The sequence below is a fragment of the Rhinolophus sinicus genome, chromosome 2 (assembly GCF_057876585.1).
Source record: "Rhinolophus sinicus isolate RSI-liver-muscle chromosome 2, RSI-T2T, whole genome shotgun sequence".
In the NCBI taxonomy this organism is placed as follows: Eukaryota; Metazoa; Chordata; class Mammalia; order Chiroptera; family Rhinolophidae; genus Rhinolophus; species Rhinolophus sinicus.
The window spans coordinates 113,823,127-114,050,783 of NC_142502.1; the positions used below are offsets into that span (position 1 = coordinate 113,823,127).

Consider the following 227,657-nt stretch of genomic DNA (forward strand, 5'->3'; position numbering starts at 1 on the left):
ATGGTTTAAATTTAGGCGTGGGCTCCTGAAGGCCCCTGTGCTCGCTCTTACGCTTGTTTATGGCGATGCTGGTTCTGGCGGCGTGGGAGCCACCGCGAACTTGCTGCGTTGGCCCAGCAAGAACTCGAGCAGGACCGGCCCGCCGCGCTGGCTGGCGTCGGGCTCCTGTCACAGGGGTGTTGAGGTGATGAGGACCACGAGGGTAGGGCCAGATTTAGGACCCCGTCCAGGACCAAGGCCCTTGGTGATGGGTGAGGGAATAGCTATACCGGGAGGTCATTAACCAAAGAAGACGTTACGGGAGGGGCGACGGGAAGGGGAGTTGACAATGGGAAATGGAGTCACAGAACATTCTGTGTTCGGAGTTCTTTGTTTAAAACGGGAAACATCTTCCATAGCTTTCACGACTCACAAGCTAAGGTGTGCAAGCTTCTTAGCAGGGTGAGCATTCAAAAGGCTTTGCAAACACTGCCCTCCATCAGCTCCCAAGACTTTGTTCACATTGTTGTGTAGCCTTGTCACAGCCTGGCTTCATGCGATGTCTCTGTTTTTTCTACCAGATGGAAAATCCTTTCAGAGAAGGAGTTCTGTTCTACTCTTTGTAATCCTCAGAGCCCTACAGAGACCTCGAATATAATAGGATCAAGTGAATTTTAGTACATTTACTGCTTGGACAGAATAAACGATATGTTTTGTAGGGCTTTTGGACTGGTCAGTTTGAGGCAAACGGGAGGGTGGAAGTGCCAGGTGTTCCCACCTGTCTCCTGCAGGCCATGTTTTCAGAAGGACCTGGTGGAGCACCCTTCTCAGGAGTACATCTGGTATTCGTTCGTGCCCCCTCCATCAAGAAAAAAATGGACTTTATTCTGAGGCCAAAAATGTCTTCAAAGGTGGGTTTTGCTTTGAATGGCTGTCATTGTTACTCCATTACTGCCACTGTAACCCCTCAATGTGAGATTGAAAATAGTTTTTTCCTTAAATCCTAGGGATCTGAAAATATTGTTTTCCTTGAATCCTAGGAAAGATCCCCAAGAATCTATTATAATTAGTTTGCACCTGCGGTTAGATGTCTAGTGGGGACGGGGGGGGGGGGGGGGGGGGGGGGGGGGGGGGGGGAAGGCCTGGGTCTGGAAGACAAGTGTTCTGAGATGGAACCCCAATAGCCAGTCACTTTTTCTTTTGGCCACCATCTTCCTCATCAGTAAAACTAAGATTAGACTAGATCAGTATTTCCCAAAGTGTATTCCATGAATTCTAGTCTCAAGAGATGCTCTCGGTAAAAAGGACTTGGTCAGGACACCCTCTGCATTTGATGACCATGCTCTTGGAGATGCACATTGTAGCATATTAAAGGCTCTGATGAGGCCTGCAACAAAGAATCCTGTTTAATTTCCCAAGAAACACTAACCCACCTCTCAGCAAACCAGTGAGAAATTCAGATTGTTTAATTGATTTGTAGAGACTCTTTGAATGTTAGGGAGATTATATCGACTCCTTTCCATGGGCCAATGCTGGTCAGTGTTCCAAGAGTGAGCAAAATGTGGTCTCTACCTTAAATCTATCACAAGAAAGTGGAAGAAGGGAGGTGGTTCTTGGTTTGGGCAGAATTCACACAAGCTTGAAGTAATGGGGTCAAAAAAGGGAATCTGCATCATTTCTGTTGCTGGACAAGCAGCTATGAGCTCTGACTAGACCACAGAGGCCCTGCCCACTTACAAAGTCACTGGGATGGTTTTTAATGACAGCAAGGGTGGGGGAGACAGTTGCTGTTTGCAGGCATCAGCCAGGGCAGCCCAGATGTTAGGGCCCCTCAGGGAGGCCTGAGGGAGATGTGACAAAGTGCTGAACCTCGGCAGGCTGCTGGGCTCTCAGACCCTTCCTGCTGAAAAGCCAGGTCAGAACAAATCAGACGGTTTTGTATAGATGCCACAGATCCAAATAGGTCTTCTGGAACTGCTGTCAGCATGAGGTCTGCTGCAGCTGGGGCTCAGAGGGCTCAGGGGGATTGTTATTGAGAGTGTGTGTGTGTGTGTGTGTGTGTGAGAGAGAGAGAGAGAGAGAGAGAGAGAGAGAGAGAGAGAGAGAGAGAGAGAGAAAATCAGCCTGACAAACAAGTGGGGCAGCACAGGCCATCTCACACAGGAGAAAACGTGACTTGCCACCCTTCCCCTCCAAGGACCCTTCTCTCACCCACTGACCTCCCTTCCCAACCCCACAGAGCCCCATTAATTACTCCAGATAGGAACCTGAGCTCCACTTGGGAAATCCTAGCTTACTCTCTTTCCCCACATCCACCTCTTCCTCCCCACCTCCTCCCTCTAGCTCCTTCCACCTGCCCCTGCCCGGAAACCAGTGGGACCTGTGCTTCCTAAGTCAGTCCGGGTCCCACTGAACCACACGGAAAGTGTTAGTAAAGGACTGTTTGCAGAGGGGTGACAGGGTTGAGGGAGCCCCAAGGAACGGTGAGGATCAGGGACAGCCACCCTCCACGTTCCTGCCAGTGAATGAACCCAACGGGGAACCAGAAGGCGAGGGAGCCCCTTGATGTGGGCCATGGAGGACAGCCCCCTGGCAGGGTGGAGGGTGGACCTGGGGGCAGACAGAGTGACAGCATGGTTCTCTGCCTGAGAGTCCTCTGCCCAAATGGTTCCACCACGCTGTCTCTGGCATTCTCAGTTGTTTACTCTCTTGTCTCATTGGTACCCAGCACTAAATTTGCCCAACCCTTTGTTTTCTGGGTCCTTGCTTCGAGGTGGCGAGCACTGCTGGAGGAAGTCATACACCATGACAGGCTGGTGACCGTCACCCTGGGCTGAGCCATTGATGTTGGGAGCTGGGTGGTTCTTTCACTTGCTGTCCTTAAGCCCTGGCCCTGCCTGTCATGTATTTCATTCACCCTCCCCTCTTCTTCTTTTGCCCCTCTCTTCCCCTTCCTTCCCTCTGGTCTTGGAGGAACTGGATCTCCTCCCCAAGGCTGCCCTTCACCTGCTGGGCTCTTTGCCCCCTTCCTGCATCAGGCACCTGCCCTCACCTCCAAGGATGCTGAAACAGGAGTCTTCCGTCAGTACTGCGCCTCTGTCATCAATCTGTCTTCCACTCATTTCCAGACTTCTCAGAAGAGCTGCTCCCGCCCAGCATCTACCTCTGCAGTGACCACTTACAGCTGGTGTCACCCATCCTGCCTTCTGATCTCCTTGTGCCCTCAAATTGTGTTGCTCAGGTCACCCCTGGCCTCCTATTCGCCAGTCCCCAGGCTCTGTCTACAACCTCATTCTCTTAAACACCTTCCCATCAAAGTGCTGAACCTTGGCAGGCTTTTGGGAGCTAGGACACCTCCTCCTTACTTTCCTCAAAACTAAGCATCCTCACCCTTGCCCTCTGACCTCTCATCTTGGCCCTTCTCCCTCTACTTGGTCCCTAGCCGCTGTTTCTCATTCAGGGCCACCAGAACTCTGTTCGCTCGGAGCCCACTTTCCCCAGTTAAGCTGCTTATCCCCATCTCAACCTTGTGGTGACTCAAACGCATCTTCTTTCCGCTCCAAGTTTCCTCCACCTCCTCCTTCTTATCCATCCCTTTCTGGCTGACAAATGTTACAAATCCCACTCTCCCAGAGAGAGAAGGCCCAATGTCCTGGCAAGTCTTTAAATGCTGCCTCCTGTGGCCCTTCCCCTTGGCCTTCCACCCACACAATTCTTGCAGTTTTCCCAAAGACCTCGCAGCTTTTTCCTTTGGAGACTTCAGGACTGGTCCAGGCACCTGCCTCCTGGGGTGGGGAATTACTCTTTCCACCATCTTGTTCTCTCACAGCAATTTACACAAATCTGTGAAGCTGAGTGTGGATCCAGTGTCCTTTATTAGCTCTGTGACCTTGGCCAGATAGCCTTACTTCTCTGAACCTCTGTAAAATGGTGATGGAAATGCCCACCTTAGTCCTACACATTTATGGCCAATTGATTTTCAACAAGGTCATCAAGACAGTCAATGGGGAAAGAATAGTCCTTTCAACAAATGGTGTCAGGAAAACCGCACATCCTCATGTAAAAGAATATGGACCTTTCTGTATCATGTACAAAAATGAACTCACAATGGGTCAAAGACCTAAACCAAAGCTAAAACAATAAGATTATTTTTTAAAAGCCTTGGTATGAATCTTAGGTACCTTGGGTTAAGCAATGTTTTCTTAGATATACCTAAAGCACAAGCAAAAAAAAAAAAAAAGTTGGATTTCATCAAAATTTAAAACTTGTGTTTCAAGGACAGTATCAAGAAAGTGAAAAGACATGTAGAAAAGGAGAAATTATTTGCAAATCATGCATTTGATAAAGGTCTGGTAAAAAAGAAAACTCAACTCAATAGAAAGACAACACAACTAACAAGTGGGCGAAGGATATGAATGGACATTTCTCCAAAGAAGATATGCAAATGACCGATAAGCACATGAAAATATGGTTAACATCATTAGTCACCAAAGAAATGCAAATCAAAACCACACTGAGATACCACTTTATATCCACATCAAGTGCAAGCTATTGTATAAATGAATAAAATAATTGAAAGTGTCTCTCCAGGCTGGCCTTTGGGAGAATAAGTGGCCACTCACGGGAAGACAGGAAGGAGCGAGGCCAGCTCGCCTAAAGTTCCTCTCCGGAGTCAGTCCCATCACTAGGGTCACTATTCAAAGGACGCTTGGAAACAGCTTTTTCTCCCTGGTTTTACTGAGAAGTCAATTGGCATACATCAGTGCAAGTTTAAGGTGTACAGCATGATGATTCGTTTTACATAGTTGGGAAATGATGACTACAATAGGTTCAGCTAACATGCATTTTCTCATACAGATGCAATGAAAAGAAAAAGAAAGGAAAAAACTTTTCTGTGAGAACTCTCAGTAAATCCTGAGAAAGGATTTACTTTCTTAACAACTCTCCTATGTATCGTACAACATTAGCTATAGGCATCCTGTGGTACATCAATCACATCCCTAGAACTTACTTATCTTAGAACTGGAAGTTCGTACCTTTGGATCACCTTCCTCTCAATTCCTCCTGCCTCACCTCCCACCTCTGGTAACCACAACTCTGTTCTCTTTTTCTGAGTTTGGTTTTTTGTTTTTACATCACATATAAATAAGATCATACAGTATTTGTCTTTGACTTACTCCACTCAGCATAATGCCTTCAAGGTCTATCCATGTTGATGCAAATGGTAGGATTTCCTCATTTTTCATGGCTGAATAATATTCACACACACACACACACACACACACACACACACACACACACACATATATATTCCATAATATATGTATTCCATAATATATATATTCCATAATATATATATACATCTATACCAGTATTACATATAAAGATGTGATATATCTATCTACATCTATAATATATATGTATTATTGTATATGTATATACAATAATTGTATATGTATATACAATACATGTATATATATTATCTATATGTATATATTATATATATATCTTCTTTATCCATTTGTCTATCGATGGACACTTAGGTTGTTTCCATGTCCTGGCTCCATGTCCTTGTCGATAACGCTGCTGTAAACGTGGGAGTGCAGATATCTTACCGAGTTAGTGTTTTCATTATCTTTGGATATGCTCCCGGAAGTAAGACTGCTCAACCAGATGGCAGTTCTATTTTTAACTTTTTGAGGACCTTCCATACTGTTTTTCATAGCGGCTGCACCAATTTACAATCCCACCAACAGTGCATAGGGTTCCCTTTTTTCCACATTGACACCATTATTTGTTATCGTTTCTATTGTTGTTGTTGTTTTCTAAGCGGAGCGCAGCTCACAGTGGCCCATGCAGGGAATGAACCGGCAACCACGGTGTTATTAGCACCACACTCTAACCAACTGAGCTAACCGGCTGCCCCTCATCTCTTCTATTTTTGATGATGAGCATTTATAACAAGTGTGAGGTGATATATCACTGTGGTTTTATTTTGCATTTCCATGATGACTAGTGATGTAGAGCATGTTTTCATGTACTTGTTGGCCTTCCATATATCTTCTTTGGAGAAAGGTCTGTTCAGGTCCTTTTCCCATTTTTTAATTGGGTTATTTATTTTTATTTTTATTTTTTGCTATTGAAATGTATGAGTTCTTTTTATGTTTTGTATATTAACCCCTTATCAGATACATGGTTTGCAAATATTTTCTCTCATTTCATAGGTTGTCTTTTCACTTTGTTGATGGTTTCTTTTGCTGTGCAGAAGCTTTTCAGTTTGATGTGTCTCACTTATTTTTTATTTTGTTGCTTGTGCTTTAGGTGTCATATTTTTAAAATCATTAGCAAGAGCCATGTCAAGGAACTTTGTTTCTATGTTTTCTCCTAGGAATTTCATGGTTTCAGGGCTCACTTGTAAGTTTTTAATCCATTTTGAGTTAATTTTTGTGAGTGGTGTAAGATATTGGTCCCGTTTCATTCTTTTACATATGAATATCCAATTATCACAGCACCTTTTATTAAAGAGACTGTCTTTTTTCCACTGAGTATTCTTGGCTCCCTTGTCAAATATTAATTGGCCATATATGCTTGGGTTTATTTCTGGGCTCTCAATTCTATTCCACTGGTCTATTTGTCTGGTTTTTGTTTTTGTTTTTGTTTTTTTAAATGCCAGTACCATACAGTTTTGATGACTATAGCTTTACAGTATAGCTTGAAATAAGGAAGTGTGATACCACCTGCTTTGTTCTTTCTCAATAGTTCTTTGGCTATTCAGAGTCTTTTGTGGTTCCACATAAATTTTAGGAGTATTTTTTTCAATTTTGTAAAAAAATGCCATTGGAATCTTGATAGGGATTACATTGAATCTATAGATGGCTTTCAGTGGTATTGACATTTTAACAATATTAATTCTTCCAATCCATGAACACAGGATACGTTTCCATTTATTTCTGTCTTCTTCAATTTCTTTTATCAATATCTTGTAGTTTTCAGCCTAGAGATCTTGTACCTCCGTAGTTAAATTTATTCCTAAGTATTTTATTGTTTTTGATGCTATTGTAAATGGGATTAATTTCTTTATTTCTTTTTCAGAAATTACATTGTTAGTATATAGTAACACTACTAACTTTGTATGTTAATTTCGTATCCTGCAACTTTACTCAATTTGCTGATTAGATCTAACAATTTTTTGGTTGAGCATTTAGGATTTTCTCTATATAAAATCATGTTGTCTGTAAATAGAGACAATTTTACTTATTCCTTTCCAATTCTGATGCCTTTTATTTCTTTCCCTTCCCTGATTGTTCTAGCTAGGGCATCCAGTACTATGAGGTATGACAATTAAGTTCGCAAACTCATCCTAGAAAAAGTGCTACATACCTCATTTCTGAATATCACTATGGTCACCTTCGAAGTACTCCCTTTGGGAAGCTATGCACTGAAGCCAGTGCCTAGTCCACCCTTCAAAGAAATTTTGGACCTCTTTTTCTGGAATGGCCATTAGAGTTGTCGGTGTATTACCCTTGATATACTGAATGTCATCAAAATGTCTTCCTTTCAGTATTTCCTTTGTCTTTGGATAAAGAAAGAAGTCATTGGGGGCCAGATCAGGTGAGTAGAGAGGGTGTTCCAGTGCAGTTGTTTGTTTACTGGCTAAAAACTCCCTCACAGACAGTGGCGTGTGACCTGGTGCATTGTCGTGATGCAAGAACCATAAATTGTTTGCGAAAAGTTCAGGTTGTTTTCATCTAACTTATTCACGCAGCCTTTTCAGCACTTCCAAATAGTGAACTTGGTTAACTGTTTGTCCAGTTGGTACAAACTCATAATGAATAATCCCTCTGATATCAAAAAAGGTTAGCGACATTTTGATTCTTGATTTGGACTGACGGAATTTTTTTGGTTGTGGAGAATTGGCTGACTTCCATTGTGCACTTTGACGCTTTGTTTCAGGATCCTATTGGTACACCTACATTTCATCACCAGTGATAATATGGCCCAAAACATTGTCTTGTCTCTCTAAAAGATCTTGGCCAACTTTGACTCTCCTTTGTTTTTGTTCATCAGTGAGCTCCTTCAGCACCATTTTTGCACACAACTTTCTCATGCCTAGATTTTCAGTTAAGATTTTCCTAACTGTTTCTCTATCAATGTTCCTTGATCTGCTATGCTTCTCACAGTCAGCAGACAATTTTGACGTACAATTTGATGAATTTTTGAAATGTTTTAATCAGTTCTGCTCGTTATTGGCTGCCTTGACCTCTCTTCATCAGTGACATGTTCTCTCCCCTCAGAAAAACGTTTAATCCATTTGTACACTGCTGTTTTCTTCATGACATTATCTCCATAAACTTGGACTAACATGTCCCTGATTTCTCTTCCACTCTTGCCAAGTTTAACAAGAAATGTAATGTTTGTTCTTTGCACTAATTCAAGCTCAGATATTCTCGCGACAGCACACAAAAACATGCAACAACAATAGTGAATGCCACTCAGCAAGACACCACCAAACGTCGACACAAACACAGCTGTGAGACACTGAAAAACCGAGGTTATGAAACCTTACTGAGCTGTTTGTACAGTGCTACCAATGTAAGCGCGTGGTGACAAGTTCGCGGACTTAATTGTCAGACCTCATATGTTGAAAATGGGGACAGTGGGAGGGGACAGTGGGCACCCTTGTCTTGTTCCTGAACCTAGAGGAAAAGCTTTCCACGATTTACCATTGAGTATGATGTTAGCTGTGGGCCTGTTTATATGGCCTTTAGTATGCTGAAATATATTGTTTCTATGCCTAATTTGTTGAGTTTTGATCATCAATAGAAGTTTAATTTTGTCAAATGCTTTTCCTGCATCTATTGAGATGATCATATGATTCTTTTCTTTTACTCTATTAATGTGATGTATCACATTGATTGATTTTGGCATATGTTGACCCATCCTTGCATCCCAGGGATAAATTTCACTTGATCATGGTGAATTATCCTTGTAATGTGTGGCAGAATTCTATTTGCTAGTATTTTATCAAGAATTTTAGCATCTATTTTCATCAGGGATATCGGCCTATAGTTTTCTTTTCTCTTAGTATCCTTGTCTAGTTTTGGTATCATAAAATGAGTTTGGGAATGGCCTCTTCTCTTTGTTTTTTTTTGGAGGGGCCAAAGGGGGACAGGAAAATTTTGAGAAGGATCTTTGTTAATTATTCTTTAAATGTTTAGTAAGCTTTACCAGTAAAGCTGTCTGGTCCTGGGCTGTTCTTCATTGGCAGATTTTTTTTATTATTATTACTGATTCAATCTGCTTACTAGTGATTGGTTTGTTCAGATTTTTTTATTTATTCCTGATTCAGTCTTAGTAAATTGTATGTTTCAAAGAATTTTTTCAATTTCTTCTAAGTTGTTCAGTTTGTTGGCATATAGTTGTTCATAGTAACTTCTTATGTTCCTTTGAATTTCTCTGGTATCAGTTGTAATGTCTCCTTTTTCATTCATAATTTTATTGATTTGTGTCCTTTCTCTTTTTTCCTTGGTTAGTCTAGCTAAGAGTTTGTCAATTTTGTTTATATTTTCAAACAAACTTACTTAGTTTAACTTTTCTATTATTTTTCTGTTCTCTATTTCTGCTCTCACCTTTATTGTTTCCTTCTGCAAATGTTGGGCTCATATTGTTCTTCTTTTTCTAGTTCTTTAAGGTGAAGAGTTAGGTTGTTTATTTGGGATCTTTCTTGCTTCTTAATGTAGGCATTTATTGCTATGAACTTCCCTCTTAGAGCTGCTTTTGCTGCATCCCATAAGATATAGTATTTTCCATTTTTGTTTGTCCCAAGAAGCATTTTTATTTCCCCTTTAATTTCTTCTGTGAACTATTTGGTTTTTCAGGAGAGGATTGTTTAATTTCCACGTGTTCATGAATTTTCCAGTTTTTCTCTTGTTATTGATTTCTAATTTCATGCCATTATTGTTAGAGAAGACACTTGGTACGATTTCAATCCTCTTGAATTTGCTAAGACTTGACTGTGGCCTATCACATGGTCTATCCTAGAAAATGTTCCATGTGCACTTGAGAAAAACGTGTATTCTGCTGTTGTTGGATAGAATGTTCTATATATGAAATCTATTAGGTCCATTTGACCTATATTGTTGTTCAAAACCACAGTTTTTGTTATTGATTCTCTGTCTGGTTGATCTATCCATTGTTGAGAGTGGGGTTTTAAAGTCCCCAACTATTATTGTTTTTCTGTTTATTTCCCCTATTAGCTGTGTTAGTTTTTGCTCTATATATTTAGCTGCTCTGATGTTGGATGCATAAATGTTTACAATTGTTATATCTTCTTGATGTATTGACCCCTTTATCATTATATAATAACCTTCTTTGTCTCTTTTTACCATTTTTAATTTAAAGTCTGTTTTGTCTAAGCATAGCTACACCTGCTTCTTTTGGTTATCACTTGCTTGAAATATCTTTTTCCATCCCTTCACTCTCACTGTATGTGTGTCTTTAAAGCTAAAGTGAGTCTTTTGTAGGTGGCATATTGTTGGATGTTGTTTTTTAATCCACTGAGTCATTCTATGTTTTTGATGAGATAATTTAATCCGTTTATGTTCAAAGTAGTTTTTTTTTGACAGATCCTGCCTCAGCTTTATTTGTCCAAATAGCACAGGAGGACACCAGCCGCACGCAGACAGCAGTCAGGGGTCACTCCAGTCCTTCCATCCTCACATCGGCGGACAGAGGCCTCTACTCTGGAGCCTTCATGAGGGCCTGGGAGCTGGCGACTGAGCTGGAGGCGGAGCTGCGGCTGCGGCTGCAGGCATGCTTGGGGCCTTGGTTTGATCCTTGGCCTTGGACTTTGGCTGGAAGAGCCTGAGACCCTTGGCGATGTGGGCTCGAGCATGTTTCCCAAGTTTGGGGTGGGCAATGTAAGCAAGTCGACTGAGCTTGTGGCTGCCGCCCTTTGGGATCTTGGGCTTGACCTCCTTGGGGTTTACAAGGGGCTTGATGGCCTCAGCCCATGCACTCATGGCCTTGGCATTGTTGGCTTGCATCTTCTTCAGGCCCTTCTTGTTGTGCTTGGCAAAGCATATGTTCCTCGGGAACTTGGGGTCCACCCCCTTAAGGGATTTGTACCTTTGTGAGTGGGGTTTCTTGATGCTGTTTCTGTGCCATTTTCATGACTGGTTGTGTGTGGTGTGGTTCTTGGACTTGGCCATGTCTGCACCCAAGCCCACAGCTCCCAAACCCCTCTCAAAGTAATTTTTGATAGGTAAGAACTTACTTTTGCCATTTTGTAATTATTTTCTGATTGTTTTGTAGGTCTCTTTTTAAAAAATGTTTTTATGTCTTTTAGTACCAGTATGCTTTGACTTTATCATATTCTTTTGTGTAATTGCCACAAGATTTTCCACAGTGGTTACCATGAGACTTACATAAAATATCTTCAATTTTAACACCCTGTTTTAAATTAACAATTTAACTTCAATAGAATTTGTATACTTTACACTTTTATTTTATTCCCCCTCACAGTTAGGTTATTGTTGTTACAATTTACATGTAACAGTATGTGAATTATTTAACTAATATTATATTGTTTAACTAATAACAAATTATTGTATTTATGGTTATTTTTCCTATGTTAATTTTTTTAAAACTAGAGTGTGAGTTATGCACCACTATTATCATATTACAGAATCTATGACTATGAATTTACCATTACCAGTGAGATATATGCTACCTTTTCTGTGTTTTTATGGTATTAATTAGCATTCTTTTACTTCTACTCAAAGAACTCCCTTTAGGACTTCTCATAAGACAGGTTTGGTGGTAATGCACTCCCTCAGCTTTTGTTTGTTTGGGAAAGTCTTTACCCCTCCTTTATTTCTGGACAGCTTTGTCAAGTATAGACTTCTTGGTTGGCAGTTGTTTTCTTTTAATATTTTGAATATGTCATCCCATTCCCTCCTGACTTGAAAAGTTACTGTTCAGAAATCTGCCAAGAGTCTTATGGGAGTTACCTTGTATGTAACTTCTCTCTTTTCACTTGCTGCTCTTAAAATTCTGTCTTTGTCTTTGATTTTTGACAATTTAATTATAGTGTGTCGTGGTGTGGCCCTATTCATATTGAACCTATTTGGAGTTCTTTGGGCTTCATGGATCTGGATGTCCATTTCTCTGCTGACGTTCAGGATGTTTTCAACCATTATTGCTTTAAATATACTTTCTGTCTCTGTCTCTTTCTCTTTTCCTGGAATTCTCGTAATGTAAATATTCTTTTCACTGTGTCCCATAATTCCTGTAGGCTTTTTTCACTCTTTCATTCTTAGTTTTCTTTTTGCTCTTCTGACTGGGTAATTTCCAATGTCCTATCATCCAGGTCACTGATTCTTTCTTCTGCATGATCTAGTCTACTTGAAACTCTTTTGAATTCTTCAGTTCAATTATTGTTATTTTCAACACTAGGATTTCTGTTTTTGCTTTTGATGGTTGCTATTTCCTTGTTAAACTTCTCATTTTGTTCATGCATTTTTTTTTTTAATTTAATTTAGTTGTCTGTCTGTGTTTTCTTGTAGTTCACTAAACTTCCTCAAGAGGATTATTCTGATTTCTTTGTCTGATAGTTCATAGATCTCTATTTCTTTAGGGTCAGTTATTGGAGCTTTATTAGTTTCCCTTGGTCGTGTTATATTTACCTGTTTTGTTTTTGTTTTTATGATCCTTGCTTCATTCCTTACATCGGCATCTGCACATTGAATAATTGGGTTTCTCTTTCAGACTTTATAGGTTTCTTTGTTAGAGACAGTTCTTCACCAGTCAGTTCAGTTTAGGTTTCTGGTATGTCTGCTGGTAATGTATTTGGGCAGGTGGGACCTGCTATTATGGTCTATTTGGGGGCAAGATAACTATTCAAGCTCTGAGGTTAGGGATGGGTGTGTGTGTTACAGGCTGAGAACAGTTGGATAGGACTGCTGGCTTGGTTCCCAACCCAAGTGAGGCTATAGGATGGGCTCCACAGTTGCCTGGTCAGGCTTACTAGATGGTCGGGCTGGGTACTATATTCAGTAGTAGATGGGACTATGAATTAGCTTCCTTGTCCTGGAATGGCAGCATGCCAGGGCCCAGGGCCTGTACAGCTCATTTGGAGGGGAGCCCTGAATCAGGCCTGAGTGTGCACTGAATTCCCTGGTTACATGAGGCTTTCAGTTTTGCTCTGCAGATGGGAGAAGCCATGGGCTGTGATCTCTGTTCAAGTGCAAGTATATGTAGGGTTGTTAAATGTTCTATGCAGCTTCCCATGTGCTCGGGTTAGGTTCCCTGGTCAGATAAGGTGAAGGCTGTATTCAGTGATGAGCAGGGCTACGAATTAGAGTCCCTGCCCACAGAGAAGCAGCTCTAAAACAGGTGAAGTTCTTTGTTTTTTATCTTAACTCAAGCCAACCCACACCCCAAGTTCCCTGGCCAAAGAGGGCCACTCCCTTTGCTCTCCAGACTATCAGCTCTGTTTGCCCTTCTCTTGGCTTGAGCACCACTGGACCACAGAGTTTCCAGGAGTTGTCACCAGCTCTTCTGGTCAGATGGGTGGGAAGGCTCTCTCTATAGCGGGTGGGGCTGTGACTCAGCTCCTTGCCTGGGCCTGGGCAACCCAGGCTCTAGGGCTGGGAAAACTCCTCATTTGAGGATTGAATCAGGCAGGTCTGCACCTGCTGAGTTCCCTGGTCAGAGTATGCCCCTGACTTGGTTCTGCAGATGAGCAAAGTCTCTGGTGGGGATTCCTACTTGAGCACTAAAGGTATTAACTCAGCCTGCCAAGACCCATGTGCCGTTGTAGCAAGTTCCTCCCCTCCTTCCCCATCACAATCAGATTCCCCTACAATCCCCCTGGGGCGAGGTCAGAGTAGGGGCTCCCACAAAGCAATCCACAATGCTGGGGGAGCTGGTTGACCCTCTGGGCCCTGTTTTCCCACTTGAGGAATCAGAGACTCAGGGGAGACCTCATGAGGTGTTGTGTTGGCCTCAGGGAGGGGCAACGCTACTTCTCTTCCCTTGTAATACAGTCTGTCTTGGTCTGAGGTGCAAGGGAGGGCTTCAGCCTCACTCCCGTATTCTAGGACTCTTTCAGTGGTATCTTGTTCTTGAATAAATGTTAATTGTTCTTCTTGCTTGGGGAGCAAAGTCAGGAATGACCTGTGTTGCCATCTTGGTGACGTCACCCTCAGAAACGTAGCTTTATAAGTGGCTAAGAGATCAAGTCACTACTAGGAGTGGACACATGCTGCATGTGGTCCCATGGAGCAAGGCTGAGGGAACAGAGATCTTAGGAATAAGAGGAGAAGGAAGAAGAAGAGGAGTAGGCAGAGGAGGGAGACAGGCAGGGCCTCAGCTGGGCATGGCCAGGCCATGCAAGGGCCCTCTGTTGGGGTCCCACCTGAAGCAGCCCTATTGGCCAAACCTCCTTTTCTCCTTCCAGGATCCTCTAGAAGGAATGTGGAGGCCTCAAAGACATAGAGCCTGAACACAGACAGTGTTTGGAAGAATTAAGGACAATAGGTCCCTAAAGTGAGGGCAAAATGCTGATAGATCTAGGATTAGAAAGATAGGTCAGTAGCAATGGGAGCCCTGGGCTTAAATGCTGGCTCTTATAACCCAGTGTATGCCCCTGGGCCAAGTAGGTAGCTTCTATGCCTCAGTTTTTTGTCTGAAAAATGAAAGTAGTAAGAATGCTTCAAGCCTGCTGTGAAGATCAAATGAGGTAATGTTGGTGGAAGCAATTTTTATACTGAAAATTGGTTATTCTTGTGTATGTTATTATTTTCAGTTTTGCCTGGGGCCAGCTTTGTCTCTTCATATTAAAATGGATCTACCTATGAATGTTTAAAACATTTAAAATGGGGGGCTGGCCCGGTGGCTCAGGTGGTTGGAGCGCTATGCTCCTAATGCCGAGGTCCCCGGTTCGATTTTCACATGGGCCAGTGAGTTGCGCCCTCTATAGCTAAGGTTGTGGACAACGGCTCTCCCTGGAGCTGGGCTGCTGTGAGCTGCGGTGAGCTGCTGCCGCGGGCTGCTATGTGCTGCGGACAAAAGCTGCCATGAGCTGCCGTGAGCGGCCCACCGACCACTAGCAACCGACTGCCTCAGCCGGAGGGGAACGTAAGTCTCATAATAGCAGCATGGGCCAGGGAGCTGTGTCCTACACCTAGACTGAGAAACAACAGCTTGAACCGGAGTGGGGGGGAGGTGGAAGAGGGGAATAAAATAAATATATACATACATAAGTAATTTAAAATGGTAGTTCTCCAAAGAACAGTAAGGAGTTTGGATAATATCATTTCAACCTCTGCAATATCCCCTTTGACAACTGGAATTCAGATGAACTGATGGGCCCAAACTCCTAGAGGAGTTGATCAAAGGAATTGAAGATCAAGTAGCAATGTCGCTACAGCCTCCTAGCACACCAGAGCTGCTGCCTTCTCACCCATCACATCCTGACCCAGAAGAGGGGCTCACTTGGCCAGAGTCCCAGCAGTAGCATTGACCAGCTCAGCTCACCTCTACCACACTCGTGCCTGGTGAACCACGTAGAGGATCATTAATTATTTATTCATAATGCCTAATTAAAAATCAGTTCCCCAGAAGAGTAGTATGTGAGTTTTAACTGATGACAAGGCTGGCGGAGGCTAAGAAGAAATAATGTGTGTAAACGGCCATGCAGAGGGCCGGGGCTCAACCAATATGAGTGTGAATCCAAGGGCCGACATCCTCCAAATCACGCACGCAGGCTCGTGCACTCAGATACACGCCCAGGACAGATCTGTTCTCAAAGCAAAGGGTAGCAAAGAATCACCGTGGGTGGTGGTTATGACCAGTGTGCTCTCAGCATACATGCCTGTAGGGCTTCAACTTTGCAAAGATCTTAAATTGTCAGATGGCTGAGTGGCCACAGTCTGTTCTGGGTTCAAATGTTGATGCCACCCCCTTCAGTCCATGTGCCCTTGGCAAGTGGCTCTTTCCTTCTGGGCCTCAGTGCCCTCCTCTGTAAAATGGACATTCTCATCCCCAGGTGAGGATTCAATGACTTAATACACGTGAAGCCGCGGGCACAAACCTATGGTTTGGGAAAGGGGAGCTGTGGCCGAGCAGCCGGAGCGGGTGGCCTGGCGAGCATAGCCACTGCGGTGGGGCTGCGCATGTCGGGACACACGGGACCGGGCTGCGCACGTCGGGGCGCGTCTGCGGCCCACGTGGGGCGGGCTGGCGACCATGTCCTCGTTAGCACTTTCACTCCCACCCCTTGAGCCGGAGACGAGATGCTGGTTCCCTCTCAGGACAACGTTGGGGCGCAGGGAGGCCCTGGCTACCCTGGAGATAGGGACCCGTGCCTCTCCCCTGCCCGCCTGGGCCCCGTCCTGCCAACCCCCTACCCTTCACTCCCCCACCCCGCACCCCCTAATCCAGGAAGGCTGCACCTGCTTCCTGTCCCCACCAACTGGCGCCGTCCTCCAAGGCCTGTGGCTGCGCATGCGGCGCCCTTCCTGGCCCTTGGACCCCAGCTCTTCTGCCCTTCATGCTGAAGGCGACCTACACAGTGCGGGCCAGCCGCGGCAACTCAGGTGATAGGAGGCTGGCTCCATTTCACAGGTGAGGAAATGGGGTGATGAGCCTCAGGCCCGTGGTGGTCACACAGTTAACTACTCAGCGGGGGTTCCCGCCTGGGCCACTCCCAGCACCGGCTGGCTCTGGCACAGGTACCGCCGCCTTTTTGACGCTTTCACATATCCCTTCACTCAGCTTGTGTGTTTGCCATTGACTGGGACCCACCCTAACCCAGACCCAGACGGGCCAGGCCCTCCTCTCCTGGGCGGCACACCTCCAAGGCGTCGTTTACTTGGCTGGGGTGGAACTTTCTTCAAACTAATTTGAGAATTGCTTCATGTTTTGGTTGATTTGGTGGGGGGGTTTTTGTTTGTTTTGTTTTGTTTATAATGTTCCTCAGGCACAAAAGGTAGCTGCTGTTTGTCTTTCCAGAAAGGCTTTCTGTTTCTAGCCCCTGCACAGTTTGATAGATATGCAGTTTATGATACTGCAGACTGTTTGACTTTCCTTTGTGGAAAAAAACTCATCCTGTTTCATCTTTCAAATTGCGAGCTGAGTCCTTGCTATAACCAGAGTGGCTGCCCTTGGTAACATTCCTAAACTATTAAATATTTGTTTAAAAGAACAGACATAAAGTATGGCGATAGGAATAAGGCATCTTGAAAAAGTATTCATAAAAACAGGATAGTTGTAATATTCTGAGTTAGTCTTGGATCTTTTTTCAAGGGTTGAAGCACTTTGATTCCATAATTACTCGGCCTCATGACCACACTTTAGGACAGATTATTTTTCTTGTAGACAGGAAAGTAAAAGAACAAAAATGTGAGGTGCCATGTTGAAACCACACCATGAGACAGTACTGAAGGGTGGGAGAGTTGGGAGGGAGGCCGAGGTTAAAGCTTTGGCCTTGGGCTTGCAGGATGTGGGGAGGCACTGGCCCTGCAGTGGGGTGCGCCAGGCAGATGGAGCTGCAGTTGGGCTGGGCTGGAGAGGAGCAAGCATGACCTAGCCAGGGGGCCAAGCTCCAAGGCAGTTTCAGTCCTTACTCTGGAAAGAGTATGAGTGAGATTGTTGGGTGTTGGGGACTTGGGAGGGAAAGGGCAGAAGTGAAATTTAGATGTTGTTTCTCCCCATTTGACTGTAGGGGGCGCTTGATATCATCACTTTTGTCCTCACCATGTTCCGGTCTCGACACCTGAAACAATGCTTGGAGCATGTCAGACTAACTAGAATTATCATTTTATATAGATTCTTGGCTGCGTCTCTGTTCACATTTAAACAGCAGTGAGTTGAACTGGGTCCCACAGTGGTTGATGTCTTCCTTTGTGTCTTCGTGTACCTGGCAGCTTTTTATTTTTCTTAGTGGCACAGAACATAACAGTGGCATCTTAGCTGATGAAGTACTGTCTATAGTCAACTGTGGCGTTGGTCGGAGAATGGCAGGTTTTGGAATTGGAGACTCAGCCAGAAAAGATTACCTTTTATCAGACTGTACCCTTCTACTGTCATTCATTTCTTTTTCTTTGAAAATGCAAATGTTTTCAAGGAATGTACGAGGAGGTGTTGGTAAAAGCCCAGAACAGCAGGTACAAGTATGAAGAATGTGTTACTTTGTGGACTGGAGAGGGAAGAAACAGCTGGTGGGTGTGTCTCCTTTCCGGGTAACACTGGACTGCCCTAGTCATAGCTTTTTGACTTGGGTGATGGTTACCTAGACAAGATGAAGAAATAAAAGACATTCAAATTGGAAAGGAAGAACCAAAACTGTCACTTTGCAGTTGACATGATACAATATAGAGAGAACACTAAAGATTCCACCAAAAACGATTAGAACTGATAAATGAACTCAGTAAAGTAGCAGGATACAACATTAATATTCATAAATTGGTTGCATTTTTATACACCAATAACAATCAGAAAGAGAAATTTTAAGCAATCACATTTACAAATGCATCAAAAAATACTAGAGAGGTTGCCAGTTAGCTCAGTTGGTTACAGCATGGTGCTGATAACACCAAGATTGCTGGTTCGATCCCCACATGGGCCACTGTGAGCTGCGCCCTCCTTAAAAAAAAAGAAAAAGAAAAAAAAAAGATTTGAAGAAAATGAAAAACCTAGAAATGAATTTAGGGGTGGACGGCTGTCTCAGTTGGTTAGAGCACGAGCTCTGGACAATGGGGCTGCCAGTTCGATTCCCACATGGGCCAGCGAGCTGCACCCTCCACAACTAGAATGTAGTCAATGAGCTGCCGCTCAGCTCCCAGATGGCTCAGCTGGTTGGAGGGCAGACTCTCAACCACAAGGTTGCCGGTTTGACTCCCGCAAGGGAGAGTGGGCTTTGCCGCCTACAACTAACATCATCGGCAACTGGACCTGGAGCTGAGCTGCACCCTCCACAACTAAGATTGAAAGGACAACAACTTGACTTGGAAAAGTACCGGAAGTACACACTGTTCCCCAATAAAAAAAGAAAGAAAGAAATTTAACCAGGGAGGTAAAAAATCTGTACTCAGAAAATTATATAAGAGACTGAAAAAGATACAAATAAATGGAAGCATATACTGGGCTCATGGATAGGAAAAATTAGCATCATTAAAATGTCCATAGTGCCCAAATTAATTTATAGATTCAACACAATCCCTATCAAAATACCAGTGGCATTTTTCACAGAACTAGAACAAACAATCCTAACATTTATATGGAACCACAAAATACCCCATGTGGGGACAGAGCCCCAGAAAGCAGTTTCCAGGCTCTCGGCCTCACATAGAAAGGTGTTGGCTCAGGTAGTAAATGGCCATCAACTGTGATTGGATGGCCATCAGCTGTGGCTAGTTGGCCATCAGCTGTAACCAGTGAGCCATTGGCCACTAATATAACTGCCATGGCTACTCTAGCAGCAAAATGGGGGCTAGCAAGAAGATAGTGACTGAGCCTGCAAGCGGCGCAATGAGGGTTGAGAATTGTGTGGCTCCTGTTTTGTTTCTCCAACCCAGCCGCCAGTGAGAATATAGTGGTATGACGCCCCCATCTATGGCTCCGTGGGTGTTCCTTTTTGGCCTCACCATGTCCTGCATTCTTATGTGGGGAGCGGGAGCAGAGACCCCGCAGGCCGCCCTGCACGACAAATGGCGCAGCGAGCAGGGTCTCCCGCACGACACATGGCGTAGTCGGCAGGATATGGTGCCGGCCAAAGCTCCCCGAAGGGCGGTGGAGCAGTCTGTGCGTATGAACACTCAGTCTCAGGAAGACCAGGAGGAGCAGCTGCCGGAGAGCTGGACCCCCATGGAGGGGTGGAAAGACGTGGACAGTTCCCCAACCAGCACAGGCCGGAGAAAGCGAAGGTCGTTGCGGCCCTGTGGGCTGGGAAGTGCTTGCTGAGGCAGCCCGGATTCAGGACTTGTAGTCCCAGGAGGAAAGGCTTGCTGAGTCCTCCTTAGGAGATGAGGGTGAGGTCAAGGTCGTCCCTCACCCCCAGGACAGCCCTGGCGAATGACTATGGACTATGGGGAATTGCCTTCCATCCCTAATTTAATGGACAGCTTGACTGTTTGCTTGGAACTTACCACCATGTAGTGGAACTATTGGATGTTTGCTTTTGTGTCTTGACTGGCTGCCATCGAGAATATGTAAGCACCTTGACTGTGAGCCGCTGTTGTTCCAGCAGGGTACCCTGAGAGGCCCAGAGAGAGTGGCAGTGCCCTGAGAGCCCTGGCTGTGTCCAGGAGGTCTGGCTGTGCCCAGAGAGAGTGGCAGTGCCCTGAGAGCCCTGGCTGTGTCCAGAGAGCCTGGTTGTGTCTAGGATATTGCATTCACCTCCAGGCTCCTCACATAGGGCCCCTCTCGGAAGATGCTTGTCGCGTAGATTGTGAGGCGAGAGTCTGTAGGGGTGGAGTGTGGGGACAGAGTCCCAGAAAGCAGTTTCTAGGCTCTTGGCCTCACATAGAAAGCTGCTGGCTCAGGTAGTAAATGGCCATCAACTGTGATTGGATGGCCATCAGCTGTGGCTAGTTGGCTGTCAGCTGTAACCAGTGAGCCATTGGCCACTAATATAACTGCCATGGCTATGCTAGCAGAAAATTGGGGCTAGCAAGAAGATGGTGGCTGGCTGGCAAGCGTGGATTGCAGTTAGGATGGCAGGTTGCGGACAGTGTGGATCCTGCTTCCTGTGTCTCTGGCCCAGCCACCAGTGAGAATATAGTAATATGACTCCCCTATCTGTGGCTCCGTGAGTGTTCCTTTTTGGCCTCACCATATCCTGCGTTCTCTTGTGGGGAGCGGGAGCAGAGACCCCATCGGATGCCCCACACGACACCCCAAATAACCAAAACAATATTGAGAAAGAAGAACAAAAGGGGAGGTGTCACACTACCTGATATCAAACTACACTACAAGGCTATAGTCATCAAAACAGCATGGTACTGGCATAGAAACATACATAGATCAATGAAACAGAATAGAGATCCCAGAAATAAACCCATGCCACTTAATTTGTGACAGAGGCAAGAATATACAATGGGGTAAAAACTGTCTCTTCAATAAATGATGTTGGGAAAACTGGACAAATGCATGCAAAAAAATGAAACTGGGCCACTTTTTTACACCATAAGCAAGAATGAACTCAAAATGTATTAAAGACTTAAATGTAAGACCCAAAACCATAAACCCCCTAGAAGAAAACATAAGCAATAGATTATCTGACATCGTTCTTAGTAATGTTTTATATATATATGTCTCCCTGGGCAAGGGAAATAAAAGGAAAAAGAAACAAACAGGACTATATCAAACTAAAAAGGTTTTGCACAGCAAAGGAAACCATCAACAAAACGAAAAGGCAGCCTACTGAATGGGGGAAGATATTTGCCAACAATACATCTGATAAGGGGTTAATATCCAAAATATACAAAGAACTCATACAACTCAGCACCAGAAAGACAAATTGGTGCAGCCACTATGGAAAGTAGTGTGGAGGTTCCTCAGAAAATTAAAATTAGAACTACTATATGACCCAGTGTCGTGTGGGGGACCCTGCTTGCTGCGCCATTTGTCATGCAGGGAGGCCTGCAGGGTCTCTGCTCCCGCTCCCCATACAAGAACGCAGGATATGGTGAGGCCGAAAAGGAACACCCACGGAGCCATAGGTAGGGGAGTCATACCACTATATTCTCTCTGGCGGCACTATACTCTCACTGGAGGCGGGATCCACACTGTCCGCAAACCGCCATCCACGCTTGCCAGCCCAGCCGCCATCTTCTTGCTAGCCCCATTCTTTCTCTCTTCCCCTAGCGTAGCCACAGCAGTTATATTAGTGGCCAATGGCTCACTGGTTACAGCTGACGGCCAACTAGCCACAGCTGATGGCCATCCAATCACAGTTGATGGCCATTTACTACCTGAGCCAGCACCTGTCTATGTGAGGCCGAGAGCCTGGAAACTGCTTTCTGGGGCTCCGCCCCCACACTCCACCCCTACAGGCTCTCGCCTCACAATCTACGCGACAAGCGTCTTCCGCGAGGGGACCTGTGCGAGGAGCCTGGGGGTGAATGCAATATCCTGGACACAGCCAGGCTCTCTGGGCACAGCCAGGGTTTCTCAGGGCACCACCAGTACTTCTGGGCACGGCCAGACTTCCTGGACTTCTTAGGGTACCACCTGTCTTCCCGGACACAGCCAGGGTTTCTCAGGGCACCACCAGTGCTTCTGGGCACGGCCAGACTTCCTGGACTTCTTAGGGTACCACTAGTTTCCCCGGGCACAGCTAGGATTTCTCAGGGCACCACCAGTACTCCTGGGCATGGCCAGACTTCCTGGACTTCTTAGGGTACCACCTGTCTTCCCGGACACAGCCAGGGTTTCTCAGGGCACCACCAGTACTCCTGGGCACAGCCAGACTTCCTGGACTTCTTAGGGTACCACTAGTTTCCCCGGGCACAGGTAGGATTTCTCAGGGCACTGCCACTTTCTCTGGGAACAGCCACACTTCCTGGACACAGCCAGGGCTCTCAGGGCACTGCCACTCTCTCTGGGAACAGCCCGACTTCCTGGGCACAGCCAGGGTACCTTCAGGGCTCAGCCAGACTTCCTGGACTCAGCCAGGGCTCTACTCTCTCTGGGAACAGCCCGACTTCCTGGGCACAGCCAGGGCCTCACAGGGCACTGCCACTCTCTCTGTGCCTCTCAGGGTACCCTGCTGGAACAACAGCGACTCACAATCAAGGTGCTTACATATTCTCAATGGCGGCCAGTCAAGAGACAAAAGCAAATATCCCCCAGTTCCACTAACAACAGTTCCCAAACAAACAGTCAAGCGGTCCATTAAATTAGGGATGGAAGGCAATTCCCCATAGTCCATAGTCATTCACCAGGGCTGTCCTGGGGGTGAAGGACGACCGTGACCTCACCCTCATCTCCCACGGAGGACTCAGCAAGCGTTACCTCCTGGGACCACAAGTCCTGCATCCGGGCTGCCTGAGCAGGAACCTCCCGGCCCACAGGGCCGCAACGACCTTCGCTTTCTCCGGCCTGTGCTGGTTGGGGAACCGTCCACATCTTTCCACCTCTCCACAGGGCTCCATCTCTGCAGCAGCTGCATGGCTTTTCCTGTGCTGGTGGGAGAACCGTCCACGTCCTCCCACCCCTCCACGGGGGTCCAGCTCTCCGGCAGCTGCTCCTCCTGGTCTTCCTGAGACTGAGTGTTCATACACACAAACTGCTCCACCGTCCTTTGGAGAGCTTTGGCTGGCACCATATCCTGCCGACTACGCCATGTGTCGTGCGGGGGACCCTGCTCGCTGCGCCATTTGTCGTGCAGGGAGGCCTGCGGGGTCTCTGCTCCCGCTCCCCATACAAGAACGCAGGATATGGTGAGGCCGAAAAGGAACACCCACGGAGCCATAGGTAGGGGAGTCATACCACTATATTCTCTCTGGCAGCACTATACTCTCATTGGAGGCGGGATCCACACTGTCCGCAAACCGCCATCCACACTTGCCAGCCCAGCCACCATCTTCTTGCTAGCCCCCATTTTCTGCTAGCGTAGCTACAGCAGTTATATTGTGGCCAATGGCTCACTGGTTACAGCTGACGGCCAACTAGCCACAGCTGATGGCCATGCAATCACAGTTGGCCATTTACTACCTGAGCCAGGCACCTGTCTATGTGAGGCCGAGAGCCTGGAAACTACTCTCTGGGGCTCCGCCCCCACACCCAGGAATTCCATTTCTCAGTATTTATTTGAAGAATCCAAAATACTAATTCGAAAAGACGTATGCATTCCTATGTTCATTGCAGCATTGTTTACAATAGCCAAGACATGGAAGCAACCTAAATGTCCATCTATAGATGGTTGGATAAAGAAGATGTAATAGTACATATATACAAAGTGTGATCAAACAATATGGTGAATGTTTAAATAAATAAAAAATGTATTACAGTAAAAGACACATGTCATTAATCCCCATCAAAATACTCCCCCTCGCTTTGAACACACTGTTTTGCCACTTTCTGAAGCAGTTCTGGAAGCTGTTTTTCATGAGTGTCTTTACTTGCGCTGTCATGGCTGCCTCGATGTCCTGAATCATTTTGACTTTGGAGAAGAGCCAGAAGTCACATGGTGCCAGATCCAGTGAATAAGGTGGATAAGGACACACGATGTGTTTTTATTTGACAGAAATTGCTGTACCAGAAGTGATGTGGGACACGGAGCGTTGTCATGATGGAAGATGAAACCATTTGCCCATTTCTCAGGCCATTTTCTACACATATCGTTTCTTAAACACTCTAATAAGCCCTTATAATCAGAGTTCACCGTAGTGTTCCTGGGTTCAAACTCAGCTCACACAGTTCCATCAAGGTCAAAATCACCTTGCAGCAGCATTCACCATATGTTTTGATCACACCTCATATACGAGATTTAACAATTAAGTTCGTGAACTTGTTGCAGCAATGTTGCTAACCTTTTTTGTCAGAGGGATTATTCATTATGAATTTGTACCAACTGGACAAACAGTTAACCAAGTTTACTATTTGGAAGTGCTGAAAAGGCTGCGTGTAAAGTTAGGCAACCTGAACATTTCACCAACAGTTCATGGCTCTCCCATCAGGAAAATGCACCAGCTAACACAGCACTGTCTGTGAGGGAGTTTTTAGCCAGTAAACAAATAACTGTATTGTAACACCCTCCCTACTCACCTGATCTGGTCCCCAGTGACTTCTTTCTTTACCCAGATATAAAGGAAATATTGAAAGGAAGACATTTTGATGACATTCAGGACACCAAGGGTAATAGGACGACAGCTCTGATAGCCATTCCAAGAAAAGAGTTCCAAAATTGCTTTGAAGGGTGGACTAGGCACTGGCGTCGGTGCATAGCTTCCCAAGGGGAGTACTTCGAAAATGACCATAGTGATAGTCAGCAATGAGGTATGTAGCACTTTTTCTAGGATGAGTTCACAAACTTAATTGTCCAACCTCGTATGTATGCATAACACACATACCGTGTTTCCCCAAAAATAAGACCTAGCCAGACCATCAGCTCTAATGCGTCTTTTGGAGCAAAAATTAATATAAGACTTGGTATTATGTTATATTATATTATATTATACTATACTATATGATACTATATGATATGATATGATATGATACAATATGATATGATATGATATGATATTATATTATACCCGGTCTTATAGTAAAATAAAACTGGGTCTGTGGGGACAGAGCCAGGAGTGCAGTTTCCAGGCTCTCGGCCTCACATAGAAAGGTGCTGGCTCAGGTAGTAAATGGCCATCAACTGATTAGATGGCCATCAGCTGTGACTCGTTGGCCATCAGCTGTAGCCAGTGAACCACTGGTCACTAATATAACTGCCGTGGCTATGCTAGCAGAAAACGGGGGCTAGCAAGAAGATGGTGGCTGAGCTAGCAAGAGCGGATTGCAGTTAGCACGGCGGATTGCAGGTAGCAAGTGAGGTTGGTTGGCAGAGAGAAGGGGACAGCAGGTTGCGGATTGTGTGGCTCCTGCTTCCTGTCTCCAACCCAGCCGCTAGCGAGAATATAGTGGTATGTGTGGGGACAGAGCCCCAGAAAGTAGTTTACAGGCTCTCGGCCTCACGTGGAGGAGTGCTGGCTCGGGTAGTAGATGGCCGTCAGCTGTGGCTGATTGGCTGTCAGCTGTAGCCAGTTAGCCAATTAGCCGCTAATATAACTGCTGCGGCTACGGAGGAGAGTGGAGGAGAGTGAAAGAGAGTCGCCGGTGGGTTGCAGACAAAAGGGACAGCAGGTCGCACGTCCAGTGAACCCAGCCTCCAGTGAGACCGTAGTGGTATGACTCCCCTACCTATGGCTCCGTGGGTGTTCCTTTTTGGCCTCACCATGTCCTGCGTTCTTGTATGGGGAGCGGGAGCAGAGACCCTGCAGGGTCTCCCGCACGACAGTATGACTCCCCTATCTATGGCTCCGTGGGTGTTCCTTTTTGGCCTCACCATGTCCTGCGTTCTTATGTGGGGAGCAGGAGCTGAGACCCCGCGTGACACCCTGCATGACAGGGTCTTATGTTAATTTTTGCTCCAAAAGACGCATTAGAGCTGATGGTCCAGCTAGGTCTTATTTTCGGGGAAACATGGTATGTAAAAATTCTTAAGATTTGTGCACCTTGTCTAATGTGCACATCAATAGAAATAAAGTAAAAATGTATATTGTGTAGATTATAGACCTAAATGTGAATGATGAAATAATACAAGTTCTAAAAGATGACGTAGACTAGGTTCATGTCTCTGGTATAGGGAAGAGTTCTTAAACAGGACACAGAAAGCACTAGTCATAGAAGCAAATTTTGATAGATTGGGTTACATTAAACTAACAAGCTTCTGTTTATCAAAACATGCCAGTAGAAGAGTGAAAAGACAGGCCACACAGGGGGAAGGGGTACTTGTAGCACGTATAACTGACAAAGGGCTCATTTTGAGAATTTATAAAGAATGACATGGGCCGGCCCGGTGGCTCAGGCGGTTGGAGCTCCGTGCTCCTAACTCCGAAGGCTGCCGGTTCAATTCCCACATGGGCCAGTGGGCTCTCAACCACAAGGTTGCCAGTTCAATTCGTCAAGTCCCGCAAGGGATGGTGGGCAGCGCCCCCTGCAACTAAGATTGAACACGGCACCTTGAGCTGAATTGCAGCTGAGCTCCCGGATGGCTCAGTTGGTTGGAGCACGTCCTCTCAACCACAAGGTTGCCGGTTTGACTCCTGCAAGGGATGGTGGGCTGTGCCCCCTGCAACTAGCAACGGCAACTGGACCTGGAGCTGAGCTGCACCCTCCACAACTAAGATTGAAAGGACAACAACTTGACTTGGAAAAAAGTCCTGGAAGTACACACTGTTCCCCAATAAAGTCCTGTTCCCCTTCCCCAATAAAATCTTTTTTAAAAAAACAGGGGCGGCCGGATGGCTCAGCTGGTTAGAGCACGAGCTCTCAACAACAAGCTGGCCGGTTCAAATCCCACATGGGATGGTGGGCTGCACCCCCTGCAACTAAGATTGAAAATGGCGACTGGACTTGGAGCTGATGGGCCCTGGAGAAACACACTGTTCCCCTATATTCCCCAATGTAAAAAAAAAAAAAAAAACAGGCAAAACAAATCTCTGGTGTTGAGTCTTACCTGTGGGGCAGAAGGGGAGCGTCCTGACTGGGTGGGAGCACAGGGAGAACTCTAGGATGCTGTAATATGCTGGTTTTTTTACTTGGTTAATTGTTACCTAGGTGCATTCACTTTATGAAAATCCAGCAAGCTGTATTCTTACCGTGGTAGGATGCTGTACTTCTTTAATTTAAAGTTGATTTATTTGATCTGATCTGTACCTAGTGTAGTGATATTTGGTATATTGCGTGTCACTGTGGACTGAATTGTGTCCCTACCCGGCCCCCCAAAAAAAAGAAAATTCACGTGTTGAAGCCCTAATCCCCAGTGTGGCAGTGTTTGGAGCTGGGGCCTTTGGGTGTTAATTACTGTTAGATGAGGTCATGAGAGTGGGACCCCTATGGTGGGGTTAGTGTCCTTGTAAGAAAAGGAAGAGACCAGCGCTCATTCACAGTCTCCCGTTGCACAAAGAAGAGGCCATGTGAGCACAGCGCTGGCGGCCTCCCCCAGCCATGAGACAAAGTCTCAGAAGGAGCCCTGCCTCGCCAGCGCCTCGAGCTTGCACTACAGCATCCAGAACTGTGAGAAACAAATGTGTTGTTGGAGCCCCCAGTCTGGGGGGTTCCATTATGGCAGCCAGAGCAGACTAAGGCACGTAGAAATGGACAGCCTTGACCACCTCGTGTTATGGGGATCCATCCTGAGCTGGGCCCGGGCTGCACGCTGCAGCACAAGACAGGCTTTGTCTGGGCACTGGCATGACTCCCGAGGAGAACTGACGCATCGGTGTGGTCAAGCTGCATGAGTGTTATGAGGGTGACTAGCGGGGCTGAGACAGCCAGTGTCATCAGTCAGTGATGCATCTCTCACAGACTTGAAAGTGCCCCCCTTGAGCTGCATCGGGAGCCGTGAATGCTGAACTTTCTGAAACCAGGGCGTGCTGCTTTTCATCATTTGTGGATTGGCCAAAACGGGAACAGCAAAGCCCGTGGGCGCTGCAGTGGAACAAAGGCTGGTGTGTTTCCCAGCCCAGCAGGCTCTGCATTGTTCGGAAGACACAGAAGCACTTGTGCTCGGAAGAGTAGCCGAGTTCAGGAGGACAGCATCACCCACCCTCCCCGTACACTCACAGAACTGGTTTTAGACGGGGGTCACCAGTTTCTGATCTTTCTGTTTTATTTTATCATCTCTATGGATTTCGGTTTGGTGTAGGGCAGTTTTCTTTGGCAAATGTTCCAGATTCAACTTTAAGAACCCCAAATAAAAATTTAAGGGCAGTTTTCATTCCCCCAAAATTCTCAAAGGCACTATCATTCACATAGACCATTTCTGGACGATTCTAGTGACACGTTTTGGTCTGTCTCTCTCTCCCTTCTTCTTGATCAGCACCTGCGCGGTGAAGAGCCCGCTCCGCGCTTGACAGCCCCCTGCTGTGCTGTCCCTCATCCTCTCAGAAGGTTCGGCTTCATGTCAGCCCCGACCTTCAGTGTTAACGCTCCTTGTACTTGCTTTGTTGACTGTTTACTTTTTAAAGTATGGTTGGCATGCATTGTATTAGTTTCAGTTGTGCCACACAGGGATTCTACATTTGTGTACCTTCCCATGTGATCACTGTGATAAGTCTAGTAACCATCTGTCACCACGCAAAGTGAGTAGGTTCTCGACTGTATTCCCTGTGTTGTACATTACATTTCTGTGACTTACTTATTTTATCCCTGGATGTCTATACCTCTTACTCCCCTTCACCTCTTGCGCTTCTTTCGTTGTGTAAAAACAGTTGTATTGAGATGTAACGCACGTGCCACGCAGCTCTCCCATTTAAAGTGCACGGTTCATAATGCGACCATCACAAAGATGCCTGCATCCCTTAGCTGTCACCCCAGCTTCCCTCCTCTTTCTCTCCCAGCCGTAAGCAGCCACCAATCTGCTTTCTGTCCCTATGCATTTGACTCTTCTGGACATTTCCTATAGATAGAACCACACATTATGTGGTTTTTGTGAGTCTAGCTTCTTAGCATGTTTTTGAGATCCATCCATGTTGTGATGTGTGTCTGTAATTGATTTCTTTTAATGGTTGAGTAATATTTTATTATCTGGATTTACCACCTTTTGTTTATTCAACAGCTGAGGGACATTTGGGTTGTTTCACTCTTGGCTTTTCTGAATAATGCTCTGTGGACATTCATGTACAAGATTTTGTGTGGACATGTTTTCCCTTTTCTCTGGTATTCACCCGGGAATGAAATTGCTGGGTCGTATGGTACCTCTCTGTTTAACTTGAGGAACTGCCAGACTGTTCTCCAAAGCCCTTAATCTTACCTTATCAGTAAGCAAAGGAAACATTTTATTGCTCTTTAACTTTTGTAAATTTTACTACTGGCGAGTTTTGCAGTTTGTCCGTTAAAATGCCTCTGTAGAAGGCGGAGGTATAATGAGTGTGTGGCACCCCCTTTTCTCCACGAACTTCTCACCCTATGTGGGGTCCTGATCTTCAGTGCTCTGAGAACGGAGACACTGACCACACATGCACTGCTACTTATGGGCCAAACACCCTTTCAGGTCATTCTGGTTACAAGATCAGCTTCTTTGGCTGCTCTTTACCTGTGATCTCACTTTCAGATTAAACCATTGAGCATTTAGGTAGAAGGCTGCTCACAATATTTGGTTGCTTGAGCTGATGTCTGGGTCATCTTTTATGATCATGCTGATGTCATGGTGGTATCGACAGCAAAACAATGTCCAAGTCAGGCCCACAGGGAAGACCTTGACTTTGAGTATCACCCTTTCTGATACACATAGAGGATTTTAAATGTTTTCAGAGGCCTCACTGCCAGCCTCCACCTTCTGTGGCGCTCAGGGCTACAGCCGCCAAATGAACCATACATCCTGATTGGGAACCCCTAAAATTCATATGTTGAAGTCCTAACGCCCAGCACCGCAGAATGTGAATGTATCAGGAGACAGCGTCTTTAAAAGGGTAATTAAGGTTAAATAAGGTCACTAGGGTGGGGCCCTAATCCAGTATGACTGGTGCCCTTGTAAGAAGAGGAAATTAGGACACAGACACACATGGAGGAGAAACCATGTGATGACACAGGAAGAAAATGGCCATGTGCAAGCCAAGGAGAAAGCTTCAGAAGAAACCAACCCTGCTGACATCTTGATCGTGGACTTGTAGCCTCCACAACTGTGAGAACATAAACTCCTATAGTATAAACTACCCGATCTATCGTATTTGTTACATCAGCCCAAGCTGACCAATACATGCACTCAATACCCCTTTGCCCTGACACCTGCCTGCTCTCCTGCCCTGTGGGCCTGATGGACAGAACGCAACCCTAAGTCCCAGACCATATCTTCCGCTTGGGTCATCCTGAAGCCCCCATTTTGGCCCACTTTACCCTGGACCCCACCCTGGTCCTTCTTGTTTCCCCAGGTCCAAAGGTGGCTCCCACGTAGAAGGCATACCCTAGTCCAAGTATCACTCCCCCTAGTGGGAGAGAAAATGCTATCAGGGACCCTGGTCAAGCCATGGACCTCTCGCCACTCCCACTTCTTTACAAGGGGAAGTTCAGTGATTCCTTAGCACTTGCCAGGGTCCCCTGTGGAGGGTGGGACCGGAAAGGCCAACAGTGGATGCTTTATCCACAAAGATAGCTTGATTTTCCCAGGAGCATTCACCCCATTTAATACAATTTGCACCTGTGCTTTCCTCCAGATGATTTCTAATGTGGAAATAATTATGTGTAGAAAAGCTGGTCTCAACATTTGCTAAGTAGAAGCTGGTGCTATTTTTGAAGTTAGGTTTATCAAGCTGTAACTCACCTACAGTAAAATTCACCCTTTCTAGATGTGCAGTTCAATGAGCTTTGACAAGTGTGTGTAGTGTGAGTAACCAATACGGCCACGATCGGGAATGTTCCTGTCATGCTCGGAGGAGCCCGCGTGTACCTTTGTCTGGGGACAGCTTCTGAGCACAGGAAGTTACAAAGTGGAGCTGATGCTATAGGAAGGTTGAGTGAGAAGAAATTTTCAGGAAGGATGGGAAGGAAAATAGACTGGTTATATTTTAGGGCAGAAAAAAATGGGAAAATTCCACTGACAAGTGGGTGGATGGCAACCTGGGCAGTAGCTCCCTGAAGGTCCAAAGGAGGAGAGGGTGTCAAGACCAGGAAATAGGGTGACTTTTAAGGTCACCCTACCTCCCTCATCCCCTAAGAGCATCTGATCCTGCCCTCCAGTGTGTAGATAGGTGCAAATTTAAAACATTTCATCATTTAACAATTGTACAAAAATTACAACCATACATTATTCATTTAGTATGGTGATTTCATACTTCTCTAAGTATTTTTCTCTTTTTAATTCATGATTTCTACTAAGTTGTGTTGACTTCTACTTACTTGACATTATTTTACATGCACTTTTTCCAATGTATAAATTATATATTTATTTATATTTTGTGGTAAAATACACATTTTTAACTATTGTAAAATATATAATTCAGTGGCATTTGGTACATTCACAGTGTTGTGCAACCATCACCACAGTCTAGTTCCAGAATATTTTCATCATCTACAAAGGAAACCTTGTACCCATGAAGTAGTCACTGCCCCACGCCTTCTCTCTGCCCTCCACCCCCAGCACTAATCTGCCTTCTGTCTTTGTGGGTTTTCCTATTCTGGGCATTTCACATATAGAGAATTGTACAATATGTGGCCTTTTGTGTCTTCTTTCACTTAACATAATGTTTTTTAGTTTTATCCATTGTTATAGCTTATATCGGTGCTTCATTCCTTTTTGTGGCTCAGGAATATTCATTCCATTGTGCTGATGTATCACACTTTGTGTATCCATTTAGTCACTGATGTACATTTACATTGTTTCCACCTTTTGACAATGTGAATAGTGCTGCTATAAACATACATGGACAAGGATTTGTCTGCATATCTATTTTCCTTTCTCTTGGGTATATATGTAGTAGGAGTGGAATTGCTGGGTCATAGGTAATTCTATGTTTACCTTACCAGGGAGCTGCCAAGCTGTTTTCCACAGTGGCCGTATGATATTACATTCACACCAGCCGTGCATGAGCGTTCCAATTTCTCCAGTCCTTACTAATACTCGTAGTTTTGTCTTGTTTTGATGAAAGCCATCCTGGTGGGTATGCAGTGGTATCTCATTGTGGTTTTGATTTGCACTTCCCTGGTAAAGTGACTAGTAACACAGTGTCTTTTCATGTGCTTGTTGGCCATTTGTCCATCTTCTTTTGAAAAATACCTATTTTGTTGTTGAGTTGTAAGAGTTCTTTATATATCCTGGATACTAGACTCTTATCAGATATATGATTTGCAAATATTTTGTTCCATTCTGTAGGCTGTCTTTTTATTTTCTTGACAGTGTCCTTTGAAGCACAAAACCTTTAAATTTTGATGAAATCCAGCTGATCTACTTTTTCTTTTGTCGCCTGTGTTGTTGGTGTTACATGTAAGAAACTAGTGCCAAATCTGTAGCCATGAAGATTTACTTCATGGTCTGTATCTGAGTCATACAGTTTTAACACAAATTTAGGTTTCTACCTGTTTTGAGTTAATTTGGTATGTTGTATTTCTGTTTTCACTTATTTCTAAGTGTTTTCTAATTTCTCCTATGATTTCTTTTTTGACCCATTGGTTAAGAGGTGGTATTTTGTTTCTATATATTTATGAAATTCCTAATTTTTCTTCTATTGTTTATTTCTAGTTTCTATAATGATTGAGAAAGATACCTTATATGATTTCAGTCTTAAAATGTTTTGAAACTTGCTTTGTGGCCTAACATATGATCTATCCTGAAAAAAATCCTGTGTATACTTGCAAAGAATGTGTATTCTGCTGTTGCAGGGTGAGGTGTTCTATACATCTGCCATATCCTCTATTTTCTTTTGATCTTCTGCCTAGTTCCATTATTGAAAGTAGGACATTGAAGTCTTCAACTACCAAATTAATATTTCTCCCTTCAACTCTGTCAATTTGCTTCACATTTTGGAGCTCTGTTTTTAGGCACATATATGAGGTCTGACAATTAAGTTCGCTAACTCATCCTAGAAAAAGTGCTACAGACCTCATTGCTGAATATCACTACGGTCACCTTCGAAGGACTCCCCTTGGGAAGCTATGCACCGATGCCAGTGCCTAGTCCACCCTTCAAAGCTATTTTGGAACTCGTTTTCTGGAATGGCCATCAGAGCTGTCGTCGTATTACCCTTGATGTCCTGAATGTCATCAAAATGCCTTCTTTTCAATGTTTCCTTTATCTTTGGGTAAAGAAAGAAGTCATTGGGGGCCAGAACAGGTGAGTAGGGAGGGTGTTCCAATGCAGTTATTTGTTCACTGGCGAAAAACTCCCTCACAGACAGGACCATGTGAGCTGGTGCATAGTCGTGATACAAGAGCCATGAACTGTTGGCGAAAAGTTCGGGCCGTCTTTTTCGAGCAGCCTTTTCAGCACTTCCAAATAAACTTGGTTAAATGTTTGTCCATTTAGTACAAATTCATAATGAATAATCCCTGTGATATCAAAAAAGGTTAGCAACATCATTGTGACAAATTCGTGAACTTAATTGTCAGGCCCTGTATATTTATAATTGTATCTTCTTGATAATTGACCTTTATATCAACCTATAATGACTCTCTTTGTCTCATAGTAATTTTTGACTTAAAGTGTATTTTGTCTGGTATTAGGGTAGCTACTCCAGCTCTCTTCAGGTTTTTATTTGCATGGAGTATCTTTTCCATCCTTCCACTTTCAACCTATTTCAACCTATTTGTATCTTTGGATATAAAGTGAGTCTCTTGTAGACAGCATATATAGTTAGATCATGTTTTCTAATTCCATTTGCCAATATCTGCCTTTTGAGTTGAGAGTTTAATCCATTTACATTTAAACTAATTACTGATAAGGATTTCTGTTTCACTATTTGTTTCCAATACATCTTATATCTTTTTCATTCCTCAGTTCCTCTGTTACAGCCTTCTTTTGTGTAATCAATATTTTTGTAGTGTACATTTTGATTCCCTCCTCATTTCCTTTTCTCAGTATTTTTTAGTTATTTTATTAGTGGCCACCTTGGAGATTATAATTTGTATGTTAAATTTATAACAAACTACTTTGAATTAATACCAATTTAGTTTCAATAGTACACAAACTGCTCCTATACAACTCCACCCCTCCCCTTTGTTTTTATTGTCACAAATTATATCTTTAAACACTGTTCATTAACATAGATATATAATTACTGTTTTACACATTTCTCTTTTAAATTATATGGGGGGGAAAAGAAGTTACAAACCCCAAATACAGTAATACTTGCATTTTATTTACCTATAAATATCACATAGTTCACAATCTACTTCAGATTAATACCAACTTAATTTCAGTAGGATGCAAAAACTCTGCACCTATATAGCTCTCTTCCCTCTCCCTCTTTTGTGCTGTTGTTGTCATATCAATTATATCTTTATACATTGTATGCCCATAAGACAAGATTTATAATTATTGCTTTATGCAGTTTGTTTTAAATCAGGTAGGAGAAAAAGAGTTACAATGAAAAAATACATTTATACTGTCTTTTACATGTGCCCATGTAGTTATCATTATCAGTGTTCTTTTTTCTTCATGTGGATTCAAGTTACTCTAATATTCTTTCACTCCATCTTGAAGGACTTACTTCAGTATTTCTGGCAGGACAGGTTTTTTAGCAACAAATTTTCTCAGTTTTGTTTATCTGAGAATATCTTAATTTCTCTTTTTTTGAAGTATAGTTTTGTTGGATTAGTCCATAGTCTTCAGCCCTTTGAATATTTCATCCAGTACTTACTAATTTCCATGATGTCTAATGAGAAATCAGCTGTTACTCTTACTGAGAATCCCTTGTAGATTATCAATTACTTCTCTCTTCCTGCTTTTCAGATTCTCTTACTTGATTTTTAACAGTTTGACTATGGTGTGTCTCAGTGTGGATCTCTTTGTGTTTATCCTACTTGGAGTTTTTTTAACTTCTTGGAAGTGTGATGTTCTCTCTCTCTCCCTCCCTCCCATTTCTTTATCTCTTTATTCCCATCTCTCTCTTAACTCCTGCTGAGACTCCTGTAATGCATATATTGCTATGTTTGATGATGTCCCACTGGTCTCTGAGGTTCTGTTTTTCTTCATTATTTTATCATTTTGTTCCTCAGACTCAATAATCTCAATTGACCTACCTAAAAGCTCACTGATTCTTTCTTCTGCCTGCTCACATGTGATATTGAAACCTTCTAGTTAGAGTCTCATTCCAGTTTTTGTACTTCTCAACTCCAGAATTCCTGTTTGGTTCCTTTTTATAATTTCTGAATTTTTATTGATATTCCCTACCTGGTGAAACATCATTCTACTGGTTTCTTTTAGTTTTATGTCCATCATTTCTTTTGGCTCTTAGAGCATATTTAAGAAAGTTGATTTAAAGTTTTTGTCTAGTAAATCCAATGTCTGGGCTTCCTCAGGGGTGGTTTCTCTTCGTTTATTTTTTCCCCATGAAAACAGCCATACTTTCTTGTTTCTTTGCATGCCTTGTAATTTTTGTTGAAAAATGGACATTTTGAATATTATAATACAGTAACTCTGGAAATATTCTCCCCAGGTTTTGTTGTTGCTGCTTGTTATGAATAGTAGTTATTTAATTACTTTTCTAAACTATTTTTCTAGAGACTATATTATTTTGTTGTGTGTGGTCACTGGAGTCACTGTTCCCTTTATTTGGAGGTCAGCTGGTGATTTGATAGAGATTTCCTTACATGCCAAGAGCCAAAACAGCAACAAAAAAAACAACCCACCCAGCTCTCCTGGTCTTTGCAGACTGGCTTTGTGCTGGAGTTCTCCGTCAACTCTTAGTCAGGCCTCTCACAACTCTGTCTTAGCCTTCATGTCCTGACTAAGGTCAAAGCTGATGGTCCTCTTGGGTCTTTCCTCTGCATGCGTTAGTCGTGGGCATGCACTTGGCCTGCCTGGCTCTGGTTGTGTGGGAGCCTTCAGAACCTACTCCTCCATGCATGTCCTCCCTCAGCCTCTTCCTTTCTAGGCTGTACGTTCTGCTTGCCCTATCTGTTACCCTTTGCCCCAGGTAGCTGTGGCTAGTAGATTGGCCTTTGAACACTTTTGACAAATGCTGCCCAGGAGGCCACTCTAGCCCTGAGAAAATTGAGGGGGTTAAAAAAGGCAGGACTCTGAGCTCATCCCTCAGGGGGTCAGCAGACATGTCAACACACACCAACCATCTTTGACAACAAAGTTTGTACTGCCGCACACACACCAGCAAGCCATATCAGGAATGCAGTTCCTGGGGTGCCTCTGAAGGGGGGGGTGATAGGGGAAATTCAAAAGCCAGGCTGTAGTCCCAGTGAAATTTGGCAGCTTTCTTCTTTGTTAAGCATCCCCAGGGTTGGTGTTAGTTTTGGGTTCAATTCCAGAGTTCTGTGCCTGTGGTTGATTCTGACAATTTTTGCCAGCTTAATTGTTTTTTTCTGTGAAGGGACAGATGTTTGGGGTTCCCTAATCCCAGGCATGGACATTTTTGCAGTTAGTGTCATATTGAGAGGTCACCCTCTAAAAAGAATAAGCTACCTTACAGTGCAGACAGCAACGCATGTCCTCACACCCACAGCGACATCACTGTGCTCAGTGTTTGAGTTCTTGATTATTTCATTCTTAGTGAGCAATACTTCACGGTCATGCTGATTTGCATTTCTGTCCCTGTTGCTGAGTTTGACCCCTTGCTGAGGTCGGGTCTGTTTTCTGTGAACTGCTCTTTCCTGAGATCATTAGACTCCAGTATTAGCCTTTCCCTTGCAATTCCCTTTACCTGAGCCTGGGCTTCATGTGACAGGCGGTGTCTGTGTAAGTGGCATGGTACACCTTAGCTGGGGACAGGTAGCTCCTAACACTGAAGGAGGCTTGTTGGACCAGCCCTGGGGTCTCTTTAAATCATTCATTCACTCAGCAGAGATGCACTGAGCCCTACCGTGTGCCAGGCCTGTGACAGCCCTCTCCCCACCCCTTGTGAGCAAGTAGCTGTACAGGGGTGACACCAAGCAAGGAACACGCACACGATGTCATCTCAGAACACACTTTCCTGCTGACCATCTGGTTTTGACTGTATACAGGTTTTTTTTAACATTGACGTCCTTACATTTGCCCATCGCATCCTTAAAATGAGAGGTCAGACCGAGCCCCCATCACCTTAGCAACTTGATCTTTGTGGTGCATGTGCTCTGTCCTTGGGTTTAGCTGAAGGGGTGCCCTCCTGGGCACCGGTGGCTGGGGTACTGCTCTCTGGGAACCTAGGGTAACCTTCACCTCACCTGACAGGCGGTTCCTTCCAGGACAGAACATCCAGCAGTTTGCAGATGTCCAGGCCCCAGAAGACGGTGCTAGCCCTTCCTCAGAGAGAAGGCAGGACTCTCACCTGCACAGGTAGAGCCACAAGGGAGTAGAAAAGTTGTGGCTGAGGGGTTCCCCTGGAGTGCTGCCTGCAGCATTTGCGAGTTGAACCCTCTCCTCACCCTGTGTGACGCAGTGGTGGGATGGTGGCTGGTAGGTGGGGTCACTGTAGGCTCATCCCCCCAAAGGGGTCTGGGCAGCTGCCACCATTCCCATCCTCTTGCCCAACCTGAGGCGCAGCGGCTTCCCCCACCCCCTGGACCAGAGGCTCCTCCAGCCCCCCAGGGGCTCTGCAGTTCCACTTCCGCCCCAGCTCCTAGTGGCTGAAGGACCCAAAGATGCAGGCCACCGGGGACATACTCCCCACCACCCGGAGCCCACCGCCTGCTGAGTTCCTGACCTTGAGGGCACTGCAGGCCACCGGGGACATACTCCCCACCACCCGGAGCCCACAGCCTGCTGAGTTCCTGAACTTGAGGGCACTGCAGGCCAGCAGGGGGCTGGGCACGGTGGGGCCCTGGGGGCTGAGGAGCTGGCCTCGCTGGAGGAGCTGCTCTGGACCATGGCCAGCCGCTCCAGTGGTGGCCACCCGCAGTGAGGCCACCCCTCTCGGGCCAGCCCCTCTCCATCACCCCCAGACCACCCTTCTTGGGCCACATCCTTTCGGTCATCCCTCCTCAGCCACACACCCCTAATCTCCCTATAGCCCTTGGCCCCAACATTGGGGTGCTCCTCTCCCTTTATTTCCACTCCTAACTCCTGCTAGGAGACGGTTTGGGGTGGGTCCAAGTCTGATGCCCCGTCCTGCATGGGGCCCCTCAAGGCTTTCACAGCCAAGGCTGGGAGTATGACCCTGGAGAAGGACAGACCTCAGAACTGGGGCTAGTCAGACACAGAGACTCGGGCTGCCTCTGGTTCAGTGGGTCTGGGTTCCCGAATGGGCACTTGCATGAAGAACTTGTAGGGAATAAAGTGCTGTCGTAGGAGGCCACGTAGGAAATGTATTCTAAGCATAGAGCTTCGGTTGTCTGTGATGGCCCAAGATTGTCAGTCGCTGAAATGCCCACAACTAGGGCACTGATAAATTATGTTCTATCAGAGTACCCTGAAAGTGTTTTTATAAAAGTTATGTGTGCAGTGTTGAATGAATGACCCTCAAAACGTAATGTAAAGTGCAAAGGGCCGGTGCGGGACGGGGTGGACAGTGTGCCACCCTTTGTGTTAGGGGGTCTGTGGGGTCTTACTGTTTGCTCCTGCGCAGGCTGGGGGGGGGGGACACGTTTTACTCTATGCCTTTGTGACTTTTGACTTTTTAGTCATGTAAATATATTGTCTATTCAGAAATGTAAACGAAATAACCAAAGGGCTTAATTTATATTAAACTTTGTTCTGTTTGCCTCTCTTTGTCTTTCTCTTTCTTCCCAATTCCCATGTCCTGTTTCTCCAGTTCACCTCTGGGGGGTTCAGAAAGATGCATCAGCAGTTTAGATTACTTACTGCAGGGGAAGATTTGAGTGCGGGAAAGGGCCCATCATGGGTGTTCATCTCTGGAGGTGGCTGTAATTTCACGGGGTCATCCTCTAAGACTCGTAGCAAATGGCTCTCAGGATAAAGCGGCCTACCCTGCACACCCCCAGCATGCCTCCTGGAGCGTCTCCTGGGGCTCGGCTTAAAACGGCAGCCAGGTCCGAGCGGAGCACCACGTGCAGGCCCTCGTCCCGGTCCTCTCTCGCCCTTGGCTCTCTTCTGCCCAATGCCTGCCTTGTTAGGGGCGGGTGGTGTTGCAGCTCCCATTCAGGTGTTGGAGAGGTGAAGGCACTGGCCCTGGCAGGTGTGCAGCCTGACTCCTGCCTGGACAGAGATGGCATCTTCTGTTGGCCTGTGGAGTCCGGCCCTGTTGTGCGCTGCTTGTCCGCCAGCGCCCAGCTGTGTCACATCTCCTGGTGTTGCAGTGAGCCTTTCACACGCACAGGCCAAAGTCACGTCCTATCAGACTGAAGTCCCTCAGGGAGGTGAGGTGGTGTTGAGACAGCAGCTCTGTCGCCATGCACTGGGCCCTGACCAGGCGCTGGATAAAGAGGTGACGGTGTGGCCCCCCTCCCCTGAAATGTGACATGATGATTCTGGTGTTTCCCATGCCATAAAGCTGCTATAGAGGGGCCTGGAATAGTGGCACTTAGCTTAACCTGGGGATTGGAAAAGGCTCCCCCGTGGTGTCCTTGCTTTGAACCTCGGAGGATAAGAAAATATGGGGGTGGGGGGGCAGGGGTGACTGGAGACTAAGGGACGAGCAGGATCTGGAGGGCTGCCTGCCACTGGGGCCGGAGAGGCAGGCGTGGGCTCAGGCCTCTCCTGGTCAGTGCAGAGGCACCGGGAGGACCGGCTGTGCACAGGCTTGCTGTGTTACAAGGGAGCAGATGCCAAACCAGGTGCCGTGTCTGAGTGTGTGCTGGGGGCCAGCCTCCGTCCTGCCTGCCTGCTCATCTGCTCTTCGGGGCACAACACAGCCGATGCTGCGCAGCCCCCCAAAATTAAGTCTGTGAGGCCACGGCAGTGCAGCTGCCTGGCTCTCCTTCCTAGGTGTTGCTCTGCTCCCAGGGGTCCCTGCAGTGCAGGGAGAGGGTGGGTGACCCGTGGGAGCGGCACTGAACCCATTGTTGGCTCTCAGCTCCCTGCAGGGAGTAGGCTCTGGGGCAGGAGGGCAAGGAGCTGCTTGGCAGGACTGTCCCTGTGGGTGCCTTGGATCTCGGTGAGGACCTGCCCTCACACCTGAGCACAGGTGGGGGGCAGAGGGGTACGGGTGGGGACATGGGGTGGGGGCCCATGGGGGGCACAGGTCCAGGCTGTGGATTTAAGGCCGACATGCTCTGGGTTTTGGATAGTTTTACCCAGTGATTTGTGTCATTTATGAGTGCTCAAGCTGCCTCCTCTTAAACCCACATTCATTCATTGATTCGAGAAATACTTACTCACCAACTGTGTATCAGGGCCTCCTGTGGCCTTTGAGGACACAAAATAAACACATCCTGCTCTGCCCCAATTCTCTGTCCACATTTTTTTTTTTTTTTTTTAAGATTTTATTAGGGAAGGGAACAGGACTTTATTGGCGAACACTGTGTACTTCCAGGCCTTTTTTCCAAGTCAAGTTGTTGTCCTTTCAATCTCAGTTGTGGAGGGTGCTGTTCAGCTTCAAGTTTTTTTCTTTCAGTCTTAGTTGCGGAGGGCGCAGCTCAGCTCCAGGTCCAGTTGCCATTGCTAGTTGCAGGGGGCACAGCCCACCATCCCTTGCGGGAGTTGAACCGGCAACCTTGTGGTTGAGAGAATGCGCTCCAACCAACTGAGCCGTCCGGGAGGCAGCTCAGCTCATGGTGCCGTGTTCAATCTTAGTTGCAGGGGGCAGAGCCCACCATCCCTTGCAGGACTCGAGGAGTTGAACTGGCAACCTTGTGGTTGAGAGCCCACTGGCCCATGTGGGAATCGAACCGGCAGCTTTCGGAGTTAGGAGCATGGAGCTCTAACCGCCTGAGCCACTGGGCCGGCCCCTCTGTCCACATTTATAGAACCGTATCTCTTGGGACAATAACCACATAAAACCAGTGTAAGTGACAGCTGCCTTGAAAGGGGCAGAATATAGACACATGACATTATTCATCATCCCATTGGGGGAAAGAAGGTGGCTTCTGCCCACGCTGTCATGCGGGTGGAGTCCTCCTGCCCATTGCCTGGAGGGAGGGTTGTCTCATCTGTGCCAGAGCCTCAGAGATGTCCAAGGGCCATAATTGAATCCCCATTTAGGTTCTCCTGTTATCCATCCATCCCTGTGTCCATCTTTCCATCTGTCCATCCATCCATGCAACAAACATGTACTGAGTGCCAGCCTCATGCGAGGCTCTGTTACAGACTCTGGGAACACAGCAGCAACAAGACCAGATAGACATCTCTGCCCTCATCTCACTTGCTTTTGGGTGGGAGATAAACAGGAACCAGCTGAGTGACGCTCTGTGACAAGGGCTAATGAGAAAGGATGGGGGGGGGGGGGCGGACCATCAGGAGGGTTGGGAGATTTGGGGTGAGGGGTCAGTGGGAGTGCTCCCAGTGTGTTGGGGGCAGGGTGCAGCTGAGGAGAGGTCAGGGAGGCTGAGGGGTGCCCATGCTAGAGCTTTTCCTCTGTGTGAGCTGCTTCCATCCACCTGAGCGGGATCCTCGCCTGTGAGGGGAAGGAACATGTGGGGGTTGCTGAGGACCTGGACGGGAGGGTGTGGGAGAAAGACGGGATCCAAGGGGCCTAAAGGGCTTTGGCCTAAGCAAGCGGACGTTTGTAGCTGTGTGAGGGATGTGGGATGGGGTGGCCACAGCATTGAGAGTTCATTGGGGGATCCCAGGGGTGGGGTCCAGGAGGTGACTAGAGTGCCATATGGGAGTCCCCATGTACAGGGGATGTCTAAAACCACGAACGTGGGTGAGATTACCTGGGAAGCGAGTATTGAGAGAGAAGAGGCAGCAAGGGAGCGATGGAGAGCTGGCATTGACCCTGACGAGGGCAGCCCTGGTGGACAGCTTGGGGAGAACCCGACTGGAATAGCTCACAGGGGAGCAGCAGAGGTCAAGAGAGCAAGACGGGCGGACCTGCAGGGGCAAGTCAGGACCGACTCCATGTCTTCTTTCTTGTCCTCCCTCCCTCCCTCCCTCCCCTGGGAGCCACCTCTGCCAGGTGACTGGGGGTAGGTGACCGGCTGCCTGCCCAGGCTTGGCTTTTCCAGGAGTGAGTGCTGTTGTTCAGCGCTGGTCCCCGCAGCACGGCAGGCGCCCTCCAGGTCGGCACCCAGCACCCACTTGCACCCACTACTGAGTGACAGCACACCGACTTCCTTGGGGCCTGCACCTTTGAGTCGCCAAGTGGTTTACATTGTCGTTCTCGGGAGATGATTACAAGTGACAGCTTGGCTGGCCGTTTGCTTTTTTCTCGTGTTTCTGATCATCATTTCTGGACTAGACGAGAGATCAGGACACTTTCTGGAAAGTTTGTAAATGGTAAATGTTTTAAGCTTCGAGGACTATACAGTCTCTGTTGCTACTCAGCTCTGCTGCTGTGGCAGGGATGCTCCCACACACGGCCGTCAGCGAGCGAGCGTGCCCAGCGGGCAGGAGTCCCCACACACCTGGCCCCGGTGCGGGGCCCCGCCTCCTGCCTGTGCAAATCTGAGTGACGAGTTAGCTGAGTGCTGCTCATGCTGCCTGGAGACCCAGGGAAGGGGCGCTGTGTGAGCCGCCCGGTGTGTCAGAGAGCAGACGTGCTGAGCGTGGGGACTGAACAGAGCCAGAGGGTTTGGGCCAAAGGCCTCGGTGGTGTCATAAGTGATGAAAGCACTGTTCTCTCTATGTTGGAACTTGTGGGTTCGGTTTCCAGGTTTCCCAGTCAATGGATAGATAGCCTTGGAATTGAACCTTTTAAAGTCTCTGTGGTGAGAATACAAGGTCGGACAATTAAGTTCGCGAACTCATCCTAGAAAACTTGCTACACACCTTACTGCTGAATATCACTATCATCACCTTCGAGGTACTCCCCTTGGGAAGATACGCACCAATGCCAGGGCCTAGTCCACCCTTCAAAGCAATATTGGAACTCCTTTTTCTGGAATGGCCATCAGAGCTGTCATTATATTACCCTTGATGTCCTGAATGTCATCAAAATGTCTTCCTTTCAATATTTCCTTTATTTTCGGATAAAGAAAGAAGTCATTGGGGGCCAGATCAGGTGAGTAGGGAGGATGTTCCAATACAGTTCTTTGTTTACTGGCTAAAAACTCCCTCACAGACAGTGCCATGTGAGCTGGTGCATTGTCGTAATACAAGAGCCATGAATTGTTAGTGAAAAGTTCAGGTCATTTTTGTCTAACTTTTTCACGCAGCCTTTTCAGTACTTCCAGATAGTAAACTTGGTTAACTGTTTGTTCATTTGGTGCAAATCCATAATGAATAATCCCTCTGATAGCAAAAAGGTGAGCAACGTCATCACAACAAGTTCACGAACGTAACTGTTAGGCCTCATAATTACCCTAGCCCTTTGCTTTCTGCTGAGTGCATCCAGGATTCCGGAAGTCATGGCTTCGATGTTTTGAAATTCCCCATAGAAAGGGAATTACCTGGGCACCAGCTTAAGACAGCAGGGGTTTCACTTTGAAATCACCGATAATTTTCTGAGCACGTGACATTTTCAAGCAGTACTCTGAGAAAGCCTTCTCGACAGCAGACACTTTGATGTGTGGTTTTGATGTGGGATCATTTTGATGGGATGGTTTAACTCTGCTTCAAAGAAAATTACTCACTTGATACACAAAGCCAGTGACCTGGTCCCTCCCTGAATGGGGCGGGGAGCAGGAAGGAGTACAAGTCTGGAGTGGAGAGCTGAGGCTGGAGGCTGGCCACATCTGACCAAGAAGTCACCTGTGACCAGGACTCACTTAACTGCCACAGTTGCCCCTCAGAAAGGACCCTGGGTGTCCTGAGCAGACCGTCTGCTCTTGCTCTAAGGACTGGCTGGCATCTTGAATGGATGATATCCTATGTTCTCTATTTCTTCAAGTGAAAAGACCTATGTGTATGCTGGGGCAGGGGTGGGGACTTGTGGGGCTATTTAAACCACAACAGCGTCCTTTGCCCTCAGTTCTGGGCCGCACAGGAAATCCTCAATTAGATGTGCGTGGTCTTGGAACTCTGAATAACATGCAGACATTACACTGAATAGCACAAAAGTCCCTTTGAACAGTGGTTTGGGGACAGGGCTAAGACTCTTTTACAGGTGAATCTACTTCTTACAGACTTTTAATAATTTGTGCATTTTTAAAAATTATCAAAGCAACATCAGAAGCCATAGATACTCAAAAACTCAAACAGCAAAGAAATGAGCAAAACAGAAAATTGTTTGACTATGAGTGGTGGTTTTCCCAGGCTGCTTCCAGAAGGCTGCAGGGTCAGAAGCTTCCCCAGTGTCACCCATGTCACCATGGTGCTATTTCGTCCTCAGGGCAGCCCTGTGATGGGGGTTGGTGCCTGACCTCGGGTCACCTGGCAGGGAGTGAGGAGAGTTCTCCTGGCCACCGTCGGGCCACCACCTCACTGCTGCCAGCTGCTTGTGTCCCCGATCCCAATGGGTACCCCAGCAGTGTCCCCCTTGGAGTCCACTGTCTTGGCTGGCTGGGAACCTGGGTGTGGGCCTTCCTCTGATGACAGGAGCGGATGCAGTACCCATGGCTGGTTTACTTTGTTGTTGTTACATGTGGCCACATCACCAGGAAGTCCAGCAGGACACTTGTGTGACCACACAGGGAGTGCCTCCTCTTCATCCCTGTCCCCCAGGATTGACCCTAGAGCGTAGTTGGTGTGTGTAGGGTTCTGCATGTGTGTACGAATGTGTGTGCACGTGTCTGAGTGTGCACCTATGCACTCGCACCCTTCTGCTCTGCAGCTGGTCCTCCCACCCACCGTGTGCATAGGCCGGTGTCCATCTACTCCTTCTCCCTGCAGTTGCCTCCCCTTCCTGCCCCCTCTTCAGTGGGCCATCAATCCTGACTGTACCCTCCCGACATGGTCAGGCCGGATCCCTTCCTTCCTGCTCCTTCCATCTGTGGCCCCAGCTCTGACCTACTTACAGGATCAGAGTCACCGGGCAGGGGCAGGGGCGGGGCATCCCCCTCACCACGGAGTTTGAGGCCTGCCGCCCAGAGGAAGAGCCGGCTCCTCATGGCCACATGCTCCTTGGCCCTGGCTGACCCTTGTCCACAGCTCTGTGGCCCGTCCACCTGCTGAAGGGTACTGGGGTGTGTGAGGGCAGCCCACGCCTGACTCACCCTCCAGCACCTGGCACCTGTACATGGTAGGCACTCAGTGAAAGTTGGAACTGAAGGGAGCCAACAGGTGGGGATGAGGTTGTCACCAGGACCTTGGCTCCTGGACAGAAGCCCCGAGGGAGGGATAGGGTGTATGACAGAGGGAGGGGAAGAGCTCCTTAGTCTGCATCTTGCGGGCTCTTCCTCTACCAGCAGGTGGCGCTGTCCCCAGCGGTCTCGTCCCCCAGGCCCCAGCTGCAGACCAAGTGCACCTGCGGACAGCCTGCTTTCCGCTCCTCGCTTTACCAGGAAGCTGGTGGAGAGGTGCTCCATGGCCCTACAGGTCGTCCCATTAGAGCATCCAGGTGGCACTGAGTTTGTACCCAGGCGTCGCCCCTGCCTTGCATCCTGGACTGTTCACACCTGAAGTCACGTAACCACCTGGAAGGGCTGTGCCTCAGGTGTCGGTGGGCAGGGCCAGGCCCCTCTCTCTTGGAGCCCAGTGATCAGGACCATCCCAAAGGAGGAAATCCCAAAGCTGTGTCTTGGCATGTTTGCATATGTCAGCTTTTAGGGGTGGAGATGAAATCGTCACACATATCTACTTACAGTATTTAATTCACTAATTTGGACGCACATCTTTAAAAAGTCTGACATTTCAGCAAATATTAGCCTGTGCATTTCTGTATCCACACGGCGTTCTCCTCCCCTACACCCTAGCTCCATGGGGCAGCTTTGGTCACACTCACCTACATGCCTTTGGGGTCATGTCCTCATCAACACTGGAGACACTTTCTGGGCCACCCAGCATCATCGTCACTACCATCTGCTCGTTCAAAACACTGTACTTCAGTCTGTGTGACGCTAACACTGAAAAGTCTGTCCCCAGCCACGAGCACACACTGAATAATTTAGGACAGCCCGTTCTTCTCTTTGGAAGTAAATTCTCGATCATTATCACATAACACGGACTATGTTGCTTTTAAGAGGTTTAAAAAAACTTGACAACAATAATATCCAACATTTGCAATTGTGTGTTCATACGTCTAAGAATAAGACAGAAAGAGAAAGCGGCCATCCGCTGGGAGCACATGTTGGGCAGTAGCAGAGGCCGCGGCCGCCCCCCTCCCCCACCCCTCTGGCTGCCCCTGTGGCCTCTTCGACCTGGTTAGGACCTCAGCACCCAGGGATCCTTTCTCTTTTCCAGCTGTGCAGGGTGCTCTTATGCCTATTTCATTAATTCTCAATCTCCCTTATTTTATAATAGAAAGATAATGTTGTGATGTGTTTCCTTTAAAGCTTTATTGAGGAAAGTTTCAGACATACGTACAAGTAGAGAGCAGTACAGCGCACTGTCCTGTGCCCATAACTCAGCTTCTGCAGCTGTCAGCTCACAGCCACTCGCTTCATCTCTTCCCCTACCCACTGACATTACTGACATTGTCCCCTCGGGGTTGTTGTTTAGCAAATCCCAGACACATGTAATTTAATCTGTACAGACTTCAGTGCATGTGTCTAAAACTCAGGACTCTATCTTTAGACGTAACTTCAATATCATTGCACCAAAAAAATACAGGAGCTTCTTAATATCATTAATATCAGCATTCAGATTTCCTTGACTATCTTAAAAATGCTTTTATATGTTGTTCATATCAGGGTCTAAACAAGGCGTGCACACTGTAGTTAGACAGTAACATCACTGGGAAATGGTAGTGCATTGCATGGCGCCTGACACATTCGCCATCGTCCTCATTTTTCTTGCCTTTTCCTTGTTACAACAACGTGGTAGAGAATATCCTTATACAAAGATGTTTGTCTGGACGCCTGGCATGTGGGTGTGATGTGAGGTGATTGGGCCTGAGTGTATGACTATTGGTAAAGGTTCAGCCTGCCAAGCTGTGAAAGTACCTAAGAAAGAGACGATGAGAAGAGGGGAAAAGGAAGGATGGGAGGAGAAGAGAGTGGAGCTGGAGAAAGGAGGGGACGGGAACAATGTGCTGGGCAGGAGGGAGCGGGGAGGACAGGAGAAGGGATGTGTCTTCCTGAGCTGCCTGGGACTCACAGTTTGTATCCTGGGCTGGATGGCCTGCAGGAAGTGTTTGACTGCACATAGAGGGTGAACTGGGATCAAAGAGCCCTGCCAAATGGGACCAGGTGGCCGGCCAGCTTCCCGGAGGGAGGAATTCAGCCCCCCCCCCCCCCCATGCACGCTGATGAAGCACAGTGGGGACTGTGCTAGCCTCTCAGATCCCAGGGGCTTTCTGGAGGGGGGAATGGCTGCCCTACACAAGGTCAGGTCAGAGGTCTCCTGCTATGTAGTGGGTAAGGGCCACTTCCTGAAGGTCACCGTTTAGCCTTGGGGTCATCTTTTATTTCCTGTTTTTGCCAAGGATTTCAAGTTCAGACAGACACAAGAGTGGGAATACTAGTCCTTTAATAATTATCCCGTTGTATTCAGCCGGAAACATGAAACTGGAGGAAGAATAAAAGATCACTTGATGTCTCAGAAAAGCAGTGTGGTTCCATTTCTTGTCATACAAAAACTTAACACTTTCTGAGATTACAGGTAATTTTGCATTTTCCAAATTTTCTGTAATGAATATCATTTTTATCATTCCAGGGGGAAAAAGTGATTTTTTTTTAAAAAGTAATATTTTAAAATCACTTCTGGAAATAGATTCACTTCTCCTCCCCATTCTGTGATGAGGGACATTGTCTTTCTACCCACTGTTCACCATGGGAAATCTTGGCACAGAGGAAGCAAGCAGTTTGTCTCAGATGGCAGAACAGGTGTGGGCAGCCCGGTGTCCAAGAGCCAAGCCCCGGACCCAGGCTGGACCTGCACAGGTTTCTGGGCAAGTACGCTCCCCGCCCCTGACAGTGGCTCCGGGACTGGAGATGGCCCAGGCCTTGTGGTGTCCCCTCTCATTCACCACCCAGCTGGATGTGTGACCTCAGGTCAGCTCCCTGGGACCAAAGTCACATGCCTTTCTGACACAGTTGATACCAGGGCTGAACTTTTTCCTCCTCCCTTGAAAGCAGTTCAAAAGGATATCTGATCCCCTGAGTGGGAAACTCAGGATGACGCCCCACCCTCGAGGCCTGAAGGAGGCGGGAGCTCCAGGCAAGGAGGACAGCCATAACTTCTCAACTCCATCATCAGGGGGCTGCCTCTGGATCAATCGTTCAGGGTGCTCCCCGCAGCATGTGTGGGGGCATCTGGAGCCTCATTTGTCCTGTGGGTGAGGTGTCTGCGGTGGGTTCCAGGAGCCTGGTGCCCGGCCTCCCTCTATGAATATTCCAGCAGGAGAACTTGGGTGGGTCTGAGCTGTGTGGGCATGAGCACCATTTCCTCGAGGCCTGGCCAGGGCTTTGCCACCACCTGCTCGTCTTCCTGGCTCGTGAGGGGGTGAAGCAGGTAGAGTGTGGACGGGGCTGAGTGGCCCAGCGGCTGCAGTGCCCCCGAAAGTACACGGAAGTGTTCAGCCCGCAGGGTGGTCTCTGGGGTCCCGCTCCTGACCACGTGGTGCTGCTGAACTTTAACAAAGGAACAAAAGGAAAAGAAGAGCAGGCATGAGCGCTCTCAGCCTTACTTCTTCCTATCCTCCCGAGGCCTTTCAGCTTTCGTTTCAGTTACTTGGCAAGGGCACAGAAACTGATACTGTATAAATAGCTACACTGGTGTTTATCCCTCTGCCATCACTTGGGATTCCCGAGGCACTGAGACACTTACCCTCTGGGACTGCTGCTGTGAGCTGGAGAGGAGGGAGAGGCTAGAGGACTCGTGGCAAGGCATTATCAGGGACAGACAGTCAAACAGGGTCAGAGCTCTGCCCAGCTGCCCACATGTGGACCCAAGCCAGCCCGTTCTGTGCTGTCCCTTTGTGTTGTGCATTCCCCTTTTTAGCTAATTTCTTCCCCTTCCTTCCTTCAGTTCCGAGGGCTCTCTGTCCCTGACTGGGTGGCTGGTGATTAGCAGTTGTCCAACTGTGGCTGTTCTTTGTCCCGTTGGGAAGCTCCCTCACGGGGATCCCTAGGGTTGACAGCTGGGGCTTCGTGCTGTGGCATCAGCTGTGACAGGCTTTCCCTCCCCTTCTGATTCTATGGTCCTTTGACATTCTCAGCATAACTTCTGAACTTGGTGTTGGTCTCTCCACAGGCGAAGACACCCAGTTGGGCTCAGGTCTGCATTCTTGATCTGTGGACACGACAAGGACATGACAAGTTTTTTGTAAATCTAACAACAGTTGATTGTGTAACCCAAGGATTTTGAGCTTTCAGCACACACAGCTCCCACCCCTCCCCCCTTCCTCCCGACTTCAGCCAGGTGCTGCTATGAGGACTCTCCCTCCTGCTCCCTCCTGCTCAGGCCCTGAGAGGGGCCGTCCGCCCTTCCGCCAAGCTGGAGGTTGCCTGTGCCATCGGCCTTGTCCCTTCCATTGAGGGCGGGAGGCTCGTGGATCCGCCAGGTGAAGCAGCCCTGGGGCCCAGCCTGTTGGGCAGGGTCCTCACTTCTCATCAGCCCTAGGCACAGAGTTTTCTGAAAGCCACTCGCTCCAGGGCATAGCTGGGCCTCCCTTTCTGCCTCTCTCGCTCGCATCTTCCCAAGTAAACCTCACCCAGCAGCCGTGAACTTGAAGGCAGCCTAATCATTTCTGTGGTAGAAATTGCGTTGCAAGGCGGGCGTAGCAGAAGACAGATGTGACCCAAGGGGGTGTCTCTTCCTTGGAGTGGCAGCCAACTGGGGCTTGTACAATCAATTCCCCTACCGAGGACTTGGCGGGGTGCCCCCAGCAGAATGCCACAGCCTCAGAGTCCAGGAGCACCAGCCTCCTTGCCCCAGGGCCCTGGCCAGGTCCTGCCCATTCGTGAGGTCCTCCAGACATGCTTCGCCTGGGTATTGTCTGCATTCAGGGTACTGTGCTTGAACCATGCGTGCATTGGGGGAGGGGGGTCAGTGCGTGAAAGCGTCTGTGTGACTGAGCATGTGGAGCGAAGGGTGCCAGCAGCCCTGGGGGGGAACCCATGTTTGTATGTACAAATGAAGGTCTATTTTAGAGCGGTCATCTTCACACACAGGAACAAAGCTGCTTTCTCCTCTGAACTTAAATGATTTGGATAAAAAACACAGAATTTGTAAATTGCCTGGACATACTCAAGGAGACAGCAGCTTGGCTCGGAGAGAATCTTTGTTTTGGAGCGTCCTGTTCCTGGCAGACGAAAATCTGTCCTTTTTACAAAGGAAAAGAAGGTTGGGCTGACTGAGGAATTCTATCTAGAGCCATGACTTTAAATGCTGTCTGAAATGTTCTTTGCATGGTTTGGCCGTTAAAAAGAACAAACACGAAATTACTTTTTCATTTCCTGGAATCCATATTAATTGCCTTTAGGAGGTTGTCTAGAAGGAGCTTCACAAAATTCAGAGGGTAGGAGCGCCCTCCCCCAGACTGAGGGTCCCCAGGATGAAGTCCTGCCAGCCTCTGAGGTGGCTTCTGAAGCTCCTTCAAGCAGAGCTCCTAAACCTTGAACACAGGATAGTTCACATCTCCCGGTTTACACAGGGACCTGGCATCTCGTAGGTCCCCAGGACTAACCAGGGCCCCATTGGACTTCAGATGGGCTCCTCTCCACGCCAGCAGCTAGATTTTGAGAGCTCCTGTTAGAAGGGACAGGCCTGGCAGGGTCCTGTCAAGAGTAGAAACACAGGTCCTGGCCACAGGCACGTGGCATGTCTGAGCGCCGGTCCCCCTGGACTCTGGGGCCCTGGCCGCTTACGTGTGTCTAGAGCCCTCTGTGGCCACCCTCCTCATTTGTGACTGCCTTCCCAGAATTTCCCTGTCTCAGGCCCCTTTCTGTTATTTCCCCATCTTCTCAGGTGTCCCCTTTGTTTCGGAAAAACACAGGACGGGGCAGAAACGCCCTGTGTAACCAGAACCTGGACGCTGGTCTCGTGGGCCCTGCTGGTAACTCTGTCTGCCTGCCCGGGGCCCTGGGCTGAGCCGTGTGAACCCCAGGCTCTCCCCTCATCTGCATCAGACCCTCTGCTCAGCCTTGGAACAACTTAGTTTCCCCTCCATCCCACAGACAGGACAAAGTGTGCCACCCAGTCACGCATGTAAAGCACTGTGACATGTCCTCATGGGGAGCAAGTGATGGTGATGATGGCATGGGGGGTTTTCCTTTGTGACAGCTGCTGGTGTCAAGTGCTCTACAGACCTTTTTATCCATAGCAATGATTAGTGTGATCCTAGCGTCCCAGTGAAGCTGAAATATGAAAATCCCCCATTTTACGGAGACAGGTGTGTTGGGGATGGTGCTCAGCATGGAGACCGCTAACCTCGCTAGCGCTCTGCCCCGCAGCTCCCTGCTGGACCAGCAGCTCTCCTTCCTGCACAGCGGCCTCCTGACAGCCAGTGTCTGCCGGCGCCAGCCATCCCCTACCCTGCTCCAGTGGCGGATCCCAGTGAGGGCCTCAGGCCTGCCGCTAGGTGGCAGGAGCGTCCCAGCCTCAAGGCCTGGCAGGACTGCTGGCAGCCCCAGGGGCTGACCCTTTTCCTCTTCTGGCCTTAGCTGCTGCCAGGTTTGTCCCAGCTGAGGCCAGAGGAGGGAGGAAGGCCTGTGATGACAGTGTTGGGGAGGTGCGGGGACGGCCTGCAGCCTCACTCACCCCCACCTCTACCCCTGCCCCGAGCGTGTGCCACCAGCAGTCCTCTCTGTGGTCTGGTCCTTGCTACTCCACAGGTGCTTCCATGTGCACCAGCTCATCTCTGCTTCAAGTCACAGAGCCCCCTGTAGCCCTACAGCACCCTGGAGGTGTGGGGTCTCGTACATTTCAACATGGCAACGCTCAGGTGTAGGGTCAACTGGAAAAGCCTGGAACAGCTGCGCTGTCTGCCCCTTCCTTCCTGCTGGTGCTGCTGGAACAGGGCCCTGGGGAACATGCCTTCTGCCCTGGCCTGGAAACCTTTACACTGAGAAATACAGTGAGAAGCCAGCAGGGATGGCCCAGGAGCCAGCTGCTGGGATCTAAACGCAAGGCGCAAGCCTGCTGGCCTTGGCCCCCACCCAGGCCCATCCCTGCCTGGACAGGCAGGTCACAAGTTCCAGCTGCTCTCATTCCTGCCAGTTGGAGCCCGGACCCCAGCTGTAAATTAGAGCCACTGTGCGGGTGGGTTGTTCATGGAACGGGTAGACTGGCTGGCTGCCTTCCAGAAGGAACCTTCCGCTCTCAGTCCTTCTCTGGGGCTGGGGGGCGGGGAAGGGGGAGGTTCTTCCCATTTGCCCCTCCCTGCCCCAGAGGGAAAAGACACCCTTGACACGGGACCCTTGTGTGTGGCTGTTGCTCTTGCCCCTCCCCCAGGCCCAGTGGGAATGGCAGGCCAGTAGCAGGAACAGTGCAGCCATTCTTCTCTGCCCTGTCAGTGCAGCGTCTCTGTGCCCCATGCACAGTATGTGACAAACGCAGTCGGGCATTGGGAGGCACAAAGGGCCCATCTGAGATGTCTCCCACAGAGGATCCCTGTGTGACCCTGCCACAACATGGAATGCCTTCCCTGTCAGTCGGCCTGGGAGGAGTGGGCCAGCCCCACCCAGTCTCTCCTCCCACCTCTGTCCTCCTGGGAGGGGCCATGGAGCAGAGGACCCAGCCCTGAGGCCGGACAGACTAGGTGCAAGTCCAGCTCCGCCACTTCCTGCATTGTGACCTTGGGCAAGTAATCAAATGTCGACCCTGTCCTCAGTTTATTACTCTGTACACTGGGGCAGGTAGTCCCACGTGAAGGTTAAATGAGGAAATCCTGTGACATGCCCTGTCCTTATGGTCTCCACACAGCTCCGACCAAGGCCTGGGCATCTTCTAGAAGAAGACACCAAAGCTCCCCTCCCCCACGGCGGAAGCCAGACCAGTGATGGGTGCACTTGGCCTTGGACCCTTGTGGGGCAGACCCAGCCTCTTCGTCTCCAGATGGGAAGGAGGAGCAGGACAGCTCAGTGGCCATGTGGCCATTCATGGTTGTACTACAGTCTTTAGCAGGATGGATTCTGCCATTTTACTTTGGAGGTTTGGGTTTTCTTGCCACTGGGATATATTTCACACAGTAACAGCAGCATCCACTGCAGGTAGATGTCGGCTGAGGAACTGCTGCATACTGAGCTTTGGGGAGGGAGAGATGTAGGGAGGTGGCCCGGGGCCATGCCCTACGAACTGCAGAACCTCGCTGTTACAAGGACTCTGGGTGTGAGAGGCAGACATCCATGGGGCTCCCTGAAGCTGCTGGGGGATTCTGATGAAGGTGCAGGGGTAGCTTGTAGGATCCTCAGGAAGAGCTGGACCCAGGATGGAGAAGGGTCGGGGTCCTAGGACAGGCCTCGGCTTTTCTCCATGGGTTCCATGGCCAAGTAAATTCCCAGGAAAGAGTCTGATTGGCCTGAGAAGGGTTAGGGACCCCCCACCCCCATGCAATCAAAGGCAGCTGGGTGATCAGGATCACAGCTGCTGGGGACCCACATGTACATCTGGTTCACTCTGAGAGCTGGGGGTGGGTGAGTGGAACAGACCTCCAACCCTCATTCAGCTATTTCTTTAGAAAGGACACCCTGAGGCCCTGCTGCCTGCCACCCGCCCAGCCAGGGTTTCAGTGGGGTGCACATCACGTGCTGGTGAGCGAGCTTTGGCCCTTGTGTACACAAATTACGTAAGCTTGTTACTGGAGCCCTAGAGTGTACCTGCCAGGTGTGTTTTGCTGGGGAGATGGACAAGAGCAGGTAGCATGTGCATTGAATGAATTTACATTCTTGTTGGGAAATGGTCTTGTTGGTGAGTGTTCAGTTATGAAAAAGTTACAAGAAGTTATGAATCGAGGAGGAGGAGGCAGGGTTCTGGTGTCTTAGGTCAGATCCCCGAAGCCACCGACTCTGAGACGGTTTCCCAGCAACTCTCGGCAACCACCACTGTGAGGGAGGCAGAGCTGCAGAACCGGCAGAGGCCAGCAAGTGCAAGAGAAGCCACAGCCACCCTGCAGAGGCTCTGGAACTGGAGTGCCCCTTTGGAGTTGTCCAACACAGGCAAGGGGTCCAAGCCTTTGGACCGCAGCATCAGCCAGTTACCAAACAAAGGCCACATTTGTGTGACCTTGACTGAAGCACTCCCTCCCTCCAAGGTCAACACCCAGAGAGGGACTCAGCTCAGGGCCCTCAGCCCTGAGGACGCACCCAGCCCCTGGGGATGAGAGCCTCTGTCCTGAAGGGAGCTGTGCCCAGGACATCCCCCACACTGTCCTTTTCTTAGCACTCTTGGGAAGGTGGGGGCATGCGTGGCCTAGCGTGTGACTCAGACTCAGGGAGCCTTCGAGTAAGGATCCCAGTGCTAGTCAGGTGGGTGGCCTGACCCTGGCCCCGCTGCCAGCCCAAGGACCTCCCAGAACCGGTGGTCTCAGAGGACTGTAAGTTCAGTCGCTGACCTGGAAATGATGCAGGATCACAGAGAGGGGCCCGCCTCTCATTGTCCAGCTAATTTTAATGCTCTTTCTCGTCCCCACATTGGCCCCTGCCTGGGAGTAGCATGGCTGTGACCCTAGGGAGTGCAGGGCAGGAGGACGAGTCCCTCACAGGAAGGTGGAGAGTAGAAGGTTTCAAGTCATGTAGACCTGGGACTGAATCCTGACTTTGTGACTTCCTAGCTGTGTGACCCTGGGGAAAGCGGCTTGACCCCTCTGAGCTTGGTTTCCTCCTCCATAAAATAGCAGTAATGATAATATCCTGTACCGTGTGGGCCTGTGAGGATTAAATGATCCGGATTTATTTCATGTGGAGCAGTGCACGTTTGCTACTGTTACTCCATAGGAATGACCCAGCTAATCTGTTTTTTTCCGTCTTCCTAGCTGCTGATGTGGTCTCCAGAAACTTCTTCGGGAGCCTTTGGTCTCCAGTGGGATCTCAGCGTGGATGGGTTCTTCCATCAGTCCAGTCAGTACTAGGGTGCAGGGTGGAGACTCATGCCCTGAGCACCCACACTTGAGGGCCTGAGTAGTGCACAGCTCCCAGTCCCCTGGGAGAGGCATGAAGGAGAGGCCGGTGGGGAGGTTGCATCACCGGGAAGTGGAGACATCAGGCCATCTTTGGCTCTGGCTTCGGGATTAGTAAAAAGCTGAGCCAACAGGCTCCGTGGCACCTTGATCTGGCCACAGATCCATGTCACCATGGCCAGGTCCAGGCTGACCTCACGGACTCTGGGGACCCCAGAACAGTCTGGAAGGCGGCTGCTCTGGATTTAAGGGGACAGTTCTTCTTGAACACGTACATCACATCAGAGGAGCTCTTTGGGTTGGAGTGACCAATGGGGCCCTGAAACTGTGCCCCCACCAGCAGCCCCCGTTGGCTCCTAGGGTGTGAGTGGAACCCCTCAGTTTGGTCTGGGCTGGTGTGTGAGCCTCAAGTGTGTACCTCGGCCCTGACACTGAGGGGTAAATTTCAGTCATCAGTATACTTTAAGAAGTTCAGAGTTCACAGATACAATTAATTCCCTTTAGTGGCTGCACCCTTCCCAAGTTGTCATCATTTGGTACCTGACCCCAGACACTTTGGCACCAAAACAATACCGTGTAGCCAGTTGAAAATTGCTTATGGCCACCAGTGAGGGGGGTTGCAGGTGTGCAGACCCCGCCTTGGCCCACTGGTTGTCATCTGCTCATCCTCTGACTGAAGCACTAAAGACATAGCTCCGAGGGCCATGGTCAGAGCCCCGTGATGTGCCGTTAGTGCCCCATGGCCCTCTGCATTTCTGCTTCTGTGTCTCCCCGACTTGAGGAGTTGGCTGAGCTGGGGACCAGCTGTCAAATTAGAGCATTCCAGACCCCTGCCCCCTCATCCCTCTCCTCCCCGACTCCACGCCTAGGGCCTTCTAACCAGGCCTTGTGAATAGAACCAGTCTCAGCACCCCCTCCCTTTTCGTAACCTCTGCCCCTGCGGCCCGGACTGCCCTTTCTTGAGCCTCTGGAGCCACCTCTGCGGCATGCCTGACCTTTTGAGGAACAGGCGTCCCTTGTCCTGCTCTTCTCCTCCAGGCAGTGGTATGTGTCTCCTCCTGCAGAGACAGAGGGGACGCGCCCCTCTTCTTTGCTCCTTGCCACATTGTCCTTGGTGTGCCCTCCATCAGGAGGGCCCAGGTACCTGCTCCTGAGTTCCCAGTCGGCTCAGCTCTGTGCCCTCAACTCCAGAGCGTCTCAGGCATCACGTGAGAGCCCAGCCAGTGTTCTCTCTCCCTCCTGTTGGGATAGAGACTGGCCTAGAATTCCAGGCCCAAGGTGGGATCTTGACTGATTCGGGGAAAGTCAAAGGCCAGGTCCACAAAAGAACTGAGCACAGGGACTTGAACAGTTAACTGCAGCCCGTGTTCACAGCAGCACAGCTCACAGCAGCCATAGGCAGGAGCAGCTGTGTCCACTGATGGTGACTGGATAACACAGTGTGTACACACACAATGGAATGTCACTCACCTTAGCAAAGAAGGACATTCTGACACAGGCTACAACAAGGATGAGCCCGGGGACATCATACCTAGTGACATAAGCCAGTCACAAAAGGGCAAACACTGTAGGACTCCATTACATGAAGTCCCCAGAGTAGTCCAATTCATAGCAACAGAACGTAAGATGGTGGTGACCAGGGACCTGGGGGAGGGGAAGTGGGGAGTTAGTGTAACGGAGACAGAGAGATGCACCTTGGGAAGATGAGGACGCTCTGGAGATGATGGCGGGGATGACTGCACACGTGTGAGTGTGCTTCACACCACTGAACTGTTCACTTAGAGGTGGCTAAGGTGGCAAATTTTATGTTATGTGCTTGTTACCATCATTTTATAAAACAAACCAAACAAAAGGCTAAGTGCAGAGCCTAGAGCCAGGCGCCCAGAGAGAAACCAAGCTCCAGTTCAGGAAGCTTTCGGAAGGTTAGATTAGCTCCAGGGTTGATGGAGAAGGAATCTGTGCCCCAAGGTTATCGGCCACCTGAGATGCTCTGTGGGAGCTCAGCACTCTGGGGCAGAACCTGGGCTGCCCTTCCTCCCTCCCATTTGCATCTGTGATCAGTGTGTGTGTTTTCAGGTTCCCTGGCCTTTCTCTTTTGTAAACGGGGGAGATGTGTGTGTGTGTGTGTGTGTGTGTGTGTGTGTGTGTGTGTGTGTAAATTTCCATCCTTTCCTTTGTGGTGACCAGCAGTCCTTCCCAGCCTGGGAAGGGTCTTATCCCATCACGCTTCCTGAGCAAGGGGACAGGGTCTCTGGCCCCAGCGTGGGGCCCCAGCGTCAGCGCTACCTATTACACACGTGCTCTGAGTGAGCGGGGCTGAGGACCAAGCAGCCCAGCTTTGCTGGAGTATTGGGCATGATTTTCCTGGATTGAGAAGTAGCCCCAATCACCTGTTAAAGGCTCCCTGGTGAGCTTGGAGGATGGGCTGTCTTGGCCGCTGACATTCTTCATTGCAGGCAGTGTTTGCTCATTTACTCTGCAGATACACACAGGTGCCTCCTGTATTCCAGCACCTTGCTGGATGGCAGAAGGAGGTTCGGGGAGGAGTACGGCCCGGTTCCTGCCCTCCTAGGGCCTGTGGCCAGGTGGGAGGGGATGGCTGCGTCACTAAGAGAACATAGAAGAGAGGCTGTGACAAAACTGTGGGAGTTCCAAGGAGCGGGGCATTATTTCTAGCTAGATGGGGCTGGGGTTGGGGGAGGCAGGATTTGGGAAGTGCTTTGTAGAAGTGGGGCACTGACCCATATCTCAAAATATGTAGGGCAGGGACTACAAACAGCCTGTGGGGACCAAGTGAGATCAGTGCCTAGAGAGCTCTGCCCTGTCTAAAGGTCTGGCCGGTCTGGCACTGCCAGATCTCTTTCTCTATTTTCAAGACAAACTGTGTTTTAGTGGGGATGTACTTTGTAAGTAACAAATACCCAAGTAAGAGAAGTTTACTATCTTACGTCACAGGAAATCCAGAGGCAGATGGTTCCGTGGCATGTCTAGCAGGTCAGCAGTGTCAGGGCTCTGGCTCAGCTCCTCTGCCTCCCTTCTCATTACTCCCCCTCAAGGTTGCAAAATGGCTGCCATGGCTCCAAGTGTCCCTCGTTCTCATGAGACAAGTGTTCAGGCAGAAGGGAGAACGGTGGAGGATAGGAGGTCATCACTAATTGTACTTTCTTATCAGGACATTCTTTGCATTTTGTTTCCTTAGGCAGAACTGGGTCACAGGCTTTAAAGGACACTTGCTATGTTTTCGGACTGTCCAATGCCCTTTGAACTCTTGGAGGTGTCTGAAGAATTTTCAGCTTCATGAATCCTACGCCTCCAGGGTAGAATCCAGGAGACTCACCTTTCCAGCCTCTTTTCAAACATGTTATTTTTTAGTTGTGAAATTTCCATTTAGTTGTTTATTGTTTTTTATAGTTTCTGCTTCTCTACTGGGAATTCTTATTTGTTCATTCAATGTGAGCATATTTTCATTTACTACCTTGAGCATAGTTATAACAGCTGCTTTAATTAATTAATTAATTTATTTATTTTTTAACAGGACTTTATTGGAGAACAGTGTGTACTTCTGGGACTTTTTCCAAGTGAAGCTGTTGTCCTTTCAGTCTTAGTTGTGGAGGGCGCAGCTCAGCTCCAGGTCCAGTTGCCGTTGTTAGTTGCAGGGGGCGCTGCCCACCATCCCTTGCGGGACTCGAGGAATTGAACTGGCAACCTTGTGGTTGAGAGCCCACTGGCCCATGTGGGAATTGAACAGGCAGCCTTCAGCGTTAGGAGCATGGAGCTCCAACTGCCTGTGCCACTGGGCCGGCCCGACAGCTGCTTTAAAATCTTTGTCTGGATCATCTAATTCATTACATGGAAAATTAAGTATGAAAGTGAACATTTATTTAGAATGAGAAAAGAATTCATACCACAGTACTGGACCTTGGGAGGTTCAGGTCTCTTTCTCCTAGACCCCTTTAGGCTATTTTCCAGAAATGTCCTTGTACAAATGCCGGCTAATCATGCCATGGCTTCCATTAGTAACCTGGAGCGCTCACAGGGCCGTGCAGGTGCAGGGTCCTGGAGCTTAAGCTTCTGCAGTGTTATGATCAGTTGGCTTCTAACATACAATAAGACTGTCTTCTGCTCAAACAGCCCGTCTGTTTCTGTTGCCTTCGGTGAGAGCTCTGACTGCTCCAATAGCCACACTCGACCAGTCCCTGCAAAAGGAAGTGGGATGTGCCTGACACTGATGTGCAGTGTACACCTGAAGCCAAATAATACTGAATGTCAACTACAATTATATATATATGTATATAGTCACAGGAAGTAGAGTACAGCATAAGGAATAGAGACAGTGGAAATGAAACGGCTGTGTACGATGTTAGAGGGGTAGTAGATTGGGGGAGAAGGGTTATCACTTTGTGAGGGATATAAATGTCTAACTATTACATTGTTTTGTACACCTGAAACTAATACAAATAAAAAAATAATAATTAAGTGGGCTGACATGGTTCGTCCGCTAGACTGGACCCACTGGCCCCGAGCAGACAAGCAGACACCCGAACCGAACCTGGCCTCCTTTACCAGGGTGGAAGAGCAGCATGGCTCTCAGCTAGGCGGCCAGCAGAATCCGCCACAGTGGGGAATCCACTGTAATGGGGAATCCGCCATAGCGGGAACGTGGATGTTTATGGGAAATCTCCTCTTCGTAACTAATTCAGTTAAACAGAAGCAGAAACCCCCACTGTGAACCCATCTGCAGACTATTTGGCTGTAGATAGAATAGACTCCACTGGTTTGCAGCCCTGGGGGCAGGATTTGGGCGTGGAGAGATACAGGGAAGCAGGGAGCAGTGGGAAGGAGACAGGGAGGTGGGATTCAGTAAAGGGGGCAGAGGAGGAGGTCAGACTGAACATTTGGGGCCAGATCTTGGCGGACGGGGGCCACTGCAGGCACAGAGAAGCTTTATTACTATTTGGCAAGAGCAGGACAGAGTTGTTGTTTTTAGATATAATTCCCATACCATATAATTTACTCTTTTAAAATGTATGATTCAGTATGATTCACAGAGTTGTTCAGCCATCACCACTAATTCCAGAGCGTTTCCATCAACCCTAAAGAAACTCCATACCCAGCAGCAGTCAGTCAGCACCTTTCCCACGCCTCCCAGTCCCTTGTCCATGTTCTGTCACCATGGACTTGCTTATTCTGGACATTTCATATAATCATAAATGGAATCATACAGTATGTGACCTTTTGTGTCTGGCTTATTTTACCCAGCAGGATGTTTCCAGGGTTCACATGTGTTGCAGCATGTGTCAGCACTTCATGCCTTTCCATAACCAAATAACCTTCCACTGTGTGGATGGACCATGTTTTGTCTATGTGTCACTTGATGGACACTTGGGTTGTTTCTACTTTTTGGCTATTGTGAATAATGCCGCTCTGAAAATTTGCACATAAGTGTTTACGGGGACACATGTTTTCAGTTCTCTCGGGTATACACTTAGGAGGGGAATTGCTGGGTCATGTGGTATCTCTGTGTTTAACTTTTTGAAGGACTGCCAAATTGTTGTCAGAAGTGGCTGCATCATTTTACATCCCCACTGGCAACATCTTCACATCCTCGCCAACATTTGTTCTTGTCCATCTCATGACAGAAGCCCTACTAGGGGGTGTGAAGTCGCATTTCATCATGGTTTGGATTTACATTTCTCAAGTGACTAAGGAAGCTGAGCACCCGTTCATGCACTTATTGGCCATTTGTACGTATGCTGTGGGGAAACATCTATTCAGATGCTTTGCCCATTTTTTGATTGGGTTTTTTGTATTTTTTGGGTGTGGTGGTGAGTTGCGAGAGTTCTTTATATACTTTTGACACTAGATTCTTACCAGATATGTAATGTGTACATAGTTTCTCCCATTCTGTGGGTTGTCTTTTCATTCTCTTGATAGTGTCCTTTGATACATAAAAGTTTTTAATTTTGATAGTCTAATTTATCTAATTTTTCTATTGTTGCCTGTGCTTTTGAGGTCAAACAAGATGCCATTGCTTAGTCCAAGGTCATAAAGATTGTCCCTTATGTTTTCTTCTAAAAATTTTATAGTTTTGGGTCTTACATTTAGGTCTTTCATCCATTTGAGTTGATTTTCATATAAAGTGTGAGATGGGGCCCTTTTGCATGTGGACATCCACTAGTCCCAGCACCGTTTGGTGGAAAGACTGGCCTTTGCCTGTTGAGCTGTCCTGGCACTTTTGTTGAAAATCAGCTGACCATAGATGTATGAGTTTATTTCTGGACTCTCAACTCTATTACATTGCTTATAATATCCATCCTTATGCCAGCACCTCAAATTCTTGATTATTATAGCTTGTAGTAAGTTTTGAAATTATGAAGTGTGAGTCCTCCAACTTTGCTCTTTTCAGAATTAATTTGGCTATTCTGGGCCCCTTATATTTCTGTACGAATTTTAGGATTGGCTTGTCAGTTTCTGCAAAAAGAACAGCTGGTATTTTGATAGTGGTTTTGTGGAATTCGTAGATCACTTTGGGTATTACTGACATCTTAATAATATTGAGTTTTCCAATCCATGAACTTGGACTAGCTTACCATTTACTTAAATCTTCTTTAATATCTTTCGACAATGTTTTGTCATTTGTGGTGTACAAGTCTTATACTTCTTTTGTTAAACTTATTCCTAAGTATTACATTCTTTTGAGGCAATTGTAAATGTGATTGTTTTTATGTTGTTCCTTTCTAGTATGTAGAAATACGCCGGTTTTAATAGTTTTTTAATGTTTTTTTTTATGGCACAATTTGGTTTTGAAAGCAAGCATATTCTCATGCAACTAAGTTCTTGAAAGATGTGACCTCATGTTTCTTTACAGAACATTCTTTGGCTGTGCAGATGCAGGACAGGCCCGTAACCCAGGGCCGGTCACACTGAGTAAGGCAGTGGTGCCTGGAGAAAGGCGCTCAGATTGAAAAACTTCAGAAGAGGCGAAAACATGTGTGGGTCCTTTCCCATCGCTTCAGAACAATGTTGTCAGTTCTTACCTACCCCTTGCATTCCCCGCCAGCTTCTAAAGTATTTATGTAGGAGAGAAGAATATAACAGAATAAAATGACCCTGGCCGGCACATTCTTTGGATGTTTTTTAAGTGGGCGAGAAATTTAGCTCTCGGAACAAAGTAGTTTCATTTTCACAAACAGTGTCTTTAGACACTGTTCTTTCTCATTTGGTCACCATGCTTTTTTCCCCTTTGTGACGGAGCTCCTGTGTCATCATCACTGGGGCCTTGGGGCTGTGTAGGACAGGCCCTTATTTTGTGGGTCACTTTCTTTTCTGTCATGGCCTGCCTGTGTTCCCTCGCCTTCCTCCTCCTCTGCCTTCCTTCCCAGATAATGTTTACAAGGTTGTGTCTTGGAAAAAGAAAAAAACAAACAAAAGACCACAATCTCACTAGCCAGGACACTGTTGTTATTTCAAAGTACTCTATGTACCAAGGGTAGACAATTTAAATCCTTGCGAAAGGTGCCAAGTAAAGCTCCCTCCCCACAGCCTGCCCCCATGGTCACATCCCCGCCCCAGCACTCACTGTTAGTCTCTTATGATTATTTCCAGGAACAAAACGAATGCAGAAGCCACACAAAACATGTTTTTATACGTGTCCATTTATTTACACCGTATTTGTTTTGCCACTTTAGCAATCATCTGAAATTACCTCCAGCAGAGAGTTCACTTCTAAGGGTCTCCAGTTCTCTCCCTGGATGGCAGGAGAGGCCAGAGCCTACACAAGGCAGGTCAGGCAAGGTTTTCTAGACCAGGGGTCTCCAGAGTAGGGCTCCTGCAGGTGGGACGAGCCACTAGGGTACAAAAAGAGAACATTAACATGTATATGTACCTTTTAGCTCATCTTTAAAAAAAAGTTTTATTGAGGTTTAATTAACATACATGAACCTGTACATATTTAAAGTACACAATTTATACACTTAACATATGTGTATACCTATAAAACTGTCACCACAATCGAGATAATAAACATGTCCATCAGGCCCTGAGTTTTCTTGTGCCTCTGTATTCATCTCTCCCTTCCCTTTTGTCTGTGGGAAACCACTGGTCTGCTTTCTGTCGCTACACATTAGTTAGCATTTTCTAGAATTTTACATAAATGGAATCATACAGCACGTACTCTTTTTTTTGGGGGGGGGGGTTCTGGCTTTCACTCAGCATAATCATTTTGAAATTCACTCATGTTGTTGTGTGTGTCAATGGTTTACTCCTTTTCATAGCAGAGTAGTATTCCAGTGTACCAATAAACCACAGTTTGTGTATCCAGTCACCTGTTGACAGACTTTTTGTTGGTTTTCAGTGTTGGGCCTGTTAACGTAAAACTGCTGCGAACATTGTTATGCAAGTCTTTGCACGGACACCTGGGGTAAATACCTAGGGTGGGCCTATGGTAAATGTTTGCATATGTGTAAGACATTGCCCCACTGCTTTCCAAGTGGTCGTGCCATTTTCCTCCAGCAGGCAGGAGGGTTCCAGCTGTTCCACAACCTCCCCACCCCTTGCAGTAATGGGTCTTTTTAATAGGCATGTTTCGTACATAGCTCACTGTGGTCTTAATTTACATTTCCTTGAAGACTGGTGATTTTTTTCATCAGCTTCTTTGCCACCTGTATACTTCCTTTGGTGAAGTGTCTATTTAGTCCTTTTGTCCATTTTCTTATTGGGTTGTTTGTCTTACTGAATTGTGAGAGTTATTTATACATTCTAGTTCTTTGTCAGACACACGTTTAGCAAATATCCTCTCCCAATCCATGGCTTTCCTTTTCATTTATGTGACACTGTCTTTTGGAGAACAGAAGTGTTACAATTTATTGATATTTTATAGTTTGTGCTTTTAGTGTCATATTTAAGAAATATTTGTGAAACCCAGGTCACTGAGAACTTTTCCGATTTTCTTCTAGAACTTTTTAAACTTGTTTTCATAATTTATAATTAAAATAACTTTTATAACTTATAGTGAGCCTTACATTTAGGCAGTCATCCATTCTGAGTTAATTTTGTTTATGGTGTAAAGTATGGGTCATTGCTTTGCATATGGCTGCCCAGTTGTCCCGATACCACCTATTGTAAGGTTATCCATTTTTCATTGGGGTATCTTGGCACCTTTATCAGCAATCGATTGAGCATATATGTGCGGGTCTATTTTTGGACTATTTCATTGACTTATGTGCCTGAGTTTACCCCATTGTCTTTTTTTTATTTTTATTTTTTAAAGATTTTTATTGGGGAAGGGGAACAGGACTTTATTGAGGAACAGTGTGTACTTCCATGATTTTTTTCCAAGTCAAGTTGTTGTCCCTTCAATCTTAGTTGTGGAGGGTGCAGCTCAGTTCCAGGTCCAGTTGCCATTGCTAGTTGCAAGGGACACAGCCCACTATCCCTTGCGGGAGTCGAACCGGCAACCTTGTGGTTGAGAGGACGTGCTCCAACCAGCTGAGCCATCCGGGAGCTCAGCGGCAGCTCAGCTCAAGGTGCCATGTTCAATCTTAGTTGCAGGGAGCGGAGCCCACCATCCCTTGCGGGACTCGAGAAGTCAAACCGGCAACCTTGTGGTTGAGAGCCCACTGGCCCATGTGGGAATCAAACCGGCAGCCTTCAGAGTTAGGAGCACGGAGCTCCAACCACCTCTGCCACCGGGCGGGCCCCTATCCCCACTGTCTTGATTACTGTGGCCATATATGTTTTGAAATCAGATAGTTCAAGTCCTTCAACATTGTTCTTCTCTTTCAAAGTTTTGGTTCTTCTAGGTCCTTTGCATTTTCATACAAATTTTAGAATGAGCTTGTCATTTGCTACAAAAGAAAAAAGAAATCCTTCTGGAGTTTTGATTGGGATTGCACTGAATCTATAGATCCATTTGGGACAAATTGACATCTTAACAATATTAAGTTTTTCAGTCCATGAAAACAGGATGTCTTTCCATTTATTTAGATCTTCTTTAATTTATTTCAACATTTCAGTGTACAAGTCTTCCCTTTCTTTTGCTAAATTTATTCCTAACTATTTTATTCTTCACTAGATGCTCTTGTAAATAGAGTTGTTTCTTAATTTTATGTTTGGATTGTTCATTTCCATTGTACTGATATACAATTGATTTTTGTGTATTGACTTCGCATCTTACCATTTTGATAAATTACTTTGCTGAGAATTTTTATCAGGAATGGACGTTAGGTTTTGAGGTGATTGTATGGTTTTTTTAATTTATTCTCTTAATATGGTGAATTACATTGATTGATTTTTGAATGTTCATTCATTCATCCTTGCATTGTAGAATAAATCCTACTTGGTCATGATGTATTAACTTTTTATTGTTGTTGTATTCAATTTGCTAAATTTTTGTGAAGAACTCTTACACTTATGTTCATGAAGGATATTAATCTGTAGTTTTCTTCCTTCTGGTGTTAGCATCAGGGAAAGGCTGACTTCATAGAATGTGTTGAGAAGTATCCCCCTTCTTCAGTTTTCTGAAAGAGTTTGTATTATATATAACTGGTATTTTTTTTCTTCCTTAAATGTTTGGCAAAAGTAGCCATGAGGCCACCTGGGCTTTAAGTTTTCTTTGTGGGAAGATTTTTAACTACAAATCAGCTTTTTTTAAGTAGCTACATGGCTATTTATATTATCCATTTCTTCTTGAGTGAGCTCTGTTAGTTCGTGTCCATCTCATCTAAGTTGTCAAATTTATTGGCATAGATTTGTTCATAATATTCCTCTATCTTTTTATCATCTGCTGGACCAATGATGGTGGCCCTTTTCTCATTTCAGTATTGGAATCTGTGTTTCTGTCTTTTTCCTGACCAGTCAGGTTACAAGTTTATCAACTACATTGATATCAAAGAACCAGCTTTGAGTTTCATTGACTTTCCTTAGAGTTTTTGTTTTCTGATCCTTATTTTTTTTTTTCTGCTGCTTATTTTGGGTTTGATTTGTCCCCCCCCCCCCACCCACCCAGTTTCTTACGGTGGAAGCTTAGATTATAGTAACTCATCTTTTTCAAGTTTTCTAAACTATTAGGTTGGTGCAAAAGGAACTGTGGTTTAGAGGGTTAAAAATAAATGCAAAAACCACAATTACTTTTGCACCAACTTAATACATGATGGATATAGCATATTAGTATCATGGTACATTTATAGAGTTTACAAATGTATATTTGTTGGAGGTATAAATTAAAATTTTTTAATGATGTGCATCATCGAAAAAGTTTGGAGACCAGCGAAAGCATTCTTTGATTGGAACTCTGGGCTGCCTCCTTGGACATTTTGAGCAGAGACGTATCATGGGAACACGGGCTGTGTGATGGGGGTGGATGGAGTGGAGACAGTATCTGACAGTCGCCCCATTGGGAAAAGCCCCACGGCAGCATAGACCAGCACTGGGACACAGACAGAGCTCAGAAATCAGACTGGTAGAATTGTCACCTGAGCAGCCAGCACCGAACACTCAGGACTGTTCTCCGAGTCAACAGTAATGACAGATGTGAAGTACCTGGTACACGGTGGACACTAAACATGACAGCTGTTGTCACAACAAACATGTATTTCTTTAGGAATCAGAGATCTTTAGATAAACTAAAGGAACTGAGTAGCACCGATGCTCTAAGTACTGTCTGTCCCTCTTCTTAATGTCTACAGTTCTGCTTTGTCCATTTCTATCCCAGCCTGTTCTCAGATGGTTGGGTTGGGTTTTTCTTTTCATTTACTCAGCTGGTTTTTAAGCAGTCAAAAATCCTTTGGTCTGCATCCGGTGGACACTTTCTGCCCTTCACTGTTTTCTTGGGAGTTGCCTTCACCTCTCCTGATCTCCTCTCATGACGTCAGAACAGCCTCCCTCTGGAGTGGCAGGAAGCAGTCCATTGAGAGCCTCCGGGAGTGGACAGCTGTCCCTGGGGCTCCACACGGCCTCATTAGCGGGCCACATCTCCTGTGGCAGCAGCAGTGGTAGTGGCCACGCGTGGGTGCCCTTCACAGGGCAGGTACCGCTATCTCCAGGCCCAGAGAGGCGCTGGGATCCAGGTACCACCAGCTGCACTCTTAGTCCCCACACTGGTACTGTGAGAAGGCTGTGGAGACCCGGATGGGAGGGAAAACACTGGGAGGACCACCCAGGAGATCGTATCACCCAGCTTCCTCGCAGCTGTCCTTCATTTGGTTGGCATGACCCATGCAGAATCTCCAGTTGGAACAAAACTACAGTAATTCAACTTCATAATTGATTCTCACTTTTAAAACATATTATTGTCAGTTGTGAACATAAAAGTAGTTTCATTGAAAATAATAACTGACACATTTCTAGAGAACTGTGCCAGGCATTGAGCCCAGAGCTTTGCCTATGTCATTTAATCACAATCCAACAAGTAGGTAGTACTGTTTTCTCATTTTACAGATAATCAGAGATGGAAAGCCTAAGCTTCACACTGTGTGATGCACAGTCTCCTGCGTCCTTGGCTCAACCCAGGTCCAGCTCACTTTATCATATTCTCACTTGCTCTCGGTGCTCCAGGCTCCCAGTTTCCTTCCTGCCTCAGGGCCTTTGCATATGCCAGTGTCCTGCTTGGGTGCACGCCTCCCTCCTCCCAGGAGCTCCCTGCTTTTGCCTTCTCAGCAATTTCTCTTCCTCTGAGTCACTCACCTCTCTGGCACTCTGCCCTGCCCCAGTGTCTGGCCCCCCTTCCCTCCACTCTCAGGCTCCTTTTCCACTCTTTGGGACTCTGGCCATAGTTAATGGTGAATTCTTTGATTCATGTCTTTCAGTCTGTGAGCTCCAGAGCACAGGGACCATATCTTTGCTTGTTTACGTTCGGCCTTCTCTTGAGGTCCTGGCAGCTACGTGAGCCGAGAGCACAGTAGGACTCGGAGGGAGAGGATGAGTCTCAGGGAATGTATGCATTGCCCAAAGCAGACATCAACTTCTTGTCCCACCAGCTCTGCTGACCCCGATTGGTCAGTCAGCTGTGGTGTTGTGTGTGCCCACCAAGGCGTGCTGTCTGGTGCTCCGAGGTCCAGACAAGGGGTCCAGGGACCCCATGGGGACAGGCATGTGTGCTTTACCCCAGCCCCACCGACTTCTGGAGTGTGGCCTCCTGACCTGCCCCATCCCACCATCTGTCCCCACTGGGCCGTGTGGAGCCCCTCCGAGGCACAGGTGGGTGGGCCCCCGCCCCGGAACATACCCGGAAGAATACCTGGCATGATTTGTTACAGCTCCAGGTGATTTTCCTCTGTACTGGGCTGAGAAAGCACCAGGTGAGGAGGGCTTAGCTGAGTGTACAGACCTCTTGTGGAGCAGAGAACAGCCATACAGTGAGGGGTTGTCCCACCTCTTGAGCCCAAGACTCTCGACCTGCCTTTCAAATGAGGGAGAAATCAAGTAACTCACTTGAACGTGTTTATCTTTCAGACCCTGGTCAAGGGGTGTCAGTGTCTCCCCAGGACTCAGCCTCTAGCCCCCTCAGGGTTCAGCTGTGGCTGAGCGTTACAAAACACTGAGGCCCAGGTCCTGCCTTCAGACGTGGGTCTGGAGTGCAGCCTGGCTGTGGACATTCAAAGTCTTCCTGGAGGTTCCAGTAAACAGTGGAGCCGAGAACCCCTGGCTTCTGTGGGAAGCTGGATCCTTGCGCCACCTACCCCACCCTTCCCGACCCCAAGCCTCATCCGCCCTAGCATGTGAGGATGGCCGGGTTGTTCTAGAGTGAAGGCCATGCTTTCCTTCACTCAGTGGTTCCAAACTTGGCTGCATATCAGAATAACTTGGAAATTTTTTTAAAATTTCTAAGCCACACCCCAGACTAATTAACCATAGGCACTGGGTGGGACACAGGTGGCAGTCATTTCGGAAGCTGCCCCCGAATGTGCAGACAAGTCTGAGACCCACTGCATCTGGGTCCAGCTGGGTCCTGGGTCCAGAGGAGGGCACGCACCCGGGTCCCCACACAGCCCGTCCTTTAGACGCAGACCACTGACCACGGTACTGGGTGTACAGATTGCTCCTTTTTTTTAAGAAATTCCTTGTTGTTGTTGTTGTTGTTGTAGTTTAGAGCAGTTTTAGGCTTACAGAAAAACTGATGGGAAAGTAGAGAGAGTTCCCATGTGCTCCCCCAACTCCCCCCACACACACAGTTTCTCCTCACAGTAACATCTCCCATCGGTGTGCTTTCTCTTGGGATTGATGAGCCATTAATGAAACATTATTAACTGAACTCCACGGTTTCAATTAGGCTTTGCTCTTTGTGTTGTATTTTCTGTGGGTTTTAACAAATGTTTGATGACATCTCTCCATCACTGGAGTCTCGTCCAGAACAGTTTCACTGCCTAAACCCCCCTGTGCTCCGCCTATCCTTCCAGCCCTTCCAACCTCTGCAACCACCCATCTTTTATTGTGTCTATGGTTTTGCCTTTTCCAGAATGTCGTACAGTTGGAATCCTACAGTGAGTAGCCTTTTCAGAGGCGTCTTTCATCTAGGCATACACACGGAAGGTTTTCCCATGTTTTTTTGTGGCCTGAGAGCTTATTTCTTTGTATCAATCAATAGTACTCCACTGTCCGGATGAACCACAGTGTGTGTACCCGTCACCCACTGAAGGATGTCGTGGTCGCTTCCATGTTTTGACAGTTCTGAAGAAAGTTGCTCCAAACATCCGTGTGCAGCCTTTTGTGTGGGCATAAGTTTTCAGCTCCTTTGGGTCAACACCAAGGAGCATGACTGCTGGATTGTATGGTCAGAGTATGTTTAGTTCTATAAGAAACCGCCAGACTGTCTTCCCAAGTGGCTGCCCCATTTTGCACCCCCCACAGTGAGTGAGAGGTCCTGTGGGTCCATGTCCTCTCCAGCATTTGATGTCTTCTGTTTCATTTTATTCCAGAGATCAAGGCCATTCCAAAAGTCTCAAGTTCAGGAATCCAAAGTGAGAGGGAACCTGGTGGGCCGTACGTCCAGGGACCTTACGGGGAATCTCTTTGGCTGAGTCCTAATCCATCTCAAATTCTTGCTTGTCTGAACTTGGGAGGGTGGTCTGCTTCTGCCTTCCTGAGTCACTGAGGGGGCCTTGCATCCTTAACAACAACCCAAGCACACACACTGCGGCAACCAAGTGAGGAGATGGTTGCCTGGAGTTGAGACGTTGTAGCTGAGCCTGTCGCAGCCGTCCTGGACCGTGAGGTGACCTGGAGAAGGAATGGCAGAGCCCACGGTGCTCAGCGCCCAGCGTCCTACCAATCAGTCGTGCCCCTGCACCAGTGTGGCCCGACCACCTCTAGACTTCCTTTTATAAAGAGAAGTAAAATCTAGTTCATTTTAGCCCAGGTGGATTTTTGTTTTCGTCTGGGTCCTTTTGTTATTTGCAGCTGAACCTAATTCTGGCAGATATGGGAGGTTCAGTGGTTTGGCTCAATGCAAGTCTGTCCTGCTTGCCGGGGCCTGGTGTACTGTATGGTGTTAGGTGACGCCACACGGTAGTGTGAGTTACAGAGGGCAGAAGAGAGGAGAGGTGGCCTGGGGACATCGTCACCTACTCTGTACACACCCTCCCTCCCTTGAATAAACGACCAGGACTGACAGGCTGTGTGTGAGTGTCATGCGGGGGACCCTGCTCGCTGCGCCATTTGTCATGCGGGGAGGCCTGCAGGGTCTCTGGTCCCGCTCCCCATACAAGAACGCAGGATATGGTGAGGCCAAAAAGGAACACCCACGGAGCCATAGATGGGGGAGTCATACCACTATATTCTCTCTCTGTCGGCACTATACTCTCACTGGAGGCAGGATCCACACTGTCCGCAAACCGCCATCCACACTTGCCAGCCCAGCCACCATCTTCTTGCTAGCCCCATTCTTTCTCTCTCCCTCTCTGCTAGCGTAGCCACAGCAGTTATATTAGTGGCCAATGGCTCACTGGTTACAGCTGACGGCCAACTAGTCACAGCTGATGGCCATCCCATCACATTGATGGCCATTTACTACCTGAGCCAGCACCTGTCTATGTGAGGCCGAGAGCCTGGAAACTTCTTTGTGGGGCTCTGCCCCCACACTCCACCCCTACAGGCTCTCGCCTCACAATCTACGCGACAAGCGTCTTCCGCGAGGGGACCTGTGCAAGGAGCCTGGAGGTGAATGCAATATCCTGGACATAGCCAGGCTCTCTGGGCACAGTCAGGGTTTCTCAGGGCACCACCAGTGCTTCTGGGCACAGCCAGACTTCCTGGACTTCTTAGGGTACCACTAGTTTCCCCAGGCACAGCCAGGGTTTCTCAGGGCACCACCAGTACTTCTGGGCACAGCCAGACTTCCTGGACTTCTTAGGGTACCACCTGTCTTCCCGGACACAGCCAGGGTTTCTCAGGGCACCACCAGTACTTCTGGGCACGGCCAGACTTCCTGGACTTCTTAGGGTACCACCTGTCTTCCCGGACACAGCCAGGGTTTCTCAGGGCACCACCAGTACTTCTGGGCACAGCCAGACTTCCTGGACTTCTTAGGGTACCACCTGTCTTCCCGGACACAGCCAGGGTTTCTCAGGGCACCACCAGTACTTCTGGGCACGGCCAGACTTCCTGGACTTCTTAGGGTACCACCTGTATTCCCGGACACAGCCAGGGTTTCTCAGGGCACCACCAGTACTTCTGGGCACAGCCAGACTTCCTGGACTTCTTAGGGTACCACCTGTCTTCCCGGACACAGCCAGGGTTTCTCAGGGCACCACCAGTGCTTCTGGGCACGGCCAGACTTCCTGGACTTCTTAGGGTACCACTAGTTTCCCCGGGCACAGCTAGGATTTCTCAGGGCACTGCCACTCTCTCTGGGGTACAGCCCGACTTCCTGGGCACAGCCAGGGTATCTTCAGGGCTCAGCCAAACTTCCTGGACTCAGCCAGGTCTCTCAGGGCACTGCCACTCTCTCTGGGAACAGCCCGACTTCCTGGGCACAGCCAGGGTAGCTTCAGGGCTCAGCCACACTTCCTGGACTCAGCCAGGGCTCTCAGGGCACTGCCACTCTCTCTGTGCCTCTCAGGGTACCCTGCTGGAACAATAGCGACTCACAATCAAGGTGCTTACATATTCTCAATGGCGGCCAGTCAAGACACAAAAGCAAATATCCCCCAGTTCCACTAACAACAGTTCCCAAACAAACAGTCAAGCGGTCCATTAAATTAGGGATGGAAGGCAATTCCCCATAGTCCATAGTCATTCTCAGGGCTGTCCTGGGGGTGAAGGACGACCTTGACCTCACCCTCATCTCCCACGGAGGACTCAGCAAGCGTTACCTCCTGGGACCACAAGTCCTGCATCCGGGCTGCCTGAGCAGGAACCTCCCGGCCCACAGGGCCGCAACGACCCTTGCCTTCTCCGGCCTGTGCTGGTTGGGGAACCGTCCACATCCTTCCACCTCTCCACGGGGCTCCATCTCTGCAGCAGCTGCATGGCTTTTCCTGTGCTGGTGGGAGAACCGTCCACGTCCTCCCACCCCTCCACGGGGGTCCAGCTCTCCGGCAGCTGCTCCTCCTGGTCTTCCTGAGACTGAGTGTTCATACACACAAACTGCTCCACCGTCCTTTGGAGAGCTTTGGCCGGCACCATACCCTGCTCGCTGCACCATGTGTCGTGCGGGAGATCCTGCTCACAGCGCCATTTGTCGTGCGGGGAGGCCTGCGGGGTCTCTGCTCCCGCTCCCCACATAAGAACGCAGGATATGGTGAGGCCAAAAAGGAACACCCATGGAGCCATAGATAGGGGAGTCATACCACTATATTCTCTCTGTCGGCACTATACTCTCACTGGAGGCTGGATCCACACTGTCCGCAAACCGCCATCCACACTTGCCAGCCCAGCCACCATCTTCTTGCTAGCCCCATTCTTTCTCTCTCCCTCTCTGCTAGCGTAGCCACAGCAGTTATATTCGTGGCCAATGGCTCACTGGTTACAGCTGACGGCCAACTAGCCACAGCTGATGGCCATCCAATCACATTGATGGCCATTTACTACCTGAGCCAGCACCTGTCTATGTGAGGCCGAGAGCCTGGAAACTTCTTTGTGGGGCTCTGCCCCCACAGTGAGGACAAGGGTGTGTGTAGACTATGTGTGGTGCGTGGGGATATGGGTGTATGTGGGGGTGTACAGTGCAGTGCAGGCAGGGGTACACCAGGCAGGCAGGGAGGGTGTGTGGGCACCAAACGGAGGGTGTGGGGACAGAGCCCCAGAGAGCAGTTTCCAGGCTCTTGGCCTCGGCCTCACGTGGAAAGGTGCTGGCTCAGGTAGTAGATGGCCGTCAGCTGTAGCCGGTTAGCCAATTGGCCACTGATATAACTGCCGCGGCGGTGCTGGCTGGGGAGTTGAGAGTCGAGTTGGTTGGTTGGCAGGCAGAGAAGCGGACGGCAGGTTGCAGGTCGTGTGACTCCAGCCTCCAGTGAGACTGTAGTGGTGTGACTCCCCTATCTATGGCTCTGTGGGTGTTCCTTTTCGGCCTTACCACATCCTGCATTCTTATGTGTGGAGCGGGAGCTGAGACCCCGCAGGCCACCTAGCAGGCCGCCTCGCACGCGTTCGACAGAGGGCCTTGGCTCAGGGGTGATAGGGAGAAAACGGAAATTGAAAAGGCCCGCGGGGTGGGTTGTACAGTGGAGAAAGAACAAAAAGAAGGTTCCAAAAGAACGTGGGTAGAACGATAGGATTTTGTCTTTTTCACCAAACGGATCCTTTTTGGTAATGTCCCTCCCTCCCTAGGAGACCAGCTGCTACGGCCAACACCCCCCCCCCCCCCCCCTGCGCTGAGCCTTGCACCTGCCCAGCACCGTGGGCTCCCTGCTGGTCTTAAAGCCAGGAACCGCACCAGCCTAGTCTCAGGTCCTTGTAGGCTCTTCCTTCTTTCTGTGATATCGCCCCTGTCACCCTGGCCACCTTTCTCCCATGCCATTACCATCTGGCATCATTTGTGTATCTATTCGTCCTGTGAATTATCTGTTTCCACGAGACAGGACTCCCCACTCATTCACTACTGGGTCCCCAGCATTTAAAACAGTGCCTGGTGTTGTTACAAATAAAGAGTTTAAATGACTAAAGCTAAATAAAGCTGATTGACTAAAGCCAGTGATATTGAAACGTGTTTAAATCTGAAAGTGCTGAGGGAAGTTGAGTAATTAGAGTTGGATAAGAAACAATAGGTTTTTAAGCCTCCCCAAATGTGGAGAGGATCCCCCGGGCCCCCACCCCCCACCACCCGCCACACTCTGGTCAGGCTCTGGCTCTGGCTGCTGGATTGGTAGCTCGCTTTCCTTCATGAAACAGCCCAACAAACAGGCCCCCCCCCCCCATTAAGGCTGAGGCCGCAGAGGGCCCCCTCCCCATCAAGGTTCTAGGGATGTGTGTGCTTTTCCCATTCCAAGAAAATCACGCCAGGAGAAAGTGGCGTGATGTGAAGTAACAGCTTCTTCTGAGGCACAGATGGAAAAGTCACTTTTATTTTAGGCCTGATGCTTTTCTTCCCCTGCTTTCATTTGAAGCATCACTTTTACTCCAGGAGAGCCACCAAAAGGGAAAAGGCTGAGCACATGGCCTACTTATAGGCAGCGTCAGTTATGGGCTCTCCAGGTACCTGTAGTCACTTAACCAACTTCCTGGGCTGTTGGTTAATGGGGCTAATTTATCCAAGGCATCCCAGGCCCCTTTCTCTGAAACTGCTTCTGGCGCATCAGCCGGAGTAAGGCTGTGCTGTGGAGTGACTACTCGTGGGGAGCGGGGTTGGGGGACAGTGCAGGCTGGTGGGGTCAGTGCTGCTGCTGTCAGATGCACCTGAGTGGGCCGTGGTGGGGGGGGAGAGGCACAGCCCCCTTTGGGGTCTGACACCCCCACAGGATGTTCCAGCCCAGCTGGGCCTCCCAGGGCCTTGCCCTAGCTTGATTCTCTTTCCATATGCGGCTTCCCCTCCCTGGAAAGTTCATGGGCCGCCCACACGTGCGTGCGCTTACGTGCACCGTCCCCAAGGGCCCTGGTAAACAGTTCCCTCTCTCCCTCTCCTTCCCTCTGTCCCTGTCTCTCTCTCTCAGTGGAGTCGCTCTGTTTTGCACACTTCATCCTTCTCAGTTGTTTGTGAAGCGGGCAAAGGGTATCATTACCGTTCTCTTATTTGTTATGTTGCCCGAGAGGAAAAAAGAAAACAAACAGGAAAGTTTTTCCTCTTCCAAGAGTCTAATTACTTGTTGGGTGAGCCTGGACCCATATACATTTCCAAAGAGAGAGACACTTGATGCCTCTGCAGCAGTGTCCTTGGATGGGACTCAGAGACCCTGTGCCTGCCACTCCACGGGCAGCTGGCTCTGCAGCCAGGCCAGGCTGGGGCCAAACTTCCGCTGTGGCATCAGGAGACTTGATTTATTGCCCTGGTCTCTGGACACACCTCTCTGCCTCTGTCATCTCTGTCCCTTTGCAGGGCCTGTGCTTCCTTTCCTGTTACCTGTACCGTGATCCTTACCCCCACCCCCCACCCCCATTAATTCCCCCTCCTCTGAGCAAGCTCCACACCTTTCATTTGCTTTGGATTTTACATGAACACACTCTTGTATTTATTTATTTATCCGCCTGGCTCCTTTTCCTTCTAGACTGTGGGCTCCCTGAGATCAAGGTCCCTACTGAGTCACCTTTTTCTCCTTAGCAGCTGGCAGTAAGGTGGGCCCTTAGGAGGAAGCCTGCACCCTCCAGAATGGCGCAGGTTTGACTACTCGCTACTGACACACCCAGCCTGGTTCTGGGTTCTGATTCCAGTGCCTCATTCATCGTCAAATTCAGCATTTGTGTTCTGACACTGCCAGCTTATCTTGTGATTTGTTTTTCGTTTCCCTCTCAGCCGTGCCCTGTTTGGTCAGGTTTATTCAGGATTCTGTTCATTCATTCATTCATTCATTCTGCTCCCTCCACGTGCCAGCCACTCCTCTGGACACTGGGTGTGAAGAGCTGAAAAATACAGGCTCATCCCTGCCCTCATGGAGTTTACATTCTAGTGGGGAGAGATGGACAAGAAGCAAGTCAGTGAGTAAATGAGGTGACGTGGAGGGATAGTGGCAGGGTGCAGGCACAGACTTACTTCTGACGGGAGAGGGGGCCATGTGCAGAGAGCCCGTGGGCGGGAGAGGACAGTGCAGCATGTCAGCTTTGGGAAGTGTGCTCGGACACACAGTTTTCCTTTTCCTATTCTCCTGCTTCTGAAAATGTCCGTAGCCAGTCTGGCAGAAGCGAAGGCCCCGGGTACGTCAGCTCGTCCCCTTTGTCCATGTGGTCAGATTATCGCTCACATTTCTAGAAATGGTCAAGTGAGGATGGTGCTCCCAGCTTGAGCTTGCTGAGGAGACACCTCCCAGGCTGCGTGTCCCCAGCAGAGTTGGTGGGCTTGGCCATACCCAGTGTCACAGCAGGGGTGACAGTGACTCAGCGGTGGGCTCCAAGTGGCCTCAGCCTAGGGCAGAGAGCCCGGGCACTGACACAGGTGTCTTCTGAGTCTACAGTCTTGAGGCCTCTCTCTGGTCAGGGCTCGTCATCCGGCTCAGCTCCGAGCAGCTCAATGGTGGCCTGGCAGGGCACCGTTACCCCTAGGCCCTTGCACGTTGAGGTGGCCATAGCTTGAAGACCAGAGAGAGAATGTCCATGTTCCCAAAGTTTCAGCAAGTGTCTGAAAATGACTGGGTACTTCATTTCTCCAGAGGACACCTACAGTGCCGCAGAATACAGCGGGTCCCCTCCGTGGGAGTGGCCTGTCCTCCCTGTCCTCATCTGCCTGCTCTTACCCTGGCCCTCCTTCGCCTGACAGAGCAGGACGATGTGCACTGTGGTGCCCCTCGCTGCAAGAGGTTGGAGGTGTTTCATAGCCTGGGAGCCCACAACCCGCCATGCACCCCCTGGGCTGCGTAACCGGGGAGGCAAGTCTGGCCCCTTCCTCACGGCCTCTCTCCTTCGATCACCACTTACTGCATTCAGATCATATCTGTCAGTGTGTCTGTTCAATAGGAGCAGGTTATTCCGTACCAGTTACACCTCAGAGCAAACGTTACAAAACAGAATGAAATATTACCAAAAGAAGCTTCTTCTAAACATATATGCATGCTGGGAAATAGTAAAGTGTTTCCTGTTGTATGATTGTCATACAATGGGTCATTCATTGTAGCAAGCTACCGATTTCATTGTTGTTTGTGATCTGATCCTCAGCTCAAGGAGCATTTGTAAGTTAGAAAAAGGGAGATTTCCTCTGCTTATGATGTAAAACTATGTGCATTTTTTTTTAAGTAAAAATAAAGTTACTAAACTTGGCTCCAGTCCCCACAGTGAAGCCCAGAGTCTGAGGAAGTTAAGGAGCAACCCCACAAGAGTGCCCGTGAATCTAAGCGTGTGAACCACTGAGCCCCCAGCCTCGGGGACCAGAAGAGCTAGGCACAGCCTGTCTTGCTGCTTCGGTTCGTATCTCTTCCTGCCCCTTCCTGACTCAAAGCCCTCACTGCCCCGCCTCTTCCGAGAACATGTCCCAAGCTCTTGAGCGCATCTCTATGCCTCCCTGTTGTCTGGCTCACACCTAACACCAACTCAGTGTCAGGCCACTCAGTTGTGCCAGTGAGTGTCACTGAGCTCCATTTTGCTTTGGGTGCCCAGTGTGTGCTGGGCTGGGTGGGGGTGAGTGTGGAAACCATGATGCTGATTTGCATATATATGGTCCCTGTCCTGTGGGAACAGAGACATACAGAACATCAGTGACGATGGTTAGGTGGATGGTGACTAGATCTGGGTTGTAAAAGTGTTGCATATCATAAGCTTGTTCTGCAAGTCATAGCACATGCAGATTCTTTCTTGAGAATTCTCTGAGAAGTTGGTTTGAGATATCACAGAGTGTTTAGAGCCTGGATGGGCTATTATACCGGGGCGCCCCCAACCTGCCCACAATCCCTCGGCCCCCGAGGTGCTGGGCCCCCATACATTGCCGTGGCAGGTAGATCTTCCTCCATGGGGAAGGCCCAAGATTTCTTCAGAACCTGTGCCCTGACTGTGTTTAGTAATTGTCTGCCAAACCGCACCACACTGGCCCTATAAGTAACCCCCCAACCCCCGCGTATGTGCCAGCCTGCCGTGCTCCTGCCCCCATTACCCCTGCATCCCCTATCTGATGTAATAAGCCACTTGCCTCTTCCCCAGCACAGGGCTACAGTCACAGCACTGTAAGGATGAGTCAGGAAAGAATTACACTCAGAAAACAAATGCACATCGGAAGCAGGGTGGGTGCCATGGGCTTTGGAAGGACCGCTTGTAACTGTTCTGATGAGCGCTTCATGCCCACTTGGAAAGTGGGAAGTGACACTGGAGACATAACCACCCAGTCCACTGTGCAAAGAGCCACTCACTCCCCCACCCCCTCTTCTTCCTGGCTTCCTGCCCCTTGTGCTTCAGGACAGACCCTCTATATCTGGAGCCCACAGGGGGCAGGTGGGCATTACAACTGTGGTCCTTCATTTTTTTCAATTTTTAAATTTTTTTCAGTTACAGTTGACATTCAGTATTATTTTATATTAGTTTCAGGTGTACAGCATAGTGGTTAGATATTTATATAACTTATGGAGTGACCCCTCTGATTAGTCTAGTAGCCACCTGGCACTAGTCGTTGCAACATTATAAACTATATTCTCTGTACTTCACAAGGTCATACAGTTAAGTTCGCAAACTCATCCTAGAGAAAGTGCTACATACCTCATTTCTGAATATCACTATGATCACCTTCAAAGTACTCCCCTTGGGAAGCTATGCACCAACGCCAGCACCTAGTCCACCCTTCAAAGCAATTTTGGAACTCTTTTCCTGGAATGGCCATCAGAGCTGTGGTTGTATTACCCTTGATGTCCTGAATGTCATCAAAATGTCTTCCTTTCAATATTTCCTTTATCTTTAGGTAAAGAAAGAAGTCATTGGGGGCCAGATCAGATGAGCAGAGAGGGTGTTCCAATACAGTTATTTGTTTACTGGCTAAAATCTCCCTCACATACAGTGCCATGTGAGCTGGTGCATTGTCGTGATACAAGAGCCGTGAATTGTTGGCGAAAAGTTCAGGGCATCTAACTTTTTCATGCAACCTTGTCAGCACTTCCAAATAGTAAACTTGGTTAACTGTTTGTCCAGTTGGTACAAATTCATAATGAATAATCCCTCTGATATCAAAAAAGGTTAGCAGCATCATTGCAACAAGTTCGTGAACTTAATTGTCAGACCTTGTACATCCCTGTGACTATTTTGTAAAGAATTGTGGCCCTTTAAACGCATCATCTCAAACACCTGGAACAGACCCCAGCACGCAGACTTCCGCTGTACCAGGCGCAGCTAGACCTGTGCAGCAGGCAGGCAGAACCGCACTGTCCCTAGACAGGCCCAGAGCTCCCCAGTAACAGCCATGCCTCTTTCCTTGGCTCCACACCTGGGCCTGGCTGTTAGCACCCTTTCCCAAGAGGATTTAGAACTGGCCCTGAGGAGCCAGTGGGGAGTTGTCAGAGCAGGCTGGGACCACCTGCAAAGCCACTAGGCCTGGGGAGGTTTGTCTCTTTAGACACAGCCTTTCGAGAAGCAGACAGGTATTGGACATGCCTCCCGTGACCTCCCGTGGGATGGGGTGGCCGAGGTGCTCAGGTGTGTTTCTGGCTGCCTGGCTGCTGTGCTGGGGGAAGCTCTGGGAGTCGTACGGTGGGAAGACGACGTCTCTGGCATGCTCAGGGGCCGTGAAGAAGGTTCTAGCGGGTGGCCGGTTAGCTCAGTTGGTTGGAATGCGACGCTCGTAGCACCAGGGTTGCCAGTTCGATCCCCACATGGGCCAGTGTGAGCTGCGGCCTCCACAACTAGATTGGGACAACTGCTTGACTTGGAGTTGATGGCGCCTGAAAAAACACTTAAAATAAATAAAAAAAATTTTTAAAAAGAAGGTTCCAGCTTCATCACTGAGGGCATGACATCCTTCACGGATACCTGGGACACAAGAGCAGCTGCAGGGCAGGCTGCCTTCTCCCCACCATCCTCCTCATCTTGTTCCTGACTAGCCTAGCAGCTCGTCCCATGCCAGCTGGGTCCACGTCCAGCTAGTCTCTTCTCTGCCGACTGCCAAGGATATCCCACCTAGGGTTCCCCTGGAAGGACAGACGCTGTGGCTCTCCTGCGGGGCACCCACAGAGCCTCATGATGGCCACGGCTGGGAACGAGGGCTGAGCATTCTCTGGGTGCAGCCCCACCACGTGGCTCTTTCCAGTTACTGTGAGAAATCCAGGTCTCCTACCATCCGTTGGTCATCTCAGGTTTCTTTAAAACCCATCACCATCTCATGGAGAGCTTGAAGACTTCCTTTCAGAAAGGACCGCTTGGATGGGCTGATGTCTGCCTGTTGCACATGGAGTAGCCCTCTGCCCAGGACTGAAGCTGGGGAGGGAGATGTAGCATGGGGGCTGAGCAGAGGAGGACACTAAATGAGCTCAGCATCCTTGTAGGGGGCTGTGCCACCCAGCTGCGCAATCTCACCTGGGAAGAGAGGGAAGATCCTCAGGTGGCCATGGCTGGTCTCCCAAGGCCAATCTTGATTACAAAGCCCAGCTGAAGAGCCCTAGTCCGCTACATGGGACCAGCTGCTAGAGACCAGCAAGGCTGCTGCTGCCTGGTGCCCGAAGCCTTCCTCCACTTGGCCTTCTGGGAGGGTGGGAGCCACCCGGTGCAGAGGCCAAAGGTAAATAAATGACAGGAAATCCATTGAAAGGGCATCCTGTTGGTAACTGGCCCTCTTGGGACAGTGTAATTCGATCTAGGTAAAATTCGTCTCCCTCCAGCATCCATTCCTCAGCGGCTGTGGCCAATAGCAGGTCTGGCTTGGCTCAGCAGTGCAGACCTGGGGAGAGTACGCTGCTGGCAGCCTGCACATGGGACCATTGCTGGGTGCCTTCAGAGCTGCTTCTGGTTGTGGTGGTGACAGTGCACACACCTCCCTCACCCGCCCCTGCTGAGACTGTCGGACAAGCATACAGATAGTAACTATTACTTTTTCAACCCTTGGGAAAAACAAATATGGAGACTGAGGTAGAGGTCAGTGACGTGGCCCTCTTAAGATTACTCAATGACTGCTGTGAGCAGCCAACCGACGACTGGTGACCCACTGCCTCAGCCGGGGGGAGCGCAAGGCTCATAATACCAGCATGTGCCAGGGAACTGTGTCCTACACAACCAGACTGAAAAACAATGGCTTGAACTGGAGAGGGGGTAGGAGAAAGGGGGGGAGATTACTCAATGAATATAGAACAGTGTCATTGTGACCCAGGGTCTAGCTTCTGGATGCTCGCTGCCCACAGGCTATGAGCCTCAACCTAGCCAACCAGGGATGGAGGGTGGGGAGACGAAGCATGCCACAGACTAAGCTGCTTTGCACATGGAGTCCACTGCTGGGACCATCAGCTGGCTCTTGACCTGCTGTGTGCAGGAGAGGAGCTGGGTGCTTAGGCTCCGAGGTCCAGTGCTCCGTGATCTGCTGCGAGCAGTGGTAGAGGCCTGGGGATCACACACACTGCCGTCTCAGTCAAGTGGCTCCTCAGGAAGGCAGGGAATGCTGGGCCCGTTATATTGCCTGCTGTTCCCCAGGAGAGGTGGCACAGGGAAACACTAGGGCACACCCTAATTGGCTGTCTGCCCTCTCCCTTGAAGGAGGCTGACATTCCCTCCCATGGACGAGAAGCCTCTGTCACAGCTACACTTTCTCTCCCCAGCTCAGAGCAGACGACACCAGCTCTCATTTTCCACACTCCACCTCCTCTGGCAGCATGAAACTGAATTCCCAGTGCTCTCTAGCAGTCACGAAGCTGACTCTGTGACTGCCCCCACCCCATGGGAAATCTGGACGCATCCCCCTCCCATGGGCTCACGGGCTGCTACAACCACACTGACACAGCCCCAAGTACCCAGAGGTGAACATCAGCCCCACTAAACCCCTGGCCCTAGTAAGTGCCAAGCTCTGGAAGAATGGTGGAGCCCAGTACTAGTCCCCACTCCGCAGCATCGGTTTGTTGGCACAAAACTTCCTGAATGTTGAGACATGATCTGTCCTCCTCCCTTCGGAGAAGCAGCACCAGCACCAGGAAGTGAAGAAAAGCCAAGACCTTTCCCGGGGCTGTGGGAGCGGTGCCTTCCCGACGGGGGGCAGCCTGCTTGTCATCATCGGCACCTTCGTCTGTCGAGAGCCCTCGGCTCGCAGGACTCCACGCTAGTCCACAAGAGCAGAGAAGTGCCTGTGACAGCAAAGGGAGACTTGTCACACACTCACCTCACCTGTTTGAAATCCACAGTACACGTTTGGCCAGAGAGCATCATTTAGTGGGGGCGTCCTACTCCGTCCTTTATCCAGTGAGCTTGTACAAAGGGCAGTGTGATCCTGCTGTCCCTCTGTAAGCATCGTGCCACCCTGACTGGGATTTTGTATGACCCTGGCCTTTAACTTGACCTGGGTCCAGCTGGATTTGCTCCCTCACTCCAGGAGCACTGGCCATGCTGGGCTCACAGGTAAACGGAGGGTTAGTGTGACGCCTTTGGAGGGTTTTCAAGAGCCACTTTCACTCTGCTTCTCACCCAACTTGCTGACTCTGGAAGCTGCAGTGTGAAGCTTTTCGGAGCTGGCAGTCACCACACCCAACGGACAGAGAAGTCTTTTGAGGAAGACTCTTTTGGGGCAGTGGAGTAGGATTTTCCGGTTTCCAAGTCCCAGAAAGCAAGCTGGAGGCTTGACCGGAATGGTAGTTGTCAGGCTGGGCTATGTGGCCAAAAGTGAGCCATCTGCAGGCGCGGTGGGATGTCACTCCTGAGGTTAGGAATGGAAGGCCACGGCCACTGTCCCAAGCATTCTCCTCCTGGGTCCCTCACTGTAGGGGAAGCTGGCTTCCCCAGTGAGGAGCCCATGGCAAGGCCCAGCAGTGAGGAGCTGAGGCCCGGTGACCTCAATGACCCTGTGAGTGAGCCCGAGCAGCTCCTTCCGCCAACCCTGAGACAACAGCAGCCCCGTCCCCTACATCCGGAGACCCTGAGCTGATCCCGACCCTCAGAAACCGTGCAGGATAATAAAGGTTGATTTTAAGCCTTGCGTTTGGGGGTCATTTGTTACGCAGTAGTAGAGAACGGCTCACATAGGGCATCAGTGTCCCAGGCTGAGTGGATGGTCCCCTGGGCCATCTGTTCTTGAGCAAGCACAGCCCCCTCTCTGCCTCTGTTCTCCCCTGGTGCCTACTCCTCCCATTTCCTTCCCTTTGTGTTTGTCTTGCCTTGGAGTGGTTAAAAGTCAGGTTAGCCTGAGCTGGAGTGAGCAGCAGGACATCCCCCGGAGACCGCCTTGGACATCAGCCTGAGCTATGTCTGTAAGGTGAGTCCAGACCTGTTCAGCAGGTTGGCTCTGAGTGCCATCGAGCAGGACGGCATGCTCAGCAGACCCGCAGTCACTGCATGGGCTGCCAGCACTGCTCCACGTGGGCGCCTGGCCTCCCGCCTGCTGCTTGTGTCTCAGCTTGCACCCTGTCTCCCAGGGAGGCGCCGCTGCCTCTGTCTGCTCGCCAGATCCTGATGCTCTGCCCTAGCCCAGCCCGGGGAGTACACCGACGGGAACCTCTGGGACCTCATGGAGCTGCTGTGCTGAGCCGAGAGGCCTGGACGTGGAGCCGGCAACGCCTGCTGCCCAAGACCAACCTCCAGCAGCTCCCAGTACTGCACCTGGACAATTTCCAGGAGTGGCTGGGGGAGGTAACGCGCACCCCTGGGCCCCACCCAGCCTCCTCAGTAAGGCCGGACTGGCCCCTAGAGGGGACAGCACTGCTTGGGGGTCCTTGGAATGCCCGGGAACAGTCCCTCCTGCCCCGGGCCTCATGACTGATCTATCATCTTACCCTCCTGAGTGGTCCACCATGGTGCCTGCCCACTGTCCCCATAGCCTCAACAGCTGTGCTGCGCCCTGAGCTGCTTGTGCGGTCACCACCACACCTGCTGGTGCTTGCTTGTGCAGCTCCCCCTGGATGTGACCTCCAGGGCCGGTGAAAGGGCCTCCACCTCAGCCTCCTCCCTCAGACACTCATCCGGCCCCTGGTACAGGTGGGGCACTGGGATCCAGGATCCACCCTCCAGTCCCAACAAACCTCCCACTCCTGCAGCTCCCATCTCTAAACCCCAGAGAAAGAACTAAAAATACAACTCACTAATGAGTTCATTACAAATGAAAAAAGACCAGTTTTCTTACCATGGTTTTATTAGAAAAACAATTATCTTGCACAATTAGCATCTGGCTACGGTGTCCCCACCCTCCTTTCTTCTTTTCAGCTCCCCAGCCTTTGGTGGCAGGTTCCTTTTTGTTGTGCAGACCTCAGCTGCATTGTGTGATGTTCCCCACCCACCGCCCACCACCCACATTCTCAAGTCGGGCACTCGGTGTTATTTCCAGCACAGCACTGACCTCTGCCCGAAACAGCCCCACTGTTTGTCTCTGTTTCTGGTAGCCTCTTCTCCATTAGGCAGGTCCCCTCCGGGACAGCAGGCAGGCCCCTTGTCTGGGTCATGGCCGCACCGCTGCACTTCTGGCACACTGCCTGGCACACTGTTGAAAGAGGTGAGCAAACTCAGCCCCCAGGGAGATAAGACCATCTCTGGACCTGCCCCTCGCCTCTCCTCTCTGCTTCCTTCTCCCACTTTAGGCCACAGAACATTCATTGCATTTCCCTGAGCAGCTTCTCCCACCTAGAATGAGCCCCTTCCTACTCACTCTCCCAACTAGGCCTGTCCTGGGGCCTGGAAGACCCCAACCTTCACAGGCAGCCCTGGCCACCCTCTATGGAGGGAGTTACTTCTGGGAGCAGCCTGCAGTTTATTCAGCCTCACCTCCCCAGGACCCACTAGGTACTTTCATTCTGAGCGCACCTGCAGTCCTGAGACGGGAGCTCAGTCTGTTCCCTGTGAATCTTGTGGAGAGAGAGGAGGCCTCTCCACAGTCCTGAAAGGGAAGCGTTTTTCCTGTGTTTGAGAGAATGGGGCTGTACACACACATACCTGTACGTGTGTATGCCCACGCACATGCATGCCGAACCGCAGGCTTTTCATGGCTGCATAGTGCTCCCTGATGTGTGTGCAATCAGCCCCCTAATTCTGGATATTCGTCCAGCGACTCTCCACATCTACAAACTTTGTACTTTTATGCAGCTGTTTCTATAGGATGAACTCCTTGAGGTGAAATTGCCACCCGAAAATATGCACGATTCAAATCTGGCCCTCAAGAAAAAGCTGTGCCAATTAGTAATACCACCAAACGGACATGGAAACACCTGTTCCTCCACATTCTCGTTAACATTCTGTGTTCTCAGTTTTGTTTTTAAGTTTTAGTCAGTCTGGTAAGTGAAAAATGCCATCCTGTGGTTTTAATTTTCATTTCCCTGATTGCCGTGAAATTGACAATCTTCTCATGTTTATTGGCCTTTGGTGTCTCTTTTATAAATCGTCCCTTGATAGTTTTTGCCCATTTTTCTGTCTGGTCATTTATCTTCTTTTTATATTAATTTACATATTGCCTATTGTATATGTTTCAGACACTGTTTTCTCCTAAGGCTGTAAATTGTCCTTTTTAAATCTTTGTGTATGATTATCTTCCAGTGAACTGAATTTTTAAAAACTTTTTAAAATAATCTTTTTTAATTTTAGAATAGATTTAGATTTACAGTAAAGTTGGTTGGATATTAGAGAGCGGATTGCAATGGAATCTTTCTATCTTGAATAGGAAGGCCTTCCCCACCCCAAGACCCCTAAAAATACTGTGTTCTCTTTTTTTTCCAGTACTTATATACTTCTGTTTATATCAGCTCTTAATCCCATCTGGAGTCTGGTTTTGTAGACATGAAATGGATCTAACTGGATTTTTCCCACCTGCAAAGAGCCAGTGGACCCAACACCAATTTTGTTGTCTTAATAATCCTTCCCAACACAGTACCTTCATCGTATCCTAAATTTATGGCATCATTCGTCTGTTTGCATCATGAAGCTGTCATCCCAGGAATTGGTGTTTTTGTAGCTCTGGGCCCCTGGTTAGTTCCCCTTAAATCCTAGGAGTGAATGAAACAAACAGCCTCACCTAGCTTTCAGACACCCCAGCAGCCCAGTGGTGTCTCCTACTGAGAGCTGTCACCAGGAAAGGGGTTCATCCTCGAGACATGTGGGATTTACTCATTTATTTAGACATTTTATTGTATTTCTGTCGTGCGGGGAGTCATGCGGGGTCTCTGGTCCCGCTTCCCACATAAGAACGCAGGACATGGTGAGGCCAAAAAGGAACACCCACGGAGCCATAGATGGGGGAGTCATACCACTATATTCTCGCTGGTGTCTCCTGGGTCGGAGACACAGAAAGCAGGAGCCACACTGTTCGCAACCCTCACTGCTCCGCTTGCAAGCTCAGCCGCCACCTTCTTGCTAGCCCCCATTTTTGCTGCTAGCGTAGCCACAGCAGTTATATTAGTGTTAGTGCAAAAGTAATTGCGGTTTAAAAGGTTAAAAATTGCAAAAACCACAATTACTTTTGCACCAGCCTAATAAATACTGGAGAAAAACACCTGAAAGGGAGTGTCATGCAGGGTGTAATGCAGGGTCTCAGCTCCTGCTCCCCACATACGAACGCAGGACATGGTGAGGCCAAAACGGAACACCCATGGAGCCATTGGTAGGGGAGTCATACCAGTATATTCTCGCTGGCGGCTGGGTTGGAGACACAGGAAGCAGGAGCCACACTGTCCGCAACATGCCGTCCACTTCTCTCTGCCAACCCACCTCACTTGTTAGCTGCAATCCACCATGCTAACTGCAATCTGCTCTTGCTAGCTCAGCCACCATCTTCTTGCTAGCCCCCATTTGCGGCTAGCGTAGCCACAGCAGTTATATTAGTGGCCAATGGCTCACTGGTTACAGCTGACGGCCAACTAGCCACAGCTGATGGCCATGCAATCACAGTTGATGGCCATTTACTACCTGAGCCAGCACCTTTCCAGGTGAAGCTGAGAGCCTGGAAACTGCACTTCTGGCTCTGTCCCCACAGGGAGGTTCTTGGAAGAAAGCCTATCTGGGGACCATGGCCTTTCTGGATGGCTCAGGCAGCCCTTGGGAAGAGCTCATGCCATCTAGCTTATGTCCAGGTCCAGCATGTGTTCCCAGCAGACCTCTGCAGCCCCTCCCAGGAACCCTGTTGGGAGGAAGGCGAGCTGAGGGCTGCTTTCGCTCCCCTGAAAGTAGATGGATGTCCCCAGCCTCCCTCAGAGTAGAGGGGAAGGTGGCACCATCTGCCTAATCAGATGGAGGAGCCAACTAACGCTTCTTAAAATATCACAATACTGGCCCTGACCATGACAGCGTTCTTTGCCCCTTGTCAGCAAGATGCGCAGACATAAGCTGTTCTTCCTCCGTTCTCAGTGTGTGTGTCCCCGCCATCGCTCCAGAGAGCAACTTGGCCAAATCCAGCAGATTACTTGAAAATATGCAAACCCTTCTACAGACAATTTGACCCCAGGGGAAACAGCAATGATCTGATGACAACCATATTTTGCAGTGATGTTCATAATAGTGAACAGCTGGAAACAGCCTCAGTGCCCCCGTAAACTAAGTTGTGCCCAGACTACAGGACATTTTAGAGTACTTAAAAATGGCGTCACAGAAGAAAGGGAAAGTTCACAAAACAATGCTAGATGAAACACGACTATGACTCCACATGTAAAGTATGACCCCAGTTTTCATGGGGGACGGGGTAGCAAAGTGATCTTTGGGGACTGAGATACTGGAAATGACTTCTGCTGTCTTTGGACTCATGTCTCTTCCAGATATGCTACTGGCCTCCCGCTTCTACTCTTACCGAATCACAGCCTGTTCTCACCATTTAGCCAGAGTCGCTTTCATTTAATACCTTTCTAGTTTTGTTACAGAACATTTTGAACATACACGGAAGTAGAGAGGATGGTGTAGCAGGCCCCATGCCCCGCATCCCATCTCAGCAGACGCTCCCTACGGCCGTGGGGGTCACTTTCACTCTCACCTGCTCTCCCTACCCCACCTCTCTGCCCCCCGGATCACTGCAAAACAGATCCCAGATTATTCTATTTCAGTAGGTACCTCTGAAAGATAAGACCCTGGCTTTTCTTTTTAACATAATCATTATCAAACCTAAAACATTTAGCAGTGAAAGAGCTACCAAAAAAATTGAGTCACTCCCTGCCCAAGAATCCCCCAAGTCTTAGCATCAAATTAGAAGGAAGTCCATTGTAAGATGACCCATAAGGCACCTTGGGCCGTGACCCATACCTGCTGCTCTGCCCCTCACTGTCCCTGGAACGCACTGGGACTTGCATCTCAATTCCACTATTTCCAGCACACTTCCCACCCACCCCCACACTGGCAGGAGACTCACATCACTGTGGTCTCTGCCCAATGTCACCTCTTCAGAGAGACCTCAGTTGCTCACTTTTTCCAGATCAGCTCCCACCTTCGCTCCCAGAACCTTACTTTTCTTCCCTGACTTATCATGAAATTTCAAATGTTCCTGGCATTTGCATGTGTGTTATCTACCCCTCCCACATTAGAATGCAAGCTCCCGTTGTAGGTGTGTCCTCAGTGCCTGGAACGGGGACTAGATTACCCTGGGTGCTCACTGAATATTTGATGAATAAGTAAGTGCCATAATTTGGCACTTATCCCTGCTTCTGTGATGGAGATACATGTTCAGGTTTTGGTGGGGTTTTTTTTAAGGGAAGAGAGAGTTGTTCCCAGACTTTGGGCATCCTTCCTGTGTTGGGGGAAATTCCTCATTATGCCTCCCTCTACACAGGAGGCCAGGGTCAGGTGCTCCTGAGGGAAGGAGCCTGGACAGCAGCCCTCCCCACTCTTCCTGGCCAGGGACCTTGCCCGGGCACTGCCACCCCAAGTCCCTTGGCTCCTCACTGATTTTCAAGCCCAGCTCTGCACCTTCCCATGAGTCTTGGAGCTCCAGCATCCTGTCAACATGATTCTTTTCCATCTGAAGCAGCCAGATGCTGAGCACCAAGGGAGAGCTGGCTGCAAAGCAGAAGTTGGGCAGCCCTGGGAGAAAGCAACCCCAAAGTCATTAGGTCTTTGCGTGTTGGGGACAAGTGGTGACACTTGCAGGAGCACCACAGCTTTCTCCAGGGCCTCCCTGTTTCCTCAATGCTCCGTGCTGCCAGGATGTTCCTCCTCACCCCTCCTCCCACACTCAGGAGCCCAACAGCCCTGTCTCTTCCAGAGTCTTCCTTCTGCATCACCCCTTCTTACTCCTATACCCTTAGCTTTTTATTCTCTACTAGCTCTTTCTCCTCAGCACATGAATGTGTTCATGTATCTCTTACCTTATACCAATTCTGTGTCCACCACCACTTCCTCCAGAGTCTCCAGACTCTCCTTCACCCCCCCACACCCCCCCATTCCCTCTTGCTCCTTGTCTGAACCCTGGACACATGCCAGATTCTTCAGAGCTCAAAGTATTATAGGGAGTTCTCACCTGAGAAGATATTCAGAACATTCTAGAAGGAGGCAGGCAAGGTCCAAAAGACCCTAAGATTTTAGGCAGACTCAACATCTGCAGAAACAAGAAGCAAGATGAAGGTCATGTCTAGGGGTCAAGGGGCCATGGCTGCAGCTGAGGGGGTCAGCCAAGGAAAAGGGGTCACCATGAAGCCAGGAGTGTGAGGAGGAGTTGCCAAAGAGGGCCCGACTCAATTTTATATGTGGGTGTGTGTGGGGAGGTGGTGGGAGTGACTAGGAGCCAGGAGTCGAGGACTGACCACTCCACTCACCTGCTCTGTCACCACTGACCTATTGGCCTTTCGTCATGAATAAACATGTCCGTCTCTTCCATGGCTTCACAGCACCATTCTCCTGATCTCTGTCTCTCCCTCTGGCCCTCCTCAGTCGCCATCATCAAGTGCCTCTCCTCCACTGCCACTTGAGCCTGACCATGCCTCAGGGTTCTGTCCCATGCCCTCTTCTCCATCACTGGGTGCAATCTCAGGGCGCCTTCTGGGTGCTCAGGGCACCCCCTCCCCAGATGCTGAATTGTTGCCCTGCCAGCCACCCCAGGAGATGCCTCCACAGAAGACAGTCCCCTTCCCTGAAGATGGCCCTCTTCTTTGGGAGCAGCCAGTGCTGGCAGCTGCAAAGGCCTCACTGGGATGTCTCTGAAGGACCTCGCCAGCCCCAGAGCTCCTGGCCGGTCAGCTTTGTTGTGACCGGTGACCAGCTTTGTTGTCACCGCAGGCTGGCTTTCACCATGGCCCAACCTGCTTCCTTCACTCCCCTGTGGGAGGTGATCCTAAAAGTCCCCTTCTCTTTGTCTCCCCCCCGTAAGTCCCCTGCTTGCTCATCTCCATTTCAGAGCCCACTTCCTGGGGAACTCTACCTGAGACCCCACGTCATTCACATCATGGCTTCAACTCCAACTGGCAATCCTGTGGCCAGACTTTTCTGCTCAGCACCAGATCTGTGTGGGCAGGTATTTCCAGTTCAGACTGTGTGAAGCACAAGTCACCACCTTCCAAGGATGGTCACTTCCCCCTGTCTCCTATGGCCCCTTGGTGGCATCAGCCCCTGCACACTGCCTGAAGCCTGGGAGTCTGTGGGCACCTTCTGTTTGTTCAGGCTACCCCATCTCCCACAATCATCTTCTCTCCTCGTCACCCCACTGTGGCTGCCAAAGTTCCAGCCCTTACTACCATGCCCTAGACAATTGGAGCCATCTCCTTCCAGGCTCTCTCTTGTCTGACCCATCCCCACACTGTCCAGCAGTGTGACCTTCCTTCAAAAGCACAGCTGGGGCCAGCCCAGTGGCTCAGGAGGTTGGGGCACCGTGCTCCTAATGCTGAGGTCGCCGGTTCGATTTCCACATGGACTCGTGAACTGCGCCCTCTACAGCTAAGATTGTGAACAACAGCTCTCCCTGCAGCTGGGCTGCCATGAGCAGCCAGAGGTTAGCGTGAGCTGCCACGGGCTGCCATGTGCCACCATGAGCGGCAGATGGCCAGCGTGAGTGGCCGGCAGCCGGGAGAGCTGCCGTGAGCTGCTGTGAGTGGCCGACCGCTGACTGGCAACTGACTGTCTCAGCCCGGGGGACCATAACACCAGCATGGGCCAGGGAGCTGAGTCCTACACAACTGGACTGAGAAACAACGGCTTGAACCAGAGAGGAGGGGGGAGGCGGAAGAAGGCGATGAGGGGGGGGTGGGGGGAGGGGAAAGCACATCTGGCCATGTCACTCCTGTGCTTAAAATCCTGCAGGCTTCTGTCCTAAGGATGCAGTTCACATAGCCCAGCCTACAAGGGGTAGGGTTTCCAGGTGGGAATTCCCGCCCATTCTCAGGAATTTTTTTCACTTTCCTTTTCCCGAATCCCGAGATATAAACTGTTTTCTGTTCTCCACAATGAATCGTTTCCACAAAGTGATGGCTGATACTACCAACCACCTGGGTTCAAGGAGCCGATTTTCCCAATTTTCCAACCAACTTTTCTCGGGATTCGGGAACCGAAAAGTGAAAAAAATTCCTGAGAATGGGCGGGGATTCCCACCTGGAAACCCTAACGAGGGCCTTTGGGCCTCTCCCAATCCTACCTTCTCCCTCCTCCTGTCCACTGAAGGCTCCTATGCTCCAACCATATCCTAAAACTTTGCAGCCACCAAAACCACAATGAACATTTGTCTCCAAGCTTTCCAACATCTCTTCCCCTTCCTGGAGAAGTCTCTTCTTCTCTCTACTTCCTCTTTATGTGATTAACGGTTCCTCACCCCAAGACGAGGCTCACAGCACAAGAAACCTCCTCCACAGGCCCTGGGTGCTGGGACCCTTTGCGGACCCCTTGAAGCATCCGAGGGAGGAGTATGACTTTACTCTCTGGTCTTTGGAGCCTGGCACTGGGGATGGGGGCTTGGTGAGCATGCTTGTGGAGCGGTTGCTTCTGGAGGACAAAGTGCAAAAAGCAGAGAGAGAGAGAGAGAGAGAGAGAGAGAGAGAGAGAGAGAGATGATTTTTTAGTAGCAGACTCCAAAAAGAAAGATGGATCGGGTGGGCTTGGAGATCCTGCAGTAAAACTTTGTGGATTGCAAAGGAACCAGTGAGGAAAGAAGCGGGCAGTAGCTAATGGCTGCAGGGCTGTGGCCAGAAGCCCTGCATGATCTCAGATTTTGAAAGATATAGAAGATTAAAGGAAGGGTTCAAAAGCAAGGCAAGTAGACAAGTAGCACGGACCAGTGATAATACCATGGGGAAAACTAAGGCCTCTCAAAGGGGCTTTTGTGCAGTTATTTTTGAACCCAGGGGTGCCGTTTGGGGCTGACAGTAATGGAGAAAGACCAACACTACAGAACTCCTCTTTTGCTCCTGTCTTCTTCGTCGAGAAGCATCACGTTTCATCTGGATTCAAATATTGACCGAAGAAACTTGAAGTGTAAAGTCGTGGAGGAGACTGACAGCACCTGGCTGTGCCAAGAATTGAATCCCTTGCAGTAAGAGGGACACCCCCCATCAGTCCTGGTAGGTGTGCAGATGGGAGGCTCTGCGTCCGTGGAGACCTCCGGGGCAGGTGCAGAAGGTACTTCCATTCCCAGATGGGGGCTTGTGAGCACACAACAGACAGGGCAGCACTGCTTCTAGGATTCCTCGCTTCTTTTGTGACAGGCCAGGCAGAATCATCCTCTGGAGAAGACCTAGGTTTTTCCAGGGCCTTGGGTAGAGATTGACATCGTGTCTTTCTGACAATGTAAGGAAACATGGGCTGAATGATATAGGACTAGATGGGCTCATCAGCAAAAGGTGCAGCTGATCACCAGAGGCCTCCTCGAAGCAGACCCTGTGTTCTGTCACCACCAACAGCTTGGCCAGGGCAGACCCAGTGTCTTGGAAGAGGCCACTCGTGGAACAATGGTCAGCTTCACGCATGACATGAGTACAACTGACAGCAAACTGAAGATCTCAGAAGATCTGAACAGACCACAATGAGGGGCTGAGTAGAAAAGAGACCCAGCTGCACAATTAAGAACAGAACCTGGGAAACGGGATTCGACAGCAAAGCGTGTAAGAAAACACTTTGGGCTGAATCTGTTAACCGTGCAGCAATCACAGGGTTGCCATGAAACTGAGCACCAGCCTCAGCTCTGAGCAGCTACCCTGATGGAAATGTTGACATCCCCCACACGCCCTCAGAGGACGCAGCCCAGAATGGCCAAAAGAGTCCGAAGGTAGAAAAGCGTGGCTGGTGCACCTGGAGAAGGGGTAACCATGGGAAATACGGCCACGTCAAGTATGTGGAGGACCTGCTTAAATGGGTGAATAGGCAGACATCAGACGAGGTGAGTTTCAAGGTGTTCGCTAAGTCTAAGGTTCTGTGGATGTTACCATGCCTGAAAGAAAGAAGGAGGGAGGGTGGGAGGAGGAAGGACACGGGGCTGTGATTGTCCATGTGAACTTCACTTATTTACTAGATAGTAGTGACCTTTTCCTTTGGTTATAATATATGCAGGAAAGGACACGGCAGAGGTGGACACACAATGCAGTTTACAAAGGGAACCGCCTGTGTATCCACCACCACAGCACGCGAGAGGGAGCCTGGCCCCTGCCCCCAGAGGCCTCTTCGGGCCCCTCCCAGGCATTGCCTCCTTCCATTGCACAGATGGCTCCTGCCTGTCTGAATGTGCATGGAAATGGGACCTTGCGAGTTCTCACTCTCTGTGTCCTTGACCTCCGAGCATCGGCGCTCCGATTGTGAGTTTCATCCATGCTGCAGCGAGCAGCTCCTTCGCGTGACTGTGTGGTGGTAACACTGAGTGGGTCTGTGGCTGCCTGCACCGCTCTGTCTCTCCCTGTCCCCACTGTGTGCCCACCCTGCATGTGGGTGATGGGCAGAGAACCAAGGAGGCTATGCTCATCTGAGACCAGGCCCTGGTTCTTTCTGCCTGGGCAGCAGTGCTTGTGTGTAGGATGGAAGACGCCTCGCAAAGGACTGAGGGCCCTGGCGTGAGAGGCGGCCTGGGCAGGCGCCCTGAGGCAGGGTGTTGGGCAGCATTTCCACAGCGGAACAGGCCACTGTTGTTGCTTCCTGAGCCGCCCTAGAGACATGGAAAAGGCAGCTCGGCCTGTGGCCAGATGCCAGATGGCCTTCTAGGGCAGTTCAGCCTTGGCAGGGCCTGGCTCTCCTCCGGAGGACTGGAGGGGGCTGCGCAGACTGTGAGCCTGTCCTGACAGCCTCTGCAGGGTGCCAGCTGGGCTGCCCCTCTCGCAGGAACTGGAGAGAGTGTTGGAGGCTGGGAAACACTACCCTGCATCCCACTTCCGGGCTCTGCTGGCAGTTGGAGAAGTCATTTCCAAATTTCTCAGCACCTTGGGCTCCTCTGAGAGCTGATCCAGTGTCCTGGTCTTACAGAGGCCCATGAGGGTGGTGGGGGGCAGGGGCCTGGCCTGCTGTGAGCAGCAGGCTGGAGCCTTGCCTTATATGACAGTGGCTGAGATGGCTCCTATGGCTTTTGCATCTTCCTTTGTCCTCCTGGGTTGAGTTCCGGGGAGGCCTGCTGGGTGGGGTCAGGCAGTTTCCCGGGGAGGAGGGCCCCAGCCAATCTCAGCTGAGTTAGCCCACTGCCAGCCCCCTGCACAATCTGGGTGGTGTTTGCGGGGGAGTCTGCTTTTCTCCTCTGTAGAGTTAGTTCACAGCCTAAAATTAAAAAGTTGCCCTGTCCCCGTCCCTGTATCCCAGGCAGAATTGAGAGTGTAGGGGACTGTGTTTAAAAGGCTGGGCCGGCCATTAGGATGAAAGGAAGCAAGGGGGAGCACCACCCTCGGATGTGGGTTTCTTTTCATCCATTCACCCCCCGCACTGCTTTTTCTGGTGCTTTTCTTCGTTTCTGGACATTAGCCCTATCCTAACCCACACGCCCACCTGCCTCTTCCCTTCTGGAAAGGCCACCCCTACTCCCCCCATCCAGCCTCACCGCCACCCGCAGGTTGGCCCCTCCCACCTGCCTGCTGGGGTGAAGGAGCTCCTGGCAGGCCTGGCTTGGATTACTGAGCCCAGATACGGGACTTCTGACTCTGGCTGCAAGTTCCCTGGGAGCAGCAGCTCAGAGGGGCCATTCACCATCCACTGTGTTCCCGGCCCAGCTGCTTCTGGGGCGCCAGGAATAGGTGGAGAACAGGTCCTGGCGGACAATCAGGGGGAAGCCACACGGGGTGTGTGATGTGCCTGGGGCCCAGGTTTGGGTTCCGGGTGGTGAGGAAGGCGTCCCACTGCACCCACGGAGGTCCAGTGTGGGGGACCCCAGGATGAAGGACTCCCGTTTTCTGTCCCATGGCACAATCCATGTGGGGCTCCCTCTCCTGAGGACTCTGAAGGTAGGGGTGGGAACGCCCGAAGCCTGCTGCAGAAAGGGGTCAAAGCTAAGGGGACTCAGGGTCAGGGAGGGCCCCACGCTGGCTAATGCCAGGTCTTCCCAACGAGGGCTGGGGATGCCTGGCCCCTCCCAGGGCGCCAGGTAAAATGAAAATGTGGCGTGGAGAAACTTACGCTAAAAACATTCTTCTTTGGGTAGGTAAAAAAAAATTGTTTGTTTATCTATAAGAAATTCAAATTTAACTGGGCATCTTATATTTTATTGGCCAAATCTGGTAATCCTATCTCCTCCCCCAGCTAAATTTCTTCTTTAAGGACTAGTGTTATTGAACTGTAACTTACAAACAGAACAGAACATAGGTCGTGAGTAGCTCAGCGAATTCCCACAAGTCAAATGTGTGTGGAAGCAGAACCCAGATCAAGGAATGAAATGTGACGAGAACCTGCCCCCCACGCGTCACCTCCAGCAGCTGCTACTTGCCCGTTTGGGCTCTTTGCGTAAGTGAAGTCACACACACATGCTGGTGTGTATCTGGCTTCTCTCACACACAGCGTGACGCTCATTGTCCTACTGAAAGGTCTGTCATGCTCGTTCCTCGAGAGTCGAGCTGTGTGGACCTGTGGATCCATCCTAGGGCGACAGTACAGCTGCCTTTCTTGTTCGTGGTTGTAAGTACCTCGGAGGAGGGCTGCTGGGTCATGGGTTGGCATGTGGACATGACCGTGAGTAGGTCTTGCCAGACAGTTTACCGAGTGGAGGCACCAACCGACGTTCCCACCAGCTGTGGAGCGCCCCTCTGCCCTCACGCCCCAGCACTGGGCCCCCCCTCCTTTCATGTTGGCCCCTCTGGAGTGTGCTGGTGCCTCCTGCTACTGCCTGTTTTCTTTGTTTAATCAAGAACCTCTTGCTGCGTTGATTCCTCTGACTTTCTTGACTAAGTGCTATCGAAGAAAATAAACTTAAATGAGGCCCCTGGTTCCCATGCCAGCCTGTCCAGGCCCACCTAAGTCCCCCGCACAGCGTGAGGCCTAGGTGGCAGGGGGCCCAGGGGGCACAGGGGGCTTGCAGCACCAGCCGGGGGCGGTTCCTCCTGTCCCAAAGCACTTGGGTTTGCAGTGCCTCGTGTCCCCTCCTGCGGTTCCCTGTGGTGTCCGTGCACACCCTGGATCCCTCCACAGAGTTGTCACCAAGGGCCTTTCTGCTCTAAGGAGCTGGGTCCAGCCCAGTAGTTCCTCCAGCGTCAGGAAGTCTCCATTGCTTCCCCTGGTGGTGGCAGGAATTAGGGGCTGTGGCCACATCAGAGTGCACGTGAGGGGCTGACATGTGCATCTCATGGGGGGCAACAAGTGTGGGGGTGCACAGAAGATGGAACCCCGTGGTAGACAGAGGCTGTGGGGGAGCTCGGGCAGAGGAAGGGCCCTTCTCCACCCTCCCCTGGCCACTACCACCCACACCTCCACCCACTGGTCTCCACTTCCCTCCTCTCCTCTCCTTTATCTCACTGCAGCCCTCAAGGACCCATGAAAACCAGTCTCAAACATTAGCATTAAAAGCCCCATCAGAGGTCTTCACTCCTGAAGAGAGGAGCTGCCAGCCCCATCCTGAGAGAACCAGGACTGTTTGGTGCTAGCCTCAAGCCCTGCTCAGATTGACTCAAGCAAAAGGAACTATATTGGCTCACACAACTGACCGCCTGACCGACAACCGCCGGCCCTGGGCTGGAGGCGTCAGGCACAGAGTTCAGGGTGCTGCCAGGGCGCTCTCCGTCCTGCTGGCTCCGTGCGCCAGCTCTCATCATCTCCTGCCACACAGTGGCCCCGATGCAAAGGCACACACTCTGCTAATAGTTCCATCCAAGACCCTCAGGCCACCTCAGTGGCTTGCTCACAGGGACTGACAGGCCAGGCCTGACTCACATGCCCACCCTGGGAGCCCAGGTTTGTGCCAGATGAGGAGGGGTTCTCTAAAGGAATGTCACTGGATGCTGGGTGAAAAAAAAACAACAACAAAATTGGGCCTCACCTGGCCAGGTCACCCACTTTCCACCACCTGCATGGGTTGATAGCTTCTAATGCTGCAAAGGAAGGAAAGGCAGAGGTCTGTGCAGAGCAATTGATCATTTCCTATCTCTGTGTATCCACAGACAAATAGAAGTGTAGCAAGAGAAAAAGAAACTGAGAAGAAAAATACTACTATGCTAGTCTCTGAAATTACCAGTTACTTAACTTTTTCTCTTATTTTTTATCTTTCCCATCGTGCATGCTTGATTACTTCTAAAATAAATAATAAATGCTGTAAACCAGAGGACAAAGCCCAAGTCCTCCAGAGTGGCTCGCCTGTGTTCACCTCTAAGGGGTATCCTGCCCCACGTGCAAGTCAGCACCCCTCCTCTGAATGTCACACCCCTCCATCTTTACTTGCTCCTTCTCTCACAGGAAACCGGCTCAGCCTCGTGGTCACTGCCTGGATGCTGGACCAGCAGGAGATGCTTTCTCTCTGGCAGGAGGAGCCCCAGGTGAGTCTGTGCCTCCACCAGGTGTGGCCACTAGGTGAGTCCATCAGGGCCTGGGAAGCCTGTGGCCGAGCAAAGGGCTCTCCTGCAGCCTGCTTCGTCCCAGTCCCAGTGCTTCCCCAAAGGTTGGGAGCCTCAGGCCAGGAGAGCCAGGCCAAGTGTGAATTTTCCACTCATATCCTTGCATGGGACAATTACTTTTTGTATGCCTACTGTGTACTAGGCACTGAGGATTGAGCGGGGAGCAGGGAGCACATATTACTTTTTTTTTTAATTACGGTGAAGTGTATACTCGTCTATGTATAACACAGAAGTTACCATTTTAACTGTTTCTTTTTTTTACCATCTTAACCACTTGAAGTGTAGCGTTCTGACCATGTTTCAGTGCACAGCTCAGTGGCCTTAAGCACAATCACACTGCTGTGCAGCCTTCCCCACCGTCATCTCCAGAACTTTCTCATCTTCCCAAACAGAAACTGTCCCCATTCAACTCTAACCCTCCTCCCGCCCCTGCTTATCTCGCTTTTTATAGGTGGAAAACAAATACTATGAGATTGAAACTGCTCCTCCCAGTGTGGTCCTGTGCCAGCGTGAGGCATTCTGGCCATAGCAGGGAGGGAGATTGTGTTTTCTTTCCCTTTCCTCTGCTCTCCAAAGAGCTCTGACTGTAACCTCCGGGCAGCTCAGAGCACAACCCTGGGCCACAGCCAGCCCCATAGTGCCGGCAGGGAGGCTGAGAATGCTCTCGGTCATGAATTTCTCCCTGGGGTCCTGGGAGACTTGCTGGATACCCTGACCGCCCAGCTCACCGCTCAGCCACCTAGAGAGGCAGGCAGGCCCGGCTAAAGGTTGTGCGTCTCTGGTCACCGGAGGTGTACAGGGAGGGCAAGCTTGCATAACCCCTTGCCCACAGTGCTGAGAGAATGTTTCAGCACATCCTGGGGCAGGCTGGACCATATCGCTGAGTCTGAGATTACAGGGAGGTAGCTCAAAAGGTGACCGTTTGGGTTAGCTTGTCAGAGCTGGCCTGGCCCGGCTTTTGCTCTAGCTGTGTCCTTTTCCTTAAATGCTCTCCCCCTAGGACCTCGCATCATGTAATTCCAATTCCAGCTGAAATGTTACCATCTCCAGGAGGCCTTTCCTGACCACCCAATCCAAAGTGTTCTGGCACCATCACCCTGTTTCATATTATTTTTGGTGTTCATTTCCTGATATTTTCTTGTTTGTTCAGGGTCTGTGTGTACACACACACACACACACACACACACACACCAGCAGCTCCTGGAGAGCAGGGACCAAATGGTTTCTGTGCGCTGCTGCTTGTCAGCACCTAGCACTGTCTGGCACACACAGGAACTCGGTGCGCACACACTTGTGAAGGTTGAGTTGGAGGTGTGTGTGCAAGGGGAATATTCCCCAGACAGAGACCTAGGGAGGGGCGAGTGAGGGAGTGGGCTGCACAGGGATCACTTCGTAGCGTTAACAGCCTGACCACAGAGCAACTCTGTGAAGCAGAACAGAGCGACCACACAGTGTCATGGGGGTGCCAAGCAATAGGGGCAGGGGCAGGCAGAGGTGCAGCAGTGGGACAAGACCGAGTGGCCCCGGAAGGCTCCAGATGGCCGCCTGGTAGAGGCACTGGTGTGGGCCAGAGGGCTCACCCAGCCCCATGGAGGATGGAGTACAGTGTCAGCAGGGCGCGGTGACAGGCCAGAGCACTGGGACCAGGGAAGGCAGGACCGGCTGCCAGTTGCAGGTGGGGGTAGTCACCCACCAGCAGCCTTTGGCAGTGACAGGAAAGACAGAGAGCGCTCTAACGTCAGGGTCAATTCAAGGCTTGGGATTGTGCTTTGCTTTGTTTTGTTGTTGGCCAGGGCCTGTGCATGGCAGAGGGGGGAATGTGATGGGTGGCCGGAGAGGTGAGGGAAGTGTTCTGGAGGAAGAGCCGGGTGTCTGGGCCTGGAGGTGCCCTGCGCCGGAGGTGAGTGAACAGGCCCCTCGGGTGTGCCTCCTCCAGGCGGAGCTGACCCACCGCCTCTTGGCCCAGCCAGGCCCATCCCCACCACACCAGTCGCCTACTGTCTGCCTGTCTGCTCACGGGACCTTAGCTGAGTGTGTCCTGTGTGCCAGGCTCTGCACCAGGAAGCACCCTCAGATTCAGGGTGTGAGTGAGGCGGGAAGCAGTTGCCATGACTTGATCTGCCTGAGGCAGTGTCTCACAGAGGAGTCCTGAGCTGGCCTTGAAGGAGGAGTCAGAGCTTGTGCTGCAGGCGAGCGGCACAGCTGTGCAAGGCCACGCCAGACTCCTGGTGGCTCGAGGGCAGGAGGACCAGCTCAGGCCTGCCCATTGCCCTCCATGCATTTCCCCATCTCCACAGGGAGCCCGGAGCTGCTGCATGGCCGCCTCCCAGGTCTGTGGCTGCAGGCACTCCTCTTTCCAGTCTGGCTTGTCCAACGGATCCTCATGAAACACGCCTTCAAAGGGCCCCTCAGCCCCACAGCCGCCCACATCCAGCCTACACGCCCCCTCTCCCAACTTCTCCATGCTGCCTGCCAGTGTGGCCTGTTCCTCTCGGCCCTCCTAGTAGGCCATCCCAGCCACCTCTGCACACAGCCCTGTGTACTGGCTGGCATTTCTTTCTTTCCACGCATCACCTCCCAATTGAACAGTGGGGACTAACACACAGCCCAGCACTGTCTGTGTCACAGGTGCCATCTCAGAGCTTACCTGTTTCTCATAGCAGCCCCAGGCAGTAGGGACTCTGCTTATCACCCATCTTTCACAGATGGGGAAACCAAGGCTGGTGCAGTTAGGCAACTTCTTGGGGTCACACAGCGGCAGAGCCGTGGAGCTGGCTTCAGAGTCCATGCCCTTAACCCTGCACCATCTCTCCTCCCCCACCCTTCGTCAGCTCTCTGTGGTGACAGCCTGGAACACACCTGCCGCTTCAAGCTACACGTGCCCTGCTGGTCCCTTGAGTTTTAGTCCTGGGTGGCAGATGGGAAGACAGGGACAATCTTGTCCTCTTCCTTCATTGATGCATAAGTGCTTGATAAACCCTATCAGTTGATTCACTTGGAAGGGAGGTGCAAGGAGGAGAGGATCTGGGGTGAGTGCCGGGCAGAGGATTCTCAGGGCAGTGCCTGGTTTGTTTGGTTCCCTGTCTCGGGCTGCAGTCTGCAGCCACAGGAGCAAGAGCAGGTGCTAGACAAATGAATTTAAGGGTCAGGACTTCTGTAGGTGGTCAGGACGCTACAACCCCAAGTCTTGCATTTTCCAAGAGAATCTCAGGGTCCAACTGCCTCCTGTGGTTCCTGAGACTACTGGGACTGTCTCAGAAACAGCAGGGTTTTGGCCTCAGGCACCCATGTGCTCTAGACACTTCTCAGAGCCCTGAAGATTTAGCCCTGAACAGAACTCAATCCCTCTCTCATGAAACAGTCCAGAGGGAGTTGGGCCCAGGGACCAAGGAAAAAGTAAATATTTGACATGCCAGGTGGTGATAAGTGCCATGGAGAAAAATAAAGCCAGATAAAGAGGAGAGGGAGTGTCGAGAGGATGCTATTTTATAAGGATGAGCATAGATCTGAAGGAGTCATGTGGGTTTCTGGGGGAAGAGGGAAAGTCAAGTGCAAAGGCCCTGGGGCAGGCCAAGCCCTCTTATGTTGGAGAAAGAAACAGAAGCCAGAGTGGCTGGAGCAGAGGGCTGAGGGTGGAGCAGTAGGAGTAGAGGTCAGACAGGTAAGTGGGGATTCAATCCGCCAGAGGCTCCGAGCTGTGGGAGGGCTTTGACTTTCCTGCCCAAGTGGAAGATTTGAAGAGGAGAAACATAATTGGATTTATCCGATGTGTACAATGTACTCTGGCTGCTGTATTGAGAGTAGACTGTTGGGGATGGGGAGAAAGGAGGCTATTGCAGTAACTGTGGTAAGCGATGATGGCAGTTTGGCCTGGGGAGATGGTGGCGCAGGTGGTGAAAGTGGTCAGACTTGAGGTGTATTTCCCAAGGACAACCAGAGGATCATGGGATGTGAGAGAAAGGAGGCAAGCAGGCCTCCAAGATCTGTGCATCTGGCAGGGTGGAGAAGCCCTTGACCTAGACAGGCAAGGAACAGGTGGAACAGGTTTGGAGGGGAGTCGGAGTGTGTTTCTCGTCCCAGGCCACCTCTAGCCACACAGCAGGCCTCTTTTATCAAGCCATAGCCTCCTGTTTGGAGTTTGGAAAGCCTGGGCTTCAAATGGCCGCCGTCAAGCGGCCTCGGGCTTGCACCTGAGGGGGAGAGGTTAGCCAGCTGCAGTCCTGCCCGGCTGGTCGTCCACTCATTCATTTAACGAGTGTGCATTAACCAGCACCGTGTGCCAGGCACTGTGCTGGGCTCCGGGGACACTGCAGTGAATGAAACTGCTCTCATGGGTTTACATTCTACTGAGGGAGAGGGGCATAGATCATAATAATAACAATCACATTAACTACATGGCATGGTAGAAGGTGATAAAGGCCAAAGAAGCACATCGTGCAGACTCAGGATTGACGAGTGTGGTGGTGTGGGCTGCAAGGAGCCAGGGCGCTGGGCCAGCCTCACTGAGCAGATGGGCCTGGGACAGGGGTCTGGGGGGAAGGGTGGGGACAGCTGTACAGTGTCTGCAGGGAAGGCCCACTCGGGGCTCAGTCTCCAGGGAGCAGCGGGGGCCATGGGGCCTCCACACACATCCTGGCCTTCTGTCTTGGGCAAGCAGGGGCCGCAGTCAGGACTAGGCACTGCAGCAGCAGGCTTTGTGGACAGTGTCCGAGCTGGAACTCGGCTGCCTCCTCTTGAGAGGCAGACTGCCCAGGCCAGCGGAGACCCGCCTTCTTAGGTGATCATTTGCTTCTGGCCTGGAGCTGTCTGTCCTCAAGAGCTGAGTGGTTACAGAACCAGCTCCCAGAAGTGGGGGCAAGGTGGGGAGATGTGCTGGCTAGGCCCTGGCCCAGCAGGAACCCCCGGGTGGCGGGGAGAGGGGCAGGTTGAGCTGGAAACCAAAGGGAGTGAGCAGTGGGAAGGCAGAGGCTTGCTGCACTGAGGATCTGAGAGGGCAACAGGACTGCCCTGTACGTGCTCCCGCACCACCCCCTCAGGGCTCCTAGCAGGCCGGTCCAGCGAGCCAGGCTGCCTGCTGGCCCCAGGGCTGCTTCTGCAGAGCCTGCCTCTGTGCTTGCACAGCTGTGAGCCCCAGCAGGCAGGCCTGTTTTGGAAACTACCCCCAGACTTGCAAGGCCTGCACAAGGCACACACTATGGTGTGGGGAGGCCCCACACAGTGCGTCCCTTCTCCTCTCCCTTTCCCCTCCTCTCCCCTTCTGAAGGGATCAGACAGGAGCCCAGGCCCAGGCCTGACTCCCAGCTCTCAGCCCAGCTGCTCCTGTTGGCTGTCTAAGCCCGGGGCCGCTGAGGTGCTGAGCAGGTGTCTGCGGGTGAGTCAAGGGTAGGAAGCCAGGTGTGCCAGGCAGAGCTGGGCTCAAGCAGGGAGCTGGGCTTGGGGGCCCAGGCCTTCGCCCCTTTGTGAACTACCCTCAGTCTGCTCCTTTGTTCAGCACCACCACCCCTCCCCAGGGCTCAGAGGGGCCAGGAGCTCGGAGCCTGCCTGCCTGCCTGCCTGCTTGCCCCATCCACAGGTTAGCTCCTAAGCAGCTGGATGGCCCTTGCTGGGGCTCGGCTGAGGCCGCCCAAGCCAGGCCCAGGAGCTGGCAGGAAGGATTGCTCGCTGCAGACACCTGGCCTTATGCAGGCCACAGTCCGGGGTGGTGGGGTGGGTGGACACTGGCCCATTTGTTCAGAGAGGGTGGACAGTTTAAATGGGGGTGAGGCAGCTAGCAGGTTAAGTGATATATCAACCAAATGCTAGGTGTGGACCTTGTGAGGAGTCCCCATTCCAACAAAACATATTGGAGACAATCATACAGAACTGAACCAGGTGTTAGATCACATAAGGAATTCTTGGTAATTTTGTTGGGCGGGAGAATGGTGTTGTGGTTGTCTCTGGGGGGTCCTTCTCCTTTCCTGTCAGAAGCTCTCTATGGGTAAAATGATACGATGTTCGGGTTTTCTTTAAAATTCTCTGGAAGGAAAATGGGGGGCTTGGGGGGTGAAACAGGGCACACACCATGACAATGACCTTGGCCATCGTTCCCAGTGACAGGCGTGGGGGGGGGTTTGTCCACAGCCTCTTCCTCCCTGGGGGTTTAAGCCCCACAGGACCAAAGTACCTGGAAGAGGGACACGGGAGAGTGGGCCAGCAGGCACGGGTGGCCGCTCTGGGGCAGAGAAGACCCTCTCCGCTGGTCTTGGTTCTCCTAGGCACGTGGGCTCAGCCTCCAGAACCCGCTCCTCCTAGTTCTCCCCTTTAACGGATGCTGGCCCTGTGCCAGGCCCTGTGTGCCATGTGACCTTCTCTCCTGGGAAGAGGGTGCGTGCTTGTTGCATTTGACAGCAGCACACTCAGCTCCCCAGTGAGAGGTGGATCCCGGTTCTGGAAGCCTGCGCTCTTACTCCAGCAGAGGCCTCCAGGCCCAAAGGCCCCAAAGTGCCCCCAGGCATTCGGCTGCCACACCCCATGAATGACATGAATGATGGCCTCCCTTCTCTTCCCCAACTGTTAGTGCTCAGCTGGTCCCTGGGCCTCATGAGGCCATCATCCCTCGGGCAGTACCTGGGCTCTGACACCTTGCCACCCTGCCAGGAGCAACAGCCAAAAGCCAGTACCGAGCTAGACGCCAAGCTGAGCACCAGGCACCTGCCCGCCTGCACAGGTGCCACCCCTGGGGAGGGCTGCTCACACTTCACCTCTGTGGGCCCTGGGGGACAGAGACCAGTAAGCTGCCTCCCTCCGGTGAGCAGGTGCTCCCCTGCTCTGGGTTTTGCTGCACCCTATACAGTCTGGCATGGCTCTGTTGGTCATGGGTGCGCCATGGGTCTTACAGCACCATTCGGAGAGAATGCAGGAGGGGAAATGCTGGTGAGGGGAGTGGGGTGTAAAGTGAAGTGAGGGGAAAGTCCAGATGGGAGAGGCACCCTGTTCTCCCAGGGCAGGACTGGGACCAACTGCCCAGTCTTGCCTCAACATGGTTGTCACTGAGCCCAAGTCGTTGGCCTCCCCCAGTTCTTCCTCACTGACTTTCTGGAAAGCCATACTTCGGTGGGAGTTAGGGCAGCGAGATCCCCAGAGCCAGCAGCTGTCGGGTTTGGGATGGTGAAGCCTGTGTGCCCTAGGGTTACCAGCAAGCAGTGATGGGTATGAGGGCATCAGGCTGGGATTGCAAGCCTGGCTCCTGGGATCGGGGTGCATCTTAGTGAGCCTCCAGCCTTGGGGGCTCCGGATGAGGAATACAGATAGGCATCTTCCTAATTTAGGAAGGTGGTAATTCTAGAAGCTCCCTCCAGGGGCGTGTGCATGATGCAGAAGTCCAGCCTTTGGGCATCATCCTGCAAATCAGATAAATGAATTAATTACTTAATGAACACAAATGGGCCATTAAGAAGATAGGAGAATCCCCGGCGTGTGTTCTCTTCTGGAACACGGGGAAGGTTGTCTCAGCTGTGCTGTTACGAGCCTGCTGGCGCCTATGAGAGTCCTGTGTCCTGTTCTCCTGTGCCAACGATTTCCCGGGAAATGACCTGGTTATGGAGGCTGAGTCTGGCATTCCAGGGTGGTGGTCTGTCTGTGCAGGGCATTGGGCAGGCCTCAGGCCTGGGCTGGGGGAAGGAAGAAAGAGGGAAGAGGAAGGGAAGTGGTGAGAGGGAAAGGAGGGGCTGTGTCTGGTCTGGCCACATGAAGAGTGTCACCTCCAGCACCTTAGAGCCACTCCTGTGGCCTCACCTAATGGGCTGAGGGTGTCCTTTTATTTTGAGGACTGTTCTCACACATGTAAAGGAGGTTGTGAAGCATCCATCTGGTCAGCTGCCATATTGGAAATGACCAGTTTGGCCTGGAAACTTGAAGGGTCTGGCATGTCTCGGCAGTGTGCTCTGGCAATGTGGGGCGTGCTGGTCCTGAGCAGTGCAAGAGGCACGGGAGCTCTCAGCTGCCCGTGGGGCAGCCCGAGCCCACCTGGGGTTGACCCTGGTCTGAGAGGGAGCTGGCCCACAGCAGAGGGAAGGGGAGCAGGCAGGGCTGGTGGGGGCACTGCCCAGAAACGTGAAGTGTGCTGTTGCCCTGGCCAGGTTCTGTTCTGACTGGGAGGGGCCAGGCAGGGCAGGTGACTGGGCCCCCTGTAGCCCAGCCCGCTCCCACCTCTGCCGACTGACTCCTCATTAGGCCACAGCACGTTTCATCTTCAAAGACGATCGGTCTGCTCAGCAGCCAAAGAGCAGAGGCGTGGGCTGCCGTTTTACAGGGAGTGGTGGTCGGGCAGGTGAGCCTTTTACGCCCAGAGCTCAAAGGCTTTGCCTTCCTTCTCCTCGAGGTGCAATGGGGAAACCAAGGCCAGAGTGAGGTTGGCCCCGGGCGATTCAGCCTGGGGGATATGGGGCCAGGCTTTCCCAGCTCTGGGGCCCCCTCCACCAGGCACTTCTCACTCTTGTCTGGGAGATTTCCTGCCGAAAGAGTCTGATCTACGGAAGAGACTGCTCTGTGGGTTGCAGCCCTCCTCCAGCTCTGCACATAAACACTTCTGCCAGGCCTCACTGCCGGACTCCCCACCTCCTCTCTCTGTGCCTGGGGCCTGGGCGTGTCTCCGTCTCCTGCAAGCTTCCAGCCTCCCCCTGAGGCTGGGAGAGCTTCTGTCTGCTGCCCAAGGCATGACTTTCTCTCCTCACTGATCCCGTGGCTTTGCAGGTACCCCTTGTCATGTCCCAGCTAGACCGTGGGCACAGCCAGTGTCTTCTAGCGTCACACCGTGTGTTTGGCACTGGATGAGGGAAAGCATGAATCAGTGAACGCCGCAACCTTAACTCCTCTCCTTCTCTGAACTCTGCCCCGTTCTGGCCGTTCTGCTTTCTCTGGAGACGCTCCCTCTGCAGGCCCTCTGACCAGCCTCTGCTTGTCGGCCCCCTTGTCTCTAATGTCCATGTGTCCAGAGGGCCGTGAGGCTTTGTAGCCTGGGCTTCTCCCATGAGGCATTTGGTTTCAGAAGGGCACCTGCTTCTGAGAGAACCAATCACAGCACATTGTATGTAATTATAAGCTAGTGAAGTTCCTGCCTGGGAAAGCTAACCACCAATTGCCGCAAAAGAGACAGCCTGCTCCTGGGACAGGGTCGGGGGCAAGAGGGGAGGCCTTAGGCAAGTCCTGCGCTGGCTGTTTGTCCTTGCTGTGTCAGAGCCACCAAGTGTCCTATCAGATCAGGCCGGCTTGTGCCAATATGGGACTGCTGCTTCGTAAGGGACTCATTAGAATACTTCCAGCATTTTCAAGTGCTTTAGGATAAAGAAACGGTTGCCCAGCCCCTTGTTGGTGTGTGGGTCAGATTATTTCAAACAGAAAACAATGAAAACCCAGTAAACTCAGGAAGAGTTTGTTACCTCCCGCTTTCCTGCCTAAAGAGATTCAAGCAGAAAAACCTGCTTCGGGAAGGGAACCTTAACAAATTCTCTTCAGCACATATGAATGGTGGCGTGTGGCAGACCGGGAGCACCCAAGCAAACATCTGCTCCCTCGGTTCCCTTCTGTGTCCCACTGTGTCTCGGTGGCCCGGCAAGAATTTACCAAACATTTACTCTTTCTCATCTACCGATGAATTGCCTGCCTCCCTGTCCTGAGTCCCAGCTGACATATATACCTCAGTTTACCTCACTGTCTTTGTAATATTCATGTTTATGTGAATCCCCCATGTGTAAGTATTAAGATTTGATGGTCTCCTCTTAGTCTGCTGTATGTCTTTTGAATTATTCAACCAGCCAGTGAACTAAAAGGGTAAAAGGAAAGTGTCCCCAGCCACAACAGTGGCCACTGGTGGCCGTGGGCTTGCCTGGTTTGAGAAGGGCTCTCCCAGAGAAGAGAGGTCCGATTGACACATGGGGTCTGGGGGGGGAGGGTGTCTTCATGCAGGAGTACACTCAGAGTTGGCCTCCAGGTGCTCCCCTCTGGCCCCCGATACCAATTCTGCCAGAGACGGGAGGCTCCCCTCTGGCTCCCCTCTGGCCTTCCTGTGACACTGTCCTTTAGGCCTTGTGCAGACAAATGTCTGCACATAACAACTCGATTTGCCACTGTCTCCTCAAAGTGACCAGCCCGGCCTTCCAACCCAGAACCAGAGCTTCCTGGGGCTTTTTGGGTTTTGTTATTGTTGACTCATGCAAACTGTAAGAAATGTCCAGACCTGTAGATGATTTTTCATGAGTTCATTTGAGCCAAACTGACGACAGTCGCCTGGAGACAGACTCTCAACAGATTGAGCAAATGCCCCAGCGGACAGCAGCTTATTTTATACATTAGAATCAAAGGAGGAGACTAAGGAGAGTTACATGGAATCCATGGGTGGTAGGTGAAGGGGGTGGGAGAAAGCAAAATGGGGAAATCTCTGAGATTTGGGTAAAAAGGAAAAAGAAGAGACACATATTTTTCGTTGGTGAGTGCAGGACAGTTAATAGTTAACATTTGCAGAGCAGAGAGATGGTATGCGAGGGGAACAAGATAACCTTGAGGGGCTCTGGTGCCCAAGGTTGTACCCTGAGGGGTCTGGAAAAAGGGATGACTCTGACATTCCAAGGGCATGTTATCTTAGATGCAAACAACCAACAGACAGGCTCACTTAAGGTAAAGACTGACCTTTGTCAAGGAAGCTACGTGCCTAAGACGTGCCTACCTACCATGACCCGCTTTTAGTCAGGAATTTTTATGTTCAGACCATCCTATGTGGTTACTTGGGTCTCTGAGTTTGTAGGGCCCGCCATGCTGGGCTCCCCAACCTTGTCAGATTCAGCATGTGGCCCCTTTTTCTTCCACAGTGTGTGGGGGACAGATTTTGTCCCTTTGTGTCCTGGCAGAGCTCAGAGTCTTGGCCTGCTTACTTTTAGTGAGGTGATTGACACTCTGGCCCTGCTGAACTTCTGTTGTCTGCTGTGCCCCATTCTTCCACACTTCCTGTGTCTGGCAGTCTCTCCCCAGGCTGTGGCTCGAGAGTGCTACAGGGAAGGGATTTCTGGTTCCGTCTTTTCCTGTAGGGATATGGAAGGTACACAAAACCAGAATCTTTATGGTGGGATGGGAGTTTTCTCCAGTTTGGTTAAATTTGGGGACTTTGAGGAAGTTGAAAGAAAACAAAGGTCCACAAAGCGGAAGTCCAGAGCGGGGGTGGGGGGTTGGGGGTAGTGGCTGCACTGAGGCACCATGAGATGGTTCCTGTATCTTGGGCTTGTCCTCCTTGCAGTCTGATGATGTCCTCCTGGGACAGACAGCCTGGGGCCTACTGAGGGCTCTGCACACGTGGGGGTTCCTGTCCCCCAAGGGCCACACCACCAGCCTGGCTGACTGCAGGCAGCTCCACTCAGCTTGCTGACCATGCCCACCGCCTGGGTCCGTTCTGTGTTTGGGGACCGCCTGCCTGGACTGTTGGTGGCAGAAGTGTTTGTGTAATGAGTTGCTGTTGGGGGTGGGCATGCTCTGAGCCTGGGCCGAGCTCTGGGTGGACCCCACTCAGCCGCACACCCCTTGAGTGCCCTCACTCCTGGGGTCTCCACACATCCTCTGCCAAGGGCATGGGCCTACCGCGCCTGTGTCTGTGTGCCCCTGTCCCTATATCTTTGTGGTGTGCCCCTGTAAAAATAGAGCTGACAAACAAGTTTTACCACTTTGTCACTGCTGCTGGATGGTGATGGCAGATGGCCTGTCCCGTGTCAGGTGACCCAGCCAAGAGCACCTGAAGTGACTGGAGTAGGTTTGGGTGGCTAGGGACAGAGCAGGGGGGACACGTGTCCCCTGGCAGCTCTGTGCCTGCCCCTGCACTCTCTCACTGGCTCTAGAGGACATCAGCAAGGGATCAGGTTCTTCCTAGGGCTTGGCTTGAGCACAAGCCTGGGTCCCGTATCACCCAGGACAGTGGGGAGCCTCTCCCTCTCCCTACACTTTGCTTTCTCACTGGCAAGAACCATCCTTTCTTTCCTGCCCCTTACCCTGCACCTCAGGGAGAGCCGTGCCCCTCAGGCTTAGGCCACCCTCCAGGCCAAGACCAGGAGGGTGGGGAGCAAACTAACTGTTTTTGAGGAACGGAAACTAGATATTCACAGGATTCGTGAGTTCCTCCCCTGGCTGGTCAGTGTTGGGTTCTTCTTACTTCCTCCACAGTGAGAAACATCAGACATCTTTTGGAACCAGCCTCAAAGGGTTGACCTCTGGGAAGCTGATGGTGGGGGGACATCGCGTACCGGCCGCACTTCATACCCACCTAAGTGGCTGCTGAGCCCCTTCAGAATGGGTCTTTCTGAGAGTCTGAAGCCACACAGGCCCTGGTGCAGACCAGCTTTGTTTGGGTCCCAGGCAGTCTGGCATTTTTGCAAGTGTGTGAGCAGGGCTTGAAGTGACAGAGTTCAGCTGGGGGTAGGCTGGGCAGGCAGCTTTCCGAGGCCTAGGGGTCCTGAAGAGCCTTCAGGAGGCCGTCCCCAGGGCCTGGGCCTTACCCTACGCGGTGACTCCTCTGTGACCTAACACCGTACCTCAGTCTCTTCGCCCTGCAAGTCCTCCTGGACGACTCTGACCATCTTGCCCCTGTTCTTACTCAAGAAAAGTGCCCATCACGTCATATCTAAATCCTGCCATGCAAGGCATTGTGAGCTGGCCCCCTTTATCCTTGTGCTTCCCTCTTGAGAAGCAAGCCTCACCACCTGATTCCAGGCAGTGGGTGTCCTTCCCAGAAACCACCATTCTCAGACCCATGGCTTTGCTCCTGCTCCTTCCCCCAGCAGTTCCTGTCCTGTCCCTCGTGTCCTGAGTTCCCGTGGACTTGCAGTCTGTCCACTCAACCCGTGGCTTGTCCTCACATTGCTTCACACACCTGAACAGCACCGCCATCGAGGACTAGCCCAGAGTCTGTCTTAACTGCATCCCCCGTAGCCCTGTTGAAACACCCGCCCTGAGCAGGTGTGGCCTGCAGGAGGGACCCTGCCCCTCCCAGGCCTGAGCCAGTGGGTGAAGAAGTAGTGCCTTCTCAGCGTTGCATCTAAGCAGCTTGGGCTCAGCTCCGCTGGGATCCTGTGGGGACCAGGTAGGGTGTGTGAGGTTCTTCACCCTCTGTCCTCTGTCTTCAGTTGTCAGGTGGGCCCCCTGGTGCATTCCCAGGCAGGCTTTCCCTGCTGGTTCTGGAAACTCAGGTCTCACATCCTTCCCCCAACAATCCCACCCAGGGGGAGAGAAAGAGCTTCTGTCCTAGGCTCCTAACCAGAGTCCCAGAGCTGAGTCTCAGTGGCTTGGCATGGGTCATGTGCTCACCTGTAAGCCAATCACATAGCCAAGTGTGCAGGGACCCAACAGCCTGCACTGTGTGTCTCCCCTGGAGTCAGGACTAAAGTCACCCCTGCACAGCAACTTGGCCTGGATCCAGGGGACAGGAGGCAGGGACACTCTGACAAAGGAAGGGGCAGAATCCTGGGCACTCAGAAACCTCAGACACCCATGGCATCCTTCTGGTCTTCAGCCCTGGGCACTGGCCCTGTGCTCCGTTATCCTTGGGAAGGATAAGAGGGGAGGGCCTCCCAGGCTCTGGCTGCACCCACACGCCAGGAGACAACTCAGTGAGTGAGGGAGAGAAGAAAGAGAAGGGAGGAAGCCACTGCAGCCCCTGGAGGATGCCCATGCCACGCAGGTCTCAGTGGCTCCCCCAGCACAGGCACCACGCACTGATGTGCACGTACACACCAGTCGTGGACTCACAGACGTGCATGGAGAACCTTGTCCCTCTTGGGCAGCCGGCAGAGCTGGGTTTCCGGTCTACATTCCCCTGGGGTCAAGGGCTCTAGTCCCAGCTGGAGAAGCAGGAAGAGCCAGCCAACCCCGCCTGTCATCTCCGCCACCCTCCAGGGCCAGCAGGAAGCCAGAAAGGAAGGGTGGGCTGGGTGGGAGTGCTCTAGGAAGGGTTTGCCTACAGCCCCTGCGCTCCTCCCACCAGCAGACAGAGCAGTGGGTCAGCTGTGCAAGATAATGTCCCTGCAGCAGGCCCATAGGGACAGAAGCCCTCAGCCGTCCTGCTTTTGTCCCAACTCCATCTCTCTCCCACCCTGGCTGCTGTGCCATGGCCTCCAGCTCCTCCCCTGTCCTCAGCACCGAGAGCAGGGCCCAGGGGTTGCTCAGGGCCCCGTCTGGAGGTCAAGATGGAGCCAAAGAGAATCCCTCTGTCTCTTCTAAGTTCATGCAGCATCTCGAGTCTCTGAACTGATGTGCCCTGGGCAGCTAAGAGTATAGGTGAGGGTTCCTCTTGTTAGGACTTTGAGGAGGTAGACACATGCTGGGCTGGCCTCCCAGCCTCTGGTAGCCTAGGCAGAAACATGCAGCCTCTTTGCCCAGCTTTAGCACTCTAAGCAACTTTCCAGGCGTGCCATTCACAGCAGCTGGGCCGGAAGTCCTGTTCCTGTCCAGATGCTGCCAGCCTGTCTCCCGTCAGCCTCATCTGGTCTCATCTCTGCTCTGTTTGGGCCTATACCCACTCCCACGTCTGAACAGGCACTTTCATTTACAGAGCTGAGTGTCCGGCCTCACAAGCCCCAGGCTGTCTGGCAGGCCCTGCCTGTGACGTCTGCTCTCTGGCCTCTCTGCCTTCTCTGCCCTGTGCCTTCAGGGACCCTGGGCTAGGAAGAGGTGGTGTGTCACCATTTCTTCTCATTTCCTAGCCATCAATCATATGTCCTCATCATTTCCTTCTTGCGAGGACTTATGGCCTATGACCTGTCCTGGTCAGAGTCACTTCCAAGCTCAGCTTTCCTCTCTGCATGCTGCTGTCGTGGTGGCCCAAGCTGAGGTCAGGGATTTGACCTTGGAGCAGGAGTGGTATGGACAAGGGGAGCATATCATGTGGTTGCTTGGTGGGGGCAGGGAAGAGATAGCAACCTAGCAATGATGGCAGGTGCCACACTCCAGGATGGGTGCAGGAGGAGGTCACTTGAAAAATGCATCCCCTCTCATCTTGTTTTTATGGACATACCAGCCAGAGGACTGTGGCTCCCTCATGGCTGAGACTCTTGGCCTGGGGCCTGCAAGAAGCCTGCCTCTGGATTACTCATTACTAATTATTGTTATTTGCCGGCCTGTGGTGGAGGACCTAGACCATATGCCTTGGGGGCTCAGGCTCTGGTGCTCCCCTCCCTAAGGGGCAGCCTCAGCTCTTCCTTCCTGCCTCTCACAGGCACTTGGGCCCTTGCTGCACCCAGCAGAAGGGGTTTGTTCTCTCTGAAGGGGTTCTCTCTCTCTCTCTCTCTCTTTCTCTCTCTCTCTCTCTCACACACACACACACACACACACACACACACACACACACACACACACCACTTGTCCACCTTAAGGGAAACAGCACAAACATCTGCTTCAGGCCTAATCTTTACTAGAGATGGCCATGCTTGTGCAGTCAGGTGACCTCTCCAAGCTCCGCTCCTATATCTGCTGGGAGTGAGGATGACCAGGCCCCCTCTGCAAGCCCCCTGGTTCACAGCACATGAAGTGGGGTTGTCAGTTTCAATTTGATTTACAAAAAGAGAGAGCAAGGGAGAGAGAGAGAGAGAGAGAGAGAGAGAGAGAGAGAGAGAGAGAAAAGAATTCATCAGGACCCAGCTCTAGCCTGGGGTCTAAAATGTCCCAGGGTCAGCCAGCTCAGGATCAGTCTTCCCCTGATTGACTCTAGCATTGACCTTCAATTCAGCACATTTGCTTGTATCTGAATGTCTCAGATGCAACCAAACCCCTGAAAGGACCCACTTGTGACAATGATGCGGCCTGCGGCAGAATTCTTCCCCTGAGGGTCAGTCATCGGCCTGTGCTGGACCTCCAGGCCCTCCAGATGGGCCTGAGTGCAGCCCAGCCAGATTGTGGCTCCATGCAGGTCCCCCAGGGCAGCCACCACCCAGAGCCAGTGAGTGCAGAGAGGCCAAAGCAGAGAAGGCTGTGCTGTGGTCCTGGCATCCCAGGCAGGGAGCCCGACACCAGGAAGCATCCAAGGCCATCTTCCTGAGCACTAGCCAAGGACACCTGCACCGTAAGCCCTGGGTTCCAGCGGCCTGGCGGGAGGGCATGTCCTATGGGTCCATATTGGTCCTCCCCAGCAGGTGTTCCTGGGTCAGCCTTAGTTCTCCCCCACCCCCAGCCCCCACAGCAGCTGCCCCCAAGCCTGGCTGGAGCTGCTCCCACAGGATCCTCCTGCCAGTGACAAGATCTGCCGTCCACACCGGCCTGATTGCCGTTAGGGGAAGGGCTGCGGTTGAAGCCTTGCCTGGTTCGGTGAGTCCAGGTCCCTGTCGTGACCTGAGGTGAGAGACCCATAATGTTCTAGGCAGAGCGAGTGGCTTCCTGCAAGATCCTCTCCCTCCTCTTTTTGCCCTTTTTTAGCATAAATAGTCCTTCCCATTGCAACCTGCTCCCTTGGCATTACTGGAAGGGAATTTTGTAAAGGATGAGGTTCCTGGGAAACGGCCATCCTTTCTCCTTTTTGTCTTGTGACGAAAATCCTACAAAGGGACACTTGGCCGTGGTTTCTGGGGTCAGAACCTGCTGGACCAGAACAAAGAGACACTGACTCCCCACCCCACCCCCACCCCGCAGGCTGTCTCCCATCTCTCCCCTCATCTTCCTTCCCAGAGAGCAGGAGGGGCCCTTTGAGAAAGGAGGCATCCTGCACAGAACTTCTCAGAAAAGTCCTCTGCCACATTCCGGGGAGAGACCCAGAAAACAAGCTGGAAGCTGCAGGCCTTGCTGGCAGCAGTGGCAGGGGACGGTCCCATCTTGTCGGCATGGGGTTCAGACACGTCCCATTCCGCGCCCTCAGACTGCCTCTCCTCAAGTTGTTGACTGAGGTTTCCTGGGCCCCATTTCCCGTGGGGGCTTCCCAGCCTCCACTCACACCCAGTGCTGGAGGCACTAGGCCACCTGAGCTAGTGGGGGCTGGACAAGCACAGCCCTATCCCCCCCAAGGAGTGCCTCTGTACTGGCCCTATACCCTGGAGCCCCACTGACACCCCTACACGCCTTTAGGGACTTAGAAGGGGCTTTAGGCTTGTGGAAGGGCCACCTTGCACTTCCAGCTGTGCAGGAAATGGGAGCAGGCAGGGGGCTTTGGCACCACAGACACCCTTGCCTCTGCCCAGGCTTCCTTTCATGACTCGTGGAAGGGAAGACAGAGCCCCAAGTCTGTGGTGCCAGCGGGGACAAGCATGGGCTTGCTGAGTTCAGGAACTGGTCACAGTGCGACTGGAGCAGGAAATGCTGCTCTCACACCTGGCTTTTGGCTTTGTGTCCTACCGGAACGGAGGGCTCTCCCTTGCCCCTGCTGGCACTTGGGCAGCCAGCCTCTGGTCCCCTAGCCACCAGCGGGATTGTCAGAGGAAGGCGACTAATGTCTGCTTTTCTGACTGGCACTAAAACAGGGCAGGGGCAGGGGTCTGGGAGGGTGGGGGTTCAGAAAAGGCTATGCATGTACCGGGTACAACTGCCTGTTCTTTTGTCTGGATGAGGTCGGACCCTCCCATACCCTCCTCAACTCAAGGGGAGGATGTGGTCTGGGCACATCCTATGCACACAATGATGCTTTTTTCCCCCAAAGCACCACTACAGACTGTCTGTCGTGATTCTGACCACAGGTCTTACCAGCACCCTGATGCTTGAGTCCGTTTGCCTGGGAGCACTGGCCCAAAGAAATACATGAGCAGGGATTTGCAGTATAGAAAGAAAAATGGTTTAATATTGAGTTGGCCAATATGGAGGCAAGGAGCTAATCTTGAAGACCCAACTCCCTGATGGCCTATAGGTTACAGATTTTATGGGGCAAAGTAACAGGACACTGTGGTTTAGGGGTTCGGGGTCATGCTGGGAGCTGACTAGTTGGAGGTGAGGTGAGGGCAATGAGTCATTTCTTCAGGTCTTGAGGACAGTCTGAGGTCTGCTCTGGTGTTCTTCTGTCTGTCTCATGGGAAAGCAGCCAGCGGGGTCATTCCACCTTCGGGCTCAGGAGCTGCTACATAACTGAGGTAAGATGTTTTCTGCAGCCGGCCAGAGGTCAGGACTGTGTGACCCTTAGTCAGAGCCGGGCCACTGTCCTCTGTGACCGCAGGGCTTGCTGATTGTCCGGAAAGACTGGGTCTCTGAGGGGTGTATAGAGAGAGGGATGAGGTTTATAGAGCTAGGCTTTAAAGCCAGATTTAATCAACGTCAGAAGGACCCTCAGTTTTAGAACCTTATCCCCGTAAGTGGGTCAAAGTCTTCCTTAAAGGGCCCCCCTCAGTGAGGCCCCACTCCAGAGACCCCTTGGCACACAAGGGAAAAAAGTGCCCAACCCTCTTACAGGTAGTGGGCAGGGGTTTTTTTTTCCCCTCTTTGGAAAATCGGTTTATAAAATGTAGTTAACAGGGCTTTTCTTCAGAACTACCATTTCCTCCTTGCTATTACCCCCCCCCCCAAAAAAAAAAAAAAAAAGAAAACCCAACAGATCAGAATAGTTTTCCTGGGATTTTCCCTCCAGATTCAATTATGGGAATCAGCATAAGAACGAAGTTGTGAAACCGCATGCAAGTGGAGGCTTTTTTCTCTCAATAAACCCTACTCTGATTCTCAGATTTCCCCCCTGGGCATTCCTCAGAACCTAGGTCCACCCTACTGCCCTTCCTGGGAACTTCATTCTGTGGGAAAGGAGGGGGCTGGGTGTCAGGCCCCAGGGACTAACCCCAGGCTGGCGGGAGGTCCCGTTTAGCCCCTGGCTTTGTGCACAGCACGGGGTTGTGGGGGGGAGGGCCTGAAATGCAGGCACCCACCTGAGCCTGCGAGGCCCTCAGAACCACAGTCCCCACCTCGGTGCATGCGGGGATTATTTACAAGCGAAAGGGCTGAGAGCTGCTCCTCTCTCTCCCTCTCTGCCCTCCATGCTGCCAGGCTTTCACGCCCACCCCCTGCAGACAGGCCCCTTTTGCAGCCACCCAGGGACCATCGCCCTGGGATGCTCTCTTTGGCGTCTCCTGCCACCTCTCCCCATTAGCTCGCTCAATGCCCTCTCAGAGCGGCCTTTGTTCCCAGGGCTCTGCTGCTTTTCCAGGTCATGTCCCTCCCCCTTGCCCTGCACCCACCCCAAACCCAGGCAATCCTAAGTCAATCTTAATGGCATCGTCCTATTTAAAATTAATTTTTAAAAGCTTTCATTGTACTCTGATTATATGGGTAAAGTATATGCATTGTAGACAAATAATCTTTTTTTCTTTTTTTAAAGATTTTATTGGGGAAGGGGAACAGGACTTTATTGGGGAACAGTGTGTACTTCCAGGACTTTTTTCCCCTTGCGGGAGTCGAACCGGCAACCTTGTGGTTCAGAGGACGCGCTCCAACCAACTGAGCCATCTGGGAACTCAGCGGCAGCTCAGCGGCAGCTCAGCGGCAGCTCAGCGGCAGCTCAGCGGCAGCTCAGCGGCAGCTCAGCGGCAGCTCAGCTCAAGGTGCCGTGTTCAATCTTAGTTGCAGGGGGCAGAGCCCACCATCCCCTGCGGGAGTCGAACTGGCAACCTTGTGGTTGAGAGGACGCATTCCAACCAACTGAGCCATCCAGGAGCTCAGCGGCAGCTCAGCTCAAGGTGCCGTGTTCAATCTTAGTTGCAGGGGGCAGAGCCCACCATCCCTTGTGGGACTCGAGGAATTGAACTGGCAACCTTGTGGTTGAGAGCCTACCGGCCCATGTGGGAATCAAACCGGCAGCCTTCGGAGTTAGGAGCATGGAGCTCTAACCGCCTGAGCCACCGGGCCGGCCCCGAATAATCTTAAAAAGCCAAATAAATGAAGGATGTCCTATAATCCTTTCCCATAAAGCTGCGTTGTCTCTCTGGTGAAGTCCATCTCTACTGATTCTGTCCCCAGCTTCCCCCAGGCACTCCCAGTCTGTCCCCCACAACCCAGCCCCCCTCCTCACAGCAGCCCCCACTGCCCACTGTCCAGATCCCTGCTGCCAGCCCTGTCCTCAGGGCCCCCCACCCCCCTCTTCACTGTCCAGCCACCTGGCAGTTAGACCTCCCCGCGTGTCCTGCCTGTTTCCCCACATCAGCTCCGGCCCTGCCTCATCCCCACAGGGCTAAGCTCACCTCAAACCCTACTGTTCTTAGAAGCCTGGTTTAGTTTCATCACTTCCTCATTGAAACTTCTGAGCAGCATACTACCCACCCCACCCCAAAAACTTAGAAGAACCCTGTCTCCTTTTGCTCCCTGGGGATTTGTTGACCAAGTGACTGCCTTCCTGAAGTGTCTTTCTCCGTCTGACATCTGAGTGTTTGCGGCTGCATCTTAGTCAGGGTGCAGTGTCTGGTGTACAGGCCTGAGCTTGCTTTGGGGTGGGGGGTGGGGACGATGAGCCATTTGCCAGGACTGAAGAGGCTGGAAGGGGTTCCAAGTACTGTGGCCCTCCCTCCTGAGGGCATGGCCAAGCTGGGGACAGGGAGTCCCTGGGGAGCAGGGGATTGCTAGCCAGTCAGCCCCCCTGGCGAGCCAGCCCATCCGCTGGGGGGCTCAGGGCACCGCAGCTGCATGACTCTGCACGTGGACCTGGCTCACAGAAGCTGCGTGCGCCCAACCCAGAGCAGCACTGCTTGGAGTCACACCCCGTGGAAGCACACAGTGGCGGCTTTCCCCACTGTGTCTGCTCTGTGCCTGTGGTGGCAGGTGGGCCGTGCCACCCAACTTGGCCAGCCTGTGGGGTCAGGCCACCTGGGGCCTCAGCTGCTGTGCTGGAGAACAGGCTGGGTCCTGAGTAGGGTAGGTACTGCTGGGAGAGGGGGCAGGTGACCTCAGCCCTCAGGACTTTGCACTGTGGTGTTTGAGTTCAAGAAGACAGTATTTCACAGTGCCAAGTCTGGTGCCCTCGTAATGGTTCTGGCTTCTGCCCTAAGGAGGTTCCTGGGGCCCCACCTGGTGCCCTAAGGGGGAGGGTGATAAGGGCAGGAGAAGTGGGGGGCCGGTAGCCTGGGGCTGGTTCTGAGCTCAGGCCCACTCTTACCAAGCTGGAGCTTGCCTCTCCCCTCCCAGTTCAGCCTTAGGGTCCGTTCATTATCTGACAGACACACGACACACAGGTCGTTTCCTGCCACCCTCCCTATCTCAGACGTAAGTAGTCCAAAGGGGCCAAGGTGACAGACACCTGAGGGGATAAGGGGCATGTCCACAGAAGACTCCAGGGTACCAGGAGCAGGCTGTCTTCACATCAGGGCCTCACCTGCCTTTGGGGCACTCCCTGTATCTCGTTTTCTCCACACAACAGATGAATGTCCCATAAACGAATGGGCACTGACAGTCCAAGTGCATCTGGGATCAGAATCTGCCTTGTGCCCCTCAGTGTCCAGTGGGCAAGAGTGAGCCTATGAGTTGGTGGGTAAGGCATGCAAATGATCAACAAAACCATCCCCCCTCTTCACTTGCCTCCAGTTTCAACATGGTTTGACCGTCCAGAAGGGGCTGCACATCAGTCTGCAGCTGTCCCACCGAGGGGCGGGCTGGGCACCCCTGGGCCACATCCCCCCATACAGGAGAGTGGCACCCAGTCACAGAGCCCGCAGGCGTGGGTGGGTACCTCGGAGCAGAGCAGAGGTCGGAGTGGACAGGCCCTCTCCCTGAGGGCTTTCTCTGCTGGAGCCCCAGGACAGGGCTGGGGGCTGTGTGGGGTTCTGGATGGTGGGTGTCTTTTTTTCTGAAGGAAGAAAGGAAGGTCATTCACCAGAGGGAGAGCTCTGAGTGAGTGGGGCCCAGAGCCCTCCTGGAAGAGCCTCCCCAGAACCTGTGACTGGAAGGCCAGCCCTCACTCCGCAGTGCCTGGGAATGAGGAGTCGGGGTCTCCTGTCTCCTGTGCTCGCTCTCCAGATCTGCTACCTGTGCCACAGCTCCTGGACCCTGGCCGGGATAGTCACTTGCCAGGACATTACTCCAGACAAGTGGGTGAGTCTCACAAGAGGCTGGGCTGTGGTTGGCTGGGGTGGAGCCCAGCCCACTGTCAGGAAGTGCGAGCCCTGGGGAGCAGGCCTCCATCTCCCCCCAGCGTTCCATGGGCCTTCCCAAGGGGTCCTGATTTGTGCCCCCGGCCCTTGCCCTGTCCCTCTCCTCTCTTTCCTGCCCAACTTCTGAGCAGCCACTCACATACCACCCTTTCCTTCTCTGACTTTGAACCCCTCCTCTCTCACTGTGGATGAGCCCGGCCCCCCACCCCCAGCTACCTCTGCAGGGGGAACTGCAGCTGCTGTATGCAGTTGGACTTCCATATCAGCACCCATGTCCAGAGAGTCCCCAGGCCATGCACCAGACCAAACTCAAGGACATGGCTGCCCAGACCTACATCTGCTGGCTGGAGCTGCTGGTCCACTGGCAGCTCCAGTGGTGCCTTCTCCAGCCCCCAGAGCTGGGAGGGGAGGGAAGTGGTCAGGCGCTGACCAGAGCTAGAGCATGTCCACCCCCACTGCAGCTGCCGAGCTGCTGGATGAGAGATGAGTGGAGAGGGTGCTGTGGGGGGAGGGGAGACGCCTGGAGGCCCTTCATCATTCTTATCAAGAGTAAGATGCCCAGTGTGGGGCACGCCGAGGGGGTGGAGAAGCTGCGCCTACACCCTAGGCAGGGGAGCACCAGGACCAGGAAGGCCAGTTTGTCATGAGCAGAGCCAGGAAGGGGCACCAGAGGCACCAACTGTCCACCCTCTGCCCACGTGGCATGAAGACCTGAGGCTGGTTCCTACTCTACTAGGAGGAGTGCTCCCAGGCTGCCTTGGTCCCTTCGATCTCTGTAGCAACAACTCCATACCCTCATTTTCTCTACTCTTTAGGTGATATTCATCGCTAACATTTATTGAATGACGTCCTTTTCTACTACGTGAACCCACATAGCCCCCATGAAGCAGATATTGTTATGACCCCATTTTACAGATGAGCAAGCCAGCCAGAGTCACTGAGAGGTTAAATAGCTTTCCCCATCACACAGGCAGGCAGCTTGTAAATGTCAGAACCAGGGCGCAGGGCCAGCCTGCAGACTTAAGAGAGTCCAGCCCTGCCTGGCAGCCTCCCTCTGGCCTCCGTCCCTCTGACAAGCAGCATCAGCTGGCTTAGGGGCCCTTCCCTCCTGGGCCCAAGCCCTTGATGGAGATGAGCACCCAACCACCTTCCAATGCTGCTAGGCTCTCAACTTGTCTTTCCTCTGGCTTCTCTCTGCTTGTCCTTCCCCCGTAACCTCTGACTTGGGGCTGAAACATCGCCACAGGCTGTGGCTTGGGTCTCAGATTTCGCAAGTCTCTGAGAAAGCTGGAAAGCAAACCTCACCTCAGTCCCCAAGAAACTAGATCACACTAGTCTTTTGGTGGGAAACTGTGTTTGTCATGAAAAGAAAGAAAAGTGATTCATGGCCTGGCCAAGCCAGGGGGCAGGACGCCCCCTTCCTTTCACACAGCCCGGGGCCTGAGCAGAATGGAGGGGATCCAGAAGAGATGTGCCCAAGTGACCTTCTGTTCTGCCACCTCTGCGCCTGGCATGGAGGAGGCCTGTCGTGGATGTTGAACGGATGCTGGAGAGTCAGGGTCCAGGCTCCCACACCCTGTGTTTCTCCTCGCCACAAGCCCAGTACTTCAGCCCCTGGAAAGGCATCTATGGAGCAGAGCAAGGTGGCCCAGAGCCCTTGGCTCTGGCAGGCAGCAATCAGGGCCCAGGGAGCCGGAGGAGGCCAAGAACAGAGGCCAGAAGAGGACCAGTCTGACGAAGCAAGAGCCTGCCCCTCCCCCCACAGCCCACGACCCCCACAAGCACGGGGACCCTGCCTCTTCCTGTCTGCCCCACCAGCTCTCCTTCCCCACCCAGCATCTCCTCGTCACCCAAAGCCCCGGGGCCTCAGTCCTCCCACCCGCCTTCCTCTCTCTGTCACTAATGTGAGGTTTCTTTGTGCACACTAAAGTCCAGTTTCACCGCAGTGGTTCAGATGATTTCCTTCCATCCCTCTCCTGAGGGCTCTGCCCAGCCTCCAGTTTGCTGAATGCTCACCTCTGACAGTCATGTGACTGGGACTCAGGCCCTGTCCCCCTGTAGCAGAGGGCCATTTGTAAATCTGGAGGGAGGAGCAGTTGTTCCTGTGCCCGGGAGCCGTCAGAAACCCAGGGAGCTGGGATGGGGAACATGTGTTTGGACCCAGTCCGGGACCACTCCCCACTCCCGCCCCCGCTGGGGAGGATCCCCACAAGGAGATGGTGGATCAAGGCTGTAATTACACTTAATTCAGTTTATTGTTGAGCTCTGACATCAATTCCCCAGACTTAGGAGTGGAGGGGCCGGACCAAAGACAGTTCCCGATACTGCTTTGCTTCCTTCAGCCTTACCCCAGGTCAGTTTTGTGGGCCCTGATCCCTAAGGGGTGCTGAGTGTCTTTGAACTACCCCCCTTGAGAAGCCAGTGAGCCCTCTGTCTCCCCAGATCCCTGGGTGTCCACTTTCTCCTCTGTCTATTCCTCCAACTCTGAGAATCCATTTCTAGTCTCTGGCCCCTACTGACTCTCTCTGGGTTGGGTCAAGGTTCTGCAGGGACCATGGAGTAGACAAGAAGTAGCAAAGGGTGAGCCCTGCCCAAGTGGCCTGTGCACGCTCCTCAGCACCCCGAGTGTCTGCTGACAGAGCAGACAACGCGGGTGCTTACGACTCTCTCTGCTGATGTGTCCCTCTCCTTTGTGCTTTGATGCCACAGAAGTCAGGGGCAGGGGGCTGACTAGGAGAGAGACCCCCCCAAGTAAAGGGCTGTCAGGCCATGTCCTTCAGTCTGCAGATCCACAGTGCAGCCCATCCCTTCCTGGGCCTGTTTAACACACAGCTGCCTCCCTCGCTGAGTCCCCAGAGTACTGGGAGCCAGGGGGCATCTATAATTCAGAGGGATGGGTACCATGCAGGACACCTCCCTGCCTCACAGCCTTTGCCAAGGGAGAGGTGGAAGAAACTGCCAGGGTGACTTGGATGCCCAGGTGATTGGACAGAGTGTTCTGGTTTCTGTCCCTGAACACACCCCAGGCACCCTTAGTGGGGGCGGGGCACCGCTGAGGCCTACAACCCAGCGATAAAAGAGAGAAAAGACGACAGAGTGGAGGCTCTGGTAAGCCAGCCTCCTGCACCCTCCCTCAGGCTGCCCGCTTCTGACACTGCACATCCTGACAGTTAATCCACAGCTGTCCAGTTTGCTCTGGGAACCTGGAAATCACCTTTGAAATTTCCCTTCTTTGTTCTCACTGCCAAGGGCAGAGAGGGAGTAGGGAGGCTTCCGAGGTTGAACCTGGGAGTTTCCAGTCTCTAAATTGCCGCTGTGTTGCTCTGAGAAAGGGATGGAGCTGTTCACCAGCGGAGACCCCAGTCCTGGTGTTTGTGCAGTGTCCCCTCCCCCCTACTCCCCAAACACACTCACCCCCCAGAGAGAAATAGACACCAAGGAGAGAGGAGGTGTTGGTGACGGCTCAGTCCCTCCAGAGACCTCACTGTAACCTGAGCAGAGGTGTGCACTTCGAGGTCGCTCAAGGGCGTACACCATCCCCTGGGACGTGTAATGGGCCCACTCTGGAACTGGCTGGGAGCTGACCAGATCTGAAACTAGTCTAGGACCAGTTAGAGACAGCGTCCTCTAGGCCCAGAATGTGGCAGTGGTGCTGGCAACCTCACCACTCGTCCTTTCCCCATCTGAGCCCCTGGGAAAGGCAGAGGGATATCCTGATTGAAGCCCCTGGGAAAGCAGCATCCGGGGCTGTGATGACGGATGTTTTCCTGCTTCCTTTTGGTGATGGCGGCAGGGAGAGGCTGGGAAGGGAAAGGCTTCCCAGGTGGGTGGCTTTGATAACTCTCCTTCAGGAGGAAGTAGAGAGGAAGTCTTTATCCTGTGTCCCCACTGACCTCGGCCCCAGGCCCTCAGAAGGACAGCCGACCCAGATGGTCTCATTTCTCCCTGTGGGTTGACAGCTGCTCTAGGCTCCCTAGGAAGCTGGCCAGGTGGTGTTGACTGGAGAACCCCAGTGCGAATCCTGGCCTCTCTTGTCAAAAAGCTGCCTCAGGGGGTAAGGAGCTCACAGGAGGACCACCTCGGCACAGGACCGATGTGTGGGGGAGAGAGGGGCTTTTGACTCCTGGACCCATCTCTAGGGGACAGCCTGAGCTGCCAGTGGGTCCGGAGAGAAGCCAGGAAGGCATTTAGCACCTTTGACTGTCCTTGACTTGGCCTCAAGCAGTTGAGGAAATGGAGCAAATAGGAAGGTCTGTCAGGGCCTGAGGCTGAGGGTGGGTGCCTTCCACAGAATATGCCAGACAGACCCCAGGGAGGTTGATAAACTAGACTTTTTTTTGGGGGGGGGTGTCTCCCCCCCCTTAATTTAAGACCCATTGTACTTAGACTAAAAAGTATGAATCATGAGCAAGTAGTCATGCAGGAAACCTTATCCCCTGCCCAGCCACTCACAGAAGAGGCCTGTGCTGGAAATGAACAGAATGCAGCAGGAAATGGGCTCAGGTGGAAAAGGGGTGTGGGAAGCTGCAGCCTTAGCTTTGGGGCACATTTGGGAGGGAAGGGCTCCAGGAGTCTGTCACTAGAACTCAGAAGCCCAGGGTAAGGTATGGAAGACTGCCCCTGCCAGTGAAACCAAACCACCTTTTGAAACTTTCCACTGGGGCCATCTTGCAGGTGAAGCCAGGAGCTCAAGTCTCTGCCTGGTAACCCTCACACCTAGGTGGGGGTAGGGCTCAAAAGTGAGGAGAAACAACAGGAAGTGGAGCGTTTTGGGGCCTAAAAGTTGTCAGGATGTACTATGACATAGTGGAAAGATGGATTGAGAGTCCCAGGGCCTGATTTAACATTCTGACCTTGCTATTATAGTATCTGTGACTTTGGGCAGGTCTCTCTAAGACTCATTTTTTTCTGCAAAGTAGGAGAAACAATACTTATTCTTACAAGGGTGGGCCTAAGGGTGGGGCGAAAGAAAAAATAGTGAAAGCAGGTTGCAAAGTCTACAGCATAGGACGAAGGTGAGGGGATCTGCCTATCTGGTCACCTCCACCTAAACAGACAGTGGGTCTGCCCCTACAGGGGTCACGCATGTGTCGTCCCCCTGCCAGACAGAGAGCCTGCTGCCCACCTCATGCTAATAGTTAACTGGCTTGCCCTCTATCTCCCAGGCCACAGCTTTTTGTCTGGTGGAAAGGAGATGGGAAACGTGGCTTTGGCCAGCGCGGGAGAAGGGGCCTTTATGTGCACCAGCAAAGACCCAATTGTTACTGTATCCAAACTGGGCTGTGTCCCCAGTTATCTCTACTACTCTTCTGGTAGCTCTACTTCTCAGATGCCAAGTTTTCACCAAGAACAAAAGCTGCTGTCCGGACTAATTTATAATCCAGATCTGCTGACTGGGTCTTAACGTGTTTCTCCCGGGCAGGGCTGCAGCGGCCTTAAAGCTATCAGCCTCGGGGCCTGTCTCTCAGCCTCTGCCCTCTGCCCCTGGCGGGGAGGTGGCAGCTGTCTCTGGGTGCCGGTGGGGAGGACTCCCTGGGGTTCCTTGGTCCACCTGCCCAGCTCAGAGGACCAGCTGGCAAGGAGTACACCCCAGCACCGCCCAGGTTCTTCTAGGAGCGGCTGTGGGCGGAGACTGGCGGTTCTGAAGGTGGTAGATCTTCAGCGTGGCTGCCCTCAGCCCCTTTCATCTGAACATCAGGGCTCATGTCACTTGTTATTCAGTCTTCCAGTGGCACCAGAAGGAGTCATTTCCTGGGGGTAGGCTCTGCGCCCTCGGGGTAGAGGGTGGTCTTCATCAGGAGCTGAGCAAGGGGCGCTGAGCCGGTCCCTGTACCTGGAGAGCGAGAAACGGGCAGTGTCTCCACAGGCAGGGGTCTTACTGGCTGGGGTGGCCCGTGCCAGTCTGACCGCAGGGGCCAGTGGGCTTTGAGGCCAAAAGGCAGACCACTCTGGTACGCCCAGAGGCCCCTCAGCCCTTCCCGAGTCCGGCTGCCCAGCCGCGGTGGGCCCGAGGGGGGACTCTTCGGAAAGACTGGGTGAGTCAGTCCTCTTTCCCCGTCAATGGCCGGAGTGCCTCCCACGCCGTAACCGGCAGGGGTGGAGGGCTGAGCCCCTGGGCGGGGAACGGGGGCCGGCAGGTCGCCGCGGGTCGCAGCCCCCTCCTGGGCGGGCCTTCGTGTCCCGCCCCCGGCCTTAACGTCAGGGGAGGGGCGGAGTGGCGATCGCTGGAGAAAGAACCGGCGCCAGCCGCGGTGGCGCGGGGATCCGGAGCCCAGGGGCGCCGAGCCGAGCCGGGACCGAGTGGAGGTGGCACCGCGGCCGCTGAGGAGGCGCGCGCGGGCGGGTGGGGGTGGCCTGGGGTCGGAGCCAAACGCGAGGGCGGCGTCCAGGGACTCCGGCGGCGAGGAGGAGGTGAGTGAGGCCAGCGCGACGCGGGGCGGGAGCCGCTGGGCTCCGGGGAGACGCTGCTTTGTCCCCCGATTCGCGCAGGGGCCGCCGCACGCTCGAGGGACAGGGTCTGAGGGCGCAAGGAGGGGCAGCGGGGGACAGCTGATCGTCCGAGATCCTTCCTGCGCCCCCGCGGGGGCTCGGTGCGAGGCGAGCACTGCCCGCAGCCTGGGGGTCTGGAGGCGGGGACTGGTTGGGGGACCGGGGCTAAGGAGACAGGGTCCCTCATCCTGTCGGGTCCGCGGCCGGGATCCTCTCCAGGCCCGGGAGCTGCCCCCGGCTCCCCCACCCCCGACGGAAAGTTTGGGGCGGGCTTGGACCTAGGCCGATGTTGTGGGATCGGATTTCCCCGCCGTGGCCCCCCGCCCGTTCCGCTTGGGAGGCGGGTTGTCCTGGAAAGCCAGCTCCCAAGCCCAGCCGACCGCCCCATCCTCGGCTGGAGCACTCGCCCTGCAGCCGCCACTCGGGGTGGGCAAGGGTTGGGGGCTACCGCTGGGACATCCCGCACCCCTCCACCCATCCCGGGACCGTCCGGTTTCCACTGCTCTGGGAGGAGCTGGGGGTGGGGGCGTCGCTGTGCCGCCAGATTGGAGTGCGCCGCGGGGTCCGGCCGGGCCTGGGGTAAGGGGCAAAGGGAGTGCTGGGGAGGTGTTGGGACTAGTGGGGGTGAGCCTGTCCCCAGCCCCCGCGCCCTTCCCGCGCTGGGTCCTGGGCCGACAGGGGGCGTACGCAGGCCGGGCTCCGCCACGCTCCCTGCGCCTCTGCTTTGTTTGCGTTCAAATCCCCGGAGCTGGGGGAGGGGAGAACGGGGCGGGGGGCAGGGACGGGGTCTTGGCGGGGACCTTTTGTTTTGGGGTGAGCAGGACCCCGGCTTCTGTGTGTCTGTGTTGGGCCTTGGAGGGCTGGAGCGGCGGAAATGAACCCAGATGGGCCTGTCCAGGCTGGGCCGGGGGCGCGATCCTCAAGCTGGAAGGCTCGTCAGAACCTGCGCGGGGCGGCCCCCTCGGTTTAGGAGGAATCCCCTCCCGCCCCCGTCCGGGGCTCCCCACACTCCGCCTGAGGGCGCCGCCAGGGGGGGGGATCCCGGATCGGACCAGCGGGAATCCTGTCCCGCTACCCCCAGCCTGAGAGCCAGTATCCCTCAGAGGCGGTGCGAGAAACGGACGAGGCCCTGGTCACTTCCACGCCCATCCTACCCACTTCCTGCCTCCCTTCTTGGGCAACAAAGGGACCTCGGGAAGCTGGGCCCCTTCGGCTCCTGGCCCAGTTCTGCCCTGCTGGTGTGGACCAGGGTTACGGTCTTTTCCTGGCTATTGTTTGCGCTGGGGGAGGGGAGAAACTGGGGCAGGACCCCCCCCCCCCCCCCCCCCCGACTGCTGCATCAGGTACCCCCACCGCCCACCCACCAGTTGGCCCCCTCACCCTGCTAAGGCGTTCACCTCCCAGAATTAGGCCTTGGGCTGGTTGGAGCCCCTGTGGGGGCAAGTCTTGCTTCCAGAGGTTATTTTAAGAAATCCTCGAATTTGTCAGGCCTGAGTGTGGGGGAGGGGTCCCCTTTTTATTTTCTTAAACAACTTCCTGTTGAGAGGGAGTGGGGGAGGGCTTGGAGGCCAGAAAAGGTTTCTCTAAGTGTCCACTCCTACAGCTGACTCAGCTTCTCCCCCTCTCTCCTTAGAGAGACCCCATGGTCCTTTGGAGGCGCTGGGGGTTGAGGCCAGGTGTGGGAGGGGACTAGGTCTCTGCTCCAAGGACAGGGGCAAGGGGAGAATCCCTGGGCTCCTGCAGAGGCCTGATCAGGTCTAATGTCCTGTCATTGCCTCCTGGCTTGGGCCTGTGTGGGCTCCCTTCCTGTCTGTTCCTCTGGCTCTGATTCTGACCCTTTCTTTTCCCCCAGCAGGGCAGCTGGCCTGGAGCTTATAGCCGAGGCGTGTGCCATGGCCCCACACTGGGCTGTCTGGCTGCTGGCAGTGGGGCTGTGGGGCCTGGGCATCGGGGCTGAGGTGTGGTGGAACCTGGTACCCCGGAAGACGATATCTTCTGGGGGTGAGTGTCTGAAGTTGGAGGAGACAGACCAGTGTGGAGAGCGGGAGGCCAGCAGGCGCTGCTGGGGGAAGATGCTAAGGAGTTGCCCCCAGAGTCTGCCAGCTTTATTCTGCTGTCAGGATGGAGTCCCGTCGATGCATGGGACCCAGCTTTCTAAAAAGTGTGAGTGAGTGGACCCAAGGACCCAGAACTGATCGTCCAGCTCAGGACCTAGGCTATCCCTGCTTCTGATGCTGAGGACCTGGCTGCCCTCGTTTTGCAAAGGACAGGGACCATTCTGCATCACTGTCACCACGCTTCACTCTTAGAATTGTCCCTCGCACTGAAAGACCAGTGAGAGAAACCTGAGCCAGGATATGTGGAGAGCCAAGGGTGTCCCCTCCCCCCCCAAGTCTTACTAACTCTGTGCCCAAGAACCCCCTTATCAACTCTAATGGACCCCCTTCTGCCCTGACACTCGTGCCTTTGGTGGCCTTGGATGGGTATGTATAGGTGTACATGCTCATGTGGGGGGACAGTGGACCTGACAGCCCTTCCTGTGCAAACACGCCTGTTGAAGAAGTGATGTCAGGTGTTTGTATCATGCCCTGCACTCTGGGACCTGGGATGAGCTCAGCTCCCACAGGCCGCACTCAGGTGCTAATGAAGCTTTCCTTTGCTGGCCTGTGTCTGGGCCCATCGTTGGCTCCAAAGACTAAGGCTAGTTTAGGGGGACCCTGAGGACAGGTAGGCAACTATTTCAGGGGCTGACATAGGGATCCTGTGACTATATAAATGTTGTAGTGCCCTGCCTGGTGAATGCCACCGAGGCTTCCCAGCCCCCAGGCTTTAGTGCCATCTCTGGTCCCAGCCTCCGGTTTCCCCTGCCATCCCTGCTTGTCCCAGTGGCCAGCCGTGCAGCCTGGATTTGTCTAGGTCCGGCTGGCGTGGAAAATTTTCTAAGACAAGGAGTGCTTACAACTGCTGTGCGTCCTGCCCTCCTAGATCTGGGGCCAGGGCCCGGCTGGACCCTCATGCGGGCAGCAGGGCAAAGAAGGAAGCGGCAACTGAGGAAGCTGGGAGGGGGAAGTGCCCAGCTCTGCAGCCAGAGGTGCTGCTGACCCTGAGTGAGAACCATCAGTCTGATGGCTTCCTCTGGCCGGAAGCTGTGGCTGAGATATCCTTCCTTCCTCCTCACAGCCCAGATGCGCCTCCTCCCAGGCTGGGAAAGCCCAGGGAGGCCTGGGGGAGCTGTCAGAGCCAGGCAGTGATTCAGGAAATGCCCTTTATTGCCAGTCAGGCAGCTGGGCTGCACTGCCTGTGGGGTGCTGGCCCTAATATGGGGAATAGGGATGATTAGACCCAGGAGAACATTGTATAGAGGAAGGCTGATTCCGGGGTGGGGGGGTGTCTGGAGCCGCAGGAAGGCTGCCCATCCACAGCCGTGCTCACTCCCGCCTTGTCCCTGCAGAGCTGGCCACAGTGGCACGGCGGTTCTCCCAAACGGGCATCCAGGACTTCCTGACACTGACCCTGACTGAGCAGACTGGACTCCTGTACGTGGGGGCCCGCGAGGCCCTGTTTGCCTTCAGCATGGAGGCTCTGGAGCTGCAAGGAGTGGTGAGAGGTGGGAGAGTGGGAGGCACACATATAGGTGACAGGCAGTGCCGAGGGGCTGCCCCCCACCCCACGTCCTCCCCTGTGGGAATGTTGCTGGTCTGCAACGCCCGCCCTCTCCGCAGAGTCAAAGCTACCTTCCCCCTGTCTGCAGCACTTACTGGGTTCTGCTGCCATGGGGCCTTCTGGGGTCTGTGTCCTCTTCTGAAATAAACTCCCAGAGCGTGGGGAGCATGGAATGTTGCTTGGTGTCCCATGCTGCTGCCACAGGCCATGCTGTGCACATACTCAGAGTGTACCTGTGATGTTGCTGACATGTCCCCTCCCTGTCCCCAGATCTCATGGGAGGCACCCACGGAGAAGAAGTCTGAGTGCATCCAGAAAGGGAAGAGCAACCAGGTGGGTGCTCATGGATAAGGGGCGGGCAGGGCCGCAGTGCCTCCCCCTGGCTGGGCCTCATGGTACACGCTCTCTGCCCTGGGCTCCCTTCGTTTCAGTGCTGGTCTGAGTCCCCATCCTGGTCCTTGTGTCCCCAGTCCCAGGCCCTTACCCTTTACCTGGATCCATTTTTCTCCCCAGACGGAGTGTTTCAACTTCATCCGCTTCCTGCAGCCGTACAATGCGTCCCACCTGTACGTGTGTGGCACCTACGCCTTCCAGCCCAAGTGCACCTATGTGGTGAGTGCTGTGCTCGCCCTCAGCCCTCCTCCCATCTGCATACGCGTCTTCTGCAGCACACTCTCACTGCCTCTTCCCCACTCCAGGACATGCTCACCTTCACCTTGGAGCGCAGAGAGTTTGAGGATGGGAAAGGAAAGTGTCCCTATGACCCTGCTAAGGGCCATACTGGCCTCCTTGTGGGTGAGTGGCTGACCCCGCTGCAGGCTGAGGTGTCCCCCAAGACTCGTTCCCATCTGGGGCCATGTGGCATGAGTGTATATTCACTTCCCTTCTGGCCTGGCTGACCCTCTGTCTTTGTAGATGGCGAGCTGTACTCGGCCACACTCAATAATTTCCTGGGCACGGAGCCTGTTATCGTGCGTAACATGGGGCCCCATCACCCCATGAAGACAGAGTACCTGGCCTTCTGGCTCAATGGTGAGCAGCTGGTATAGGGCCTGGGGGAGCTGGGGCGGGGGAGTTACCACCAGGGCCTCGCTAAGCCTCCTCCCCTTCCCACAGAACCTCATTTTGTCGGCTCTGCCTATGTCCCTGAGAGCCTGGGGAGCTTCACGGGCGACGACGACAAGGTCTACTTCTTCTTCAGCGAGCGGGCCGTGGAGTATGACTGCTACACGGAGCAGGTGGTGGCCCGTGTGGCCCGCATCTGCAAGGTACAGAAGCCTGCGGCCGTGAGTGCTGGGTGCCCTGCTGGCCGGGCTGGGCAGGGCTGACCGCCAGTGTCCCCTTGCCATCTGCCAGGGAGATGTGGGGGGTGCACGGACCCTACAGAAGAAGTGGACCACGTTCCTGAAGGCTCGGCTGGTATGCTCGGCCCCTGACTGGCAGCTCCACTTCAACCAGCTACGGGCACTGCACACCCTGCAGGATGTCTCCTGGCACAACACCACCTTCTTTGCGGTTTTTCGGGCACGATGGTGAGCTGGCCGGGACTCCTTGGGATGCAGAGGAGCAGGTCCACGGGGTAGAGGTGGTTTATGGGTGCTGGCCTCTGCAGGAGTCCAGGTGGCCAGTTGTCTGGAAGCAGGATGTTGGGCATGTGCTCCCACTGGGGGCACCTTACAGCTGCCATTCCATTGAGTGTGCCCATGACTGCTTCCTGCTGGGCCCTTCCTTCCCCCTGCATGCCTTGAACTGGGGTAAAGTGGGCACCGAGCCTGACCCTTGGGCTCCCTCCCTTGCTGTGACAGGGGTGACGTGGACTTGTCAGCAGTCTGTGAGTATCAGCTGGAAGAGATCCAGAGGGTGTTCGAGGGTCCCTACAAGGAGTACCGCGAGCAGTCCCAGAAGTGGGGCCGCTACACTGACCCTGTACCCAGCCCGCGGCCGGGTTCGGTGAGTCCTAGGGGAAGGTGTGATGCTGCCCTCAGTGCCACTCCCGCTGGCTGACAGCTCTACCCCCCAACCCCGCCCTCTAGTGCATCAACAACTGGCACCGTCGCCATGGCTACACCAGTTCTCTGGAGCTGCCTGACAACACCCTCAACTTCATCAAGAAGCACCCGCTGATGGAGGAGCAGGTGAGGCCTCGCTGGGGCCGGCCCCTGCTTGTGAAGAAGGACACCAACTTCACCCACCTCGTGGCTGACCGCATCATGGGGCTGGATGGAGCCACCTATACAGTGCTGTTCATCGGCACGGGTAGGCACGTGTGTGTGCGGGCCTGGCTCCTGGAGGCTGCATTGAGGGCCTGTGTGCCCGAGACAGGGCCCCCATGCCCTCGTTGACACTGTCCTTCCCCAACCCCCACAGGAGACGGCTGGCTGCTCAAGGCTGTGAGTTTGGGGCCTTGGGTTCACCTGATCGAGGAGCTGCAGGTGTTTGACCAGGAGCCCGTAGAAAGCCTGGTCCTGTCCCGGAGCAAGGTAGTGGTCAGGGCCCACCCGCTGCTGTCCCTCACTGTCCCCGGTCTTCTGTTTTGTCTGTATTGGGCTGGCAGGCACTCGAGCACACCTGGCTTAGCTTGAGTTTCAGGAAATGGCAGCACTCCGCAGGTCTTATATAGCCAGGTCCCTGCAGGGCAGCGTTCGCAGAACCTGGCTGTGGCAGCTGCTCCTTGAGAACCCTCGAGGTTGGGCCGGGCCTCGGGCTGCTTGTTTATGGTGCCCTCACGATGCCCCATTGCCCCCCAGTCCCGACCCCTGTGCCTTCCTGCTTCCCTGAGGTGCTGCTGCTAGCATCTTACCCTCTCTGGCTTGTCTCAGCACCCTCAACTTTCATGGGCTCGCCTGTTACCAACTGTTGTAGCTCAGATGGTTCCCCAGAACATGAAATAATGGCAGAAAGTCTGGTTGAAGAAAGACAGATTGGCAATCACCATGCAAACAGGAAAACGCCTTATGCTATGTTGGTGCTATTGTGACGGCTGGCGGGCCTCGCAGAAAAAGTACTTCCTACACTGTTTGTACTGCAGTGAGCTGTGCATGCCTGCGATTATCTCAGCCTCACAGGACTGCTATTCCTTCTAAGCAGGTCACGGCTACAAGGTGCTCAGGATGGCATCTAGCTTGTAATGAGCCCTCCATGCGTCCTCAGGCCTCCCTTCTCTTGGCCCCTTTTGTCCTGTGCTCCCCGGTAGGAGTGCGAGCTGCACCCGGGGTATGTCCTGGCCTGGCTGACCTTCCTTTGCCTCCATCCCTTGCAGAGGTTGCTGTTTGCAGGCTCCCGCTCGCAGCTGGTGCAGCTGCCCCTGGCTGACTGCATGAAGTACCGCTCCTGCGCGGACTGCGTCCTCGCCCGGGACCCCTATTGTGCCTGGAGTGTCAACACCAGCCGCTGTGTGGCTGTTGGTGGCCACTCTGGGTGAGTGGGGCTCTGCTCGTGCTAGGACCAGGAGGGCGGGCGGGCGGTTGGACTGGGGTGCTGAATGGACCCTGTTTCCCAACCAGTTCCTTGCTGATCCAGCACGTGACAGTCTCAGACACCTCGGGCATCTGTAACTTTCGAGGCAGTAAGAAAGGTGAGCTGGTTTTTTTCATCCCCCTCCTAGGGGGATGGGCCCTGGGTCGGAGCTGAAGTGTCTGCATCTCCCCTTGGCCCTGGGTCTCCTGCGCTAACTCTGCTCCCTCTCCTCTCTCTGCCGCTGCAGTCAGGCTCACGTCCAAAAACATCACGGTGGTGGCAGGCACAGACCTGGTGCTGCCCTGCCGCCTCTCTTCCAACCTTGCCCATGCCCGCTGGACTTTTGGGGGCCGGGACCTGCCCGCAGAACAGCCCGGCTCCTTCCTCTATGATGCTCGACTACAGGCCCTGGTTGTGATGGCCGCCCAGCCCCGCCATGCTGGGGCCTACCACTGCTTTTCAGAGGAGCAGGGGGCACGGCTGGCTGCCGAAGGCTACCTGGTGGCTGTGGTGGCAGGCCCATCAGTGACCCTGGAGGCCCGGGCACCCCTGGAAAACCTGGGACTGGTGTGGCTGGCTGTGGTGGCCCTGGGGGCCGTGTGCCTGGTACTGTTGCTGCTCGTTTTGTCACTGCGCCGGCGGCTGCGGGAAGAGCTGGAGAAAGGCGCCAAGGCGGCTGAAAGGACCCTGGTGTACCCTCTGGAGCTGCCCAAGGAGCCCACCAGTCCCCCTTTCCGGCCTGGCCCTGAAACTGATGAGAAACTCTGGGACCCTGTTGGTTACTACTACTCAGATGGCTCGCTCAAAATTGTGCCCGGACATGCCCGATGCCAGCCCGGGGCCGGACCCCCTTCTCCGCCTCCTGGCATCCCCGGGCAGCCCCTGCCGTCCCCAACTCGGCTTCACCTGGGGGGTGGGCGGAACTCAAACGCCAACGGTTACGTGCGCTTGCAGCTAGGCGGTGAGGACCGTGGTGTGGGGCTGGGGCACCCCCTGCCCGAGCTGGCGGACGAACTGAGGCGCAAACTGCAGCAGCGCCAGCCCCTGCCGGACTCCAACCCCGAGGAATCCTCGGTATGAGGGGACCCTGCCACCTCACGTCGGCAGGGCAGCCTGGGAGCCGCGGCTCCCTGTTTTGCACAGGCACCAGCTACCTCAGGGACATGGCGTGGGCACCTGCTCTGCTGGGACAGACCCTGCCCAGCCATGAGGACCTGCTCTGCTCAGCATGGGCACTGCCACTCGGTATGACTTACCAGGGCACCAGACACCCAGAAGGCGCCTTTCTCCTCTCTATGAGGGGCTGTGAATCACGGACACTGGGACCCCAGCAGCCAAAACTGCAAGGCAGAAGTCGGACGTGTGTGTATGTGTGTGTGTGTGTGTGTGTGTGTGTATGCATGTATGCGTGTGTGTACCCATGTGTGTGCGTGCCTGTGCACGTGGGCATGTTGGACAGCCTTCCTATTTTCTGTCAGTCTTCCCTTGGCCTGGGATCCTCCTGGTGAGTCATTGGAGCTATGAAGGGGAAGGGGTCAGATCTCTTTGCCTCTCCTACCCCCACCTGTCCACAGGGAGGGGCAGCGATGTACATATGGGGGTGGGCTGGGCAGGGTGCTGTGCTCCTGGGGGGCGGTGCAGGGCTCTGGAGTGGGCCTAGCCCTGCCCTTAGGGTTGTGAATGTTTTCAGGGTTGGGGGGAGGGAGATGGAGCCTCCTGTGTGTTGGGGGGAAAGGGTGGGAGGGGCCTCCCACTTGGCCCTGGGGTTCAGTGGTATTTTATACTTGCCCTCTGCACAAGGCTGGGAGGGGAGAGAGGGTGGGCATGCTGTGGATATGGCATGTCCTCTCCCAGCCCTGGAGGAGGGCTCCTAACAGTGTAACTTATTGTGTCCCCACATATTTATTTGTTGTAAATATTTGAGTATTTTTATATTGACAAATAAAATGGAGAAAATGAAACTGACAGATGAGACATTTGGGCTAAAAACCTCTGGGTGCCAAGAGGGAAGACTCCCTGGGTTGAGTAAGGCTGGTCCAGACCCACCTCCCCATAGTCCTAAGCAGACACCCCTTTTGTGGTCCCCGCCTGCCTGTGTCCCTCCATAGTGGGACAGCCCAGGCTCGTGTTTTCCCACCGTGGTGGCTGTGGAGCTGGGAACTAGACCAGGGCCACAGCCTCTTGGGAGCCTGCCTTGGCTACTGGCCAAAGGGCTGGGGGGGCATTGGGAGTCAAAGCCATAGAGGAACTGGCTTCCCAGAACTCTGGGAAGAAGTGGGAGTGAGGGTGGAAGGAACTTCCTGGAGGCAGCTTAAGGTTGTGGACTGGATGTGAGGCCGGGGCTTCCAACTATTATAAGTTAGGAGGAAGATCAACCTTCTACCCTCCAGTAATGTCAGTCTTGAGTGCTTCAGCTACAGGGACATGGAACTTTCCCCAGGGCCACCCAGCATGCACCAAGCCAGTGTCTAATGGGAGGAGAGGTACAGGGCTCAGATAGTTTTAAGAAAAATGGCCCAGGGGGTGGCCAGATGGCTCAGTTGGTTAGAGCCTGAGCTCTTAACAACAGGGTTGCCGGCATTCGATTCCCACATAGGCCAGTGAGCTGCGCCCTCCACAACTAGATTGAAGGACAACAATTTGACTTGGAGCTGATGGGCCCTGGAAAAACACAGTTCCCCAATATTCCCCCCCCCCCAAAAAAAAAAGAAAAGAATAAAAAAGGGCCCAGCCTGGACTCTGTAATTCATGCCCACAGATAAAAGCAGTGAAAGTGAAGTGTCCTGTACACATGACTGGTGTGGGGACCAGCCAGGAACAGGCTGCAGCCCCAGGCGTCTTGCGGCTGTAGGGAAGCACTGGGGTCTGCATGGTCAGGCATCAGCCCGGGACGCTTTTGATCTATGTACATTGATTCAATAAAGCAGGCGCGCACCACGGTGGGGTGAGAGTGTCGGCACAACCCAAGGCCCTGTCCCTGCTTTGGGGGCTTACAGTTGCTCCTTGGCACCTGCCTTCCCTGGGTTTTCAACAAATAGGCCGGAGGGGCGTGAGGAGGGAGGGTGTCGCAAGGTGAAGGTAAGCCGTTTTCCGGGGCCCGCGGTGATGCGGGAGGGGGGTGAAGGACCCGGGGAACCAGGGAACAAGGACACCATGGAGGGCGGGTTCGGGCGAGCACCACTTGCCTCCGAGGCCCGGGCGATCTCCAGGTTGTCCAGTCTAGGACTGCGCAACGCTGCAGCCCCAGCTGAGGCTGGAGGCGCCCCAGCACGGCCACCTCGGGCGGGGCGCGCAATCCCGAGTCCCGCCCCGCCGTCCGATTGGTTCCCGAGCGAGAGCCCGGGCGCCTGATTGGCCGGCCTGGCGGGGCCGCGGACGCCGACTGGTCAGGTCCGGTGACCGCGCGCGCGCGCGTGCGCGCCCAACGGCTGGGTGGAGCTGAGGCCGGCATGGCGGGTCCCCGGCCCAGCGTTGATGGGCCCTGCTGCGCCCACTCTGGTGCGACGCCTGGCGCGCGACAGACGCTGGACGAGATGGACTTCGAGAGGGGTGAGGCGGACACGGAGCCGGGTGCAGTCGCCCTGGGTCACCGAGAGCCCGCCCCGGCCCGACACGAGCTCGGCCCCTGAAACGCCTATTGGCGCGCAGGGAGGGAAGCGGGGCCAGCTGCTCCACGGTGCGACGCGGGGACTCCGGCCCTCGAGGGTGTCCGAGAGGGGCGGCCTGGGATCTGCGCCCTCCCAGGGGATAGAGCTGCGGGAAACGAACGTTTCCGAGCCGCTGTGTCGGGTCGTGTGCTCTAGATATAGAACAGATGCGGCCAGTGTCGAGGGCCTGATGGTCTCCCCGTGGGGCCGCAGAGGTAACACTTCTCACACCTGCCTTCTTCCCTCCACCTCTCCCATTGCCCCTGAAGGGTCTCACTAGCAGTTATGCTACTTAAGAGTCTTTGGCGACGTCTAGAGACATTTTGAGATTGTTAGAACTGGGAGGGTGCTACAGGCCTCTGGTAAGTATTGACCAGGGGTGACGGTGCACCAGAAACTCTCACCAATGCAAAACAGGGCCCCATCACCTCCAGGTGACTGTGATCACCTGGCTTTCATCAGAGCAGTTTTTACAATCTGATATTACAGGCACACCTAGGAGATAACTGCGGTTCGGTCCCAGACCACGGAAAAAAGGGGATGTCTCAGTAAAGCCAGTCATAATCTTTTTGCTGGTGGAGGGTCTTGCCTTCAGTTTGTAAAATAAAGCAACATCTGGGAGGTGCCAAAGCACAGTAAAATGAGGTGTGCTTGTGTTGTGTTTGCTTGCTCATTTATTATCTGTTTGGAACACATAGGAAAGATCCTTATCTGTTGTGTGGACTTTTTCCCCCTTCATATCTTCTTTCTGGGTTCTTTGTCCTGAAGTATATCCTTTAATGGTTTTTTCAGTAAGCATGTTTCCCCACCACACACACATTCTCTCTCACTATAATACTTTTGTGGGTGATAATCTTTTCTTTTTGATGACTTACATGTTGTCTTTATTCTTGATGTTTGGTCATTTCACCATGCTGGATTTGTTTTTATTAATCCTTCTTGGGATTTAATATGGTCTTTCTTCTGAGAACTCATTGTTGTCTTTATTTAAGGATAATTCACAGGTGTAATCTCTTCAAACATTGTCCCATTCTATTCAGTTTCTCATTTTTTGTTTTTGAAACCTCTGTTAGACATATTTTGGTACATTCTGTCTTTTTCCATGTTTATTTACCTCTCTTTAAGTATTTTTCTTTTTACCATTCTGTATTTGGGTGATTTCCAGGTCATTATTTCTCTCTTCATTTGGGTCTGCAGTACTGTTGAACCATCTATTGTTTTATTTCAGTGATTCTACTTTTTAATGTATTGACTTTGTTATAGATCTGCCTGTTCTTTTCCCTCCTCCTAATATTCTATTGATTTGTGGATTCTATTCCTTCATCTCTGTGAACACATTAAATATTTTAAAGCCTTAGATTGCACTATTACGGTTAATTTTTGAAGCATGCATTTTCCCATTTGTTTTGCTGGCAGTGGGTTTGCAACTTCTTTGAGCTCAACAGCGTGCTCCTCTTTTTAAAGAAGTTCTCACACATGCCTTTGCTGGCCTGTAGAGGCATCCTTATAGGGCATGTTTAAAAGTTGCCTCTGCCTGGCCCTTACTGCGTTCAATTGTCTGGGTCAGCTTTTATGACAGATTCTTAGCTTGGGGGTTTGCTCCCTGAGGGTAATGCAGGTAGATATGGGTCCCACACCTCCAAGTTGCCTAGGTCCTGGCATCTGATTTTTTTCAGTTTCTTCTGCCTTTGTTGTCTTCTTACACCTAGTCAAATGGCGCTGCTGTTCCTCATTTTCTTTAGGTTTCTGTTGAAATATCACCTTATCAGAGATGCCATCCCAGACCACTGCCTATACCCCCCTCTGCTTAATTTTTCTTCATAGCACTTAGCACCACCTAACTTATTTCATATATATATTTCCTTGTCTGTCTTCTTTAATTAGAATGTTAAGCTCCATAAGACTAAATTTTTTTTTTGGGGGGGACAGGTCTTTTATTCTCTGCTGACCCTTAGTGCCCAGAACAGTGCCAGATGCAGAGTAAGTATTCAGTACATATTTGCTGAGTGAAGTTCTTGGGCATGGTGGCTTGCTCCCTGCTGCTACTCAGGCCAGGAGAGTGGCAATTTTCCCGTCCCGGTTCATCCAGGATATGGCACCTCCCAGCTTTGTGCACATAGCCTTGCTCTGTCTAGTTCCTTCCCACACACATGGCCTGCAGCCTTTGCTCCAGACCCTGCTCAGACGTTGGAGCCAAAGCCCCTGAGGTGTGTGTCCATCTCCAAGGACTCCTCATCCTACAGACTCAGTGTCCGCTCACCACTGGGCTGTGGTTTTCACTTTGTCAGGCACCTGGCAATGGCCTTTGCTTGCTTTTGAATTTGATTTGACTATACATTCAAACATTTTATTTATTTTTTAAAATATATATATATATATATTGGGGGGGAAGGGGAACAGGACTTTATTGGGGAACAATGTGTACTTCCAGGACTTTTTCCAAATCAAGTTGTTGTCCTTTCAGTCTTAGTTGTGGAGGGTGCCATTCAGCTTCAAGTTGTTGTCCTTTCAGTCTTAGGTGTGGAGGGTGCAGCTCAGCTCCAGGTCCAGTTGCCGTTGTTAGTTGCAGGGGGTGCAGCCCACCATCCCTTGCGGGAGTCGAGCAGTAGAACCTGCAACCTTGTGGTTGAGAGTCCGTGCTCCAACCAACTGAGCCATCTGGCCACCCGGGAGCTGAGCAGCAGCTCATTTACTTCATTCTAGTTGCGGAGGGCGCAGCTCGCTGGCCCTTGTGGGAATTGAACCAGCAGCCCTGCTGTCCAGAGCTCGTGCTCTAACCGACTGAGCCACCCGTCCGCCCCATACATTCAAACATTTTAAACATTACCTACTATGTGTGTTTGCAGTGGGAAGAAGGGATTTCTGTGTCTGCCCCATCCTCCTGCCCTGGTCAGACAAGCCCCGTTTCTGGTTCACAGGTGTTTCACCAGCACCTAGGGCAATCCTGGGCACAGAGGAGGTGCGCCGTTAATATTTGTTGAATGAAGGAATTCCCCACTTTATGGGTAAGAAAATGGAGGTCAAGTGGTAAAGCAAAGACTTAAAGTCTGCAGTCGGTTAGTGTCATCGCTATCGTCATCAAATACTTTGGTTGTCTTTGCGCAGGAATCTGGTCAGCAGCCCTGAATGGAGACCTGGGCCGAGTGAAGTATTTAATCCAGAAGGCGACGGATCCTAGTCAGCCCGACTCGGCCGGCTACACAGCTCTGGTGAGCTGGGGAGAGCTCAGGTGGGCTCGGGGACCCTGCTGTCTGAGGGGGATTGAGGGTTACCTTTGTCTTCTCCCTCTCTTTCTTCTCTCCCAGCAGGTTTCTGTTTAAGTGTCATCTGAACCTTGGTGTTTTAAATCAATGTGAGAGCTTTATATCAATTACTGAATTCCATTTTCATAACAATCCTGTGAGGAAGAAATAATTGAGGAAACTGATGCTAGAAATGAAGGCGCTTGCCCAGGTCCCACAGCTGATGGAGGTGGCCCCTGGAGGGCACCGGCCTCTCGCTCTGGGGTCCATCCTCTCTCCACTCCCCACCCGCTGCCTGCCAGCTTCTGCTGTGTGACTTCGGTCTCTGTTCCCTGCAGCACTACGCCAGCCGCAATGGGCATTACGCTGTATGCCAGTTCCTGCTGGAAAGTGGGGCCAAGTGTGACGCCCAGACACATGGGGGTGCCACTGCCCTGCACCGGGCCAGCTACTGTGGGCACACTGAGATTGCACGGCTTCTGCTGTCACATGGGTCCAACCCTAGGCTGGTAGATGACGATGGCATGACCAGTCTACATAAGGTATGCCCCCTCTCCCCCTTCAAAAACTTGTTTTTTGTCATTATAAAAGTTATAACATGTTCACTGTAGGAAACATGGGCAAAGTGGAAAAGCATAAAGTAGAAAAGGAAAACGATTTGTAATCTCAGTGCTCACCTTTCATCACTTTAGGATTAATGTGTAATTTTCTAGCATTTTTCCTGTGCATGTAAATTGAAATTCAATGCAGCATCGTTTTTCTCTTTCCCTTAGCAACATGTCAGGAATGCTTCTCCACACCATTGTTTTCTGCCCCTTGCCTGTGCCTGTAGTCCGCTCTCCATACTGCTGCCAGAGCACTCATTTCCTTGCACTTTCCGACTAAAAATACGTGCACTGGTAACCAGTTTGAATAGTACAAGACTGTATACCGTGAAAATGAGTTTCCCTTCTACCCCAACCCCTCATCACTCAGTCTTTTTTTTTTTTTTTTTTTTTTTAATTATTTTAGAATTAGTGCCCTCAGTCTTCTAGGTCTCTCCCTTAAGTCACCCACTTTTACCCACTTTCTCTGCATCTCTGAGAAGTGGTTTATGTAGATCATTCCTCTCTTGCCCCTGCTTGGGCAAGAGTTCTGATTGTGCCAGAACTTACTCTTTCAGAAGCTTTACCAAGTCCTTCGGCTAGTTCAGCAGCCTGCGATTAGCCCCTGCCTGCCTCTTCAATTTATTTATGTATTCTCTTTACTTACTTAAACAGCCAGTAACACAAAGGATATTCTCAAATCCTAGCCTGTGAAACACAATTCTGGATATGAATATTAAAACAGAAATATTTAAGTGGTTGTCTGCCTAACTTAGCAACAGAACCCAGGGCTGACACTTTTTGCTATCCACTCAAAATCCGTGCTTGCTCTTTTTAAAAATTTATTTTACGTTACAGTTGACATACAGTAGTAGACTAGTTTCAGGTGTACAACGTCGTGGTCCCAGTCTCATTCGGGGCATGTCTCTCATGAGTGGCTGTCCAGTCCAGACTACATCCCATGCCTCTAGCGTAGAGCCTGGCCACGTGGCTAGTTCTCGGCCACAGAGGATGAGACACACTGAGGAGCGTTATTTCCAGGAGAAGGAAAGCTTGACAGCAGTCAGTGTTCCGACTCCATGCGCTCTACTCCCCTGGCCCTGCTGGGAACAGGGAGACCTGAGGGCTGACAAATCCACAACAAGCAACCTGTACTCCAGCAGTGTGATGCGACAGAAAGGTGCTTGGGTGGGTGCAGCAGCCTTGATACTCGCAACAGAGATAAAGTTCTTGTTTTAGTTTTATTGTTTTTACAATCAACTGTGAAATAATACATGTTATTCTTTTTTCTTAAATGGGTGATAGAAGTGGGTTGTAACACTGTGTAACGGTATTTAGACACTAGTAGATACATTTTAAAGAGATGTAACAGTTTTTTTGTTTTACACCACATGATCCCTCTGAAATGAAGCATATCCATAAAATAGTCAGACACAGAAGTAGAGAGTAGAATGGCATTGCCAGGGGTGGTGGGGGGAGATGGGTTGTTGCTGGTCAACCGGTGTAAGTTTTAGTTGTGCAAATGGTTCCGTTGGGGAATTCTGTACAACACTGTGCTTGTGTGATAAATACTGTGTGGTTCACTCTAACACTGTTACCAAGTAGATCTTGCTGTATTTGTTCTTACCACAATTAAAAAGTGGGGCGAAGGCCATTTCAAGGACCAGCGTTAGTCTGAGGAAGCCAGACGTATAAATATTTCATTGTCCAAAGTTTCCTGAAGTAACATATACCTGTGTGTACTTCAAGAGAAGACGTAAGCATTTCCCTCCTCCAGTTATTTAGAGCTCTCGTCCCCTTCTCCCTTCCACGCAGGCCCTGCTAGTCTTTTTCAGTCTCCTGACGCTGCTGTTCTGACACTCCAGGGCCATATAAATCAAGCTCATCCCCCGGGATGCCTCTCCTCTCCTGTTTTTCACCTGGCTGTTTCCATCCTTCCTTCTAGATCTCAGCTTCGACAGCTTCTACAACAGGATCCCAGAGACCTGTTCCTCTGACACAAGGCGCTCACCCAACTGGATGCCCTAGAGCACCCTGCACTTGACTTTCCCTAACTCTTCTCCACCTTGAAATTCCCTGTTGGAGCCTGTCTCTCCTGAGAGACAACAAGGACTTGACCTTGTTTACTGTTACAGCCCCAGCACCAGGCACAGGTGCTCAGGGAGTATGTGCTGAGTGAACAGCTAGATGTTGTGTTTTATTTTGTTTGAAGGGCCTTGACAGTTGGAGAGGCAGGTTGCTTCCCCTTCCTTCCTCCCTCCCTCCCTCCCTCCCTCCCTCCCTCCCTCCCTCCCTCCCCTCCCTCCCTCCCCTCCCTCCCTCCCTCCCTCCCTCCCTCCCTCCTTCCTTCCTTCCTTCCTTCCTTTTTGGAGGGCGCAGCTCACAGTGGCCCATGTGGGGATCAAATCGGTAACCTTTGTGTTATCAGCACCACACTCTAACCAACTGAGCTAATTGGCCACCCCAGGTTGCTTATTTCTTAATGGTCTGAACTGGTGCTGCTCAGACGTTTTACTGTCGTAAATCACATGGTGGATGTTTACAGGTAGGACACTGGCATGGATATACCCAGCATCTGGATGGCATGCAGTATTTTCTTTCTTTTAAATTTGTGAAACTTTTTCTATTACAGTTGACCTCCAATATTATGTTGGTTTCAGGTATACAACATAGTGGTTAGACATTTATATAACTTGTAAAGTGCGGCCTAGCACTATACATAGTTATTACCATATTATTGACTATATTCCCTGTGCTTTACTTTACATCCCTGTGGCTGTTTTTATAACTGGTAATTTGTACTTCTTAATCTCTTCACCTTTTTCACCCATCTCCCTAACTCCCCTCCTACCTGGTAACCATCAATTTATTCTCTATGAGTTTGTTTCTGTTTGGTTTGTTCATTTATTTTGTTTTCTATATCAACATATAAGTGAAATCATATGGTATTTCTCTTTCTCTGACTGATTTATTTCATTCAGCATAATACTGTTTAGGTCCATCCATGTTGTTGCAGATGGCAAGATTTCATTCTTTCATTCTTTTTTATGGCCAAGTAATATTCCATTGTCTATCTGTACCACTTTTTTATCCAGTCATCTATTGATGGGCACTTGGGTTGCCTCCATAGCTTGGCTATTGTAAATAATGCTGCAATGAACAGGGGCGGGGGGGGGGGGGCGTGGAATCTTTTCAACTTAACTGTTTTTGTTTTCTTCAGCTAAATACCCAGAAGTGGAATTGCTAGGTCATATAGTAGTCCTGTTTTTAATTTTGTGAGAAACTTCCATACTGTTTTCATAGCGGCTGTACCAATTTGCAATCCCACCAACAGTGCATGAGGGTTCCCTTTTCTCCACATCCCCACCAACATTTGTTTTGGTTGGTTTTTTTATGATAGCTGTTCTGAGAGGTGTGAGGCAATATCTCATTGTCATCTTGATTTGCATTTCCCTGGAGATTAGTGACATTGAACATCTTTTCATATGTCTGTTGGCCATCTGTATGTCCTCTTTGGAGAAATGTCTGTTCAGGTCCTCTGCTCATTTTCTACTTGGATTGTTTTATTGATGTTAAGTTGTATGAGTTCTTCATATATTTTGGATATTAACCCCTTATCAGATGTATCATTGGCAAATATCTTCTCCCATTCGGTTGATGGTTTCCTTTGCTGTGCAAAAACTTTTTAGTTTGATGTAATCCCATTTGTTTATTTTTGCTTTTGTTGCCTTTGCCTAAGAAGACATATCCAAAAAGATATTGCTAAGACCAATGTCAAAGGGTTTACTGCCTATGTTTTCTTCCAGAATTTTTATGGTTTCAGGTCTTACATTTAAGTCTTGAATCCATTTTGAGTTTACTTTTGTGTATGGTGTAAGAAAGTGGTGTGCTTTCATTTTTTGCGTGTATCTCCCCATTTTTGAAGAGACTTTTACCCCATTGTATATTCTTACCTCCTTTGTTGCAGATTAATTGACCATATAGGCATGGGTTTATTCTGGGCTCTATTCTGTTCTATTCATCTATGTGTCTGTTTTTATGGCAGCACTATGCTATTTTGATTACTATAGCTTTGTAGTATAGTTTGAAATCAGGGAGCATGATACTTCCCACTTTGTTCTTTCTCAAGACTTCGTTGGTTATTTGGGGAAATGTTTGGTTCCACATAAATTTTAAGATTAGTTGTTCTAGTTTTGTGAAAAATGCCATGACTATTTTAATAGGGATTGCATTGAATCCGTATATTGATTTATTTAGACAGTAAGGCTATTTTAACAATATTAATCTTTCCAGTCCATGAGCAGGATATATCCTTCCATTTATTTGTGTCTTCTTCAGTTTCTTTTGTCAATGTCTTATAGATTTCAGAGTACAGGTCTTTCTTCTCTTTGGTTAAATTTATTCCTAGGTATTTTATGCTTTTTGATGCCATTGTCAATGGGATTGTTTTCTCAGTTTCTCCTTCTGATCGTTCATTATTGTTCTGTAGAAACGCAACAGATTTCTGTATATTGATTCTGTATCCTGCAACTTTACTGAATTCATTTATTCTAATAGTTTTTTGGTGGAGTCTTTAGGGTTTTCTATATATAGTATCATGTCATCTGCAAATAATGAGAGTTTTACTTATTCCTTTCCAATTTAGATGCCTTTTATTTCCTTTTTTTGTCTGACTTCCAGTACTATGTTGAATAGAAGTGATGGTGAAAGTGGGCATCTTTGTCTTCTTTCTGATCTTAGAGGAGAACCTTTCAGCTTTTCTCCATTGAGTATGATATTAGCTGTGAGTTTGTCATATATGGCCTTTATGTTGAGGCATGTTCCCTCTATACACACTTTGTTGAGAGTTTTTATCAAAGGATGTTGAATTTTGTCAAATGCTTTTTTTGCATCTTTTGAGGTAATCATGATTTTTATCCTTCATTTTGTTGATATAATGGATTGTGTTGATTGATTTTTGGATGTTGAACTATCCTTGCATGCCTGTGATAAACCCCACTTGATCATGATATATAATCCTTTTAATGTATTGTTGAATATGGTTTGCTAATATTTTGTTAAGAATTTTTACCATTTATGTTAATCAATATTGGCCTGTAATTTTCTTTTGTAATATATTTGTCTGGTTTTGGTATCAGTGTAATGCTGGCTTTGTAGAATGAGTTTGGAAGCATTTCTCACTCTTCAATTTTTTGGAATAGTTTGAGATGGATAGATATTAATTCCTCTTTAAATGTTTGGTCCTAGATTTGATTGTTGGGAGTTTTTTTTGTTTTGTGTTTTTGTTTTTAAATCAGTGAGAGAGATATATATATTCCCCCCTTCTTCCTCCTCCCATGCACTCAGGTTCAAGCCGCTGTTTCTCCGCCTAGTTGTGTAGGACACAGCTCCCTGGCCCATGCTGGTGTTATGAGCCTTGCGCTCCCCTGGGCTGAGGCAAGATTAGTCGCCAGTCGACGATCAGTTGCTCACAGCAGCCCACGGCAGCTCTCGCCAGCTGTCGGCTGCTCACGATGGCTGCTGGCCACTCACGCTGGCCACCAGCCACTCATGGTGGCACACAGCAGCTCACGCTGGCCGCTCACGATGGCTGCCAGTCACTCCTGGCAGCACACAGCAGCTCACAGCATCTCACGCCAACATCTGGCTGCTCATGGCAGCCCAGCTCCAGGGAGAGCTGTAGTTCACAATCTTAGCTGTAGAGGGCGCAGCTCACTGGCCCATGTGGAAATCGAACTGGTGACCTCGGTGTTAGGGGCACAGTGCTCCAACCACCTGAGCCACCGGGCCGGCCCTATATTATTATTATTATTATTATTATTATTATTTAATTTGGGAATATTGGAGAACAGTGTATTTCTCTGGAGGGCACAGCTCAGCTCCAAGTCCAGTTGCCATTTTCAGTCTTAGTTGCAGGGGGCGTAGCCCACCATCCCATGTGGGAATTGAGCCAGCAACCTTGTTGAGAGCTCGCACTCTAACCAACTGAGCCATCCAGCCGTCCTTCTGGCAGCTCAGCGGCAGCTCACTGCCTTCAATTTAGTTGTGGAGGGCGCAGCTCACTGGCCCATGTGGGAATCGAACCGGTAACCCTGTTGTTCAGAGCTCAGGCTCTAACCAACTGAGCCATCTGGCTGCCCCCAGGAGTTTTTTTATTACTGCTTCAGTTTCATTGCTAGTAATCAGTCTGTTTAGATTTTCTGTTTCTTTCTGGTTTATCCTTCAAAGGCTGTATGCTTCTAGAAATGTATCAATTTCTTCTAGGTTGTCCAGTTCTTAGGCATATAATTTCATAGTATTGTTTAATGATCCTTTGTATTTCTGTGGTGTTGGTTGTAACTTCTCTTTCCCTTATGATGTTATTTACTTGGGCTGTCTCTCTTCTTGTGAGTTTAGCTAAAGGTTTGTCAGTTTTGGTTATCTTTTCGAAGAACCAGCTCTTAGTTTCATTGATGTTTTCTATTGTTTTTTAATTTCTATTTTGTTTATTTCCATTCTGATCTTTACTATTTCCTTCCATTTATTTAGGGTTTTGTTCTTTTTCTAGTTCCTTTGGATATAAAGTTAGATTGTTTATTTGGGATTTTTCTTGTTTCTTGAGGTAGGCCTGTATAGCTATAAACTTGCCTCTTAGAACTGCTGTTGCTGAAACCCATAATTTTGGAAATTTGTGTTTTCATTTTCGTTTGTCTCAAAGTAGTTTTTGTTTCCTGTTTGATATTCTTTTTGATCCATTGATTGTTTAGTAATATGTTGTTTAGTCTCCACATATTTGTGTGTTTTCCAGTTTTCATTTTGTAGTTGATGGCTAGTTTCATGCTATTTTTGGTTAACATTCTTCTTATGATTTTAATCTTCTTGAATTTATTGAGGCTTATTTTGTGGCCTAATATGTGGTCTATCCTGGAGAATGTTTCATGTGCACTTGAAAAAAATAAGTATTCTGCAGTTTTGGGATAAAATGTTCTACAAATGTCTATTCAGTCAATCTCGTATAATGGATCATTTAAGGCCATTATTTCCTTACTAATTTTATGTCAGGATGACCTATCCACTGATGTGAGAGGGGTATTAAAGTCCCCTACTATTGTATTACTGTAGATTTCTTCCTTTATGTCCATTAATAATTGCTTTATATGTTTAGGTATTTCTATGTTGGGTGCATAGATGCATGTTGGGTGCATGATTGTTAGGTCCTCTTCTTGGATTGGCCCCTTTATCACTATGTGATGTCCTTCTTTGTCTCTTTTTACATTCTTCATTTTAGATTTTTTTTTTTTTAAGATTTTTTATTGCGGAAGGGGAACAGGACTTTATTGGGGAACAGTGTGTACTTCCAGGACTTTTTTCCAAGTCAAGTTGTTGTCCTTTCAATCTTAGTTGTAGAGGGTGCCGTTCAGCTTCAAGTTGTTGTCCTTTCAGTCTTAGTTGTGGAGGGCGCAGCTCAGCTCCAGGTCCAGTTGCCGTTGCTATTGCAGGGGGCACAGCCCACCATCCCTTGCGGGAGTCGAACGGGCAACCTTGTGGTTGAGAGAACGCGCTCCAACCAACTGAGCCATCCGGGAGCTCAGCGGCAGCTCAGCTCAAGGTGCCGTGTTCAATCTTTGTTGCAGGGGGCGGAGCCCACCATCCCTTGCGGGACTCGAGGAGTTGAACCGGCAACCTTGTGGTTGAGAATTGAACTGGCCCATGTGGGAATCGAACCAGCAGCCTTCAGAGTTAGGAGCATGGAGCTCTAACCGCCTGAGCCACTGGGCCGGCCCCTACATTCTTCATTTTAAAGGCTATTTTGTCTGATATGAGTATTGTTGCCCCAGTTTTCTTTTCATTTCTATTTGCTTTCAATATCCTGTCATCCCTTCACTTTCAGTCTGTATAAAGTGGCCTCGTGTAGAAACGGGGTCTTTGTGGGCTCTGTGTGCTGGGTGGTTTGGGCAGGCTGGTTGGAGCCAGGCGGGTGCTTATGGCACCCAGGGCACTGGCCTACTGGGCTGGAGAGGCGCCAGGTGGGGAGGCCAAGTGTGTGTGTTGACGCCCCGGTGGTCCTGCTTGCTCCCTTTGTTCGGAGCCAAAATGGGCCCTAGGCGCGCTGCGGCGGTCTTGCAGGTAGGCCAGAGCACCTGGATGGAGCTCCCGCCTCCCCTTGGAGGTCATGGGGGTGGAGGGGCACATAAACAGTGGTGTTCACCAGCCCCTCTAATGCCTCAATATAGGTGGTGGTATGTAGTGAGCAGTTGTGAGATGCATTCCAAGTAATCTTTTGCAAAAAGACAAAAGTGCCAATGTATGCAAATAGTTTATTTAAAAAAACGAGAGAGAGGTCCAAGATAGCGGTGGCGTTAGGAAGATGCTGAACTCACGCCCTCTGATGAACACACCGGAGGGCTCCTGTGGTTACCCAGCCTTCTCTGTACGGTTTCTGTCTGCTGTGCAGAAGCTGCTCAGTTGCCCTGGGTTGTTCTCAGGAGGCCTTGCTCTCTACATGAGTGTATGTTTCAGTGTGTTCATCAGAGGGCGTGAGTTCAGCATCTTCCTAACGCCACCGCTATCTTAGACCTCTCTTTTTTTTAAATAAACTATTTGTATACATTGGCACTTTTGTCTTTTCGCAAAAGATTACTTGGAATGCATCTCACAACTGCTCACTACATACCACCACCTATATTGAGGCAACAGAATTGAGAGCCTGGGTCTGCACTCAAGAGAACCTGCTTAAAAATATATGGATTCCAATTTGGGATGGCGATTGCTACTGATATTAATTTTGATACCTCTCAAAAGCCCCTGTAGTCCATCAGTTTGTTGGGAGGAGTAGGGAATACAGTGGTATCATATAGTTGTTAAGAGTTCAGATAGACCTACTTTATAACCCCCAGGCTGCCACAATAGCTCTGTGGCCTTAGGCAAGTCAGCTAAGTTTCTTCATTTGTAAAGTGGGAATAATGATAGTTCCTACCTCTGATGGTTACTGTAAAAGTGAAGTAAGATAATCTGTGTCAATCTCTTAGCTGTTATTTTTTGGAGGAAGTAGTTTAGTAGTTGACATCTGGACTGGGAACATCTGTCTCAAAGGAGAAGAACTGGGAACCTCGGCCCGATTTTGTCTGTCCCTGTGGGGCAGGGTCCGTGTTTGATATCTCCTGTGCTCGTGAAGCTTACCACCCTGTAGATGCTCTAAATGTTTGTTTAGAGACCGCGATTCTACTCTCATCTTTAATGTGCCGCCTGGACAAAGCAGAATGTCCATGAGCGAAGAACACAAGAAAGAAAAACTCAAGCTAACTGCCAGAATGGCACTGGTGTACTCTGCCAGTCTGTCTGCAAGTTATTGGGATTTGGTAGGACTCGGGAGCTCTACTCAGACAGCAGCATCTCCATTTTTTAGGATTCAGAGATCCGCAGAAGTGGAACAAGAAAGAGCAGGGCCCAGTGAGGGCGTGGCTTTTGACTCAGGCCTCTCCCCACAGGCTGCTGAGAAGGGTCACGTGGACATCTGCTCCCTCCTGTTGCAGCACAGCCCCGCCCTGAAGGCTGTCAGGGACCGGAAGGCACGACTAGCATATGACCTGCTGCCCTGCAACAGTGACCTGCGCGACCTGCTGGCCAGCTGAACCGCCACTCTTCTGTTTCCGGCTGCCATGAAGGCTACACAGACTAGGTCATCAGGCCCCTGCCTTGGTCAGCATCAGTGCTGCAGGGTGGGAAACTGAGGCCTGGAGACCCATTTTGGCCACTGGGGGTGAGGGAGCAGATTGAGTGGGGCTGCAAGTGCTGAAGCCTGGGCAGGGGGTCCTATTCTAAATGAGTCCACATGGAAATATCTATCCGTTTGGGAAATAAAGTTATATCCTTACCTTGTCCCATGTTCACAGTTAAATTTTGAGTAGATTTCAAGATCTAAATTAAAAAACAAATCTATAAGTATTAGAAGAAGCTATGGATATGTGACAAATTAAAAGTAGCTTTCTAGCTGAGTGACCTTGGTAAGTCACTTTACCCGGCAGTCCCCATTTCCTCTTCTGTAAAATAAGGATGATAACAGGGCCCGCCTCCAAGACATTGTGGAGGTTCCAAGGGTGCCGATATGGAGAGCAGTGGCAAGGGCACCTGACACATTGCCAGCACATCGCATGTCCTCCAAGCCTGATGAGCACTCGTTTGTAAAGCGTAATTTTGACAGTCGGATAGATTTGAAAGTGCTACGGTTTTGTCTTGTTGTGCTGAGGACGAGTGAGGTTGAGCACCTGTCTCCAGGGGAACTTCCTGTTTGTACCCTTTGTCCATTTAAATGATTTTTCTGTTTATTGATTCATGGGAGTTGTTTATGTATTATGGATATTGATCCTATGTTTTATATATATGAGTATATATATATGTATTTTTCCCCTTTCGTACTGTCACTTGTCTTAACTTTGTTGATACCGGTTCATGGAAATTGATAAAGCCACTGTAGATGGCAGTTCGGTGATATCTATTAAAATGTAAATGAACAGGGCCAATAATCTGACTTCTGTCTACAGAAATAGTCCTCCATGTCTACAAAGATGCGTATTTCCAGAGGCGGTTACGAGTTGTGCCCCCTGGGAGGCCCTGACTGACGGGGTGTGATATAAAATAAAGAAGAGTCACCAGGTGCTGCTGTGGGGAAGCTGCCCCATTCTGGCGCATATCCTGGAGCGCAGTGCAGTGGCCAGTGTGCGCTTGCGCAGGAAGCGTGCTGAGCGTGGCCACAGCACAGTGCCTATAGAAACATGTATGTACAGGCACCAAGTCCTGAGGGCATGTAGCAGATCGGCGCCCGTGGTCCCAGGGCCCACTGGGGACAGTAGTTAGTCAGGGGGTCTTTTGGAGCTGTATTTGCTGTGTTTGGATTTTTTTACACGGAGCCATTTTTTTAATCAGTCAGAGTTAATACCAGTTAGTTTCATGTGGAAGAAGCTGGTTTTCCGCTGAGAATTTCAGAGGAAGCCTGTCTGGGGATATGGAAAGAAGGGACTTGGATGCAGTGGAGCCCAGAGCTAAAGGCTTTTTCTTGTCTGCTCACCCTCATGCAGGTCTATGTAACTCTCCCTCATAACCAAAGGCAAGAAATCTCCGAGAAAACACCCTGAAGTGTAAGGACCGAGCTTCTTTAAGAAGCTGTCACAGAACTGGCTTACGCAGCCAGCCAGCTAGCCAGCCGTGGCTGAGACCGTTGGCAGCCCTTTGGGGCCTTGGGCTGTTCTTGACCTCAGCTACCCCCCTCGTTTTGGTCATCTCTGCTCATGTGGCTCCGAGTCTGGAGCCTTATTTACTGACTATCGGATTCCCCTTCAAAGGTCAAGGCAGAGTTCAAGGCACAGCAGGTGAAGGGCACACTGGCATCTTAGGGACAACCAGGAAGTTTGGCTTTGTGACTGAACTGGCGGTTAATGTGCACTTGGACCTGAAGTGGATGTCAACCTTGCCTCCCGGGGAAGGGCACGCCCCATGTCCAGGACAATGTCTGGTGGGCCCTGCGTGTTGGGTGAGGAGAGGTCTTCGAGGCCTGTGGTTGATGACAGACTGGCCTTGGCCCGTGCTGGTGTAGTTTAATACTGGCCCTCAGCATGGTGAGGGAGCAGTAGGGGCCCCTGGGCAGGAAGCCACCAAGAGGAGGGGGCAGCCTTGAGACTGGCTGGGAGCTGGGAAATCCCTTGAAGCCTGATTTCCTCCTACAGGTGCTGTGAGGGTCCCTGAGGCAGAGGGCAGCCTCCCGGGCCTGTCCTTCCCAGGTCCTGTAGGATTCTGGCCTCCTTTCAGGGTCTCAGGCAGCCAGTCCTACTGGTGGAGGCTCACGCTTGACTCATTTGTACGAGTGGTGCCTGGACTTAGAGTGAGAACTGTTTTTCCCTGAATGTGGGCCACCGGCCCACGTACCCCAGGACACGTGTCTGGGGTGGAACTACTCCTGAGCAGGTGGGGGGATGGGCGGGTGTGTGAGGATGCACCTGACTCAGCTCAGAACAGCTCCTCTCCCTGCTTGGCCGCAGGCCTGTGCTGGTATTTTAGGGGGTGTTACAGAGCCACAGAGTCATCTGGCCCGGGCGGAAGCCTCTGTCCCGCCCTGCCTGCCATCAGGAGACAGCTCCCCTATAAAAGGGCTGACAGCTCAGCTCCCCTCACTGGGGGAGTGGAGAGCGGGGGGACCATGGACGTCATCAGTGTCCAGCAGCTGGTAAGGACATGGGTAGGGGGAGGCCAGGCAATCATCTGCATGCCCCAGGCCATCAGCACAACAAGGAGGGCAGGCAGCTTCCTCCGTGGTCCAAGAACTGGGTTTTTGGAACAGAAACATGCAGTTTTTCTCTGCTCTGCCTGGTTTTCACGTGAGGTGGTGAGAAGGGGGGTTAGGGAGTAAGAGGGAAACTGAGTGGGAAACATGTCGGGTGATGGTGACATGAAAATCCTGGAGTATAGCAAGTGTTGTTACCTTGAGAGACGCAAGTGTAGCTGGGTCTCAGTTTAGCTCAGCTGCCAGGATAGCCATTGCTCTGGAAATGGGCCAGGGGCCCGGCCGCCTTGGATGGGGAGGCAGAAGTGTGCTGTGTACTTCCCTGGGCAGTGAGAGAAATGGTGACACCAGTGACACTTTGGGACGCGTTTTGGTGAGGTGGGGCATAGGGGACCTGGGATGTGACAGTGCCCAGCTTGGCCCCAGCGTGGTACAGCCTCTGCAGGAGGGGCTGTGGCCACAAGAGTTAGGGCACCAGTGTTGCTTTGACAGGGAACTCCGTGGCTGGAAGCCCAGCACCCTGCCATCCTGTCGTTGCAACCTTTCTCTACCCCTAACGCACAGTGCTCAGTGCGCCCAGCTCCTGCCGTCCCATCCCGGGGCTGGGCCGGGAAGAAGGGCAGAATGGAGCGTCTGCCCGGGCACAGCTCCTGCGCTACTAGTTCAACCCCATTTACTGATGAAGAAACAGCTTCGTGAAGAGCCAAGATCTGAACCCAGGAATTCAGGATTTTACCCAGGAGGCATATCTTCTGCCCCTGAGCTGGGGGTCAGGTGGCAGTGTGGCGTGATCTGGTAGGAATGTGAGGACAGCAACCCCTGAGGGAAGCTGAGGTGTCATGTGCCCTGAGCTTGCCTGGACACAAGTCCAGAAGTATAAATAGATGTGTCCTCGCTGACAGGACAGGGTAGGCGGCAGCTGGTGAGAGCCAGCAGGGAGCGTGCCAATGCTGCTGACCACGAGAAGCTTTGAGAAGGGTCAGGCCAGCCCTCAGACCCAGCTCTTATCAGGACCCCTACTGCATAGCTAGTTCTCAAAGGACTCCTAATTTTCCTCTTGATCCCTGTCCTGTGCCTACAGGTAAGTGGAGAAAGAGAAGAAAGGAAAGTGTTAGGATGTGGACATGAAGCTTCTGAGCCTGGAGGCTGGCCGAGCGACTGGAGGCGGGGCCCTCAGGAGGCCGTGGCCCGGGAGAGGCAGCAAGTGGAAGAGGAGAAGAGGAGGAGAGTGAGTGGTGTGGGGCGGCCTGCGGTGGCCGGGCCCATATGGGCAGGTCTGCGGTCTGAGCAGTGAGGGCCTGGGAGAGCCGGGGGGTAGGGCAAGAGCCTGCCCCCGGGCCCCAGGGCTGACGGCTCGCACGGTCTTTTGTCTTCTGCCCACTTCCTGCCCCAGCTTGAGAGATTTGCCAGTTCCAGACTTCATCTGGACAGTCTGGCTGACTTGGAAAACTTGGTTCAAAGACGAAGAGAAAAACGACTGAAACGCAGAGTCCCCCCCAGGGCACCTGAGCCCGTGGTTAAGGTGGGTGCAGTCGGGGTGGTAGGGGCGCACCCAGGGCTTGAGTTCCTGGGGAGGAGTGGACACTGCCAGCCGCACCTGACGAGCTGGACACAGCCCATCCTGGCGCCCCACCCCCGTGTGTGACTGCTGGGGCTGCCCACCAGCACCATGCACGGGGCCTTGGAGGACGTGTGAGGAAGGTGTTGGCTGGCTGGGTCCTTCTGTCCAGGCCTGTCCTAGCTCATGGACACATCACTGCCTCCGTGTGCACACGGCACTCTCCCCGTGTGCATGTCTGTCTCCAAATGTCCCCGTTTGATAAGGACCATCGCATCCAGGACCAGCCTACTCCAGTATGACCTCAACTAGTTATAGCTACAAGGACAGTTTCCAAGTCAGCTCATGTTCTGAAGTTCTGGGGTCAGGACTTCATATGAACTTGGGGGTGGGCACAGGCCCCTGATGCCTATTCAGCCTGAGTCTCCTAGGGGTGGGTTTTTAAAAACCTGTTATTTGTACAAGCTGACAGCGTCCCTTTGGTCTTGTCTTTGATTGTCCAGCTACAGCCCCAGCCCCAGGCCCAGCTGGAGCCCGTGGGCCTGGACATGTTCCTGAAGGCAGCTGCTGAGAACCAGGAGGCCCTGATTGACAAGTACCTGGCAGATGGAGGGGACCCCAGTGCCCATGACAAGGTAGGGCAGGTGGCTGCAGGATGCCGTCTTCAGCTCTAGTCCTGGCCTAGCAGATCCGCTTCTCTGTTTGATGGGGCCACGAGTCCCGGCGCTTCCTGAGCTGGGAGGGTGGGAGGGGCGGGCCCTCCATGTGATGGGCAGCTGGCAGCTCTGTTCAGGGCACCCGTTCTGGGAATGGATCAGGGGTGGGACCCTAGAGGGTGGCCGTGCTCCCTCCACCTGACCCCCCCATCTCCACCTCCCAGTTCTGCCGCACGGCCTTGCACTGGGCCTGTCTGAAAGGTCACAGCCAGCTTGTGAACAAGCTGCTGGAGGCGGGGGCCACTGTGGACGCTCGCGACTTGGTGAGAACTGGGGAAGGCCCGTCCCCTCCCTGGCAGGCAGCCTGCCCGGCGCACAGCGTGTCAGGGCTTCAGTGCTTTTGTTTTGCAGCTGGACAGGACACCTGTGTTCTGGGCCTGCCGCGGAGGCCACCTGGACATCCTACAGCAGCTGCTTAACCAGGGAGCCCAGGTCAACGCCCGGGACAAGGTGAGGGCGCGCTGCGGGGTGGGGGCCGTCAGGGGGGCAGCGAGCAGCTCGGAGCTGACACTGTCCCAGCCCTTGGGCGTGGGCATGGGTGTGGGCCTCGCCATGCAGAGCAACAGGCACTGCCGCACACCCCCAGATCTGGAGCACCCCCTTGCACGTGGCCGTGCGCACGGGGCACTGTGAGTGCCTGGAGCACCTCATCGCGTGTGGGGCCCAGATGGATGCACAGGACAAGGTGGGCGCTTGTTTGTGGCTGCTCCAGTGGGGATGGCCCTTCCTGGGGCTGGGGAGGGCCGGAGCATGATGTCCCCTCTCCACAGGAAGGTGACACAGCTCTGCACGAGGCTGTGCGGCACGGCCACTACAGAGCCATGACGGTCCTGCTGCTCTATGGAGCCCCGCTGGGCGTGCGGAACCAGGTGAGCCCCACAGGCCCTGAGGACGGTGGGCGTGCGGGCCCCCCGGGGCGCTTGCGAGGTGACGACTGACCCAGCACCCTCGTCCCCAGGCTTCCGTCACCCCAGTGCAGCTGGCACGAGACTGGCAGCGAGGCATCCGGGAGGCTCTGCAGGCCCACGTGGGGCATCCTCGCACCCGATGACAGCAGCCCTGCAGGGCCACTCAGCCGCCATTCCGTCCCCTGGTCCCCCTGCCCCCCCTGCCCCCATCCTCACGCCTATAGTTCTGACCTGACCCAATTGCTCCCAAGTGGCCCTGTCAGGACTGGGGAGCAGCTCCGAGTCCCAGCCCCGGCCTGGTTCCGTCTCAGGGACAACTGCTCCCTGTGAGGGTGCCAACTAGGGAGGCTGCCACAGAGACCCGTGGTGGGGAGGGCGAGCAGGGGACACGGTGGGTGCAGATGAGGCGCCGCAGCCATGCCTGGGAGCCCGGGCTGCAGCACAGGGGAGTCCTGAGCCTCCATCCCCACGGGCGTTTCCTGTCGGGTGGTGGCTCAGCTGCCATCCAGGCCACAGGTGCCAGGCATCCTGCAGCTGGCCGACGCCTGGGGCGGGGGTTTCTCATGGACTCCATTCCTATCAGCAGCAACCCTGATGGCGTCTGGGGCGGCCCCTGGCAACTTTGGTCTTGGGGACTCTGGTGTTGGGGCTGGAGGGTGCTCAGCAGGTCTGAGGCCCGCCACCCCCTGGTTGCCTCAGAAGCCCTAAGGCTGAGGAGCTGGAGCTCGTACCTTAGGGAACCCTGTGCTCACTGTCTGAAGGCTTCGGTCAGGCCTGCCCGCCCGCCACTTTAGCTGACCAGCTGGTGGCTCTCCTTGTGGGGTAAAGTGCCTGGATGCAGGGGGTTGCTTGTGGCCCACTCAGCTTTTGGGGAGGTGGCCCGTGACCCTATTTTTCCTCTGGCACTAACGCCGCCCTGGCACTGGAGTGTGAGCTCCTGCCTGGACCCCGCAGCTGGTCTGCGCTATGCCACCTCCAAGGTGGGACACCAAGCTCCGCCCGCAGGGCAGGCAGAGGAACACTTGCTCCCACCCCAGCTGCTAATTGGGGGTCTGTGTAGGACCCGGTTCCACATGGGCGATCCTAACGGATCCGTCCGCTGTGCTTCAAGTTGTGCTGGTGTAGATGTGCTCCTGGCAGGGATGGGTCCTTACATGCCAGAGACTGAATCTTAAAAGAATTTGGCTCTAAACAGCCGTAGGATGAGGAAGGGCTCCATGATGGTTTAGTCTTCCTCACCTACTAAGGCACCTGGGCTGCCATCCATCTGCAGCAGTTATTAGTCTAACGTCGGTGGCCTCTCAGAACTTACTGTGTGAAAAAGCTGGCTAGAGCCCCACAGCTTCCCTTCCCTTGGGCAGCCCCTGCCCTGTGGGGACACAGCCAGCGTTTACCCAGACGCGGGGCTCCTAGGAGAAACAGGTATTCTAGTCCATGGAGAAGACGACTCCCCATCTAGAAAGTGGGGACACTTACGTGACTGACAAAAATACCTTTTTATACATATTGATATTTTGTGTTCATTAAAACTGGTTGGTTATCCATCATAGCCTAGTCGTGTGCTCTGGGCTGGGAGGGGCCAGGCCATCAGGCCCAGGCCTTGTGTTCCTCAGCAGCCAAGCACAAGCCTGTCCATGCGGCCTGACAGCATGACAGGCCCGAGTGCAGAAAGGCAGGCTGGGCAGTTGGCGCATGCACTGCAGCATCTCTACTCGTTGATGGACAAGTTCAATGCAGTGGTTCTCAGCCTCAGCTGCTTATTAGAACCATGAGGAAAAGTTTTAAAAGTACTGATATCCAGACAATTAAATCAGAATCCCTGGGGTGGGACACGGGTATCAACATTACCATGTGGACGCCACACTCGTCTATGTAGGATATCCTAAGGAATCTAGAATAAAGGAGTTCAGTAAGATCTCAGGATATAAGATAAAGACCTACATATTAGCAGTGACCATATAAACAAAATTAAAAGCAGGACCATTTAGAATTGCTTCAAAAAATGAAATACTTAGATGTAAATCTAACAAAGTATGTAAGGACTCGTATGCCGAAAACTACAAAATGCTGATGAATGAAATCAAACAAGAATGAGATCAAGCAAGACTTACTGTGTTCATGGATTAGAAGATACAACATAGTCAACATGTCAGTTCTTCCCGAATGGATATACAAGTTTAATGCAGTGCTTGCTAAAATCCCAGCAAGATTTTTTGAGGATGTAGATAAAATAGTAGTTTTAAATTTATAGCTAAGACAATTTTGAAAAAGGATAAATGGAGGAATGAGTCTGCCTGATTTCAAACCTTATTACAAGCAGACCTCAGAGACGTTGTGGTTTTGGTTCCAGACCATGGTGATAAAGCAAGCTGTAATCTTTTTGCTGGTGGAGGGTTTTGCCTTCCATCTGTAAGCCATGCAACCCCTGTGAAGCACAATAAAACGAGGAGTGCCTGTATGCAGTAGTATGACAGTGGCATCGATGGAGGGACATGGATCAATGGGACAGTACAACCTGGAAATACATACAAATATGTGCAACTGATTTTTTACGGGTTCAAAAGTTAAGTCAATGGAGGAAAGACAAATGGTGCTGGAGCAACTGGACATCTGTAGGCTGAAAAAAAGGAGCGATGTCAGCATCATTGCGGAACAAGGACAGTCCTTGGTTTCTCCCCTTGAAGTTACAAGTTGGACAACTAATTCAAACAGGATTCCCTGCTCAACAAACACATCTGAGATCTGTGCATTGAGACATGTAAAGGTGGGCGGGTCAGTGCGAGCGGGGTAGGCAGGACAGGAGAAGGACGGAGACGGGGTGGGGGGGCACACAGGTTGGTGTGACACCAGGGAAGGAGTCGGGGTGCATCCCACCCACAGAGGCCCAGAGGGGCCAGGGCCTATTGCAGCTACACCTGGTGACGGGTGGAGAGGTGGCAGAGGTGTGGCAGCCAGACGCCTGGCCACCATTACTGATGAGAAGGCACAGCTGCTTCCCTTTGCCTGCTGCAGCCCCAGCTGATACGGTAGTGGGGAAGGAGTCATGCTGCACCCCTCACACAGCAGCCCAGAGGGTGGATGGGCAGAAGCAACATTCCTGAGGAGTAGGTTCCAACTGTGGGCAAACCAGGCTGTGATGTGATACAGTGGTATGCAGCAACAGACTAGCGGCCACCACTGTCAGCAAGAAGGCAAAGCTGCAGACTTGAGAACTCATCCCCCTGCCCACCCATCACGGTGGAACCCAGCAGAGACATCTGGGATAGCACAGCATGGCTAACAGCTTCTGGTTACAAGGAGACAGTGTTGGGAACTCACAGTTCTGGAGCCCCGTCACCTGCCATCTCCCACAGGATGGAACCCCGACACTGAGGTGAGCCTGGCATGGGATGCTAACCTCCTTGGGGAATAAGGGGCATTTTCCCTGACCAAAGCCAACACAGATCCCAGAGGCAGCAGTAGAGCAGGTAAAACAAAAACTTGCATTATAGCACCATCTGCTGGAAAATAAAAGACTTAATCAACCTGGTCAATTGTTAAGAACCAAACAGTGCCTAAAAAAGTTTACTACCTCAAATGCCCAGTCAGAGAAACAATCCATCAAGCACCATGAATAACCAAGATAACAAAGTAGCTCAGAGAAAAAAAGGAAAAGACCAGAAACCAAACTCAAAGACTGATGTAAATGACAGAGAAATCAAGATTGTGGTTATGAAAAAACTCAGTGAGATAAAACTCAAAAAGGCAGTTCAACAAGCTCAGGAATAAAATCAACAAATGAAAGTACCTCACAAAAGAGACAAACTATAAAAAAGCAACTAAATTCTGAATCTGAAGAACTCAATAAATGAGATGAAGAATTAATTAGAGAGCATGGAAAACAGCAGACAAGTTGGAAGAGAGACCTAGAGAGCTCAAAGATAGAAATCTAGGAATGACTCTGGTGGGGAGAGAACTCAAAGTTTAAAAAAATGAAAAAATTCTACGAGAACTATCTGACTCCGTTAGAAAGAGCAACAAGCATGATATTAACAGGTATACCAGAAGACAGAAGAGAGGGGAGAAGGGAACAGAGCCTATTCAAGTAACAAGAATTTCCCAAACCTATGGAAAGAACTGGCCCCTCAAATTCAAGAAACTAACAGAACACCTGATAATCTCAGTGCAAAGAGACCTTCTCCAAGACACAGTATATTAAAACTGTCAAAAGTTAATGACAATTCTAAAGGGAGCCAGGGGGCGAAAAGGCTGTAACCTACAAAGGAAATCCCATTAGATTATTGGATTTTTCAGCAGAAACCTTACAAGCCAGGAGAGAGCGGAATGAATATTTAAAATATTGAGAGAAACCAGCAGCCAAGAATACATCCAGCAAAGCTATCCTTTAGATATGAAGGAAAAATAAAGGCTTTTTCAGACATACAGAAGCTGAGGGAGTTTACCACCACAAAACCCACATTACCAAAAATGTTGAAAAGATTTACTACCACTCCTCAAAGTCTTCAAAAAACTTGGAGGAATACTTCCTAACTCATTTTACAAGGCAATGTTACCCTGATACCAAAACCAGGTGAGAACAATACAAAAAAAAGAAAATTACAGGTCAATATCTCTCATGAACATAGACGCAAAAACTCTGAAAATACTAAAAAATCAAATAATACATTAAAAAGAATACATCATCATCAAGGGGTTTATTCCAGGGATGGAAGGATGTTTCAACATGGTAATCAATGTGATACACCGTATGAAAATAAAGGATAAAAATATTATGATCATCTCAATAGATGCAGAAAAAGCACTTGACAAGATACCACCCATTTATGATTAAACAATAAAACGGGTGTAGAAGGAAAACTACCTCAACATGATAAAGGCCACTTTTGACAAACCCTTAGCTAACATCATACTCAATAAAAACTGAAAGCTTTTCCCCTAAGATCAGGAACAAAACAAAGGTGTTCCCCACTCCTATTCAACACAGTCCTGGGAATCCTGGCCAGATCAGGCAAGAGAGAGCAAAGGCATCCACATTGGGAATGAAGTAGTAAAACTGTCACTACTTGCAGATATGATAGCATGTATGCAAAAGGCCTCAAGACTCCACCAAAAGACTATTAGAAACAATAAACAAATCAAGTTGCACAATCAATACACGTGTGTGAACATTTGCTTTATGAGAGGACACCGCAGAACAGTGGGGAAAGATGTGCTGCTCAGACACTTGCTTATCCATCTGGGGAGAAATAAAGGGGATGGAGTAGTGCACACATCAGTTCCCGGTGTACTTCAATACGCGTGCAGATAGATAATGTAGGGGACTATTTTATGACCATAGGATAGAAAATTCACTAAGACACAAAAAACCATAAATTATTTGGTAAGTCTGACTGCAGAAAAATTTAGAGTGACTATCAAAAGACACAATATGGAGAATGATAAGCTACACAACAGAGAACTTTCTGCAACACATTTATCCTACAAATGATTAGAATCCAGGATATATAATGAACTTTTATGGATAAATAAGAAAAAGATAAACTCAATGGAAAAAAATGACAAAAGACATGAACAGGCATTTCCCAGAAGAGAAAACATGAATTGCCCACCAACATATAAAAAGACAACCTCATTCGTATATAGTTAAGATGTAAATTTTAACCTTAACCTTGGCCTAAGTGTCACACCTTATACAAAAATGAACTCAAAATGGATCACAGAATTAAATATAAAACATACAACTATAAAAATTTTACAAAAAAATCTTTGGGATCTAACACTAGGTAAAGAATTCTTAGACATGACACCAAAAGCACAATCCATAAAAGAAATAAGTAAACTGGACTTTATCAAAATTAAAAATTTTTGTTCTGTAAAATATCCTGGTAAGAGGATGAAAAAAAAAAAGCTAGACTGGGAGAAAATATAAACCGAAAACCTGACAGAGGACTAGTATTTAAAATATGTAACTTTCAAAACTCAACAGTAAAAAAAAAACAAACAATCAGAAAATTGGCAAAAAACATGGATATTTCACGAAGTAAAATAAGTACATAAAAATACAAGCATTAGCCATTATGCTAACACAAATGAAAATCATGAGGAGATGTCTCAGCACCTACCAGAATGGCTGAAATAAAAAACAGTAACAATACCAAAAGCTGGCCCGGATTCGGAGAAGCTGGATCATTCGTACGTTGCTGGTGGGAATGTAAAATGGTGCAGCCACTATGAAGAAGCTTGGCAGTTTCTTTAAAAAAACTAAACATGCAATGACCATATGACCTAGCAACTGCACTACTGGACATTTACCTCAGAGAAAAGAAAATCAATGTTTACACAAAAACCTATAATGAGTGTTCATAGCAGCTTTATTTGGGATAGCCAAAAACTGGAAACCATCCAGATATCGTTAACCGGGACAATGAGCACACCATAGGTATCACGTAGCCATCAAAAAGGGATGATGGTCAACACATGCAACGATCTGGATGCATCTCCAGAGCGTTACGCTGAGAAGAGCCAATTCCAAGTGGGTACACACTGTATGATCCCATTTATACAATGTTCTCGAAATGACAAAATCATAGAGATGACGACTAGATAGATTAGTGGTTCAGGATGGCAGCCGGAGGGGTGGTTGGGAGGGAGATCCTGGTGGGGTGGGACAGTCCTGTGTTGCAACTATGGTGGTGGTCACCCAAAGCGAGATGATACAGAACTACATCCGCAGTGCCCCCATCCGACTCCTGGCTGATACGATATTAGGACTATGTAAGACGTAACCATTGAGGAAAAGAGGGTGACGGGTACCTCTAACTTTGCAACTTCCTATGAATCTGTATTTCAAAATAAAAAGTTACGAAAAAAGGAATAGCTCAAAATGCAACTTGGTCTCCTGTACTGGATCCTGCAACTGAAAAAGGACATTGGAAAAACTGGTAAAAGCCAAACGAAGTATAATTGAGTTCAGTTTCATACCAATTTTAACCTTTTAGTTTTGACAAAGGCACCAAGGTGATGTAAGATGTTAACTTCAGGGGAAGCTGGAACTCTCTGTGAATCTAAAATTACTTCAAAAACAGAAATCCTGATGCTCAGACTGACTGATTAGCCCCTCCCCGGGGTGGGCCTGGTATGTTTCATTTGCCAGGTGAGTCTCTGTGCAGCCAAGGTGAAGAACCACTGCTCTGGAGATGACTCTCTAGTAGTCAGTCCTCACTTAGCATCAACAGGTCCTGCGACTTTAAGCAAAATGATGTATAACGGAACCAATGTTACCACATGTGACTGATGTGACAGAGTCAAGTTCCACCCGCAGCTCCCCAACATCGTAACAAAATGACGTCATTCGCAGATCTGTCTGTGTCCCACCTAGGATTTTGCTCTTGGAGAGAACCCCTTGAGAACTCAGCGAGCAGGCCACTGTTGTTTGGCCTGCATTCCTGCTGGTCACACATAAGGACCCAGATTCCTTTGAGGAAGGTTCCAGAAATCCTCCTTCTGTATCTAACCTAAGATCCCAGGTCCCTGTGAGGCCCCAGCTTCTATACAGCTGAATAGTGGAGAGTAATTAGAGGTAAACCAGAAGAAAAAGAATTCTTTCTTGTTCTCACTTCTCTAAACCCCCGAGTGAGGGACAGGAAAAAGGCAGAGCTTAAAATGTTTCAGAGAAAGAAAAACTCTGATGTCATGTTTTTTAAAGAAAGGTGATGGTGATCCACCTGGTCCTTACAGCCCTTCCCTCCCTCATGCTCTCCGTGCATGTCATGGAGGCACAGGAGAAGGTGTGACATAGATCTCCCTGGGATCCAACGACAAAGGTTTAGGTGCAGCAGAAAGAGCCCTTCATCCCACACATGACCTCGTTAAAACACAAAGTGACAACTAAGCAGGGCCGGTAGAGGCGCAATAGGAAGGGACCTCCTAGTCCCCAGGGAGCCAGCCGGCTCGCTTAGAGTTCTGGGAGAAGTCAGAAAAGCCGCCTCCACAGGAGGGAGCAGGACTAGTGGCACAGACTTGGGGGTGTCGTGCTTCCAGGTTTGGCACATGGGACAGGCTGCGGCGTGCTTAGAAACAGGAAACAGGCCATTGTCAGGGACGCCACAAGGTTCACTGTGGCCAAGGCCATGGGTGTGCTCTCGGTTTGCTCAGAAGTGCTGCCGCAGCAGCAGGCTGGCAGATTAGACACAGAGAGTACAGGTCACGGCCACACACAGGCAGTCATCGTGCACTCACATCGCAGCTGGGCCCGAGGAGATACAGACACTGCACTGTCCCAAGGAAAAGCCTGGACCTGGGGACTGGACATGGCCATGGTCCCTTCACTCTTCAGAAGCAGGCCAGTGCACGGCTGACCCCCATATCCTAGAGGCAGGACCTGCTGAAGGCTTCTGGCACTGACGTCTGGTTCCGAGGACAGCCCAGGCCCCACGACTCAAAGGGCCATCTAAAACATGGCCTGGAGGGAACAGGACAGGCTGGCAGGAAGCTACTCCTCGACTGGGCTCTCTCCGTTCCCCACGAGCTGGTCTAGTCCCCAGACCCGGGGCTGCCTGGCAAGCAGTTAAACTCCTGGGTTTCGCCCAGGGCTCTCCTCCGCTGGGAGGCCAGGTCTGCTGTGGTTGGACCCTAGAGGAGGGAGGGGAAGGAGAATTAATATCAGAGCTGCCTCTTTAGGACAGGCAGGGGCAGGGCAGGCAGAGGAGCCCCAGGAGGTGTGGAGGCAGAGCCGGGAGTGCCTGCAGGAAGATGGTCAGCCTGACAACGCCTTCATAGGAGGCGAGGATTCTGCTCCCAGGAGGCCGAAGCCACTGCACTGGGCTAGGGGCACCTGCCCTGGAAGGGAGCTTTAGCGTCCAAGGCTGGGCAGGTATTTCATGAATCCTCCTGTCTTCCAGAAAAATGAAATGAAAAGTAGCAAAAAGAGACAGGAAGGGCCCACACACCCCATGGAGAAACGCCTCCCAGGCTAGGGGAGCAGTTCTAAAGGGCCGGGAAAGGAAAGCAAGGCGAAAGAGAAAATATTTACCTTGGGTGTTTTCTTAAAACAAAAAACGCTCACTAGTCCACAGTCAATTATCAACTGTAGTTTCCAAATGTGCCAAAGAGGGAAAGGTCTACTGGGAAGGCTGGAGAGAGCAGAGAGAGACAGAGACAGACAGATGGGGGAGACAGGGTGTTGAGCTGAACTGGCAGTGCCTCCGCCCGCCAGACGCTTGCTGGGCAGGGAGCCAGGACAGTGGCACACGGACACCTGCTGCTCGGAACAGGAGGGACAGAGAGCATGGAGCCGCCAGTGGGCTTCCCTCAGAAACCCAGCCCGGGAACATGACGCGGAGCAGTTGCTGCAAGTCTGAAATGGCAGCCAGGGGTCAGAAACCGTTTGTGTAAAGAGCCTGTATGTTTTGGTTTTGCAGGCTGTGACAATGCCTCAACTCCACTGTTGGCGCTGAAAGGCAGCCACGTATAATCCATCAACAAACGGGCGGGTCCCAGTAAAACTTTATTTACAAGAACCCTCTGTCCACTTGGCTGACCCTGCTGTAGGCAGTTAAAAACCATCGTGCCTCCTGCGCCATTCCGGCGCCCAGGCCGCCAGGAGTGGCTGTGACCTGCACTAGTGAAGCAGTGCCCCCCAGTGACACTCCACATGTGTGCCCACTAAGACCCACAGAGAAACTGCAGCAAACAGAGGCAGGAGTCAAAAGACAGCAGGAGAGTCTCACGGGGGCAAACATCAGGTTGTGTTTAGGGGAAAATCACCCACATTATGGCGACAGAATCGTTACAAAGGGGAGTGGCTCACAGAGCCACCATGAATTTCTCCTTAGAGAACTGACTGTCCAGCGAGCAGCTGAAGCCAAAAGAGGAGTTTTAAGAACCAGGATGTGGTCCGAGAAGAAACGAAGAGAACACCATTGTTCTCAGATTTAATCCTGTCTCTTGAGCATGACACGTGCCGTCTGGGTAGCTGACGGAGCCAGGAAAGACTCCCATGGAAGAAAACAAAACAAAAGGCTCCCATAAAAATAAAGTCTAGTGTGGAGGTGAACCTCTGTGTCAGAGGCACGTCGCAGAATCAAAGCCCACCACAGTGGGACACAGGAGTGCAACCGGCCTGGAAAGTGGCGTGGATGTTCGTTCACTCAGAAGGGGTGGCAGGCACTGACGCAGTGCACCCCACCCGGGACGCCCTTTCCCAACACCCAGAGAAGGGGTAATGGGGCTGATCCACCAGTGTGGCCCTGCGGGGGGTTCTCTGTGTCACCTCTCACAAAGTACCTGTCTCCTACAGCGTGGGTCTGAGCCAGCAGAGCTGTCCCCGTGAGTCCCCACAGCCAACGGCCAAGGGCATGCACAGGCCCCGGGCGAGGGTGCCGAGCCCGTCTGCCTCCGATCCCTCCCATGGAAAACGGCGTGACTACCCCCTCTCCAACCTCAGGGAAGGGTCCTTAAGAGTCAGGACAAGGAACGCGGCAGCACAGGGCCGGGCAGAGGAAGCGTCACTAGGAGCTCGGTGTCCCCGCTGCAGGGGGTGAGCCAGGCCCTGTGGGACTGCCAAGCCCTGGGGTATCCCCGAGCCCCCCCAGGAGCTCCACCACAGAGAAGAACTTCCTTGAATCACAAGGACAAGCAAGCTCTGAGACGCTGACCACTGCTCCCCGAAGCCCAGTCTTCAGTCCTCTGATCCCCCCCTTGCCCTGCGAGCGGGGAGTTTGCCACCCCGCATCACAGAGTCTGTCTTCCCATGTGCTGTTCCTGCATACAGTGGGACCCTGAGTGAGGAACACGCTTTCAATACACACGTGACCTGATCACACGCCTCCGCATGTGTCCTTTCTAGCTGGGATGTGTCCATGGCCACCCGCCTTCTGAGCCAGGTCCACTGGTGACCCCAAACCTTCACTTTCCAGGGGATCTGACCCCATCCTAAATGGCCAATAGAATGTTTGAACTTATTCCCATTTGGCACCTGCTCTCTAATTGAGCCACCCTCCCTAACAGCCCTGGAGAGGAAACGCAGAGCTTCAGGAACTCAAGTGCCCGCTGGTTTATAGCTCAGTACCATCCGAGCTATTAAAACCAGCATAAAGAAGAGTGGCAGGATGGGGAGGATAGAACGTGAGGCAGACAGACACGTCTGTGATGCCAGTGGCAGGGACCGCGAAGGGCAAGTGACCTCTGGATCGACACAGCGGGATATGGCCACATGGCGCTCACCTGCTGCCGCGGCCATCCTGTCACCGAGGAGCCTGGTCTGGCTCCCTGGGATGACCTGGAGGTCCGAGTTCTCAGGGGACGGTGGCAGGTTCTGGGCCCGTGTGGCCAGGAGTGCGTTGAGGTATTGCAGCCGTGTGACCTGGAGGACAGATGGTGAGGCACAAGGTCACAGCACCCCTCCTGCCATGAGCACCTGAACCAGGGGGGGATGTCACACTCGGCAGGATGAGCAGAAAGTGACAACCGCAAGCTGGCTGAGGACAGTGACGAGGACCAAGCAAAGTGTTTCTAGGATCTCAGAAATAAGCCGGGTGCCTAGACCCTGAGACGGGACCAGACCACGGCGTCAGAGGGGCCTCTGGGGAGCCAAGGCCATATTTCTGCAGAGCGAGTTCACGGTTTGCACTGACGGAAGTCTCAGACTCCAGCGGACTCTACTCTCGATCCACACAAACTGCGCCCAGGGGATCCAGCCCCTGGGGGACCCAACAATCACCTTACCTTGATGAACTGCAGGTCGGAAAGGGCCCTCACAGTGTAGTCGGGACAATACGCGGACGAGCGGGTGCTGTCGGCTGGTTCCGGCTGCAGGAGGGACTGCAGCGAGGACACTGGGGACTGGTGAACTAGCGAAAGGACACCCAGTGATGGGGAGGCCGTACTGGGAGCGGGGCCAACGCACGGCCTCTGAGACGCATCCCACAAACCACCCTGGAAAGGGCCAGTGGCCAGGAACTTTGGAGAGCTGGCAGACACACTTCCTCCGGGGACAGGTTCTACAGGGCTGGGGGTGAGCAGCAAAGACGAGCCCTGAGAGGCTGCTGCCCGGGCCCCCTGCACAGCCCAGAGAGGGAAAAGCAAGCAGGCCCGAGCCGCCCACCCCGTAGGACGCATGGCACTGGAGGAAGGGACGCCAGGACCCTGGGCCCAGGAGGGGCTGCCGCTTACCTGAGGACGGCAGTGTCAGGGCAGACACGCCATAATAGGTGAAGGCCCCGTTCTCGAACCTGAGGCCCTCCTTCCCAATCTCCACCTCAACCCTGCCCTGGGAAGTAAAGGGAGGGAGACCGAGACACGTGGATTACCTGGCTGCTGGGGGCACACAGAGCGGCGCCCCCACACTGCGGGGCTGTCCCTGCCAGGCTGCCGCTTACCTGCAGGATGAGGGTGAAGTAGTCCGCCGGCCGGCTGCGCTGGTACAGGTAATGGTGTGCTGCCAGGCGGTCGCTCTCATCGAACCTCACCTCCTGGTTGACACTGGGGTGCCTTAGCAGGTGCAGCAGGACCTTCTCCGACACTCGCAGGGGGCTGAACACGTCCACCTCTGCCCACGGCGGACAAAAGGGATGGTGTCCGCCAGGCCCAGGTGACCTGTGTCACCTCCCGACGCCCGCTGTCCATCCAACTAGTGCTGCCAGTGGGCCTGGGAGCCGAGGCCCCGCCCCAACACGAACCACTTGGATGCAGCCCCATGCACCACCGGCCGAGGCGCACACAGGTGACACCAGCCTGGCCCCCTCAGGGCCCTGAGTGTCACTGCTGCAGGGCTGCAGGGAGAAGCATGGGGTCTCCTGACACCCCTGCCCACTGGGAACGGGAGCTGTCGGTGTCTGCCCTGCGCACTCTGACCCATGCACGGGGAGCAAAGGGAGCAGAGCCACGGCCCATCTCCACCCTCACCTCGAGAAAGGAAGCGCTGGGTGGCCAAGAGCAGCTGGGGCGAGATCTTCACTTTCTCCTCCTCGTCGGACACCTTGAACAAGGAGAAGTCCTCCTTCCGCCTGACGGGGGCGCTCAGACCCGTGGGCCGCCTCCTTGCCGCGCTGTCTCCTGGGCCGTGGGCGAGCAGAGGCCAGCTCAGGCACCTGCAGCCCTCCCGGCAACACGACCGAACCAGGAGCACGTTGCCTGCACCCCCTCCACAGCCCTGGAGACCACACCCGTGGCACTGCTCACACAGTAACGCTGGAGCCCAGGCCGGGCAGTGGCCCACATTCTAGCTACACCCCGAGGAGTACAGGCCTCTCCTTGGAGCTGGGAGAAGGTAATGCTAACATGACATGGGAGCTGCAGCGAAGTGACAGGCACCCTTGGTCACTAGGAGACCACTCACTGGGAAGCACGCACACTGGGGGCCGTTGACGCCACACGGCAGCAGCGAAAACTAAAGCTGCCGCACTGTGGGACACACGAGTGGGCAAAGCAGTTCACCTGACAGCACACAGGGGTGCAGCCCAATGTCCTACGTGCCACGTGACGCCCCAGCCTTCAAGCATGGGATCTGCGTCCACCCTGCCACCACCTTAAGAGACAGACACTTCTAAGACACACCCACGGGCCAGGACCATGTCCTGGGAAGACCCTGTCAGTGGTGAAGAGCAGGTTCTTTGAGGGAACACTTCAGTAATGCACAAACGCACCTGAGAAGTAAAAGGAGTGAGGAGAGACTGGGAAAGGCCGTTCAGGGCAGAGCCCCATGCAGGCACTGGAACGGCAAGGCCGCCGCTGGACGGGCCACCACAGCTCCGTAGCAGGCACCGGAGTGGGCCCTCCCGCAGGGGGCAACAGCGCCAACCTGAGACCCACTGCCCCGAAAGCACATCTCTGGCCAGAAAACTAATGGGAGGCAAGACTTACGGTAGTGCTCAGACTCGTCCAGGATCTCGGACTTGATGATCTCCTCAATGACGTCCTCCAGGGTGACCAGGCCCAGGACCTCGTAGAAGGGGTCACCTTCACCCTCGTTGTTCACCTTCTGCACGATGGCCAGGTGGGACTTCCCTGGGGGAGGAAACGCACCTGCTACAGCAGGACCCATGTTTCTTGGTCCCACCTGGTGCAAGGCCACCGACAGACACGGACACTGTGCTCCTACGAGGTGCCAGGCACTGGCCTCCCTCCAAGGCGAGGAAGCTAAACCCCTGACACTGCGATCACCTCACACGGCCACCAGCAGGCAGCAGAGCTGCAGGGAGGCCTGGGCCTGCATGGCTTCAAGCTGTGAACCTGGCTCAGACAAGGGTGCATCAGACAGACTGCAGACGCAGGGCACAGGCTTCCCGGGACCGTCTAAGTGGGGGAGCCGAGAGGGGCACCCCAGTCTGACTCGTAGGGCAGTTTTCCCAATTCTGAAAGCTGCCCTTTTCTTCCGGAAGCCAAGGTCTGTGAGGTCATCCAGGGGATGCAAACAAATGGTAACTAACCAGTCAGAGCCCTAGCCATGTGGGAGGAAGAGCAGCTGTGCGAGCGTCCCCCTCCTGTCCCTCACAGTTGGCTTCCTGTCTGTTTAAACATAAGCTTGAAAACAAAAAGCACAATGCCGGGGAACTTCAGGCATTTACTCTGCTTCAGGTGACTGCTCTTCATCTGTAGAACTTTACACTGTCCAAAAGAAACACAATGCAAGCCACACACATAATTTAAATTTTTTGAGTAGCTACATTAGGAAAAAAAAAAAAGGGAGTACGAGCCCAATGGCTCAGGTGGTTGTAGCTCTGAGCTCCTAACACCGAGGTCGCCGGTTCGATTCCCACATGGGCCAGTGAGCAGCGCCTTCCACAGCTAAGATTGTGAACAACGGCTCTCCCTGGAGCTGGGCTGCCGTGAGCAGCCAGAGGTTGGCGTGGACCACTGTGTGCTGCCAAGAGCAGCTGGTGGCCAGCATGAGTGGCCGGCAGCCAGCATGAGCGACCGACTTCCTCAGCCGGGGGGGGGGCGGGGGGAGGGCAAGACTGAATACAGCATGGGCCAGGGAGCTGTGTCCTACACAACTAGACTGAGAAACAACGGCTTGAACTGAAGGCGGGGGGAGGGGGGTGCCAGGCGGAAGAAAAAAAAAAGCCCAGGTGAAACTGATAATATATTGTAATTAACTCAATATAGCCAAAATACCACAACATGCAATCAATAAAAAAATATTAATAATAGATGTTTTACTTTTTTGTACCAAGTCTTTGAAGTCTGGTGTTTCCACCTAAAGCACATCTCAGATCGGAATGGTGACCTTTTTGTGTGACGGTGACCACTGGGCCATGCAGAGCCACGGAGCCAGACCCGAGGACACATGCCAACCACACAATGGTTCCCAGTGAGAACAGACTGCGAAAGAGGGTAAGGTCCATGCTTCCAGAACCTTGGTAAAGAAGAGTCGAGTTCCCGTCTTTGTTTGAGTCACCCTGTACGTAATCGCAAGGCACTGAGTTTATAAACACTCTTCAAACTTTAATTGGCACGCTACACCCATTCCTTCAGCATCCGTGCCAATCCCTCCCCCTGTACCAAGTAGACTGGGTATACTTGGGTGGGTGGAATGCAAATGTCCAGACTCAAAGGTATTACTGTATGATTATTGTTAGACTACTAACCAGATGCCAAGAAAGGATGAGGCTGTAAGGAATATGCAGGCACACTCACTGCACGCCATCACATCTGAGATGCCATCGGTTGTGAGGCGCCGCCTGTGTGCAGCCGTAACACGTATATAGTGCTTATGGTGTGTGGACCCCCGAGGGCTGCACTCACTCAGTAGTGCGCTGAGCCCTCTGACAACTCTCCAAGGCATACATTATTATGATTATTCCCATTTTACAGCGTGAAGACAAAATGCAGCCATGGGAGGAGGGTCAGTAACCCACCGAAGTACAAACCCAGATTCGAACCCAGGCAGCTGGCTCCTGAGTCCATTCTAAACGCCACACCCCACTGGCTTTCACTAGAGAAAACAGACCGGGTCTGATGGGGACTCTCTCCTCAGCGCCCTTCTAAAGGAAAGAAAGCACCCTTCTTTTTCTTCTAGAGGATGCTCTGATATCCTCAGACAGAAATGAAAAGTAAAATGACCACATTACACTGTGTCCCCCTTTCTGAAGGAAAAGGCCAGGTTCCCTGGAGAAGGAGCTGCCCACTGCGGCTGAGCCGGGCACTGAATGGGGAACGCAGCACTCCTAGTCGCTTTCCACCCCTTCATATTTGTGCTGGGAGTGACTCCGTTTCTACAAGGGCCACGGCGGCCCTGCCAAGAAACAAATGTCAAGAAGGCCAAGGCATGACACACAATTCTGGCCAGCAGTCTTCTCAGATTGTGGAATGAAAGCCCAGGCTCCCAGGCGCTCGCTGGCCATCTACGAGCACAGATGACCCATTTCAGCTCCCTCCCTCCAGGAAGCTAGTTACTCTGGCAGGGGTTACCTGCGGAACACTCACTTCTCTCTTGCCTTCAAACCTTTATGAAACAGGCAGAAGTTTCTCAGTGACCTGCCCCTAAAATAGTGGCCATGTGATTTCATCTCAAGACAGAAGTGTCTGAGGGATCCAGAAGGCAACAGTGAGAAACGGCAGCGGCAGGAATTACGTTCATCTCTCATCTGATAAGGTTAAATGCTCTGAAAGCATGGGGGCCCCTGGCTGGCTGACCGGACACAGACACTGGCCCCAGCCCGGGCCTGCGGGCTCTCCCTGGGCAAGCTCTCCAGAAGCACAGGATGGGGCAAATGGCTCATCCCACCGCCATCCATCCAGGGACTCCAGCTGCAGGAACTGAGAGGCACCACTCCTCACACGCTGGGCAGGTAGGTCGGGAACCAAGTCCTAAAACCTCGGGGCCACGAAGGCTGCAATCAGCCCTTTGTTCATAAGCAGAATGAAGAAGGGCATTAGGCTAAGAAGGACTCGGACTCGGACACGTGACACCTGCCAAAGGACCACACTGCATGAGCAGCAGAGACAGCTCCAGGTGTCACAGGGAAGAGGCGGCCATCCTGCCCCAAGAGTGGCCCTCACTCACCACAGGAGACGAGGCAAGGGCTCAGAGGCGCACCCCTCAACCTGCAGGTTGCAAGTCACCCCAGCAGCTTCCAGTTGTTAGTAGTTGTTAGCAGTAGTTACTGTCAGTGGTAGCTGTTAACAGCAGTAATTAGTAGAAGCAGTAGCGACCATTAGCAGTAGTTGTTAGTAAGGCAGCTATGGGTTGGCATGAGGCCACACGAAACCTGCTTGGCTTTCCAGAGTTCCAAGAGTGTCACCTAGCACAGGCGTGGCTCAGACCATGGCAATCCCTCAGGCCGTCTTTCTTGGCCTCTCCTTCCCTGCCAAACCTACGTAAACCCGGCCTCCCATCCCAGCCACCCTCTGGCTTGTGCTCTGCAGCCACAGTCCACAGGAGGCCCGTCCGTGAGCTGGCACACCTCTCATGGGTCGCCTACTCCAACACTCCACGCCATGGCACCCAATCTGCTCTTGCAAAGGACACAGATACCTTCTCGCTGGATCCAGACGACAGGAGGCTGGCTCCTCTCCTGATAAACAGATCTCTTCCCAATTCCAGGACATTCCGAGCCACTGGCTCTCCTCTGCCGCCCTCCCCTGGACATACCTGCGCCTCTCAGGTTTCCCACTCCTCCTGTGGCTGAGGGGCCATTTCTACCTCCACTGGGGTCCTTCACTTACATTTCCCATCAGCTGCCCGCTAGGACTCTGCCTCGGGCCACTGAGCAGACTCCACCATCCAGGACCACCCCCGCTTCCGTGCGTGTGCTCTGCCTCATCCGCAGCTCCTCCCAAGCCCCTTGGCCACCCACAAAATCCTCCCCACGCCCCTCCAAACGCCCTCTTGGGTCTCCTCTCCAGGCCCATGTGCACCCTGCCAGCCTCTCTCCTCTGCACCCCTGAATCACTGGTCTCCACACCAGTCAGTGATCGTGAAACACCCTTAGGCGCCACTGTGCTCTGCTCACAGGTGTCATCCTGATGTCAAGTCCTACCTTCCCAGGGTCTCCAGCGGGGAGGCGGCGGGATGAACGAACCCTTCCTCGCTGACTCGAAGGCCCAGCACCCTGGACGCCACTGCCTAGAACACTACAGTGGCCCACAGGGAGTATTTACCACTAAGAGGCTCTGTCAGGCCCCCACCCAGTACTCCCCGCCCCAAAGAGGGGCTGTATGGCCACTTTCTAGGGAGACAGTGGGGCGCACCCAAAAGATTCTCTAGCAGAGCGCTCAGAGCTGCCCCCTAAGCAGCCTCCCAGGTAATCGGAGGCACAGGAGTTCAAGTACTGTAGCCAGGTGACAATCTTCCTTAGGCAAGCCACTAGGAGAAATGAAATGATGCACGTGAGTGCCCACTAGTGTCTGGTATACACAGCGCTAATGAAGGACTTACATGGTCACAAGGCCCAGACTCCCCAACTGTCAGGGACTCACAGAACACCTGGGGGGGGGGGGGGGGGCTGGAGCCAGGACACCTCATAGGTGCTAGGAAGCTCAAGGGCTTTGCTTGCTTCCTGGTCTCACATTATGCAACCTCCAGCCTCAAGGCCACCCAGAATCCTGGGGTGTCCCCTGTGCTCACCCTGCAGGACTTCGGATTTGAGAAGCACAGATGGCTGGCAGTCAAGGAGCTCTGGGAGCACACCCACACCTGGCCATGAGAAGACTGCACAGGAAACCACACCTTCACATTTGGAGAGTGCAACCTTAAAGTTGCTCGGATAAACCAAGGTCAAAGGTGAGGATGCAAATGTGGAGTTAAGAGAGAACGTTTGAGAGACCTTACTCAGGGTTAGAAAAGGGGGAAGTTTAAAAAAAAAAAAAAAAAGACAGCTGAAGGGAAGACTGAATTAGCACCCATGAAGTTGCTTTTGGTTAAATCCAAATCCAAGTGGCAGTTTGCTCCACACCTGCAGCAAGGTATTTTTGAATCACTCTTTCCTGCACTCAGGAAGCAGCAGCCCATCAGCAACCTTAACAATAACGACCTGAAAACGCCACAGGCACCCTCATTTCACTGTGCTTCACAGCTGTTGCGTTTTCTAGAAATGAAAGGCAAGACCCTCCACCAGCAAACAGATTGGGACTCCCAACCCTCACTACTTGTGAGGTGCACTTGTACGTGTGGGCACGTAAGTTTCCAGGGACCTGGGGACTACACTCTTTTCTACGTTCTTTTAGTTTCTATCCAAGAGTTTAGACCTGCTACAAAAACCCACAAAAATGACCCTAAGAGGGAAAGACCTGGGGGTTGGAGCCTAGTGGACATACCTCCCCAAATTGGGGCCTACCAGGAAAAGGGGGGTTTTGCTGTCTTTAGCACTGTGTCACTCTCTGAAGGACAACTTTTAAATATTTCAAAAGGTCATTCAGAGCTGTAAGGCCGTCATCGTCTTTAAAAGGGGACTTACAGGTCTCATTGCTCTCCAGAGGCTTCCATAACCTCCCACCCCTTTTATAGGGGTGCGGGGCACAGGCTTTCGAGCCCCCCGCGGTTCCCAGCCGTTACCTCGCTTGAACTCCTCCAGGACGGCGTCCAGCTTGGTGTCGTTGAAGACGAAATGCAGCGGGTGGTTGTAGAAGCGGGTGATGGTGCTGAGCGGGGTGCAGTCCTCGGGGTCCACAAAGGCCAAGTCCTTCAGGTAGAGCATGTCCACGATGTTGGAGCGCTCCTCTTCGTAAACGGGTATGCGCGTGTGGCCGCTCTGCATGATGCTGGCCAGGACGCCGAAGTCCAGCACGGCGCGGGCGTCCAGCATGAAGCAGTCCTCAAGCGGCGTGAGCACGTCTTCCACCGTCCGGCACCGTAGCACGCCCTTGCTGAGGTCGCTGTAGGGGTCGCCACCACCTCGCGCCAGCTCCAGCACGCGCTCGCGCAGCCGCCCGGGCCGCGCCGCCAGTTCCAGCAGCTGCCCGACCGGCAAGGCCACCGGCAGGGTGAGCAGCACTGCCAGGCGGCTGAGCGCCAGCGCGCGCGGAGCCAGAGCCAGCGTCCAGCGCCCGCTTACGGCGGCCGGCAGCACCTCGGCCACCAGGAACGCGAGCCCCGCGCTGCCCAGCACCGCGGGCACGGCGCGCTGGCCGGCCGCGCGGTAGAGCAGCACCGCCAGCGCCGCCTGAGCCAGGCTGGCCAACAGCAGCAGCGCGCCCAGGGCGCAGCTCGCCCAGCGCCGCGCCGGCTCCAGGCGCCGAGCCGCCGCGCGCTCCGCCTCCGAGCCGCTTTCGCGCAGCACCTGTACCTCTGCCGGCGCCAGCGCCAGCGCGCTCAGCTGCAGGCCCCGTGCCAGCGCCGCCAGCGCCAGCAGCCCCGCCGCCCCCAGGCCCAGCACCCAGGGCGGCACCGCCTCCTCGGCCGTCTCACCGCTCAGCTCCGCGCGCACGGCCTCGGCGCGCAGGCGCAGCAGCGCGCGCCATTCGCCTGCGGGGGCCGCCGCCTCCCCGGTAGCCGTGCCGCCAGGCTCCCCGCGCACCGCCAGCAGCGCCGACTGTGGGCGCTCAGCCTCGGCGCGCAGGCGCAACAGCGCGCGCCACTCGCCTGTCGGGGCCGTAGCCTCACCAGGCACCACAGCCGGCCCGCCCTCGGGGCAACCCGCCCCCTCGGGGGCCGCCCAGGACCAGGAGCTGTTGGCGAAGCCCGAACCGAAGAGGCGCAGGCGGAAGGTGGCCTCCTGCGCGGCCGGCACCTCCGCTCCGCGCGCCCACGCCGCGCCCGCGGCCCCGGCCTGCTCCAGGCAAACGCCCAGCACTCGCGGGCCCGGCGCCGCCTCCCCGGCGGCGTGGCCCAGGCAGAGCGCAGCCAGCAGCCAGCCCAGCCGCCCCGCCGCCGCCGCCATCGCCCGCTGCCCCCTCTCAGCCTCTGCGCAGCCTACCTCCGCCTCCTCCGGCCAATCGGCGCCAGACTCGCGCCTCCTTCGACTAATCAGCGCTGGCCTCGTGCCCCGTTTGCCAATGGGCGGCGCGTGGGGGCGGGCCCAGGGGGCGGGCTAGGCTGCGCCTGGGCGTAAACAAACGGCGCGGGTCGGGGCCGGCCGGGGGCGGGGCTGACAGCCCACGGGGTGGACTGGGGGCTCCGGGTGGGGTGTGGCCACCCACTGCACTGGCCGGCTCCAGCTCTGGGAGATCGCTGGCTGGAACGCGGGGCGGGCAGCGGTAGGCGGAGGTCTCGGTGAGGGAGACGTGCGGCTTTCTGAGGTAAGGCCCCGGAACCACCGACCTGGAGGCGGGGAAGGCCGAAGGGAAAACCGGGACTGGGCCCCGGGAAGCTAAACTTCCGTAAGATGCATGTTGATGGAGCCCGACCCTGCTGTGGGTCCAGGGACGGAGACGCAGCCCTGGGGCGAAAATAAGGAAACCTTGGACCCTCGCCTCTACTTCATGTTGTTATTTTCCAGGAGAAAAACGAAGCGTGTGACTCGACAAGGATGTTGAGGTCCAACGCGACCTAACACCCCAGTCCCATCCCAGCCACTCTTGTCAGGAATGCCTGCATCTGTCACTGCCGTTCTACTTCTTCCTTGGTCCCAGGCTCCCTGGGGAAATGACCTATAACTCATTTTGTTGGGAAAACCTTTGTACGGACACTTGCAGCAGTTGGATCACACTCATAAAACCATCAATCCCCGAAGGCCTAAAGAATCCAGCGCAGGGCAGCTGCTCAGGAGTGCCCTCCCGCTAACAGTGAGAGGCCTCACAGTGCTGCTCCAACTGCTTCCTCCCACCTGTGCCATGCTTGCCCACCCCCTGGTTAGTCACAGCGTCAGCAGACTTGCCACTTGATCTTCAAGTCCCTCGTTGACTCTCCCTAGGCCATTTGCCTTACTGGTTATTTGGTTCAAGATATTTCCATGTTTTATCTAAATATTTGAGTTTTAAATCCATAGCTATTGTGGCTTCATTGGCTGATTCCTGCTTCTCTCTCAAGTCTGCAAACGTCACTTCCTGGAGCTGGTCTTCCTCGACCATTTTTACTAGATGGGTCAAGTTTGTGGGAGCTGTGTGCTCTCACCTAGTAGCATCTAGTGCTTATCTTATAGACCCATTCATTCATTCACTCATTCATTCAACAGGTATTTCCTGCATTGAGTGCCTGCAGTGTACCAGGTCCTGTTCTAGTGCTGGGATTTATGTGGAAATAAGAAAGTCCCTGCCCTCCTAGAGCTTAGGTTCTAGTACCTCTAGAGCATGTCCAGCATGGGGACAACAGGAAATGTACAAATCGTGTTTTAATATCTAGCAGTTAGGATTGGGGCCGAGCTGTTTTATGGAGGGTGACAGAAGGCTTCTCTAAGGAGGTTACATTTGCATAGAGGCCTAGATGGAGCAGGAGGTGAGCCTCACAGACCTGGGGAAAGTGTGTTCCCGGTAGAGGTAACAGCAAATCCAGGGGTCCCTGTGTGACTGTCTTCCTAGGAGGTCTGCCTCATTAGACTGAGGAGTGTGGAACCTGGTGTGGAACAACCGGATGGATGAAATTTACTCTTCCCACCTATACACAAGTTTCTGCATGTAATTCCTTTTATCTGGAATGTCCTTTCTGCCGACCCAAGTGCCTTTCTTTCTTTAAACATTCTTCCCGATTTGTCTGCTGTGAAGACAGCTGGCTTGAGTCACTGAGTCCTTAACACACTGTCACACGCCCCAGCTGAGGTACCTATGAGCACCGCAGGAGTGGACGCAGTGAGGTCACTCAGTCTTGGGCAGGCTCTTCCGGGATGAGCTCTCCCACTTCAAGACCACGACCAGCCCATGGGTAGACGAAAAGGCAACTGCATGTTAAAAAACAATGTGATCCTGTTTTTTGGATCAGGCTCCTTTCTCCTTCAGCCCCCAGGGGAGAGCGGAGGGCCGATTTGCTCATTCCAACTGCCCATCCAGGACCCACAGGCAGGAGACCCCGAGGTGTCCCTCTCACGACGGGATTCCCAATTGTGGCCGCTGAGCACCTTTATCACGCATGTCCAGCAGCTCCTGTGACAACAGCCATGGTTATATATGTGCTGTAAATTACATTTCTGTCTCTTTGTTTACTGCTAAACAGCTCCTATAGAATGCTTGCCACTTGCCCTGACAAAGGTGACAGACACTTCTAGCTCTATGAGAGGTACCGAATATTGACGGAACTCAAATAGGTAAACCGTAGACTCACCAAGATTTCATGTTTCATTTTTTATTACCAATCAAAAAATAAATTCCATATATTGTTTAGCAAATATTATCATTTTGTGACAAAAGACACAAGAGTCGTAACAACAAAACTCCCCGAGAGTCAAACTCATAACAATGCCAAAATAAATCACAAAAATATACAAATTAAAATCTTACGCAAAATAAATAAGAGTCATTTGCTACGGTGGCTGTGACTTGCCTACCCCTTAGGAGGCCATCTGCACGGTTCTCCCTCACACAGGCAGATGCGCAGGGACGGGCCCGTTCCAAGGTAGGGCTCAGCCCAGGAACCAGAGGTTGGAATAGGAAGTGAAAAATTGCACTGGGAGGAAGAAGTCATGGACCAATAATATCTGGAAGTCATTACAACCCTCTGCAAGAAGAGATTATAAATGGGGAAGGGAAGGGCAGGGCAAGGGCGGAGGGTGCGCTGTTGATAGGAATTGTGTGTGCAGAGAGGTAGCTGTGGAAGTGTGTGTGCCCACTCCTTGTACTTCATACACTCACTCGGTTCAGGGCAATGCACTTGGCCCCGCCTGGCACCCGGGTCTCAGGAACACCGCTTTGCAAGCTCCTGTGTACACTCAGGAAGCAAGCTGTTCCTGTAGAAAACTAAGGGGTCCCCCCAACAGGAAACAGGTCTGGTGTCTGAGAACCCATGGGTGTCATCACCTTCTCTCCAGACCTTTAGGAATAAATTCTGTGACTGGCCAGGGGCAGGCATACTTGGTGAAAGACATTTCCTGGTCCCAAGACTTAGGGTTCTCCAGGCACCTGAAGCGCAGAGCACTTGGCTGAGGAAGGAGTGAACAAACAATACTCAGGCCCAAGGCCTGCAGAGCCCCCCCCCCCCACCTGATCTTGGGCCCCAGCAACTGTGCCACCAAACAGAAGGGCCAACACGGTCCTTGGTCCCACAGCCTCCCAGGAATGGGGAGCCTAGAGCTGTGCGGCAGGGCCTGACTCGGCCCCAGGGAAAGGCGCTGGGGCCAGAGTTCCTGTGGGCGTGGAGCTCTGGGGGTCCAGTACCACCAGCTTCAGCACAGGCCAGGATGAGGCCTCACTGTAGGGTTACGACATGGGGGATCCAGGGCTGCCAGTAGTGTGCCTTTGAGGTGGGAATCTTTCCTGGGTCCTGGACGTGTGTGAACAGGCAGGTCCCCCATGTGACCAGGGGACAGGCCATGCAGAACCTGCTGACGCTGGCTTCCCACATGTCCTCAGTCCTCAGCCCCCAAGAAGCCTTGGGGTTTGGGATTAGAAGTAGGGAGTCTGGAAAGCAGGGTTCCTGGGTCACTGTCTGAGACTGGACTTTGGTTGTGGGCTGGGGAAGGGATGGTATCACTTGCTGGCAATGCACGACCAGATTCCCTCCTAGAACTGAAAGGAGTATCACAGCCAAGTCACCTCAAATGTAGATGCTGTCCCCACCCAGGGGAAAACCTTTGGTAGAAGTGAGAGCAGCAGGGAGCAGGGGCGAGCAATCTGAAAGGTGGGAGACCCTGCCTATCACTTTGGGTCAGCCCCATTACAAGGGGAGACTTGTCCAAAGGGGCAGATATGAGGCGAACCAATGGGGACAGGGGTGAGAGTCTCACTGGCCCCAACTCACCAGGAGGGCCCATCAGCAGTTCTTAGAAATTCCTTGATCTAGCGAGTGACAGGAGTAGGCACGCTCTTCTGCCGCTGGGAGCATCTGTCCCTGGTCACAGCTGCCCAGACCCCTCGGCCTCAGTGACATCAAGACCAGCCTCCATGCACGTGTCCCAGTTGTTCTCAGTACTAGTTGGTTCTTTGCTTCCTGGAAAGAACTGTCCTCCCAAGAGAAAGCCTTCCTCCAGCGGGCCTCTGGGACCCCGTCTCTGGAGGATGAGGGAGGACGAGTGGGCTCCCTGAGTTGGGGACATAGCCGAAAGGTCGTGGCTGGGAGCAGATTATGGCTATTGCTTCCTGGGGTGAGAAACCCCACCCCTTTTAAAGATTTTGTGGAAAAAAACAATTTCTTAAAGTTCCTTAACCCTGTCTTCCCTTCCCCAAATGATATTTAAAAGGAGGAGCAATAAGCCTAGTTTAGAAAGTCTCCAGTAAAAAACACCTCGCTCATGGTGGCCGCCCAGCACCCATGGTCCAGGGCAGGGCAGCCGCTGCTCCGAGCTGCTCACAGGTCCTTGGCAGACGCCAGCTCCCCCGTGGGCTGGGGGCCACCTGGCTGCTCGGTTAGATGGGCCATCTGCACCCCATCTGGCCTGACAGGCTCCCTGTCCTCAGGTGGGCCCACTGGGGCGGCCCCCGCGGAGCTGGCGGGGGGCCCCGGGCCCTCCTGTCAGATGGCGCTCTCAGGGGAAGCTCTGCGCAGAGAGGCGTTGCGTTCGTTCAGTAGAGTCGTCGTCTCATCCACCATGGGCAGCTCCGGCTTCTCGGCCAGGTTCTCCGTGCAGATGGTGCACCCATCCAGGGGAAACTGAGGGCAGTTGTCCATCCGCGAGGCCAGCAGCCCATTCTGGTACTGCTGCCTGGTGATCTGCAAGAGGGATGGCCGAGGGTCACAGAAAGCAGGTGGGGGGCAGGGGGACAGCCTGCTCGAGGCCAGCAGGTAGGAGGCTGTGAGTCCAGAGGACAGCTATGAGCAGCCGGTGTCTCCAGGAGCCTGTGGGAGGGTGAGGAGCAGGGTAGAGGGCAGCATGTGTGGGGTGTGCTGGGGGAAGGGGTGAGCCGCTGGTTCCTGCGGCAGAGCCGAGGCTGAAGGCGGCACGGGTCAAGCTCACCTTAATGTACTGCAGGTCCGTGAGCGCCCGGACACTGAAGTCAGACACGTACTGGCCCAGGACAGAGCTGCCCAGCTGGTTGCTGCTGCCCGCCAAGGGCGCTGCACTCGGGAGGTCCACGCGGTCCGGGTAGCTGAGGGAGGCCGAGCGGCTCAGGGGGCTGGGGTGGGACGGGGAGCGGTCTATGGGAGAGACAGGCTGTCAGGCCCCAAGGCACCCTGGTGCCCTCACAGCCTCTTGTCCACCTCGTCCCAGACGCTCAGCGGGAACAGGAACGGTTCCTAAGGCCAAGCACAGGCTCTCACCGACATCATCAAAGCAAACGACTTATTTGTTTAGCAGGGTTGTGCAATAAGTATCAAAACATCCACCAAAACAAACAGAACAGAAAACAAAAACCAAAGATGCAGGAAGTTTATGGCTACAAACCCCTCATTTCCTCAACAACTGATGGGTCAAGGCAGCTGCTCCCCTCATCTCAGTAACAGCTTATGTCAGTGGATATAAGCCGCAGAAGTTTAAATTATATTAAAAGGAAGAGTACACAGTTTGCACTCACACACACCCAATATGACACCTGCTCACATCTGAAAATGCTCGTAGGAGGTCAAACATGTCTTCTGCACATGACCTGTTCTGTGTGGACAGTCCTACCCAGCCTGGCCGGGGCACCTGGGGTAGCAGGTTCCTCTCCCAGGAACCGGGGGGCCCCACAGCTACAGGCTGCCCCCTAACCCCACCACTGGGGCTGGTCCCAGTGCCCTTCCCTGCCACCAGGGGCAGCGCAGGCCTCCATTCCATTGACTGTCACCAGGAAAGGGGGGTGACTCAACTTCAAATGAGGAAGGAACATGCTCCTTAGTTTGAAAAGGGAACCACACACACGTTAATGTGCATCATGAGCTCTTGTTCTTGAGAACACTTAGAAAACAACGAAATCCACAAAGACGTTAATCGTGAAGGCAGGCTGGCTTGTTCAAACAGGAAGTGGACTAAGCTCATCTGCTGAGTTAACTGCTAAGTTACTAACTACTAAGTTGGCCTTTCTAACAAACATCCAGGTGACTGAATGACCAACAGAGCTGTAACCAAGTAACCCTGAATCAGGGACATGCCACCTTTGAGTGTCATTCAGAAAACTCGGAAGATAATACTCTGGATATTCCACGACCGGGTAGTATCCACTGAGAATGTCAAGTGCACATGTCACTTATTGTACCTGAAGGAAGTTCTGGTTCTAGAACTTAATCTACTTCTGAATAAGTTCTAGGAAAAAACAAATACTAGGGGGTCACTTAATATTTCATACTAATTATTTGGATGTTGGAATGTTGTAAATTAATGCTTAACACACCAGTAACAGGAACTGAATTTAAAACCAACACCAATTAGTGACATGGCCTATTAAAAATAGAGGCCCTAAAAAGGTATACACCAAAATATGAAGTGTTGTTTCTGAATAATGAAATTATGATGCTTCTTAATATTCTTAGACTTTTTTCTATTTTCCCAGTTTTCCAAATAAGTTCTGGTACTTTTATGATTATAACAAAACAATATATGTAACAAAAAATAGGGGGTTTTGACTTGGTAATTCCATTTCTGAAAGAATAGTCTAAGGACATAATCTTAAACACAACAAATGTTTTTCGTAAAGAGGTTTATGTCACATGTAAGGGGGCAGCAACAAATGAAGGCACGTCTACTTGGTGGAACTCTAACTAGAAAGCTTATGGAAAAGCATCTCTGGTCCCACATTAGATAAAAACATCAGGATTCACATCTGTCCGCGCCAACTCCAGGCCATACATGACAGCAGAGCAAGTGCACAGAGGAAGAGGGAGGCTGGGGTGGTGGCCATGAGCGCCAGATGGCCCATCTGTGTTCATCAGACAGCCCTGCTCGAAGGCCATTACCAGCTTCCCATTCCAACTAAAAGTTGGTTATGTTTGAAAGGGACCAGTGACTTCCAATCCACCTTTTACCATTTTTTTTTTAGAAAAGGATCAATAGGATAGTGTGCTTTAGTGGTTACGAAGGAAAAAACCCAGCTGCAGGAATAGAAAATGGGAAACAATTGACGGAGGTGTTAGGTTTTCAGGGCTGTGGGGGCTCAGGTACGTCTCTAAGTCACGCACTGAGCCTGGAGCTCCAAAACACCGTCATGGTCTTAACCTCCTCCGGGCTCACCAGGCCAGGCTAGGACACTGGTGACAAGGGCAGCACTTGCCACCACCTTCTGCTGCATCAGAACACGGATGGGCATCCCTCAAACTGAATGGTCTGGCCAGCACAGTTCCCACCAGTCCTAGGACAGGGCTCAGGAGTATGACATATCAAAGGCCAGAACCAGAATATAGTGTTTGGCCTTTTCCTAAATATTTTGACTGAAATGTCACATTTTAGTTGCAATAGAGAAAAAACAAATAATAATTGAGCTCCAACTAAACATTTTATATCAGTTCCCTCACTGTTCCCTGCAATTCTTAGTGGGCACATGTATTGTTCCCATTTCACATGAAGAAACCAAGACTTAGGGAGGGTAAGTCAGCCCCCGGAATCACCGAGCTCGGAACTGCGGAGACGGCATTCACACAGGCAGTAACTGCCCAGCCGCTGTACCCCTTTGCTTCCTGGACCCCATCTCATACCAGCAGCCACAGAATGAACAGCAAAGCCTGTGAAGAAAGGTGGGAAGCTTTTTAGAGAAAGCTGGTGAGCTGACAAGTAAGCCATCCTGCTGAGGTCTGGGAGCGACCTTGATTCGGGGGCTGAATAGCTCAGCCTGGCTGGGAGCAACCCTCCGCCACAACCTGTCATCTGTGTGTGTGTGTGTGTGTGTGTGTGTGTGTGTGTGTGTGTGTGTGTTTCTGTGTGTTGTGTATTGTATGTGTGTTGTGTTATTGTGTGTTGTGTGGGCATCCCCGAAGGTTCTTCAGTCCTTAAGGGGACGTGCACGTGTGCACAAAACACAACACACCACACAACACACTTTTGGGGAAGCCCTTCAAGGACCAGAGCAAAGCCACCAGTAACTGGACCCCAGGCCAGGCTGGCCCACAAGTGTGAACAGGTTAATGCAGCCGCGGTGTGTGTGCTCAGGAGACAGGTGGCAGTGCAAATTTGTGCAGCCATGCCAGGTTACCTGATAGCCAGGAGAGGAGGGAGTTCCGCTTGCCAGGCGGACACCCGACCTGGGTTGAAGGCACTGGAGCAAAAGAGGAAAAGGTCAGTGATGGGTGGGGTCCAGGTCAGGGGCCAGGACATGGAGCCACAGGAAGCAGGCCAGCTGTCCAGGCTCCCTCGGGCAGCAAGAGGGCACAGTGGAAAAGGGGACACGGCTCTGATGGGGAGGGTGCTCAGGGCAGACCCCCAAGGCCTGCTCAGAAGTCATCTCCTTTCCCTTCCAGCCCTTCCAAGTGGGAACTGAGGGCCGCCAGGTCAAGAGACAGAGCCCAGGACTGACCCAGTCCTGAGGCCTCGCTGCCTGGAGGAAATGTCCCATGACTGTGTGCTCTTCTGAACCAGATTCCCCAAGCTGGAGGGTAAGAGGTGCTCTCAGGAGGGGCGGAGAGTCAGCCGGGGGGCGGGGTGGCCACCTGCTCCAAACCACGTTCTGGAAGCTGTGTTCCCCTGCTTCCCTCCCTCCAGGAGCTGGCTCAGGCATGGGGTCCTCTTTGTCAAGCCTGGCCTGTCCCCTAGCACCAAAGCAGACTTCCACTCTCCAGTCTACAGCAAACTGGGCCCTTCTCGAGGCTCAGAGGGGTCCCACAACCCGTGAGGAACTGCCCAGGTGGGATGCGGCCCTCACCTGCAGTGCGCCCACTCCAGCCACAAGGGCCCTCTGACGGGGTCCAGAGCCACCCATGACTGGAGACACTGAGGACTCGGGGTGGCCAGAGCAGCCCTTCCCTGCATGAGCCATAACCTCTCTTGGAGGGTGTCCGGTATCATCTTTGCCCTCAAGGCCCTTTATTCTGTCAGAACCAACCCTGAGCAAGACGTGGCGGCTAAGTCCGAGAAGTCTCCACTGGCCCTGGCCTGGCTCCCAACCACAGTACTTCGGACCCTTCAGCCCCACCCTGGGTTCCCTGTCCCGGTCTTCCCGGGCCCTGCAGCCTCCGTCCACCTGACTCCTCTTCTCAGCTCTCCTCCTGTTGTGACAGCCAGTGAGGGCCACCAGAGCCTGCTGGCCCATGCTGCTGCCACACTTCCCCTGCTCAAGGCCATCAACAGCTTCCTACTTCCCATCACAACCAAGCACCATCAGCCTCCTTGGGCTCCTGACTTGTCCTTGCTCCCAGTCCCCCACCCCTGGAGGCTGGTCTCGCCCTCTCAGGACTCTCAGCGCCCTGCAGGCCTCTCTCAGAAGCCCTTCCCGTCCCCACCAAGGGAACAAGTTGCTGGTCTCCCAGGCTGCCGCCTCCAGGCCCCGTAGCTCCGGCCCTGGCAGATCTCCCTCTCCCTATTTAGGTGGCTTTAGTTATGAGCCACCTAAATAAGTTATGAGCCACCACTAGTTACGAGACACCTAAATGCTGAGGTTCTGGGGCCACTCGCTGCCTCTCCCTCACCAGGCCTGCTGGAGGGCAGCACAGATGTGGCCAGTGACTCACCAGGGGGGGACGAAGACAGGGCCATGGTCCCGTAGTAGGAGAATGCGCCCGTCTCAAACTTCATGTTCTCCTTCCCAGCCTCCACCTCCACCTTCCCCTGAAAGAACAAAGGGTCAGGGTTACAGAGTGACGAGGAGAAAAGGACGAGGCAAGAGGGAGCTGTGAGGGGCGGAGGGCTGGAGGACGGCCACTCAGGCAGACGACAGACAACAGGGAACAGAGACTCAGGGCAGGCCGCACGCTCTACTCCGGGGAGAGAAGCCTGCGTCCCCACTGTCTCAGCGAGGAGGGCAGGTGTGAGCGGGCGCTCACCTGCAGGATGAGGACGAAGTAGTCAGCTGGCTTGTTCCGCGTGTACAGGTAGTGGCGGGCATAGTACTTGTTGTGGTCGTCAAACTTGACCTCCTGAATGACATCCGGGTACTTGAGCAGCCGGAGCAGGATCTTCTCTGATATCAGAGAAGGGCTGAACTGGGGGACCTCTGCAGGGGGACAGAGGAGAACAGCTCCCTCACTGCCCGGCCCTTTCCTCTGGTTCTGCACCCCCAGGAAGGGAGCGCCCAGGCTCTGGACTGGTCAGACTGGAGTCTGTGTGCCCACTGGGCTTGAACGGTGGCTCCTGCACTAACGGGGCATGACCTCGGGTGAGTTACTTGACCTGTCTCTCCATTTCCTCATCTGTAAAATGGGGATGGAAACTTCCTAGGGTCATTGTGAGGAAATGACACAATACGTACAAGCACTTAGGCACATTCTGGGTATAAATCAAGTGCCTGATACATGTCAGCCTCATTGCCAACATCACACGTATCATGGCAGGGGAGACAGAGAAGGAATTGTCACACCTTTAGCAAGTAAAGATTGGGAAGGAAGTCAGATTGGGGTGGGGGCAGAGTAGGGAGGCCAGGTCCCCATGGGAGCGGTGACCCAGGTGAGAAGAAAGCTGTGACTCGGCACTAGAGGCCAGGTCCTGCGGTCAAGTCCAGCACATGCAGGCAGAGGGGAGGCAGGAGAGACGTGGACAGAGCTGGCTGCAGGCCCCTCACAGGAGAGGAGCTGGGCATGGGCTACGGGCTGCACTTGGGCGGGCCCGGGGCACGGGGAAGGGCTTCCTTCTCCCTCCTCCTGCACAAGCCTCGACGGGCCCACTGTAGGTCCTCCCAGGACTTATTTTCAAAAGTGACCCGGACGCGTCCTAGAAGTCTGCTCATAGGCAAAGCACATCACAGACCGAGCCCTGGGAGCTGTCCTGCCCTCCCCGAGGCAGCCAAGTCTCCCCACACTTGGCATCTGTGCAGTCCTCATCCCAAGGGGCAGCAGCCCGGGGCCCAGTCCTTTTCCCCCCGTGACTGTGTCCCAGCAGAAGGAACTGTCACGCCCAAGGCCCTCCTCCCGCTCTCACCCGTGGCCAGGAAGCGGTGAGCAGCCAGGAGCAGCTGAGGTGAGATTTTCACCTTGAGTTCGTTGTCAGCATCCTTGAAGGCTGAGAAGTCCCGTTTGTTCTTCTCAGACACCCGTTTCCGGCTTCGGTTGTCAGCTGCAAGAGAAGGAACCTGGAGCTGAGCACGTTGTCCCCTCAGTGGACTCAGGAACAGACTGGAGTCCGCCCACCCGCCACTGGGCCGCAGGCCGCCCTTCCACACAAAAGCAGCAGGGCCGGTCCCCGGGCTGACCCTGAGGCAAAGGCCCAAGCAGCCTCCTGTCCCGGCTCTGAGCAGCGTGCTCCCTGCTTGCCTGGGCCTCAGGGGGCCGGCTCTCCATGTCCCCGCACTGTGGCCTTCTCACCCAGGACAGCAGGTGCCAGGCCTAAGGAGGAAAGGGGCTCCGGGCCTGTGGGGAGGGTGGAACTCACTGTACATATCAGACTCGTCCAGGATCTCGGACTTGATGATCTCCTCAATGACGTCCTCCAGGGTGACCAGGCCCAGGACCTCGTAGAAGGGGTCACCTTCACCCTCGTTGTTCACCTTCTGCACGATGGCCAGGTGGGACTTCCCTGGGGGACAATGCAATGAGTCAAACAAGAGCAAAGGGACCAGTCATGAGACGCCTCCACCAAATGTTAACACACTTGGGGTCATGAGTCATTGGGGTGGGGTCAGGGCTGGTTTTTCCCTTTTCTGAATTTCCTGAAGTGTCTATTGCTTTTATGAAAAGGAAAACTGGAAGTGTTTTTTAATGTCAAGGCATTAAGGACTATTTGTTCAGTAGAATGAAAATGGAAGGGTCGTGCTAGCTCCAGGTACGAGGGGCTCCGGGGAGGCAAGCATGCACACTCGCAACCCGTGGACAGAGAAGTGGCCACTGTCAGCGATAGGTGAATGCCAGCGGGACCTGGGGCCCCCCAGAGGGCCCCTGAGCCCACTCACCATGAGGCCTCAGGGGCCATTCATACTCCTTCACCCAGCTCCTGGGCAAAACTCCCCTGCAGGTGCCCCGGGGCTGTGACACACCCCAGGCAAAGACTCTCTGCCCAGAGTCATTAACAAATTACCCAGGATATAATTAGGCCGGCAGGCACTGTAATCGGAGAAGGGCCATCCTAAAACCTAAAGCAAGAGAAAGCTGGGGGGAAAAGGAGACAGCCTCCACAGCATTATGGGCTGGCAGGGTTTCCCAGATCCTCCTGGGTTCCCACCCTGCTCTCGTGCCCCTGACCCCAGTGTGTGACAACAGGGAGACAGCCCAGAAGGGCTGGGCCCACACTCAGGGTGAAGGAACGGTGTGCCCCATGTGAGACACAGGTTTGGAGCAGGCTAAGGGAGAAAGCCCCGGGAGAGCTGTGACAGTCAAGTCTTTTCATAGCCTCCCCTTTACCATCCAACTTTAGGGCCTCACTAAGGACATCTCTGGACGTTCTCCAGGTCTCTAAGCCACCAGAAATCCCCCAACCCCTCTTTGGAACCCCTAGGGGCCTCGTAGGGAGAGCAGAGATCCCAGTTCTCACAGCATTTGTAAAAAAACAAAATCAAACGTATCCGAGGACAACACCATGGTGAGGGGACACTGTTCTGGGAAACATTTTCACCCACACAGTGGCCGTCACTAAGATACACTTACTTCCAGCTGCGAGTTGTAGTCAAAACACTTTCAGCACCTTGCTAGACAAAACCATGGCTTGACGCGATTAAAAATTTCCCAGCATCTTCGAGAGATGAGCCAACAAGAGGAAGACACCTACCAGGTCCTGGGGCCAGGACCCTGCACGTCCCCCATGTCCTTGCCTGCTGGAGGACAGCCCTCCAGAGAGAACAATGCTCCAAGGGGCCTGGGTCCACCAGCTGGACCATGTCATCAGACGGAACCAGAAAGAACTAAGCAGATAGCTTTGGTCCCCTTTCCAGCCTGGCACACTGAGCCTGGCGATGCCCAGCGCTGGGGACACAGACAGGCCCTCACAGGTACAATGCTTGGTAGTGCAAGGAAGGCAGGCATATTTCAGGAGGCCAATCTATTAGTTTGTCTCAAAACGAAGGGTCCCAACCTTGGCCTCAGAAATTCCACTTGTGGGAACTTATCCTACGGATGTATTCTTCACAAAGGCAGAGGGAGTCATCAGAACATTCTTTTTCACAACCTCAAAGCAGAGAGAATGCAACAGGAAAGCTGAACGGGGCACAACTACCTGGGAACGAGGTGGCAGGGCTGGCTGGATGGATGAAATGTGGAGCAAAACATGAGACACGCAGTTAGTGGCAGAGTAAGTAACAGGACAGAATGTGTGGTGCCATCTGCCTGCATAGAAATGGGATGGCGTGGGGGAGGGGCTGGAAATGTCCAGAAGAGGGCACAGTGGTCACTTTGAGGGCACGTGACGTTGTGCGGGGTTCTTATCACTTACTCTATACCCTTCTATATTGTTCCATTTGATGGGCATGTTTTACTTCTATACTTTTTTCATTGAGAAAAACATTAAGGGAAAAAACAAAATTAAGGGGCAAGAACAAAGGGAACTGGTGAGTCTAGGGTGAGCAATGATCCTCTGTGCCTGTCCTGCCTTCTGCACACGTGGGCCCAGGAACGCAGTGCGTGTCTGAAGGCGGCCCAGTTAGCAGCCCCCTGCTCGCACCCCAGGAGTCAGAGGCCCTGAAGACTCAGCTTCAGTAACCTGAGATGTGCTCCCCACTGAAACCTCTCATCAACCCACAGTCATGGGCTGCACTGGGCCTCCCTGGGAGAGGCTGGTGGCTCCTCTAAAGGAGGGAAATGTCCCTCCTGCAGGAGCAATGAGCTGACTCCTTGAGCGCCATCTGGGGCTACTCTCAGCCTCCCACCCCAGGCTCCTTTGTCTGTGGAACCCATTGGTGCCTGTGGCGCCCTCTTGTGGCAGCACCCTCCAGATGGGTACCTTGTGGGAGTGCACACCTGGGGCACCACCTGGCACCCCTACTCTGCAGGGTAAGAGACTGGCACACTGGCACTGACTGGCCAGCCAGTTGGGGCTCCCCACAGAGGTGCTGAGCCAGGGGTCTGTCAGTCACCCTCTGCTGCCCCAGCCACTGGAGCCTGGGCTGTGTCTGCTTTTATGAATTTGTCTGCCCAGAGGGGCCATTTTTTCTATTAGAAGAATGTTCCCCTGTCCAAGGTCACCAGTGACCTCCCTGTTGGAGGTCTCACGCTCAGGCTGCAGCCTCCGACCAGGGGCCACTCTCTCCCTCCTCCTGGAAGTCCTTCTAGGACACTGCTCTCCTGGTGTCCCTCTGACCTCAGAGGCTGCTCCGTCCTCTTAATGCGGAGGGTCTCAGGGCTCAGTCCTTGCACCTGGTCCCTTGTCTTGTGACTTTAAATACAAACTATACGTCAAGGCATCTCAAATAAGTTATTTGCAACCCAGCCCTCTCCTGTGCCCTCCAGACCCATACATCCAACTGTTGGCTAACAGCTAGCTCTGCATGGATGTCTAACACCTTGAACTTAACCTCCAAAACCAAGCTCCTGCTCTTCCCCCCATCTCCCTCTCTCCAGCTGATGGGCAGTAAGGGAGTAAACTTTGCTTCCTGTTTCTTTACCCTTCTACTTCCAACCCTTTCAGCAAACCCATCAGTTCTGTCTGCCTGAGGCACCCAGAATCCAACCTCTTCTGGCAGCCTCCACGGCCTCTGCCATATTCTGGGCCACTAGCCTCTTTCTCACCGATGGGGCAGGAGCAGCCTCTCACCATCATCCTGCTTCATCCTAGACCCATGTCTACTCTCAACACTGCAGCAAGAGGACCCTCTTCCAGAGAAGTCAGGTGGCCTCATGCCACATTCCTCAGTGGCCAGGTCCCCAAGCCCCTGGTGCTGGCCCCTCACCCTGTCTCCTCCTCTTCCTCTCTCTCCGGTGCTGTCAGTCAGGCCCCCTGTTCCCTCCCTGCTGTCCCTCAAACACTTGAGGTCTCTCCCTTTACCTGGCTGCTCCTCCCCTACATCTCTGCACAACTTCTCCCCTTCAGGTCTTTGTTCAAACGTCACCCTCTCCCTGAGGCCTCACTGACCACAACCCCTCCTCCAGCACCCCAAGCAGTCACTATAGACATGTAATGTGCATTTACATGTATGGCATCTTTTCCACTGGCCTCCAGTCCATTACAGCAGGGGCTTTGGTCTGGGAGTCCCCAAACCCAGAGTAGTGGTCCCGACTAGCGGGAATTCCCGCCTGTTCTCTGGAATTTTTTTCTTTTTCACTTTCCCGAATCCCGAGATACAAACTGTTTTCCGTTCTCCACGATGAATCGATGAATCGTTTCCACACAGTGACGGCCAACACTACCAACCACCTGGGTTCAAGGAGCAGATTTTCCCAATTTCCCGATCACGTTTTCTCAGGATTCGGGAACGGGAAAGCGAAAATAAAATCCTGAGAACGGGCAGGAATTCCCGCCTGGAAACCCTAGTCCCGACGGTCCCCAAGCCCAGAGCAGTGGGACACGGGACTCAATTCACACAGGGAGGGGAAGGGATACAGGCTAGAGAAGGAATTATTTTGAATTTCAGTAATTGAGAAGCTTCTGTAATTCAGAAAGCACTTAATTTATCTACCATTTAAAATAAGAACATCAACTTAGGACTTACATGTTTATGATTCTCAGCGAATAGAATTTAAATCTAATACAGAATTCTCTATTAATGAATTATCTCACTTTATTATTAGTATCCATTCAACTGGATAACTGGATTTGGAGGGGTAAGAAATGAAACATGAAATTTTAAATAACACATCTACTCCAAAGGCTGTGACTCTCTCATTTTTCTTTTTTGTTTTTTATGTGTATTTTCCCCCCTTTTTCCGCCTCCCCCCTCCTCTCTGGTTCAAGCCGTTGTTTTTTTCAGTCTAATTGTATAGGACACAGCTCCCTGGCCCATGCTGTATTCAACCTTGCACTCCCCTCAGCGGGTCGTCGGTTGGCCTCTCATAGCAGCTCCCGGCAGCTCTCGCCAGCTGCCAGCCACTCACGATGGCTGCCTGCCATTTATGCTGGCTGCCGTCCACCGGTTGCTCCTGGCAGCACATGGCAGCCCCGCGGCAGCTCACGCCAGCTCACGGGAGTAAAGCCATTGTTCACGATCTTAGCTGTAGAGGGCGCAGCTCACTGGCCCATGTGGGAATCAAACCGGCGACCTCGGCATTAGGAGCACCGTGCTCCAGCCAGCCAGTTGAGCCATCGGGCCGGCCCTGACTCCCTCATTTTTCAAAGCAGTCCTTATTCAAAGAAAAAAGACTGGAAAAACAGCAAAATGTTCATATGAAATTGCTGACATTCGACTATTTTTGACCAACAAACAATTTCATATGATTTAACTTAACAATATAGGGGATTCAGGATGGGTTTATTTTCTTTTTCATACTTTTCTGAGTAGAAAGTTCAGAATTTCCATCATCAGTAGTCCAAACTTCAGAATCAGAAAGATGCATGCACATCGAAGTAACTTAAAAGCCTCTCATACTGCTTCCTCTGAGACGTGGGGCTTCCTGAGCCTTCAACCCAAGCATGGCCAGAAAGGGGTACCCTGGCTGTGGGAAAGGAGCATCTTGATGCCACTGTCCCTCGGTCTCCCCTGGGCCACACCTGCTGCCAGCTTGCCCACCTCGTCCTTTGTCACCCTTTGTCCAGCCAGGTCCCTTCCCAAGTCACAGAACTGCATTCAAGGCCTCTAGAGACCTTGAGGGACCGGGCAGATCCTCTGCCACCTGGAACAGGGGTAAGGACTGAGAAGACCCTCCCCCGCCACCTCTTTACCCTTCAGCCCTGGGTGGCCCAGCCCATGCCCCACTTCTTCCTCTCCTAGCACTTGCACGGCTATGGTGTCCATGTCCCCAAGGAGCAGGCCACAGCTCGGCCAGGCCTGCACTGTGCCACCCCTCCTCCCACCCCATGCCTAGAGCACGGCATGCTTCAGACTCCTTGCTGGACACACACAGGCGGGGCCGAGGGCCCCAGGAAGCCCAGTTGCCTTCCTCCGCTATGTCTTCCTCCCTCATAAAAAGCTTTATCATCTCTCAAAGACCAGAAGGAGGACACATCACTAGGTGCTGGGTTTCAGAGTCCACAAGGGCCCTGCGAGGCTATACTCACCAGCTCTGGCTGCCTTTGTTATTGGTTAGTGCCTGGGACCCCAGATCAGACTTGGGTTGCCATCACCCAAGATGGTGTCCTCGGCACCCTCCTTGCTGGCCTCCTGGCAAGTCCCACCTCCCGCCATCCCAGCTCCCAGGTCTTCAGGACTGGCCCGAGCTCTCAGGCCCTCCCATGGAGCCCTCCTTTCCTGAGAATCCTCTCCTCCTCTCTCCATCCTGGCCCCGCCACAGCAGGATTAAGTGACTATTAATAGTGCTGACCTCCACCAGCAGGAGGAGCGGGCTGATCGCAGCTAGGCAGTCGCAGGCAGGCAGGCGGAAGGACAGGCAGGGCACAGCAGCAGCAGCAGGAGACCCCTGTACAGATCTAAGGTGGGTGGGCAACCCCCACAGAGGGCTGGGCTGGAGGGCACCAGCATAGTGTTTAATCAATGAGCAACTTACGAGAACACTGAGGAGGTCCATTTTTACTTACACTAAAATGTATTATCAGACCCCAGAGACTAAAACAGCGCAGCACAGGACAAGGAAATTTCTTCTTCGCGATTGGTAGTGTGTGTCACAATGTAAACTGCGTGGACCCTGGGCTCAGACATACCTTAATACAAAGGAAATACCCAGGCTGGTGTGCAAGGTGTGCCCAGGAGGGCCGTCCCAGGTGGTTTAGGATGTGCTCTGCTGCCAGGGAACAAAAAGGCTGTGGCACACAGGGGTTTATCCAAAGAGATGGTGCTCACCATGTCTGCAAAGCAGAGGCTACACGATAGGACCGCATAAGCCATCGGCCCTGCTCTCTTACGCTTTGGCTTAATGCATTTTAAAATCAGTATGTTTTACTTCTGTATTTTTCCCTTTTGTAATCAGAAAAGAATGACACCTCATTTTGAGAGGGGGAGAAAAGCAATATATGAGGTGTGGTCAAATAATAACGTGAATGTTTAAATAAAAAAAATTACTACAGTAAACGACACATTGCCATTAATCCCCCTCAAATACTTCCCCTCGCTTCAAACACATTTATCCCCTTGTTCTTGCCACTTTCTGAAGCAGTTCTGGACGTCCTCTTTTGTGAGTGTCTTTAGTTGCACTGTCATGGCTGTCTCGATGTCCTGAGTCATTTTGACTTTGGGGAAGGGCCAGAAGTTGCACGGTGCCAGATTCAATGAATAAGTTGGATGAGGACACACCATAACGTTTTTATCTGACAGAAATTGCTGTACCAGAAACGATGTGTGACACGGAGTTTTGTCATGATGAAGGATGATTATTACACACTTTAAAACACACCTTTTCTGGGGCCGGCCTGGTGGCTCAGGTGGTTAGAGCTCCATGCTCCTAACTCAGAAGGCTGCCGGTTCGATTCCCACATGGGCCAGTGGGCTCTCAACCACAAGGTTGCCGGTTCAATTCCTCGAGTCCCGCAAGGGATGGTGGGCTCTGCCCCCTGCAACTAAGATTGAACACGGCACCTTGAGCTGAGCTGCCTCCCGGATGGCTCAGTTGGTTGGAGCGCGGGCTCTCAACCACAAGGTTGCCAGTTCAATTCCTCGAGTCCCGCAAGGGATGGTGGCTGCGCCCCCTGCAACTAAGATTGAACATAGCACCTTAAGCTGAGTTGCCACTGAGCTCCTGGATGCCTCAGTTGGATGGAATGCGTCCTCTCAACCACAAGGTTGCCAGTTCGACTCCCGCAAGAGATGGTGGGCTGTGCCCCCTGCAACTAGCAACAGCAACTGGACCTGGAGCTGAGCTGCGCCCTCCACAACTAAGATTGAAAGGACAACAACTTGACTTGGGAAAAAAAAGTCCTGGAAGTACACACTGTCCCCCAATAAAGTCCTGTTCCCCTTCCCCAATAAAATCTTTAAAAACAAAACAAAAAACACCTCTCTGAACCATAGCTCACACCCGACTAACCATAGCTCACACCCGACTGACTGCACTGAACAAGTTGAAACTTGTCACACACTGTTACTAAGGTTTGACGCTCTGCTTCCCCATATTGAAGATCCCTGCCTTTCCGTTGGATGGCACACGGCAGCAGCATTCACCATATTTTGTGATCACAACGGAAACGCTCCCACACATCACTTCTGGTACAGCAACTTCTGTCAAATAAAACATTACGGTGTGTCATCATCTACCTTCTTCACCAGATCTGGCACCACGTGACTTCTAGCTCTTCCCCAAAGTCAAAATGTTTCCCCAAAGTCAAAGACCAAAGACCATGAAAGGTAAACGTTGTGAATCGATTCAGGACATCGAGGCAGCCATGACAGTGTAACTAAAGATACTCACGAAAGAGGACTTCCAGAACTGCTTCAAAAAGTGGCAAGAAGGATGGAATAAGTGTGTTCGAAGTGAGAGGGAGTATTTTGAGGGGGATTAATGGCAATGTGTCTTTTACTGTAATCAATTTTTTTTAAATTTAAACATTCACAGTATTTTGTGATCACATCTCATATCTCACTGCTGACTTACTGGATAGAATAAGACGCACCAAAAATAGGCACATTTTGGATGGTAGGATAAGGATGGCTTTCAGTTCTTAATCATTTTCCACTTTTCTACAATAAATATATTGCTTTAATTTTACTTTTTAAGCTCGGTTCGACTCCCCGTGGAACTGGTGGATGCCAGGATGGACCTAAGTGTGTCCCATCTGTTTGTTTCCGGTTGTTCCTACTGTCCCCGCCCGTGCATCCTGTGACCTGCATGCCACGCTGTGACGATTCCTTTATAGACATGCAGTCACTCGGCCAAGTGTTCAGACACCTCCAAATCACCTTCCGTAGAGTGGGGGCCCAACTTACACTCTCACCAGTGCTAATAAGAGTCATTATTCCCCCCCACCTTCTTCCGCCTCCCCCACACTCCGGTTCAAGCCGTTGTTTCTCAGTCTAGTTGTGTAGGACTCAGCTCCCTGGCCCCTGCTGGGGTTATGAGCCTTGCGCTCCCCCCGGCTGAGGTAGTCGGTTGTCGGTCAGCCACTCACAGCAGCTCATGGCAGCTCTCCTGGCTGCCGGCCACTCTCGATGGCCACTGGCCACTCATGGTGGCACACGGCAGCCCATGGCAGCACATGGCAGCTCACGCCAACCTCTGGCTGCTCACCGCAGCCCAGCTCCAGGGAGAGCCATTGTTCACAATCTTAGCTGTAGAGGGCATAGCTCACAGGCCCATGTGGGAATCGAACCGGCGACGTCGGTGTTAGGAGCACGGCGCTCCAACCACCTGAGCCACTGGGCTGGCCCCTAGTCATTATTTCTTGATTCATTCCTTGACCCCCTAGCACGAGGCTAAATATACAGCAGTTGCTCAATAAGTCAGCTACTCCATAAATACCACCCATGAAAAGATGGCATTTTAGCTAGTTATGTTTTTAAAGGAAATAAATGAAAATGGAAGGCAAGACAGAGATAAAAAGAGTACAACAGAAAACAAGAGAGAAAGTGATAGGAAGACAGCCTCATGGAAAAGAGAAATGGTAAAGCAGACACGGTGGCCCATGGTCCGCACGTAAAATGATTTCTAGAGACTTCCCGGGAGACTGGCCTCGCCATCCGGAGCAAGACACACGAACAACACAGAGGCCAGCTGTGTGGGACCTTTCAGAACAGAGTCTCCGAAGGAGAGACTCATCCAAAATAAATGAGCAACTTCAGCTTTTGTTTATACACAGGGTCCCTGACCATGGAAGTCCCAGGAATAAGCAAGCACAAGGGCCTACGGAGGCCAGAGGCCACCCGCCGTCTCTGCCCCTGCCAGCCTGTTAATCCGCAAGGGCAAGCAGGCGCCAGAAGTCCGGGCAGAGTGCTTGGCCAGAGCATCAAAACTATTAAGAAAATGATTTGAAACAGACATACAGCCACTGTCAGTACTAATAGTGCCGTAATGGAACGTTGTGCCTTGAGAAATTATATATATAAAGTATGTGCTAGAGAAGATATGAATGGTAACTATTAGCAAGACATTTAAAAATTACGGTTATTTCATCTTCACCTCTTTAAAAAATGTTTGTGTCTGTTTTTATAACATATGTATTAGAAAATAGTACATGTTCATACCTTTTGAATGAATGGAGGTACAAATTTAAATTTCTTTTCTAATAGGGTGTGTGATCACAAAAGTTTGGAGAGCTCCCTTTAGAACAGCCCTGTATAGATGGCCAGGCCTTAGCTGTCCATTCCCACAGCAGACACCAAGGTCTCCCCCATCGGGGCCCATCTCCCCCTAACTACAGAGCAGTCAGGCTGAGCACGTGGCGGGGGGAGGGCTCGGTACTGCTCCACATGCCTGTCTTAGGACTGACCCCACTCTTCCTGGGAGGAAACGAAGCCCAGGACCAGGACCTCACGGAGGGATTCTGGCCTTCTTTTAACCAGACAGCCCTAAGGGTAAAGCAGTTGACAAGCAGATGTCAAGAGACCTAAGGCTGGTTTCTCACACTGGGGGTGGGCGGGACAGGTCTTCCTGCCTTTGATTTTTCCCTTAGGCAGTAGTCTCTAATTTTTTAAAATCTTTTATTATGGAAAATATCAAGTAGATACAAAAGGGAGGAAATAATATAATTACACCCTCAGGGCCCTTCACCTAACTTAAACAATTAACTCCTCTGGCCAGTCCTGTTTCCTCTTTCCTCCCACCCACTCCACTGGCTTACTTTGAAGCAAATCCCCGATTTTGATTTTATCTGTGAACATCTATAAATTTTACAAGCATGTTAGTAAGTATCTCTATAAGATAAAGACATTTTTTAAAAGCAAAATCCCAATCATATTACCACACCTCAATATATAGAATAATTCCTTAAGATCATCAACAGTGTTCATAATTTCCTCAATTTTCTTTCTTTTTTCCTTTTCATCTATTTTTCACGATTTTTTTCTTAGTACTGGTAACAAAGTGGAAAGAAGGAAATTAAAATCATTCATGATCCTGCTTTCTAAACACAACTACTGTTAACTGAGTATTTTTTCTGGTCTTTAAAATTAATATACACAGATAAAAGACAATATACTTTTTTATCATGTAACAGTCTTTGTCCTTTTTCCATGTCATAAGAGTATTTTTTAAACCTGAATGGCCTCATCACATCTCACTGTGCCCATGTGTATGTACACAACGTCAATGCCCACTGGGCTCTCAAAGAGGGCCCTTCCCCTGTTTTTGCCATTACGAAAATCCTTGTAATATGTTTGGGTTATATCTCCATGTCTATACGATAGATTTCTAGAAGGGGAATCGCTGGGTCTAAGGACAGGTTTTTAAAGTCTCCTAAGGCGTGAGCTCAGATGCTGAAGTCTGCATCCTCAGTGATGTGGGAACCTCTCTGCGAGGACACGGCCAGAGACCAGGTACGGTCCAGAGGGCAGAGAGGAACACAGCATTTGTACGCAGCAGAGGAAAATGAAGTGGATGAAAGATGCTGGCCCAACGCCTGCCAATGCGCATAGGAAGGGCAAGGCAAGTGATCAGGAGGGCCCAGGGGTTCCCGCCTTTTGATTTTTGACCCTTGGCGCAACCTAATCTGCTTTTCCCTCCCCACCCAGTGCTCTCTTCGCAGGGCCCCCCTGGCAAGAGGAGCCCCTCTGTTCTCACACCTCTGCTTAGACCCATAGCTCCCTACTGCTGCCTGTGAGGCACCCATTTCTTGGACCGGTGTGTGCAACCAGGTAATACCTACAGGCAATCAATCTCAAAGCTGGACCACAATTACCGGGCCCACGTGTTCCAGGTTAGTCCTGAAGATGTAACAAGAAATCCTGCTAAACACTCAGCTCACTAACATCCAGCTACATCAGGTCTGCGACTAGCTTTCTACTGAACTATCCCCCTTCACAAAGAAAAGAAACATCTTTCTGTTTTCCTTGGTGAACCCCAGTTGGTAACTTGGAATCATATGACAAACCTTTCCAAATTTCCTATGAAAACCGTTCTAGGCCCTCATATGAAAACCTGAAGAGGGAGCGCTGACCTGACTTTGCTGGTTGGAGCAGCGGCCGCAGGGGTGAGGGAAGGAGGGACAGGGAGCACTCGGTATGCTCAGACTTGCTCACCTAAACTGGGATATTAGTTGTAAGACGGAAAAAGACTAATTATTAAACAATCATCTCAACAGGTATTCAAAAGGCATTTGGTAAAATTCAACATCTAGTCATTATAAAAACTCTTAGCAAACTAGGAAGAGAAGGAAACTTGCTTGATCTGATAAAGAAAATCTACAAAAAATCGACAGCAAAATCATGCCTAGTGATAAACTGTGAAAGCTTCCCCGAGACCTCAAATGACAATGATTCCCACTATGTCCTAGCCAGTGGAGTAAGGCAAGAACAAGATAGAAAATATACACAGTTGAGTAGTAATTAAATAAAAATGGCATTATTTACAGGCAACATAATTATGTGTGTAGAAATCTAAAATAAACTATTAGAATTAATGAGCAAATTTAACAAGGCCAATGGATTCAAAGTCACTATACAAAAATTAACTGTTATTTCTCTATGCTCCTGTGGTATGATAAAGACTATCTTTAGTCCTTGACCCCAGTTCTGGGCAGATTCAAAACCCTTGGAATTTCCTGAGTGATTGTAGTTTCTTTGTTATGCTAATCACACGACAGCAGGCAGACCCCTAGATCCAGGGCAAATGCTCAGTGGCCCCACTTCCAGGGAAGGGAGCTGGAGATCGGCTCCATCAACAATTTAATCAATCATGTCAAGGCACTGAAACCCTGATAAAAACTCTGGGCCCCAAAGCTCAGAGGAACTTCTCAGTTGGTGAATACACTGATGTGCCAGGAGGGTGACACACCCTGATTCGAGGGGCAGAGGACATGGAAGCCCTGCCTCCGAGACTGCAAGCCCTCATCCTGCGTGTGTCCTTTCAAATAAAACTCATCATAAATGTAGCAGTTTCCTGAGTCACTGTGAGTCATTCAGTGAATTACTGAACCTGACCGGGGTGTTGGAACCCCACCTGTGGCTGGCATCTGCAGCGAGGCAGCAAACAGAGGGCTGAGCCCCCAGACCTGTGCAACCTAATGCTAACCCCAGGTGGTTGCTGTCTGAACTGAACTGCAGCCCACCCCAGTTGGAACAGTCTGCAACAAACATTTGGAAAATAAAAATTTAAAGACACCACTTAAAATCACCAAATACCTAGGAATAAACTAAGAAACGTTGTGTACGGCTTCTACACAGAGAACGATGAAACATTCTCATAAGAAATGAAGGACATAAATACACGGAGGGGTAAAAGATCATTGTTATAAACACGTCAAACCTTCAAGTTCATCTCTAGAGTCAATGCAGTTCACGCAAGTCCATAAATCCCCAAGAGAAAGGCTAAGAACAGTCAAGACAATTTTGAGGAACAAAGATCAGAGTGCTTGACGTCACAAATATCGACAATTATTAGAATCTGAAACAGGGTGTCAAAGGCACTGACCATAACAGATGACACTAGGGAAATCTACACTAAAATCACTGAGATGGCAGCATGTACCTACTTGACTGGCTAAAATAAGATAAGTTACTAAATAGCCGACAGTCCCGGAGTTTGTGGGCCCAATGTGAGCCCTTGAGAACTCTCATCACGCCCGCCCTAGGCCCTGGCATTTCTACTCCCAACGCTGTGCACACATATCGCCACGGCCACCATTTCCGTTGTGGTACTACAGAGCAACGGAAAGCCTGAGCGACACAGCTGCACAGAGGATGCAGGGCATCCCCTTGGTGCTGAGCAGGAGCCAGACACAAATGCGCACACATTGTGTGATTCACTTACACAAGTTTACAGACGGAAAAAACTAACCCAGGACACTGGAATGGGGGGGATGGACGGGGGCAGTGACTGGGAGGGGACGTGGGGGAACCTCTATCTAGGTTGCTGGGACCGGTCTGTTTCCTGAGCTCAGTGGTAAGTTCAAGGGCATTCCTTTGTGAAAAAGGATCAAGCTGTATACTTGAGATTTAAGTACTTTGCTTCCAGGAAAAGTTCACTTTCAAGCAAATCTAGGTGTGGCTGCCAGAGGCAGGGGTGGGGGACGAAATGGGTGAAGAGGGTCAAAGGTACAAACTCCCAGTTATAAGACAGGTAAGGACTGGGGATGGGACACACAGTGTAATGGCTAGTTAACAACACTGTGCTGCACAGCTGAAAGTTGCTAAGACAGCAGATCTTAAAAGTTCTCATCACAACAAAAATGGTGTTAACTATGTGTGGTGATGGATGGTAACTATACTCATCGTGACGGCCATTTTGCAATAGATATAAATTTAGAATCATTACATTGTGCACCTGAAAGTAATATGTCATATGTCAACTACATCTCAATTTTTAAAAATTGAGAATGGACAGTAAGTTTTCCAACCTGGAGTTACTGGAGAATCCCAGTCTTCTGGTGTCTTTCTTAATATCTACGACATCACAACCTCATTGGGAAGTGATGCAGAACAGTGGTTACGAGCTTGGCCTCTGGAGGGGGAGTCCCGGGGAGCCATCTGGGGTTGCCACTTAGCTGTCATGTGACTGGGGCAGACTCTCAGTCTCTCTCAGCCTCAATTTCCCCACCCCAGCAACTGGAGGACTAGTTAACACGTTGCGTACGGATCACGAGAATCTTCATTTTTTTCTGAGCCATGCGTTAAGGACAGATAACGAGAATTCTCGTTTTCACTGTTGACTCTTTTTACTTTGCATATTTTATTGAATTATTTGTAAAATAATTATTTATAGAATAATTTATAGAATAATTTATTTGTAGAATCTATTATTTATAGAAAAATAATAAATGACATAGAAGCATTTACGCTTTAAAGAGAAGAGTGCATTTTAAAGTAGTTTCTTTTAAAAACCTGCCGGAACAGAGGGGTATGAGGAATTTAAACCCCGCCGTACGCAACGTGGTAAGTATTCAGTGGCAGTTAACGATGAAGGAGGACAGACACTTCATCCCACCCACACTCTCAGCTCTCCCCTGTCCCAGAGCTCTGAGGCTGGGGCATTTCCAGGGACAATGGGCTTCCTGGGGAGTCTCTGTTCCGTTGGATCCCCCTGCTTTTCTACCACAGCCTCTTCCTTCCCTCACTGGGTCACCAGGGAGGAGCGCGCCTGGTGAGCCCGACCCAGGCAGAGGTCCACAGGTCAGTGTGGTCAGGCCCTGCCCTGCCCGCCTTCTGAACGGCCCTCCTGAGCACATGCTCCTGCCCTCAGAACACGGGCGTGCTGGCAAACGGCAGGCCTAACGTTTTCCAATCTGCAGGAAACACGTAAGGAAATGAAGTGCCTCCGCTGTAAGTTTCTCTTCCATATGGTTTTTCCTTAAGCTCCGACTTCTGTTACCCTTAATATACACACGAGGGTCCATATACACACGAGGGTCCGGATAAGATAGCATCTGAATTAGCAGGTAATTATACACCGGAGTGGAGTGGGCTCTTTTGACCTCGGTGTATTCGTAATTCCAAGAAAGGCACCACGCCCAGACAGTGGGGCAGTCTGCCACCTGAGCCAGTGTGAGAACCACCATGGCCCAAGTTGGTGCCAGTGCCAACTGGGGCACCTTTCGGACAGTAGTAACAGCGATTGTTAAACGGGCGAACAATGACTGCAGGAGGCCATGGTGCCAGGCACTGAGCTGCGCCCTTTAGTGCCGCCCCGTTGAGCCCTCACCACCCCCCCCCACCCCCCCCAGGACAGCTGCTGCTGTCAGACACGCGATGGCTTTCGCGAAACAACTCCACAACATAAGCATTTGCTCAGTTTTTAACCTACTCTTAGGGAAGTTTGATGAGATGAGTATAAGTCTGAAGCAGGACGCCAGGTGACTGAGCATGTATGTGTGGGGGCAAGAGGGCAGGAGGGAGGGAGCGTGAGCGCCTGCAGGAGGGGTACGTGTGTGAGTCAGCCAGCCTGGATGTGGGGGGTGGTGAGTGTGTGTGTGTGGGGGGGGGTGGTGTGGGGTGTATATGTGTGTGAGCCTGTCTCGGTGTGTGTGTGGGAGGTGAATATGAGTTTGCGGGAGAGTGTGTGTATGTGTGTGTGTGAGCCTCCCTGTGTGTGTGGGTGAGTGTATGTGTGCGGATGAGGAGAGTGCGCGTGTGAGCCTGTCGGTGTGGATGTGGGGTGAGTAGATGGCAGTGAGCCTGTCTGTGTGTGGGGAGAGTACGTAGTAGGTCTGCCAATTAAGTTCGCGAACTTTGTTGCAATGATGTTGCTAACCTATTTTGATATCAGAGGGATTATTCATTATGAATTTGTACCAATTGGACAAACAGTTAACGAGGTTTACTATTTGGAAGTGCTGAAAAGACTGAGTGGAAAAGTTAGACGACCTGACCTTTTCACCAACAATTCATGGCTCTTGCATCACGACAATGCACCAGCTCACACAGCACTGTCTGTGAGGGAGTTCTGAGCCAGTAAACAAATAACTGTATTGGAACACCCTCCCTACTCACCTGATCTGGACCCCAATGACTTCTTTCTTTACCCAGAAATAAAGGAAATATTGAAAGGAAGACATTTTGATGACATTCAGGACATCAGGGATAATACGACCACAGCTCTGATTGCCATTCCAGAAAAAGTTCCAAAATTGCTTTGAAGGGTGGACTAGGCACTGGCATCAGTGCATAGCTTCCCCAGGGGAGTACTTCAAAGGTGACCGTAGTGACACTCAGCAATGAGGTCTGTAGCACTTTCTCTAGTATGAGTTCACGAACCTAATTGTCAGACCTCGTAAATGCAGTGAATGTGTAGGAGTGACCCTGTCTGTGTGTGTCAGTAGTGTGTACACGCAGCAAGTGTGTGAGAGTGAGCCTGTGTGCATGCAGGGAGTGTGAAGGCGTGAGCCTGTCTGTGTCAGCGAGTGTGTGTGCACACAGTGAGTGTGTGGGAGTGAGCCTGCCTGGGGTGTGGGGGGAGAATCCCCTGCCATCCCAGGCTCCTGGCTTCTGCTGGCCGGAAACCAAGCATTCCAGAGAGCCGGGAAACCAGTCTATCGAGAGCCCTGCCCAGTCCCTGCCCAGGGCTGGTGAGAGGGCCCTGCAGCGTGGAAGAGGCTCCGGCTATACCCTGAGGCGAATGGTCCAACAACACCAGGTTTAACCCCCACAAAACAGGCTGCGGTTGCACGCTCCGGTCCTCTGGGCTCAACTGTCACCCCAGATGCTCCTCCCCACAATCCCAGAGAAAAGAAAGGATTTCACTGCTTATCAGAGGAGAAACCTGAAGATCCAATCTAAACTGTTTCAGAAAAGCAGGGCACAAAATTACTGGGAGATTGTGATTTCAATGTGAAAACATATATGGGCAGCTAATGGGAGAGCATGGCTGTGAAAACAAAAACAGTTTTGATCTTGCTGTTCGTTACAAGATTTTTTAAACTAAAAAGATTTTTTAAACTAAAAAGACAAAAATTTAAATTTCTAAGTTATTACAATAATTCAAAATATTAAAAGTAGTTCTTTCTGGGTCACAGGCTCGTGTATTGTTTTGTAGATTTTTGTGTTTTCTCAAGTTCTGACCACGCGCTGTATCTCTCTTATTACAACCACTAGTCGAAAGAAAATCACATGATAAATGGATCAACAACAGACTAAGAAGTCCAGGCTCCCGTCTATGAAATGAGCCGGAGACTCTTCCATGGCCGCAAAGCCTTTGACAGCGGGATGTCTCAGCACACACAGGTGTGACAAGACGAGTAACCTGTCCCAGGACAGCTGTGCCCCATGGCAGGTGGAGTGGCTCACAGGAGAGGCCTGGGGCTGCAACAAATGGCAACGGCGCCAGAAAGCTGCTCCCCATCCTCATAGCTGGGGCCATCTTGGGCATCTCATAGAAATTCCATCACCCTCACACCCTCCTGGCAAGTTCTGCTGAGAAGTTCAAAAAACCCCTGAGAGGAAAGGGAGGCATCAAGGCAGAGCCAGGATGAGCTGAAGGAACCAGGGGGCTCTGCTAAAAATCAGTCACTGCAACAGTGACCGAGGGGCCTCGCCCATCCTTGCCTTCTATACACACTCCCCTGGCTGTGCAGCCTATAGGAAAGAGTCCCATAAAAGCCTCACTGCCCCTGCCCTCCAGGAGACTGAGACCAAAGGGAACATGCCACGCTGGGCACCATTCCCTTCCCTCAAGGTGTCCTTGCTGTTCCAGTCTCCGGCTCATCTATGTGACAGTACCAGCATGGGGGAAGGGGTTGAGAAAGAAGGCATGAGGTGGCCTGACCTCGAAGCCCCTCTAGAAAGGCCTGAGAAGCAGTGACAAGAGGCAGAAGCAGCCTAACCCCAAGTTGGTGCCAAGGCTTGATAAGCTCACGTCTCATCCTGTGGTCTAGTCCAAGTTCTCCCAGAATGAGAGGCACAGAAGTAGGAAAGGCCGTGTATATTCACCCTTGAAGATCCAGCTGCAATGTCCCCTCCTCTGGAGTGTCTTCCCAGACTGCTGGCAAGACAAGCCCCTTATTCATTTTCCCCGCAGGACACCTGGGTGGCTTTGTGTTTCTGCGCGCCCATCTATTTTCAAAGTTAAGCATCTGTTCAATAGGTCCCATCCTGACCAGCGGTGTCCAGGAAAACTCTGGAGCTGGGCTTTCTAATGAAAAATAGAAGATTTGAAACGTAAACGCCGGGATGCTGTTGGGGTGGTCTAAGCTCTTCTTGGGCCCTAGACACGAGGCAGCACCTCTGGGGCACAAATGACAGCGTTAGGACAGAACTGTAAACAGGACACTGGCTCCTGGGCGGAAGCTCCCATAGACTGCACGATGCCAGCGAGGGCAAGAGGTGCCAAGCTCTGTGCCCACAAGCACTGCACTACTGAGGAGGTGAGGAGGAGCCTGGCCAGCGTGTTGTCAGCTGCCCTGCTGGCACCTCTGCCCCAGCAGGCAGCTCCTGTCACTCTCAGATACAGTCGCCCCCAGGCAGCTTCTCCAGATCAAATCACCAGCCCAGCCCAGCCGTTTCCGTTTCCGGGTGGAGCTGTCTGAGACCAGGTGCTGCCTTCACCCCCACTGGAGGTGGCCTGTCCTCTCCCAGCACCTGAGATTCCGTGGTCCAGCACAGTCTGTGCTTGGCCCTGGCCCTACCTGACCTCTATGGGACGCCTCCCCCAAACCATGCCCACCTAGCTCTTTCTCATCCCTCCCAGGAGCCACTTCGACCAAGCTTCTGCCTGCTCTCAGCTGATCCCAGACTCTGGGCCTGGGCCTGGGCCTGGGCCTGGCCCCACATGGCACCTCACCTGTGCACCTGCCGGATGGGCTCACCCTTTTTCTATGCTGCTCGGTGGGCCCAGGGCCAGCAGCATGGGCAGCCTCTGAGATTGTCAGACACGCAGCCTCACAGGCCACACCCAAGCCCACTGACTACAAACTTTATGTTAACAAAACGCCCGGGCAGTCCGTGCACATAGTCAGGTGTGAAAAGCTTAGGTGGGCACGAGGCTGGGCACAGAGGGTCCCGCCAGTTATTCACCCCAGCACCACCACACTGGCTCTGCTCCCTCCTCTCCCCACTTACGCTACATGACAACACCCTCAACCTGCACCCCAACCAGAAACCTCAGCCGTTCACAACAGCTTGCTGGCCTTGCCATCTCCGTGAGGACCAGTCCTCGCAGGCCTGGCCCCATGGCACCGACCTGAGCTGGGCACAGCTGCGCTGTTTACACGGCTATCTCCCTGGGAGTTCTGGGAACAGGGCTGTCAGTCCTCTTTGCCCCCTCAGCGAGCACAGGGTCTGACACACTGGCTTCAAGATGAGATGCTTGTTGAATGAATGGAGGAAAAAAGCAAATGGGGGAAATAAGATACTGAGTGTGGCAGGCAGATGGTGGGAGCCAAAAGTGAATGCAAAATTATGCACTGTTTTTTTGTTGACTTTCCAAAGTTGCTTCAGGAATAAAAGTAAGTAGGTGGGGAAACGTGATGTGGCATAGACGGAAACATGGGAGTTTATAATGAAAATATTTCTAGCTTTTTTTGCCTCCAATATAAAACCCACAAACTTTCTATGAGCAGTAATAGGTCCCAGGTCACCTATGGGTCAGTGGCCGAGCTGGGTAAAGTTTGGTCCCAGCTCTTTACAGGGGGCTAGAAGGTTATAAAGTGGGTGGGGATAGATAGGACAACTAAAGAGAAGCTAAGTACCCGGGAAGGGCAGAAAGGGCACAGAAGGAGGGAGGGGCACAAGGAAAGCTGGAAGGTGGGATTCAACCCCCTCCTGCAGAGTTCATTCATACTTTGCATCCAGGGCCTGGGAGAGCATCTGTGATGCAGGAAAAATGCAGCTGGGCCAGGAATAACCCAGGGAGCTTTTGTTCTAAGGTTTCCAGCTATAGACCAAATCAAGCACAACACCCGCACAGCAAACAGTTCTAGGCGAGCTTTAAGTAGAAGGACCAAAGTTCACAGGGCAGGGGCCTCTCTCAGCGCGCTGACAGCTCTCACCACCTGGAGGCTCTCTCCCAGAGGTCCCACAGCACCTAGTGCTGCGCCTGGGCACAGTATGGGGCTCAGGAAAGACAGAGTGGGAACTGGCTTGAGTTGGGAGGCAGAAGCAGCCGGAAGCTGGCAGCCCCTGCCTTAGTCGAGGGGAACACGCCCACCTGTAAGTGTGCAGGAGCATACTCGTGACTCCCACTGATTCCTGACGGTCACAGACTGCTTACAGAGAAACTGAGGCATGGGGATGGAGAACTATGCATCACTCTCAAGACCCCAAACTGCTTCTCAGACTCTGACCTGAACCATTAATACACGTGTCATTGCAAGCGTTCCTCCTCTTTCTTGGCGCAGCTGCAAAAGTCAAGCACCCACTTTTCTTCATCCCTTATCAGCCCCTCAAAATCCTAACACTACTGAAATGGACGTAACTTTCTTTCTCAAACCTCACAGGCCATTCACCCATTCAGTCACTTTTTATTGAGCTCGTCTCTGTGCCAAGAACCATTCCAGGGGCGAGGGACACCTCAGCGAGCAAAACGGAGGACCTGCCCTTTGGAACTTATATCACAATGGGAGGAGATGACAATAAACAACACAGTAAACATTAATTACACGGCAGTTAGAAAGTGAGGCAGTTAGAAAGGGAGACATGCTAAGAGAAAAAGAAAACCCAGCATGGGGCAAGGGAGACCGATGGGGAATGTCAAGGTGGTATGGGGTTGCCGTTGGAACAGTGACTGGAAGGCCTCACCTTCTCGTGAGGGTGCAGCAGACATGAGGGAGTGAGGCACCTGGGGAGAAGATTCCAGGCCGAGGGAAGAACAGGGCAAAGGCCCCAGGACGGGAGTGCCAAGGTGCGTTTAAGGAACAGCAAGAACACCAGTAAGGCGTGCCAGACAATCACCGTCCATTCGCTGTTCCTTTATCCATCCATCCGTTGTTTGACTCACTCACTGTGTGTCAGCACCTCCTGTTCCTCTCCTTGCCAGGCACTGAGCACTCTACCCTCAAGGACCTTACAATCCTGGGGAGCTGGGAGGAGACAAAGCGACCTTGCAAGGCTCTGGCAGAGCTCAGGGCCTCACCCAACTTAGAGGTGCTGGAGGGTCCACTGAAGGCACCCCAGCTGATTCCGAGGGTGCTGACAATGCTGGCTGCCTTAACTGTGCTCACTTGTTTTTCTTAGCTAAAAAGAAGCCTTGCAAACCCCCGATTTGTAAAGAAAACCTCTTAAGTTGCAGGTGTACACTAAGTAACTGCCATGTCCTAGATGGCCTCAGACTAAAAAGGTAGATGCCAGATGGGAAGATCTGGGAGGGGCAATACTGGGGGGTGGGGGCGGGCAGCATGGTAATGACTGAACGAAGAGCAGAGGCCGCGAGCTGACCAGGCATGAAGCCCAGGGTGTATTCATTAGGGGTGGCCATCCTGTCACACCCACATCTTCATGTTGCACTGGGCAGACCATGCCTGCGTTTCCATGGAATTATCAGCACCCCCTCCACAGCTCTGTTGAGGAGAGCAAACATCTGGAGAGTTCCGCTCAGCAGCGCTCTGGCCTGAGACATCCTACCTCTATTTCCCCAGCTTCATGAGGGGCATTTTTTTTTTTTTTACAAGAGTCCAATGATGGCCCTGCCAAGCAAGTCCAGGAAGCTCCCACCCTGTGAGGATTCGGCCCTGCTGATCAGGGCCCCAGAAGCCTGGCCAAACCCATCCATTCTGGCTGGATCCAGAGCTGGGCTGAATGGTGCCAACATGCTTGTAGGGTGGGTCATCAGCAGCAGTCCCAAAGACCACAGGGGTGGGGAGAAAGCAGCAGCCCTGGTGAGTTTTAACCAGGTTCCTGATCAAGGACAGAGAAGTCCTCAAGGCCCAAAGGCTGCAGGGTGGGGGTGGGGCACAGAGCCTCACTGCTTTTCTGTCCCAGGCTCAGGGAACCTGGGAGAAACAGTTCTGAGGTCTGCATCCCAAAACTCCCCGGAGGTGGTGCCATCACCACCAGCCGTCTCATCCCTCTGCTCCTCCTCCAGTCTCCATGGGGCTTACGTCACTCAAGTCCTCTTCAAATGTGGTGCTAAGATGCAGTCTGTCAAACTGGAAAAGACGGGTACCAACCCCCACCCCAGCCTGACCTGAGCATCTTTTCAGACCAAACCTGGCCAGGCCAGCTCCTCCCTATGCCACTGCCCCAGCCAGTTCCAGGCTCCCCTGTACTCTGTGTTCCAGAAGCAACTGACAAGGGCCTGGGCTCGCTCCCAGCCAGGGCTCAGAAGCTGCTCCTGGCCCTACGTGGCCTGGAAGGCCTTAGCCAGCAGAAGCCCTACCTATGGGAAACAAGCAAAGTCCCAGGTTTAGGATGAGCTCTTCCCCTCCCCTATTCTTTCACAAAGCGCCTGCATTTCTGCCTCCTCACTCACTGCCTATGGCCTAGGAGGGTTTTACTCCATAATTGGCTTGTTTACTGCCACTCTGAGGGCTTGGAGTGGCAGAGGTGGGAGGAAAGTTTGTTGGAAAAAGAAAAGGGGTGTGTGCCCTGAGCTCTGAGGCTGGTGAGTAAACCCTCCAAGTACCTAAGGACCTGAGAACAGGCCAAGAAGCCATGAGAGAGAAAAACACAGGGGATGCAAGGCCAGCTGAAGATTCCAGCAGACCACAGGAGGGAAGCTTATGTTTGGCACCTGGGAAAGGCAGAATAATAACCAAAACTTAATCTGCCTGCTTCTGCTGAAGAGTCAAAAGCAGTACTTGGCACAGCCCGGAGAGCTCCCAATCAGCTTCTGTGGGCTAGGAGCTCATGACGTCACTCCCCTGCTCACAAACCTTCCATAGCTCCCAGCTCCTAGCACACTTACCCTCCTGACCTTCAGGCTCTTCACAAGGCCCCAAATGACTCAGCCCCTCCCCCACTGACCACTGACCTGCACAGCCTATCTATCACTCCTGCGGGGCCACAAGCACACCCTTTCCCCCGCCACGCAGGTTCTCTTCTCCTGGGGTTCCCTCTACCTCAAGTTCCAAGTCTCCCCACTTTTTAAGGCTCTCCTTAGCACTCCGGCCCAGATGAAGGTTTTCTCAGGTCCCTCTCTTCCCCACCACACCCCAATGGGGCTTGTGATCTAATTTTGGTGCCCCAGTGCTGGCCTTCGTAAGACATCTGCCTCTATCTGTCCTGTATCGACAGCTCCCAAGGCCTTGCTCAGCTGATTCACCTGAAGCAAAGCACAGGACCTTGCAGACAGCAGAGGCTGCCCCAAATACCGTTCACCTCAGAGGCCTAGAAGTGATGGGCAAATGGACAGAATCCCAGGGAAGGAACATTAGGGTCAGCAGAGACTAAACTGGCCCGAGAGGCGTGACCACACGCAGCCGGACAGTGGCTCAGGCCTTACCCTTCTTGAACTCCTCCAGCATGGCGTCCAGCTTGGTGTCATGGAAGACAAAGTGCACCGGGTGGTTGTAGAAGCGGGTGATGGTCTTGAGGGGGGTGCAGTCGTCGGGGTCCACAAAGGCCAAGTCTTTGACATAGAGAATATCTACGATGTTGGACTGCTCGTCTTCAAACACAGGGATGCGTGTGTAGCCGCTCTCCATGATCTCCGACATGGTGTTGAAGTCCAGGACGGCATCACTGCGGATCATGAAGCAGTCGTGGAGCTGGGTCATGATGTCCTCCACGGTTTTGGTCCGTAGTTCCAGGGCTCCCTGGATCATATTGAGCTCCTCTTTCACAAGGTCATTATAGGGCTCTGTCACCTTCAACATCTCCATCAGCTTCTCCCGATTGTAAACGGTGCGAATCTCCTGGCCCAGAACAAAGTCCAGGAGCCTGCTGATGGGGTAGCTGAGAGGGAAGGTGAGCAGCATAAAGAATTTGGTGAGAACGATCGTGTTGGCACCCACAGCCAGCCCGTGTCGGGAGCACAGGGACTGAGGGACGATCTCCCCAAAGATGACAATGCCAATAGTCGAGGAGGCCACCGCCATGAGCCCGGACCCGATGAGGTTGTCCAGCAGGATGGTGAGGGAGGTGTTGACCAGCACGTTTCCCAGGAGTAGCGAGCACAGCAGGTAGTTGCCCTTGCGCCGGATGGGCTCGATCTTGCGAGCATAGCGCCGCTCCTTCTCGGTGCCACAGTTCTGCACGATGCGCAGCTCCATGGGGTCCAGGGCCATCAGCCCCAGGTTGAGGCCAGAGAAGATGCCCGACAGCACTAGCAGCACCAAAATGAGGAGGATGTGCAGCCAGAGGGGCAGGAAGCGCCCCTCCTCCTCCACCATGACGAGCAGCGAGTCCTTGTCCGTCCACCTCTGCCAGGGCCCATCCGCGCCCGCCCGGGTGCACAGCGCGTACAGCTTCATGTTCTCGCTCCTCCGGAGGAACTTGGTGAGCACCACCAGCATCCCGGACGTGTTCCCGCGGCTCACGTTGACCAGCTGCTGGACGACCAGGTCCTTGGTCAACTCAGGGCAGTGGGTGGAGTTGTGAAGGGCCTCGGAGTTGTCCACCTCGGTGAAAGAGATCAGGTTGCTGGAGATGGAGCCCAGCCTGTGGCCGTACAGCCTCAGGTTCACCGTGCTGCCCTCGGACACGAAGATGATGCCATCCGGGTTCATTCCACACGGTTTGTTGCAGCTCGCCAGCCGCATGCCCAAAATCACGCCCCGCTGAGGGTCGCCCTGACCCCGGGCCCCCCGCGTCCACAGCAGCACCGGCAGCACCAGCGCCGCCAGGAGGAGGCGCCCTCGGGCCGGCCCGCCGCCCGGGCGCCCACCCCCGCCCGCCGGCGCCATGTTGCTCCCGCTCGGCCGCCGCCGCTCCCCGCGCCCTGCCGCGCGGCCCGCTCGCGCCGCCGCTCCTGCCGCTCCGCCGCCGCCGAGCCAACTGCCCGGGCCGTGGGCCTGACGTCAAGTCAGCGCCCCGCCCGCCGGCCCGCCGGCCCACGCCCCTCATTTGCATGGGAGGCCCCGCCCCCAGGCTCTCGGCTCTAGCGCCCACGCTTAAGGAGATCTGGGCGCTTAAGGTGGAGCGGCGCGGGAGCGCGGGAACCGCCCGCGGGCGCCGCCCAGCCCCCTTACGCCCTCCCGGCGTCCCCGCGGGCCCCGCCTACCTCCTCAGGGACCGGCTAGCTAGGCGGCCTCTTCCGTGGCCTGGTCTGGCGTCTGCTCCCGCTGCCTACCCTGTGTCTTCTCCAGAAACCTACAGCTCGGGGCAGGGGTCTTCTCTGCTGGGACCTCTGAAGCAGCACCACGCTGTGCTCTGACCAGAGAAATGCTTTTTTTTAGCATAAAAAAAGAAAAAGGGAACCTGAGGGCTTAAGCCAGAGAGAAGCCATCAAGTCCACATGGCTTTACAGCCTGCCCCTTGTCTACTGTTGTGGCCTCCCTGCTCCTGGGGTTTTGCTGAGCTTGCCCCGAGGCCAGCAGTAGGTTCCCCCAGCCCCAGCCTGAGGCTTCCTTCCACCAGTCTGGGGAAAACTGAGGACATAGCAAGTACCCGCAGGTCAAAGGGCCAGGGCCTGACATGGGCTTATGTCATTTCCATTTAGGACGCAAGTATTAAGCATCTATTATGTGCCAGGTGCTCGTTCCAGGCTCTGACAACATAGCGTGAATAAGCCAAAGTCCCTGCCTACTGGAGTTTGCAGTTAGAGCAGAATACAGGCAGTAAACAAGTAAACATACGTAACATTCTTACCTAAGAGGTGATGTCATTGTTTCCATATTACAGATGAAGAACTTGAGTCTAGGCACAAGTCCAGGTCCTTTCAGATTGTCATCTGAACAGCAGGCTTATATGACTTTGGTAAGGCAAACGAGCATGTCAGCCCCGATTTCTACATCTGTGAAATGGGGGTAAGATGATATGCAGAAGCACGGCACTGAGCTTGCAGGACACTTGGCCTAGGCACTGGACACCACAGGACAGCACTGGGAAGTTTCTTTGGCTGTGTAGCTCTTGTCTACCTTTCTGGGACCAAACCCCTAACCCCAAATTGGGGTGCTGACTGGCCACTGGGGCAGCTACATGTGGAAACTGGAGCTGAGAGGCAGGCGCCAGGCCTAGCCCTAAATGCTGGCTTCCTGAACAGCCCTGCCTGGGTGTCAGTCCACAACTATGAATTGTGTACCAAGCACTCAGGGTGTGTGGGGAAGACGGTGGCTGTCACCCTGCGAGGTTGAAGGAGACAGACAAACATCCTTATAAAAATTGCAGAGGTGAATTGAGGGGAGGATCAGATGTCAGTTTGACCACTGGGTCTTGGAGCAATTTTTTTCCCAGCCCTGGAGACACGGAATCCACTTTCCTCTCTGTCTGCACAAACGCTTGTGTTTATTTTTATTTTGGTATAGTGTTTGCCAATAAAAGCAACAATCAATGCCAGTGGGAAAGAGTCTAAACAGAGAGGAACAGTCATCAGGGCTGCAGGAGGAGGCACGGTGGCAGAGGCCCGGTTCAGTTAAGCACTGTTAGCAGGGGCAGAGGGTCTGCGTCCTAGGCCAGCCTACAGCAGTCCCTTGCAGGGAGGTGCCTCACTTTATATTCCTCAGTGAGTACCCAACAGCCAGTTTTTCAGGGAACAGGAGCCTCGGGATGGGCACTGGCCAAGATAGAACAAAAGCAGGCCCTTTGGGCTCTTCCTCCCATCTCCACCAACCAGGAGGAGCCACCTGCAGGACTAGGGAGGCTTCTGTCCACCCCACCTCATCTCTTTCCAGTAGCTTTGGGACCAGTGCCCTCCCCCATGGTTCTAGACTTTCCAATTCTGTTATCAACCAATCGACTATTCTTATTTTGTCCTTTTTCAGCTGTCTGTACTCAGAAGCTCTCTACATATTCACAGAGTCCAATGACAGAAGCCACCAAAGGGAAGAAAAAATAAGATTTTGAAATACTTGGGTTAAAACTGGGAGGAGTGGTGAGGGTCTCTGCCAAAGTTCATTTAATTACATCCATCCACGATTACATTCACTCTGTGATTAGTGATTAGGACAGAACCAACCAACAAAGTAAGGAACTGAGATCGCTCTTTGCCCTGCCTGGGCCTTCAGTCTAGCAGAGGACACAAGACCACCTTGGTAAAAGATGAACATGGTGAAAAGTGGAAAGTGCCGCAGGAGGTATTAGAGACCCAGACTGGAGTCCTGATTCATTTACTGCCGGCAATGCATCCCTGATTGGGTCATTTAACCTTCCCATGTCTGCAGAGTTGAAAACCCTCCCCCACGGATGGTGGGGACCATATGGCGATGGAAGTCCATTAATAGGAAGAGTCAGGAAGGCTGGAGGTGAGTGTGGCTCCTGTGAACCAGGCCATGAGACTGGCAGAAAGTGATGTGTAGGTGAGAAGCCTCTCTCCTTTGGGGGGCAGACCTAGTTCTCTGCCTCCAGGTGGAAGCCCTTACTCACCTGAGTTGCCTTCATTTGCAAGGAAGGAGCTTGGGGGTCTTTCTCAGAGAGGTCCTGATACCTGAACCCCTGAGCATCTGAAAGCTCTTCATTCATAAGATCCTTGGTCGTGACAGCTTTTCTCCAGGTTTTGGCCCTGTGGCAGGAGGCCAAGCCCATTCCTCTCTGGTCCTGTGCAGACATCCTTAAAGGTCCGCTGCACTTCTTTGGTACCTGGCACTGTGCTGACACTAAGCATCTGATAATGAATGAGTCCTGAATTAGTACCTGGGATTTCCTGCCCCACTCCCTGGACTGGATTCTTCGCTCTCTTCAACCTCTGGGTCTCCAACATAGGGAGCTGCTGGCAGAGAAGCTGCCTGTCTGGTGGCTGAGCTCAAAGCCTGGGAAGAGTCCCTTGGGGGTCACTGTGTGCCCTGGGGTGCCAGAACCTGGTTGGGAGCAATGAGACCCTTTCTCAGGGTGAGGCATAAGCCATTGTCAAGACATGCAGTGACTTGTTCACTGGCCGTCTGTAATCTGCAATAAAGCTGACCATTTGCAGGACATGTGTACGCCAATAAGTTGTCTTGGGAGGGAAGGGACAGCCATCCCTCCACAGAGGGATGGAGCAAGCATACGGTCAACTGGGGTGGTGCCAACTCTGGTCATCCCAGCAAGTGGGGGCATGCAGACCTGGTGCCATGACTTCTACTGAGGCAGACACTTCACTGAGCCAGGGAAGGTGGTGAAAACATCCGGTCAGCTAGCGAGCGGGTCCAGGCCCATAAAAGGATGTGCCTCTAACAGGAAGTTGGGTGCCAGAGCAGTGAGGGAAGGAAGCGTTTGTATTAACTGGGCAGGCTTCAAGGCTCCCGTGGCCATAGGACAAGTTGTTCTCCTTTGGGACAGGACCACAAGAGGCAGGATGCCCTACCGCGGGGGTGCGGGCACAGCTCTGGAGGCACACTGGAGGGCTGGCTTGGCCACGGATTGCCTGTGTGACCTGGGATTCTGGGACATTCCTGAATGCTGATGCCTGGCCCTGGTGAAAGCCTAATAAACACGATCAGTAGCCATGATGGTGACGGAAGTGATGCAGCCGGGATTTTTAAGAAGACACTCAAATTCCCTTAGCTCTACTGTGTCTCTCCATCCAACTCCAGCCACAGTCTTGTTCTTTCTCTTCCCTTTCCTGTGGCGGGAGACAAATAGTAGAGGATAATGGGGAAGAATGGGGGCTGGGGGAGGTAAACCTGGTGGAGGTGAGGCAGGAGGGCTTCCACGGCACCAAGGGCTCAGGTTGCAAAGGCTGGCAAGTGAGAGACAGGGAAGCCTGATGACTGTGGCAGGCAAGGCCTGCCAGGAAGCCCCTGCTGGTACCAGGGTCCCGTGAGGACTCAGCATGGGGCTGAGAGGGGCCGGAGACCAGGACTTGCCTGCTGTCTCTCCTTTCTGCTTCCCTCCTCCCCTGGTGCACTGAAGTGCCCTCTGTCTCCAAGACTAGCTACCCGGCAAGTTTTCCTCTACCTCCCAAAACACAAGGACTCCTTCTTTAAAAATTCAAGATAACATTTAGTATTCACGAAAGCTTTAGAATAAAGTTTTTTTTTTTTCTGTTTATATATATATATATTCTTTTAATTAAAATTTATTGGGGTGACAATTTTTAGTAAAGTTACATAGATTTCAGGTGTACGTAGAATAAAGTTCTTGGAGTCAGGGTCCCTTTTTCTTAGTTGGCCAGTGGAGAGAGGCTGTAGCGGAAACGTCATGGGCTCTGTCCCTTACCAGGTGGTGAAATGGGGCAGAGTGCGCCCCTCCCAGGGCCTTGGCCTCTCCGCTTTTAGGGTGAGGATCAAGAGCCTCTTCCTGCTGGATTGAAAGGACTAAATGAGCCTGTGTCTGAAAGCGGCTCCCTGGATGTTGGTTTCCTTTCTTTCTCCCAGGTCAGGAGTTTTACATGACATTTCATTCATTTATTCGTTTGTGCATTTTTATATTTTTACTGGGCTTTTTAAAGTGCTAAATCATACATGTTCATTGCAACACATTCAAATAACACAGAGTGGATAAAGTAAGAAATGGAGGTTCCTCTTACTCCCCATCCCACTGCCCAGGGATTGTTTTTCTGTAAAGGATTCTATCACCATCTGCCTCTTCATTTTCTTCCCTTCCCTACTAGGGACTAGAACCACTTCTCGCTGAGCTGAGAGGCCCTCAAGGCCAAAACTGTATCCTAGTCCTCTCTCTATCAGACTGTTGGCATTCCATCTGTAGTTGTGTGGCATAGATTGGATTTCCCTTAAAAAGGTGGGGTAGGAGTAATACCGTTGGGGGTCGGGGGCTTTATATATACAATTACAACTGAGAAAACTTTCATGGGACTCTATTTACCGCCTGATATAATTTCCACTCTGTCCTATTTCTTTAAAAAAAGTTTGATCTTGACCCAACTACGCTGATTTCTTGGCTGATCCATAGTTTGAAAAATACTGGTCTCATGCTTGGCTCATGGGCAATGGAATTGCCTTTGGAGGAAGCCTGGGCGCACAGGTGTGCGCTAGAATGTTCTCTATGTAAGAGTCACCGCCCACAACGCCTGGCAGAGTCCACAAGGCAATAAATCACCCTAGGCCAGCGATGAGGCAAGTTCCTGACTCCTGAATCTTACTGTCTCCCAGACCTACCTAGAAAGGCAGACAGCCTTTGAGATCTTCTTTCCCAAGTGTCTAGATTTCTGCAGGTTTGTCCCGACACCTGCCAGAGCACCAAAGCCCTGGAGAGCCTCCAGCAACCGGCTCACCTGGCTGGGCCTCCAGCCTTTATCTTTGACATGAGGGCACTAGATTAGATAATCAGGTTCTAGCCTAATTTAAATTCTTTGATGTGCAATTCTTCCTGGGCCACCAAGGGAGGAAGGTAAAGGCAAGATTAGCAAGAGCAGATGTGGGCATCTGTTGTTCTGATCTGTGCAGCTTCCTGTCCCCTTTTTCCAAAAACAGTACCTCCCTTCCCTCTGGGGACCTCTCCCACCTCTACTTGCATGGGGATGGGCAACTGACCAGGCCTGCACAAAAGCACCCCAGGCCACAGCAATTGACCTAGAGGTAGGACATCAAGAAGGGCCAATCAGGAGTCCAGCCTGTAGGGGGAGGGTCCCTAAATGGAGATTCCAGAGCTTTCTGCTGGCCCGCTGCTTTGCCCCCTTGACCCAGCTGATTGCAGTACTTCTGTGCAGCTTCTTCCCAGTCCCGCAACAGGGGGCTACCAGGACCACCTCCTTCTACAGATGAGAAGTTCGATTTGGAAAGCTGAAGATGCGTGCTCGGGATCACAAAAAAGTGGATTTCCATACTGTTCCAACCTGCCTGGACTCCAGACCCTCTTAATCCCTGCACTGTGCTGCCCCTTGGGGGATTAGGGTCACAGGAACTGGGCCATAATTGGTTGACTGAGGAATCTCAACTCTGTGGGGCCTTAACATGACATGGTTTTATTTCTATTCCAATCAAGGCTTTCAACAAATTTATGTCAATTTCCATTTTCTCTTCCTACTTGAGGTCTTGGATAGATCCCCCAGCTGTTGTGTGACTTTTGTGTTAAAAGTCCTGTCAGGATGGTGAAAAACTACTGTCTCGTTTCTGATTTACATCACCTATTCCTCTTTCCCATCATCCAGGCTTGGGGGCCAGTTTCTGCTCCAGGAACTTGGAGCTGGGAAAGGCCTTGGCCAGCCTTTCAATCCCCCAATCATTGCAGCCAGTTGGAGGTGGGGGAGTGTGTGTGTGCACGTATGTGATGTCAAGTGGAGGGGGTCATGTGTTGGTTCTGGGACACTTCCTTCTTCCTTTTCAGGGCCGAACCTCTCCAGTGTTGGCGCCTGGCAGTGGCAAGAGAGGAAGAAGGGCAATTTCTCTTTACCTAATCTCTCACAGTTTGAACCCCCCTCTTTGTGATTGTGACTGCTTGACTGAGTGGCTTGTGCCCAGTTTTTGGTTTCTTGTCGTGGGAGATTCAGCTCAGCCTCTGGTCGGACGCCTTTGTCCCACCTTCAGGCTATTGGGGTACACTTTGTCCTTGAGGCAGCCTCTCTTGGGTCAGTCCATCCAATGGTTGCAGTATAGACCACTCTATAGAGGGAACTACTGATCCCTCTCTCTGCCCCAGGTCTTTCTAGTTCTCTCTTCTCTTTGCTCTAAGAGTCATGGGCAGAACAGCAAGTCTGCTGCCTGAGCAGAGGTCTGATCATGCTATCAGATGCTAGTCTGCCTTCTTGCAGGAGCCCGCAAATTTTCTTAGAGCACCTCCTTCACTTGGCTTTGAGAGGTATGTTACTACATAACAAATTAGCCCCAGAACTTAGTGCCTTAAAATGATAAACATTTATTATGTCATAGTTTCTGTGGGTCAGGAATTAGGAAGCAGTTTAGCTGGGTGGTTCTGGCTCAGAGTGTCTGATGAAATGAAGTCAAGATGTTGGCTGGGGCTGCAGTCATCTGAATGCTCGACTGGGGCCGGAAGATCCACCTCCAACCTCACTCACGTGGCTGTTCGCAGTTGGCAAGAGGCCTCAGCTCTTTGTCATGTGGACCTGTCCATAGGGCTACTCACAACATGGTAGCTGGCTGTCCCCAGACTAAATGATCCAAGAGAAAGAAAGACCAAGATGAAAACCACATGTTTTTTATGACCTAGCCTTAGAGGTGACCTACCATCATGTCTTCCATATTCTGTTGGTCACATGGACCCAAACTGATACACCAGGGGAAGGGACATACAAGGGCATAAATAGCAGGTGACAGGGATCACTGGGGGGCCATTTGGAGGCTAGCTATTCTAGGAGGTGAGGGAAATTTTCTCAGCTATTTGATCTTCTAAGCTACAGCTTATCCTGTTTCTAACTATAAACCCCAGTGATAAGATTTGCACGTTACGCACTTCCACTCTGTACCCCAGATCCCTGAGTGATACCTCAAGTCAGCCAGTGGTTTCTACTCCACTGTTAAACCTACTTCTGACACATGCACTTTCTTTTGAAGGGACCAAACCCAAAACACATTTCAGAACACAAGGAGGATAGCCATAACAAAGCTTTACAAACAATAGCGATTTATATACTTCTAGAACTCTCTAGAGTCTACAGTGAGCCTGTGCATTCTTTATGCAATCTTTCATGTAATGGTTGTCCACAATTCAGTGCAGTAGGTGTCATCACTCCCAATTTACAGAGCGAGAATTCGAGGCTCAGAGAGATTATGAAATATGCCCAAGGTCATACAGAGGAGCTGGGTTTCCTCCAGGGACTGAATTCCATTTCAGCTCCAGTACGCCACAGTTCACTACCTGCCGCCCACCCCATTTCGCAATTCTTGGTGAACCTTATGCCCCAAGTCTGTGACAAGCAAGCATCTGGATGCCTAGAGGCGGTCCCTGATTTGCAGCATTTCTGCCGGTCACCCAGTAGCCACAGGTCTGCAATCCCTTCCTCACGATGCTGATTTTTATCAATTCACTGATGGATAAGTCACGCGGACTAAACAAGTAACTGCGTGATAAACCCAAATGTTAATTTCTTAATTAATATGCTAATATTAGCAATAAAATAATATGCAAATACAAATTTCTTAATCTACTAAGAAATTAAACTGCTAAGAGTGCTAGAATGTTGAGTGGGAAGTCCTTACGAGTGTGTTAGGAGAGTAGACTTGATTCAAATAACCAACACAGGGCACTTAGAAATGCTCTCTTCCTGGACAGACTGACGTGCTCTGACATATTTTCATCCCGACTATTCTTCTTCTAGACTGCAGACGCCTCTCTTTTTAGTTATGACAACACTATACTGGATGGGTCACAGTGAGCTTTGCTAGATTACAGTTAATGACAGTTTTCAGTCCCTGGAGGAAATTTAGAAAACACCACAAATGCATACCCAGCACATTTCCTAATTGTCTCCAACAGAGATTTAAAAAAGTGTTTTGTTATGGTGACTTTCAAACATACATGAAGCGAGAGGGGCTCCCCACAAAGTGATACACCCGCTTCAACATTGATCAACATCCTGCTGCCTTTTTTCCCATCTATCCTTTCCTCCTCTGCCACACACACAATTTTCCCTAGAGTATATTAAGCAAATCTCTAAATCTTCTTTCTTTTTTTTTTTTTTAATAAGGTATGGCTGCCAGCCTCCCCAGCTCGGAGCTTTATCTGGTGGGATGCTGGGAGCACAGCAAATTCCCCTGCCAGCTCAAAGCTAAGAGGGGGCTGATTTATTTTATTTTATTTTATTGGGGAATATTGGGAAGCAGTGTGCTTCTCCAGGGCCCATCAGCTCCAAGTTGTTGTCCTTCAATCTAGTTGTGGAGGGCGCAGCTCAGCTCCAAGTCCAGTCGCCGTTTCCACTCTTTAGTTGCAGGGGGCACAGCCCACCATCCCATGTGGGAATTGAACTGGCAACGTTGTTGTTGAGAGCTCGTGCTCCAACCAGCTGAGCCATCCGGCCACCCCCCTGGAGGCCTAGCGGCAGCCCATCATCTTCAATCTAGTTGTGGAGGGTGCAGCTCACCAGCCCATGTGGGAATCAAACTGGCAATCCTTTTGTTCAGAGCTCTCACTCTAACCAACAGAGCCATCCGGCCGCCCCTCTAAATCTTATTTCTTAATTTAGATACTATACCCTGTTTGAAATTTACTCTATGAACGAAGTACAAAGGTCTTAAAGTGAAGACCTGCCTGCCTTGTCCACCACACCAAGACACTGTGGCATTGAAATGAGATCTTGGACGTGAAAGTGCTGTGGTTTTGGAAGTTGGCAGCAAATTCACTGGGGGGAGATTTTTAAAACCAAACCCTGGGGCCCTATCCCAGAGCTATGAATCAGGTGTCTGGGAGTGGGACCCAGGCATCTGGGTATGCCCAAAGCACTCCAGACTATTTAATTGTGGCTTGTTGGAAAGCCAGAATTTGTAAGTCACCCCGGGAAAGTAGCTGGTTAGTGGTACAGTTACTGTCCCCTTCCATGCTCCAGGGGTCTGCTCAGAGAACTGGATGAACAGGAGGGTGGGGCCGGGTCAGCTGGGACTTTAGGGCTGCAGATGGCCCCAACCTCAAGGTTGGATCCCTGGCTCCCTGAGGCGAGAGGAATGGTCTACCTGGCTTGGGGAGGGCTGATGTTAGGCCCTGATTTGGGTCCTACGTGTGAGGTAGGGATGGATTTAAGTGGAATGACAAGGTTTGGAAGTGAAGGGTGGGCAGGAAGGAATGGGGTCAAGAGGCTGTCGTGGGGCAGGGGGCAGCAGGCTTCATAGCGCTCCTAAGTGAAGGTACCTACCTACTTGTCTTTGAAGACAGGACAGTAGAGGAACCACCCATTGTGGCACATTGTACATGAATCCCCCACCACCACCACCGCCCTGGAGTGTGCAGCCCTATGTCAAGGGAAACGATTCCATGGAGAAAAAGAGGAATATTAAGAAGCTGAAAGAATGGTAGGAAGACCTGACCTAGCTCCCAGAAGGTACCTCGAGGTGTATACAGAGCGGCGTTGGAGTGGCATGGCTCCTTTTTCTCTTTCCCTCCACCTTCCCTCAACACCGTGACGGTGTGGAGCTTCATCGGAATCCTGTACGCTTCTGGAAAGCAGCTTTTATGTCCCACCCTCCCATCCCTTTTTGAGTTCTGAGAAATGGCTGACCTCAAAGTTCTATCCTGCTCTGGAATATTCCAAGCTAAGACCCACTTCCACATTTCTTCAATGACTCAGACCCTCTCCAATCTTCCTTACGAAGACTCCTTTGTTTACCTGCCTCTTCCTTTTCTTTAATATGTTTCTCAGTAATGAGCATTCTTCTGATTGCAACAGTCTGAACAAAATCATCTGATTTATCGTCCTGTGCATTTTGTCTTTCACATGCTCTCCTCTATGCTCCTTTACTTCATCATAACGAATTTGACAATGAAAACTGCTGAGGTAACCTATCAAAAGTCCAGCTGATAGGTCGTAGGACAGTGAGTGAATGCACATAGTGCCTCTGACCTGTATACTTTAAAATGGTTAAAATTATAAATTTTATACGAGGTGTAATCAAAGCATACGATGAATGCTGCTGTCAAGTGCCACCCAGCAGAAAGGCATGGATCTTCAATATGGGAAGCAGCGTGTCAAACCTTAGTAATGAAACTAAAGGACAACCGAGTCCGGGGCTCATGCTACCTGTGCCGCTCAGCCAATAGACCAACACCGGAGTTGGGTCATAGAGTAAGCATTATTATCAGAGCACTGATGGTCTGAGAAGGCAGCGGGTTAATATCTCCAAAAATTACCTTCACATTCTCAGTCCGGCTGGGGGTATTTAAAGGAAAATCTGGGCATTCCTCCAGAGGCTTGTGATGGTTCCGGGGGTCTGCATGGAGCCTGCCCTCTGGCCATATGATTCTCTGGTGGAGTCTGCAACTCAGGAACACGTAGCCTGGTGGACCATTGAGATTGTGATCAATAAGCCTAAGGGTATTAATCATAAGTTTCAGGGTAATTTTCTAAAACAGGGAACTGGGTGGGACAGGGGACATTCCGAGCTCAAGCCACAGGGGGATGACCTATTGTTAAGCTATAGGTAGGTCAAGGAAAGGTGAGGCCAGGACACGGAGAGGCCTCTACTGTGGGGGTCCCAACCAGGCCCTGTTGCAGTAACAGTGTGTGACAAGTTTCAACTTGTTCGGTGCAGTCAGTTGGGTGTGAGCTATGGTTGAGAGAAGGTGTGTTTTAAAGTGCTGTAAATCATGGATCACAAACAACGCTTTGACATGAAATAAGCAAATAGTTTCATCCTCCATCATGACAATGCTCCATGTCACACATAACTTCTGGTACAGCAATTTCTGTCAAATAAAAACATTATGGTGTGTCCTCATCCACCTTATCCACTGGATCTGGCATCTTGCAACTTCTGGCTCTTCCCCAAAGTCAAATGACCATGAAACATAAATGTTTTGAATTAATTCAGGACATCGAGGCAGCCATAGCAGCACAGCTAAAGACACTCATGAAAGAGGACTTCCAGAACTGCTTCAGAGAGTGGCAAGAACAATGGGAAGAGTGTGGAGTGTGTTTGAAGTGGGGGGGGGGGTATTTTGAGGGGAATTAATGGCAGTTTGTCTTTTACTGTAATACTTTTTTAATTTAAACACTCACTGTATTGTTTGATCCCACCTTGTATGATGTATATATTAACACAATAAAAAAATTCTAACTGACAGAGAAAAACAATAGAAATAGTTTTATTCAAAACAATTAGAATCCCTGCTATGTACTGGGTGATGAGTTAGGTTACTGGGTGGGTAGGGTCTGGGATAGGACATGAATAAGACCTGCTTCCTGTGGTCCAGGAGCTCCCAGCGTGGCTGGGGAGACAAACACGTAATCTACTAATTGAGCTACATAATTCAGGGTGACACATTGTAATAGACATGTGTACAGCCTTATTAGAGCTAGGTTGTGAAGGGCCTTGAATGCTACACTAAGGAGTTTGGATTTTATCCTATGGTAATTGGGAACCATGAGTGGTTTTAAAGCCAGGGTGTGACAACAAATATATTCACTGCAATTCCTAATATCTTATCACAAAAATTTGCTTTGTGTGGGGTGTGTAAAAGATTGATGGCTGTGACAGCTTTAATTTAAAAAGTTGACACCTGTAAAATAGGCTCATATTCATGTTTCTCTTATTAAATATATTTACGCTCAGGGAAGAAACAGTTAACTTTGGTTGAGTCTTTTGGGAGGACAGAGGCACAGATTTGGCGAATGCTCTGTAAGAAATGTGCTCAAGGCACACTAAGAGCTCAGAGTTGGACACCTGCTCTTGTGAGAGGGAGAGAGCAGGCTGGGGAAAAGGAGAGAGAAGAGGGGAAGCTGGAGCAGAGAGATGAAGGGAGGAAGCTGTGGACACTGAGGCCAGAGGTGAGCCAGGGCCAATGGCAGAGAGCTTTATGTGCCAAGTTGAGGGGCTTGAATCTCTTCCCCACAGGTGATGGTGAGCCATCAAGGGTTCCATTAATAGTGACGATGATGATGACATTGTGCTTACTACGTGCCAGGCACTACTCTAAGAGCTTTACCAATTTCGACTCATTTAACCCTGGCACTCAGGAAGTGGCATGGTAGATGACTTAGATGAGTTGGGTGGCTCTGTGGATGATTGTGGCCAGAACAACAGTAGGGACACATGTTGTTGTGGTTCCAGAGAAAGACAAAGGGAGGGATGGACAGGATGTGATGGCTTTGCAAAACAGGAATAAAGTCATTGAGACTCGATTATTTATTATTTGCATCATGGACTTGGTGAGGAAAAGGAGAAGTTGGGATGACTGTCTGTTTTGGCTTTGGAGTCTGGTGTATTGCTGTGCTACCCAGGTAAAGGACTGGTTACCCTGTTCCATTTCTTAGGGGACAGGCTCAAGTCCAGTACCTCCAGTACCTCCTACTCCCTCGAGGCTTATTTACAAGTGAGTTGTTCCAAATATTTGGGGTTTCTCAGAAATCTTTGTTACTGATTTCTAGTCAAATTCTGTCACAATAGAGCATCCTCCATGTGCTTTCAATTCTTTTAAATTTGTGGAGGGTTTTTTATTTT

General features: G+C 51.5%; 6 protein-coding genes and 1 pseudogene across 23 annotated transcripts; 4 read left to right on the plus strand and 3 right to left on the minus strand.

The window, feature by feature from the left end:
- Window positions 1-10,716: 10,716 nt before the first annotated feature.
- Window positions 10,717-11,189, minus strand: LOC148758890 (large ribosomal subunit protein eL29 pseudogene; annotated as a pseudogene).
- Window positions 11,190-16,010: 4,821 nt separating this feature from the next.
- Window positions 16,011-122,400, plus strand: FAM178B (family with sequence similarity 178 member B). Its single transcript, XM_074333924.2, is given in 31 exon segments — window positions 16,011-16,030; window positions 16,426-16,580; window positions 37,574-37,657; window positions 37,834-37,932; window positions 37,935-37,967; window positions 37,970-38,335; window positions 39,565-39,731; window positions 40,331-40,400; window positions 40,403-40,424; window positions 45,781-45,857; window positions 45,860-45,938; window positions 51,832-51,934; window positions 55,350-55,434; window positions 77,217-77,370; window positions 77,372-77,425; window positions 83,044-83,069; window positions 83,432-83,515; window positions 83,829-83,870; window positions 83,873-83,919; window positions 84,111-84,293; window positions 95,560-95,785; window positions 98,382-98,461; window positions 103,359-103,365; window positions 105,096-105,307; window positions 114,402-114,482; window positions 120,011-120,147; window positions 120,346-120,517; window positions 120,801-120,814; window positions 120,816-120,850; window positions 120,853-120,940; window positions 122,164-122,400. Coding segments are annotated over 31 exon segments (3,150 nt in total). The 3' UTR covers window positions 122,312-122,400.
- A 4,387-nt stretch (window positions 122,401-126,787) lies between these two features.
- On the plus strand, window positions 126,788-136,149 carry SEMA4C (semaphorin 4C). Of its 4 annotated transcripts, none has more exons than XM_019716505.3 (15): window positions 126,788-126,987; window positions 128,918-129,066; window positions 130,517-130,665; window positions 130,999-131,061; window positions 131,242-131,340; window positions 131,427-131,523; window positions 131,644-131,760; window positions 131,845-131,996; window positions 132,085-132,260; window positions 132,534-132,678; window positions 132,762-132,984; window positions 133,096-133,208; window positions 133,988-134,145; window positions 134,232-134,302; window positions 134,432-136,149. In XM_019716505.3, exons 2-15 carry the CDS (start codon window positions 128,958-128,960, stop codon window positions 135,262-135,264), a joined length of 2,505 nt encoding a protein of 834 aa, XP_019572064.1. In that variant the 5' UTR covers window positions 126,788-126,987; window positions 128,918-128,957; the 3' UTR covers window positions 135,265-136,149. The 4 variants fall into 4 exon arrangements, with proteins under 4 accessions (XP_019572064.1, XP_019572065.1, XP_019572062.1 ...); XM_019716506.3 differs by having other exon boundaries at window positions 128,921-129,066; XM_019716503.3 differs by lacking the exon at window positions 126,788-126,987 and adding an exon at window positions 127,020-127,644.
- Window positions 136,150-137,575: 1,426 nt separating this feature from the next.
- On the plus strand, window positions 137,576-155,107 carry ANKRD39 (ankyrin repeat domain 39). 6 transcript variants are annotated; one of them, XR_002136235.3, is made up of 5 exons: window positions 137,576-137,733; window positions 140,937-141,040; window positions 141,412-141,615; window positions 151,125-151,335; window positions 154,992-155,107. XR_002136235.3 is itself a non-coding variant. In XM_074332561.2 (5 exons), the coding sequence occupies exons 2-5, from the start codon at window positions 140,833-140,835 to the stop codon at window positions 151,266-151,268; spliced, it is 456 nt and encodes a 151-aa protein (XP_074188662.1). In that variant the 5' UTR covers window positions 137,583-137,733; window positions 140,750-140,832; the 3' UTR covers window positions 151,269-152,152. The 6 variants fall into 6 exon arrangements, 4 of the variants coding, with proteins under 4 accessions (XP_019572069.1, XP_088652052.1, XP_074188662.1 ...); XR_016020393.1 differs by lacking the exon at window positions 154,992-155,107 and adding an exon at window positions 143,603-143,810 and having other exon boundaries at window positions 151,125-151,259; XM_074332561.2 differs by lacking the exon at window positions 154,992-155,107 and adding an exon at window positions 140,750-140,836 and having other exon boundaries at window positions 137,583-137,733; window positions 151,125-152,152.
- Window positions 153,800-158,639, plus strand: ANKRD23 (ankyrin repeat domain 23). Of its 3 annotated transcripts, none has more exons than XM_074332559.2 (9): window positions 153,800-154,012; window positions 154,992-155,138; window positions 155,304-155,432; window positions 155,972-156,103; window positions 156,349-156,447; window positions 156,536-156,634; window positions 156,771-156,869; window positions 156,955-157,053; window positions 157,143-158,639. In XM_074332559.2, exons 1-9 carry the CDS (start codon window positions 153,827-153,829, stop codon window positions 157,233-157,235), a joined length of 1,083 nt encoding a protein of 360 aa, XP_074188660.2. In that variant the 5' UTR covers window positions 153,800-153,826; the 3' UTR covers window positions 157,236-158,639. The 3 variants fall into 3 exon arrangements, with proteins under 3 accessions (XP_074188660.2, XP_088652051.1, XP_019572068.1); XM_088795925.1 differs by having other exon boundaries at window positions 153,800-154,009; XM_019716509.3 differs by having other exon boundaries at window positions 153,800-153,853.
- Window positions 158,640-159,188: 549 nt separating this feature from the next.
- On the minus strand, window positions 159,189-178,254 carry CNNM3 (cyclin and CBS domain divalent metal cation transport mediator 3). Of its 5 annotated transcripts, XR_012496479.2 has the most exons (9): window positions 176,588-178,251; window positions 170,953-171,096; window positions 169,996-170,145; window positions 169,470-169,639; window positions 169,264-169,360; window positions 168,817-168,941; window positions 168,316-168,454; window positions 166,124-166,223; window positions 163,446-165,723 (listed from the first exon to the last, which is right to left on the minus strand). XR_012496479.2 is itself a non-coding variant. In XM_074332556.2 (8 exons), the coding sequence occupies exons 1-8, from the start codon at window positions 177,909-177,911 to the stop codon at window positions 159,393-159,395; spliced, it is 2,274 nt and encodes a 757-aa protein (XP_074188657.1). In that variant the 5' UTR covers window positions 177,912-178,252; the 3' UTR covers window positions 159,189-159,392. The 5 variants fall into 5 exon arrangements, 4 of the variants coding, with proteins under 4 accessions (XP_074188657.1, XP_074188658.1, XP_019572058.2 ...); XM_074332556.2 differs by lacking the exons at window positions 163,446-165,723; window positions 166,124-166,223 and adding an exon at window positions 159,189-159,517 and having other exon boundaries at window positions 176,588-178,252; XM_074332557.2 differs by lacking the exons at window positions 163,446-165,723; window positions 166,124-166,223 and adding an exon at window positions 159,189-159,709 and having other exon boundaries at window positions 176,588-178,252.
- A 1,970-nt stretch (window positions 178,255-180,224) lies between these two features.
- Window positions 180,225-214,553, minus strand: CNNM4 (cyclin and CBS domain divalent metal cation transport mediator 4). 4 transcript variants are annotated; one of them, XM_074332553.2, is made up of 8 exons: window positions 213,026-214,549; window positions 189,477-189,620; window positions 189,027-189,161; window positions 187,937-188,106; window positions 187,625-187,721; window positions 186,154-186,216; window positions 183,009-183,190; window positions 180,225-182,764 (listed from the first exon to the last, which is right to left on the minus strand). In XM_074332553.2, exons 1-8 carry the CDS (start codon window positions 214,425-214,427, stop codon window positions 182,567-182,569), a joined length of 2,391 nt encoding a protein of 796 aa, XP_074188654.1. In that variant the 5' UTR covers window positions 214,428-214,549; the 3' UTR covers window positions 180,225-182,566. The 4 variants fall into 4 exon arrangements, with proteins under 4 accessions (XP_074188654.1, XP_019572072.2, XP_074188656.1 ...); XM_019716513.3 differs by lacking the exon at window positions 186,154-186,216 and having other exon boundaries at window positions 213,026-214,544; XM_074332555.2 differs by lacking the exons at window positions 180,225-182,764; window positions 186,154-186,216 and having other exon boundaries at window positions 183,070-183,289; window positions 213,026-214,550.
- Window positions 214,554-227,657: the final 13,104 nt, after the last annotated feature.

Bases quoted from the DNA above. Each gene is read 5' to 3' on its own strand.
- SEMA4C (XM_019716503.3), top strand. From the start codon at position 127,352: ATGTTGTGGGATCGGATTTCCCCGCCGTGGCCCCCCGCCCGTTCCGCT. The intron at 130,666-130,998 runs GTGAGAGGTGGG...CCCTGTCCCCAG, and splicing joins CTCTGGAGCTGCAAGGAGTG to ATCTCATGGGAGGCACCCAC. The intron at 133,209-133,987 runs GTAGTGGTCAGG...CATCCCTTGCAG, and splicing joins TGGTCCTGTCCCGGAGCAAG to AGGTTGCTGTTTGCAGGCTC.
- ANKRD39 (XM_019716510.3), top strand. From the start codon at position 137,634: ATGGCGGGTCCCCGGCCCAGCGTTGATGGGCCCTGCTGCGCCCACTCT. The intron at 141,041-141,411 runs GTGAGCTGGGGA...TGTTCCCTGCAG, and splicing joins CGGCCGGCTACACAGCTCTG to CACTACGCCAGCCGCAATGG. The intron at 141,616-151,124 runs GTATGCCCCCTC...CTCTCCCCACAG, and splicing joins GCATGACCAGTCTACATAAG to GCTGCTGAGAAGGGTCACGT.
- ANKRD23 (XM_074332559.2), top strand. From the start codon at position 153,827: ATGGACGTCATCAGTGTCCAGCAGCTGGTAAGGACATGGGTAGGGGGA. The intron at 155,139-155,303 runs GTGAGTGGTGTG...TTCCTGCCCCAG, and splicing joins AAGAGGAGAAGAGGAGGAGA to CTTGAGAGATTTGCCAGTTC. The intron at 157,054-157,142 runs GTGAGCCCCACA...CCTCGTCCCCAG, and splicing joins CGCTGGGCGTGCGGAACCAG to GCTTCCGTCACCCCAGTGCA.
- CNNM3 (XM_074332556.2), bottom strand. From the start codon at position 177,911: ATGGCGGCGGCGGCGGGGCGGCTGGGCTGGCTGCTGGCTGCGCTCTGC. The intron at 170,146-170,952 runs GTAAGTCTTGCC...CCCACGGCCCAG, and splicing joins GGACGAGTCTGAGCACTACC to GAGACAGCGCGGCAAGGAGG. The intron at 168,942-169,263 runs GTAAGCGGCAGC...TCCTTTCGCTAG, and splicing joins CCTGACACTGCCGTCCTCAG to TTCACCAGTCCCCAGTGTCC.
- CNNM4 (XM_074332553.2), bottom strand. From the start codon at position 214,427: ATGGCGCCGGCGGGCGGGGGTGGGCGCCCGGGCGGCGGGCCGGCCCGA. The intron at 189,162-189,476 runs GTGAGTTCCACC...CTTCTCTTGCAG, and splicing joins GGACGAGTCTGATATGTACA to CTGACAACCGAAGCCGGAAA. The intron at 182,765-183,008 runs GTGAGCTTGACC...TCCCTCTTGCAG, and splicing joins CGGACCTGCAGTACATTAAG to ATCACCAGGCAGCAGTACCA.